We start from the raw sequence: 285,564 nt of genomic DNA on the forward strand, positions 1-285,564 counted from the left end.
TAGGCAGGATTCCCTAACTGTGCCTCTGTAAATGGATCGGCCACTCCTCTGTTCTCCCAGCTCCCTGGGTGGTACGATGTCCCAGAGGTGTCTTACTGGTGCCTGTCTGTGCAGGTCTCCCCCAATGAGGCACTATGGGACAGCTGGCCAGGTTTCCCAGGATGCACTGATACAAACCTGGTTAGGCGGCAGGCTGCTTGGCGCGGAGGCGCGTACAGAATTATCACAAGGTCATTGGGTGAACAGAGCTGCTGTTGTCCATGCTGAACTTCTGGGTGTTCATTGTCACCAGGTCAGCAGAGGGCTGCAAAGGCCCAGTTGCACTTCCAGTGTAGACAGGCAGGAGGCATGACAACGATGGTCTCCTCAGTTGCTGGAGGCCATGACGGGAGTTGTATTGCAAGGTGAATGGGTGGGACAGCTAAGAGACCCCTGTAGGGTGAGGAAAGGCTGTGCTTGGTAGTGATCAGGATCTCAGCAAGGCCCTGTCTTGCTCAGTGTGTAGGTTGGTGGCCTGTGAAATGCAGGAGGTCAGACTAGATTATCTCTGGTCCCGTCTGGCCTTCAACTCCACGACCTTGTTCGTTGGAAGCCCTTGACACCTCACAGGAGCAGATGGCAAAATCGGGTTGGCTTCCCCTGCCACCATCAGTGCAAGTACAAGCTGTAGCTCACGAAAGCTTATGCTCAAATAAATTTGTTAGTCTCTAAAGATGCCATAAGTACTCCTCTTCTTTCCTGTGATAGTGCAGCCCTTCCTAGCCCTGCAGGGCTGGGGCATGTCCCCTCCCATCTTATCCTTGGCAAACAATGTTTTCTTTCCCTGCTAGCCACTCCTGGATTCATCTAAGGGAGGGTGAATGAACCTGGCTTCCTTATTTGCTTCCTTGTCCGTGCATTAGCCTCATTACTGCTGTCTGCTCCAGCTAAAGAAGCAGAGCTGTTTAATTACAAGTGCTGGAGCCAGCAGTGGGAAGACACCACTCCGTCTGATTGCTCAGCTCTTCGTGGGCACATGCTTGGCAGGGCAGGGCAGAGCAGAGCTGCCTCACAGCCCAGGGTTCTTGCAGGTGAGACAGAAGCACGTCTGGATCTCCGTCACACAGAGTAAATAGAGTGATGTCCATGAAGGCGATGGAGATGTTCTGGATTTACGCTAGGGTGACTAAGCAAAGTCCAGCCCTGCCACTGGAGTGGCTTGCTCCAGTCGCTTGGAGCTGGGTCCTCCAAAGACACCAAGTGGTTCCAACAACACCCCAGCACTGAGAGCTTTCAGGTCAAGGACTGGAGCATCATCGCCTCTTGAACGAGGCAACACTCATCCCTGGGATGCTCCAGGGCAGTTATGCTAGGGATGTAATTGGCCCAACAAGGGCAATAACTGGAAGTAAATTGCCTTGTGCATCTGTAGGGTCACACGCTGAAATAAACCTGCTGGGAGACGGCTCAGCAGGACATCAGCGGTATGTGCGAGAAAGGGAACGGTTGTGTTGCGAGGCACGTTCTGCACCTCATGCAGCCTTGGCTGGGGAACTTCCTGCAGAACTGGGCTCCAGCGTCTCAGCTTTCATTTTATTAAAAGCTCCATTTCCAGCCCTAATGGTTGAGAAGAAAACCTTCCAACTGTGACTCAAGTGCGAGTGAGGCAGTGATGCTTGGGAATTTGCAGAGAGCCTGAGCCAATAGCCCAGGGAGGTTTGAGCTACTCCCATTTGTCTCACTGGGGTGTTGACTCTGGAACGTATTAATGACTCTTTACATGTTGACTATTTCCCTGCCAAATTTTTTAGCAGAAACAGCCCACCCAACAGATTCCCCCCCCCACACACACACACGTTGTATCAGGCTCTCTTTACCCTGTGACAACTCCTACACTCCAGGTCTGTATGTTCAATACAAAGATCTACAGCCTGTTCAAATGGAAATTGTGGGGGCAAGATGCATTAAATGGACTCCAATTTCAAACTCCAAACCAGAACTGATGCTGGAGGAACTGTGTTATTCAGGCTTTGTTTTAATTCAATAAATCCCATTTTAAATATATATTTTAAAAATCATTTTTATTTTGTCTGAATCTGCCCCAGAATTTCCAGGCCAGAGAAACGCAAGGGGTCTGTGCATTAAATTTAGGTCAAGCTTGCTGCAGGGGTTCTACCTTGGATTTAATTCATTATTGGTTGTAAAACGCTTTGAGATCCTCTGAGAAAAGACACTAGAGACATGTACGTTAAAGTGAAATGAACCTTAATTTTACCATTATAACCAGAGAGGCATTCAGAGCATCAACTGCTACCTTGTTCCCTGCCAGCAAAAGACCCTATCCCAAGCAGAGCTTCTGAGACCCAGAAAAGGGAAAACAAGCCAATACTTTGCTGTTGGTAATCTATTTACATGGAAGGTGCCCAGATACAACAGTGATGGACAGCAAGGCAAAAATCCTTAGAGAGAGAAAGAGAAATGTGCAAGGTTTAATTCTGCACACATGGCCTCCACCTTGTGCATGACACACCAGAGGTTTTTGCCCGTACGGGGGACAAAGTCCGGCATTTAAAAAACAAAGCAGAGGTTATACAAACAAACTGTCTCTACTGCCAGAAAGCCCCTTTCCCACCTCTCTACCCTCCCACGCACACATGGGGATAACTTTGCACCCACCTCAATGGAATTTTAACATTTTCAAGAGCATTCACCTTAGAGAGGACAACAAAGTTGGCACGTCTTAGCCTACCCTGTTCGATGCACATGACAAGAGCTTGCAATGGAAAAGCCTCCTCCATAACTGTTGGGTCACGACCACTGCACCATAGTACCTAGGCAATAGCACCTTGTATTGTTCTGCAGACACCTGGCAGCCATTTTCAAAATGACCACTGATTTCGGAAGGCCTCAATTTTTCGCTGCCCAACTGGAGATACTTTCAGAGGTGCTGAGCACTGGCGGCTCCCACTGACTTCAACTGGAGTTTTGGGTGCTCAGCACTGCTGAAAATCAGGCCCAAGTTAGCCCCAAATATTTGAGACATCCAGAATCAGTGGCCACTTTTGATCATTTCAGCCAGCGTTTATGGTCTCACTGATTCCTTTCATGTGTTACCCAGGATCTTAGCAGTCTACTCAATCCCTTATGCTCACAGCTATAGTTATGCCACTATAACCTCGTAGTGTAGCTGTGGACTGAGGTGAAGGAAGAAGTTTTTCCTTCACTCTAGGAACTCCACCTCCCTGAGCGATGGTAACTAAGTCAAAGGAAAGGAGGACTTGTGGCACCTTAGAGACTAACGAATTTATTTGAGCATAAGCTTTCGTGAGCTGCAGCTCACTTCATCGGATGCATTCAGTGGAAAATACAGTGGGGAGATTTATATACACAGAGAACGTGAAACAATGGGTGTTACCATACACACTGTAAGAAGAAAGAAAAGGAGTACTTGTGCATCCGATGAAGTGAGCTGTAGCTCACGAAAGCTTATGCTCTAATAAATTTGTTAGTCTCTAAGGTGCCACAAGTACTCCTTTTCTTTTTGCGAATACAGACTAACACGGCTGCTACTCTGAAAACTGTAAGGAGAGTGATCGCTTAAGATGAGCTATTACCAGCAGGGGGGCGGGGGGGGGAACCTTTTGTAGTGATAATCAAGGTGGGCCATTTCCAGCAGCTGACAAGAACCTCTGAGGAACAGTGGGGGGTGGGGAAATAAACATGGGGAAATAGTTTTACTTTGTGTAATGACCCATCCATTCCCAGTCTCTATTCAAGCCTAAGTTAATTGTATCCAGTTTGCAAATTTGTTAGTCTCTAAGGTGCCACAAGTACTCCTTTTCTTTTTGTGAATACAGACTAACGTGGCTGCTACTCTGAAATAGGTCAAAGGAAGCAGTTTTTGGGGGAGGGGAGGTGGATTAAGTCAGCATAGCTCTGGGGTGCTGGAACAATGTGTATGGAGGGGTGCTGAGAACCACTGAACCCAACTGCACACCCTGGATATAATGGAAACCCTTTCAAGCCAGGGGCTGGGGCAGCAACCCTAGTTCCAGCACCTTTTGGCATAGCTGTGTCGTCCTCGGTTTTGAGTGTAGACCGGCTCCCGTCCAGTATCTCTGAAGCCTAACTGTGCCTGTGTGTTTGCACGAAGCTTTGGCTGTGTACATATGTGTGAAGCTCTGTACAAAATTTGTAGCTGTGTGTGTGAGAGTGACTAGTGGTCTGAGGCAGTGTGGTTGTGTGTGGCCAGGAGCTGCTACTGATAAGAACAATCGGGAATCTCTCTGCAGTCAGAATGAATGAAATTCCAAGCTCATTCTTCCAACCTAGCTCTGAGTGGTGATATTTCTATTTCATTTTCATACCCTGGTGAGAGGGAGCCACATAAGAATATGGATCGTGTAAGTGCTGGCCAATAAATCCTCATTGAATTGAACTGACCGTGTGTCTGGAGGGGCTGCTAGTGTGAATTCATGTGTCTGCATATGAGCTGGGTGTCTCTGCGGGAGGGGGCGGAGGGGGCTGGGGGGTGGAGGGGGTGTCTCTGCGGGAGGGGGCTGTGGGGTGTAGGGGGTGTCTCTGCGGGAGGGAGGTGTGGGGGGCTGAGGGGGGTGTAGGGGTGTCTCTGCGTAAGGGGGGCTGGGGGGTGTAGGGGGTTTCTCTGCGGGAGGGGGGTGTCTCTGCGGGAAGGGGTGAGGGGGGCGTGGGGGTGTCTGTGGGAGGGGGGTGTGGGGGGCTGAGAGGGGCGTGGGGGGTGTCTCTGCGGGAGGGGGCTGGGGGGTGGAGGGGGTGTCTCTGCGGGAGGGCGGTGTGGGGGGCTGAGGGGGGTGTAGGGGTGTCTCTGCGGAAGGGGGGCTGGGGGGTGTAGGGGGTGTCTCTGCGGGAGGGGGGTGTCTGCGGGAAGGGGTGAGGGGGGCGTGGGGGTGTCTCTGTGGGAGGGGGGTGTGGGGGGCTGAGAGGGGCGTGGGGGGTGTCTCTGCGGGAGGGGGTGTGGGGGGTTGAGGGGGCCATCTCTGCGGGAGGGGGCGGAGGGGGCTGGGGGGTGTCTCTGCGGGAGGGGGGTGTGGGGGGCTGAGGGGGGCGTAGGGGGTGCCTCTGTGGGAGGGGGTGTGGGGGGCTGGGGGTGTAGGGGGTGTCTCTGCAGGAGGGGGTGAGGGGGCATGGGGGGTGTCTCTGCGGGAGGGCGTGGGGGTGTCTCTGCGGGAGGGGGGCGTGGAGGGCTGAGGGGGGTGTAGGGGTGTCTCTGTGGGGGGCGTGGGGGGCTGACCGTGGCTCTCCGCGGGGTGGGGGTTGCTCGGGGGCGGGCTGCCCGCTCCCGGCGGCCCCTTTAAGGGCCCGCCCAGGCCCCGCAGGGGGGGCAGAGGCGGGTCCGGGCTCGCCCCGCTCCCCGGCCGCCCGCGCCGCACACTCAGCCAAGGCCGCCGCGAGGAGCGAGCCGCGAGCTGCGCCAGGCGCTGCACCCCGGGGCGCCTCGGCGAGCCCGGCCGCGCCGCGAGCCCCGCAGGGCGGAGCCCAGCCCCATGGAGCGGGCGCGGGGGGCGTGAGCGCAGCAGACAAAGGCGGGCGGCGGCTCCCGGGCAACTTTCCTGCGGGCCCGGCGCGAGCCATGGGCGCCCGGCGAGCCCCGGCGGCAGGCTCGGAAGGCAGCGGGGCCCCGGGAGCCTAGCGCGGGGTGGAGCGAGCCCCGCGGGCCGCAGGCTCCCTGCGGCGTCTCGGGCTCCCCCGCCGGCTGAGTGACGGCCGGGGGCTCGGCCCTGAGCCGGGGCAGGGAGACGCTGACCTTGGCCCCCCGGGGGGCGCAGGACAACCGGCCGCGCCATGGGCGGGAGGGCGCGTCTGCAACCCGCCAGCCCCCCCTGCCGGCCGGGCTGGACGCTGCACCCGACGGGCTCTGGCGAGATGCTGGGCTGGAGCCTCCTGCTGCTGCTGCTGGCGGCTTCCGTGGGGCGCAGCGAGGCGGCGGAGGATGGAGCAGTCAGTGCAGAGGTAGGGCCCCGTGGGTCTCGCTTACCTGGGTGAGCGTGGGGGCATGCCAGGGGGCAGCCCGGCCGTGCCCAGCCAAGGACCTCACTGGCATCGCGCTGGGCTGGGGGAGCCACCCTTGATTTGCCAGGCTGCGCACTTGAGGCTCGCCATGGCCTCGTGGCTTGGGTTTGTCGCTTCCCTAATAATTGTTCACCAGCAAAACAACCCGGCCGCTGCCCAGCCTAGCTTCTCCATGCGAGTGCTAGAGGGGCCGGGGCCTCGTGAGACTTGCCCTTTGGGCACCCTGCATGAGTAGGTTCTTCCCTTGCTTAGCCTGGAACCGTGCTTTAATAAAGGCACGCTTGTCTCCCCGGGCTCAGGGTGATTTGCCTGCACTTCTGCTTCGAACCTGCCTGTTGCTTTCACTCTGCCCGCTGACTAAAAAATCCCTTTGCAACGTGAGGGTGTGAGAGTACGGCTCCGCTTTCCAGCACCCCATGGCGATCCCGGGGGCGGCAAACTGGCCTTGCTCCCTTGAGGAGCTGCCATGGAGCCTGTCACTGAGTACTGGGCCAACACCAGGCCTGAAGTGGTCAATCGGGGCTGCAATGCCAGAGACTCGGGAGCAAGTAGACTTGTGAAAAATGCCTGTGGCTTTGAATAAAGAAGTGTGCAGGTTCCCGAGCTTGATTGGGTCTTGGTTCCACGGGAGTTTACACACAACCAGGCTAATGCGCTGCAGTGCACTGCCCCAACGTTGTATCTGTCACAGTCCCCTTCTCGAGCTCTGGTTTTGCCGTGTTAGAGGATCCCCTCTATATCTATGTGTGTGGTAACAACACACTTGGATCCTATCATCTCCATTATATGACGTAGCCACACGCAGGCACACGGACGGTATTACTTCTGCATGATTTTGGCTGGTGGCCCCTTTGGTCTCACTTGCTCCCCTCACCACCTTTGCACCAGCCATAGGTTGCTGTGTACAGTCTCTTCCCAGGCTCCTGTCTGTCCCAGGCTCCCTCATGGGAAAGCCGGAGGCTGCAGCACGGTGCTAGCTCAAGGGCATGGGTAGCTCCCTCTGTGGGGAGCGAGGGGAACGTGAGCTGGGAGTGATCTGATTGGCACAAGAAAATGCAACCTGCTTCAAGTACAGGTGTAGAGAGACAAGGGCACTGGCTGCTGCCCTGCAGGAGGCTAGAGGTCACACCTTGGTCTCTGCCTCTAGCTCCATTGGCACCTGATCTTGCAAGATGGTGGATGACCCCAGCTTCCCTAGGAGTGGAAGGCACTCGGCACCTTTCAGGACCAGGCTCTTGACTAGTACAGGCTGGGAATGCTACAGAAGCAGTGGGCCGTACTCCCAGCCTGAAGAGGAAGCTCTTTGTTGCTCATTGGGGACCTCTTCTGGCCGTTAGGAGAGGAGGTGTTGATGGGGCTCGGGAAGAGGATCTGTGCCACGTGGTGGAGACCAATTATATTATAATACGCCTTCACGGAAGCCATTTGGCCGTGAACCAGACCCACCTTCCTGGATTTAGTCTCTAGATGGTGTTTGGGTAAAATAGGACATGGCTGTTGATGAAAAGGAAACAAGTCCCCCACCTCCCTTGTTCTAGCTGGCTTTTATCATGGTAGTGTCTTGGCGTAGGCCCAGCACTGGGATAGCAGGGGGTGCTGTGGATGAGGACTGAAGTGCATTGCTGGATCTGTGAAAAGACCACAACTGAACTAGGAAGGGGCTGGCCAGTTGGGATGGAGGTGAAATGGTTGAACCTCAGCAGAAGGAGGAAGCTGCCTCTGTTAACAACGGCAGCCCAGTGGTTGTCTGCAGGGCAGTGTTCTGTTTTCTCCATTATCCCCATGTATATAATACAATTGAAGGAGGGTTGGTGCAGGCAGGATGTGTCGCTCCCTATTTATACTTGTGCAGTCCCTGCCCTCCCTCCCCACAAGCCGCAGGAGAGGTTCTCCCTGCCCAAGGAGCTCCGCTCTCTACCCGCCAGCACTGAAATGACACAGCCTGACAGAGCCAGCGATTGGAAACGAGGCAGGTGCCTCCTGCTGGATGCAGCGAACATTTTCACTAAGTCGCTCTGGTGCTGACACATTTCCATTCTGGACCCTGTGGCTCAAACAAAGAGACCAGGACAACTGTGGCAGCCGGTGGGTGTCTTGCTGTTGCGTTCAGGGGGAGCCTGATGAGGCTATAGGCTTATACAGGAGGGAAGTCCGTCTGAGTCTTGTAACGAGTGATGTATGGAGTAACACAGTAGAGTTGAGCGAGATGTTGCCACAGTTCAAGCCGTGGCTGACACATGGGGTGGGCTGTATGCCCCAGCAGTCACAAGGCTAATAAGGAAATAAGCAAGTGATTTATTTTTAAATTACAACTGACTGGTCCTGTAAGCAGAGTGGGTGGCTCATGCTGGGGTGGGGAATGGAAGGCAGAGCCTTTCACTGCTAGGGGATCTCCTCCCATCCAGCTGCAGGCCAAGGATGGGAGAGGCTGACCTGTGGTTCGGTGGCCTGTGTGACCGAGGTGGTAGTGCCGTCTTTCCAGTCCAGTACCTAATGACCAGGGGTCCCCCAGCACATTGGCTCCTTGGTGGCTGTTACGTCTGAGAGGCTGAGGATTGATTGGGCCTGCAAATGGAAATAGCCTGCCCTAAAAGGGGCCCCGTCCCCCTGCTGTTCAGGCTGGCGGTGAATTGCTGGGCTGGGGTGTGGCAGGAGACACTTCCACTGGCTCTGTGGATGCACAGAGGGGGCTTCAACCTGGCACTTTGCTCCCATCACTCGGAAGCAGCCTGGGTGGGGGAGGAAAACCCTCCGATGTCTGTGTAACACCAGGCCACCCCGCCTACTTTAGCGGGAGACTCCAAGCTTGGCGGGGTTGGATAAAGCAGATGGGGAGCCCAAGGAAGCAGAGGCCAGGTCCGTGTGAGGCGGGGGGGATTCGCATGGGTGTATATAGCCATTTCCCTTGCGAAGAGCATCTGTCTCGCTGCTGCCCTTGAGCCGTGTGTGGGGAGTGTAATGAGGGTCTGTGCAGGGAGATCACTGCCTCACGAACTGTCTGTCGAGTTTCATCTGGATGTTGCTTTCCCCCTGCTCCTGCCTGCTGGTCTGGCTGGGGCTCTGGTCTCACTGAGACTTCTGGGCCGGTGCTCCCCATCCCCTCCCCCAGCACCTCGGCTCTGCTTCCCAGCCACCAAACCCTGACCTGATGGTAACGGGCTGGGTAGGGCAGGGCAGGGAATTTCTACAGGGCTCTGGTTACAGAGCTAGATTTCCCCCTCTGCCCAACAGGCTCCTCCCACTGAGCCCTGCCTGGGCTGTGCAGCCCACTCTGGAAATGCAGAGGGCACGAACCCTGGCCTTACAGTGGGGACACTAAATGCTTAGGAGTCTGGACAGGATCCAGCATTAACTTGTGTGTGTATGCGTGTGCACGTTCAGATGGTTTGGCCAGGAATCGGCCAAATCTCTGCCTATCCTTTGGGCTGAACTCCGTGTGAACCCTGCAGGTTCCAGTTGGACTCGCTTCGCTCCTGTTGCTGGCAGGATCCCAGCTGTCAATATGTCACGGAGAAAGTGTTACTCCAGTTCCGCTGCCTTGTGGTGCTTGACAATGTGGCAAGGGTCAAGGGCATAGTGAGCCCATCTCCCCTCTTCCATCCCCGCTGCAGAGACAATGACTGTGTTCTGTAGTGCCACAGCAATATCCAGATCCCATGTGCCACCCACAATGGCTCTGGCACAAAACTCCTGCCATCTGGGAACTTTGGGAGACCTACTTTCAGGCAAGATAGCAACCCACATTTGAGAACATGATTAAAAGGTCACCTTGGCTGAACGGAGAGCCTGGCCCATTCAGTATTCCCAGTAGCTGGGTGCAGTGAGGGCTGATGAGTAGGAGATCTGTGGTGGGGTTAGAGGACATTGCAGGATGTGTCTGTCTTTGGAGTTTATAACCAATGATCTTTACTTTGGGGGGCTGGTTTTCTGAAAACTTGTATAAAAATGTCTAATTAGCATGCACAACTACAGTGATTGCAAATGCAAATTAGGTAGCTGCACAAGTACATGGTCATTGGCATACACCAGCATCGCGACGCTGTGCAATTGTGACTCATGCCCCTGTGCTCCAGTGGGCAAATTCATGTAATGCAAATGAAAGGAGCGTCTCAATTTCCACCCTTTACAACATCTTAAATAAACTATTACAGAAAAAGGGAAAAGCAAGCAACCTACTAACCTTACATCCACTTCCAGCCAACGAAAGGCAGCTCACAGCACGCAGTGAGCAAGATGCCCAGCAGGGGGCAGCAGACTGTAAAACTTTTTCATTCCTAGGACTGGCTTGAAAACCAACTGGAATTTCCGTGGGAGTTTACTAGAAACTAAGGTTCGATAAGGATCACAGGACACAGTGAGCATCAAAAAGTTGATGCGTTTTGTCAGATGGATTCAGGTGAACTGAAGGTTTCACTTATCTAGCGAGAGGCAGCGGATGGCAGAAAGCTCAGTGAAGACCAGGGGATTGCCTCTTTTGTTTTAGTACTGCACCTAGCACAGTGGGGTCTTGAGCCATGCCTGTGGCTCCTTGCTTCTGCTACAAAGTAAACTAATAATAAAGAGCTGCCTGATCATCAGGTCAGGACCCCTCCTTGGAAACGTTTACTGGTCTTGCGAGTATTTGCACTAGCCTCTAGAGTGCTTCTAGCCCTTGCACATAGTAAAGTGTTGGACATTAGAGTGTGGGTGTCCTTACAATGGGAGGTTTGTAATAGTTTTGTTGCTATGAAATGTTCATGGCTCAATCGTTTCAGAGAACTGAAAGGCAAGGATGGCACTCTAGAGGAGAAGGTGGTGGAGTGGGAGTGAAGCAATGTGAGCTGTAGTCCCAGCTTTGCTAGTAACTTGCTGTGTGACCTTGGGCAAGTCCCTTCGCTTCTCTGGGTCTCACTTTCCCCATCTGTCTTATCTACAATCGAGTGTAAGCTCTTCAGGCCAGAGGCTGTCTCACGATGGGTACAACACCTACCGCAATCAGGCAGCTAAAGACTGGGGTAATAATAATACATATCGTTCCACTGGGCTGTCGTCACCTAGCAGTGTTCCTGGGATGTTGTTCCCGTGCTTGGGAAGTTCCTGCTTCTACACTGATGCAGTGGTGAAAATATCCCACTTTGGGCAAAAAAGATAAACCAAGTCTGATCTCTTCTCCACTTGGTATTTCAGTATGTGCTAGGGAAGGCTTTACCATCCACACCCCCACTGGAACAAGCCCCTCCCCCTGGTTGAGTTTAAATGTTCATATGTATGCAAAAGCTACTCTCCCCATCCCCATGAGTATGGCAGGCAGGGTTACCTAGTGGTCACAACAGCATATGAGCAACAGGAGGCCTGCCACTGATTTACTGTGGGATGTTGCTCAAGCCCCTTCTGTGCCTTGCTTTCCCCATCTGTGAAATAGGGATAAACACCCACATTTGTGAAGTGCTTTGAGATCCTCATGTGATGGATACACACGCAGTGCAAAGTCAGGGGTGCCATTCAATGTAATGGATCCATTGCCTGGATTTTGCCCCAGCAGCCAGGTATTAGTAGTGAGTCTTTTGATAAGAGGCAGGCAGCCAGAATACAGGAGAATCAGGTCCTACCCCACTGGGCTGACCCGGAGAGACAGTACCCAACCCAACTCCCATTGGAGTTAGTGGGGCTCTGTAGGGCACTGCTCCTCTCAGAACCAGACCCCACATTAACTGGCCTTATAGCAGAGTCCATTTGTACCCCTCCCTACTGTGAGCATTTTCTCATCCAGGAACGTGGGGCCACCCATACCAGCTGAGGGATTGGACCCCCTCTTCCAGTGGAAATCAGTGGGAAATGGGCATCCAGATCCCCAGTGGCACAGCTCCGCCCTGGGGCCTCCTAACTTCAGCAATCATTTGCTTTGGAATACACCGCCCGCTGCTGGATTGTGCTCCAGAGTAGGAGTGTTTATAGTCTGTTATGTTTCTAGTCCTCACAATTACAGGGGAAACTTTAAAAATGCAAATGGAAAATAAACCACTGAAGTGCTGTCTGCCTGGGCCTGTAGTCAGCCTGAAACAGGAGCTCTGAGAGGTCAGAACATTTCAATCTGGGTGTTAACTCTAAAGCCTAGTGATGATAGTGTCACCATTGGATCTGTTTCACTAGTGATCATTTTAGCAGAAACATCCAGCTGAAGAGCTTACCCCTACTAAGCCAAACTGCCTCATACACCTCCCTTGGGCACTAAAAACCCCAGCTGCCCCTACCCCTGAGGCCAGCCCCCTCAGCATCCCCCTCACATCAATCCAAAAATTTGTAGCACGTTAAAAACTGAAATATGGAGATACATTCTATTTATTAAAAAGAAAAGGAGTACTTGTGGCACCTTAGAGACTAACAAATTTATTAGAGCATAAGCTTTCGTGAGCTTATGCTCTAATAAATTTGTTAGTCTCTAAGGTGCCACAAGTACTCCTTTTCTTTTTGCGAATACAGACTAACACAGCTGCTACTCTGAAACCATTCTATTTATTGTATTCCAATCTCAAAATAAGCAAGGAGCTACTGAAATTGATTCATATAATTCAATTTCAGATTTTAATTCATTCATACCCTACAATACTGAATATAAATGAAGCTTCCCCAGAATTTCCACCTCACCAGAGTGCCATTGAATCCAGGACCCCTGGGCAGAATTTAGCTGTGAAGCACACAGAGTGAAGATCTGTTAAGATCTGCCCAATGGATACTCACTCCTCGGCTCTTCCAGCAGACTCATCAAACGGCTGTACAAACCAGCTCTGAGCCAGTGGCTGCAAGAAATGAAATGTGAATGGGGACTCACCAGACTATCCAGTTAGCTTTCCATGGCTGTAGTGGGTCACTCAGTGGCATGTTAGCACTTACCCTGCTGGACCCTGGGCAGGGTTAGAGTCCTGTTTAAGAAGCTTTGCTTTTGACCTCCAGGTTTCATCCTTTTAGAAGGGTGGCATGAACCTCCTTGGCAGGGATGCAGGGAGTGTGGGGGAACCCGCAGGTATTTAAAGAAATACCCAAGCCCCAGGTATAAGCACATGCTCCATATCACAAAGGGATCTTCGTTAAATGAGGCATCCTAGAGCCTGGTGTGACAGGAGGCAGCTGCCACATACCGCAAGAGTCCTAGGGAGGAGTGTACTCCAGAGGGACTGATGTTCCTTAGCACAGTGATGGTTAGCAGGTGACATACAGCACTGGTCTCATGGTGCAGTGCTGTCGGGAGCAGATTACTAAGTGACCTTCTGGCCTCCGAGCCCGCTCTCTAGCTCAGCTGCAGTCCTTTTGGAGCCCCTGGGCACCTGTCCAGCGGCTGCTCCAGGCTTTCAGTAGCCTGCTTGGCCATGGATCTAACTGGTGGTGATCTGGGTCGTGCCAATGGCGTGGTCCCTCTGTGTGCTGGCAACTTAGCCAAAGGTTTAGCTTTTCTGCCCCGAAGGCCTATGATGGGGTGGAGCATACCTGCACTATGGGTCTCTGCCTCCCCCACCACTTGGCTCTGGGCCAAGCCAAGTCCTACACATCCTGGCAATGGTGTTCAAGTGAGATGGTGTTTCCGTTAGCCCAGCGGGGTCACCATTACTAGCTCCAGCGTGTAGCCTGATCAGCTGGCTGCTGTGCTGGGGAGATTGGCAAGGCCTGCAAGGAAGGGACCTTCCCAACTGCCAGGCCTTGAAGAGGCAAGAGAGCCCCTCTGCAGCCACCAGCCTCTGGGCTAGGCCTTCCCTTTGCAGCTAGCAGCCCCTGCCCTGTGTCCAAGTCTCTGCAGGGAGCCCCTGTGGAGCCAGGGCATCCCACCACACAGTGTTCACTGAACAGGAGCTGGATTCTGCAGCACTGCCTACCCCAACTCGTGGGGTGACGTCACCTCCCTCCCCATGGTTGGCTGTGTTGGTACCCAGGCAGTCAGACTCCATGATGACTGGAACGGTTTCCCTTGAGGTGGTCTTGTGGCTTGAGCGCTGCACTGCATTGAATTCTTGGCTTGTTCCCGCATACCCTGAGTGACCTTGGGCAAGTCATTTCAACTGTCTGTGCCTAAGCTCCCCAGCAGTAAAATGGGAACATGGGACTTTCCTTTGTCTGTTTCGATTGGAAGCAGGGACTCTCTCTCTCTCTCTCTATTGTACAGTACTTGGCACAAAGGGGCCCTGATCTCGGCAGGAATCTCTGGATACAAATTGTAATAGACCCCATGTGCCTGTAGATCAGATTGCTATGAATCAATTAGCAAATCCATTGATTTATTAAAAAAAAATAAAAATCTGTCGCTCCACTCTGAGTTAATCAGGGCTGGTATCAGTGTAAGAAAACAAACCACACAGGCTGCTGTATCTTCCTCATGCACGAAGAAACATGATCCCAGCTCTTAACAGGTTCCAAGAACCTCTCCCCAGCACATGCTCAGGGCTGGGGTTTCCAAGAGGCCTGACCCTGCCCTTGTTTGAGCAAGGCTACAAAGCACTCTGGGATCCTTTGCGTGACAGGGCCCATAAGTCATTATTGATTTGGAGCCGCTGCCAGGGAACTGTAACTGCGGCTAATGGAGCAGAGAGGAGATGTTGTAAGGGCCTGATCCTGAGAAGTGGTGAGGACCCACAGTGCCTTCAGTGGGAGACACACTGTGGTCAGGGCCTCTCAGCCCCCAGTCCAGCTCTGCGAGGGAGATGTTAAGGAAGCCAAGCTGTTTGGTGCTGGGGTGTCTCCAGTCAGGTCTGGGATGGGGGATGGGACACCTGCCTGGCTGGGCAATGGCTGGGGCAAGTGGACTGAAAGGAACTAGGCAAGAGCAGCCCACTCCCTGCCAAGCTATATCTATGGCTGTCTCCCATCACCATGCTCACAGTGATGGTGATACCAGCTGCAGCTTCTCCTGTCTCCTCCCCAGCCCCTGAAAACCAGATGCAATAGCCCAATGATCTGATCCAGTACAGCAGTCCACTCACCCGGCCGTTGCCCCGCCTGGCAGGCATTGGCCATTGTGGAGCAGGCAGCCAGCAATCCCATTCCTCTGTCCTGCTAGTGGTCAATCACTGTGCCTGGCTAACCGGCATCCCATCCTACAAGGGTTTGCCCATGACACACTAGGGACACTGGGGTTTTAGTCACTTCTAGGGGCAATTCTTTGTGCTGCACGTTCATTCGAGCAGGAGGCTGGGAATCAAGTGAGCTGGATTCTAGGCCAGAGTCTGCCACGAGTTTATTGTGTATCCATAGGCAATTCATTCCCCGTCTGGATGTCTGTTTCCCCAAATGTAAAACAAGACTCATGAGCCCTCTCTGTCTATCACTGAGGAGTGTGGATTCATTAGTTAGTTCACTAGTGACCTGCTAATTATTCGCAGTCGAAGCCAGCTCGCAAAGCCTCTTGCGCCAAGAGCAGATTTATCAACCAACAAAACACTATTCAAACAGGTGTTAGCAACGACCGCTCTGCTACGGCTCCCCACGCCTCAGCTCACCCTGCCCCACTGAATCCCAACAGACCCTGCTCGAGTGTGCGGGATAACATGGGAATGTCTCCCCCAGCTCCGGGATGTCCATTACTAATCAGTCATTCCAGTGCTTACTGCATGACAGAGATGCCTAAAGCACCTGGGATTGCCCCTCCAGGGAGAGATTTCTCACTTCACACAGCCCGAAATCTAGCCCACCCCTGGGATACTGAAGAAATAACACTGTGCCCTTCATGCACTCTAGCCGTGGCTTTCAAAGCACTTCCTAAGGGGTACTCGAGCCTCACAAATCTCCCCGAGGCAGACACAGCAGGTTAGATCCATCACACAGGTGGGGAAACTGAGGCACAGCGAGATTACGTGACTTGCTCATGGTCACGCAGTGAATCCGGGGCAGCAGTGGACTAGAATTTAGGAGCCTTAGCTTTCAGGTGTCTGAGAGCCCACTTGAGTCCACTGTCAGAGCACTGGAAACCTTCGCACAGCCAAGTAGCAAGAAAGGCTATAAGTGTAGCTATGTCTGTGCTGGCATGGAGATGCTTCACCACTAGAGGCAGTAAGGGTTGGTGAGGATCTCATGCCCTCGTGGCTTGTCTCCTACAAAAGCTCAATGCTCCCAAAAGGTGAGGGCTCCCATCAGATCCTGAGTTCAGGCTCCACACACAGGGCTTAGCTGATGACTGTAGTGTCTGGGTTTGGGTTTGTATCCGTGTCTATGGCTGCTTTCCCAGCTCCTTTCAGCGGCATTTATTTGGGGCCCATCACTTTGGTAGCTGGTGAAGTATTCAAGGAATCCTGCCCTGCATCAGCTGGGCCCCCTGGCTTAGAGGATTCACTGGAAGGCCACGTTCTCTGGGGTGACTTGTTGCTGTAAATGGTAGCCAAGTTCTCCGACAGCCATAGAACGGAAGGGGCGGGGCCTTGGCCCTTCGCTAGCCTGGCTGCCTGTGTGTGTGTGCCCCACAGTCGAGCTGTGGATTTGCACCAATTTGCACCCAGCTTCAGGCTTTGAACTGCTGGATGAGACCAAATTGTACGATCGCACGAGGGGGAGGTTAGAGGACAGAACTTCTGGCTACGTGTTGTAACTGCCCTGCGTCCCACTGGGCGGCATGAGGCCACTCTCGAACCCGAGGCTCTCCCCTTGCAGCACTGGGCACTGGCTGTCCATTGCTGGCAGGAAACAATGAGTTCTTCTCAAACCATCCCAGTGGGCCAGGGAAGAGCTGACTCTGCAAATTGGCTTATTCCACTCTCTCTCCTCCCAGCCCCTTTTAAGGAACCATCAGATCAATGACAGAACCCTGGCTGAATTAGCTCAAATGATTTTGCTTCAGGCAAGCAGCCAGGTATTTCACACAAAGAAACCATCTCCTTCCCTGATGCCTTCTTTATACCCATCCTTTCATCTCCGCAGCGCTGACTCCGTTTACCACACACGTATATCACAAGAAACTGAGCTAACAGGAAGCATCCGGTGGGAAAACAATCCCCTCCCGAACTTTCACTGGGCAGGTCTCCCTCTTGTTCTCCATACCCTTTCCCCCACTGTCATCTTCCCCTGGGTTTAACCTGGACTGTGAACTCCGCAGGGCAGGGATGGGGCTCTGATTTGCTTCCCACCCATAGACCCCAAAGCACTTTACAAAAGCAGCTATCACTGGCCTCATTGTACTGCTGAGGAAACTGAGGTAGCAAGGTGGGTGGGGTAATTTGTATGGGGGTGAGTGTCCCTCGCTGGGGGTGGATTTTCTTCAGTTCTGAAAAGCAGGCCTTAATGGGCCAGATTTTCAATTCACCTCCTCAAGCAATGGTCAGATTTCCAAAGCTCCTGGGCAAAGCCTGGCCCAAGGTCACATAGGGTATGTCTACACAGCAAAGAAAAATCCACAGCTGCTCCATGCTAACTGACTTGGGCTTGCTGGGCTCTGGGACCTTCCCACTGCACAGGGTCCTAGAGCCAGGACCCCAGCCCGAGCCCGGAAGTTTACACAGCAATGAAAGAGCCCCGCAGCCAGTCCCCAAGCCTGAGTCCACTGGCATGGGCCAGCGGCAGGTTTTTCTTTGCTGTGTGGACCTACCCCAAGGGAATCCACAGCAGGGCTAGGAATAGATCTCTGATCTCCCAAGCTAGTGCCTGATCCATGGACTATGCAGCCTCCCACCATTTAAACTGCCACGCTCACCTATAAAATAAAACACTGGTTTATCTCCTGCCTCACCCACGGGTTGACTGTTAATCTGCCTCTTCAGGATGCAGCCACCTTTGAAGTTCCCTGCGCTAACGAGGTGTTGCTTGCTAGGGCTTTGCAGTGCTCCCTTGTCTGCAGATGGCTTCTTGTGAGTGGCTTGGAGCCAAGTGAGAAATGAGGAAACGATAAGGTGAAAGGATATGGAAAGGGTCAGGAGTAACCAGCGCTAGTAACCTCCCGAGCCTCCCCTCCTACTGACCCTTCTCCAGTTGGATTTGCCAACTCCCTGGGCTATATTCCCGGCCAGCGTGCCGCCTCCGAGCTGATGCCCATATGCTGTTGCTTCCTGGCCTCTCCCTGGCCACATGATTGGCACAGTGCCCGGTTTTCCACCCTTCTCTGCCCATACGCAGCATCCCCCTCTCTGTGACGAGCATGTTGGTTGCCAGTTGTTGCTACCGTCCAGCAGGGTGGCCCAAGCTAGGATACGTGATCTCGGCTTGGGGAGGGATCGGTTCTGGCCAGAGGCCTGGCAGACCCACGTGTGCAAAAGGGAGGTTAAAAATAGCAGGTAAATAAAAGCGAAGGGATGGAAGAACAGGAGGGAGATCAAAGCCTTATTATCTGGCATGTAAACAGCCCCCCAGAGCCTCCTGGGCCTGGAATGTAAATAGCCCAGTTCCCTATTTATTTGTCCTTTGCTCAGAGCAGCAACAGTCAGGATCCTGGGCCTCTGGAGGCATCGGGGAAGCAGCAACCCCTTAATGCTAGAATTATTTATTTACATTACCTTGGTACCTCACAGCCCTGAGTGAGCTGAGGGCCCCCTTGTGCTAAGTGCTGTAGCTAGTCTCTGCCCCTTGTTACTCACACGGGGGCGGGGGGGGGGGTTGGATCTCCCACAGGTGGCTAGAAGGCAGCACGCAGCGCAAGTGGGAGCAGTTCCCAGCAGCGGGGCGCCCAGGCTTGTCCCAGCAGCGTGGGAGTAGCCAGCTAAACCGGACCCTTTGGAGCCTGATGCCTTGACCCCAGCAGTAAGCACACAAAGCCAGACCTTGCTGCTTCATAGAGGGACACGAGGGGGACTCTGAGAGGGGGAGAGGGGGCTGTTTCCCATGGGTCAGATTGGGAATGGGGCTGCGGAGACTTTCCCCTCCAGGGTAATGGTCTGATTCCAGACCAGGTCGGTAGCCACACAAAGGCCTGCGCTGGAGGTGGAAGGTTTGCCATTTTCTCCCCAGCCCACTGTGCCAGTCAGGCGCCCCGGATCATGGGCACGGGGAAGGCTCAGCGTGTGACCCTCATGCCTCCTTTGCAGGCCTGGCTCCGGCTCTACGGCTACCTCCCGCAGTCCAGCCGGCAGATGTCCACCATGCGCTCGGCGCAGATCCTGGCCTCCGCGCTCTCCAAGATGCAGAGGTTCTATGGGATCACGGTGACGGGCGTCCTGGACGAGGAGACCAAGCTGTGAGCGTCTGAAAGGGGGAGGAGTTAACTCCCTGCCACTTCCCTCCCGCCTGGGCCCTGGGACACTCCCAGGAGACACTGGCTGGACAATCCAGCACATCGGGGTGGGAGGGCCAGCCCAAAGCAGCCGCACAGAGCTCCAGGGTGCTGGAGGAGACAGAGCTGTCCTCCTCCCGTTACAGCCCCAAAGGGCCCCCAGCTCCCCACGCCCTTTCATCTCCCCAACCATAACAACCGCCTGACTCTCCCCAGTGCCAGGCATGCTCAGATGGTGCCCCCCACATCTAGCTTCTCACTGGGCTTCCCTGAGCCTAGGCTCTGGTCTTCTGCTGGGTGTTGAGCCCCCCTCCCCTCCATAGCCAGTGGTCCTGCCCCACCCCCTCCACCATGTTCTGCCTTGCAAGGCTGCCAGACACACGGCGTCCGAGCACTAGCACGAGCCCCATGCTCTCTGTCCTCATTCGGTGGCTGCTGTGCTCGGCTTCCCCCAGGTGGATGAAGCGGCCCCGCTGTGGTGTCCCGGATCAGTTTGGAGTCCAGATCAAAGCCAATATGCGGCGGAAGCGGTACGCGCTCACCGGGCGGCGCTGGAGCCAAACCCACCTGACCTTCAGGTATTGGCGCTCGGCCCGCTGGGCCTTGGCTTAGAGTGCCCTGCATCACCACTCGTGCCCTGCGTCCCCACTCGTGCAGCGCCGGGGGCTGCTCGGCCTCCCAGGCTGATAGTGCCAAATGCAGGATGCAGCAGGGGCAAAGAGCTCATCACCCGGGGCCTGACCCTCACTTACTCTAGTTTTACAAGGGTGTCATTCCATTGTCATTAGTGGAGCTACTCCTGATTTGCAGCAGGGGGAGCGGAGGAGGGTCATGCCCAGGGCACAACCCTCGGGTAGGGCAGCAGGGCTAGGGACCGGATCTGCTCTGCAGAGGGGCTGGGCTCCAGCAGCCATGCATCAGTCTACCAGGGCATTATTTCAGCTGAGCAGCATGTGCAGCAGACGGCCCATTGTCCGGGCCTTGCCGCAACAACAAGCCCCCCCACAACAACAACAAAACAAGCCCCCCCACCCCAGGCTCAGCGCTCGGTGCTAAACAGCTGCCATGTCTGCCTGCCCTGGTGCCGTGCCACTGTTACCTAACGAACGGCCTTGAGTTCTGCCATGTGTAACTCGCCTCGGGGCGAGCGCCTCGGCGGGTGGGAGTGGATGCAGCTCTGCTGGCCGTACTGGAGGTTGCCCATACGCTGGCTCTGGAGCAGCGCCACTAGCTTCCCTTCTTGGGATAGGGTTCTGCTGCTCGCTTCGCTCCCAACCCCCTCTGCCCCCCAGCCGGGAGAGGATGGTTATAAAACATGGGGCAGTGCTGTTAAAGAGATCCCAGGGCAGTAAAATGAAATGGGGCAGTAAAGGGATGCCTCAGGCCCCTTGCCAAGGCACCAACAAGACTCAAAGATGAGAGCCCCTAGGGAAGGGCAGGGCCCAGCACGCAGGGTATCATAAACCTTGATGTAACCCACTGGCCCAGTGTCTGTGTCCCTCCCCCTGCCCTACCCCGTGTGGCTGATCCAGAGAGAACTCCCTGCTCCTCTGCTGTGCACAGGGGATTTGGGGGCTTGCTCCTTCCCCACTGAAGACAATGGGACATTTGCCATTGACGTCAGTGGAAGTAGGCGCCGGCCCCCAGTGCTTAGCTAGGTCTGCGCATTGGAGCTGGAGATCCTGGCGTCAGTCCCTGCTGGAGAAAGGTTTGGATTATAATATGTTCTAATACATGAGTAATGCCCCGTGAAACCGTTTTTGGGTGGGATGTGAGCTTTCCCCCTGCAGGGTTCGCAGCCCAGATGTTGCTGCGTGGGGATAGTGCCAGTGAGCAAAAACTGACCTGAAACCAAAGTGAAACTAACTTGTCTGGTCCTTCTCCTGTCCCAGTTCCTCATGCCTCACAAGCGATCCCATGCTCACTCACCCCCCCACCCCCTGGTTTTGTGCCTCCAGCATCCAGAACTACACGGATAAGCTGGGGTGGTACCACTCGTATGAGGCCATTCGCCGAGCCTTCCGGGTGTGGGAGCAGGCAACGCCCCTTGTCTTCCAAGAGGTCCCCTACGATGACATTAGGCACAAGAGGAGGAAGGAGGCCGACATCATGGTGCTCTTCGCCTCCGGTTTCCACGGAGACAGCTCCCCCTTTGACGGCGTGGGGGGCTTCCTGGCCCACGCATATTTCCCTGGCCCCGGGATGGGAGGGGACACGCACTTTGACTCGGATGAGCCCTGGACACTGGAGAACACCGACGTGTCTGGTGAGACTGGCTGGCACCTTGGGAAGGCTGGTGACTGGGGCGGAGAGGGGGGAAAGGGACTTAGCGTGGGGAGGGTGAGTACCAGGTGGAATCCAGAAGGTTAAGAGATCACTGTGGGCTACAAGTACGTACATGGGGAAGAGATTTCCAGCAGTAACCGTCTCTTTAATCTAGCAGGAAAAGGCATAACAAGAAGCTGAAGCTAGACACGGTCAGGCTGGAATAAGGGGCAAGGTTTTAAGAATGAGGGTAATTAGCCATTGGAACAGGGAGGTCGTGGATTCTCCATCAGTTGAAGTCTTTAATTCAAGGTGGGATATGTGCCTAAAAGACCTGCTCTAGCTCAACCATAAGTTATGGGCTTGAGTCTGGACTCACTGGGTAGGGTTCTCTGGCCTGCGTTCTGCAGGAGGCAGGCTGGATGATCACAGCAGTCCCTTCTGGCTATAGCAGCTATAGTTAAGGCCGAGTTGAGTTTTACACTGGTGGGACTGTGGCTGGCAAGGCAGGAGGCAGCTGTCTCTTGCCCCCCAGCGTGGGCGCGATTCAGCGTGAGTTGAAGGCTGAAGGGGTTGCCGATGTGTTGGGTACACTGTCCAGCGTGAGTTTACTTGGTATGGTGAGTTGTCGTGATCACAAACACAGCCCCCTCTGGCGCATGGTCAGGGAGAACCGTGGGAGAGGTACTGGCTGGCCTAGATCATGGACAGAGAGCCCCTCGCTTGGCACAGGGAGATTTGGGGGAAAGGAAATGATTGCTAACCCCTTGGGTAGTGGGCTGCAGGAGACCCAGGGTTGGTGAGTGTCTTGGGGTCTCTCCACCCTGCTGGGGGCAGTCCCTGGGCTCGCAGCTTGGCTCCTGTCCGCGTCTGACAGTGCATTTCTCCCTCCCAGGCAACAATCTTTTCCTGGTGGCCATCCATGAGTTGGGGCACTCGCTGGGGCTGGAGCACTCCAGCAATCCCAGCGCCATCATGGCCCCCTTCTACCAGTGGATGGACACGGAGAATTTCCAGCTGCCCGAGGATGACCTCAAGGGCATCCAGCAGCTGTACGGTGAGCGGGGTCTCCGGCATGGGGGCTGGGCAGGGCGTGGAGCTTGGCCAGCCCAGCCCAGGTGTGTGTGTTGGGAAGTAGTGACAGGCAGGATCAAAGCCCCTTCCCCTCAACAAAGCATTAACCCTAAGCTGCTGCTGTTAACCCCTTCATAGCTGCTGAGCCACTGGTTTTCTGTACAGCATCGATCCAGGCAATGAGGCAGGTGCCCCTCCGCCCCTTCCTCAGACTTGCCCCCCGTATCACCAGAACCTGCTCTACAGCTCGAGCCATCCAGAGCAGCCTCCCGGTATCTGCCTGGAAGTGGCTGTCCCCCATGGCCCGGGCCCCTTCCCCTTGCTCCAGACTCCTGTCGCACCCTACCGAGAGGGTAGCTGTAGGGAGGACATCATCAAGGGCGTGGAGCATGGAGTCGGGGCTTCTTGCCCAGCGTTGCCTGTCCTTGCCCTTTGGGAACTGGACTGGAGTCTGGGAGCTGGCGGAGGGGCTAGGGAGACAGAGAAATGCTGCTCTGTCCCTTTCGCACCAGGCAGTAAGGAGTTAATGATTTGTCATTCTGCCCCCAAGCCAGGGGTGTTTCCAGGCACACAGCTGTAATATGTGGGGAACATCCGGTCCCCAGTCACAATAAAATCTAGGCACTACCCTGTCTAGTGAGTATCCTGCCCTGCTCGGGTTGTGTCATAGGCCCTGTACTGCTGAGAGCGATTCACCTGTAGCCATAGTGGCAGGGACCTGTCCTTTTGGAGTCATGAGTGTCGAAATCTCACCCCACTGACTCTGTGTAGCCCACAAAGTTGGGGGCACGGTATGGTGAGGCCCAGGTGCCTGCAGATTTGTACCAACACAGCATATTCGCTCCTGTCCAGCCCTTTCCAGACGGGTTAGACATTTGGGAGTGATTTCTCACTCCCCCTCCTCTTTCCCAGGTGCCCCTGATGGGCAGCCCCAGCCCACCCGGCCCCTCCCTACAGTGACTCCCCGCGGCCCCGGAAAGCCAGACCACAGACCCCCCAAGCCACCTCCCCCCGGTAAACCAGATCGGCCCCCGAAACCAGGCAACCCGGACCGGCCCAGAACCACCGCTCGGCCCGACCAGTACGGGCCCAACATCTGTGATGGGGAGTTCGACACCGTGGCTGTGCTGCGCGGGGAAATGTTTGTGTTTAAGGTACCAAGCACCATTTCTTCATCCTCCCCTGTGCCTCCCTCCTCCCTCCATTCCCCCGTCCCTTCCCAGACTCTGGTTATGGGACCAGGCACTGGCGGGCCACTTTCCCCACCTGCTGCCCCCTTCCCCGGCTGCCTGAGGGAGCCATGTCCCAGGCCTGCTGCCCCCTCCCCCGAGCCTGCACCCCACTGTGCTCCTCTGCTCTGTGCCTGCGGAGGGTCGAGGTGAGGAGACCTGCCCCAGGCCATCCTGCTGCTCAGCTGAGCCCGGGCCTGGCCCCCCTCTCGCAGGGGGCTGGGCAGGCTGTTTTCCTGGACTGTGCTGAGCATCAAGCCTGGTGGCCTCTTGTCTTAAAGGGCCGATGGTTCTGGAGGGTTCGCCATAACCGGGTGCTGGACAACTACCCCATGCCCATCGGGCACTTCTGGAGGGGCCTCCCCGGGGACATCGACGCCGCCTACGAGAGGCACGACGGCAAATTCGTGTTCTTCAAAGGTGAGAGACCAGGGGAGGGGCAGGGGCTTTCTGTGAATGCAGAGCTGGAGAGAGGGAGTGATCACTGCTCCCAGAGCTGGGCAGACTTACCCCACCCCCTGGCCAGTGCCCCTTAGACCTGCCCCACAGCGCCTGCCCCCTGCTGTCCCAGGCCTGGGCTCCCACCTCCTCGGCCAGTGCCCCTCAGTCCTGACCCACATCCCCTTCCCCCTGCTATCCCAGCCCTGGGCTCCCCACCCCCTCGGCCAGTGCCCCTCAGTTCTGACCCACATCCCCTGCCCCCTGCTGTCCCAGCCCTGGGCTCCCACTCCCTTGGCCAGTGCCCCTCAGTCCTCCCCCACATCTCCTGTCCCCTGCTATCCCAGCCCCAGGCTCCCCTCCCCGCCCCCTCGGCCAGTGCCCCCAGTGCTAACCCACAGCTCCTGCCCCCTGCTATCCCAGCCCTGGGCTCCCACACAGCGCAGCCAATGCTGGGGCAAAGGCTCAGGGCAGGGGGCAGCACCCAGCTCAGCCTGCCGGGGCCAAAGCTCTGGCTGGGGGAGGAGGAGCCCTGGGGGGTCGGCAGTGCAGCAGATGGATGGTGCCCAGCAGGGTGGTACTGCTGAGAGAGGCTGCAACTCAGAGGGAGAACGGGGGCGGGCGCTGAGACACGGGCGCTGAGACACAGGTGCTGAGCTTAGCCCAAGCGGTTTCTCGGCACCATAGCAGCGCATGGTCCCGGGTGCCTGGCCAGGAGGGCCCTTGGGCTCCAGCGTGCTGGGCTGGGTGGGGTGACTTGTCTCCTACATGCCACGTGGTCCATGGCCCTCCCACCATCTCAGCTTCCCCTTCCCTTCCCAGGGGATCGGTACTGGCTCTTCCGAGAGGCAAACCTGGAGCCTGGGTACCCGCAGCCCCTCACCAGCTATGGGCAGGGCATCCCCTACGACAAGATCGACACAGCCATCTGGTGGGAGCCCACAGGACACACTTTCTTCTTCCGCGGGGACAGGTGGGTTGGCCCAGCTGAGTGGGGGGCGCTGATGGGCCATGCGGGCGGACAGGGCTTCCTGTGGTCTAGGGCTCAGAGCAGGGACCTGGCTCTGGGGACCCCGGCTTCTATTTCCAGCTCTGCCACTGGGCATCCTTGGACCACGCTCTGTGCCTCAGTTTCTCCATCTGTCACATGGGGACAATGGGGGACACTCCCGATGGGATGCACTGAGTGTTGTTTATCATCCTGCTCCTCCCAGCCCCGCATGTAACCTCCCGAGCACTGGCCCTTCTGCCACTTCTCCCGAGAGACTTTTCTGCAGCCCTGTGGATTTCTCTGGGCGTGGGCCCTGGGCCCCAGCTACCTCCTCCCTTCACCTGGGGTGGCAGCCCTTCCCCAAGCTACCTGCGGGGGAGGGGGGATGTTGGAGCCGGGATGGGAAGCAGGAAATGTGGGGGGGAAGGGAGAGTTTTAAAGACAAGCCTCAGAAACCAGTCCTGCTCCGCCCTGACAGGGATCCGGGAAAAGAATGTCTCGCTCCCCCGGCACTTGGCTAGGGTTGAGTTGCCTTTGCCCTCCGGGAAGACAGAGTGAAAGTGGGAGGTGTTGGCACATCATGGCTCCCTCTGCTGCTGACCCCCCGCCAGCCCCCCAGCATCTCCCTACTCCGCAGCACTGCGGGACTCAAACCTATGGTGGGGGGGCGGTATCTGTGTGCCGCTCCAGCTGCTCGCTGTGGGCAGGATCCAGCAATCTTAGGGCATTGCGGCTGACGTACAGGACTGGGAGGCTGCGTTCTAGTCCCAGTTCTGCCACCGACTTTGGCAAGGCACTGCCTAGCTCTGTGCCTCAGTTTCCCCTCCCCGTGAAACGAGGGTGATGCTCCTGCTCCTTCCATGTCTGCACCATGCTGCGAGGTTCCAAAGGTATTGTCATGTGTGTCACTGAGCATCTGGTTGGACTGGGATGGGGGGGCAGCAGGAGTATCCCCCCCGCACTTCCTGTGATCTAAGCAGGCGGGACGCCCCCTGCTGATTCTAAGCCAGAGATGGCGCTGCCCTAGCCGTGCTCCAGCCTACCTGACCCTTTTCTGGCGGGGGGCTGCAGGGCCAGGGGCGGACACCTTTGAGCTGCCTGGGTGCCATCTGCTCACAGGGGCGTCCGTTCTCCTGCAGGTACTGGCGCTTTAATGAGGAGACCCACTCCGTGGATCCTGGCTACCCGAAGCTGATCACCGTCTGGGTGGGAATCCCTCCCACGCCCAAGGGGGCCTTCCTGAGCTCAGATGCCTGTGAGTGAGACGCTAGAGCCCTCCTGCAGGAGCCAGCTACCCCCTCTGTAGGAACCCCCTCCCCAGCGGGGAAATCGCCCAGCACTGCCCACCAGCTCCAGGATTAGACTCGGTGGGGCCGACCCACAGCTGACGATCTGGCCTGGGCACTCCAAGGATAATGATCACTGCCCCTTATGGCTCTTTCAGAAGGGGAGTGGGGGTGTTGCAATTCTGGCTGCAAAGATTACAGTGAGCAAAGCAGGGAGAGTCCCTTTCATCCCTGTATCTCTAACCTCCCAGCCCCTTGGCATCACCCCCTTCTGGCAAGGCCGTGGGAACCAGATGGGCCTGAGAACTTGGTCATTTCCCTGTCTCTGTACCCTGCCCTCTCTTCCCTCTCTCTCTGCCCTGCTTTGTATTATTATTGGTCGTCCCCCCTCCCCCCATCAGCTTGTTCAACTGCCCACCCAATCCTCCTGTGGAACCCACGGCAGATTGCAGTCTTCTGCTTGCCCTTGGTCCCACGTCGGCCTCTTGGCCTTTGTGCTTCTGACTCCTTTCCCTGTGTTCGCACTGGGGATGCTGCTTTTCAGCCTGGCTGCTGCCTGTTGTACACCTGGCTCCCCTAGGGTTACCTGGCTCCTGTACCAAAGGGTCACCGTAGCAGCAGCATTACACTGAGCCAGGTGCAGCGGGTGTGGGAATGGAGACTGGTGTCATCCCCTGAGCTTGCAGAGGGCACGGGACTTGTTCTCTCACCCCAGCAGAGCGCCTCGTTGGGAGTTACAGGAAGTCCAATTTCCTCTGCTCCGTTTCCCGGTCGCTGGCTCAGCCTAATGCCCATCTTCTGTTCTGTTCAGCAGGGCACTGAGCCACTAAGCTCCCTCGGGGCAGCGCTGAAGCAAAGGGAATTGTTTGTCCCTGGCGGGGAACAGACTCCCAGCAGCTGTTGCAAACAAAGTGCTCGTTCATACAGCGTGTAGTGGGATTCTGGATCCAGGAAGTGAGAGAGTCAGCTCCTGGGACTGGGTTTTAAAAAGAAGGGTGCTGAGTAATTAAATGATCCATTATATTTGCACTAGGAGAAATTGACTCTCATGCTTTAGGGCATCAGCCCATCACTGCAAGGGTCAGGAAGGAAACCCCCCTCAACGCACATCCTTCAGCATTGCACAATTAGCCAGGTGCATTGTCACCAGCTTTATTCTCCTTCCTCTGAAGCATCAGTTATTGGCTACCACCAGAAGCCAGGATACCAGACAAAATAGTCCAGTGGGCTGATCAGAGGTGTGGCAGCAGGCAGAATACCAGATAAGGGGGCAAGGCAGGGTGGGGTAGCAGAGAGGGTGTTTCTGGGGTGTGGCTGAGTGGTTAGCGGATCAGGTGGCTTTAACCTATTCTCATTGGCTCCCTTCCAGCGTACACCTATTTCTACAAAGGCACCAAGTACTGGAAGTTCGACAATGAGCGGTTGAAGACAGAGCCGGGGTACCCCAAGTCCATCCTACGGGACTTCATGGGCTGCCACGAGGCACTGGTGCCCGACCCCGACCCCGGGCACCGATGGCCTGACCTGGACAGACCTCCCTTCAACCCAGATGGCAGGGGCACCGGCGATGACCGGGAGAGGGACGAAGGGGAGGCCGAAGCACGCCCCGGCGACCGAGAGGAGCAGGAGGAAGAAGAGGAGGAGGACTACGGTGGCCCCACCCGGGGCAACGGCAATGACGTGGACATCGTGGTGCAGATAGACAAGTACACGCGGACCATGAGCATCATCATGGTGATGGTGCCCTTGGTGCTCCTGCTTTGTGTTCTGGGCCTCATCTACGCCATCATCCAGATGCACAGGAAGGGGGCCCCTCGGATGCTGCTCTACTGCAAACGCTCCTTGCAGGAGTGGGTCTGATCCTGGACCACCCCCATCCCATCCTGACCCCCACCCACCCCCCGATCCTCCTCTCCCACCACCATGGTGCTAACAAAGAAGCTTGAGAAGACGAAGCGCCCAGAGCCTTTCCTAGACTACTTACACCAAGATTTTGCACATTGAGTTGAATGCGCTCGGCCAGGCCTGCTTCCCCCTCGAGCATGTAGGAGACACCCCAGCACAGACTCCTCCGTGCCTGCAGCCACCCCCTGCCCTTCCTGTGCCTGGATCAAGGCGGCCTATGGCCCCCTCCCTGCTGGGGGAGAGGGGAGTTGCTCCCAGTGTTCCCGCTGGGCGAGGGAGACCATTTCCATGCTCTGCAGCCCCGATCTCTCATCACTACAGGGCTGGCATTGGGGATCAGCCATTTGCTGGGGGCCCCCATCTCTGCTTCAGAGAAGCACATGGGCTCCGAGCACTGAACCCCCCATGGGAGGGGACAGCTGGGTGGGTTTCCCTTATGGCACTCCTGGGCCATGGGGGTCTCCCCCCAGTCCTCAGATGCCACCTCCCTCGGCTGTGTTCTCGGCTCGGTGCCCAGCCACAGGCTCGGAGGGGCAGAACTCGAAATGCTTCTTCAGCTCGGCTCTTCCCCCAGGACTCAGCCCTCCTGGATGTTTCCCTTTGGTGCCCATCCACATGTCGTGCTTGTGTTGTCTGTGCCCCTCTGTGCTGCGTCCTGGCTGGGCCCATGGAGCAGAGGGAGGGGATCCCGGTCTGGATGGTTCACCCCTGACAGGTCACCAGTCTGGTCAATCCCAGGGGGATACGTCCCCCAGCCTGGGGGAAGGGAAGCCTTTTCCCGGCTGGCTTCTTGGCTCATCCAAGGCGGTTTGGCTCTGATGTCTGTTTCAGGGAGAGCCCTCGCAGCTCCCCTCCCTGTCTCCTCGCGTCGGTGGTCTTCGCAGCCCTGCTCCTCCCCGGGTCGGGTGAGCCAGCCACTCAGTGCACTGCCCTGGGGGAGTGGGGTGCCATATCCCCAGCCCCTCTTCTCGCTCGCCTGGTTCTAACATCTAGTGGCAGGTTTTCCCCACAAGCAGCGCGCTGGCTGCAGGGCCCAGGGGAGATGGCCTCTTCCAGGAGCTGCTGCCCATGGCCACCCTTGGGCTATGGACATCAGCTTTCCTCTGCTTTTCAATGCCAAGCTACAGAAAGGGGAGGGCAGTGGGGTAGTGAGGATGCACGTGCCAGCTGGAGAACTGGATTCCAATCCTGGCTCAGGTCACAGGTGACATGAGTTTAACGGCCTCAGCCTCGTGTCTAGCAAGGATTTTTAATGTGGACTGACCATGATTATACATCTGAGACCCAGTTTAGGCAGGATCCTGTGGCTAGAATAGCTGGGGGGGGCTGCAGGGCAGGACAGAAGGGCATTGGCTGAGCTGGATGGGGGCCCAGAACTGGAATAGTAGGGGGGGCTGCAGGGTATTGGCAGAGCTGAAGGTGCAAGAGAAGCCCGGTTCTGGCTGCTACTGCTGATTACCCAGGCACTGGTTGGTTTCCAAGGCGTGCTGAGCTGGGCTTTCTGGCCCAGGCAGACGGAGTGGAGGTGACATCACTGTGTTTATTTCCTGTTTAACTGTTTGCAGCTGGGAAACGAGGGGGGTAAGGAGCCTAAAGATAGCAGAGGTCTCTGGAACCTGCCCTGGGAAGGCTGGCCAGGAGCCGAGGGCCTGTGCTTTCTCCCAGCCCCAGCGTGATGCTGTTCGGTTCCCATGAGGGCCTCCATCTACTGGGAAGATGCTCTTAGGATGGAAGTCACCCTGTAGCTGCTTTTCATCCGCTTCCTTCTCCTCCGCACACCCACTTCCGAAACAAACCACAGCCTCCGGGGCCTGTGGGAAATGGGGCTGGGAAAGCAGCAAGCTCCGCCACCCAGCCCCCACCGCCCCAGAGCAGTGCGGGTGATCAGAGCCATGCCGGTGCTCTCGCCTGAGAGCGCCGTGCTCGGGGGGCGAGCCACTCTGGGGTGGGATGCAAGGGGGAATGTGCAGCTTAGAAACTCTGCCAAATAAAAGCGTTTGTGGGAGCCGAGGGACAGCCAGACACAGACTCACAGCTTGGGTGGAACAAAGCTCTGGCCATTGCAGAGCTGTTCAGTCTCTGGAGACGGGGCAGCAAGGCAGGAGAGATGCCTTCCCAGTTGGCCAGCAGCCTGGCAAACCCCAGATTAGCAGACACTACAGGTTCCTTGTAACTGCACCACAGAATTCGACTAGAGGTTGTGGCCTTATCAAGAATACCTCTTCCCGGAGACCTGGGATCCACCAGGAAAAGTTGCATATCAGGAACAAGGGGGCTCTGAACACCCAACTCCAGTGGGTGCAGCTGAGACCTTCTTGCCTTTCTGCTGATCTGGAGGGCAGCAACCGCTCTGCAGATCCTGCCCGTTCCTCCATTCTTGCACCAGACGTGCAGGCTTTCCCCTGCATGGGGAAATTGTCCCAACACTGCTGATGGGCGCAAGGTGGAGAAATGGGTGGGATTTCCAGTGGGTCCCTGATGCCTGTACTATGGGCCAGAACTGGCCTGGCCAAATCTCCCTTTTTTCATGGTTGAGTAAAATGGTGGTTTTGTTATCATGGTCAAGGATCAGCAAGTAACATTTGTGTCTGGGCAGGCCATTTCCATGGCAGTTTTGCACAGGCGAATGGGGTGCGTCTAGGCGGAGGGGAGCAGGGTTTGCTGCACACCACAGGGATGAATTGGCAGCTTGGGCTAAAGATTAAGAGCCAGCTCCTCACTGGCTGGAAATCAGCGTCTCTCCATTGACTTGGACGAGAGCCTCCGCTGGCGTAAATGGATGTGGCGTCACTGAAGTCAATGGACTAGATCCCCAGTTGGTGTAAACCAGTAAAGCCCCATTGGCTTCAGTGGAGCGATGCCAGTTTAGACCCGCTGAGGATCTGGCCCCATAGGTGTCCTTGCCTGCCCAACACTGAGCTGGAGGAGGGACGGCACCGCAGGGTCCCTGGGAGCCTGCCCCCTACCACGGTGCACGTATAGCACTGGCCTGTGCAAGGTCTCACTGCGTGGCTGGGGGCTAAGGGCTTGGTTCCAAACTGGTGCCTCTGGCAGGGCAGTTCACTCAGTGCCCCAGGGGGAAACTGTCCGGGATCCTGGAGGACTCCCTGAACCCTCCGACGGCAGCCTGGCTTGATTTGCAGGTGAGGACCATTGATGATATAGCACTCTAGATTCCCAGAGTCCCAGTCAGCAGAACCACTTGCTCTCTGTCGCCCCAGGGTGCTGCTGCCCTGTGGACACCTCAGATGATATTGCAAAGGCAGGCATTTCTCCCAGGACCTGGAGCTGCCAGGCGAGATCATTCTCAGCCCTCGGGATCGGGGGGAGTATCGCTGGAGTCCCCAGGAGCTTGGATCCCAAGAGCCGTCCTTGCTCAGTTCCCCTCCACCTACCCCCCTCCATGGGAAAGCCCAGGCTCCCAGCTTCCCCGTCAGTGACCATGTGGTCACCTTTGTTTGAAAAAAGCCTTTTGTTGGCTCCAGCCGCTTGTCTTTCCCAGTTGGAGCGTTCCCGGTGTTGATCAGCCAAAGTCATTCCCCTCTTTGAGCCCATCTGGAAGCTGGAGCTGGGCCGGGGCCAGGCACTCGCAGAACCCTTGGCTTTAACGAATGGAAAGTTGTTCCATTTTTAAGCGCACAGGTGTGTGCTGGAGAAAGTGCATTTTGGGCCAGGGCTGGCCCAGAGCCCAGCTGCCCCTTCGCTCTGCCTTGCGGCAGGAATTCCACACCCTGCCTTCCTGAAGGCGGCTCGGCTCCCCTGGAGCAGCGTGTCGTCCCCCCCCCCAGTGCATGTGCCCCAGGGGAGCTTTTCATCTCGCTGACCCTGCTGATAGGACCCTGCAGGGGTGAGCTCACCATGGCGTGAGACCGCTGGGCCCCTCCACGCCAACCCCTGCTTGGGAAGGGCCCCAGAGCGACGTCTAGCTCAGTTGTGCAGTGTTAGCAAGGCAGGCCGGGGTTAGGTTCCCACGGCTGTCAGACCCTGAGCCTCAGAGGAATTTAGGTGCCTAACTTCCAGGATCTAGGCCTCAGCTCCAACATGCCCCACTGAATGTGAGCCTGAGGCTCCCTAGCAGGGCGCAGGGCCCCAACGCTTGAGGTGGTGACCCCCCCATTCCCTAGGTAGGTTGCCTCTGAGGAGGGGCTGTTCCTGTGGCCTGACAGCTCTCCCCACCCCATGTCTCTCTCTGTTCCCGCATCTCGTCCATGCCCCCATCAGCACGGGGGAAGGGGACTGGATCGGAGGGTAACTAACCCTGAGCACCTCGGCTCTGTGCCGGCAGGTATGGCGGAGAACTGGGGCCCCGGCAGTAGCGCCAGAGGCCATGTCCCACAGGCATGGAGGCTCACGGTGACATCCCGCCAGGCCCTGCCCTATCCCTTGTGTCTGTCTGTGTCTCTCGTGTGTGCACGTGTGTTTGGTTTTTTTTTAACGTCCATGCTGGTCATGTTTAACTGCTACACAATAAATCCTACCAAACCAGCTGTGGGCCGCTGTCTCATGCGTTCCCTGGCCCGGCTCCCTCCCCAGCCTGCCCTTAGCATGAGTCCATTAAGCCCAGGAGCAATTTGCTGCAGTTCCACTCACTTGCCTCTTGCTGCACCCCTCTACCCTGGGGACTGCGGTGGCCCTGCCCTGGTGCTAGCACCTGCTGATCCATTTTAGCAGGTTCCTGGGTGCTCTGCAACTTACAAGGTGAGGGCCCTGGGGGGGGACTGGAGCCGCTGCCCAGCCTGAGTTGGGCAGGACCAGGCAGTGCCATGGAGATAGTAAGAGTCCACTCTGCCGTGGAGCTGCGGCTGGGCACCAGGCCTCCCTCACAATCGGGGCGTGGATGAGGTTGGGACTGGGTCCCAGGGCTCGGGGAGAGCTGCTGCTGACAGCTATTGCTACAGCAAATACCCCTCTGTCTCCTTCATCCTGATTCATGGCACCCAAGCTGCCCCTCCAGCCTTTGAATACCTTCCTGAAGGAGCCAGTCTTTGCATCACTAGCACGGGACCTGTGTGCATGGACAGCGGGGGCCTCTCTCTAAGGCTGTCTTCTCCTGCCCTCTGACGAACCAGGAGCCATTGCCCGCGCTGGTCTGGCCATGGGGATGGAGGCTAGCAAGGGTGGGTCTCTAGCTTGCACTTCCCTTGCAAGAAAAACCTCCAAGGAAGAGCTTGGCCCTGGAGCCCCTTCTCCAGGAAGTCATGTCAGGCGCAGCACAGACCTGGCTGGCTACATTTAGGTCTCTGGGGAGCAGGCACTCAGAGGAACAATGAGGCTGCGAGGAAAGGGGGCTTGCCTTGTTTTGGTGGCTTTCGGGCAAGGAGGTAGTGAGGGCCCAGCAAGCTGGGCAGGGGAACAGGGGTGATGAGGTGGGTGCGGAGGTGGGCTGAAAGCTCCAGGTTTTAACTTTCTGAGAGCCTGTTTGCACTGCTTGGTACCCCTGGGAGCTGCATACATATCAGCCCTCAGGAGCGTAAAAGGATGATGGCACCCACCCGTCCCCCTTCCCCGCTAGCCCAGTTTGCCTTCCAGTCCGTGCCCTTAGCTCTACCAGTGCCCCTCAGTCCTGGCCTGCAGAACCCCTGTCTCCCGGGCTGGGACCTCACACCCAGCTCTGCCAGTGCCCCTCTGACCAGCTCTGGGCTTTCCCCTCTAGTTCTGACACTCTCCTTCCATTTTTCACAGGCTGTCCTGTGACCCCAGCTCCTCCAGTGCACCTGCCCCCCATTCCAGTCCCGGGAGCCCCCACCCAGTGCCCCTGCAGCACCATCCCCCTTCCAGTCCCAAGACACTTCCTCCCCTCCCCTCCCCACCAGTGCCCAGCATCTGATGCTCCTCCAGACCACCAGTCCCTGACATTCCTGGGCTGAGCTCTCAGCGTCTTCTAACCCCTAGCAAGCCAGCTGCCACAGTCCTATTTCCTTGTGCCATCCGCCTCGCCCAGCGGAGCCAGGGAGCAGCTGGAGGCGGCTTGACCACAGCACCTTATCAGCAATTGCTTCGTTTACTTGGCTGGGGAGGGCCTTTGTTTTCCAGCCTGTGCGATTGCTGAGCAGGTTTAAAGCCAACATAAGCTGCTATCAAAGGGGCCATGGAATGTGGAGTAAACACAAGGCCAGGTTTCATTGCCCTTTCCTGGCGTTATCATAATCCCAGGCTTGCTGCAGTGAAGTGGCAAACACCCAGGGGAGAGGGGCTTCTGTGGGGCAAGCTTTGAATGCTGTCCTGGCTTGGCAGCTAGGAGAGCATTGCCTGCAGGAAGCCAGCCCCTCTCCATCGGCTGCAGGGGCTTTGGGGCAGGGCCTGTCGGCGGGCATCTGCTGCCTGGAGCTCCTAACAATGGGTGAGCCAGTCCAGCTGGGAAGTGGGCAAAAGAGGGGAATGTTTTACAAGACAATAAAAGACTGCTTTTGCCTGGCGTTCAGTCTCCTGTGATCTCTGACCCTCTGTGATCATTGGTACGGAGGTGGTGGGCATCGGTATGAGAACCTGGCTCAAGGGGAGCTGGAATCAGGCCCGCTGGCCCAGCAAAGCCCCACCACCACCACTGCCAATAGAAAGACCCTTCTAATGCACCTGACCGTGTGTGTGATGCTGCAGACAGGGACCCCAGTGCTGCTGCTGGGCACCACAAGACAGGCCCTTTGCCGTCAAAGGCAGGGCTCCATGTGGAGCAGCTGCAGGAGTCACCTCAGCGAGGCAGGCACATGATGAGACCTGCCAGACCCCACCCTGCAGCCGTCGTCCCAAACCTGGACACATGAGACAGGCTCATGCCCAGACTGGATCAGAGCAATGGTCCCTCTAGTCCAGTAGCCCATGTCCGACGGTGCCCAGCACAAGTTTCAGAGACAGCTATAAGAGCTCCCACAATGCAGTCTAGGGAGGTGTCTTCCTGACTCCTATCAGCTGGAGGTTAACATGTCCTGAATCATGAGAGTTTGTATCCCTGCTAAATGTCTGGTCGTAGTTAATGTACCTCTGGATGTGCCTAGCCATATAAATGTCTACGCTTATTATGAATCGTGCTAACGTCTTAGCTTTGGTAATATCCTGTGGCACTGAGTTCCACAGTTTAATTATGCTTTGCATTTAAAAACATCTCCCCCCACACACCCAAACAAACCCTCATTTTCTCCGTGGTCTGTCTGTTGGCTTTTAATGCCATTGGTTGGCCTCTCCTCCTACTTTTATGAGAAAGGGTAAATAGACGCTCAGGGTGGATCTGCCCTGATAACCCTTATCATCCTCTTCACCTTGCACAGCTGTGGAGGTTACTGGGGGAAGAGGGGGATATAGTCGCCACAGGAGATGTGGGTTTCTATGAGGCCCAGCCCTATAATAATTGCACTACTGCTTGGCTGCTCTGGCCTTGGGCAAGGTGGCAATAATCCCAATATTGGCCTGGTGTCGGTAAACACAGGGGCTGAGCTAGGACAGTGCAAAGCCAAAAAGGTGGGAATCTTGCCCTGGTTCTCCACCCTAGCACAACCAGCCTGAAGACTGGCACCGAGGCAAAAGGCTCCAGCATGCTCCATGTGCCAGATGGCCCTGGGCAAAAGACCTCTCTGTACCCCATATTCCTTTGCCCCCTGAAAGCCCAGGGTGCTGGAGTTCAGGACCGAGAGCTTGCTGGCTGGGAAACAGCTGGCCCTGGATTCACAGAGCAAATGGTTTTTCTGGCGGGTGTTGATTTCACCGAAAAACCTCAGTCCCAGCCCACAGACAGAATAATCCACTGCCTCCCCTTGGCATTTGTTCCCGCTCCCCTCCCCGCCCGCCTCTGCTGAGATCCTTGCACTTTCCACAGCCGGGCTTTGGAAGCAGATCCAGGCAGTCCTCGCATTCTGCAACAGGAGAGGATCAGCTGCATAGCCATGGCCTCAGATGCAACTGACAACAACAGACTTTCCTTTCATGGGGCTGCAGCAGCCGGCCTGATGTTCCTCTTCCCTGCTGCTTGGGCAGAAAGACCTTTTTGTTATCTGCAGCAGTCCCTGTTCTCGCTGAGCCCGCGCACCAGAGGGCATGGCCCTGGCTGGCTCTGGCTAATGCCTGGTCATTTGTTTAGTTTAAGAGGGCAAGGTTCGGCGTGAAAGGCCAACTGAGCCCCCTTGCACTGTGCCCAGCTGGATGCCCTGATGCTAGCTCCAGTCCACGGTGCTGCTCGTGACCCTTCTGACAGCCACAGGCCAGGAGTGGCCGCGCCGTTCTCTCTGCAAGGTCGGCTCCTTCCCAGGGGACGGCTGGTGCAGCAGACTGTGCTCGTCCACCGCATGGGTTGGATTGGTGGCACCTGGCTCGGGCCCCTGTGGAGCGAAGGAGCCTGATCCTTCGCTCATGCCACGGGATACAATGAAGCCACTCCTGATCTACACCAGCATGGGGGAGCAGAGTCAGGCCCTGGGCCTCCTCACAGGCAGCATCCTTGGGCTGGACTCTGGGGTATGTTCTCTTCTCCCTGGCAAGGGCGGCACGCTGCTCCATGGCACCTCAGGGACCAGCTGGGCAGATGGTGGTTCTGGGATGCTAACTTCATGGCCATTAGGACTAAGGCCAGGCAGGAGGGGCTGGGCAGCTGCTCAGTCCTGATCGAGTGCTTGTGGGCATTAGGAGCCTGCCTCTGATGGGGCCAGTGTGGGCAAACACAACGTGAGTGCTTCACCCCATTAGGGACCCCTGAACAGAACAGCTCTTCCAGAGCACAGGGCAGATGTTCCCCAGCTCACCACACCCCCCACTGCACCTGGGGCAGCAGCCACCTGTAGGTGACTTGCCGCAGGAGTCCATGCAGAGTTGGGAGTGGAGCTCGGGGAGGGGTTCCTGGCTCCCAGCCCTGTGCTCCGTCCACTACCCCACACCGTCTCTGTAACACGGGCAGGCTGGTTGGCCTGCTGCTGCATCCTGGGACATGATGGGCCCCAGGTGTGACCGGGGCGGGGCAGGATCTGGGTCCTTGGTCCAGGCTCTGCTCAGCCTGCATGCAGTTGAGTGGGTTCCTCTGCCCCAACCAGCCCACCCTGGTACGGAGGCTGGGCCACGGAGACTCTGGAGACACCCCCACACCCCACCTTTTTCTCCTTGCAACAAGCTCCCTGGAAATCCCGGAGCAGCCATGAAGTATGTGGCCGCCTGCCAACCTGCTGGGAGTTAATCACATTTCATTCACAACACTGCTCCATCCAATGCCCCCCCGCTCCCCCCCAGCCACACTGACCTCATTCACTTCCTCTCCTATCAACCCCCCCCCATCTCCCACAATGCATGGGCTGCCTTGTCTGACCTCCAGCCAATTACACCATTTGATGGAGGCACTTAATGGGCTCACAGGCCTCCGGTCAGGAGGCCGTGGGGGCGGGGGAGGAGTTGATTCTTGCAAGGGTTCATGCATGGGATACATGGAGCTATTTCTCTCTGCTCCCTTGGCTGGGGACTTAGTTCTGACTCAAACGAGGAATAAGGAATGTGCTATTCGAGGCCAGGATCCCAACACACAGCTGGGCCAATGCACCTGAACCCTGACCTGCGGCACCCCTGCAATTCCAGCCCTAGGTCCTTACAGCTCTGCCAGCACCTCTCCATCTGCTTGCTGCACCCACGGCTATTCCAGTCCTGGACCCAACGGCTGTGCCAATGCTCCTCAATTCCTGCCACGCCAGCCCTCACCTGCTCCCGAGCAGAGACTGCCACCAAGTCAGCAGCTGTCTCACGCAGCCAAATAGCCACCAGAGTGTATACGGTGGTCAAGGCATGCATGTCACATGTGATGTAGAGCAGAGGTGCAGACAGATGCATGCACAGGCAAGAGGAAGGAGGGAGTGTGGCCTAGTGGGATCACGGCAGAGGCACAGAAGTCAGGCTGGGTCTACGCCCTACACTGCCACTGTCTTCCTGGGCATGTCATTTCTCAACCCCTGGCTGTCCCCATCTGATGTCTCCTCACCAGAGCGCTTATAAAAGTGCTTTGTGAGCACAGGGTGAAAGATGGTGGAAGGCGCAGGGAGGAGGGCCGGGGGCAGGAGGTCTGTGGAATCGCAGATGGGAGGGGAGCAGGTCCATGCACCAAGCTCTCCACGGTGAAAAGTTCTAGTTGCCCCTGAAGGCCTGAGGATGAAGATGATAGTTCATGAGGATGAAGGCTTCTGAGCAAACATTGCTGCATTAGCCTGACACCAGCACAACAGCTGGGACTGTCCCCCATTGTCCTCTGCTGACACACCACAGCTGCCCAACTGGGCAGCGTTCAAAGGCTGGGATGCTGGCTGGGATCATGGTGCTCTATAGGAGCAGGCAGGGTGAAAGCTGGATCTCCTGTCTACGTGTCCCATGCTTGTGGCTGGAGGCTTACGCTGTGGGAACGTGTGGTAGCCTTGGGACCCTATGCGCACCCAAGGCACATACAGCGCCTGCACCCGTCCTTGCTGAGAAGAGGTTATGTCAAGACTGTGTGACGTCTGCCCAGGTGGACGTGCTTATGGGATCTGGCCTCCCTGAAACAAACAGCCTCTGCACTAGCGCAGGTGCCAGGATCTAGCCCTCCCAGGCTGCTGCAAACTCTCACCTTGCTCCTGCTGAGAGCAGCAAGGACCTGCTCCTTTCAGCACATGGCCAGGCAAAGCCTTGCAGGACAGCAAGCCAAGGAGAGTGAACCCCAGCCAAGGGGCACTCACAAGGCAACAGGGCTGGCTGGGGTCTAAAATATTTACCGATTTATCTAAAAGATCCATCAGTTTGGAGGCTGGGGAGCAACATATCTCAAACCTGGCATACAACACCCCAAGGACTGTCAACGCCCCTCAGTCCCCACCTGAAGCCGTTGGCTATCCCAGCCCCAGACTCTCACCCAGCTCTGACAAAGCCCCTTAATCCCAGCCTGCAGCCCCCTGCTCTTCCATTATCACCCCTCTTCTGAGCAGGGGTGGTGCCAAACCTCATGGTGATTTACCAAGGGACAGACAGGGAGTGGGGCCAGACCCGTTAACTCACTCTCACCTGCCTTCGGGCCCAGTTTGACTGGAAAAAGTTGGAAAAACTAGAGGAAAGCCACAGGAAAGGCAACAGAAAAATGACACCCAAACTGGAGGCCAGTGATTCAGGGTCAATCTCTAAACAGCTGTGCGGAATTATTATTTACCATTGATATCCAGGTAGTCCCCACTGTTCCCAGTCAGGATCTGGGCCCCACTGGGACAGGCTCTGTCCAATGCAGGAAGACACAGTCCCTGCCCCATAGAGCTTACAGTCTAAGACCCATGACGCATTTCATGACTGAATTAACCAGAGTCCCTGATGACAGCAGCACCACGCTGGGGTGGCCCGAATCTCAGCTAGACTGCATGGACAAGCTCTCACCAGGACGAGTAACTGGGCAGTGGGATCGCTGCCGTGGGGGAAGCATCACCACAGGGCATCAAGCCAAGTTAGAGCAGACAGAGGGGAGTTTGCTGGGGAGCCTCCCCGGAGGAGGGAGGCGGTCAGCACGGGTGACCCCCGGGGTCTGCTTTCCCCCTGCTAGCTCCAGTTGTGTGATTACCAGCAGATGGTCTTGCAAGAGGCAGCTGTTTCTCCCAGGGAGCCTGCCAGAATGCAGCCTTCCCACTCACAGACAAAGGCCGCTCTCTGTCTCCTCGTCTCCCTGCAATCCTAGGAGCACGGTGCTGGGCTCTGTCACCAGCTTTGCAAACACGCCCCTGTCCCTCGCAGCTTCCGCCATTCAGTTCCCCGCTGGGCAATGGACGGATGGCACCCAAAGAAAAGGCTAGTCTCATGGCCATTTGCTCCAAGGCATGCTGCAGGTTCATTGCTAAGGCTGAAGCTGCCCCGCTACAGCCCAGAGAGGGAGGAAATCAAGCTGGAGCCAGGTCAGAGAAGCTGCCATGGCCTCCCGTGCCATAGAAAATGTCCCTTGCTTATGAAACCCACCCCCAGGCAGTGTGATGCACCGTCCCTCGCTATTGGTGGCTTGGGTCATGGATAGAGGTTGATGAGCCTTAATCAGCAGAGCGGCCCTTTGAGCTCAGACCTCCAGAGTCCCAGGTTTAATCCTTCCCGCTGCTGAGCCAATGGCTTCATGTCACACTGCCAAAGGTCATCGGGTTGGGCCCGGGGCTGGTTTGTGGGATGTCATCAAATGAGGCTCAAGTAGGGTGGCTTGGAAGGAGAAGAGCTGGGACTGCATCTCCTCAGAGAGACAAGACAACTCACGCCCGGGTCGCTCAGCTGAACATCCTGCCATGCAAAGGAAGCAGTGCTAGCTATGGCGAAACCCCAGCTCCAGCTCCAGATCCCCAATGCTCCCATTTGTCCCATCGGTGCCATGCCCCCTCCTCTAGCGAGGGACGCCCTGGCATGGAGGGTGAGAGTGAGGCGTATCCACCCCATTGCCTGTCACCCCACAATAATAGTTGTTATTATGAGTCAGTGCATCTCCTACAGCAGAACCATCAGGGTCCGGGCCGCATTGGACTTGAAGCTGGGCAAATATATACACAGAGCTTAGGCCCAGCTCCTCAAAGCTGCAATATTTATTTGCCTACCTCCCATTGAACTCAATAGTGTTAAGCATCCACATCCCTTGGAGGCTCTGGGTCCTACAGTCTAGGGGGAGAAGTACGAGAGGGCTCACCAACTATTGAAAGGGATGCCACCCAAGTCCCCTCCACTACAGAACTGTCATGGACTCTAGACCAGACCACCAAGGTGGAGTCAGCGCTTCCATAGGCAGCAGCTGCTCTCAGCCTCTATTTTTTTTGGCCCTGTGAAAGTTCAGCAAGGACAAAGCCAGAGGGAGGCTTCCTTCTCCACTGCTCCTCCTACGCATGCATGTCCTACCCAACGGCTGGCTAGTGGCTGGAAGCCACACCTCACTGAGAACAGGCCTAGGGGTCTGGAAGGAGGCAGCCAGTTTAATGAGCTCAAAGAATCCAGACTCACATTCCCCCTCCAAACCACAGCAAGGAAACACTCCAGGGCCGAAACTGATCTCGATAACCATGGGGTAGGAATCCAGGGAATGAGCAGCCCAATCTGGGGGAGAGTCATGTAGAGTAGCTCTGTCGCTTGTGGCTGTAATTCCTACTGTGTTCCCCATGGAGAGCTGACAGCTGCTGCACATTGCAGGGCTCCCAGGTGATTCGGCCAACACCATTCTCCCAGCCACACTATAATGCCACTGCATATTTTATGTAGGACAGGCCATCTTACAGCTGGTCTTACTGCGGCTTGTGACACTGCTTCTTTGCAAGATGGCACTGACTTGGGAGAGGTTGCAAACACAATGGAGGACAGAGAAATAATCGCAGGGGAGCTGGAAAGATGAGGTTGACAGGCAGGAAATGAGATTTATCCTGGGAAAAATGCAAAGTAATGTGTCTCCGGGAGGGAGAGGCTCCAATTCCCCAATATTCAATGGGAAGGAAACACATGGAAAGAGACTTAGGGGTGACAGTGGGCAGCAAATTAGACATGGGATTTTCCTGTGATATAACAACAAATAAATGCCAATAGGCTGTTTAATTGCATATGCAGAGCTATCAGGTCACAGAGCAGGGGATGATAGTCCCTCTCTAAAGAATAAATGAGGTACAAGGCATGGGGCAGGAGTGAGAAAATGATAGCCAGCAACTGTGTACACACATGGGGGATGTTCTGATTCTGTCTTTGGTGTACAGCACTTTTAAAAGTAAAGGAATTTCCTGGCCTTTCTGCTGTGGCACACACACACTCCTGGGAGTTGATTCAAGAAGGCTGTTACAGAATGAGTTATACACACTGTGCTCTCTCTCTCACTGTCAAGTGGACTTTGTATTAGTGCTTTCTTTGATTGCGACTTCCCTTAATCTCCAAAGAAAGGTCACCCAGACTGATAATGCATGTTTTGTTCTCTGTGCCTGGAAAATAAACATCTACAACAAGGACAGGAAGGGTGTAAAACATCAAGGAAGGAAGGAATGGTTTAGAGAGGCCCAGGGCTATAACTAGGAGTAAACCTGGGGTCTTAAGCAGTGGTGGTACTTTGCATGTAAGAATGGAGGTATCGATGCTAGTATCTTGCCACATTTCTGGACAATTCTACTATTGCCCCTCTGCCTAGGGGTGGCAGATTTGGTGCTCTGTAGCTCTTGCTCTGGCTGAAGGAGAAATCAGTGCCATGCAGTCTTGGTATTTTCTTAGAGCAGCGTGTTTATTGACATTATGTACACATGTCCTTGAACAGAGGTAGTCACAAATGACACAGGTCATCCCCTCATTCAGAAATCCCAACCCCAAACACCAGTGCCTGGATCTCAGGGAGCAACCCTGCCCCAAGAATTGAGGCTAGCAAGACAGAGAGCAAACTCTCCCGCTGTATGCAACATCTCTCCCAAAAGAAACTACATCACAGAACTAACAATTCAGCATTTCTTCAAAGATTGTACACATGCATGCTAAGAAAAAGAACTTGTAAGCCCATGAGTAGGGCCCTACCAAATTCACAGCTGTGAAAAACGTGCCACAGACCATGAAATCTGATCTCCCTCGTGAAATCTTGTCTCACCTGTGAAATCTGGCTAATGTAGGGGAGGAGCAGGGCTGGGGGCTCTTAGCATGCATCAGACTCCAGATGCTAGTCGTGGCCGGGCTGGGGAGGGATGGGACTTCCTGTTCCCCTGAAGGGGCCTTCCTGGGCCAGGTCAGGCCCATCTCTGTGAACTTCAGGTAGCTCTGCAGCTGCTGGTTGGGAGTCCAGCTCTGAAGGCAGCGCCGCAGCCAGCAGCAGTGCAGAAGTAAGGGTGGCAATACCGTGACCCCCATTCAATAGCCTTGCAACCCCGCCCCTTACAACCTCCTTTTGAGTCGGGACCCCCTCCCCGGTTACAACGCTGTGAAATTTCAGATTTAAATATCTGAAACCGAGAAATTTATGACTTTTAAAATCCTATGACCGTGAAATTGACCAAAATGGACTGTGAATTTGGTAGGGTCCCACCCAAGAGTAATGGTGCCACCAGGTGACTTCTGCTATAGCGATATTCTCCCTCCCTAAATTTGCCCTTCAGTTGGCTACAACAGTCTTCACCTCCTGGCCTAAGCAGTTGTGTAATGTCGCCGTGTTCTATTAAGCTGCCCTGGTCCCATCTCAGGAATTAGCTGCCTTTCATTGATGATCCGTGTATTGCTCTTCAGTTTGCTCTGGGAGCCTTTGGGAGGACAAGGAGCTATATAAATACAGGATAATTACAGTGAATGGGATGAAATCGAGCTAAGGAAAATGCAGGCTGGCTGTCAGGAAAAAAGAACTCGCAGCGAGGCCTCTTAGCAAGTGGAATCGTCTCCTTGGGGAAGTGATGGACACTCCATTGGCTGAGTCATTCAGAGCTAATCAGGACAAAGCAGCAGAGAATATACAGTAGGGAACAATCCTGCTCTGTCCAGGGGTGTGTGCAGGGCTAAGGGCCTAGAGGAGCTAATACTGTAGGTCTTTTCCATCTCTGTGATTCTGCGCTAATTTGGGTTGAGGGAGAGAGACATGGATCCTAATGCCTGGGTCCTATATGAGTCATATGGACCTCTGGTGCCTATAGCTTTACATTACAGCCCCACACACCAGTACTGCTGTCGTGGCAAGAGAATCAACTGATTTTCCACTGTAAACTCAGCTTTATGGGCGATGGGAGGGCGGGGGGGTTGTAAGTTCTTCTGGCTGCGCCAGCTCCCACTTGGGCTATAATATGACATGCTCGGGCTGGAGCAGAGATGCAGGGATTACACACAGCAAGCAACCAGAGCTTTTCCTTCGTGCCATTCAGTTACAGCGGCTCAGGTGCTGACCTGCTGCTGCCTATACGGAGTCGGCACTCAGAGAGCACCCGCTGCGGGGGAACGGCACTGGAGAAGCGACCCTGTCTGCTCCCAGGGCCCTGACCCCGGCAGGACAGCAGGAGCCAGGGATGGCATTTCAGCCTTATCTCGCCCTGGTCAATTTCACTCAGACCCTGGATGTTGCTTCTAAGTCAGATCTTTGTGTTTTATCTCCTATTTCCTTAATAGCTTCTCTGGCAGGAGACCTTATCAAAAGCCCTTTAAAAGGCTAAATACATTGCATCCACTGCCTCGCTCTTACCCACTGGTTTGTTAACTCTTTCACAGCCACCTTAGGGAGGCAGAGTTTCCCATCACAACGGCCATGTAGATTTCCCCCCGCCGCGCCACACTCACAAGTGGCTTTCTCATGTGCCCCAGGCAGTGATGAGCTTGGAAGGCGCTGTCACTTGGTTTGCTGGGCATGGCACCTTTAACAGCACTAGCTGAGGGGTCTGTCTGCCGGCTATAGGGGAAGCTGCTGCTGCTGCTGTTTTGGTTCCAGTCACGGTGCGTGTGGGATGGCTGCCATGCTGGGGACCAGGGACCGCCGGAGCTAAAAGCACAAGGTGCTAATGCTCCCAAGCCGGGGCGATATAATGTGTAATTACTGGGGTTACTCTGTACCCCAAGCTCTAGAGTGCCGGTAGCATGCTAGATGTACCACAGCTTGGAGGCAAGCACTGGTGCTTCAGCATAAGAATGGTCACACTGGGTCAGACCAAGGGTCCATCTAGCCCAGAATCCTGTCTACTGACAGTGGCCAGTGCCAGGTGCCCAGAGGGAATGAACAGAACAGGTCATCATCAAGTGATTCATCTCGCATCACCCATTCTCAGCTTCTGGCAAACAGAGGCTAGGGACACCATCCCTGCCCATCCTGGCTAATGGCCATTGATGGACCTATCCTCCATGAACTTACCTAGTTCTTTTTTTAACCCTGTTATAGTCTTGGCCTTCACAACATCCTCTGGCAAGGAGTTCCACAGGTTGACTGTGTGTTGTGTGAAGAAATACTTCCTTTTGCTTGTTTTAAATCTGCACCCTATTAATTTCATTTGGTGACCCCTAGTTCTTGTGTTATGAGAAGGAGTAAATAACACTTCCTTATAGACTCTCTCCACACCAGTTATGATTTTATAGACCTCTATCATATGCCCCCTTCGTCGTCTCTTTTCCAAGCTGAAAAGTCCCAGTCTTATTAATCTCTCCTCATAGGGCAGCTGTTCCAGAACCCTAATAATTTTTGTTGCCCTTTTCTGAACCTTTTCCAATTCCAATGTATTTTTTTTGAGATGGGGCGACCACATCTGCACGCAGTAGTCAAGATGTGAGCGTATCATGGATTTATACAGAGACAATATCATATTTTCTGTCTTATTATCAATCCCTTTCTTAATGATTCCCAACATTCTGTTTGCTTTTTTGACTGGCCTTATAGGCGCTAGCTGTGGTGGGTCCCCATAACCGCCCAGCCACATGACGAAGGGAAAGGTTTTAGATTCCCTGTGTACAGAGACTTAAACAGTTACAGCTCCGAGTGAGCTACAGTGCTCCCCGTCCGGGTGCCGGGGGCAGTCTAGCTAAGCGGCCAGGCTCTTCAGGCCTGGTGCCTTGGCTGCCCTCTCCAGTCTAGTCTCTAGGTACCCAAATAAGCATCTGTTGGTTTCCAAGCCAGGCTCAGTTTCATAGATACTAAGGTCAGAAGGGACCATTCTGATCATCTAGTCTGACTTCCTGTACAACGCAGGCCACAGAATCTCACCCACCCACTCCTACGAAAAACCTCACCTATGTCTGAGCTATTGAAGTCCTCAAATCATGGTTTAAAGACTTCAAGGAGCAGAGAAGCCTCCCTCAAGTGACCCGTGCCCCATGCTACAGAGGAAGGCGAAAAACCTCCAGGGCCTCTCCAATCTGCCCTGGAGGAAAATTCCTTCCCGACCCCAAATACGGCAATCAGCTAAAACCTGAGCATATGGGCAAGATTCACCAGCCAGATACTACAGAAAATTCTTTCCTGGGTAACTCAGATCCCATCCATCTAATATCCCATCTCAGGGGATTAGGCCTATTTACCCTGAATATTTAAAGATCAATTAATTACCAAAATCCCATTATCCCATCATACCATCTCCTCCATAAACTTATCGAGTAGACTCTTAAAGCCAGGTAGATCTTTTGCCCCCACTGCTTCCCTTGGAAGGCTATTCCAAAACTTCACTCCTCTGATGGTTAGAAACCTTCGTCTGATTTCAAGTCTAAACTTCCTGGTGGCCAGTTTATACCCATTTGTTCTTGTGTCCACATTGGTGCTGAGCTGAAATAATTCCTCTCCCTCTCCTGTATTTATCCCTCTGATATATTTATAGAGAGCAATCATATCTCCCCTCAACCTTCTTGTTAATGTTAATGTCTCTCCCTGCACACTGGCTCCCTGCCCAGCCACTGCTGCCACCCTGTAAGTCCCACCCGGACTTGCACCCAGCTGTGATGTTCCTGGGGCTTCTTTGGAGCTCCCTGCTGCCATGGGGCTCCCACTCCCAACACACCCCACCCACCTTGCTGGCCAGGACCTGCCCCCTTTCCTGGGAAGGGAAGGGGGCTGAAGGGAAATGTGTTCCCGGCTTAGCTTGGAGGAAGGGGATGTGCAGTGGGGAGACGGCTGATGGGAGCTGTAGTCCTCTGCTTTGTTGATCCATCACAATTTTTCTCTCCTCCAAGGATTAGGCCCAGAGGAAGCACTGCCGCATGATTATGTCACCAGAGCAGCGTAGCAGGGACCTTAGTGGACTGGAGAATTGGCCTGAGTCCCAGGGATCAGAGAGCAGGCAGGGGGCCCGCTGCCTGTAGGGAAACGCACGGCTGAGCCAAACTGGGGAGAGGAGATGGCAACGGTTATGAGACATCATCTGCGTGTGTGTCTCTCTCTCTCTCTCTCCTCTGGTGGCTGGACGTTGTCCTGACCATTGGTTTAGACAGGTTACAGGCTAACAAGCTCCTGCTTTCTTGCCAGGGTCACCGGCAAGAGGCTTCGCCATGGCTTCAAGCCTTGGAGACCTCTCTGGACAGCCCTTCACCCTGTGAGCCCAGCCCAGCAGCCTTCCTAACCCAGAGCGAAGGCTGTGGGGCCGACGCCCCTGCCTGGAGGTCCTGGCGTTCTCGCTTTGCAAGTGTTTGCGTTTCTCCGTTGCATTGTGAGCTGATCCAGCTCTCCCAGTGGGGAGAGATCACTCTCTAGCTAGCCCTCTGCCCTGCTTTCTGCAACCACCAAATTAGATTCCTCTCTGTCCGGGAAGGGGCTGAGTCACTGCGACTGACCCCATTAGGAGGCTGATAGGAAATGTTCATTATCGATCCCTCTCGCCCACCCCAGGATGGACCCTGCAACACTCCTGGCTTTGTTTCTCGAAGGCTGCTCTCATCCAGCGGATGTGAAGTAATGGGCCAGCTCTCCTCCCCGGCGCCCCCTCCCTGAGCTAAAACACAGCCTGCGTTTGTGGCCCGGCAGCCTTTACAATGGACGCTTCTCTTCTTCAGCTCGGAGCCCTGGCTTTACGTACTGTCCTTTAAAATGGGCCCCTGACACTGAGGATGTACGTCTCAAACCCGCCGGAGGGAAAGATTTGGCAAAGCCCCCAGCTGCAGACCTGCTCCCCTGCATATGCTCTGGGCTCTGTCCTTGAGGCCTGGTGGGAGGGGATGACAGACAGTCAGGTGGCAGGAGAAAGGAAGAGAGAGAAAGACAAGAGGAAGATGAAACAAAGAACTGAAATAGTATCTGGTGTGGCGGGGAGGAAGAGCCGGGGTGGGATGGAGAGACCTTCGTACCATCACTCATATTCCCTCTGTAACTGAGCACTGCTCCTCACTGATTTAATGGATTTGAGGGCAGCACCTCCAACCATCTCCATTAATTTAACCCATTAGAGATTAATGCGGGGGGGCATGTTACAGGCACAGAGTGATGGAGGAGGGGTAAGATCTTAGAGAGACATGCTGAGGAGCTCTGAACCTGCTTGTCAATGCCGATTCCCTCTACCACACCCCAGGCTGAGGATATGGCCAGAGATGCCATATCTGCGCCTTCAATCAAACCAGACAGGTCTCTGGACACAGATTCAAGGTGCTCCTCTTGCTTAACAGCAGCTGGTGAGGGGTCCCTCTCGGGAGGTCTAAAGGTGCTAACGCCATGCCAGGAGCAGATAAGAAATTACAGGTTTGAAATGAGCTGTTATCACTCAAAAAGGAGATCTTGGAGTCACTGTGGATGGTGCTCTGAAAACAGTCAGCAGCAGGCAAAAAAGCTAGCAGAATGCTAGGAAAGGGATCAGGCAGAAAACATCATAATGTCACTATATAAACCCCTGGTACGCCCACACTGAGTGCAGGTCTCGTTGCCCCATCTTGAAAAAGATAGATTAGAATTGGAAAGAGTACAGAGAAGGGCAACAAAATTCTTAGGGTATGGAACAGCTTCCACGCGAGGAGAGATAAAGAAGACTGGGACTGTCCACCTTAGAAAACAGACGACTGGGGGGGGATGATAGAGGTCTATAAAATCATGACTGGTGTGGAGAAATTAAATAAAGAAGTGTTATTTACCCCTTTATATAACATAAGGGTCACCCAATGAAATTAATAGGCAGCAGGTTTCAACAGACATAAGGAAGGACTTCTTCACACAACATACAGTCAACCTGTGGAACTCATTGCCAGGGGATGTTGTGAAGGCCACAAGTATAACTGGGTTCAAAAAACCATTAGATAAGTTCCTGGAGAACAGGTCCATCTATGGCTATTAGCCAAGATGGTCAGGGACACAACTCCATGCTTTGTGTCTCCTAAACCTTTGCTTGTCGGAAGCTGGGACAGGACGACAGAGGATGGATCCCTCTATAATTGCCCTGTTCTGTTTGTTCCCTCTGAAGCATCCGGCACTGGCCACTGTCCGAAGACAAGATATATGAAGCTAGATGGATCCAGTACAATAACAGATTGTTATTAATGTTAGTCCACCTGGACCCCATCCTGATTAGAGCTGAGCAAACCATGAATTTTTTTGTTCTCCAGCAAGTCTGAAAAATCAGAACAATCCATGCTACTTTTTTTTTTAAATATTTGGAAACATTGAAAGGTGGGAAAATATTTCTTTTGGGTCCAATGAAACATTTCGTTTCAATTTTGACCATGTGTAGACATCTTTGATTATTTTTTAAATAACAGTAAAGGACAGTCAGAAACAAAAAATGGTATTGACCTGAAACATTGAACCAGTTCGATTTTTCCAGTATTAATTTTAGTTCAGTTTAGGGACGTTTGTTTCCAACCAAAACAATTTGGCAAAATGGACACGAAGTCACAAAAGGTTTCAGTGTCACCGAATCTGCAGTTTCCTTGGAAAAAGGTTTTGGTTTCAAAATTTCAAGCCGCTCCAGGCCTGATCCCCCTGGGTCAATGGGAGTTTGGCTACTGACTTCAAAGAAAGCAGCAGCTGAATGTCTCAGATCCCGCGAGAACCCGCAGAGGTGCTATGAAGTATTTAACCTTCCGCGTCGCAGTGGTTCATCCAGCTCCTAGTCATGTGTGCTAACCACAACCCGATGCCCTCCTTTGCACTGGCCCATGGCTCTAGCGCTGCAGGGGCTTGGGCAAAGAACTCAGTGATGCTGCATGGCTGGGGGTGGGGAAGCGGGGTCTAGAAAGGAGGGAGAGTGACCAGGATTGCTAAAATCCAGCCTCATTCCTTACTTTACCACCTGCCCAAGCCCCATGTGACAAGCAGCCCTGAGATAGGAATCAAAACAGGTCTGTTCCAGTGTGGGTTTGCCTTCAGTTCCCTTCTATATGCTTAACCCCTTCAGGGCCCTATGGGAATCCACCTAGGTCTCCACACACGTCAGCGGGGCTGCAGATCTGCCGTCCTGGTGTGTGCGCAGCTCGGGACACAAAGGGTTATTTACATTTGCAGCTGGCAAGTGGGCAAGGCCAAGAGTGACTGGAGACTCACTCATTAACTGAGCTGATGGAATTTCAGCCTCCATTTGTTCCACTCGCTAAATGATACCCACAGCGCTAGGGGAAAACAGGCCGGTCTTCGCAAGCCTGGGCTGAATTTGGCATTCAGGGAAGTGAACAAGTTGATTCAACTGGCTAGAGTTTGATTGAATGCAGACAGGTGCAAGGGGAGCTTCTTCCACCAGCTCTACCAAGACCCCTCACCCACACCCAGCTCTGCCGATGCCCCCCTGCCCCGCTCCGCCTCGCCCAGCTCCATCAACGTCCCCCCCCGCCTCGGCCAATGCTCCCCCGTCTCGCCCCGCCTCGCCCAGCTCCGCCAACGCCCCTCTGTCCTAGCCGGCAGCACCCACTGCGATGCCACCCCTGCATGTCTCTTGAGCAGCCAGCCAGTTTTGCCAAGGAGGGCTGCCCATACACCGGCTGCCCCTCATGTGCTCTCCCCTAGGACAGGGCAAGACCAGGGTCAGCTCACACACACACCCCCGACCGCCACGGGCTGAGTGCTGCTGCGGCCTGGCACCCCTCCGCCATAGCAGTTGTCCACGGGGAGACTTTTGCTCACTGTAGCCTGGCAGCTGAGAGGTGGGGTGGGGGGGAGAATGGGAGTCATGCGCCCTTGGGTGGCTAAGGACCGGTCACCGCTCTATGCTGCCAGGCAAACATGCCAGCGAGCGCCTCAGGTGAGCATCAGATCAAGAGGGGTCCCTGCGGGCTACATCAGGCTGGGCCAACAAAGCACGAGGAGAATCCCTTAGGGGGAGTCTTCAGGGAGTCATGAGACACCCAAGGGCTGAGCTTCCTGCCATGGCTAGAGGGGTCGTCACTGGCTTCATGCAGACTGGTGGTTCAGCGATGGCTGGTGGCCCTTTGGACGGGATGAGCTCCGGCAAGAGGCAAGGGAGGGCTTAGACTCGCTTCAGCTCTGGGCAAGTGTCTGGCTTTAGTGGCCACCCTCGTTGCCACCGTTAAATCATCAACGATTGGGAGTGAGCAGAGGCGAGGGCTGGAGATCACACCAGGGACACAATGTGGCGCAACAGCATCAAAGCCCCCTCCACACCCCAAAATGAGTCACATGGCAGCTTCCCACCGGGGCCTGACCCATCCCCGGGGTCACCCCACTGGGGTCCGTGGGCCCAACCCATCCCCAGCATCACCCTGCTGGGGTCTGTGGGCCCAACCCATCCCCGGAGTCACCCCACTGGAGTGGATGGAGTAACACTAGGGATGGATTTGGCCCAGAGGGTTTGCACGAGTGTAACTGGGATGAGGATCTGGCTCAATACCTGTGCCTGGCTGGGTCTCGGGTTCCCAGTTAAGGCCAAGCCTGTATTATGCTGAAGCTCGTTGAAGTGTGTCCCAGTCTGAGTTTACCATCCACTTCTGCTAGGGGCTGGGGCACTGACCCGCAGCCTGGGCTCCCCGACCCAGCCGTACAGACCCCAAAAAGGGACTGGATCAAGGAGCCACCCACACAACCTTTCCCTGCAGCATCTCCATGACCCCGCTGGCCCCCCACCATTCAGCTCATTAGCAACCCCTGGCCGGGCTGGGAGCTGGAGAGCCAGCGAGCTCCCCAATGGACGGGATGTGATTAACCAGATCAAACGCTGCCTCACACGCCATCCATCACCACGGGCAGGAGAGGTGAGGGCTGCCATAGGGTGGGGAGGCTGGCTGGGCTTCCCGGAGCACGGCTGTCAGCAGGCCGGGTTTGGGAGGGACCCAGGGCAGAATTCCCACCTCCTCCTTAGCTAATGGATTCCAGCGGGTTTTCCTGGCCACTGGAACAGCTCGGGGGGGATGTCAAGCTGTAATTGATGGCTCCTCTGAGGCCAGGGTCCCGCCCTGGGAGAGGGATCTGGCGGCTGCAGGCCACTGGCAAAGAGCCATCTGCAGAGACAAGCACAGAGCTCCTCTGCCCTCGCACAGCACCTTGCGTCTGAGCATCTCCTCCTCTCTGCAAACACCCCTGCAAGGCGGGGGCTAGACCCACTGGAGCAGGAGGAGAGGCAGACTGGGACAAGAGCTCAGGGCTAGGCCTGCCCTGTGAGATCAATGTCCACAGATAGCAGGATTCCCTCAGGCACCTGCCCCCAGCCGTTCCTTGGTTCCCCCCTGCTCCATTGCAGCCAACACCTGGAGGGTCTGTGGCGGTTCCCTGTTTTGTTAGGACAATGAGGTCGACAGTATCCCGGGGATGCCGCCAGCCCAGCGTTTGTGATGTCAGAACCACTTCCATGGTGCTGAAGCACCGGGCCCCAGTCGGCTGGGCTGAGGCCGCAGAGAATGAGCTGTCCAGAGGGAGCGGGTGGAGGCTGGTTTCAAGGGTGAGGCGTTCTGCTGGTGCACAGATGCCCTGGCAAACAGCAGCAAGGGGTAAAGCACCATAGTGACAACAATACAGGCCCTTCCACGCCCATAGCACCTTCCCTCTGGGGACAAGCGCTCTACAGCCATCAGTGACCCTTGGTGCAGTAGGGCGAGAACATTAGCACCGATGGGGAAACTGAGGCATTGGCCTAGTGAATCCCTGATGTACCTGGAGTAGAACACAGGTCTCCAGTCCTGGGTGCTCCACATACCAGCCTACCCTACATCATGGTGGGTAAAACACTGTGTGAAATAGGCCAGAGTAGAGCTGGGGCCCGTTATGCTCTCCAAAGCCTCTGAGCGCCAGAGTCCCAGAGGTGTCCAGTGTGCAGCACTCCAGCCATTCTGGCAGGATTCAGCCCGCCCAGGTTGCCACTGTAGGCATCTGTCCCAGGCCTCTGCAGTGCCCTGCAGTTGTCTTGTGTTAACAGGGAATTTCCGAAGAGCCCACAGAAAGGCCTCTGAGTGCTGGCGTTGGGGCCGAAGGGCATCAGCCGGCGAGAGCCAGAAAGGTCGAGGGATTGGAGCAAAGTCTCTGCCTCCGAAGGGCCACATGGCTCACTGAGCTGAGTCCCGTGGGCAGAACTTCATGCTGACAGCAGGGATCAAACCCAGCTCCTCCTGTTCGACAGCCCCCGGCGCTAAAGGAGAATCTCCACCAGTCGGCACGCCAGGGCCTGCACTACGTACCCGTGCACAAAGCGCCCACTGATCTCAGGGTGCCAGGCCTGGCAGCCATGCAGGATACATGCCAGGGTCTTGCCCTAGAGGTGGATAACAGAGCTGCTGTGTAGATTCGAGAGGAGAATTTTTCCATTGGATGGGGGGGTAGGATGAGCTCCGTAGTGTGTGTGTGGGGCGGGGGGGAATGTCAAATGTTCTGCTTCCATCTGCAAAGAGCAACTATGCACCTTCAGTGTACAAGGGCTTTTAGTTTAGATTCAGGAAAACCAATACCAAGAAAGAACAAACACAGTCCCCTTGAACAAGAAGGAGAGGGAGCGCCATGTGTGTGTCTCCTCGGGACCAGGACATGTTGCAGCCACTCAGAGAACAACATGGCTGCCAAACTCTGCGTCTTGGACAGGTAGGTCGCAGAAAACAACGGGCATCACCTTTGGGTGGCTATGTGCCCCTCACAAACAAAGCAGAGCATGGATGCAGAGCCGCTGAGCACTAGAAATGGTCTAAAAAGGGAACACCAGCTGTGCCGCCCGTGAACTCTCTTTGGCCTTTCAATCATGGCCTTGGGGCAGGGCCCCAGGAGACGTTATCAGCCACGTGGCTTGGGCTAGGCAGGTGGGGTTAAAATTAAAGACAAGAGATAACCTGGATGAGCCTGGCACGGGGGTTGGGTGGGGGTGGGGACGGGAGCAGTGCCAGCGTGGTGGGCTTCGGCCCGGCGTTTCCATTTCCAGCCCGTCAGGAGCCGGAGAGCCAGCACTCTGCACATCCGCTGAGCGGCGAGGCTGGAAGCATCCCGAGCGGAAGACACTGTTTACACAGAAGCTGATGCCGCTCCCAGATACAGGCAGCTCCTCTGACCTTCCGCCATCGCGCTCCGGAGGGCAGGAAGCTGGTGATGCTTTCCAGCAGGCGCTGGTGAAATAGCCCTTTCTTCCTGCTGCTGCCTCCGGGGGCTGGACCTCGGCAGAGGGCTTAGCTAGCTGCCCCACCTGTCAGGGCCCTGCAGCCGGAATAGGCGGGTCTTATTCTGGGCCTTCCCCAAAGCTTTTGCACGAAGCAAGAGACTTGTGCCGCCCAACCACTGTGACCTCCTTGACTCTCCAGCCCGCCAGCACCTTGCTCAGAGCACAGGCCCCCATCCTTCACCTTCTGCTTCAGATTTCACTCCTCCCCGTGGCCCGGAAGACCCCGGACAGCCTGGCTTCCATCCCCGTCTTGCTCCGCTCTCTGTTCTCGGCCCCTTCCCCGCCAGCCCCTTCCGTGTCACCTCTGGGCCAGCCCCATGGTTGGAGCCGCAAAGCCCCGCGCTGAGCCACACCCTTCTTCCAGGAACTCCAGCCGCACCCCCCAGGTCTCCTCATGGCAAACGGCCCAGGCTCCGCTGCTCAGCGTTTCGCTGCACCCAGGCTTTGCCTGCACTCTGACTAGTTCGCGCAAGAGAGCTTCAGGGCAGGGATCTCTGCGCCGTACCCTCTGTAAAGCACTCAGCATGCTTGGGGCATCAAGGCTAAGATTGGGGTGCTCAGCTGACGCCGCCTTACAGGGGCCGGCTTTCCAAAAAGTGCTGAACCGCCCAACTCCCCTTCCCCGCCCTCTGGAAACCAGGCCCCTCTAAGGTGTCTCCAGTTCCCCCCTGCCCGAAAATGGGGGCCTCAGGATCACTAGCCAGCCTTGAAAATCTTGGTCTAAATAAATGAACACATTATAAAATAAAGGTCATGATAGATAGATAGATAGATAGATAGATAGATAGATAGATAGATAGATAGATTGCTCCTTTCATGGACGGACCGTGCACCGTCATCCCCTGGAGTTTTTCTAGACTCTAGTGCTAATGGGACAGAGTCCCTGGCCTGGGTAATGCCTTATTCCAGACTCTCTTTGGTTTGATCTCTCCTCCAGCCCCTTCCTGCCTTTCTTCCTGTCTCATTTCCTTTCCTTCTTCATTTTGCTCTATCATCATTCCCAAGTTCCCTCCCCTCCCTTTCTTCCTTCCTGTTCTTTCCTCCGCTCAGGCTTTGCCATTGTCTGTCCCTCTTTCTCCTTCATGTCTTTCCTACTGAGACAGCACTGCCTAGTGGTTAGAGCAGGGAGCTGGGAAGTCATGGGTTCTAGTCTCTGACCTCCTTGGCAACCTTCAGCAAGTCACTGCCCTGCTCTGTGCCTCAGTTTCCCCATCTTTGAGGACTCTCTCATTTAAGATGCCCATCACCCTGGCTCAAAGTTTGGCAACGCTAAGCAAGGATAGCCCACCCCTGATATCTGGGGAGGTTCTGACCCAGTTCTGATTACTGGGGCTCCAGTGCTGATATAATACCCCCTTTGGGTCTCTCTTCTCTGTTACCCCCATCTCCCTTCCTCCTTCACCCTTGTCGCATTCCCTCTCTTTCTATCCCTCTCCTTTCATCTCCTCCTTCACTCTGTCTCTCCTTTCCTGCCGGGGGACTGGGGAGCGCTCTGGCCCCGACCCAGCTAGGTGCTGAGCGCCTGTGTCTGCCACTGCCTCTCTTGGGATCAGGCCCGTCGTTTGGCCGAACGTGTCCCTTTAATCCCCTTGGCTCTCCTCCAGGGAGCAGGAACAGCATCCAAGGGAGCCTGGCGGCTGCTGGAACCCAGCCTGGGAGTGAGACGCCGGCAGAGTCCTGCAGTAAATTAAACCAGGCCCTTTGCGCTGGCCTGAGAGCCACTAATTACTTTAAAAGGGAAGGACAATCTCTCGCTCTCCCCATCCCCCCAGCTGCCTCCTCTGGCTTTAATGGAAGCTCTGTTGAGAGCAGAGAAAGGCCTTCTTTATCCTCTGGCTGGGAACCCTCTTTTCTGAGCCCTGCATATCAAAGGGCCCCCAAAAGATGCCATTACGTCCTCGCTCCAAAGGCCCCATTGTCCTTCCTTCGGGACCTGGGCCATCTTAAAGGGACAGCAGAGCCTTTCCCAGCTCCCTTTGTCTCCTGCGGCTGCTCCTCGCTCAGGCTGCGAGAGATCCGGGGGACGTGGACTTGGGTTGGCTGGCGGGGGGGGAGCCATGATGCGACCAAGAGCTGGCTTTTCTCAGCAGCGTCCCTGTGTTTCGGGGGGATGGTGCTGAATCCATCCCTAGGAAAAGCAGGGGAAAGCTACCCCTGGGAGACGGATTCTGGCAAAGCGGCCTCAGCTACCATGTTTTTGCCCCACCCCAGTATCGTGCCAGGAAATGCCATGGGGAGAATGCACTTAGACCCAGATCCCCAAGAGATTTAGGCACCTAACTTCTATTGACTGACCTCTGAGGATCTTAGATCTTTAGTTCCCACAGTGATGGGGGTGATAGACAGACAGGCAGGATGCAGGTCTCCCAGCTGCAAACAGGTAAGTGCATCTACTGCATCTCTTTTGTGCCCATCACCATGGTCTCCATATGCTGGTGTCTGGTGATTGGTGTCTGTTGGCCCAGCCATGCTGGAGAGCCCCAGGAATGAGGCACTACGGGACTTTAGGACTATACTCCGTGGAGGTTGAAAGTGTGATCCTGCTGCCTCCAGCCCTCTTTGCCCTTCACTATCAAAGGGGTCGGATAACGGAGGTTCGGAATACTGAGCCAGCAGCCTGTCTGGGACTGAGTGGGGCACGGGGCTAAATTTCAACGAGGGATGCAGTTTGGGTCATAATGCCACTTGATGTGGGGGCCCTCTCCAATGAGGGGCCTGGGGCAAACTGCCCCTTTTGCCCCCTGGGCGGTCCTGCCCCCCAATTGGTGCCCCTGCCAACAAGATGCACTGGGCATAACATGCATATGGCTGCTGGCACCATTGGCAACAGCCTGAGACAGCTGTCACACATGGCCCTGCATCCCAGACACACAGGGCATCCTGTGCCAGGCTACCTACAAAAACTTGACAATGGTTGGGCAGCTGGTATGCGGAGATCCTGCCTGTCGTGCTATCTCATTGTTACCTTGTATTCCCCCATCCGTCCGTATCCAGCTGTTGTCTCTTGGCTTAGACTTAGCTTGTAAGCTCCTTAGGACAGGGACTGTCATTTTTCCGTGTCAGTCCACTGCCTAGTGCACTGGGGTCCCGGGCCATGGTTGAGACTCCCAAGCACTCCAATAATACAAAGAGAAATAAGAATAACATGCTGGACCCAGCCTCAGAGCCTGAACCCAAAGAGCTGAGTCGGGAGGTGCAGAAATGAGGTCGCACAACCTGGGAGCAGAATGAAAAATAACAGCAACCAGCCTGACAATGGAACGGGGGATGGTGTGTCTCCATTGGTGCCACCAAAAACAAGACACTGAAAGAATCTAACCATGGACATTGGTGTTCCCATCTGCACGGGGAGGCCATCAGTACTCCCTGCGTTCCCAAAGCCCTGTCCCAGCATGCACTGGGCTCAGCAGGAAAGCTGGGATAGATAGGTTGGCAGCAAACTCCTCTTTCAATTAAGCCAAAGTCCTGGACTGGGATTTGGGGTGGGGTGGAGTGTCCACGAGATCCACCCTTAATAATCTCTCAATTGCATCTATAAACCATCATACTCAGGTTTGAAAATCCACATGCCCCATTGTCCAGTCTTGACTCGCAGTACTGCCCTTCCTGGAAAAGCCCCATTGTCTGAGCCAGTCAGAGCCCTTCATTTCTGAGGAGAACAAGACCTTGTTCATGATCACAAGAGGTTTGAGATGTATGAGGCCTGAATTACTGAGCCGGCTGGCTACAGAGGAACATCTGATGGGGCAGCAGCTCTGTGCTGGAGGCCAGATTGCCTTGTTACACACTGGCCCTATGAAGCACCAGTGGGATAATCCATCCCTGGTGTAAACCCACCAGAGGGCGGTTTTGTGGGTGAAGCACTGAGCTGGGACTCTGGAGATCTTGGCTTATGCTGCAGCTCCATCATGGACTCTCTCTGTGACCACGTGCTGGCCCAGCAGGACTTCGGCTAAAGGGCTTCAGCCACCGTGCCTGAGCTGAGGGCTGGAATGAACACACTGTAATACCAGCCCTCGGTTATCCTGCTTTCCCTAAGGCAGGTCAGCTGAAGTCCTGCTGAACCAGCCAACCTTGGGGAAACCAGGCACTGCCAGGGAAGCTGGGCCTCTGGGAGCTAGCCATGAAAGAGCGGAGGGCTCTCCAAGAGCCGCCGGCTGGCTGGATAGAGCAGATTGGATGCCTGACGGTCTAGCTATCCATCTGTTTCACCCCGGGGGGTTGACAGATACGGTGCAGTGACAGCCACCTGTGAACGGGCGCTGATAACACCCTGCCTCGCTGAGCGCTGGGCCATCCCTCCCACTGCTCTCGGGCCAGTTCAGGGTTTGGTTTGGCTGCCTCCAGAAGAGCGGTAGCAATCCGAGCACGCAGGGCCTGGGAATAACCTGTTAGCATCACTGAGCGCAGGCCAGGATGAGGCCCCAGCACTGCCGGGAAGGGGGCTGCAAACTCACTTGGCTTTTAAAGCAAACCAGCTCCCACCCCCAGACCCGCAGGTAATGGGGAATCACCTGGGTCCTCACCAGGGACCGCACATGGCACACGGACAAGGTCAGCAGCATGAATGCAGCGGCTAGCTTTGCCTGTACCTCGCTAATGATTTTTCTAGAATAAACAAGGACGGCTTTCAATGACCCAAGCCCAGCCCGCCGGCCCCCCAGCTGGGCCCTGCTGGGGGGGCCTAGGGGACAGTCGCTCCACCATACCACTGGAATTTGGGGAGGCGGGAAGGGAAAGGGCCACAGAACTTGATGGGCTCAAGCCTCCACCCCAGGGTTTGGGCCTTGGTGACACCTCTGGGTCTGGGTCACTACAGGCCGCGGGGCCGTTCACTGGGTTTGGGACTGGACCCATGCTCCGGGCTGTCCAGATCTTGGCTGGGGCCGGGGGAGGGCTGCTTCCAGCCCTTCCCGCTCTGCTCCTGCCAGACCCGCTGCCAAGCTCCAGGCCATCTGGAAACTCTCACTGACAAAAATGAAACAGCGAAACCAGGAGTCAAACCTGGGAGTTGAAAGCTGGACCCAGCCTCATCACCATAGCAACTGGTTTCCGTCACAACAGCCAAACTTGGCACAGGGCTGGAAAGCAGCTGAGCCCCACTGGGGCTGATGTAAGCATCAGCCGGGGCGGGGGGGGGGGAGCAGGAGCCCCTGCCAGAGCCGGGGGAGGGGGCTGCGGGGTTAGGGTTTGTGATGCTCAGGGAAGTGCTGGCCAGCGGCTGCCCAGCCCTTCACATGCTGCTGCTCGGCCGATGCCCCTTGATCCTGACTTGCAGCCCCCCCCACCCCCCGCTGTGCCAGCCCTGCCCCCATAAACAGCCCTGCCAGTGCCCCACACTCAGCAGCTGCAGCAGCCTTTGCTTCCTGTCCTGGGCACCTCAAGCCCAACCATGTGACATATACTCCTGCCTTTCAGGCTTGCACGCCCCCACCCAGCTCTCCCAGTGCACCTCAATCCTGACCCACAGCAACCCCTGCCATTCCACTGGTGGGGTCCCCCCCTGCCCTGCCAAGGCACCCCCACCCTGGCCTGCCACTCCACTTCTGAGTCTCTCCAGAACAGGCGCTGTAGCACGTTTTATTGGACCGCACTGTGTGACCAGCCTGAGAAATAGCCGATTAGATGGAGCTCACCAGACAGACTGTGCTCTGCGAACAGAGACACCGGCCTTTGCAAGGACCCAGCACGCAGCCCATTCAGGAGGGTCCCCTGCTCCTTGGTAGGCTGACCAGACAGCATGTGTGAAAAATCGGGACGGGAGTGGGGGGTAATAGGAGCCTATATAAGAAAAAGCCCCAAATATTGGGACTGTCCCTATAAAATCCGGACATCTGGTCACCTTACTCCTTGGTTAGACTCTAAAGGCCGAGGCCAGCAGCATGTGGATCGGGCTCGACGCTGCTGCAGCCAACAGTCCCGGTCTCAGCAGCAGATGTGAATCACTAAATAAACTGGAGTGAAGAAAATCAATTGGAGATTTGCTAGGAAGGAAGACTGGACTGTGCCGAGTGGAGGGAGGGAATCCATTTCCCCAGCTTGTCTGGAGCACTGCCAGGATCTTGGCGTAACCCTTCCATGGGAAGAATCAGAGGAGGCCGTCCCGTTGCTGCCAGCCCCAGCTGTGGGCTATTCCAGAGCCACAGAAACAACTCCCTTTGGTAAAAGATTTTCCACCTTGGCTGGGTGTCATGATAGGAAAACCCTATGTTCCACATCTGGAGGTTATCAAAGCAAACATCTGGCAACTGGCTGGCAGGATTCATAGCCAGGGAAGCCGGAGATAGGGGGACCCAAACCTGCACCCCAGGCAAAGGTCCCTCAAGTCTGTAAAGGGGCAGTGCCACTTTTTCTGCACAGCTGAGCTTGCCCTCAGTGGCAACCATTTAGTAAAAAGAAAAGGAGGACTTGTGGCACCTTAGAGACTAACAAATTTATTTGAGCATAAGCTTTCGTGAGCTACAGCTCACTACGAAAGCTTACGCTCAAATAAATTTGTTAGTCTCTAAGGTGCCACAAGTCCTCCTTTTCTTTTTGCGAATACAGACTAACACGGCTGCTACTCTGAAACCATTTAGTAGTTGGAGTTAGGATTTTCTGCAGTTTAGGCCAATCGTAGCTTGCCTGCAGGAGCCTCTGCCTGCCCTGGTGTTTCAGGGAATATCTCAGGCAGACTGGGTCACAGTTGGCAATGGCCAGTACTTCCCGGGGCTGGTATGAGCAGCCGCTCATAGCAGGATCTAACCACAAGAATCATAGCAGGAACAGGTGTGGCCCTCCCCCTCATCAAACTGCCATGGGAGAGAATTCCTTCCACCTGGCACAGAATCCCCCGCCTCCTCTCCAGGCCCTGGGGGAAAAGGACTGGGGCTGCAGACTGAAAATCCAGTCCCTGCCCCCTATGCCAGAAACAGCTGAGGGAGTCGCTCCAGCTGCTTGGCGCTAATGCAGAATCTTAGCCAAGTTCGAGCCTGCCTTCCCCTCTGGGAAAGCCCATGTAAAGTCAGTGGGGCTCCGTGGAGGGTGGGCCAGGGCAGGTGGCCTTTGCCTGGCAGCTCTCACTGGGGAGTTGCTGCAGTTCAGTCTGAGGCTAATGTACTGGGGCAGTTCCAAAGAGTCCACCCTGCAAATCAGGCTCTAGACTTCCCCGAGCACCCCCCATCCCCCCAGAGGGACCAGTCTGCCATGCAGGGATCGCTCACCAACATCAGGGAAGGGAGGTGAGTGAGTGCATCCCTTGAGGGATCCAGAAGAAACTCCCTCTCCACTGGACACTCCTGCTTTTGGGGAAACTTTTCTTCCCCCAGGGCCTGATGCTTAGAGATCCCTGGAGCTCAGCGATTGGACAGGGGAAGGCTGATGTGGATGGACACAATTCCACTGCACAACTAGAGGGCAAACTGTATCCAAGGGCTATTCCCCTAAGCTCTCCCTGGGCAGTATGCTGGGGAACCCACCAGCCACAGAGCACCCCTTTTCCAGCAAGCCTTGCCAGCTGCACGGTGCGCCTCAGTGCACGGTGGCCATTGGATGCCTCCTGCAGCTCTGGCCCTCTGAACGCTGCAAGATTCAGCAGGCAGCAAGGCTGGGCTTGGCTTTGGCTCCCCACTTGGCACAGGCAGGGGACAGCGTTATCATCTCCAATCAGTGCTGGGAAACTACAGCTGCCCTCCAGCAAGCCACGTAGTCACTAGAGCCGCTGTTTAGGCTTGTTTATGCCCCATTTTGGAGGTGGGTCTCCAGCTAGCTCTGCAAAAGTCATGCCCCAATCTCTGCAGCATTCAGCACAGCCCTGGCCAGACTGTGCCCAGCCGAGGGCCACATTGGCAGCCTGCTAGGAGCACTCGAGGGCCGCGCTCCATCTGCAGGTCCCAGCGGGCTTGAGTTAAGTACCATCACTGGGACCATGAGTGAGCCAGGCCTTTTGGGGCCTGTGCTTTCCACACGCCTGCCCTCCACGTTAACACCCAGGGTGTGTTTGGCCCTGCAGTGCTGGATGCGCCTCTTGGCAGACCCCGTTCATTCCTAAGAGGTTGGATGAGGGCAGTTTCTTCTGGGGACAGGAGCCGCTCACCCCTCCGAGAGGAAGGATGGCCAGAGGTTATGGCAGTAGCCTGAGCTTTGGGAGCCCTGGGTTCAAATTCCTGCTTTACCACTTGGGCAAATCACTGAGCTTCTCTGGGTCTCAGTTCCCCTTCTGTCCAGTGGGGATGACAGCCCTGCTGCACAGGGGGTAGTGAGGGTGAACACACTAAAGGTTGCTACAGTGATGTGACCCAGTTAAATGCCAAAGCTAGATTACTACCTCCCTTCTCCAGGGGGAGGTGGCATTCTCAGCCTGTAATCTGCTATGGGTGTCCCTTTCCAAAGGCACGGGGAGCAAATTACATGCACAACCAATATGGCCAACCTCAGGAGTTTAAAAATCCAGAACTGTTTTTGTTTAAAGAATGGGGAGACTCTTTATTTGCCTTCTGATTGTGAACTTTTAACAAACACTTGGGTTGTATTTTCAAGCTTTTCCCCTATAATTAAGTGGGTGATAAACTTGTTGATGTTTTTAAATGAAAGCTGAGATTCTCCAGCAACCTCATGACTCCAGGAGCCGAGACTTTTAAGAAAAACACCATAAATCGTGAGGGCCAGCATGCATGGCTGTGGAGAAAGGGAACAGCGCATCAGAGCAAAGCCAAGTCCAGAGCTTGGATTCTTGGCCCTTTCCCTCTGGGGCTTGTAACAGCTCCCAGATGGGAAGGAGGAGGTCAGTCTGCATGTCCCATTCAGCCCTCGACTTCCTTGCTGGGACTGTCAATGGGACGACCCAGTTAGTGCCAGGAGGGTTATGTGACCATCCAGGTATTTCACCATCCAGGTTTCTGAGACTTTCAAATGTCCAAAGGAGAAAGCTGGAGTTGGAAAAGACCCACGATTTCAGACTTGATGACCCCTGGCAGGGCAGGAGACAGTGCCATCTAGAGGCTGCACATGATGCTATTCGCACAGTGCTGTAGGTAGGGCCCTAGCAAAATCACCATGCATTTTGGTCAATTTCACGCTCATAGGATTTTAAAAATCGTAAATTTCACGATTTCAGAGGTTGATAGCTGAAACGTCACCGTGTTGTAATTGTAGGGGTCCTGACCCAAAGGGCGCTAATGGCAGGGTCACAAGGTGATTGTAGAGGAGGGTGTGGTATTGCTGCCCTTACTTCTGCCCTGCTGCCTTCAGAGCTGGGCCCTCAGCCAGCAGCCGCCACGCTCTGGCCACCCAGCTCTGAAGGTAGTACAGAAGTAAGGGTGGCAATACCACAACCTCCCTACAATAACCACGCAACCCTCCAGCAACATCTTTTTGAGTCGGGACCCCCAGTTTGAGAAACGCTGGTCTCCCCTGTGAAATCTGTCTAGGGTCGGGTAAAAGACCAGATTTCACGGTCCGTGATGCATTTTGCACGGCCGTGACTTTGGTAGGGAGCTAGCCAGTGGCATGCTCCGAGTTGTACGACACACCGAGGAGGACATCATGCCCTGGGGGCTCAGAGCAAATAGATTTACCAGGTGTCATTCTGCATTTGAGCCGAAGACAGAGGGCCACCTCCTCAGCCGGGATAGCAGGACCCGGCTCTGGTGGCTGCTGTCGACACCAGTTGAGGAGCAGCCCTAGATCGCTAAGCAGATGTCATACAGGGGCTTTGCATGAGTCAGGGGTCAGTTAACTGCCCAGATCACACATGGGCAACCCTGCTGCTGCTGCTGTGAATGGATGCAACTGACAGCAGCATTTTCTCTCCAGAAGGGAGATAATAGGGCAGGAATAACCCAGCATCCGCTAATAGCTCCTAGAAATGTACTGGGCAGCTAGAGGATTTATGGTTCCCACTGGCTTCCCCCACCTCCAGAGAGCCATTTCCAGGGCTGGTATAATGGGAGAAGATGTAGATGTAAATTCCTGGACATGAGGATACTGGGAGGGGTGCAGTGCTGCTGCTATTTCCACCCTGTTGATTCTGCTTGAGGCAAAGGCTCTGACACCCCGGCAGCTGGGTCAGCTGAACCCAGCTGCCCCTCCCTGTTCTCTTTAAACCCCGGGAGTTTGCTAACAGGGTGTAGATGACACATAAATAGCAGAGGCCTGGCAGTCAGATGCAGATAAGCAGAGAGCCTATCTCGCAGAGGCCCCAGGGGACAGGCAGAGAGGACGGAATGCCACATGGGTTGGCATGGGGCTGGAAGCCCAAAGCTCCTTCCTGTTCACCCCAGCTCAGTGACTGGCCTGGGGCCCAGTCACTTAATCTCAGCCTCAGTTTCCAAATCTTTAAAATGGTGCTGATCCAACTTATTTCACAGAGCTGTCGTGAGGAGTAAACAGTCAGTGCTGGCAAAGCAAATCAAACTGCAGTGGGCTATTGCCGGCGTGTGCAACACTGCCCTCCACTGATGGAATCACACCTGCACAACTGTGGAGCACAAGCCCTAGCCTACTACTAGGCCAATTCCTATCTAGCAGCAGCAGTAAAGGCTAGTGGTTCAAATACATGAGGATCTGAGTTCTAGCCCTGCCTTCCCAGTGGCATCCTTAGGCCTTGGCTACCCTGGAAAGTTGTTCCCGTCCAATTTAAAATGGTTGTTAAACCAGTGCACGGTCCTGTGTGGACACTGATTGCAGTTTGGCTCACACCAGTTCCCAACTGACTTAAGCTATACTGAAATAAGAGCACCTACACAGAAGTTTGCACTTGTTTAACTAACTCAGTTTCACTACCCAGCTTAAGTTAAATCGGTGGCAATTCCTCATGAAGAAAGCCCTGAGTTTGCCACCAATTTGTTCTTCCTCCTGGAAGAATAATCCTGTGTGATCAAGTCTACTGCCACTGATTTCCTGCGTGGCCTTGGGACAGGCTCTTGACCACTTGGGGTCTGTTTCCCCAGCTGTAAAATGGGGATAGCATACAGCTTTGGAAAGCACTTTGAGTTCCTCTGATGGGAAGTGCTACGGACAGCCCCCACGTAACTCAATGGTATGTCACAAGCCGACTATCCTGTGTGGGTACTTCCCCGTAAGGGAAGAAACCAGGTGAAATAGGACCCAAAGCAGGGTCGAGGTAAAGGCAAGCCAATGACTGTCCCTGCAGGAAGGGGGCGAGGTGCTTTATTAGGAAAGCACAATAAGATGGGAAAGATGATGGAGTTCTTCAAACCAAAGAGTAGCTTAATGAAATCCCTTCCAGCACTCCCATTCATGCCTTCTTATCTTAGTGCAAGAACAAAGGGGCTGGGAGCGAAAGGAAGCATGGTGCAGATGGATCAGAGGAAACACTTTTGCTGTTTAATGCCAAGCGCTTGGAGCAGTAGGGTTCAGGGCCAGAGCGCAGGAGGGAGGGTTCATGAAAAGCGGTTGAGAGGGCTGGCTGCTGCTGCAGAGCTTGGTGGCTGACTCCAACTGGGAACAGGATCAGACCCCCGCCCCTCAGGCAAACAGGAATAACTGTTTGCAGCTATGCTAGGCGTGCCAAAAACCAAGAGGAAACCCACCTTCCCAGGGCTGGAGGGCGTGAGCTGGTCAGCTGGGCAGGAAGGAACTGCAACTTCCCCTCCCCCAGGTTAGCACTGCAGCAGTGGGGAGGAAGGGCAGGGTTGCACCTTCCCCTGAAGCATCAGCTGTTGGCCGTGTGGCATGGCCTGATGAGATGAGGTGGGAGATACAGTACCAGGCTGGCTGGCCCAGTGTGGTGGCATCTGGTGGGACTGGAACCAGCGTGGGTGGAGCGCTGATGGGATCTGGCTAATGGAACCCTCTGGGGACAGACACTGCCTCACCTCTGCCTGGGGTGGTGCCCTGCCGAGGGAGACCACTGCCTGTTAGATGGAAAGTTTTCCCCTCTTGGAAAGGGGCTGAGGGTGGGGAAGAAGCATGCTGGGAACCTGCACTATTGTTCCTACACCGTGGCTATGTGCTGAGCAGCTGCCTCCCCACCAATGCTTGGCTTGGCCTGGCCAGCAGTGGAGCATGGGAGAAGCAGCCTGACTCCCCTCTGACAAGGCTCTTGCCGCAGTAACCTCAGCTCACCTAGTGCCCATAGCCTAGAGGATGCATCTTCGAACACCCGTCTTCTGGCTCTACGCGCCAGGCCAGCGGAGAGACAGAACACAGCAGGGAGCCCCACCCCACTGGCCCGCTCCTCCGCAGTAGATTTCTCTCCAGGCTCCGGGCAGTTCTGAAGCAAACAGATCCCAGTGGGGACTATCCCACCACCAGAGCTGGGCACCAGCTGCTGGACTCAGTGATCCCGACTCTGGCTACTGGACCCCTGCAAGCTTCCCCACACATCCAGCTATGGGGCTTGCCCCTCATCCTTTCACTCCAGGGCCTCCCTACAGGGCCTGCCTGTCCCCTCTTCCAGGCACTAAAGAGGCACTTTCTCATTCGTGTGGGTAGGAGGGAAGTGCAAGAAGCGACTTCGAGGAAGGGCAGAGATACTGCTGCTGAGTTAGCCTTAGCTGGGGTATGCACGGAGCTGATCATTTTCTTCTTTGATGTTTGTCCTTCACCCCAGTTTCAGGGAGATCTACCAGCCCTGAAGAGAGTACTAGGCCCAGAGCTGAACCCAGCTCTTTGACCTGACGCCAATCCCCAGCCCTTTCTATGCTATGGAGGGCAGGAAGGCCAATGAACATATCTCCTGCCCTAGTGCTGGCCTGTAGCTAAGCTCACGTCTGCTCATCGAGTGTTTTAGGCAGAGCCAGGTGAACTACACAGTGTTGTAAGTGGCAGATATGTTCCAGCTTCTCCACACAGCTCTGCTAATTCCCCTCTATTCCAACAAGCAAAACCTGCTGCTACCCACCAGCGGGGATGCTACAGCCCAGCTCTGCCAATACATCTCGACTGGCAGCAGCTCCAGCCCTGGCCTCCACTGGACAGCTTGGCTAATGAACCTCCACCTGGACCTGCGACACCGCTGCTAGTCCAGACCTGGGCTTCTAGGGGAGGCTTCTGCTGTCTACAGTAGGGTTGGCAGAGGTACCACCTCTGTTCTAGGCCTGGGAGAGCTGGTAGTTTGTGTTAGAATAGCACCACCGAGTGTCCTCTTTCTGCTCTTTGCAGATTCCAGGGCTGTCCCCCTGCATCCCTATGGTTAGTTTTCAGGGAACACAACCATTCTTGATCCCCACTAAACCTTGCAGTGCTTGGGTGGTCCATGATTTCATCGGGCCTGGGGAAATTTTAACCCTCTGTAGATAGCAGCTCATTTACAGAAAATGCCCAGAGTAAAGGCCCCAGTATGGTCAGGGCTTCCTGGTCAGAAGCCACTGACAAAACTCAAAATAAATATTTCCCTCCCCTTCAGCAACTGTCCACACCACATTAGACAGCAGCTGCAGGGGAAACAGTCACTTCACAAAGAATGCAGAGTTGGGCTGAAGACACTTCTTTTGGCTAAAGAGACCCAGCAATGGAGGGAGCTCTTCACATACATAGACGAGCCCTGAGCAGCGGATGACATCCCTGCACCAGGAAGCCTACACGCCTGGGAGCGATGTCTATGGGGGCAGGATATTTGCCTTTGGGACACACGGGAATTGGTCCATAGTAGATCCTTTGAGAAGTGCTGCTGCTCCTAATTTTCTTCTTAAAACATTTAAGGACAACAACCCTTGCTCAGGGTAGCTGAAGGCGCAGCGTGCATGGTTGAGCAACAGCATGATCCAAGGAGGCAAGGACAGGGCTAGGAGCGAGGGTCTTAGGTTCTATTCCTGGCTATGCCACTGCCCAGCTGAGAGACTTTGTCTATCTAGCTCTGTGATTCTGGGGGCAGGGACTCTTTCAGCTTACAGTGTTCATCCAAAGCCTACCACACAGGAACAGCTGGGGACCCAGTACGTCTGTAGTACAAATAGCAACGGTCACTACAATACCAGTTTCGACAAGCTGTCCACATGCAAGGTCATCACCAATTAAAAGCACCAGCCTGCTACTAACCCTAACGGAGGAGACTTCAGTTCAGAACATCTTCCACTTGTGATAGTGCCTGCTACCCACAGGTACTCTAAAAACTTATCTGTGAATCAAGCCCCTGAAAGAGTTAACACCAAATTATACTCGAACCTCTTCCTTGGGATAGACTAGAAACGTGAGAGCACTGGTGCTTCTCATAAGTGACCTAAAAAGGCTCAGTAGCCATTCCTGGGTGGAGGGGTTAGGCAGTCATCTCCCTCCTTTATTTAGTTGTCTGACTGTCTCTATTTCACACAAGCGCAGAGTACCACTACAAGCATTTGCTTATTCAAGTAGCTGTGAAAGAGGTAGAAACAGCTGCCAACAGAGAGATCTCATTAGCAGGAGCATCTTTCAGAGCTATGCCCTGGTGTCTTCACCCCTGAATGCAGCAGCTTCGTGGAAGGAACATCCCAAAGTTAGAACCACAGAAGAATTGCTGTTCTCTCTAGGACCATAGCCAGAAGTGGGGGTGGCCACCTTAATGCACCTACCCAAGCTCTTGCATGCCAGCGGCTGGTGTTTCAGGGTATAAGTTAGCCACTGTGGCTCTTGCTCACATGTGCAGGGTTGCGTGGATTCCCAAATCTCGGGTCAGGGAGACAGCAGCAGCTGTGGAGCATGACTGATGGTGGAGTATCAAGTGGGGATTACATCTCAGAATCAGGTGGGTGTAGCCTATACAATTAATACGCTGGGATTACTGCAGTCCTTGCACATTGAGGAAATTGGGTCCAATCTCCTAGCTCAGTGCACTACATGTGTAAGAATTTATAACCGTATGAGGGAAGCTAACTCTGAACTCCAAGGAGAGTCACCCTGGGTCAGGAGACAGATGTTCAGTGATTCATAAGGAGTAAGAGTCCAGATACTACCAATGTGTCTGGACTTGAGAAGGAGGTAGCAAACAGCGATAGGCCTGACCGCTCCTAAAGCAAGTCTGGCTACTATCGCCAAGACAAGAGGAGAGGACACCTAGCAGCTCAGGTAGACAACTACTCAGCACAATACCCTGGCTAATATTTGAAACTTTTAAAGAGATATTAGACAGATACCTTTTCTTATGCCCCAAATGCATAGTACACCCAACTGAATAAAGGCTCTGGGCAGAATGAAGGCTTTCATAATGAAACAGCCAGAACCTGATCCCAATGTGGGAGGACAATAGCCTGCAGAAGAGAGATCAAACAGCAAGATAGTGACCAGCTACAGAAAGCGATCCCTGCACTTCACATACGCATTGCTTTACAGTCCCAGATTCCTGTGACTTTATTAAACAATCTCCAGCTGACCAAGGTGGTATTTCCCCATGATGTTTGACGGCTTTGTACCTGCTAGTGGTAACGCATGGCATGAAAGGTTTCTGTTATTGGTTTTCATGGTAGCTAGCACTTAAGACCACAAGCTCCAAGCCCCATTACGCTAGGTTTCAATGTCAAGCTTGGCTCATCGGGAAAAATCAGCCTCATGGAGGCTCAACTGAGTCCTCTGCTGGTGATCAGGAGCAACAACGGCAGCGTTTCGGAGGGAGTTCTACTTACTCTGACTCGGATCAATAAAACAAGAACAGTAGCAGCAGAGGATCAACAGCTCTTTCACAGAGATTTGACTTGGGCCCTACTGCAGCCAAGGTCATGGATTTCACCCTTAAGGACTGCCCTGTCTGCATATGCATGAAGGAGCCAGCCTGGACACAGCTGGGTGAGAAGAGACCATGACCTCAGGAGCTCACCTAAGTACATGTGGATGTACATGCACAAACACAGATGCTACTGAAATCGAGTCTGAGATAGCAGACTGCACTGGAGTATTTTATCAGCAGCAGTGCACCTTAATGACCACAGCAGAGGCCTAAGAGCCAGGAAGAGCTTGATGCTCAGTTGAGCTGATCTGAGGCATGACGTGCTGGGTGTTCTTGGGCAAGTCACTTGTCTCTTTAGACAACCCAGCTGGAAAATGAGGCTAAAAGCAGGAGCTTCATTGGCTGTAACAGATGCTGTAACTCGAGTGAGTCTTTGCAGCATGAATCCCCCAGCACAAAAACGACTACGAGTGCAATGTTCTGCAGGTATTTCAAGCACCACACAAGGGCAGTCCCAGCAGCACAAACACTATTCTATCCCTCACACACACACACGTTACCCCAATAACACACGGGCGTGTGATGCAGCAGCCTCAGTCTCAAAAAGCCAGCACTGGACGCTTGTCTAGACAGGGAAGTTAACCGGCACTGCAGAATAATTATTCCAAAATAAAGTCACTTTCATCCTTTTATAGGGTCTACACAGGGAGATACAGCACTATAGACACGAGAGGTTTCAGAGTAGCAGCCATGTTAGTCTGTGTTCGCAAAAAGAAAAGGAGGACTTGTGGCACCTTAGACACTAACAAATTTATTTGAGCATATCACGAAAGCTTATGCTCAAATAAATTTGTTAGTCTCTAAGGTGCCATAAGTCCTTTTCTTTTTATAGACATGACAGTCACTTTCCCCATGTGGTCAAGCAATGACCCCGTGCCTGAGAAAGGAACTGGGGTCTATCTCCCCCTATCAAAACAAGCCCGACTCCTTCCACTACGTGAAGGGGGAAGATTGCGCTCCCATTGATTGGTTATAGTACAACACACTGTAACCTCCATGCTCAAGCGCTTTCCACAGCTGAGATTTCAAAGGGAAGCTTCGCCTTTGATGTAGAAAACAGGCTCTTAGCATTTACAGGACTGATCAAAGAGCAGGCGCCCTGGCTGATAGAGAGAGAACATGAGGATCCTGGAAGTGCGTGGAGGCAAGGAAAACTCATCTCTTTGGGAAAGAATCTGCTCTGCATTGGGTTGAAAGCCTTTGAGATATCGGTTTGGTATTTGCTAGGGCAATGCAGATTCCGTTCCCTTATGTCCTTAACAAAGCACAATAAAGATTAGAAACCAGGGGAAGAAGCTGGCTGCCCCAAGAAGTAGGAACTAGCAAGAGTATTTTAGATTTCCCTTCTCTCTGCTGGCTTGCTTTGCAGGACAGCCAATTCCTTCCTTTCCCAGGGTGTCACTGCCATCTGTACCCAGGCTCTCATGTAACCCAGCAGAGGGGAGCCCAGGAGAACATTCATTCCATAGTTACCTTATACAGGTGCACAAAACATTTATGGACAGAAATATTCACGAAAGTGATTGATACCAGAGCTACTGTACCTTCCCTCCTGCACCCACGAGCACAGTCACAGCGAGAGCTCTTAGGAGAGTATAGCCTGGATAGGCCTAAGATACTGAGCTATCGACCAGCGGGCTAAAGATGAACCTTTAACACTAGCAAGTATTCTGGTGCACGTTTTCTCTCAGGAGAGCACCTACTGCCTGTCTTAGCCCTCAGAGATCAAGGCTCCTACATGCCAACAGTACTCAGTCCCTGTTGGATGGCGCTATCAAATTCTCCCTCTTGTCCAATGACAGCTAAGCACTGATCAGAAAACAGCACTAGGAGAGTCGCTTGGTTGAACGACACTTTGTGAATCCAATTCTGTCTGACCCAAAAGGGAAGGACAACTTGCACTTGCAGCAGCATCAACACAAGCAGGAAAATATATTTTGGTTTGCATTAAAACTATTGAGAAACTTTGTGGCCATCAGTTTATTCCAGAAGCATACAGCTGGAAGAGTTAGTAAGGATGGTGTCCCACTGAAGACAAAGGTCAGCTGGGGGCAGTGTTCCTCTAATTTTTTCCATCCATGTGCAGAATGAATTTTGTTACAGTATATGTATCAATATCAAGGTAATGTGCACATGTGCGCCACCATAGAAACCAAAAACCTAGATATTTTCCTCTCTTTTTTTTTTAAGTTACCATAGGGATAATTACTCCAGCCAGGACAGGTTAAGCATTTGAGAACTCGCTACTCAAAGAATTAAATTTAAGTGCAAGAAAAATAAAAATTATGAAATGCAGACCAGCCAAAAAGGTAAAATACACTTTGAAAGAAGTAGCAAGAAGTACCACCACCACCACCACAAGTATGTGTTGGGAGGTGAGTGTGACAGAGACACACACCATGTGTGTGAGAGACAGAGACACGCATTGCCCGTTTAAGTAGGCTGTTCCCCTCCCCCCCCCCCCCAGTGAGCAGGAGGCTCCTGGGAGCAGCTCCAAGGCAAAGGGCAGGAGCAGCACATGGCAGTGTGGGGAGGGACACCTGAACTGCCCAGCACTTGATAGCCTGCTGGGCAGATGCCCAGCTGCGCAGCTTACAGGGAACTTAGGCTGGGGACTACCCATCATGCCTGTTTGATCTCCTTGCTGCAGTAGTTAAGAATCCACGCATGCAGGAGTCTCCGATTTTGAAGCATTAAGGACACTTGTTGAAAGCAAAGCAGAATCATCACTGGACAGCCTCGCCAAGTCGTGTTCTATTAATGCTGCTGCTCCCTGGTGCCTCTTCCGAGCTGGCACCCCACAGGGAGGCAAACAAGAAATGCCTTGCCCCACTGCAGCAATTCACTTTGCTCTCACTGCTGCTATAAAAGAAAGGAGTTACCGACCTGCCACTGGCCACCTGAAGTTTGTATCCATGAGCAAAGGCTTCCATTGGGGACCATGTTTCTCTCCTCTGGGACTTACTGGTCATCTCAAAAGAGGTCAAGATCTCCCCCCTACCACCCCACTTGCAGTCAAGTGCAGCCTTTGGCAAGCTCAGTGAATGTGTCTGGATAGATTACAGATGAACTTCATTAAGGGCAGTCTTGGCACTGAGCAGATGGGTGGGACTGAAACAAGTCTGAAGCCAAGCCAAGATTAAGGGTGTCAAAGCAGGATTGATGCCTCCCATCTTTTATATCCTCTCCCATGTTAAGTGTTTTATTAATCAAAGCTACCGGGAAATTCAGTTGTTAGAACCCCCCCCCCCCCCCGATATCTCCTGCCAGAAGTGCTCTACAAGCAACTCCGAGGGGGTAAATTTCAGCCTCCTTGTCAAAGGCCACCTCCCCCATTAGACCCAGAGAGAGACGGTCTGTCCATCACTCTTTAGCTTGCATTACAGACATAAGTTTGCTAACATTAATTTTGTTAAGACTGACACAGAATGGAAACGACAGTCATCCAGATTGGTTTGAGAGAGGAGAAAGGCTGGTTTAGAACAGGAAAACACTGTGCTTTAGCTCCTGTTCAGCTACTAAAGGAAAGGAGCAATTGTTAATGTTTGTTATTTTGGGCCTTTCCCTACAAGTGGCTGTTCGAAGGCTAGTCAGAGCTGGAACAGGTTCTATAAATATACAAATAACAGAGTGAATCTTTCCATTGTGTGCAGATAAAACTGATTGATTTGCGGCTCCTGGGAAAGCTGGCTTATTTATAAGAGACTTGCATGAAGGGTACGGACCCATCTTCCGGGGATGAGACGTATACGTGGAGAGCCACCCTGGGGTAGATTCTGCCCCCCGGGGTTGAAGTTGCCCTGTATGATGTGGCTAGTGCACCTCTAGCCACAGCACTGCTGGGCCTCTGGAGAGCAAGCTGCCAATCCAAGTGCAATTCAGAGGCAATATCATCATCTGGGTTGCTAAAGAGATTCCTCAGAGCTTTTTAAGTCCAATCATCTGTGAGTTAAAGAGCACCATCAAAGGAGGGAGATGCCTGGACACACTTACAAACAGAATCAAATGTTTAATAACTTTCAAAATATGAGTATTACATCCATATTTAGAGCACATATAAAATAAAGATGGAAAACCAGGAAAGGAAAAACACATTGGTCTTTGAGAGGGCACACTTAACCCTGTAATTCCACACCAGATCCTCTCTTCAGACACACTACTCATTTACTTCGTAATTCCCCCAAACAAGGCAAAGATTAGGTACTGCGTCACTCGCAGTGTTTAGACTCCGCTTTTAGGAACAGCCAGATAAATACTCTGATTCTGTGCTACCTATGGACGTACAATGCAATTCCAGTACTGTATTATTACATGGTTAGTTGTGTCCTGCCCAGGAAAGGGATACCAAATTATTCAATAGTTACCATATGCAGAGTGCATTTAGCTAATTGTGTTTCATTAGGACATGCTGCTCCACCTGCCTTCATGTTCATACCGAGCCATGGCGCGTTCCTCGTGTTTCTTTCCAGTACAGTTTATTGCTGAGGGGGCACAAAGGGGATAGGATTATTAAGCAATTAGCACCTGACACTGCTATTCCAACATGCCCCATGCTGCGTGTAATTGTACAGAAGGGAATGCTCCATTGACAGCCTTAAACGATCTTCATTGCTGGCCACATGCTATTGCCATGACCTTTGCAGCATATGATTGTTAACCCAGCCCTTGATCTACCCCAAAACAAACATTAGTCTCCTTGGGGCGGGGAGAGAAGATGCATTCCCTTGAACAGTTTCTCCAAGTTCCTTCCTGTCTGTCTTATTCCACCCAGCCCAGAAGCGCTTTCATCATGAGGAAAAAGAAAAGGAGTACTTGTGGCACCTTAGAGACTAAAATTTATTAGAGCATAAGCGCTCACGAAAGCTTATGCTCTAATAAATTTGTTAGTCTCTAAGGTGCCACAAGTACTCCTTTTCTTTTTGCGAATACAGACTAACACGGCTGCTACTCTGAAACCTTTCATCATGAGGGTGTCTGGTTAAAGAGGGCTGGACATTTATCTATAAAGCCCCTCAATACTGATCCTGAGACTAAACTGATCACTGAAGAATGATCCAGAGGGCTCTTCTCCCATTCACCCCAAGGACACTGCAGTGCCTCTCCCTACTCTACGCAAAATACTCATCCTTCGTCCCCGCCCACAGCAATGATGCTCCCAGTGTCGGGCAGGGACAGGGATCAGAGTGGAACTCTATGGGAGTCAAGGTAAGTGACCAGGGAAGCAGGAAACAGAGACGAACACCTCTGCTTGGATGAGGTCATCATCTCACCAGCAAGAGAGGGGCAGCTTCTGGGGTTCAACCCCAGAACGGGATGAACTGAGACAACAGCAGGGAAATCATAGAATATCAGAGTTGGAAGGGACCTCAGGAAAGCATCTAGTCCAACCCCCTGCTCAAAGCAGGGCCAACCCCAACTAAATCATCCCAACCAGGGCTTTGTCAAGCCTGACCTTAGAATCCTTTAAGGAAGGAGATTCCACCACCTCCCTAGGCAACCCATTCCAGTGCTTCACCACCCTCCTAGTGAAATAGTGTTTCCTGATATCCAACCTAGACCTTCCCCACTGCAACTTGAGACCATTACTCCTTGTTCTATCATCTACCATCTCGCACACTCCCTTCCTCACCAAATTTGGAAGGCCTCCTTCTAGGGGTGGGGAAGGGAACTGAGTCTCCATCTACTTCAGTGCTCTGCTTCCCGGGGAAGACTGCCAATCAATAAACAACGTGAGATATTGCTAGTGATTTTAATAGTCGGGAGCCAGTGATTAGCATAAGTGGCAAGGGCATGTTCCCTACTGTGAGCAAAGGGAAAATGCTTTTCAGATACAAATATCAGGTGGAAGCCTCTTATTGCTAAAACATCAGAAAGGAGGAGGAAATGCTAGACAAAGGAGAGAGATTTTTGTGATGGTCCTAGCTGCTTCTTCCTCACTTCTCCCTCATCAGGCTAGCTCACCTTGGCCTTGTTCTGAACAGGGAGGTACAGCTTGAACTCAGCTGGAAGCTCATCCTCAGAGTAGAGTCTGTCAGAGAAATACACCCTCCGGATGCGACAGTTCGCATGGATCTGGTGATGGAAAGACGGAGAGAACTGGCTGCATCTTTAACATACTCTCTTTATACTTCTCCCCTTCAGTTTGACAGTGGCTTGGCTCACAACACACCCTGTCCTCACTCGTCGATTACAGAACTCTGCCATCATCTAAGAATCCCAGATCCAGAAAATCCACTTTGGTGATCAGTGCTGCAGGCATTATGTTGATCTGCTGAATGCCCCAGAGGCCTTGTCAAGTCTTCCTGGAGGTATCCTATTTCCCCATCTTTCTTCCTAGCAGCTCCTCCTCCACCCTCTTCTGAAGTGTCCTAGCCACCCATCATACCCTTGGTTTTTATAGCTGGATGTCTCAGTGTCTCATGAAATCTCAAGTACTGGGCTGAAAACGGACTGAAAAGGGGTCATGATAAACAGCAAGGCAGCTGATTAGGGAGGGCAAGAGCCTGGGAAGCAGTGTATAACTGGGCCATATATAATGACTGGAACATCTTTCATTTCCAGTACCTCTGCTCATGTGATTGGTACAGGCTCGGAGATGGAAGCAGAGCTGGTTCTTGTTCTGTCCTATACTAGCACCTTTCATTCTTCAGGAACACATTCAGTAGATGGCACATGTCTGGGAGCTGGCTAAAGAGATCTCAGCAGAGCACTGGAGACTCCACAGAATCAGCTCTGCACTGGCTGCCAGACGACACAAGGTTCTTCACAATTACCCCCATCTCTGCTCTCTACTGCTCCTTTCTTTATCAGAGCCCGCACTGTTGGTGAGAACAGCAATTCTGCCCCTCCTTAAGATTTCCCTGCATAGGAATGAGAATAAGGGCTTCCATCCTACTGGCAGATGTGTGTCTGGATTCCCAAATAGACTTGAATACCTCCTCACCCCAGAGAAAGCATCTCCCCAGCTTCCTCACATAGCTGAAGGCTGGAGAGAAGAGACCATAGATGAAGCTAGTTCCATCATCTGAAAAGCAGCTGAATTAAAGGTGGGGCAGGGCTGAAGCCCAGTATAGTCACCCATCACTAACACATGAGGTCACGAGCACCAGTGCTGCTCCTCTCTAACAGTGCACAGTTAAGGTAACTGGCTAAGTCAAACGGGGTGGAGTCCAGGCCCCTGTTCTGCTTGGACTCCAGCAGCCCAATCTCCTGGCTAGCAAGAAGGGAGACTGCAGGGCATGATTTCTACTGCTATGGAGGGCAGGGAGCCCCGACCTCTGAGAATGAAGCTCCCCAGCAGCAGCTTGGCCATTTGCCATAGCTCATACCTGGACCCTCAGGGTCTCGATGTAGTTCGTGCCATATGCGCGGCGTGTGAAGTCAGACAGGTTGAACTGAATCTGGTTCCAGCCGTCATCCAGCCGCATGGGCATGGTGCAGATGAAGGGCTTCACCCGGGTCGTGCTCTGGTAGTTACTTGCCCGGAAGCGCCTGCGCACATTCTTATCATCCAACACCTGATGCAGAGGAAAAAAAAAGACAGCTCTTCTGACTCTATCTCCTTGACAGGCAGAGTTCACTCGACACAGGCAGTTTCCAACCCAGCGTCAGACTCCAGGAGGTTCAGAAGGATAGGACTTTCCCCTCCACTTTATAGCTAGAATATTTATAAGTCAGTGCCTAGATGCAACATGAAAACCTGGGTTTCAAACATAGTCACTGCATTCTCTCATGGCCACAAGACAGGCTGCAATGGTAGAGAGGGCTTGATACTAAGGGGCTGAAGGGGAAAAAAAGGGAAGATCTTGTGGTTGATGCACTGGACTAGGAGATCTTGCTCTGCCATGGACTACCTGTGTCACCTTGGACAAGTCACTTTATCACGATACTAATAATCCCTAGCTCTTCTATATGCTTTTCATCTGCAGATCACAAAGTGCTTCATAAAGGAGGTCAGGATCAATATCCCCATTTTACAGATTGGGAAACTGAGGCACAGAGGGGGAAATGACTTGCCCACAGTCACCCAGGAGACCAGTGGGGGAGCCAGGAATAGAACCCAGGTCTCCTGAGTCCCAGTCCTATGTTCTGTCCACTAGGCCACCGCTAACAAGGGCCAAGGTCAAACGGGGATAATATTTCTCTATCTCACAGGGGTGCTAAAAACAGATTAGTTTCTGCAAAGTGCTCAGATATTATGGCGATGGAGTCATGAGTCTCGAGACAGCCAGCTCCTACTTTCTTCATACCCAGCAGTAATTGGGGGCTGGAGGGATACCCCCCCCCCTAACCCTTACCGAGGCAGCTCTGCATGTTACCCCACTCACCTGCACTTCAAAGGTGAAGTATTTCTTTAGGTTCTTAATGATCATCACCAGGAAGGGCAGTTTGATGCCCAATGTCTTCTTTGGGTCAGCAGGGCAGGTGATGTACGTGGTACTGGGAGGGAGACAGACACTTAATATTTCTAGCTCCTTATCTCAGTCTTCCTGGTACATGGCAGATATATTAATAGAGCACACTCTGAGACAGATCCACATATAAGAGGAATTAGCCAGGAAGCCCTTATGCTAGATTTAAGCTTTCCAGGTCTAAGTACACAAAATTGCAGGTCACTTAGAGACACTCTTCTGGTTACTACCTTGCATGGATGCTCTATGCTCCGCTGACACCCTTCGCAATTCCACATGGTGCACCAGTACGCTACACTTTGATCATATGGGGTACTAAGGGATGGTCAGCCAATCAGCTTACCTGAACACACCTAGCCAGGCAGATCGGACCAGTGTGGGCCTCAGTGAAAAAGTGGACTGTTCCACTCCAATGGGGAAAATACTGGAGGATGGGGAGGACTGCAACAAAACCACCATCCACTTCAAATACACTCTTCCTTCCCCACCAGATTAATAGGAGACTTCCCAGTTATCATGAGAGCTTCCTGTTCCCACTTCAAGCACACAGCACTAGACCCTCCCTCAGCCCTTGATCTAAGCAGGTAGCCCCCTCAGAACAAAAGAGCAGTAACTCCCAAGCACTACACGTGTTTAAGAAAGCATTAGAGGCCAGACAACCCCACAACTTTGGGCCAAAGGTCTGACAAGCTCTAAAATCCATGTGTCTTGTAAACAAAAGCCTCTTATATTTTAGCTTCCTACTGTTACTACAATGCTTCACTCATCCCCAAGTCTTTAACTGAGGGAACAAGTGGGTCTTAAGACAATCAGATGCAAGAGACGGTGCACTGCTTTTGCTACAATTCAGCTCTCCCCTGGCACTAGATAACCCATGGGCTACAATGCCCAAAATTGTCTCTAATAAGAAATGCTAGTTATACAAGGAGAAAAAGAAAACACCTGGATATTATTAGGACTTGAGAGAGGGGAGATGTCACTGACAGTCAGAGCTCAATTTGCATCCAGAGCTCTATAAGCATTTTAAAAACTCCAGCAAAAACCAAAATGTCTTGGAATAAAAACAGCTTGCATGGGCCATGCCACAACAGTGCTACAGAAGGGCCACTTGATTTAGAAAAATCTCACCAATAAGCTCAGGGGGAAAAAAAAAAAAAAAGAGATGAATAGTCTTTGGGAAAGAGAAGATGACTGAAGCGGCACCATGATCATTCATTCTGTTTGAAATGCTAACGCTCCATAGCGTGTTAGGAAAAAGAATGGTCTCTTACGCTACCTGACATTTGTTCCTTCAATCTCCAGCACCAGTGACTGGATATCGTTGTCGGTGATTCTTTTGATATGGCCATTTCGCACCTAGAACAAGAGAGAGGGGAACAGTTTGTTAGCCACAGGAGAGATGAAAGACAACTGCCATTCCTGAAATGCAGGGGAGATCTCCCAGCCCAGAAGAGCACGCTAGAAAAACATCCCACAAGAACTTCTCTCGGCAGCCACATGAAGAAATCAGATGGACACCTTCCGTCATCCCATACAGCAATTACTACTACAGGACACGCTGCCAGCAAACGCTTTTACTGAGAGTCTACAAGGTCCAATGTCATCTTTAAATGCTGACATCAGAGGCCAGAAACAGTAACTTGACAAACAGTACACAGCAAAATGCATGCTGAGTCATTCTAATGCATTTAAGTCTAGTATATGAAGGCCCAAAGAATGCTCAAGCCAGACAAGTACTAAGTTAAACCAAACCAGAGAAAGGAGTGAGAGGTTGTAGCAAAAGCTACAGGAAGTCCAGGTCTATTTCTTCCCTCATTAATCTGTGACTCCTGCAGGCCAGTGCATCCACACCCAGAACACCCTCTCCACTTACAGGACTTACCTCCTGTGTGCTACTGCCCATTGCTAGGGCTGGACACTGTAGCCTGGCATGGTCAGGCAAACAGCAGCAATGGATGAAGAAAGCCTGTTTAAAGTCACACTAATAATGGAGTAAGGCTGGGGGGGTGGGGGGGCACGACTTAGAGCTGCTATGAGATCTCCAATGATCCAGTGAAGTCAATCACAGCCAGGTCCCTGCATTGTGCAGGAAGGCCAGAATAGGAATTGGCATAGTAACTCACACTTCCTCTTCTCAGCAACCAACTTATGCTGAATCTCAGGGTTTGACTTCATTTTTTAACAAAACAACTCGTTCCACATTTATAAAAAAAATTTAAAAAAAAAAAAATCAAGATCCGCATTTAAAGGCACTTTGCTAATGAAATCACCCACTTCCTTGTGCAGAATCAGCACATTGCAACCATGTGAATCCATGATTCAATTTATATAGCACCACTCTGCTGCTAAATACAGAACCACATTAACCATCTAATGGGAGGAGTCCAGTCGTACGTAATAAAATGATTTACAAAACCAGCAATTCATCTTCAAACTGCTTAGTCAGTTGCTCTAGACGGACCTACAGTGGATAATAATGTGTGTGTTTGCCAAAAGAGAGAAATAAGGAGCCCACCTCTCTCTGGTCTTTAGGGCTGTCTCTATTCAGATCACCTGAAATGGATGCTGGTAATGGTAGGAATGCTAGCATGGACTGACAGACCATATTTTTAATCCCATTCCGAGCCATCACAGATAAAGACGACGTGAAGCTGCCAGAGAGACACTCCTCAAGGGATAGCTGCGTATTCCTGTTCTCCAATCCTATGCCTCTTTGGCACCAAATACTTCTCCCATTTATTTATAGGTCTGTCTAAAAGAAACTAACGTGGCAATGTTAAGATTATTTGATGTTTGTGTCACCTGCAACTGGAATCATCCCATTAGAAGACTAATGTGGGGTTCTATATATAAGGGAAAACAACACTGTTAGCCGGGTTAGATAAGAATACCTGCTCTCAGGCTACATTACAGCTTTCACCATTGGGTAGGGCCCTTCGTTTTTGGTTTTGATTTTATTTAATTTTTCCTGGGAATTTATCAGTGTTTATTACCACAACAACAACAGCTGAAAAATCGGTGCAAAAAATATTAAAAATTGTTCTTGGTAAATATCAGGGTTTCGTTTGGCAGACAGAAGGACCGCGGAGAAAAGTATTCAGTAGATGAATGCTTTGATTAACAGAATTCAATGTGGTTTGCTGCAGAATTAAAACAGAACTCAAAACACGCCACTTCTGAGTTTAGAAGATAATATCCCTTCAATCTCCAATAAAACTAGTTTGAATAAACAGTTTACTGTTGTAGACTTAGAACTATATTAACATTTAATAATTGGGCCCAATATTTAAAAATATTTATAAACACTCACTGTCTTATGTGAAGTCCTTCAGTGTAATTTCCCGAAGTCCTGCATAGCATAGGCTAGCAGCAATCTTTTTAAGGAGTCTTTTCTAAGATCCAGTCTCCTACAGTATTGCATGTAGCTGAAACATGTATGTGGTGGGCATGAGATGCATCAGTACGTTCAGATGCACACGCACTTCAGAGCTTGCCTGCGTGCCTGTTTATTTATTGTGTGTATCTTCACAACGAATACAGAGCTTTACTTCACCAGGCAGCTTTGCATATACACACAGGCTAATGTATTATCGTAATACACATCTCATGCAATGCATCTTATTTTCCTCAGAAAACAAGTTATTTTTTATATATTTGAAGGATACAAAAGTAGGGTGAAAAATCAGAGAAAAAAAATATTACTTTTTGTAAAACCCGGGATTTTTTGAATAAAAAAAAATCAGTTTAAACTGAAAATGAAGGGGCTTAACCATTAGTAATCCCAGGACTGTACCATTGGTAGGCCAAGATTTCTTAGTGACGAAAAGGGGCAATAGGGAAGGTTCAGCTTCTCTCGTGAGACTGCCAGTATGGATGATAGTTTATTAGTTAATCAATGTTTGACTAGTAAAAGAATGCGTTCTTTTCCTTCTGCCACCAGGTCAATTTAGTGCAACGTGAAATTGACTAGTCATGGTCTGTGAAAGCCAGTTTCTCTGTCCAAACGCAAGAGACACATTGCATGATCACAGAGGGAACGTGTTTCTTCTCACACAACATTCCTAGGAGCAGGATGAGGAGACAAGAGGAAAGATATAAGGTAGACAGGACAACAGAGAAAGCATGAATGAGACAGCCAAGCAGGGCAGAGGGCATAGTCATGGCATGCATCCAAGGGCAGCATATAAAGAATTACAAAGAATTTGGGATGCCAACATTTAGAGATGAAGTAGACTAGTCTACAAAAACAACAACAGTTTGTTCAGGTAGTAGATGAGTTGATTAGCTATCAAAACCAAAGTGGGGTACGCAGAGAGAGCAGCATAAAACAAACACACACACACACACACACACACACACACACACACACACACCCTTTTCCAAAGGACTCTATTGGCATTCAGACATTGAGCCCCGATCCTTCCCTAGAAACTGGGGCAAGTGTGGGGACAACCAACTTATTTCACAAAGGCCTCTAAAGAGTCATCAGAACTAGGTTATCAACCAGAGCCAATTTGATGCTCCAGAGAGAAGACGGCTGAAAGGTTCTGGATATCATTACTTATCACTACCCCAGAGGCTGACATCCGGATAGCAGTTAATACTGATTTCATATGTTACAGCAGCATTGCTCAATGAGGGATCTCTTGATGTCATGGAAAGAGAATGTTTATAATTACAGATTACAGCAGATGATCAGCAATGACCAGTGCAATTAAAGTGAAGGGGGTTTTTGTTGCAACTTTGAATGCTCAGAAGTTACACTTCCAGAAAAACTAATTTTGAGCTAACATTTTCTATACATTGTCACATCCCAAAGATGACTTTTTTGGAAGTAGAGGGGAAAAAAATCCTATCAAGTCCTATTTTATGCAACTGTGGATATCATCCATATAAATGGATAATCCTAGTCTGAGTTACACTAATTTACTAATTATTAACCTGCCTGCACTCTAAAGACAATAAAATTCTTATTCACACTCTCAAAAATGGCTGGATTTCAAGGGATGCAACCATCTTTAAAAAAAAAAAAAACAGTTTTGTATGGACATATTTTTTACCTACTATTGTTACTAGTAACACCTTAGATCAGTGTAACTAAAAGATTGGAAAAATTTAAGTAAGTTTAACTCAGCCCTTGATAGAAGAATTCAAGTTCAGTCCAAGTGGTGAATAGTGAATTAAATAGGCTGAGGGAGACCTCTAGAGGTGCCAACAAGTATTTTATTGCTGTCCAGCATTAGTGCAGACATGGTTAGGTCATTTCTGTGGTGGAACCATGCTAGCAACAGCTGTGTTTAAACTCTGCTGTTGCTAGCACCATTTCCCTGACCACTGAAGGCATGGATTCTCCTCCCCCTTGAGAATCATGCTAGTCTGACTGTGCTATATTCCACCCATACATGGGCTATAGCAGGGTTTTCTAATGTGGTTCCCAGAAAATGGTCCCTTCAGGGAAACCATGCAAGTAACAGTTATTTGTATTCTGTGGTCAGATTCCAAGAGTTATTTGGTATTCAGGTGAATATTAAACATTGGCATACACTGCATTGCTGGAGAACAGCATCTGAAGTTGCTCTAACTTTTAATCTTTAATCTTTCAGTTCAAGGAAAGTCTCAGTAGTTGTGTACTTGGAGAAATCATTCAGAGAATCAATCGATTTGATAAGTTCCGTTGAACAGTTTCTATCCACTGTAGCAGAACAGCTTGCAATGAGTTCCCCTAAGATCAGAGAGCCAAGGACTCAGGAATGAAGAGAGGTTCTGATTAACTAAGTGTTAAAATGGAGGCAGTGACAGTGCCTTGCAAAACAGGTCTCCCAGAAAGGCCCGGAAGACTCAGATGCACTCCCTGAGTAAGTGATCTGAAGACTGATCTACTCTGCACAAAAAAGTCTAAAAGAGCTAGAAAACACATTCTATATTTAGGGGGCTCTGGTGGCTGTTCTGGCAGGATGGTGTCGGGATAGGCATTAGCTCTTCCTCTGTTTTAGAAAGCAAAGGATGTCCACTTCAATTTTCAGTGGCATAATCCACTTTGGACTCCAGAAGCAAAGTCTGTGAGCATGATGCTAAGTACAAAGCAGATGAGTGAAAGAGCTTCCCTCATTGCCAAACCAGGTGTCCAGAGACTAACTGCAGCCCATGGGGGGGGGGGGGGAGAGAAAGGGAGAGTAAAAGAGAAGGAATGAAAACTAACTCATAAAGAGAGTTGAAAGCCACACTGTTCGCACAGCATAATCAAGGAAAGGTTTCCAGTGTCCATGATCATCTATGTAAAGTGAAGGCTTCTGTCAGGGTTCCTTCCCCACTCTGAACTCCAGGGTACAGATGTGGGGACCCGCATGAAAGACCCCCTAAGCTTATTCTTACTAGCTTAGGTTAAAAACTTCCCCAAGGTACAAACTTTGCCTTGTCTTTGAACCGTATGCTGCCACCACCACCAAGTGTTTTAAACAAAGAACAGGGAAAGAGACCACTTGCAGAAGTCTTCCCCCCCAAAATATCCCCGCAAGCCCTACACACACCCTTTCCTGGGGAGGCTTGAGAATAATATCCTAACTAATAGGTTACAAAATCAAAGACCCAAACCCCTGGATCTTGGAACAATGGAAAAATCAGTCAGGTTCTTAAAAGAAGGATTTTATCTTAAAGGGTAAAAATCACCTCTGTAAAACCAGGATGGAAAATACTTTACAGGGTATTCAGATTCAAAACACAGAGGATCCCCCTCTGGGCAAAACCTTAAAGTTACAGAAAACAGGAGTAAACCTCCCTCTTAACACAGGGAAAATTCACATAAAACAAAAGATAAACTAATCCACCTTGCCAGGCTTACCTGTTTATTTCGGCCCCGATCCTGCAACTAACTGCTTGCGAACAGATGGCTGCTATTAACTCCAATGAGGCTCCATGCAGGCACAGCACTCTTCTCACATGCAAGAAGCTGCATGACTGAGGCCTTATAAAGCTAACGTTTCTTACAGCATGGATGGTAGCCAAATAGCATTTAAAAAAAACCAACAACATTTCTTTGCCCTCACAGGGGTTTGCAACACATTCCATTGCAGTATACTCTGAAAACACCACGGGGCTCTCTTTCAGACCACAAGCAGGCCTTGTTTTATTTAATATATTTAGCCCACATCCCTGAAGCAGCACAAGGGATCCCTGTAACAAAACACACCTCCAATTTAAAGGGCACCTTCAAAAAGAAAAAAGTTGGGCTCTTGCCTGCCCCTAACCCAACCCTTTTTTTGTGCTGCTCTGTGATGTACAGAGAAGGCCTGAAATGGTTTTATAAATAACAGATGTTTTCCTGCCTGTTAAGTTACATTAGAATTTCAGGTCTTATGAATGGACAACTAGTGAAACTATGATGTCACAAGAGACTGAATACTAAAGCAATTTTGGGGGGGGGGGGGGGAGGAGATTTAGCCAGACTGTTTCTAACTTATTTTGGGGTTGATTTTTGCAGATCATCAGTGACTAATGAGTACTCTAGGGGAAAGGGATGTCTCTGTTAAAGGTTCAACACCTGCCAAGAGTTGACAGACATCCGAGAGGCCTAAAAAGCATTGCAGCAAAACCAAAGCTGACATTCTTGCCATTTCTATGTAGGAAAGCGTTTTAATTTTTAAAAAAAGAAAAGGAGGACTTGTGGCATCTTAGAGACTAACAAATTTATTTGAGCATAAGCTTTCATGAGCTACAGCTCACTTCATCGGATGTTGTAGCTCACGAAAGCTTATGCTCAAATAAATTTGTTAGTCTGTATTCGCAAAAAGAAAAGAAGTACTTGTGGCATCTTAGAGACTAACACGGCTGCTACTCTGAAACCTTTTAACTTTTAAGACTTCTTTACACATCCTAAAGTGGGGGGAAGCCATTTTTAACTTCCCTTTGCAGGCCACTTTTAAAAGGAACATAAATAAAACAAAAGCATCTTTGGCTGACATCAAGTTTCAAGTAACACCCAAGATGACTAACTGACAGAGCATAAAAGAATTACCTATTTCTCCCCAGGTTGTTCACTTTGACCATTTGACAGCATATTGCTTACAGTCACTTTAAATTTTTCCAGTTGCTATACAAAAGACACCCCAAAACATGGGGTGCTAACCATAGTGAAATAATTAAACTTTTAAAAATAAAAACATGCTATTTTCAGACCACAACATTTGGCAAGGAGATTTGGGGACAGGGGTAGAAACGGATACTTACTTGTATCTCATTTTCTAAAATGAACTAGATTTTACACTGACTACTTCATATTTTATAGTGTGCGGAGGGAAATTTTTCTTCTTGAGGACCTCAAAGTGCAGTATGAGTCAAAGAGAAAACTGCAGACACTAAACTTGGTATTTCTAAGAAGAGACGCTGCCTTACTAACACACAATCACTCTAGGGACAAGGACAAGATCTCCGCAATAAGGATCAAAACTGGTAGAAGTTCCGAGGACTGTTTCTTATATTTCAGAACACTGTATGCTGCTGCTTATCATTAGGGCTTCTATTTTCCAGTGTTTGTTTTTAGGAATTTTTCAGTTGTACATAGATGCCCCAAAACTGCATGTGTGGAGCAGGGTTCCTGGGCTCCCTCTTTGCATACAGACGCTCCCCGACTCATGCAATCATTCAGTTCCGGAAAGCCTTACGTAACTCGAATTTTGCATAAGTCAGAAACGTATACCCGAATGTTATGTAGAAAAAAAACCCAAACCCATAACTCCTATTTCTAGCTTACGGAACTTTTGCCGTAAATGCGAATTTGTGTAAGTCGGGCCTTGTGTAACCCGGGGGACGTCTGTATACGGTAATGAGTGAACTCTTTGTAATCCTCTCTAGTGCGCTTTAACGTAATACTATTGTAAAGTGCACTAGGGAACCGTTAATGTGCACCAGCAGGGTTAGCATGGACCAATTAATGTTCAACATAGTAGCGAGCTTTAGAAATCAAATCATCACAGTCTGCGTTACTGCTCTGTGCAGGCAATCCTTTAGATACAAGTAACCATTTCTGGGGTTATTCCAGATAAACCCCCGATTTCTTTTTGGGGAAGGAGTTGTGTGTGTGTGTGGGTTGTCATCGATTAAAACTGAAAATCAGATGCTTTCCTTATTACTTATAAGCAGCAGCCTCCATGACACCTGTAAATGATGAACTGTGAATTAGCTACATGGATGGAACAAAAGTTGGCTAGCTTTTGCAGAAGTGGCTCTGCAAATTAGAAGGTTACAATACCATATTATTGAAAGAGAAAGACGTTCAAACCATGCTATTTGAATGCTGCACAGCCAGCTCCAGTCACTATGTCAAAGGACAAGTAACATGCATTGCCTACAAGGCAGCAGGAGCTCACAAGTTTCCTTACTGGTTTCAGAGTAGCAGCCGTGTTAGTCTGTATTCGCAAAAAGAAAAGGAGTACCGGTGGCACCTTAGAGACTAACAAATTTATTAGAGCATAAGCTTTCGTGAGCTACAGCTCACGAAATGCATCCGATGAAGTGAGCTGTAGCTCACGAAAGCTTATGCTCTAATAAATTTGTAAGTTTCCTTACTGAGACCCAAAGAAAGTTCATTTTGTGACTGTGCCTTCTCCCAAGAGACAATAGCCCTGGCCTATCCTAGCGCACCCTGCCCCATGCATGAGGGCATACTCCATTTGGAGGGCAGCTTGTCAGGAAGGGGCTCACTCCTCCAGGAGCTGTCCCAGAGCAGAAGAGCCACCCCCGATAAACCTGCCAAGCAACCAGCGATGGGCAGGCCTGGGATGCAGGTGGCCAGGCAACTGGTTGCCATAGGGACAGCTGATTACCGACCTCTCCGGCTCGGACTGGGCAGACACAGCACTGAGGCCCCTAAGACCCGGGGGAGGAGTCTGTGCCCCCCCGCCCCCCAGCATCCCAGAGATCGCAGCCCGACCTCCCCCCGCCCCGAGATCGGAGCCCCTGGGAAGGGGTGCCGGGCATGGCGGCTTTGGAAGAGCCCAGGGCCGCCTCCCGCCCACCCAGCTCCACCGTGACCCCCCCCCCCCCCGCGGGCACCTTCTTGTCCCAGATCTGCAGGGGCCCAGCCCCGATTCCCCCCCCCCGCGGGCACCTTCTTGTCCCAGATCTGCAGGGGCCCAGCCCCGATTCCCCCCCCCCCGCGGGCACCTTCTTGTCCCAGATCTGCAGGGGCCCAGCCCCAATTCCCCCCCCCCCGCGGGCACCTTCTTGTCCCAGATCTGCAGGGGCCCAGCCCCGATTCCCCCCCCCGCGGGCACCTTCTTGTCCCAGATCTGCAGGGGTTTGCTGCCGATGCTGTAGAGCACGGAGAGGAAGCCGCTCTGGAACGTGTTCTTGAACATCCCGCCGCCGGGGGAGGGGGAGGGGGAAGCGTCTCCCGGCCCGGCTCCCTCCGCGCCGCGCCGCCGCCGAGCCCAGGCCACCCGCTCCCCGCGCGCGCAGGCAGATGTCGGGTCCCCGCCCCCGCACAGGAAGGGGAGGAGCCCGCCTGAGATTCTTCCGCGCCCCACAACGGTCCCCGTGATTGGCTCTGCGCCGCTCGGTTCGGCCCTTAGCGCCGGCTCGCGCCCCGTCACCAAGGAACTACTTTCCCCTGCAGCCGGAACTACTTCCCCAGCCCGCGGAGGGGCCGTGTGTTGTAGGCGGGCGCGCGCTGCCATGGAAACCGCCCGGCCCCAGAGTGACCCGCCCCTCAGGCGGAGCGGGCGCGGGCGCGGGCGCGGGCGGGGGCGGGGATGCGGGCACGGGCACGGGCACGGGCAGGGCGCGGGCGGGGGACAAGGGCAGGGGCGCGGGCCGGGGCGGGGACGCGGGTGCGGGAGGGCGGGCGGCGGCGCGGAAGGGGGCGGGGACAAGAGCGCGGGCCGGGGCGGGGATGGGGGTGCGGGAGGGGGCAGAGACAAGGGCGCGGTCGGGGCCGCGGAAGGGGGCGGGGACCCAGGCACGGGCGGTGGTGCGGGAGGGGGCAGGGACAAGGGCGGGGGTGCGGGATGGGGCGGGGACGCAGGTGCGGGAGGGGGCGGAGACAAGGGCAGGGGCGCGGACGCAGGTGCGGGAGGGGGCGGGGCGTGGAAGGGGGCGGGGGCGCGGGCAGTGGTGCGGGAGGGGGCAGGGACAAGGGCGGGGGTGCGGGATGGGGCGGAGACAGGGGCGGGGACGCGGGTGCGGGAGGGGGCGGAGACAAGGGCAGGGACGCAGGTGCGGGAGGGGGCGCGGAAGGGGGCGGGGGCGCGGGCAGTGGTGCGGGAGGGGGCGGGGGCGCGGGATGGGGCGGGGACGCAGGTGCGGGCGGGGACATGGGGGCGGGGACGCGGGCGCAGGAGGGGGCGGGGACGCGGGAGGGGGCGGGGAGGAATCAGAGATTGTCAGGGCTGCAGGCGAGTTCCGGAGGCATCTCGTCCCAGCCCCTGCTCAGAGCAGGACCAACCCCACCTAACTCCCCCCAGCCGGGGCTTTGTCACGCCGGGCCTTAAACCCCTCCCCGGCTGGAGATCGCCCCCGCGCCGTAGGGAACCCTTCCAGGGCTTCACCGCCCTCCGCGCGAAATAGTGTTTCCTGACCTCCAGCCTCGACCTGCCCCACGGCACCTTGAGAGCATCGCTCCCCGTGCTGTCCCCTGCCACCCCGGGGAGCAGCCGAGCTCCCTCCTCTCTGGATCCCCCCGTCGGGTAGCTGAAAGCAGCCGTCACCTCCCCCCTCACTCTTCTCTTCCGCGGACTAAACTAGGCCAGGTCCCTCAGCCTCTCCTCGTAAGCCGCGTCCCCCAGCCCCCTGATCACTTCCGTTGGCCTCCGCTGGTCTCTCTCCGATTTGTCCACATCCCTTCCGTAGCGAGGAGACCAAAACTGGACACAATGCTCCAGCTGTGGCTTCAGCAGCTCCGAAGAGAGGGGAATAATCACGTCCCTCGATCGGCTGGCAACGGTCCTACTAATGCAGCCCAATACGCCGTTAGCCTTCTTGGCAACGAGGGCCCACTGCTGACTCGTATCCAGCTTCTCATCCACTGCAACCCCCAGGTCCTTTGCTGCAGAACTGCCACTTATCCAGTCGGTGCCCAGCCTGCAGCGGTGCATGGGATTCTTCCATCCTAAGTGCAGGACTCTGCACTTGTCCTTGTTGAACCTCATCAGATTTCTTTTGGCCCAATCCTCCAATTTGTCTAAGTCCCTCGGGACCCTATCCCTACCCTCTAGTGTATCTACCTCTCCCCACAGCTTAGTGTCGTCTGCAAACTTGCTGAGGGTGCAAATCCATTGTCAGGGTTCCCTCCCCACTCTGAATTCATAGATTCATAGATACTAAGGTCAGAAGGGACCATTCTGATCATCTAGTCCGACCTCCTGCACAGCGCAGGCCACAGAATCTCACCCACCCACTCCTATGAAAAACCTCACCCATGTCTGAGCTACTGAAGTCCTTAAATCATGGTTCAAAGACTTCAAGGAGCAGAGAAGCCTCCCTCAAGTCAACCATGCCCCATGCTACAGAGGAAGGCGAAAAACCTCCAGGGCCTCTCCAATCTGCCCTGGAGGAAAATTCCTTCCCGACCCCAAATATGGCAATCAGCTAAACCCTGAGCATATGGGCAAGATTCACCAGCCAGATACCCAGGAAAGAATTTTCTATAGTAACTCAGATCCCATCCATCTAATATCCCATCTCAGGGGATTTGGCCTATTTACCCTGAATATTTAAAGATCAATTACTTACCAAAATCACATTATCCCATCATACCATCTCCTCCATAAACTTATCGAGTAGAATCTTAAAGCCAGATAGATCTTTTACCCCCACTGCTTCCCTTGGAAGGCTATTCCAAAACTTCACTCCTCTGATGGTTAAAACCTTCATCTGATTTCAAGTCTAAACTTCCTGGTGGCCAGTTTATACCCATTTGTTCTTGTGTCCACATTGGTGCTGAGCTGAAATAATTCCTCTCCCCTCCTGTATTTATCCCTCTGATATATTTATAGAGAGCAATCATATCTCCCCTCAACCTTCTTTTAGTTAGGCTAAACAAGCCAAGCTCCTTAAGTCTCCTTTCATAAGACAAGTTTTCCATTCCTCGGATCATCCTAGTAGCCCTTCTCTGTACCTGCTCCAGTTTGAATTCATCCTTTTTAAACATGGGAGACCAGAACTGCACACAGTATTGTAGGTGAGGTCTCACCAGTGCCTTGTATAATGGTACTGAGACCTCCTTATCCCTACTGGAAATGCCTCTCCTGATGCATCCCAAAACCGCATTAGCTTTTTTCACAGCCATATCACATTGGCAGCTCATAGTCATCCTATGATCAACCAATACTCCAAGGTCCTTCTCCTCTTCCGTTACTTCTAATTGATGCGTCCCCAACTTATAGCTAAAATTCTTGTTATTAATCCCTAAATGCATAACCTTACACTTCTCACTATTAAATTTCATCCTATTACTATTACTCCAGTTTACAAGGTCATCCAGATCCTCCTGTATAATATCCCGGAATTCTAGGGTACAGATGTGGGGACCCGCATGAAAGACCCCCTAAGCTTATTTTTACCAGCTTAGGTTAAAAGCTTTCTCAAGGCACAAATTCTGCCTTGAACAGTATGCTGCCACCAACAAGTCATTTAGACAAAGAACAGGGAAAGGGCCACTTGGAGTCCTACTCCCCGAAAATATTCCCCCAAATCCTTACACCCCCTTTCCTGGGGAGGCTTGAGAATAAACAAAATGAGCACAGACCAGCCTCAGATTTTTAAGACCCAAAACACCCAGTCAGATTCTTAAAAACCAGAGCTTTATTAGAAGAACAAAAAAAGATAAGAGAACAACTCTGTAAGAGCAGAATGGAAGATAATCTTACAGGCAGTCAGCTTCAAAACATAGAGAATCCCTCTAGGCAAAACCTTAAATTACAAAAAGACACAAAAACAGGAGTACACATTCCCTCCAGCACACCGAATTTCACAAGCCAAAACAAAGAAAACCTAACGCATTTTCTAGCTAGATTACTTACTAACTTTACAGGAGTTGGCGGGCTTGCATCCTTGATCTGTTCCCGGCAAAGGTATCACACAGACAGACAAAAGCCTTTCCCCCCCCTCCAGATTTGAAAGTATCTTGTCCCCTCATTGGCCATTTTGGGTCAGGTGCCAACCAGGTTACCTGAACTCTGAACCCTTTACAGGTAAAAGGACTTTGCCTCTGGCCAGGAGGGATTTTATAGCACTGTATAAAGAAAGGTGGTTACCCTTCCCTTTATAGTTATCAGAGTAGCAGCCGTGTTAGTCTGTATTCGCAAAAAGAAAAGGAGTACTTGTGGCACCTTAGAGACTAACAAATTTATTAGAGTATAAGCTTTCGTGAGCTAATGCATCCGATGAAGTGAGCTGTAGCTCACGAAAGCTTATGCTCTAATAAATTTGTTAGTCTCTAAGGTGCCACAAGTACTCCTTTTCTTTATAGTTATGACACCATCCCATCATCCAGATCATTAATGAAGATGGTGAACAAAACTGGCCCCAGGACCGACCCTTGGGGCACTCACTTGCTACCGGCTGCCAACTAGACATGGAGCCATTGATCACTACCCGTTGAGCCCGACAATCTAGCCAGCTTTCTATCCACCTTATAGTCCATTCATCCAGTCCATGCTTCTTTAACTTGCTGGCAAGAATACTGTGGGAGACTGTGTCAAAAGCTTTGCTAAAGTCAAGATATATCACGTCCACTGCTTTCCCCTCATCCACAGAGCCAGTTATGTCATCATAGAAGGAGGGGCTGGGGAGACTGGGGGAGTCAGAGGAAGGGGAGGGAAGATGGAGGGGAGGGGGAGCAGAGGAGGGGTGGGGAGATGGAAGGGAGGAGGAGACTGGGGGGTGAGGAGATGGAAGGGAGATAGAGGAGCTCGTTCTGATCTCCCTATTGCAGTTCCCTCCTGGTGCCGGGGGAGCAAAATCACTGGGCTGGAGCCTGGTGCTGCATTTTGGGCTGTTGAGACCCTGCAAGGGTTACGTTTTTCCCCTGCTTGTTTTAGCCTTCGCAGCCCATGGCAGGACAAGCCTTGCTTTCCTGCTTTTGCAGGGGGTCTCAGGGGAGGACTCAGAGCTGTGAGTGGGAACGCTCTCCCCCCTTAAAGAAGGGGAGCAGGCTGCTGAATTTTTGACAAAAGAGCTTTTCTCCCAACTCTTTATACAGGTGTTGGAGTTTAAATGAGTTTGTAACAAAACCAACAAAAAGTCTTCATAAGACTCTCGTTCTCCCATCCCTAAATCGGGTCTCATGTGCTTGCCCCTCTTCTCCTACCCTACTAGCACTTTGGTCATCTAGAGCAGGGGTTCTCAAGCTTTTTTTTTCTGAACCCACCCCCCTCCGCCCATGCTATAAAAACTCCACGGCGCACCTGTGCCCCAACAACTGTTTTTCTGCATATAAAAGCCAGGGCTGGCATTAGGGGGGAGGCAAGCAGGGCGATTGCTTGAGGCCCCACACCGCAGGGGGCCCCGTAAAGCTAAGTTGCTCAGGCTTCGGTTCTGCCCTGGGCCCCAGTAAGTTTAATGCCATCCCTGCTTAGTGGACCCCCTGAAACCTGTTCTGGTTGAGACCCACTGATCTAGAGAGTGAATTGCTAAGGTAACAAAACATGCAGAACCAAAAAATCCCCAAACCCCACTGAGTTTTCTTTGAAAACAAAACACCCGTCATCATCACAAAGAGGCAAAAAAGAGGCTCTCCCCTTTTTTTTTTTCGTTTGAAGTGGTGTAGGTGAGCATCAAGATTTTTTCATTTTATTTTTTTATTTAAAAAAATTCAGCTCGTGGACTAGAATAAAACATGAATAGTCATATACACAGGCCCTGATCCTGCACACATTTCTGCACATGCTTAACTATATTACATAAGAATGGCCATACTGGGTCAGACCAAAGGTCCATCAAGCCCAGTATCCTGTCTTCTGACAGTGGCCAATGCCAGGTGCCCCAGAGGGAATGAACAGAACAAGTAATCACCCAGTGATCCATCCCGTCGCCCATTCCCAGCTTCTGGCAAACAGAGGCTAGGGACACCATCCCTGTCCATCCTGGCTAATGGCCATTGATGGACCTATCCTCCATGAACTTATCTAGTTCTTTTTTGAACCCTGTTATAGTCTTGGCCTTCACAACATCTTCTGGCAAGGAGTTCCACAGACTTACAGTGCATTGTGTGAAAAAATACTTCCTTTTGTTTGTTTTAAACCTGCTGCCCATTAATTTAATTTGATGACCCCTAGTTCTTATGAGAAGGAGTAAATAACACTTCCTTAGTTACTTCCTCCACACCAGTCATGATTTTATAAACCTCGATCATCTTCCCCCCCTTAGTCGTCTCTTTTCCAAGCTGAAAAGTCCCAGCCTTATTAAGCTCTCCTCACAGGGCAGCTGTTCCATACCCCTCATAGTTTTTGTTGCTCTTTTCTGGACCTTTTCCAATTCCAATACATCTTTTTTGAGATGGGGCGACCACATCTGCACGCAGTATTCAAGATGTGGCCATACCATGGATTTATATAGAGGCAATAGGATATTTTCTGTCTTACCGATCCCTTTCTTAATGATTCCCAACATTCTGTTGGCTTTTGTGGCTGCCGCTGCACATTGAGTGGATGTTTTCAGAGAACTATCCACAATGACTCCAAGATCTCTTTCTTGAGTGGAACAGCTAATTCGGACCCCATCATTTTATATGTATAGTTGGGATTATGTTTTCCACTGTATATTATTTTGCATTTATCAACATTGAATTTCATCTGCCATTTTGTTGCCCAGTCACCTAGTTTTGAGAGATCCTTTTGTAGCTCCTCACAGTCTGCTTTGGACTTAAACTATCTTGAGTAGTTTTGTATCATCTGCAAATTTTGCCACCTCACTGTTTACCCCTTTTTCCAGATCATTTATGAATATATTGAATAGGACTGGGCCCAGTACAGACCCCTGGGGGACACCACCACTTACCACTCTCCATTCTGAAAACTGACCATTTATTCCTACCCTTTGTTTCCTATATTTTTACCAGTTACCAATCCCCCAGAGGACCTTCCCTCTGATCCCATGACAGCTTACTTGGCTTAAGTCCCCTTTGGCGAAGGACCTTGTCACAGGCTTTCTGAAAATCTAAGTACACTATATCCACTGGCTCCCCCTTGTCCACACTGACTCCCTCAAAGATTCACTCTCATAGTTTCATTGACATCAGTGGGACGGCTCACACTGCATAAAGTACTCCTTGGGGAATTCTACACCACTCTGCAAGGCAGATTTTGTGCAGACCTCATGTTCTCCACAGAATTTTATTTTTTCCTGCAGAATTTGTGATTCTGATAGCGAGGCAAAGAGAAGCAATAAGAGGGGTCACACACCCCTCCTATCTCGCCTCCCAAGCAGTGGTCACATCGGGAACAGCTGGGGGAAGACATAAATCATCACCTCAGGAGGGTTGGTCATGCATGCAAGACTCTGTCCCTCTCACTCGCTATTGTGGTGCATCCAGTGCAGAAGGGCAGGCCCCTGGGATGTTTATGGGGCAGGCCCAGCCCTTGCGCTGTGTCAGGATAGGGTGAGCCTTGCCGCCAAGTCCATGTATTGTAGGGTGTGGGAGGAGGGCTGCAGGATGATCCCTCACCTCTGTGCAGCCAGTTGCCTGCACTCCTCACTGGGAGACAGCCACGGGTGGCGGGTATAATAGGCCAGGGGAGGCTCTGCCTCCCCCGGCGCTGCCATGGCTGCTGGACCCCCGGTTGCGGGGTTTGGCCATGACATTTTTGCTTTATTATGCGCCATGCAGGTTCTGGGGTGGCTGAGGAGGCACATACCACCTCCTTGGAACCTGCATGGGGCATATCAAAAAGGGTCTTCTGATAGGCACTTCTCCCCTGGGAGGGTTGGGTCTGGGGAAGGGAGGCGCAGCTGCGGCTGGCACGGGGCTCCTCCGGGTGCAGGCTCGGCACTTCGGCCATCCTGGGCTCCTCTGGGCCAGGGATCTAAATAGCAAGTAAAAGAAGTAACCATTTAACCTATTGAAATTCAATTGGGTAAACGGTTAATGGGGAACTAGGGGAGTGGTGGCACCGCAGCCCCCCTCGTTTTATGTGAGGCTCCCCCCCTTCCCCGCATGCCTGGGATCCCTGTACTCCCCCCCTTCCCCGTGCGTCTGGGATCCCTGCATTCCCCCCCTCCCCATGTGCCTAGGATACTGGCTGCCAGCCCCGCACCTCGGGCTTTTCTGCTGCCAGCACCTGGCATCCGGGGGTGGCAGCGGTGCCCCGTGCATGGGGTCAACAGTCAGGACCCCCCAGTGCAAGTAGGGCTGCAGCCGGACCCCGGGGACATCAGGGTGGGCAGTGGAGTTTAATTGTTAACTGGAATCAATAAGCATCAAGCTCATCGGTTAACCCAGGGATCGGCAACCTTGGAGAAGTGGTGTGCTAAGTCTTCATTAATTTAAGGTTTCGTGTGCCAGTAATAAATTTTACATTTACAGGGGCCTCCTGACGGAACCACAGACTGGCAGCAGGCTGAGCGGGGCCAGCGGCCAGGACCCCGGCTGGCACGGGCTAGCGACCAGAACCCCAGACTGGCAGCACAGGTGGCAGATGGAACCGCAGACCGGCAGCGCGCTGAGCCGCTCATCCCGCTGCCGGCCCGGGGTTCCGTCAATCCAGGCCAGCAGTGGGCTGAGCGGGTCTGGCAGCCAGGACCCTGGCTGGCAGCAGAGTGCCACTAAAAATCAGCATGCGTGCCACAGGTTGCTGACCTGAGTTAACCAGTTAAATTTTTACATCCCTACTCCGGGCAGGGGGTTCGGGGCTTTGGCCAGCCCTGGGCTTCTCTGGTCAGGGGGGTTTGTGGCTCTGGCCCCGGGGCGGGGGAGGAGGTGGTCTTGGGGCTCCGGCCAAGGCGAGGGCATGGGCAGAAGGGGGGAACCAGGGGCTAGCCTCCCCAAAGGGGGGCTCCACCCACGTCCTTGGAGACAGCCCCAGTGCATACCCCTTGCCTCCATTGCTGGGCATGCCCTGCAAAGGCATGGGGCTGACACAAGCAGCTGTGGGGAAGCCATAGGGAGCCTTAGCCAGGCCCTGCCCTTTCCCTTAGTCTCCGTGAGCGGCTGACTGGCTGGCATGGCAATAGGCTGGGATCCTGTGGGGAGCCTGGCCCGCCCCAGTGGGGCAATGAAGTGAAGGAGCTTGTCTGAGCCAAATTGGCTAGAGCCTGAACCAGCGTGAAACAGAGCTGCGTGGGGGCCTGCCTTGCTGAGCCTTGGCAGCCGTGCTGGGACTGCCACTCCAATTGCTTCTAACCTAGGGCACCTGGGTCTCAGCCAGGCCGTTTTCTTTCAAACCGTGGTTGAAAGGAAGGGGAGAAAGTTCTTAGCTGACTGATTCCCCCTTCTCCCCCCAACTCTTGGTCTCAACTTTTACTAGTGTGCTTTTAAATTCAGTAACTTCATTTAGTAGAGGAAAGAAGCAGGAGGCATGAAACATGTAAAAGGAATCAGGGGAAAGTGTCCAGATCTGCTAAGCTAATGTTCAACAGTCTTAAATATATCTGTTGGTTCAATTGGTTTGTAGGTAGATGGAAAAATGGCTAGCAACAATGAGTGGTTTTGGGGTTCCAGAGTACCCAGTTTTGCTCAACTGCTAAAAAAGAACTTACCTGCTGAACCCCCTTTACATTTATTAAGTTGATATGCTTCTAGGAGTGGCCTTTCAACACTAATACAAATAGCTTTGTAAAACTGTAATGAAAATTAACCTGCCTACACATGCCATCATTCCTAAGGAAAAGCATTTTCCTTACCCTTTTTTTTTAAAAGAAGATTTTGAGGGCAAACAAAGTGTTAGAACTATTAACTTTAATTAGCTTTGATGTTTTTCCTCTTTACTTTGGAAATGTCAGTAAGACATGTTGTTTGATCTTTTCTTACTTATACTCCTGGGGGAATTCTGTAAGGAATCGATTTGTCAAAAACATTTCCTGAATCTTTTTTGTTATCTCTATTGCTACAGACATACTTGCTAACAGGGATTTTGAAATACGCTACCAAAATAATTGAAAGTGGCATGATTATATGGGGTTATTTTCACAAAATATGCAGAATTTTAAAATATTACATGCAGACTTTTTAATTTTTTGGCACAGAATTCCCCCAGGAGCATGCAGGTGCATTAGTCTTGCAGGATCATGGCCTTAAAATGAAAGCTCTTCGGGGCAGGGATTGTTTCTCCTTTATGCATGTGTAAAACACCTAGTATAATGGGGTCCTGGCTGGAGTCATTAAGTGCTACACCAATATAAATATTAAGAATACATTGATGATTTATTGTTACATGAGTAATTAGTTGCCTCCCAGGAGCTGAGGCTGCTGTTCTGGGATAGATCACCATGGGCAGGGGTTTTATTTGTTAAAATTTTTGGGAAGAGAAAAATACACACAGCCCTCCCCAAGAACCTAGATTCAGGGTTTCCCAGCCTCCCCATTTATGAGCAATGAATTCATTTCCTTTCCCTATCTGTTCTGCTCTTTGCCAACCATGTGTTGCTGTGGATCTCTGAAGCACTCAGGTCCATAATTTTCAGAAGTAAAAAAGATTCATGTGAAAATTCATGCTTGATAAATACCAAGCCAGAGAGAGAACTTGAAAAGAAAATCAGATTTGATGTTTTCTCCCCGTGAGGGGGCACACTCACCTCTTGTGAGCGCTTTCTGTCAGGTGTGTGCAAACCTGCACTCTCTTTCGCTGCTCACAGTGCCTGTGAGTACTGTCCAGACTTGTCAAGAGAGTCTCCAGTGGCTCATCACATGAAGGAATCCCATCTGGGGTAAAAGTCCAACAGGGCCTATCACAGTGCCCTTGTCAGTATCTGCAGCCCTGTCTCTGAGCTCAGTTCTCAGCCTCTTCTGGGCTAGCTTGAAGTCTGTGTCTGCCCTGGTATAGAGCTGTAGCCCTAGGGCTTTCTTCTTGGAGACTCTTTAAGTCCTGCCCTTCACCTGGACCTCTAAACAAGCATTATCCCCTTCTTGGAGCTGCCACTGTCCGGGCCCACCCACTACGGGTCCCAACCCAGGGACCCTACAAATAGCAGCCACGTGCTGCTTCCTGTAATAGTTGCTGCTGCTGTTGTTCCCTGGGCCACTTTCCACATAGCGCCTTCTATTTCACCCTTATCTCAGGGCTGAAGTTCTTCCACACAGCATGCCAGTGTCATCAGAACCCATCTTCCAGCTCACCCTTAAACTCCAGCAGAGAGCACCTTCCTTGCTCCTCTGGTCCCTGGCAGGAACTGACTAGCTCAGGCCTTGCAGCAGCTTTTATTTATTTATTGGAGCCTGCTGAGCTCTGATTGGCTGCTTCCCTGCAGCCTTTCTAGGCAGGCCTGAGGGACCCACCTTTACAGCTACTTTACTAGAGTGGGGTGTGATAGGACCAGGGGGCCTCACAGGGCTCAGGACACATCACAGTCCCCGTAGACACTAACCACAGAACCCGGGTCTAAGGCATGAATCACCAAGGGCTTGTCACTGGAATGGATAAAAGACAAATGCCTGCTGATGTAGAAGACAGTGTAAAGCAACAGTTCTCAACCAGGAGTGTGGGGCCACAAGCAGGTTTCAGGGGATCCGCCAAGCAGAGCCAATGTTTGACTCGCTGGGGCCCAGGCCAGAAAGCCGAAGTGCCGCTGTGCAGGGCTGAAGCCTGGGACCCTGAGCCCTGCCACCTGGGACTGAAGCTGAAGCCTGCGCAACTTTGCTTTGCGGGGCCCCCTGTGGCGTGGTGCCCCAGGCAATTGCCCTGCTTGCTACCCCCCTAATGCCAGCCCTGGCTTTTATATGCAGAAAAATAGCTGTTGTGGCATTGGTGGGCCATGGAGTTTTTATAGCATGTTGGGGGGGTGCTCCATGGGTGGCAGGGGAACCCCTGCTTTAGGGAGGCTAGCCTGCCAGCCCTGCCCCAGGCCCCACCCCCGCATGCCAGAGCCCCGAACGCACCCCCCTGAGCCCCAGTGCGCCTGTCCCAGCCACATCGGGTCAAGTTGCTGCCGCGGGCCCCCAACCCCCCCTCCCCGAAGCACCAGACCGAGCTGCCAGCCTCCCCAAGTGCCGGGCCTCCCACAGCACCAGGCCGGCCCCAGTGCCAGGCCGAGCCACCAGTCTCCCAAAGCACCAGCTCCCCCCACCGGCCCCAGCGCCCAGCTGAGCCTCCTCAGTCCGCCAGACCCTGGCTCTCTGCATCCCTCCTCACCTCACCCCCCCATCCCAAGGAGGAGGAATGTGGGGGGCAGCAGGGACCTCCGGGGGGGGGTGTGGACTGGAGGAGGCAGTGGGGGTTTCGGGGAAGGACTGGGTGTCCAGTAGCAGGTCAGCAGCAGCGCCAGGCATCGCTAAGCCTTCCCTGGCGTATTATACCTGCCACCCATGGGGGGGGGCGGCTCAGAAAGATAAAGGTTGAGAACCGTGCAATGACTCCTAAATGGCTCTGGGTGGCGTGTAAACCTCTTTTTAACTCTCAGACCATTGCAAGCTGCCACTGAGTCATAGCTGTACATTATAATGACAAATGGACACAGGGATAACCAGACTGTTGAAATGACAGCCTGACCATATACTTGCTGCAGCAGAAATGTACCTAAATGTACCATTTAGTCCCGGCTCAGGCAGAATCTACCCACCTCTGGCTAGCTGCTGACTGTGTTAATATGCCCCACTCTGCAGTTTGTACTGCCAATAAAGTATTATTGAACTGAACTGAGCTGCAAGAAGTCAAGCCATTTTGGGGAGAGTGTGATCTCCTTTCCCTTTTCACGTTCACTCATCCTAGTTTAATATTAAACCAAGGCTGTTCCAGCCCACATACCCGTGGCCAGTACATTGGAGCTAATGAAATGACTGATCTTATACCTAATGAACGCTTACTGCATGGATACATTTTTAAAATGTCCCACTTTTCCTTTTGCAGCCACTGGCAGTTTTCTGGCGGAGGTTTTTTTTGGTTTGTTGGTTTATAGCTACAGTAGCTCATAATTTTTGATTCCTCAAAGAACTGCAGCTTCTTGTGTTTTCACTAGGTACCTGCTTTCATTTTCTTCTTGCTGAATCAGCATGGAGGTAGCCTCTGACTAAACAGCAGTAACATCAAGTTTAGACCCTGGAGGGCAGCATCTCACATTATTCAGTTCCACAAAAAGAGGTATTTAAGGGTCAGTTCCTAGACCTCCTTGGCCAGAGGGAACAGGAACACGGGCACCTTTGTTGATGAATAGCAACGACCCCCCTCCTTCTAAAAACCCAGCATGCATTTCCTCCCTCAGCTAGGCAACCTCACTGCTTCAGGTTCCCTGCCAGACTGGAGCTGGGTCAAGGCTGCAGCAATGTGCCTGAAGCTTTGAAGTTCTCCCAACCACTGATCCAGCACTAAGGGGAAAGCCTTAATGCTGGAGGCTCCTGCCGGTTTGGATAAAACTTTTTCAAATATCTCTAAAACGACTGATTCAAAAACTAAACCAAACCCAGAACCTCCCACACACAGAGAATAATTTGCAAAAAGCATCTCACTGCAGCCCAGCAGTTAGTTCTTACTGGCACATATCTAGTGAATTTAGACTACCATTATTTCGCTGACATTTAGAAAACATACTAGTTCACTATGGGCTTGATCCTGCACCCACTGACATCAATGGTAAAGCTCCCCTTGGCAGGCACCATGGAGCATATTACATAGAGTAGAATATCAGGGTTGGAAGGTTTCAGAGTAGCAGCCGTGTTAGTCTGTATTCGCAAAAAGAAAAGGAGTACTTGTGGCACCTTAGAGACTAACAAATTTATTAGAGCATAAGCTCTCAGGAGGTCATTTAGTCCAACCCCCTGCTCAAAGCAGGACCAATCCCCAATTTTTGCCTCAGATCCCTAAATGGCCCCCTCAAGGATTGAACTCACAACCCTGGGTTTAGCAGACCAATGCACAAACCACTGAGCTATCCCTCCCCCCATCAAGGGAGGTGTTCCTACAGCTTTAAACGCATTTAGGTGCATGGCTGGGGGTGGGGAAGTAGCACCAATCCTCAGAAGAGCTGATGTGGTACTATGAGAAGGTCAACTACAGTCACGGAGTGACGTGTGCTCAGATCCGCAAGTGATGGGCAGCAAGTTACATAAAAGGACTGGATAATCTACCATCATCATCTTGCCATACAGCCACAAGCAACACCCCACCACAAAGAGGCCATTAGAGTAAATCTCAACAATCCCTTTGCATTTGTTTAGGCTTCAAAGCCCTTTGCAAATATGAATGGACTGAGCCTCGAGACACCCTTCCAGTGGACGAGGGAGTATTCCCAATTTACAGATGGGAACTATGGTTCAAAGAGGTCAGTAGCAGGTTCAGACCCCTTACTCACATGAAGTAGTACCTTACTCTGTGTGTCATCTCAAGTCATTCAGGGGACTACTCAAGAAGCAAGGAACTACTACTACTGTCCCTTGGTGACTTGCCCAAGGCCATTCATTGAATCAGTAGCAGAGCTGGTAACAAAACCCAGGAGTCTTGACCCCTCCTGTTTTAACTTCTTCATTATACTGACTCCCTAGAAAACAGACACGTGGTTACCTTATTTCTCTCCCTCTCTATTGTGGGTTTTGCATAATGGGAGCATTTTTCTTAATGTAACTCAAACAGCCCCCTGAACCAATCTGACTAAGCTGCCTATTGCTTTTGCTGAAACCAAGATGGTGGCTTTTGCCCATCCCAAGCACTGTCATTGGCAGTGCTCCTGAATCTGGATTCTACCAAAGACCCAGATCTTCCAAGGTAGTTAGGGACCTAAATGCCTTTGAGGGTTTGGGCCCAAACTCTTCACGCATAAACACATGATGCATGTGAAGATCTTTGTGCTACTGCATCTGCAGTCATGCTGCCTGGGGATGATTTATTTCCTGTAAGTCTCCATGGGAGAGGAACACTGTCTACATCTGTTTTCATATTCTGAAATGTTCCTTATCTAGGTACTATCAAAACCAGTGTAGAGAATTAAACAACCCTGATTTTTCACACTGCTTAGACAGCGACAGCAGAGTGATCACTTTCACTTTGCTTCTGAAATCATTTTCACTTTCAGTTTCCAATGCAACATCCCAGGGCTGATTTGCATTTCCACCACCGCAGCTTGGGGCACATTTAAAATATTCCTGTGAAACACATAGTCATGCACACATTCCTATTAGATCCCTAATAAATCCCTTCTCACACGCACCTCAATTTTATAATATGGAAACCTCTCATGTCCCAGTGCCCTAGACAGACACAGGAGTAGAGCTGATTGAAATTCAGAATCTCTGTTTTGTGGGAAATGTTGACATTTCACAATTTGTTTTTGTTCAGAATCGGAATTCCTGCCAAATGGAAATTCTAAAAAAAAATATTCACTTTGACATTTTTTCCCACTGGAACTCTGGTCTAAAATCAACACAATTTCACAAAAACGGCAATTTCTGACAGAAGACTCTATTGACAAAAATTTCCCAAGCAGTTTTACAAGGGAGTAATTTTAAGCATGTGTGCAGCCCCACTGACTTCAATGGCTCTATTCCTGTGGAAAAGGTAAGCATGGGAGGGTTTGCAGGATGAAGGTCTAAATTTTGGACCCCAAGTCAAATGATAGTGTTCCTGTAATTCACAAATCTTTTATTTTTAATGATGCAGCATGGATGATGAAATGGAGGGGGGGACCTCAACTCAGAGAAATGTTTAATGAAAAGGATTAGTTATGGGGTAACTGCTGTGCTAAGTACATATTTTGGCTTGGCAGCAGCTGATCTGTTTTCAATATACTGGGGGTTATAAATAATTTGCCCAATTTCACTTTATTTTTAAAATCAAAACTCTTTTTGAATTCCACCAGAGAAGAGAGCTCTTTAAAGCGTGAGCATGCTCTGAAAGGTGACTATGGAAAAATGGCACTTTCTTACTCAGATCTGAGGGAGTCGTGCCTGCTAACTTCGGCCCCAATCATGCAAACACTCACATGAGTAACCTTACTCACATCACCATTCCAATCAATAGGACTACTCACACCAGCAGAAGTGATTGCAGGATTGGGGCCTAAAATACATTTTTTGCTGCTTTTTATACCTTTTAACCCTCCAGAGCAACACAGCTAAGACAGCATGAGCTGGATTCAAGTCCTCCGTGTGCATTAGCAACAGAACTTTTTACTAAGTTCCAGTTAGTTACATCTGAAGGCAATGGGACCACACAGGTGTCGCTGAGGACATATTTAGCCTGCCAACCCTTTATGACTGGTGATGATGCATAAGAAAAATCACAGCTTGACTCTCAAATCCCAGGCTGAGTTTGATCAGCTGGCAGAAGACACTTCCCCCCATCTAATTACTTATAATTACGCAGATATGTTCAGGAATCACTGGAAAAATGCAAAACATGGAGCCCTAAAATGCCATTTTTACCATCATTTTTCTGAGTAGAACTATATTTGCAGTTATTAGAGTTTGCCATAAACAAACATGCATCTATTTCACATCTTTTTTAATGGATTTTTCTGAAGAAATCTCACCTCCTGTGACCCATGCAACCCAGGAGGAAAACAAATTGGAAGGCTGATATCGTCCCAGGACACAGAGCAAAGCAATTGGCATCTGGCTGCATTCTCCCCTCAAAGGCATTGTCCTCATTTAGCAGGAGAACCTGTCAGACTGGAAAGTGTTACAGACAGAACATGGCTGCCTAAGACCAGCCGTTGCCTAGGACAGGGGTCAAAGTTTCATCTGTGACATAGAAGTGCCCTGCTGAAGGGGATTCTTACTGAAGGACCAGGCTAGTGCTGGAGCTGAGGAGGAACTCTGAAGCATCCCTGACCTGTTTTGCCAGGGCAGTCCTTCCCTGGTACAGTGATCTGAAAGGGACCTGCCCCAGGTGCATGACCTGAGACACTTGCAGATGTGCACCAGACTCACCAAAATTCAGGCCAGTCAACCCAGTACCTGCCAAGCCCTCATGGCTCCATCCCTGGAAAGTGGGCAACCAGTCAGCAGCACTATGTCCTCAGCCACCTTCAGACCTGGTAAAACCCAGAAGAAGTGGTGGCCATTTCATCAGGTAAGGACAAGAATTCCCTCCCAACATGTGAACCTCAATGAAAGGGTCTTACCAAAGGTCTCATTATACAAGGCACTGGTGAGACCTCACCTAGAATACCATATGCAGTTCTGGTCTCCCATGTTTAAAAAGGATGAATTCAAACTCGAGCAGGTACAGAGAAGGGCTACTAGGATGATCCGAGGAATGGAAAACTTGTCTTATGAAAGGAGACTTAAGGAGCTTGGCTTGTTTAGCCTAACTAAAAGAAGGTTGAGGGGAGATATGATTGCTCTCTATAAATATATCAGAGGGATAAATACAGGAGAGGGAGAGGAATTATTTCAGCTCAGCACCAATGTGGACACAAGAACAAATGGGTATAAACTGGCCACCAGGAAGTTTAGACTTGAAATGAGACGAAGGTTTTAACCATCAGAGGAGTGAAGTTTGGAATAGCCTTCCAAGGGAAGCAGTGGGGGCAAAAGATCTATCTGGTTTTAAGATTCTACTCGATAAGTTTATGGAGGAGATGGTATGATGGGATAATGGGATTTTGGTAATTAATTGATCTTTAATTATTCAGGGTAAATAGGACTAATCCCCTGAGATGGGATATTAGATGGATGGGATCTGAGTTACCCAGGAAAGAATTTTCTGTAGTATCTGGCTGGTGAATCTTCCCATATGCTCAGGGTTTAGCTGATCGCCATATTTGGGGTCAGGAAGGAATTTTCCTCCAGGGCAGATTGGAGAGGCCCTAGAGGTTTTTCGCCTTCCTCTGTAGCATGGGGCACAGGTCACTTGAGGGAGGCTTCTCTGCTCCTTGAAGTCTTTAAACCATGATTTAAGGACTTCAATAGCTCAGACATAGGTGAGGTTTTTCATAGGAGTGGGTGGGTGAGATTCTGTGGCCTGCGCTGTGCAGGAGGTCGGACTAGATGATCAGAATGGTCCCTTCTGACCTTAGTATCTATGAATCTATAAGATCCCTTTGTTGTCAGTTTCAGCTTGGAGTGGCATTTTTAAGCAATAAAAATTGAAGCTCCCAAATTAATGAAGACAAGTGTCTTTATCAACATCCAAAGACCAACTAGATATGAGGACAAGATCTAAATGAATTAAGGCCCTGATCCTGCAACAACTTACACACATGTTTAACTTTATACACATGAATAGTTACATTGCCTTCAATGACAATTCACAGGGCCTGATCCAAAACCCATTGAAGTCAATGGGAGCATGTCCATTAATTTCAATTGCATTTGGATCTAACCCACAGTCCTTAAAGTTAAGCACATACATTAATCTTTGCAGGAGCAGGGCCCTAAGTGGGTATTTCTTCCCCAGTCACAGTCTCTTACTGTCACGCCTCTCACAAACAGAACACATGCCCACCCTCCCCCACAAGCAACTAAGAACACACCAAAAGTAATAACACATTATTTAAAAATTAGAACTATATTTAGTCAATTGGTTAGAGTACAAACACTTTATACAACACAATTAAATAAATGACTCCATAAATCCAGTCTGTTAACACATGAGATTAGGGCAAATATACAGCTGCCGTTCTGAACAGCCCAGCTCCTCATTCATCCACTGTGCAGATGCTGTCCAGGCACACATCTTACTGCTAGCTGTTTTGCAGGAGGAATATAAATGGAAACATTTTGTGGTTTCAAACCATTTGTCCTAGTTTCTCAGTGAATTCTAAAGAAAAACCAAGGCAATTTCAACTTTTATCCAAGGCATCTCCATTCTCTTTCCTCCTCCCAAGAGACGTGTAATGCAGGAAACGATGCTAAAAACAGGCATAAAAAACACAGTCACCTAACGGAATGCTAATATGTGTTAATATCGAAGGCTGGAATTTGTAAAGAAGCCTAAGGTAGGAAGATAGATCTCCAACACTCATGAAATTTCAATGGGATTTAGGCACCTAACTCCTTTCAACGCCTTTGAAAATCCCAGCCCAGTATTGCGCTGGAGAGAAAACTGTTTTAACCTGTGTCCCAGTCTTGCTCCCAGTGACTTCATTGGAGCAGGACCAAGCCCCTAATCTCCAGCTGTACAAACCTGGCCCCTGATCCTGCAGGCTGACCTGGACCCTGTGTCTGTGTGGAGCCCCACTGAAGTCAGTGGGGAGCCCAGATAGGCACAGGAGTCTGCTCAGTGGGCAGGATCAGGACCTTGCAGCACTCCCTGGAAAGGCACCTTAACCTAACTGATTCTGTGACCCCTGAAAATGGCAAATGTTTCCAAGTCCATCTGATCACCAGAGAAGCTGTTGGTATATTAAACTCTCCCTTTAATTTCCAGTGTGTGTGGGCACTGGGTTTTGGCAACTGTGCACTAGTCTCTACTCTGTTTTTTTCATATTAAATATGCTAGGAAGAGCCCTCCAGAATTCTGTGGTTCTGAGACAGTAAATGAAGGTCCAGCTCCAAAAATAAAATCATCCTCCAAAGAATTTGGGGTTTTTTTTTTCTACAGAATACCCTGGAGATTAGATGACTTTCAAGGTGGTGAGACCTTCAGGAACCCTCTAAAATACTGGCACAAGACATGTCAAATCTAGGTGCCCCTCTGAAAACCAACAGCGCTGGACATGTTTACGGAAGAGAATTATAAAGATAATAAATCCTTCCTCTCAATAATTATTCATCTAATCATACACATGCTTCACAGTAACTTGTAAATATCACGTGAGTGAGGGCATGATCCAAAGCCCATTGAAATCAATGGGAGTCTTTCCATTGACTTTGATGGGCTGGGGATCAAGCCCTGGCTGTGGAGGTCTACAAGAAGCTATTGTAAGAGAGCTTTTTTCAGAATAACCAGGAGTCCTCTTTTCCCCATAAAGAGATGTTACATGCTCATTGTTCAAGGACTAGCAACCCAATTAGACAAAACACAGCCGAGGGCATTATCTTGACCAGCCCTTATACCATCTTTGAAGAGCAAGGAAACAATCTGTATTTAACTATAGGCCAGACAAGCTCAACATCTTGATGTCAAAAGGGAGCCAGAAGATTTTTCATCAACATCTTTCATTTGCTATTTAATCTTACTCAATCGTGTGTTTTGCTATAGCTCCTCACATGGCTCTTGGCTCACAACTGGGCTTGATGCACATTTTTACTTCCTGCCCACCTTTTGGGGTGGTATGGACAGGAGGCAATATCTTTAATTTTTGTCCTGGGCAACGGAAAAGCTTAATCTACTCACACAGAACCTCTATTCCCTCAACAGGGAATAGAATATACCGAAGATTAAACTAACTGGAGAACAAACCTTTGTCTAGAAGAGGTATTGGAATCTATGCTGATATAAATGCAGGGACAGTGAAGACAGCAAGATATTTGTTTGCTTGAGCTAAAAATCACTGTGAAACTTACGCAGAGCAGAAATGCCACATGTGGTTTTGAGAGTGGTCATCATCGCTCAATGAAGAGCGGATAGCACGAACCACCATTATTCCTAATGGGGTTATCTGCACAAGCCAACCAAAGCAAGACCCAAGCTTCTCAGCCACTGAGTCTACAAAAGACTTAGCAGAATGGAAGAGACAGAAACAAGCCTGTTTCTAGGCAGCTTCTTGTTCCCTTTGTTTTCCAGTTCGAACGCCAGTTAGGATGGAAACAGAAGATGTTAAGCCTTCTGCTCATGTCCCATCTAAAGTTACAATTATGAAAGGGACAACAGTTATTTGCCCAGCAAATCGCCAGGACATAACTGGTTACCGGTGAAAAAGTAGAAGCAAGAACAGATTTACTCTGAAATCCTGTTTTCATGCCACCATCCTTAGCAATAATGAAGGGGAAAATAAATGCAGGTGGATGAGACTCCATAATATACCAGACCATAATGAGATCATGGATTTAAGGGGCCAAAGCAGCAGAGCAAATCTTTGCCTAGAGGATGACGGTACCAGAATCCCACAGCACATTTCTCAGGGGACTTTTTAACAGAGTGTGGCTCAGACTTTGAGGTCTGATGCTTTTAAGCCAATAGAACAGCTAGTGTGATAGATGCAGCAGACTTTCATAGTTCGACATTTCAGTGATTTCAACTTGAAAATTAGATTTCTCTTTTAAAAAAAAAAGTAAGTTTACATAGTGACAGGAATTATTTTGGAAAACATGAACATTCCCCCCTCCATGAACGTAGTTCATACACTGGGAACTTTCAGAGCTTGTTGGAATGGTATCTGGTGGCAAGAGATGACAAACTAGCAAGTCACCATTTAAATAATATAGAGCTTTGACTAATATGAGGTCTTTGGTTTTGCCAGTTTAATGGCATGGGGATGCTTGTGGGAACTTTTCCCGGGTGAAGCTGACCATTGCAAAATGCTGAGGTGGTCAACAGGATTTTGAGTTCGACACTTTATGTTAACTTTGGGGAAGGAAACTAAGAAAAGGGAAAACATTGTCAGGCCAGATTTTGACTGTCATCTAGACTGAGTATCATCTGAACTCCATGAATGGTTCCATTGACATCAGTGAAGTAAGATACTATTCACCAGGAGAAAGGAGATCAGAAGTTACGCCCAAATCTACAAAGGTATTTAGCCTCCTAACTCCCATTGAAATCAATTGATTTCAATGGGAGTTAGGAGGCTAAATACCTATGAGGAGCTGAGCACTAGTCCTTAATTTATTTCCCCCATCAAAGATAAGACAACAGAGGAGGAAGGATACTGCTGAGTCCCAGACTTGTAAGGACACTGGACACATACTGGATATAAGTCAGAACCTCAGCCTATGCCTTTCACAATGGCAAGGCAAAACTGTGGCTCAGTTTTAACTTCTTTTGCACTTTGTGAAGCAGAATGACTTCAAAAATAGAACAAGCTTCTAAGATCTCAGCGGCACTGGCAGCTCTTTGAAGATAAGGTAGAACCACATGACCACACAGGAGAGGGAATGGATAAGGGCCCATCCAATGAGCAGGCCAAGAAAAGAACTTTGAAGGAAAGGAACGTCTACAACATGAAGGCAAGAGTAGTTGTCGAACAGACGGCTTCTTTTGGATGGGAAAGTTGAACACAGGGGAAGACCAAGGATGAAGGCTCTGAAACTGTCATGCTTGCTGAATCCTGACTAACACAGACACTCACTAAGCGGAGACTGGGACAAAGCAGAGGAGGTGTGTCTGTCGCTGGACAAGAGCTCAAGAAGTTAAAGGGGCACTGTCAAGTAGCCCAAGATCCAAAATTTGACCTATCTTAAAAATCAGTACCAGCCAGAAGGAAGTTCTCTCTTTCCTCTTAAATCCACTTTGTTGCTGATTTTTTTTTTTTTTAGGCTACTTCCTAGTTTCACCAAACCCCAGCAAAAAGATAGATCATCCATCACGCTGCTCCAGCATGAGCCTATCAGGACAGGTCTAGCCCTGGGTGGACACTGACAAGGCCAGGAGGTGGAGAGGATGGAAGTCACGTTTGCCTGTGCAGGATTTGAAAAGACGAGCGAGGTGGGGAGGAAAAGGCTCAGTATTTTGACAAATGGAAGACACCGATTGGTAGGCAAAGACTGGTTTATTTCGGGAGCTTCTCTGAGGGTATTACAAATAAGAAAAAAGAAAATGAAAATGAAAAAAGTAGTCAACAGTGCCCCTTTAAGGACAGGTGACTGAGGATGTATCAAACAGGGGGTAGGGTGCACATGGTGGAAAGGATGAGCAGAGGGAGGGCGGTGGGAGAAAGGTGAGTGATGAGATGGAGGCTGGGATGCTGTAGGAAGACACTGTGCTATGCAAATTGGCATATTGTAACTGAAAACAGATCTAGACCTCTTTCTATGCGGTTCCGTAGCACCCTGTATGGATGGTGCATCAAGTTCCTTTCCCTGGTGAAACTGTTCCTCAGGGCCAGGCCATTTTAACAAGGTGATGTTAAGCATAAAGGGAGGCCCAGGCTGGATTTGAACATGACGGGAGTCAGGTTACCGTAGCTACCAGGCTCTCCCATCTACACGACAAAGACTACAACGCTGGGATACCCAGTTACAACACAGCAGGGCGTCACGTTTGTGGTGTGCCTGTGCAGATGGGACCATGTTCCAATGGGCGTGACCGACGCGGGCTACAGCCTGATCTGGCAAACGCTTTAGTTCTAGGTACACAGGCAAGTCTGAAGCATATTTTAACTGTGTGGAGGGAACTAGCATATTGCAGGTGGGCCTCCAACACAGTGACAGTGGTATCTGTTAGTCCTTAAATGAGGCCTCTCTTTTCCTCACCCCCATCAGGTGAGCCACCTGGAGGCTAAGAGGCAACAAATGCCCCTTGCTTATTTCAATTCCTTCCTGTAAAGTTCTTTGCTGGATCACGGCATCAGACGCCCATTCGCTCTTGAATGAGCTCACTGTGCTCTTACTACATTGATGCATTTCATACTCTAGCCTGGAAACTGGGGTTCATGATGGCTTTCAGCTCAGAGTTCATGCTTTATGGCCTACACACAGTCCTGGGCTGATATGAACTACAGCTAAACCCCAACTGAGCGCCAAAGAGTGACCGTTTTCCTTGTGACCCCCAGAAGATAGCTGCTCTTCCTGGAACAAAAGGCCAAGATGCTTCAGGGATGGGCCCAGGGTTAATAGCTAGAGATAAATCAGTTGCCTCTGGGGAAGGCTTACTGAAGACATCCCCAGGGACCTGTCCCCATCCGCTCCAAGGCCCTGAAAAACCAAGCAGGGCTGGCATGTATTCTTGGGAACATGCTCACAACTAGGAGGCTGATAAGTAGGGAGTGGCAGAGGACACAACACGTTAAAGGCATAGAGTCCATTTTAACATTCCACCTGCATATTTTTTCCCCTTAAGCAAATCCCTCATCTGCACACACAGTGCCCAGCACTGCCCTAGTTACACAGACCCACACATGGAAACAGATAATAAATACAGAGTTTATATACACACGCACACATACATAGCACCACTTCTATAAGGCTTCGAAGATACTAAATGTACATTACAGGGAGGTGCTTGTTATAAAGAGGTATTTATAATGAGCTTCCAAAGAGCCAGGAGACAAAATATACAGCAGATAGCCTTATATCAGAGGTAGCCTTACAACAGACAGCTTCAGTACCAAGGCGCTGGATAAAAACTATGCAAGGGGAGCTGGAGGCAGAGAGGAGAGCCAGAGAAAAGAAATGACAAAAGTAGAATTGGAGTCCTGCTGGAATTTTAAAAAGTAGCTTCAAGCGTCCGGGTTTGTCAATCTCAAGCTCGAGCTCACTGGCTCAGAAATGCTGCCTGCCTAGTGCAGAGACACAGCTGGGATACACACTTGACGACTGAGCAGGCGACGAGTTGGCTGCCGTGACAGGGATGTGCCCACCCGTCCGAGAGAGATCTCTTCCTTAACCAAGGTGTCAGGAAACGCAAGTGGCACCACTACTGCTAGCAGGATAGAGGTTTGATGTGAGCAGGGGTTAGAGGGACGGAAGGAGCGGGGAGAAAACCCTGGTTTAGTCCACTAGCTGGTTCAATTCACTACCCAGATGGAGGTGCAGCTCAAGGCAGTGGCCAAGGAAGAAGTCAGAAGCACTCCAGGGAGCAGTCACTAAAGAGGAAGCATTGTGAGCGCTGCTGGTTCTGCCTGGGGGGGGTGGAGGGGGAGGAGAGAGAACAGGGGGCTCAATGGTCCCCACAGAGAACTGTGACGGTAGGGAGTCCACTGTGTTTAGGATTAACGAAAATGAGCCTCTTCCCTGCTCAGGAGGGCTGGGGCAGAGGACAGAAGTCACCCACAGTGTGTGTCCATATCAGGGGTGTTAGTGCCGACAGGGGAGCTCTCTCCTTATCCTTTTTTAAACCCAGCTGAGATCTCCAGGCAGCCAGACTGAATTATAGTTGCAAAGGCCTCCCTTGATTAGGACATCTCTTGAAAGACCCCACCCTGTACCACTTCCTTCTCAGCTGGGGCAGGGAAGGAGAAAGTGTTTATGCCTTTCCTGGCTCTGCCATTCACTGAGAGGCAGGGGGAGGGAAATGGGATACTAGCTAAAAGTGGCAGCCAGTCTCACCCTCTGCTGCGGTGCAGACACCACTTGGGGGACCAAGCGTCTAGTGTTTATCCAGGCCTCCAAAGGAGCTTGACATTGAGGGAAAGATGCTAGGCCCAGTGTGGAGTTTTCCTATCGATTTACGAGCTCCTGTCCTCTGTTAGCCCGGCTGCTTAAGCCCGTCCAGTAGTTGGAGACAGCGGGCTCTAGCCCACCACTGCACTTCAAATGATTTTGTACAACAGATTCAATCTCCCCCCCTTCCCCCCCAACAGAAAACAAGCGAATGGCAGGAGACAGCACCAGGAAGGGATCCGACCAGCCCCAGCATCCTCCACTGCAGGGGGGCACGCCCCATGGCTCCTTCCATACTGAATACTCTCCATACAATTCTTTTAAAACTTTTATTCAATAATATAGAATTCCTTTAATTATAATATAGAACTGTCCATCATGCCGCATTTCCCCCCTGCTGTCCCCTCCCTGCTGCATCAAGTCTGGAGCCAGCTAGTTAATATGTTATGCTGGGATTCAGGGGGGCAAAGGCGAACATGGGGGGGAAGCAACATTAGCCAACAACTGTTTTGCATACCCTTCACATTTTCCATGCTTTCTGGGTCAGGAAGAGGTCAACAGGAAGTCAAAGGCCGAGGAACCTTTTACATTCAGAAGTAAGGTTTGTGTTTATAAACTGGTGGGTGCCATGGAGCCGGTGCGGTCTCTGGTCTCGTCACCTGCCACCGCAACGCCGTCTGGCCGCCAGCTCTGTACACACGCTGATAAGACGTTTGATTTGGTTCTTGTTCTGCTTATGGAAAATTGGGAGGAACAGCATCGGACCTAGGGAGAGATGGGAGGAGGGAAGTGAGCATCAGGCGTGAGCTGCAGTTGATGCCAGTGCGTTGCCAGAACTTTTTCCTTCTTCAGCACCTAGTAGACTGAGCACAGGGCCAAGGAGACAGAAGCTTGTTCTAATCCTTCCCCCACAACATACTCCCTACGCAGGCGTGGGCATGTCACAGAACCTATCTGTAAAGTAGGATAACACTGCCCTAATTCCCAAGGATGGCGCAAGGCTTACGCGGTGCTTTGAAGATGTCAGCATTGTAGAAGTGCTAAGTTACAATCGCATGGAATAGCAAGTGAATCAAAATCTGTTTTTTCTACCTTGCCTCCCACACTTATGGTTAGCAATGCCTCCCTGAGATAACACTTTTATTGGGGGCCAGTAGGAGTCTCTCTGTGCCCCCAACACATTATCTCACCCCCACTCAGATGCCTTCATCACACCAAGCTTCCCTATGCACTAGTTCGAATGTGCTCCCAGGCCCTGCTGATCTCAAGAGCAAAGCATCAAGCTCAGATTCTGAACTCCAGCCCTTCACATGGTGCTGTAGCACGGGGCCGGGTTGGTAGGTGGGGAATTTTCACTGTACCTTTATGAACTCACCCATCTCATTGCCATATTTGTGACAGATTCATGAGCAAACAAGAAGGGGTGTGGTCAGGGATCTCCCTTGCTCTCTCTTTCTGTAGACAAAACGTTTTCCACCATCATAAGGAAAAGGAGATGTGAAGTATTTACTGAACAGGGGGAAGTGGCATTTCCAGCTCTGGGCACCTAACACACTAACAGGCTCACAGAGAGACAGGGATCAAGCTGGAGCTGTGCGCACACATGTACTACTCACTGTACATTACAGCAGCAAGGAATGGTAGATTGCAAGGGTATTTCCATAATAACCATTTGAGTCAGCTCTCTCATTTCCTTTTGGGCTGAAGCTTCTCACATTTGGTCTCAACGCCAGCTTTGAGGTGGTGGGACTGGGCTGAATTTGCAGGCTGACTGGGGCAAGTCACTTAACCGTTCTATACCTCATGGTCCCCCTCTTTAAGATGGGAAACACGATTTCTCTTCCTAACTTACTTTGGGTTTGGAAAGCATTGCTGAGATCTTCAGAGAAAAGGGCCAGCCAGAGGACAAGGTGTGTAGTGCATGTCGGTATGGCTGTGTCAGGGAAGAATGCGTGGAGATCTCCACATCTATCCATGGGAGGTCTGAAGTTGGGTCCTATGACCCTGGACCTCTCCCCCAGAGCCTTCCACCCCTTTTCCCTCTGCAGATTAAAAAAGGACTGCGGGTGAAGATTCTACATCTACACCCCATTAGTTACCAATGTAAAAGCCAGGAGTTGAGCAATGCAGATGGTCCCCACTGCTACAAGAAATGTAAACCCCTGCGTTTCCCAAATGTTCACATCGACATTCACTTAGCATTGGTTTAACAGGGTGGAATTTAACACTAAATAAAAAAAACTGGAGTTAATGCAGCATTGAGGCTAAGAAGCCAACCAATCAGTCAGGAAATTCCCACTGTTAAGGTCCTACCCCAATGCTAACATGACCTCATTGCCATCTATTGTTTTACAATTATAGATCAGAGGTTCCCAACCTGTTTTTGCTGAGCCCCCCTTTCAGAGATACCTGTCTCATGCGTGCCCCACTCTTTCTAAGCAAGGGGAGAGGGGATGCCTGGTACCTAAGGGGGCACTCACCTTGTGACTGTTGAGGAAGCCACTTGCTGCAGCAATGGTGCAGCAGTCTTAGCTGCTGGGACACAGCTCCCTGCCCGTCTTGCTCCCCCACTGCGCAGGGGAAGGGAACAGGGTAGTGTTAACGACTGGGATCAGCAGGAAAGTGGAAAGTTAGTACTGGTCCCCTGCCAGATGAAGGCCTGGGGTCAGCAGGGGGCTCCAAGTGCAGCCATGTCGCTTCCCGTGCAGAGGCTCTGTCCAGCAGGGGAAGTGAATGGGACTCTACCCTGAGGCCATCCTGAAGGGCCAGTGTCAGCAGGGGGCTCTGTCTGACAGGGGGCCAGTACTCACAGGTTGCAGCCTTCAGCTCCCTGCTCAGACAGTCCCCATCAACCTCCCCAGAAGAGAGGGTAACTGCCAGTAGGTGAGTGCTGCAGCTGTATAATGGGGGAGTGAGACCGGCAAGGAGCTTGTTTCTGGCAGCTGAGATGTCTACACACAGCCCCATCCGCTTCCCCTGCCAGACAGGGCCCACTCTTGCCCCTGGTCCTTCAGCCCGGCCGCATCAGCTCCTCGTGCCCCCCAAATAAACCTCAACGTGCCCCACAATTCGAAAGCTTCTGGTATAAATCATGGATTCTCAGACCTGGGGTTGTGAACACACCAGGCAATCGCAACTGCTCTGCTGACACTATATGTCTAAAAAGGGGGGTGGGTCCCAAACAGACAGAAGAGGGAGAAAGAAAGTGGGGAGGCAGTGGGAGCCAAGAGTGAACACTGCTGAGAACCACTAGTACAGGTTAAAACAAACAGTCTATTGGAGGTTCATAATTAACACGGAACCTTCACTTTTGAAATTTTCCAATTTCCTACTGCGTGAGTTCTTAATAGAGAACAGTCCACCCACCCACACTGAGAAGTGTGTGTACACGTGGTGTGTGTGTACATATGTACACATGCAGATTAAGAATTCAGGACTTATCAAAGAGTGTGACATATTGGGTTTTCCAGCCTGAACTCTTTCCCTGAAGGAGAGCTCTAGAAAACAACCCTGGTTTGAAGTTTCAGTGGTGAGGGTATGAATACAGTTAAATTAAATCACAGCTGGTGCGACTGTCTCAGGGCTATAAAACTGCAGTGTAGATGTTCAGGCTGGAACCTGGGCTCCGAGATCCTCCCCCATCAGGGGGTCCCAGAGCCCAGGCTCCAGCCTGAACTACACTGTAATTTCAGAGCCCCGCAACCCGAGTCAGCTGACATGGGCCAGCTGCAGGTGGGGTTTTTTTTGTTTTTGTTTTTTTTACACTGTAGACATACCCTGAGAGTCTTGCAAGCACAAAAGTTTATTGCCTGGGCATAGGACATTCCCTTTGAACTCAACAGCAGCTAAAGTGATTTTGCAGAGACTTTCACAGAATTCCACCTTTGGGCTGAGACCAAGCATGAAAAGTATCAGGCCAAAAGGAGCTTGTTAAAGAGCCAGTTCTGATAAAAAGGAAATTGGAACAGAAGTTAGAACTCAATCCTAACTACAGGATGCAAAGCCTTCAGCTGCTCTTAGTTTCTGCACATCCCCATAGACTAGAAGACAACAGAAGTTTATACGTATAGATATTTATTGGTTTCAGTGAATTATACAAATGGATTTGACCTGCTATCAATGCCAATATAACTTTATTGGGATATGAAATGTAAAACAGATGTTTCAAATAGAAACATTCCAACCTTATATTATTAAAAAAAAAAAAAATTAAATATTTGACAATGCCGGAGAAGGAAATTCTGTGTTTAGGTGCTGGTGGCAAAACACTATCTCCAGTTTCTACAACCACTGGAGAAATTATACACAGAACAAATAAAGGAAGCAACTTTGAGTTGTGGGGCTAGAAAGCTATCAAGGGATCAGATAAAAAGCCACAAGAGAACCACCCTACCCCCCAACAGAATCTTAGCCCCAGAATTGAGCATCTGGCTGATTGTTAACACACTACATGGACCCAAGCTCTGGATCAGTAGCTTTAGTCACCCCAAAAGCGCCACTCCCTTCCTGTTCCCACCACACCACTGCTTACTGATCCTCCCCCCTTGCTGTTCCCACTACTGCATCCCCAAGCTCTCCTACTGCATTTCTTCACAACTTCTCCATTCTGCTCTTCATTCAATGGTGCTGGCGTGAAACACTCCAGATTCATACTCTGGAATTGTACTTCACCTGGCATGAGCCATCACATGTGAGCCATGAAATAAGTTACATGGCTGTATCTCTTTTATGTAGGATCAGCTTTCCTGAGGTCTGTGGGAAAGTATTTTGCCTGCTACAGAAAAAGCCTCCTGCCTCTACATTCAGGACTTTCCATAACAGGCCTAACACATTTTCTGAATGCACCTGCAGGGGTGCTCACCTCTCTCTGAGCAACTTAGAAAGTGGCTGTTGGTTTTAATGATCCAAACCAATCCTGAGACACTCTTCCTCCGCAACTGAAACTGAAATAAAAGGGCCAAACTGGGACCTGGAGTGAGCAGGTGCGACTCCAAGACCTCAGAGCTGTATCGCTTCTACCCAGTCTGAATTTGGCCCCAAGTGTCCACAGTTCCAAAGGGCGTATTTATATAGATGCATGCTATGGTCCACTGGCGGAATGGCAAATTTGCTCCACCAGCATGGTAGGAAAAGGCTAGATTGGGAAGGAAGAGCAGGCGCCATGGAAATGTGAACAAGAATCAGTCGCCGTGAGCCCTGGGTATCTTGCAAACCATTTGCCCAGGGCTTTGGTACCACAGGTTGAGTTACATTATCCACAACCACCAGAGAGGTGTTAGCCCCCCAGAGGTTAGATTTCTGCCGAGTATAAATGGGGGAGGGGTCTTGGTTATTCCCTTCACTGTGTGACTGAAGGTTTTGTTTTTATTTGTAAACATCTTGAGTTACCCGTTGTTTTCCAGCCTTCATCGTGCCGCTGTCAGGCCACTGGAGAGCACAGCATTTTCTGAGCTGGGTTGGGACTGCTCCTTCACCACTGGGTCTGCAAGAGACACAAGGATCAGCCAGGGATGGGAAGCAGTATTACAACGAGCAATATCAAAGCTTCACTTTCATGAAGGCTTAGGTTCTTCCAAGGAACCCCCCCTCCAAGCAGCACAACTTTCCATTAGACTTTGGAGAACCTGGAATTCCAGCTGTCAGTATGACAGCAAGATCCATAGGGAGGTAGTGAATGGAAGACCCACCTCCCATCTGAACAACAAACCCTTCTTTCCTTTTCAAACCCAGCCATGTGACTCTGACCCCAGGTCTTGCTCCCCCTGGGACTCACAGAAATATGGGTGCTCCATAGCCTCTTTGGCAGTCAGTCTCTGTTGATGGTCATATCGCAGAAGTTTGTCCAGAAGGTCCAGGACTTCAGGACTGACCAGGTGTCTGTTCTCGCTATGGATGAAGTTCTCCCAGCGTTTTCGCGAATGCCTGTAGCAGAGGGACGTCTTTCATAGTACAGACCAATCTCTGAATGGCACAGCAGCTACCATCAGATCCTAGGAGGATTCACCTACCACACCCCATATGTGAATTTAGAGAGGGCAGTGTTGGAGCTAATTAGAGCTACCTATCAACCCCCTCTACATCCAGGATCCGGCATATCACTAGTGACACCCAACATGGGCAATGCCACTCAAGCCTTCTCCTTTACAACCCAGTGTCCTTGGCTTTTGGCAACGTTGGGCTCGAGTGAAGTGTTCTGTATCCCAATGAGAGGGAGAGAACTGCACAGTAAGGCTAATTTAAAAGTGCTCTCTTTATGAGCAGCTTTACAGAGGCCCGTTGTGTCAAGGATTCCATTCGATAAAGAACAAGCAAACCAGTTGAATTCCAAACAACTAGGGTGACAGCTAGGTTCTGTAGCCTGCAATGTGCAGGAGGTCAGACAAGATGATCAGGATGGCCCCTTCTGGCCTTAAAGTCTATGAGATACATACAAAGGCTTCAAAAGCAGGCTCAGAGTGGCGAGAATGTCTCTAGTTCGAAGCCAGCCTTGAAAATTTTTGCTTGCCATCCCACACGAGGTGGGTAATTTCCCTTGACAGACCAGTAAGAGATCACCATCAAGACTTGCAAAGCAATACAGTCGATTCAGCCGCATGTCTCTCACTAATTTTAACTGGGAGATGGGTGATTAAATCTCTTACCCTGCTTCGAAAATATCAACCCGGATTTCTCATTATTGTCATGGGAAAGGATGGGCAAGTAGATCCTAGGTCTGGGCTGGCAAATTTGTGACACAATTTTGCAAGCTGAGAGCATGAAGGCAAAGCAATTTCTGGGATCTAAGGAAAGCACAGATAGCCATATGTGGGGTCAGGAAGGAATTTTCCCCCAGGTCAGATTGAGAGTGGCCTGGGGGATTTTTCGCCTTCCTCTGCAGCGTGTGTTTGGGGGTCACTTGTCAGGATTTCCCTACCATTGCAGGGGCCTCAGACACTGGTGCACCTCGGTCCCCCTACTAGTCTCCAGTGGGCTGTAATCCTTTGGTCTAATTTTGGTTGTTGGAGTTAGCATGCGGATGCTGCATGGTCTGGGGTATGCAGGAGGTCAGACTAGATGATCTGATGGTCCTTTCTGGCCTTAAAATCTATGACTGACTTGTAGGGGACAATTCCCAGCATCTGTGCTAGGTTCCCCCCAACCAATTTCAGTCATTTTACAATCATCACGAGGAATGGGAGATGTAGGCCCTAACATGGAGAGAAAAATAAACCTAGATGAGCTCTCGGAACCCAGGAGAGGCAGAGAACCAAATCTACTATGCAAATCTAGTGGCTTATTCAGTGCATAGAAAGCCAGAGAATAGAAAAAACCTAAGTTACATCAATAGCTAGATAAGAGGCAGACAAATGACACTGCAGCCCAGGAGACCTAAAGCAGCACTTGTGCTTTGGAGTCACTCTTGGGATGGATGTTTAAGGAAAAGAAACCAAAAAAGTCACATTTTGCTTCTTGCCGCCCCTACTTACTGTCCCAGGATATCATTGAAGTGCGGATCCAGTTCTATGTGGTACTTCTTCAGATACCCATACAGTTCATCTGTGCCCAGAACCTTAGCAATGCGAACCAGCTGCAACAGAAGACAGATTTACAGAAGCAACAAGAGAAGGGCAGGTCACTGACTTAAGAGAATGTTCCGACACCGCTGTCCTGGATGGATGGATGGGCTGCTGCATCCATGGGTCCTCTTGCATTTGGTAACCACAAATAAAAGTGGGAAGTTAGTCTGTTAGCACCTGAGCAACCAGAGATTAGAAGCTCAGTGTTGGGGATATCCTGAGGTCCAAGGAAAGCTCCCTTACTAACTTGTTTCTACAGCACCACAACAATTTGTGCCGCATATCATTGTGCCTTCCAGAAGGCACATGCTTTCTGCTGTGCAAGTCTTGACACCTCACTTCAATCAAATGCATAACAATGCCTACCAATCAGATGGTCCCAGCCCCAACCAAAGGAAAGAGGCAAACAAGAATTCCCCCTTTCAGAGTCAGACAGCATCTCCTCACCTGGTCATAGTTGTCCTGGCCATGGAAGAAGGGCTCCTTTCGGAAGATCATGCTGGCCAGCATGCAGCCTAAACTCCACATGTCTAAGCTATAGTCGTACATCTGAGGGGAGGAGAACAAAATCAAATGGAGGAAGGCAACACACACCTTAGACCCACGCCCCAAAAGACCCCAGTCAAAGGAGGCTCTCGGCTTTCCAACTTCATGGCAAAGTTGTTCTAACCTGGTAACCCCCAGGGGGCAAATGGACAAACCAAAAGTGGCCTGAGTGCAACCACAAGCAACACACTAAGTAGCCATTTGGATGCAGACTCTTACTTGGTAGTCCACAAGGAGCTCCGGTCCTTTGAAGTACCTCGAGGCCACGCGGACATTGTATTCCTGAGCTGGATGGTAGAACTCGGCCAAACCCCAGTCTATGAGCCGCAACTAAACACGCAATAAAGAGAAACACACAGAGTAAGAGCAAACGGTTCGTTGCCAAGTACAAACAAGTCAGATGAAGCCAAGTCTGCCAAAGCTTTTTTCAACGGTTTGGTGAAAGCCCGGAGCCCTTTGTGCAATGATGCTGTATCCTGGTCTCTGCTCATGCTGCCACCTCACTCTATTATCTGCAGAGCTTTGTGGAGTTACCAGGGCTCAGAGAATTCTCTGCCTTGCAACCCTAATCAAATCTATTGCTGGGTGACTCATCGGTTACTAATGCCACCAGTCAAATAAAAAAGACAGTTAATTGGATGCTAGGGAACAAGCAGGAACTAGCCACCTTAAACAAAAATCTAAAGCACAGCTGGGTGTGAAGGCAGCATCAATGCTAACAAGTAGGAAGAGCTACGAGAGAGTCACTGGCTCAACCAGCCCTTTCGGGTGAGAAATGCAGACTGCCCCACACTTGCATAGACCTGCAGATGGCGTTATAACTGCCTGGGAGACTGTCAACCCCTGAGCTGCTGGCATCAGCTGGGAGACCGCTACCGTGGCTTAGCAGCTCAGGAGAAATGTGCAGGTGGGAGGACTCTAAGGCACCACTTGAACTGGCCAGATGGAGGGAAAGACCCCGAGATACCACTGTCCCTTTGGTATATGCAGCATCCACCCCAAATGGGAAAGGGGTAAATCAGCAGTTCACTGCCACATGCAGCCATGAAGTTAAGATGGAACTCCAATGCTGGACATCAGATTTCTGACACAATGGGCAAGTACCCACTAAGGTATTTTATCCCATGGATTGATCAGTGTGCATCAAAAATGACAGAGGAGACACGTGAAAAAGAGGCCACAGTATTGCACATGGCAGACCTGTGCAGATAAGCCACAGGCTTTCACCTAGGAGATCAAGCCAGTCTAGTGACCACCGGTGAAAGGAGTTGTTTCAGAGTAGCAGCCGTGTTAGTCTGTATTCGCAAAAAGAAAAGGAGTACTTTGGCACCTTAGGTAAAAGGAGGTTATCCACTAACTTCATCCACACACACTTAGAAAAGTCATCTGAAACCTAAAATAGCTACAGAATTCAGAAGAGGACCCAGCGCTCAAGCCACTGGAGTGAAGTTACTCGAGGGCTCTGAAAATACTGTGGTCTCGCATAATACCACACACACAGATGAGCCAGGGCTGGGGCAACAGCCTCTACTCTGAGCCTCTTGACTTTTTGGGATTTAACTGGGGGAAGGGTCTTCTACTTAGTAGGTTTAAAAAAAAAAAAAAGGCAAAAAACCAAAAGCTAGAGAACTGGTAGATCCCACCCCCCCCCCCCCCACCAATATCACCTATCCCCTAAGAAAGCCTCTGTATTGAGACTATAACTTCACTGGATCCAACAACAGGAGAAGCTTACGTTCCCAGTGTATAAAATTCACGTACTCTTCAGACAAGACAGGGTGTCACAACAGAACAGTCATAACAATCACCCCGTTCAACAGAGAAACTTCTGCCTCTCTGATCTCCCACTTGTGCCCCATTCCCCTCCCTCTATTTCTCTTACTGCCTGGAAAGCTTGGGACAGGGAGATAGCAGTGACCCTTCTCTTCTAGCAAGGGTTGGAAACACTCCACAAATAGGCAGAGGAACTGGAGTAATTAGAAGCAATCCCCACACATCCTGGCCAAGTCAGAGCACTTTGCTTCTGTAGAGCTCTAAGAAAAGGCAGCAGAAGGAAAGGATGCTAGCTCAGACAGACGATCCCCAACACATGTGTTGTACAAGTGATCTCGCTCAGGAAGAGAGAGTGGTTGGGGCTGGGAATAAGAAAGCAGCAGCCTAGATTAAGGACATTGTGGTGGCAAAGTTTCAAGCTGCCCTGAAACTTTGTGCCCCACTGCAGCAGTACCTTTTTCTGTTGGTGGTCTATCATGACGTTGTGGGGTTTGACATCCCTGTGCATGATCCCCATGCTGTGACAGTAATCCAGGGCCTGGCAGACAGACAATATACATTCATGTTAGACAAACCAGTAAACACGACCAAAAGTCCATGATGTAGCACATGGGTCTCCAGCCAATGAAGTAGGCGTGCCCGAATGGAGAGAGTACAGCACCTGAAGGACAATGAAGAACCACCACCCTTGTTTCGCTCACCATCCTGGTTGTGGCAGAAGAGGCATGTTGCCGGTAGAGAACAAGAGGACTATGCAGCTGCCATTCTACACTTGGTTCATTTGTCATACCAGGCCCCGACTCCTGGATCTGTGCTCCCAGCATGTACTTTAGAGCTCAAGAGCCAGCGAGATAGATGTCCCATCGGTAGATAGGTCCACAACCAGAAGTGACTGTCTGTCATTTCTGCTGTCACTGCTGGCAGGAGAGGAACTCCCCAGGAATGCAGTGATTTCTACCATTTGCTCAATGTTTTAGGGCCTTTGAGGATGACTTTTCTTCCAAGACTCCAGAATTTGCTTGGATCTACCAATAATTTCTAAACAAAGATCACACCTGTGCAATGCACATAATGACTTGGACACTATGTGAGGAATGATGAGGTGGTTCAAAGCACAAGGCAGGAAACACAAGCAGAGAGTGCACAGATGCTCTCAGCTCGAGGACCTTGGGCTAGCTGTGTCCCTGTGTAGCTGTTCTCCGTGTAATGAGTGAGAAGTATGCAGCTTTTCTACCCTCAAAGGGATGGTGGAGCTAAATCTACCAAGGTTTGTCAAGTGCTCGGAGATCCTCACACGGAAGGCACTAGAAGAGGACGATGCATTCTCTGCCTTTGTTGTGTTTGTGGAGCTGAATTCCTTATGCAGTTTGTCTAACCTGCCTTGTTCCTCTCCCTCGTGTCTATAAAAATAGAAGCAGCCTGGAGCTTCATAGCATGCCTTGAGTTCAATCAGAAGGGGATTTCCCTCCCAGACAGACACACAATCATTCCCTGAAAGGACTGGGAACATGGATGGGTAACCACAGCGTGGGCTGGCTAGGAGATCTATTCCAAGTGGTCATCTTGAATCACTGACCCCCGGAGTGGATGCTCCAGGGCTCGGACAGCCTTTTCCGACACTTCCAGACCCAAATCCAGCCCAGACGGCCTGGAAATGGCAGTTTTAATAATCCAGTTGCCCTGCTGGGAACCAATACAGACAACAGCGGCTGCCTTGGTGAAGATTCAACATGATAGTGCCCAGAACACAGCTTTGAGAACGGACGTGCTCTGCTAGCTCCTTCAGATTGAAGCTTGAGATCCCATAGAGACGGTTCAGCAGATCTCAAAGACCTGCCACATGATGGTCCACAAGCCTCAGGAGAGAAGGGGGTGGGGAGGTGGGGTGTCTAATAAAAGTCAAAGGAGCATAAGGGCACACACTGCTCCCTTGAGGATGTCATTCATCCCTTTTCTTCCCTCTCTGTCATTTGGAAGAAGTACCAGCCAAATAGGTGCCTTACTGTAAGTTTCTAGGTCTGGTCTCAAAGGGCCTTAGTTACCCTAAGAGGTAAGGCGAAGGCCAGCAGAGCCATGAGGGTCTAAAGCCTCAGCCCCACCCACAGAAAAATCTTCAGGGGCTTTGAAAGATTTCAAAGCATTTAACTAGCCAGCTTCTTTCTGACCTTGTTTCTGAAGCCACCTATCTCCCACCCAACTCCCCAATTGCTCTGGTGACTCTGGACGATTGGGGTTACCAAATCAAGTTCTATAAAAGCTCAGGAAAATGCTCCTCTTGTGCATGCACTCAGGTTCTGTGATATCAAGACAACACAGGGTTGGTGATCCACCCCCTCTGGCTTTGCATAATGCCAACCATGCCTAACCCACCTACAATATAAAAAGACAACTAGAGAGCCCCAGTTCAGTTCTGAACTTCCCACATTCTTCTCTACTCCACAGGGGCTGGTTAGTTTGCTCTTCTCACATCAACCCTCCCAAATGGGCTCTGTTATGTGACAACAATTCCGCATTAACTACCAGAGAGGAAACAAGCAGAAGCATCAGTTTGCCAGCGGGCTGCTCCAGGAATTCTGCCATTGCCTCAGAGACATTCATTCCCCCAGCCCGACTCTGTGGCCTTTGATCGTTCTTCACGACCATCACTCACCTTGAGGAGCTCATACATATAAAACCGAATATCAAAGTCTGTCAGGATCTGGTACAGTTGCTGAAACAGATTGTGGGAGAGAAAGAAGGGCAAATAAATATTCAGATCTTGATTGTTTTAGTTTAAAACTGCACCTTTTAATTCCTAACCCCCAATTCCTGAAGTACCGAAGCCACTCTGCATCCTTTTCTAATGCCGGGAGCCAGCGTCTGAACTTAAAGGGAGTGCCAGGTATCAGTGTAGGGTTACTCTGGTTAACAGGATATGTACGTGGAAATGAGGGCACAGATTCTGCAGTGGGGAATGTCGGCATCCTACAGACCCATCATTGCCCCTTTGCTTCCCCTAAACTGGATGATCCCCTACAACATCAGAAAGATAGCAGATGCTTAGGAGAATATTAGCTTTCACGTTTCCTCTGCGTATCGGGACGATCTACACTGATCAAGAAGGCTAGTGACAGTTGCTGCAAAGGGACAGAGACAGTAACATGGAAGGGAAAAGTAGTCCAGAGACTCCATCACAAGGTGGGAAAGAGATCACAGTACTGAGTTCATTACTGGCAGTGTAAGTGATCTACCGCAATCTCACTCTTTCCTCTATGTTCCTATTGGGATTAGTAATCACTGCTATTGTAAAGCAGCAAGGGAAGCATTTAAGACCTGGAGGCACTTAAAATCATAACTCATCAGCAAATACCACTAATATCTTTGTCACCCAGTCATGCCCAGCATGAGCCACCCCTTGGGTCACTACTAGCACAGATTTAGCATTTCACTCTATATCCATCATCGGCACTTTCCTCAGCCCAACCCTGTTCCACGGCTCCTACCCCATGGGGTGAGTTCTTCCCTCCTTCCCAAGAGGCCTAGCATGGTGCTAGGAAACAGCAGCTATGTGAAGCATGACATGCACATTGAATTTTATAGAAAACAGCAGGACTTAACCTTTTTTCCTTTTTAACAAACAAGCATCTCCTCAAAGCCCAGTCAAATTGTTTGATTTATTAACTTCAAAGCCAGCTGCTGTCTCAGGGCACTGCCTGGTAGTTTCAAGAAAACTGCACAGTGGCGATTTGAAATTCACATTCCAAGAAACGAGAGCTGATCCTGAATTCTCTTCAACTCTGGAGCGGTGTGGTGTTAAATGCTGAAGAGTGATGTAAACAAGGTCACCGCCTACGCCCAAGGCAACCTGAGCAACACACCTGAACAGCCCAGCCTTCACCATCCCTGCTCCAATAAGCTGCCTATTCATCCAGCAATGTACAAAACATTCACAAGCGCAAGAACTGTTTAGTGCCTCTTGGGGTGCAAACTAAGTTCTATTTTCATGAGCTAGGGTGATCCTAACATTCAAGTGCAACTCAGTGAAGCAGGCACAAGTCAGCAAGGATGAGACTAAGATACAGCAATAAGCTACAACAGGGTGTCTGTTAGGCTACTGGGGCTCACCGGAGAACCGTCTGCTCTCCTCCAGCATACCAGCAGCCTCCTTATGCATGCCCTGGAGCAGATTATTGCTAGTGGAGCACAGCTCTTTCATCTGAAAATTTATTTAGTTTTCAAACAAGCCATTTTGAAAAGTTGGGAGGGGGCGGTTATGAAATTAATCTTTCCACGAAAGACAGACCATAATCGTCTTCACTAACATACCACCTTTCATCTGCAGATTTCAGAAAGCTGGACAGATTATTCTTCCCATTTTACAGATGGAAAATGAGAGACTAAGGGACAGATCCTCAAAAATACCTAGGTAACTAACTCCCATTATTTTCAATGGGAACAAGGTACCTAAATGACATTTACGGCTAAGCAACTTGCCAAAGTAGCACAGGGAGTCTATGTCAGATCAGGGGATAGACCCAAGTGCTCTCATTCCTTAGTCCCATGTTGGGCTGCCTTCTCCCAAGAAGAGAGAGAAGACAGTAGGAAAGAGATGATAAACTCTTTCCCCCTCTTAGCCTGACGAAGGTATTCTAACTATTGTCCCTCCCAGCCCTCTCCCTATACCATTCCCCTGAAGCTAGGCTGCTTTTTCAGCTGAAGTTTGTTGCCCAACAGCCTCTTTCAACACCCTTCCTTGTACAAACGGAACATGAAATACAGAACAGTTCCCTATGTTTTAACAAGAGAAAGTCAGAGGAGTTGGTGGAGGTGCTCACGCTAGTGCTCAATGGACGCCTTGGCATAAGGGTGGAATGGGGTATTTTAAAACTCTCTTCCTGAGCCTTCCTCTCTCAGGCTGCCTTGTACCATTTTACGCCCACTGATTGTTTCTACCACCCTTTTAACCTGCAAAGCACAGGGCCTTTTAAAGCCAGAGCCAAGGTCTCCACAGCATGGTGCACCAATAAGAACATAGCTTTGGGAAATCTCAGTCCGTGGACAGAGAAATAAAATGAACATCCTCCCAGCAGAGTTCCAGGCTCGCTTTATTTAAACTATTTACAGAGCACTGGCAGGTCCCTCTCTCACCAAGTTCTCTCTCCAGAGTTTCGTTCTCATGCTCTGTCCTCAGCGTGGTTTTAGCCTGAAGAGTGACACAAAAATCACGGTGAGGCTCTGTATCTCGGTGCTTTCTGTTAACATCTGCTCTGTTAACTGCCAGCCCTCCAAACTGAACGTGGGCTCTGCTCTGCCAGTCAAACTGGTTTCTTTCCTTCTCACGCATTAGCACCAGCAACAAAGGCTCCACGGGCCAATCAGGTCTTCAGTGGCACCTGTACAGCCCTCGAGGGCTTTCAGTGGCTTTGTACATATGGAATTGATTGTTATTGAACAATTCTGTTGATGCCTAAGAGGGAACCAGCTCCCCCTCCCTCTCTGAGCCGAGTTGATCCCTGCAGCGCTAAGAGGAGTTAACCAGTGAATACTTTTTCTCACTACAGTGAGCTAGTCTGCCTGCCTACGCAGGGGGCATGGATTTCTGGAATAAGGCGCTGTACTTTTTAGGACTTTTCAACATAGTACTGCATTTAAGGGGTGCGGCTTGGAGGTGTAAAGCATTCCAGTGGGATCACTTGAAAAACATTTGCCTGTTGGCTGCCGGTGTTTATAGCTAAACTAAGAAACAGTTTTATTTCATGCCTTTATATCCCATGTATGCGTTGCAAACGTAGTGGGAAACTATATTTATCCTCAGTATGCACAAGTTCGGGTGAGAAGGTGCAGGGAAGCTGTCACTCAAGAGGTGAAAAATAGAACTAAAGGGAATCCCAGGACAAAGGAGTCCTAGCAGCCTGCCTGCATCACCCAGTACACCGAGAAAGAGGAGGGACCAGCTAACCCATCCTCATACTCTATGGTCATCTCCATCCTGGGTAGAGCTGTAATCCCAATTGCTCCAAAAAGTTATCTGGCTAGAGCGCCTACACTTTCTTCAACTCTGCCTCATACAGCCTAGATCTCCCTTCCTGATCTGCTGTGCACCTCTCTGCCATTTCTTCCGCTCAGACACCTCTTCTGAACAGCCTGTAAACTCTACTCCTGCCTTTCAAAGTGGGATCTACTAAAAATAAGATAGCACAACCTGTGCGGGGCTGCTCGAAAGAGACCCCATCTTTCTCTTCGAGGCAGGAGCCATTATCTTGCAGACCTATGAAGAACCACACATTTCTGGTACTATACAAATATGCATCATTTGAAGGTTGTTGGGGGAGAAGGGAGGAGTCTGGGACCATAGAGGCGTGTCAGCTGTTTTAACTTCCAGTTGGAAGCAGAAAGACAGTGGGCACTTTGTGCCTCTACCTAATGACCATTTGCCTGACTTTCATTTTGTCTGAAGTGATCTCAAAAGATAACCATGAGTATAAACAGAATTTAAGAGAAATATTAGCCACTCATTAAAGATGCAAGTAGAGACATTCCGTTTCACGTGAGAAAATAATTTTAAGTATAATTTTTCAAACTCTGGTTCATCAAACCCATAGGTATACAATTAAATAGTTTAAGATTATAATTTGACCAATTTAAAAGGTAAGGTATTCATCTACTTAAGGTATTTCTAGGCCCGCCTATCACCACAGAATCCAAATATTATCATTTTAAAATATTTAAATTCCTTTGATTCTAAAGTTTCTGAGTCACTAAATCTGGGAACTCCAGTAGCTTTAGTTTAGGTAGGACCTACAAATGTTTTAGGCTCCTCTCTTGCAAAGACAGACCATAAGGCAGCTGAGGGAGTCCAAGTGGCACTATTCTCAGGGTTATACAGATACCACTGGCAATGCTTGTGCTCCAAAGGAAGTGACATTAACCAAGTAGAGTAACAAGCAATTAACATTAAGCAAAAAATGTAATTTCACTGAAAGCACAAGGGAAAGCATTTGCCAGAAAAGAAGATCAATACGGACATTTTCTAGCTTCAAAGAGGATATTACAAATGAGAGTGAGAGAAAGATAAAAATGTAATATTGTAAAGTATTTGGCAGTGGCCCATCATAGTCAAAACAAGAAAAGGAGTACTTGTGGCACCTTAGAGACTAACAAATTTATTAGAGCATAAGCTTTCGTGAGCTACAGCTCACTTCATCGGATGCATTAGTTACTTGGAACCAGTTTGAGAACCCTCCGCTCATGCTCTGACAATTTTTTCTGACACACACACACACACACACGGTTGTCACACTGCCATTGGATGTGCAAGTTATTATAGCGATCACAAGATCGAGCATTTAGCATATGGACCAATGCCTCCAAAATGAGTAAGAGGACAATTCCCTATCATTTGGATTAGAAAGAAGAAAGAAGACAAAGCTTCCAGTTTCAGTCTCCAGACATCTTATTAATAAGGTTCAAGGAGAGCCAGTGAGAACTGACATGAGGATTCTTGGACCTGTTTTCACTCAACCCTCCAAGCACCTCGCTCCTGTCTTAGTACAGGGACAGACAGACTTTGGGGCTTTATTTTAAAAGGAGAGATCCTCTTGTGTATTTTTGCACATGCATTGGCTAGATAGGCACTCAGTCATCTGTGCACATAAATACATGAACCTGCAAACTCAAAAAATGTAGGTCCTAAACAAGACGACTGAGGTTTAGGCTACAAATATACTATTCTTTCCTAGCCAGGCTGAATGTCTCATGGTGTAGACAGGATTTTCATATTTTCAGTTTAAAGCAAAGTTTTCCAGTTCTGTCTCATATCAATCAGCAGAAGTCAGACAGTAAAATAAAGAATCTTTAAAACTTGGACTCATATTTGTGTCTTGATGATCCTCAAAGCTCAGGCTTTTATATCTACTTTTTAATGATTCATTTTAAAATAATTTAATTTCTTCTGATGCAATGGCCACAGCTCAGCAATCCAACTTCTGTTGTCCTGTTCAGATACGAACGACATGGATAACAGTGCACAACTTAGCTTGCAATCATTGGGGAAAATAAAACAAGCAACTATTCCTGTTCTTGGTGGGAATGACAGTTTGCTAGGAATGTGGCACAGGATCCATACCAAACCATCAGGAGAGACCATTTAACTCCCCTGCTACTATATCCACTGACCATTATACCCAGATATCTTTATGTTTAGAACAATATTTAGGAGACAGCATTATCTGGTAAAAACTGGGTAGGTTTTTATAGAATACAGAATCATAGGACTGGAAGGGACCTCAAGAGGTCTTCTAGTCCAGTCCCCTGCATTAAAGGAAGGACTAAGTATATCTAGACCATCCCTGATGGGTATTTGTCTTGAGTTGTTATATCTAATATCTCCCCTGATGCTATACCAGCTGGGGAACTGAGAATCAAATCACTGACTTGGAAATATGCCCTGCTTTGGATTTTTGTGTAGAGAGATTATTAGGCACATGTGGCTTTTTGGGATAGCAGGAAGGTATCCTTGTTAAAAACAACTGGATTTGCTACCCTAAGACTTGGCTTTATCTCATGCTGTTTGTTAAAAAGTGTAAATAAAGTGTAACAAGTACTTCAAAAGATTTCCAGCCATCAACCAAAATGGCTATGTTCTTGGGGCCAAATGCCTAGAGGCAGCATGCTTGGTGTGTACAGAAGCCCATAGTTCAGAACAGTACACACTGTTTGCACAATCTAGCTGATTCAAATTAAACCCAGACAAATCAAGGTCATTTTAATTAGCCCAGAAAGGTTGCTGCATAACACTCTAATAGGACAATGCTCACTTCCCCTCAAACACTCACAGGACAGATTCTCTTGCACATTACTATATTCTGGTCTCCCTGCTAAATCCCCACATAGCATAAATAATGTCCAGAATGCTGCAGCCAGATTAACTACATGCACATCACAGTAGCACATCACTCACTACTCCACTGACTCCCACGTGATGGAAACCAGGCATGCAATCTTGAACCACAAGGCAGGTCTTTCACATGGCCAATATACTAATTCCTTATTCCTTTCGGCATGTTTTCAGTGATTGAGGCCAAAGTTGCTAGCAGTCCCATCTTGAGGGAAAAGGTTAATAACCTTCTTGGTAAACCATAAGTCTGCAATGCTATGTATGGAACACAGGGAACACTTGTTCTTTAAACTCTGAACTCAGGAGGTTTCTTCTTTTTAGTTCCTCTCCTCCTTTCCCCCATATTCTAGCAACTCCATCTCTGAAAGGCCTTGAATTTGACCTCTTTTGGGACCATCCTGGAGTCCAGAGAAATTCACTAGAGAGCAAAAGGGATGCAATGTAATAACCTTGGGACCAAAGGTGTCGAAGCACCTAAAGATACATAGAGGCACCTAGGTGCTTAACTCCCATTGATTTAAATGGGAGCTCATTAGGTGCCTATCTGTATCTTTAGGCACCTAAATAACTTTAAAAATCTGTCTCTTGCGGACCTGGGAGCGAAGGACCAAGTTCAGCTCCTCTCTGTAAGAGCAAGTTGTACTGGCAACAGCCCAGTGACATTCCTTGTACATTTCTTGAGTACTTTGAGGCCTAAATCCTAAGAAGCGAGCCTCTACCAACAGTTCCCACACTCAGTCACCTTATTCAACATCACAGTACAGTATTTTCCTACATATGGAATAAAAAAACGGCTCTCAGAGACAGTGGGGTGCTAACTGATGGCTGTTAGAATTAATTAAAAGTGACTCATTAAAAGGCCATCTCGCAGAGTTAATAACTTATGATACAAATGCACCTGGAGCAAGGAGGGATAACCACACCTACTTCAGAAAGTTACTAACTACACAACTATTTTGCAGATTAGCTCATTTCCCCCAGTCAGAAACTGTTACAGTAGCAAATATGCTCACCGATGGACCAACTCAGAGAGGTTCACCAGAGGAGAGAGAAATATTCCACTCAGTTCCCCACCTAACACAAAGGCAGAAAATATACAGCAGTCTGGAGAAAAGCTTTACATCTCCTCCAAGATAGTCATGTCAGACCTTGGCTATGATCTTTCCAAGTGAGAACACTCGCTCTCAGACCTTAAGTCACAACTCCACACACCAGCTCTGCAGGATTTCTATGCAAATCAATGCCACCATCTCCATCAACAGCCATAAATAGAGTATGATAGCAGAGGGATTAACTTAGATTTAAAATACAGCACAGTAGCAGTTGCTATGTTGAGAGAGGGTAACTAGGAAATGCAGTAAACTCTCCCATTTTCCTGTATCCTTGGAACTCACACCTCAAAGTCACACGGAGGGACAGCTGAGCAGTTTCGAGTTTTATTTCTCAGAGCTGTACTTGATCTGTGTTGGCTGAAGTTACAAGGGAAGGTAGCGTATAGACCAAATCCATTATCTCCCCACTGTTGTCAACAGCAACTTGGCTTTTCAAAGGGTCTCCAGTAAACCTGGTGCATGGCAAATTTAGAGGACCATGACACCTCCCACCTCCCCCACTTTGGTACAAAGACAGACTCACCTTAAAATCTGTATTATTGATGTACTCAAACACCAAAGCTGGGGTCTTTGACTGCAAGAGAGAAAGATGAATCGTTTAGCCATCTTCCTGCAAGAGTCTTCTGCCCTTTCTGAGCCCTGGAATTTCCAACTGACAAAACACACACTTGCATTTACTTTCCTTCCCCAAGCTTCTGCCCACTGTTATGCCCCACACAACAGGGTAGGAACACAATCCCTGCTCTGCCACCAAAGTGCGCTGGAACAAATCATGCTTATTACCCAGACAGCAAGCATCAGCTAGGCATTTCCAACCATGCTTTCCCCCCTCCAGCTTGTTGATCACAGATAGCACAAGATGTTAATGCACAGCAATGTGAAATGATCTCCTCACAGCTAAGTGATAAGTGAAATTGTATCATTCTCTTGCTAATACTTAGAACTTGCTAATCATTTTCTCTTGTAGTGGTCAACAAATTAGAAGGTCATGTGACCCCGCCCAACAACCCCTTCCCTTATCCCCCAACCAACAAAGAATTCGTTCTGGGAAAGGGGCAAACGTAGCATCTAAATAACAAACCAGACCAAACAAGATAATTATTTAGGAAGGAAGGAAGAGGAAATAAGCAGTAAGCTGTTAGATAGGAAGACAACAAGATGTAACCAAGTGGGAGGATGAGCATCTGCTAACAATTCACCTGGATAAATCTTACCATTGTTTAAGCCACAAGTGGCCATGACGCAGAGATGGCACGTGTGAGAGAGCTAGAGAGAGGCATGTTCGCGTCACCAAGCTTTCTCACCCACCAATCAATTCAATTCATCATTAGATACAGAAAGGGAATCAAGGATTTTGGCGTACAGGGAAGATTACCAGGTCACCCAAATCAAAGTATTCTCAAAAGAACCTAAAAACCCAACAGTGCTCTTCAGTGAGGGAAGATGTAAAAAGCAAGATGAAGGCTAAGATGACAAGACAACCAGCAACAAACAGGAGTTTTGCACATGTATTTCCATCAATTACCCTACAGACTACAGCTCAAGACAAGCTCAGCACACAAGATACCTCAGGACATACTGATACCTACCACTGGATCTTTGACAGTGTCAATCAGCTTAATGATGTTGGTGCCACCTCGCAGATTCTCCAGAATCTTAACCTCTCGTTTTATCTTCTTTTTCTTCACTGGCTTAAATACACAAAAGTGATTAGAAGTGAGACCCTTTCAGAAGATACCACCAGTTCTCATCCAGTGATTTACAGTGGACTGAACTACTTCCCTCCTCTTGGCGGAGGGCAAGTGAGAACACTCCTAGCTGCAAGAAGGCAGCAGTTTTCAGAAAGGGCCGACATAGGGCAGACAGGCACCTCAAACAGTGAATTCTCTGTTGTTAGGATGGGTTACTTTTCCGTTACATGCAATGGCAGGAGCACTTTACAGACAAAACCAGCCACAAGTACTGTGGTCATCACCAAGTCTAAAAGCACTTGAAAACCACCCAACACGGAAAAGGTTACAGTTAGTTGTTATGCATTATCATCACATGATAAATATGGCAGATGTTGTACCACAGCCTGTGTTTACTGGTTTAAAACATGGGTTTTTTTAGTTCTACAGCTGTGCAGTTCTTATTTCTGGAAGTAACTTATCTTGAGTCATTCTTCAGATAGTTAATTTGCTGAAATTCCAGATATCAACATTTATGAAGCAGTTTAGACATTTACGTGTATAATTACACACCATATAGTCCTTCAACTACTCCAGGGAGTGTGAACACACAGTAAAACTGCACCTGACGACAAGTTATTGCCTTTATACACACTTCAAAATATCCTTACAATTTTTTTTAAACTGTCAAACTTGTCTTCAAACATACGCACTCCAAAAACCTCTTTTTGGGAATAAACTTTACGAAGGAGGGTTCTTATCAAATAAAACGTTTTTTTCCCCAACCAGACTGATCAACTGCCCATTCCATATAAAGATTCGTAGATACCAAGGTCAGAAGGGACCATTATGATCATCTAGTCAGACCTCCTGCACAACGCAGGCCACAGAATCTCACCCACCCACTCCTGCGATAAATCTCTCACCTATGTCTGAGCTACTGAAGTCCTCTAATCGTGGTTTAAAGACTTCAAGGAGCAGAGACTCCTCCAGCAAGTGACCCGTGCCCCATGCTACAGAGGAAGGTGAAAAACCTCCAGGGCCTCTTCCAATCTGCCCTGGAGGAAAATTCCTTCCCAACCCCAAATATGGCGATCAGCTAAACTCTGAGCATATGGGCAAGATTCATCAGCCAGATACCCAGGAAAAAATTCTCTGTAGTAACTCAGATCCCACCCCATCTAACATCCCATCACAGGCCATTGGGCCTATTTACCATGAATATTTAAAGATCAATTAATTACCAAAATCATGTTATCCCATCATATCATCTCCTCCATAAACTTAGAGTTTAATCTTAAAGCCAGACATGTCTTTCGCCCCCAGTGCTTCCCTTGGAAGGCTATTCCAAAACTTCACTCCTCTGATGGTTAGAAACCTTCGTCTAATTTCAAGTCTAAACTTCCCAATGACCAGTTTATATCCATTTGTTCTTGTGTCCACATTGGTACTGAGCTTAAATAATTCCTCTCCCTCTCCAGTATTTACCCCTCTGATACATTTATAGAGAGCAATCATATCTCCCCTCAACCTTCTTTTAGTTAGGCTAAACAATTTACATAACTCAGCATAAGGGGAGTTAACATTGTTGATTCCCTATTCCTGCACCTGCTTGGAGGAAAAAGCAGCATAGCAAATAAGATTTTAAGACAATGGCTATGAACAATGGTTCATGGGCCACGAGCGATCTGCAGACGGACCCATGGAGAACCACAGTGAGATACTAAGAAGGGATTTAAGTTCATGAAAAGCACTCTCTCCTACTCACATACTGCTCCGTCCCAAAAAAAAAAAAAAAAATGGTTTGTAGACTGAGAAACTTTAGAGATTCACCATTGTAACACTGAATTGAAAAACATTCCTTTTTCATTTTGGCTGCCTCCTGAAGAACTGAAAGTTAAAGATCCTTGAGAGGCTTTTGAAGTCTCTAAATGCTTTCAATTTGAAAACAAATAAGTCAAAAACCCCTTACTCACAGGCATGAAAGCTAAACCCCCCCCATCAGATCCTGCCTATAATAAAGAGCATATCATAAACACAAAGCAAAGAATTCTCAGTAAACAGACTGCTCAAAAAGCAAGAAAGCCAAAGGAAAAAAAATGAAGTTTCAGTTAACAGACTCCCAGTAAACATGTTATATTTAAAATCTACATTAAGAAAACATTAAAGTGGGACTGTTAAGCACCCACAAATCAGGAGAAGAAAAGTTAATATCACCTTAACTCTACCCCCTTGTGAATACACACTACTAAACAGTCAGTCACGATCTCAAACTCTCTCTCTCAAATTAAGTCATTTTAGGCTTTTGGAAAGATAAAATTCCATACAGTAACTAGCCAAATAGTCACACAGCCAGAACACTGTGGCCTGAACACCTTAGGGAGGATCTGGCCAGCTTTGCAAGATGTGCAGTGAACGAGGCAAGGGCTTCTGCGTAGCCCTTTAGTTCACTGTGAACCTACAGTAAATTTTGCAGTATGCAATTAAGTTTTAGATACAAGCGTGCTGCATATCCCACTTTCAAAGAGTTAAAATATCATCCCATCTTTACTTCATGTACACAGAGAAAGTCAGATCTCAAGTTGGTCAAATCAAAACAAACCCCGTTTTCACCAGAATTCTCCAAAGTCACTATCCCTCAATAAGGCTATTTCTCTACCAGATAATGTTTTGTTTTTGCTCTCCAACCATTTTAGCTTTAGAGCTGTTCCGAAAGCATTACAACTGCATTTATTTACATAACGGAACAAGTATCTCCTCTCTCATATGCTGTCAAACACGGCTGAACCATTTTGACTCAAACTTTCCAAAACAGGTCATCTTCCGACAGACACCAAGGTTAGAAATTTTCCAACTCAAAGGTGAAAGTTGCAGAAAAGATAAACTACTGAAAACATGGGTTTACTATGGAAACAATTAAGTAAAGCCTCAGATAACAGTTACTGAGGCTCCCATAACACATGAATTGCAGCACAAGATATAATGCAACCATATAAAATTGCATCGTGCTCATCAGTTACAAGAGTCAATCAATGCTGTGGCCTGTCACCACTCTCCAGTGTCCAATGGAGAGATGACAATGGAAGGCAAGAGTCACACAGATAGCAATGACAGAACTGGAACATCTGCGGCAGCAGGGGAAGGGAGCAATCGCCTGTGTGTGTCATGGACCCAGCACTGTAATCAGTGAGGGAGGGTTGGTTGTTTTTTAAGCCACCAGGGAGAGGTTTCATTATGGAACTATAATTCTGTCCATATCAGAATGGACATGTAAACCTTCTAGCTTTGTTCCCGTGGTTTGATCATCACCAAAAGGCCAAGATAGAATTAAAGGCACATAAATCTAGTTACTGTATTTATCTATCTGTACTCAGGAACGTGCACACCCGGTGTTGCTAGTAACTGAAAGAACTAACTAGGTTGCTGCTCCATCCTCAGCACAAGCCCATTAAACCTGGCCACCAAAGAAGTCTCAGAACTATGCGTGAGCTGCTCTGTCACACACACTGCAATATCTAGGCCCAGCCAGAAAGATGAAGAGGCACCCTTTAACTTGTCAAAAGGACAAAAACGATGCCATTTGAAGTGCTGTTGTAGTTGTGTTGGTCCCAGGATATTAGAGACACAAAATGAGTGAGGGAATATCGTTCATTGAACTAACTTCTGTTGGTGAGAGAGATGAGCTTTCAAGCTACATAGAGCTCTTCTTCAGCTCAAAAGCTTGTCTCTCACCAATAGAAACTGGTCCCAAAAAAAGATATTACTTCACCCTCCCTGTCTCTCTCTCAAGGTGATGTCAGACAGTTAACATCTGTATTTCATGTCCTAGTCTAACAGGGTGGAGGAGTAAAACCCACTTTCCCCTTACACTGTATTAACTCCAAGGGCCTTAGCACCAGTGTAGGCGGAGGTACTGTGGTTCCTCCATCCTGAACCTTTTAGTTCTTCATGATAGCAGCAACAACCACTCCAGTTAATCATGAAGAAAGGTTTCTATTTTAACCCACTTTTCAATTACTCATACATGTCCCAGCATTTTGCCTTTTGTCATGAAAATCTCCAGGCTTGGTCTCTGGCTGAAAGTGGTTTTTCTGCTTTTCAAAATGTCAGCAAAAAGTGTTTGGCCACTTTTCCGATCAAAGAGAGTGACTAAAATCTTTGTAGCTGAAATGCCAGCAGGTAGACGTTGAAATCTGACAGGGTTATCATTGTCATTAAAAAGAAATCGTTTGGAGAACTCTAGGAATAACTGGTTTCAACTTGATTGAGTTAGGACCCTTTCAAAACTGCATGCAATGCATGTGCAGTGTATTTTTACTGCTATGCTCATGAAGCATGTAGCTAAGGCCAGACAATACACACAGCTAACTCAGCCAGGCACTTTACAAGCTGTGCGTGGACAGAGGGAAGGGCTCCACAGAGCCCTGAAAACCTGAGCAGGTCTCTCCCCCACACAACCCTCCCAACAGCCAGGAGCTTCTACAGCTGCTGACCTGTTAAGGAGTACAGGAGGAAAACCCCACTCTCATACTCCTTGGCAATGCCATAGGTGGGGTATCCTATACTAATGTAAGCCTGCCTTACTTAGCATGATTTAAAGTTAGATGGGAGAGGGCTCTCTGCTTGAAACCTTATCAAATGATTGGCCCAGGGCCAAAATGTCAGGATTATGGCATTTTTGTCTATTATTTCTCCTTTATAAAAAGGATGCTCTAGGAAGTTCCACTAAGTACTACATTAGGGGAATAGAAGGGTTGCACAGTTAATGTTCAAGAGTCAGGAGCAGCCATCCTGAAGGTCATGTGTAACTTTCCCTCAACCCCTTTGTACACATGCATTATGGTCACGCTCTCATATACATCATACGGTTTTCTCCTACAACCTTAAATATCCGCATACCCCCTGACCGCCATGGTACTAGCCTCATAATGCCAAACAAAGTCCATTTCAGCCCTTTAGCTGAAGAGTACACAAACTGCACATAATACCAGACGTTTCCTTGTATATGCAGGGCACCTCACTTAACAACTAAGGCCGGGCAACACTTCCAAGTTTAATGGTACAACTATTCTAGGTAGAGATGTGATTTCCCCCCCAGTCTCTTTCTATTTTTTTTTTTTTTTTTTTTTTACCTGAAATAGCTATACTGGTAAAAGCCCTAGTTATACCAGTATAAAGATGCCTTAGATAGCGATAGTTATTTTTCCTCTTGTACAGGAATACCCATTACCAGTATAAAGCATCTTTATACTAATGTAAGTGCGTCCATGCCGGGTGCTGCATTTGTACTACTTTAATGACATCAGTATAGTTAAAGCAGAACAACCTTCTAGTGCAAATAAGGCCTCACTTTTGTAGATAACTGCCTCCTCTCCCAAACTGCATCTACACAGAGGTATTGAGGACTGAAAACAAAATGTGCAGTGCATATCTGCTGACCACATTTAACAAACATACCTTAGAGATAAGGTTACATATAGGAAGCCAGATTATGACAAAGGCAGTGTAAATACATGAGAACAAAAAATACATATGCTGCAGCCTGTGTAACTAGAACTGTAGAGAATACTGTTTAGGAGAAATATCCTGGGCATGCAATTAAAGCCTTATTATAACACAGATTTGAGATTGCACATGCAACTTTCATCACTCAAGTCAGGAAGTGACAACGTTAATCAGGCAAACTAATATTTTCAACCTTTAAAAAAAAACGGAATATTCTTTTGTTCACCAAATCCTATTGGCACATGATGTAATGATTCCAATGAATCAGTAAGCAAATCTTGGTGTGCAGAGTCCAGCCTCAGAAAAACTTGCCTAGCATCCATATGACAATGTTTAATAAGTAGATTGTACTAAAGGTCTGTTTATAGCTAACAATTGTTACCAAGGGGGTTATTATAACCAATCTACTAAGCACAACATCGATTGCTCAACAGGGAAAATGGCTTCAGGACAGCTGAATTTATTTTGTCATTAGCAAACGTTAGCTGGAAAACCAAGTAATATACAGATTTAAAGCAGTTGTGAAAATGACCATTTGTTTTAACAATATGTGCCTTCACTGTCTTGCAAAATGTCCTTTACAAAAAAGTTTTCTTTTAAATTCCCAAGAGCAGCACAGAAGGGAAAAAAAGCATTTGAAAATGCTAAATTTATAATTCTCTTCTCCCACCCTCTAAAGTTGCATACCAGTAGCATTCATCCTTTCAGCTGAAGGATGGATGGACAGGGCTCCATCCAGGACACTTCAAGACTGCTGCACTTGAGATATTCAGGACCCAAACTTGGATCCTCCTTCCTGGACCAGCCTAACAGAATTTATTTACCAAGGTTCTGTCCAATGCCAGCGTGAACAGACTGATTACACCCCCACTTTGCCAACACCCAGCTATGAACTCCCTCCTAGTTCTTAACTAACCAATTGACCATGTTGTATGATAAATCAGTAGCAGTTTAGTGCAACTGAGTGACATCTTTGTATTACCACTTTAAATCAAGTATACAATTTTAATCAATCACAACGCCATTCAAAAATGGGACTCTGGCAACAGAATAAGCTTTAAACCGCACAAGGCTAACAGCATAGCTTGCTCCCCCGCCTGTGTATTTCATAGTTTCTCTGCGTGTTTTAGCTAAACATCAGTGATGTGTTTAAATGAGTGTTGTGGACTATGCAACAGGCAGATGACTTGGGCCAAGAGAAAGGAGGCACTTCTTCACAACACAATTGAAAGAGTAGAGGGAAAGCCACAGAACTACCAGGAATATGCTTTGGTACAAGGTCAGTTTTTAGGATGGAGATGGTGACCGAGTCAAAAGCTGCTGCCATGAGGAACCAATGACATATCTGATCCTACACCAGGCTCTCTTCTTCACACCAATACAAAAGTCATTTAAGTATCTTAAAGTTAGTTTCTTCAAAAAGGCTTATAAAGACTCTAGGCGTCAAAGAAAATCATATAGTGGATCTCAGAGAATCTAACAAAACAAGACAGATAAGGAGTTTTCATCCTACTGAGAGGATATTACAACCAAAAAGGATGATAAAATATAATACTGTACAGTAGTCTGTAGCGCCCGCTCATTAAAACCGCTGCTTAAAAGTAGCTTTGGATAGGTCCCTCCCCCCAAGTAACTCTGATGGGGGGGAAATGGACCAAACTGTCACACTGCAATTAGGTGTAGGAGCGAATGCAGCAGCTCCAGGGTTGAAAGCACCAAAACGAGCAAGAAAACAATTCCATTCTCACTAGAAACGCAAGCCCTTACACTTCATCATTCGATCCCTCTGCTGTTTATTGCACCCCTTCCCTATCCTTCATAAATACGCTGCTTATTCAGATTGTAAACGCCTCAGGGGAGGAATCTTTTCCCTTATGTGTCTGTAAACACATAGCACACTGAACAAAATATACAAATCTAGAGAGAAAAGAAGTGGGAAAAATCATTGGACTTTGGACATCTGCACTGGATTATGTTAGATAACTCTCATATTCCATTGAGAATATGTATGCACATTACGTAACGGGAACTGGCACAAATAGATGATGCCCTGGTATTCCTTTGGCTGTGCAGCAGAATTTCAGGGCTCAATCCTTGGTCTGGCTGAGCTGTTCTTGGGATAGGACCTGAGTGGAAGGCAATAGTGGCCATGTGCCATCTTTACATGTCTCTTGATCCTCAGATTGGTTTGGCCCTTCACATAAAATTAGAGCATCCCTGAGGCTGTTCTAACTTCAATTGCTAATGCTCCCCCCCCCCCCCAAGGCAGTTACACCAGATGGGGATCACCGGAGCACAGCAGCACCCTGACCATACTCCCCTACGCTGAAGGGCATGCCTTACGCACCCTAAGCTGGCAGAGAGCTAGGTACATCACCCAAAAAAACCTCCATACTAGGAAAATCCTCAGTAGCCTGGTTCATAGGTGGTGCCTGCTTAGGGTGGCCTTACAGATTCTTTGCACCACTGGAAGAGTGCAAAGACCAAGCAAGTGGACCTCACTTTTAACAGCTGATTGCTGTGGAATGTGATCTCTGAAAGTGCACATGGGACAAGGAAAGGGTTTCTGCCTCACTGACTGTACATATTGTGCACCACAGAGCATTTAATTGTTGTCTAGCTACAGTGGGATCTGGAGGAACTTGCTTTCTTCATTTGCTTAAAATAATAAAAAAAAAAAACAAAAACACACACACACACACGGGACGTTTCATACAAAAAGTTACATTAAAAGAGCATTAAGGTTGGCAAGCGAAGCACTCAAAAGTCAGGAAGTGACAAAGTTACGGTTGGCGGCAAAATCTTGTGAAGATGCACTATGACAATACCTAATGACATGCTCACAGTGAGTGAGGCAAGGTTTTGTAGTGAAAAATAGGATATGGTCCAGAGCATCCTGCCTTATTCACCACAGTTGTATGGCATGTCCTGAAACGAAGTTGGAGCCCGCAGCATCCTGCCCTCATTCACTGTAAAAGCTATTTGGCATGAGCAAATGAGGCAAGAGGCTATGGGAGAAGAATGGTTAAGGCAGAGGACTGGGACTTAGGAAATCTAGGCTGTATTCTTGCCTCTTTCACAGACTTTCTGTGAGACTTCTGACAAGTCTCTCTCTCCCCTCCCCACCCCACCCCCTCTGTAGCTCAGTTTTGCATCTGAGAAACCATGATAAAACTTACTGATATCATAGGGGTGAGGTCAGGAACTCAGACATTATGGTGGTGAGAGCCACAGAAAAGCCTATAAAGAACACATCAGTGCAGTGTGGTGTGCAGCAGATAAGACATGGGGCTATATTGAACAGTGAGGGTAAAAATATTGAACACCTGTCTAGCTAACAGGTTTCAGAGTAGCAGCCATGTTAGTCTGTATTCGCAAAAAGAACAGGAGGACTTGTGGCACCTTAGAGACTAACAAATTTGAGCATAAGCTTTCGTGAGCTACAGCCCACTTCATCGCACACTGTAGCTCACGAAAGCTTATGCTCAAATAAATTTGTTAGTCTCTAAGGTGCCACAAGTCCTCCTGTTCTTTTTGTCTAGTTCACGAAGCACTGCGTCAACTTACAAACTGAATGAGGCTTGGGTCCTGTAGAAAAATACTAGGGGAGTATGCCATTAGAAGTTGCAGCAATACATACAAACAACTCTGCACTGCAGGAAACATTACAAAAAAATTAAGATGCTAAATAGGTTTATCCACCAGCAAGTGATTTTTTTAAGCCACATGCACAATGTGTTAAATTCTGGTTTAATTTTTCCTTTCACAGACTAGAGGCTGAATTCAGAGGGCCAGAAAGATGCATCCTATTTACTAAAACTCAAGAATACACAAATAGGCTTAATTATTACAGATGTAGTGACAGGAAACTAAGTAATCCATGTAGATCAGATTGTGACATTATCTACACGTGCTATGATTTTGCATCACACACAAGGTGGCAATCCAGTTTCCACTTTGAAGGAAGCTCATCTTTATCTTCCTGTATTTCCTGCTTTCACAATGCGATTCCAGGAATGCTGTTTACACATTGAAGTAACAATGTCAGCCTGAGGCCTAAGGGCAGCACAACACACTGACAGTTCAATCTCACTTCCAGGCCCAGCAGACACTAGGCGCATTGCTGTAGCAGCACACTCAGACCCTGGGGAGAGGGAACGCCTTGCCTTGCTCAAATGACTCTCTCCAACTGACTCACAAGTGATGCTGACAGGCTCCCAAAATGGACATGGATCCAGTCTACGAGAGGAAGGAGATATCATCCCACTGCGGGCCCTTTGGGCAGGAAGGGGGAGGGAGAGAGACAGGAAGATTTCAGAAGACCCTTTCCTGGCAACAGTGGCTCACTTGCACCCGTTTGCATATGGTGATACATGGGTTCTCCTGGCGCTGGATCAGCCATCTGAGGTCCACCACCAAAGGCGTAGGGTGGATTTGCCAGACTGGTGGTAAACAGAAGCATATGGTTTTCTGTGCTTAGTCAAGAAACATCTCTCCATATAACAATTATACTCTGGCTACCTTTTAATATTCTCTCTTTAAATGCTGACTTTTGTGCCCTTAGAGTGACAAACAAATGCTTAGATCATGGCAGCAGCATTCAAAGGAGGGATAGGTCTGAACAGTAAACCAAAAAAATTCAGTTACAACATGCAAGCCTCACTTCTACATACGAATATACCATCCAACTAGCCAACTGTTTGGTGTGAGGATGCTCACTGAAGATTCAGATCACTGCCACCTTAATTCTGAACCCCCAGTTAAGCTGTTGAGATGGCTAACTTTTCCTCAGAAGCAGCTGGGAAGTCGCACCCTACCTAGCAACTGTTGCCAGGCAGAACATGATCCATGGCAGAACAAGTTGAAGAGGGAGAAGAGGCAGAGAAATCAGGCCCTAGATGAGCAGACCACCTGGTCCTGAAGGAGAAAGGAAAGGAGCAGAGCCAATGCTAGCTAGCCAGTCATGCAATCAGAGCAGCCTGGGCTACCAAGGGGATTTTGTCGGAGCAAACTTTGTCAGACCTAGTAGCCAATTCGCAGATACATGCTTCTCTGCCAAAAAGGGCCATTCCTGCATGGCAGTTAGTTACTAGCCACAGCAGCTGAAGGGCTACTCCTTAAGTACAGCCAGCCTACCCCAACTGTAGCACTGAGGATTGACGCATGTCTGAGTTCTCAGAATTTCTAGTGCTGGAAGCAGGCTTCTGTACATTAGGAGGGAAAGCAAGAAAATGATGGTGGACAAGGACTGCAGCTGCCAACCACTGCAAAGCCAAAGCATTCTGTTAATTCACCAATCTCTTATTTCTCTCCCCTTTAATATCCTTCCTTAATTAGCTGAATGGTCTGCTGCTAAATAATGTAGTTATCACTCATTTCACAAGCTGAGCATGCTGCTTCCAGTGCTCGCAGATATCAGAAACTGCACTCCCCACATGCCACTATGGAGCACTTGGCTGTCCCAAACCATTAGGATTTTAATAGCTACCTCTGTAGGTGTCTTTAACGTGCCACTATCATGGGGATGTTACCAGATCAGAACATACCATGCAGTGACCGATGGTAAACGAGTTTCCTCCTTTGCCTTGATTTTCAATTATGTTTACTACTAATGTTAAATATCCAGGAATTTGCCATCCGATATACTTTCTAGAGTACCAAGTCCAAGATTTAGTTTGCTTTCCCAAAAATCTATACAGCCTGGCTCTGTCACAGTTAAACGCCAATCATTTAAAACTTAATGGAAGGATTCCCGCTCAAAGCTTCACATTACTGTTGACAGGACAGTTCACAAGCCATTTTAGACAAACATTGCCAGATATTATTTACTAAGTGCAGACAGCACATCAGTCTCATTCAAACATCAGGACGCACAGCATTTCTGTCCCAAAGAGCTCACAACCTCAATCTGACAAGCACCCCATGACTCCTACTACCCAGGGTGGGAGGGGAGAAGGATTAAAACATCACTACAGGACACAAATTGAAAATGTGTTTCCAGAGATGTAATCCAGCACCCCAACAGCAGGGGGCAGGGCTGAAACCCAGGTTTATGAGACAGTGAATGAGACCTAAGACCTCCCCATGCCCCCCGAAAAACCTAGCAAGATGTCCCCTTCCCTACACTTTTCCAGCTCAAAAAAGACTAATAATCATCAACTGGACACTCACCTTGAGGATTTTCACAACCACTCTCTCGTTGTTGGTAATGTTTATGGCCTCAAAGACTTCGCTGTATTTTCCCCTGCCGAGTTTCCGAACCAGTTGGTAATCGTCCTGATTACTGTGGACAGCGAAAAGGAAAATAACTGACAGGCTACTGGGCTGGAATTCAGAGTAGCAGCCGTGTTAGTCTGTACTCGCAAAAAAGAAAAGGAGGACTTGTGGCACCTTAGAGACTAACAAATTTATTTGAGCATAAGCTTTCGTGAGCTACAGCATCGGATGCATCCGATGAAGTGAGCTGTAGCTCACGAAAGCTGAAAGCTCGGGCTGGAATTCTCCTTCCTCCCTGCCCGATTGCCCTTTGCATCCAAAGCACTTGGAGACAGCTCTGTGCGTTAAGTGATCTGCTTCCTGATGAGGGGGCAGGCTTGAAACAGCTACATTCTGCAAACCCATCCCCAAACTAGTGTTTCTAGGCCTTTTCTAGGTTGAGAAAAACCTTTAATCAAATAGGTCAGTTTGCAGCACAGGTGCCCACAACCATCTCCTCTCTGTCACACAACCCCACAGAAAAGAGGGGAGAGGGCACTGTGACACCCCCCTCTCCCCCATTGAGCCTGCTCTCTCCACAGCCTTCAGTTTCCTTCTCAGGGAGGAAGAGAGACTCTGGCAGCTCGGAGATCTCCACCCACCCCCGGGCATCTGCTCTCCCCGAGTCTACTGCAAGGTTGCTTCTGGGGTGGGCTTCGCTGGCAGGTTCCCAGTGCTATGAGGGGCTTTGATCGATCCTTCCCCTAATGCAGATCCTTGGGGTGCACTCGGTACCAGACTCCACCACCCACCTGAAGATCTGGTCCAGGGGGGCAGCTCCCATCCACCCCCCCGGCCCCGTGTCTGGCAGAGGGGTGAAGGCTCCACATATCGGGCTCCCCCTTGCCCCCGCTTCGGAGTGTGGGTGGCAGCAGCGGGGTCTCCCTGAGAGAGGATTGGGGGGAGGATCTCCAGCCTGCCCCCTCCTCACTCACCAGCTCCCAGAGCCCCGGCCACCACCTCACCCCAGGCCCCACCGCGGCGTCTCAGCCCAATCCCCCCTCCCGGCCCCCCCGCTCCAGCCCGACCCCACCCTCCAGTCCCCTGCGCCTCAGCCCAGCCCCCCCGCCGGCCCCAACCCGCCCCAGCGTCCCCCCGCCCAGCCCGCCCGCTGCCCGGCTCGGGGCGGGGGCCGCTTTACCCCCAGCTCGGGACGTGCGCCTCGTAGTCCCAGTACTCGCGGCTCCTCAGGCTGTTCACCTCGGCGTAGACCCGGGCCCTGCTGCCGGCGGCCGGGCCGGGCATGGCGGGGGCGAGCGGCGGGGGCGGCTGCAGGAGGCGGCGGCGGAGGGGGCCGGCGGGGCTGCCGAGGCGGGGCACGGAGCGCAGGAGGGCGGCGGCGGGGGGCAGCAGAGCCAGGCCGGCCCGGGGGGAGCGGGGCGGGGGGGCCGGTCCCGGCCCGGCGGGGGAGGGGGAGGGGGGCGGGGCTGGCGGGCCGGGCTCCGGGTCCCGCGCGGTCTCTGCCCGAGGCCCGATCCCCGGCGGCGGCGGCGGCGGCAGCCTGAGCCGGCCCCGAGCGCAGCGCAGCGAACCCGGAAAAGGGGCTGATCCGGCGGCCGCAGCCCAGGCAGCAAGAGAGTCCGCGGCGGAGACCGGCTGGGCGGGCGGGGCACAGCGACCCCTGCGGCCAGGGGGACTCAGCGCAGCCGCTCGCGCTCTATTACTGCCGTGAGCCCCCGCTACCCCAAGAGCCCTCCGACCCCGCCCACCGCCAGAGCCCTCTGACCCCGCCCCACGACCCCACCCACCCGAGCCCTCTGACCCCGCCCACCGCCAGAGCCCTCTGACCCCGCCCCACGACCCCGCCCACCCGAGCCCTCTGACCCCGCCCACCCGAGCCCTCTGACCCCGCCCCACGACCCCACCCACCGAGCCCTCTGACCCCGCCCACCGCCAGAGCCCTCTGACCCCGCCCCACGACCCCGCCCACCCGAGCCCTCTGACCCCGCCCACCACCAGAGCCCTCTGACCCCGCCCCACGACCCCGCCCACCCGAGCCCTCTGACCCCGCCCACCGCCAGAGCCCTCTGACCCCGCCCACCCGAGCCCTCTGACCCCGCCCCACGACCCCACCCACCCGAGCCCTCTGACCCCGCCCACCGCCAGAGCCCTCTGACCCTGCCCCACGAGTCTCAACCACCCCTAGAGCCCGATGACCCAATCCCATAACTCTCACCCACCCCTGGAGCCCTCTAACCCTGCCCCATGACCCTCACCTATGCCTAGAGCCTTATAACCATGCCCTCTGGAGCCCCTAAATCCCCATGACCCCTAGTCTCCCCACGTATCCCTAAAGCCTTATAATCCCTTTGACCCCCAACCTCCCTGCTACTCCTAGAGACCTGTAACCCTTCTCCAAACCCAAGTGGTATAATCCCTTTTACCCCAAAACCCTATAAATCTCCCACACCCCGCTATCCATAGAGCCCTATAATCCACAATCTTCACTGTTTTATAATTCCCTAAAGACCTACAACTCCCAGTCTCCACTTCAAGCTTTCAAACGCTAAAGGCCTATAACCCCTCACCTCCTTTCCTAATCCCCCTAATCCTATAATCCCCTATTCTATTGCCCCAGACCCTGAGCCTAACTGAGCCTCCAATCCATTCCAGCTCCATAACCCTGAAATCCAACATGTCCTAGAACCCCCTACAAGCCAAAGGTCCCAGAGCCCTGCAACTCCCCATCCAACCAGGTCCCACCCCATATCACAGAGCCTAAGATCTCCTTCCCAGTTGTTCAGTCCCCCCAAAGTCTCCATCACACACCCTCCATCACCTACTTCTCCATCTCCATCCAACCTTATTGCTGCTCCTACACCATCACCTCCTGCATACCCCACCGCCATTTCAAGCTAAACACCATGGCACCACTCACACCATCCCCAACGTGCAATGGCGGCTAAAAGACACGGCGGAACTCAAAATAAAGGGAACCATTTTAAACGTAGCCTGGCCTGGTCTCCTTTGAATCCTTTCGATAGCAGTTTAGCAGGGCACCCACCCATTCTTTTCTCCTAGATTACTGCAGTTATTACAGGGAATCCAGGTAATAAGGAGGGTTCAGTTTGGTATCTTAAGCCAAAAAATTATGATCCACTGATTCCCCTGTGATGCCTCTCAGAGAAGAGGAAGTGAAGTTGGCTAATTAATACTTAGCAGTAAATGTTCTCTCTCTGGAACATACGCAACACAATATCTAACTACAACCTTAACTCATGTGGCTACTGCCCCCAAGTCCCTCTTTGCAGTCAATCAAATGCAGAGTTAAGATTGACTGGCAGTGCCATACGCCTCCAGAACATCTAATGCACCTACACTTAAATCTCTGAAAACTAGGAAATACAGTGCTGAGGTCTGCTATCTCAGATCAATCCCAAGTGGGTGATATCAGTTGGGGGGAGGGGTCAGAATCATAGTTTGAGTTCCATTTGTGTGCAGAAAAACGTAACCATAAAAGTCACTTGACTTTTTGGGCAGAGGCTGTATTTTAGCAACTCCTTGCCAAATAACCTCAGATATGGCTCACTGACCCTACTTTAGATCCCCATTAGGCACAGCAAATTTCAAGACAATCTTAGTAAGCATGTGGATTTTACAGCACCAGGAAAAATCAGCCATTAAACAGTAAGCCAGTCTCAACCTTAACTAAAGTGGTGCTACCATCCCACTGTGGTAGCTGGGAGTACCGAGGGCAAAATGCACAGGTGCAATGCAGAGTGGTGCAAATTAGACCCCCATACATTAGCTTATGATTCCTTTATATTAGTTAATAGGGCTGGTCTAGTCTATGGAAATGTGCATAGGTACTGCTACATAGATGTAGCTACTTTAAGTCAAACCCCTAATGTAGACACAATGCACTGGTGAAAACAGTGCTTGTGCTGGTGCGATTTACCCCAGTGATTCACTGAGATAAATTGCACTGGTGCATTCCCTGTCTTTCCCCAGTGCAGTGCCCCAGCACAGGGAGGATTGGCTGTGGTATAGCTACACTGATCCAAAAAACTCCAATATAGACAGAACTTTAGACTCCCGAAGGCCTATTTGCACCAGCTCTACCAATGTGTACGTGTGCCTAAGTGATTTCACTGGGAGCAGGACTGGGCTTAAATTCTGTGGAGTAAACAGAACTGCAGCTACATAAGGGCTAGATTCTAACACCCTTACCCACATGAGCAGTCCTACTTGTGGAGCAAAGTACTTCTCAAAAGGAGTAAAGGGGCCAGGGGTAAGCACCACGCAGGCTTTCCGATAACCCTGGGTCAGACTGAGAACCTCTTCCTCCCACTGGTGAGCAATTACTCAAACAGTCCCAAGGACTTCACTGAGACCGTTTGAAAGAGTAAGTGCTCACCAGAGTCAATAAGAGCTCCGCAATCTGACCTCCTACGCCCACATCTCTAGTTCTGGCTATTCTGCAGGCTCTTCGTGGTAGTGTCTAACTTTTGCCCAAGTATCTTGTGAAAGTAAGAGGTCTCTCCCTTAACTCCTGTAGAGTTTTATCAAAGTCATGGGTTTCTATGGCTTGTTTTCCTTGGTCTCCAGTGCAACACATTCCACTTCTCTCTGGAACATATACGTAAAATGTTGCTTTACGCTTAATCCAACTCCTTAGACCTTTGAATGAGTCAGTGAACTCTGTGTGAAAGAAGCATTTGTTTTATGTAAGACCTTGAGTCATTCACTCCAGGGAACCTTTACCATATACTCTTGCTTTAAAAATGGGCAGACCCATTATTCTAGTGCCTAGAGCAAATCGGCTTTGCATTCGCTCTCTTTTTTTATTCTCCTTATCTTGACCCACCATTACTAGGCTATTTCTAGAGCTGCTCAGAAAATGGTGTTTTTTGTGAACATTTTTGAAAGAAATTTGTTTTTAAATGGTTTTCCATTTGTGGGGAAAAAAAACTAAAAAGTTTTCAGTTTCAGAAAAACAGGAAGTTTCTAACACAAGTCTTTTTTTTCCTGTGAAAATTTTTGTTTAGAAAAAAAGGCAATTAAAAAAGGTTTCAATGGAAAATTTTCATTCAACACTAGTTATTTTTCATTAGACCTGTGAGCTCTTGTTTACTCATATATACAACATCAGATAACATATTGATTAACGCCATCTCGGTCTGCAGAAAGGGCCACACCAGAACTGGCCAGTGAAACCTCTAGCTGAAAACCCTGTCTCTTATATTGGCTAGTACCAGCTGCTCCTGAGGAAGGGGCAAGAACCACATAGTGGACACTATGGAACAATCTGCTCATAAGCGAAAATTCTCCCTAACTCTCCTCAGTTAATGTCTGGCTTGTGCCCTGCCGCATGACAGTTTATACTTATTTTTAAATTTATCCTAACAGCTATCCATGTTCTCATTATCCATACAAATGGCTCCTCTTTTTTTAATCTTCTTAAACTCTTGATTTCTATCATGTCCTGTGGTGGTGCGTTCCCCGGGTTAATTATCTATGGTGAAAAGTATTTCCTATTCTATTTAATAGAATTTTCATTGTCTAGCCCAACTATTCACTGGTTTGTCTACTTTTTCTTGTCCCCTTACCATTCTTCTTCTCTCTAAACTAAGCAAACACACCCTTGATTTTTATTTCTTTGACAAATTGTCCCTATGGGTTGCCTTCTCCTCCTTTCCCATCCATAGCCCTTTGTTCTCCAAGGGCTTCACTTCCATAGCTGCTCCACCTGGTGTTTCTGGTTTCTCTGGTTTCCTTTGATCTTCACATGCCCGCTCTGTTAGGGTGGGGGGAAGCTGTTGCAGGAGTGGCTTTATGCTGAGAGCTCCCCTACCCTAGAAGGACAATTCTCCATTGGTCAGTTAGATCTTCAGTGGGGCATAGGAGGTGGATCAGAAATAAAAATCTTGCCTGTTCTTTGAACATTGCTTTGCAGATGACTAGTGCTAATCATTGGGTGACAAAGCCCTTGCCCTCACTCAGGCAATGCTCCCACCGAAGTCAGTGAGAGAAAAAAAGTGCTAAGGGTCCCATCCCTCATCATCAGGAGTTTTGCCGGAGCCAGGCTGTCAGCACTTGGCTCTGTGACTTTCATGTGCCTGTTTGTTTCCCCCATTCTATGTGACTCATGCCAGGGAGTTGTTAAATCCAGCCTTTCCTCCCCCCCCCCCTTTGGGGGAGGGGGAACACGAACATGCAAGCGATGTCAAGCGCTTTCCGCTTCTGAAAGGTTAAACTGTTGGTTATTTGGCAGCTTTTCCAGTCTCCAGCAGTTGGGTGCGGAGAGAGGATGACTGGGCTGAAGTTTTATCCTTTGCTGAGGCTAATTTGCAGGCACTTAATACCAGCCCTTCTAAATACAGCCACTGTTTGCCAGCAGCTTTCCCCCAAGATATCATGATTCTCATCTCAGATCGCATGAGGATGCCCTTTCCTAGAATTCTTCTGATGGAAGGAAGCTGTGTCAGGCCTCTATCATCTGGATTTAGGGCCTTGAGGCAGTAAAAATCAAAGGAACGGGACAGAACTGCCCCAGAAGCAGTGGGTAAAAGGAGTGGGGAGTACAGGCAGTACTGCTTGTTCCCTCCTCCCCAGGAAGGTTCCTTAGGGTATGTCTACACTGCAGCTGGGAACCAGCCTCCCAGCCCCAGGAAAGGGACTCCCGCTAGCAGAGCTGGAGCTAGTGCACTAAAGATAGCAGAGTGGATATTGCAGCTCAGGATCTCAAGCCCTGGGGCTTGGGTGGAGCTGCAGCCTGACGTGCAATGTCCACACAACCATTTTGAGCACTCTACCTTGAGCCCAACTAGCGGGGTCTGGCTCCCTGGGCTGGGCCGCTGGCTCCCTACTGCAGTAGAAACATACCCTAGGCCAACAGGGCTCTGAGGAAAGGTATGTTGGAGGGGGAAGGTGTAGAGCATCGCAGATAGTTTATGTGGCTGGCTCCCTTTAGATTAAGTCATGTGAGTGAAAGGAGCAGGGGTTGTGGCCACTAGGAGCAGCATTAGCTCCAGCTCTGTGCTGTCCTTTCCCAGTGAAGGGCGAACACACTGCATGTGTGGCCAACAGCAGCACTGCTTCTCCAAGAGCTGTGCAGGACGGGGCTCCTGACTGCAGAACAGAGGGGCAGGCAGCCCATCAGTGGGACTGGAGCACTCCCATCTTTCTTTCCCCTTGAAGGAACTCCTTCTAGTAGGGTTGCCAATTTGCTTGGATGTATTCCTGGAGGTTTCATCACATGACATAATCTTTAATTAAAGATTGATCTTTAGTTCCTGGAGACTCCAGGAGAACCCTGGAGGGTTGGCAACCATACTAGGGAACCTTCTGCCATGTCCTGGGGGATCTATGTCCAAACCCATCTTTGGGCTTCATCACAAGAGGGGACAATATGGACTGGACAAAGGGAAATGGAAAGAAACAGAACAAAACATAATGGAGATAGAGGGAGGAGGAGCTAGCAAATGGGGAAAGAAGACATATGGGGAGAGAGTCAGCTTGTTTGGGCATTTCCATGCTTCCCTGGTGCATCTGTTTTTCAGCATTTGCAAACGCTAATTGGTACAAACTCCACCGCACTGATCCTTTCCAGGGGAACTTCTGTTCTCTTTGCCTTTGGCTGGGCCTGGAGATTATGTGTAGGAGCTTCACAAGCACCCAAGGATGGCACCCTTCATTCTCTACTCAGAAACCGTGGCTCTATTTTCATCTGCTGAAGAAAACAGAACTCACTCGTGCTTTGCTTCAACTAACCCCAAAAGACCAGCCAAACCAGTGAAACAGTAGTAAAGCCAGTGCAGGTGCCATTTGGGACCCGTTACCCAATGGTTGGGAGAGAGAGTGAGCCTCTGGCTGTGAGCTGTGGGGTTTAAGGCCGTTATCATTTAGAGGGTCAAACTCACTGCTGGCACAACTCCATTGATGCCAGTGGAATTCAGCCTGCTTGTGCCAGGAACTGCCAGTGGTGTGGGATCTGATGAGAAAGAAAAGAGTCAGCCAGAGAACAGATGAAAGAGTAAGTGTCCATCTCTAGCTTCAGAGAGGAGTGGGGGAAAGAAATCAATCACAGCACAGCGATGGCCTTTTTTTAACCCACCAGCCCCTGGTTCCCACCTAACACACTGTTCTTTTACTGGTAGGGATTTTGGAGCAATGTTACGGCACTGTTAGTTACCTGCTCTTACAGTGCTTTTGTTCCTGAACAGCCCTGATGCAAACTTAGACTCACCTGCTTACTGTTACTGCTGCTCTGTCACTGAACACCTGGGACACATTCAGTCCTGCATAAAAGGGACACAACTCCATTGGTCTCGAAAGAGCTGTGCCTGCTTATACCAGCATTGCATTGAACCCATACTGATGCAAGGGAATCAATTCTATTTCTCTTCTGTTTGGTGTTTTACACCATGCCCATCAATGGTGTCATACTGGTCAGATGTAAAGCTTTGTGCATCTCAGGAAGGAAAGGCGCAATAGTGGCTTTAAGTCAACTTTACTGCCCACCAATCCTGGGACTCTCCAAACACCAATTCAGAACCTGATGTAAATTAGAACAGCCAGAGGGCTGCTCTATTTTATGCTGGCTATCCATAGCACCCACAGGGCCTTTCCAGCGATCAGATCATAGGGGCTCTCTGGCCCCACCTGCTTTCCCTGGAGACATCCCATATATTGGGAGTCACAAGGAGATGGTGTAGGAGCCTTTACAATGGCTTTATGCTACCCAAGGATTTAGAGCTGCTTTGCACAGCTGAAGGGCCATAATGCAGCCATAGTGAGGCCGAGGATCTGGCCCATACAGTACATCAAGTCCTGGAGTGCATTCCCTTACAGAGAAAATAGCATAGAAAAGCACACAGTGGGCCTGATTTTCTTCTCACACTGGTGTAAGTCAGGAAGAACTCTAGTGAAGTCAGATGAGTTGGATAGTGTGAACCTGATGTGAGATCAGAATCAGGCCCATGGAGTCTTCTGGGATGAGAGCCGAGGCAACGTTGGAAATATTTCAAATAAAAAAAATAAAAAAAAAGAGAGAGACAAACAGATGGAATCTACCATGCACCGGATGGCAAAATCCTGTAAAGCTTCTACTACATGAAATTGACTAGAGAACCAAATGAGACTTTATAATAACAGATGTCGCCCTGATGTGGGACACAGCACTGAAGGAAAATGTCAGAGCTATCTACCACTTAAAGAGGCCTTCACAAAGGAAATGAAAAGTTGTCCAAGCCCTTGGAAATTCAGGATGAGATGATCAGGTGCTGTGTATGGTGGAATAAGAATCTGAGGGATACAAAAATGCATTATCTTTGCTTTTGATTAGAGAAAGGAAATCAGTGATTCCTACCAGGGTCACTTAGATTTCATAATAGTATATGAAAAGGGTTGATTCATACTACCATATGGTGTAAAATAGCTCTGTGATACTGGCATGTCTGAAATCCTGCTCTTATTATATTATAGTAATAAGGCTAAAGCAACAATACCATATAGGTGAACAGTGCATATGACACAGGAAATTCTAGCTGGAGGTGAACCCAAATAAAAATCCAGAGCCAAAGCACCCTCAGTCCTTGAGAAGGTTTGATCCAGGTCCGGACCCAAGTTCCCCAAATTCAGTTACATTCCTGCTTCTGACCAACAACACAGCATGTCGACAATATTCCAAACAGTCATATTAGCAGACTGACACAGTTGTATGTTGCAGCACCATCAAGTTAACATTAGAGATAACTCGCGTCACCCCATGAATGTAAACAAATTATGCAGGTCACTAACTGTGTGTAGCTGCTATAGCTACACATGCAGATCGGGCAAAATTGTACATACAAATGACTAATTTGTGCAACTTGCATGCACAACCACCTGACCTGTATGTGCAAACAGAGTAACTAAGTAAACCTGTTAGGCATGAAATTACAAACCTTATTTAAAGATGTGGCTAAAACTGTCCCAGTTTTTGGCTACTCAGCTATTTGGAAGTATGTACTCCTTGTATCTATTAGTTCAATACCAAGGGATTTTGACAGACTCACAGAAATACAGGGCCAGCTCCTCAGCTGGTGTAAATCAGCATAGCTCCGTTGCATACGCGAACATAAATTCCTGGGGCTGGATAAGACTCCTTGTCAAATCTTCCTTCAATACCAATCTGACTTTCTCTTTTGAACATGCTCTGTTACTTTTTATTGAGAATCAAACTGGACCTTTTGCTTAGCTTGATGTTTGATCATCACACCCCCAATTTGCTCCCCCTAAAAGATGAATATTTTAAGCTCTAAGAATTGACTTATATTCTAGTTTTTGATAATTTGGAGGCCCACATTGCACATGGTAACCTCAAGAAGGATCCTGAAGTAATTTTTAGTTAGCTAATGGTACAGGTCAATTAGTTATTAAGGTTGCCTGGCACTCAGGGCTGGCTCCAGCTATTTTGCCGCCCAAAGTGGCGAAGGAAAAAAAACAAATAAACCAAGCCTGGTTGAGCTGCCACCGAACTGCTGCGGAAAAGGGAGACTGTGGGGCCCGCCGCCGAATTGCTGCTGAAGACCTGGACGTGCCGCCCCTTTCTATTGGCCGCCCCAGGCACCTGCTTCCTTCGCTGGTGCCTGGAGCCGGCCCTGTTGGCACTTCCCATTATAAGACCCTGTTTTGAGCTGCTTATAACTTTGCCAAACCTTAACCTTTGGGGCTAAAATTTTACATAGTGGGTGTCTGTCTCAGGCTGATTGTTTTTTGCCATTTAAAGAGTTTGGATGAACTTTTATTTTAAATGTGCTAGCATCCCCTTCAGAATATTAAGGTTGCAAAGATTAGAAAATGCCAGAATTATGGTAGCCTGGGTAACCTTGTTTCAGCCCCCTGTGCATACGCACTAGGAGACAGTCTTTAATTACGTGATCACATACTATTTTCCCGCAGGACCCTTGCCTGATTCAATGCACAGTATGGACTTGCCTTGGGGATGAATCAGGGTTGTGTAGCGAAGGAGGCTGTTGTCTGTAGGACCCCTGCCTCATTTGGTACAGAAGTTGGAAGATGGGTAGTAAATAAGACAGAAGATTGCAGGAAGAGAAAGGATGGTATCAGGTTAAGGCAGTTGAACACTGCCCTGGAGAAATGGATATTATCCCTGCCTCTGCCACAGAGTTCCTGAATGGTGCTGAGTAAGTCACTTAAACCAGACTTTTCACTAGTGGTCGCTAATTGGGTTCCACATTTTCTGGATACCCAGCTTGAGACTCTGAGGTCTGATTTGCTAAGTGCTGAGCATTCCCAGTTGGGAGCTGCACTTTGAACGTGTAAGTGCTATATAATGCTAAGTAATCTGAAAAATCAAGTCCTAGGTGGCTCAAACTGGGCACCCAAAATCAATAGATATATTTGACCTTAATCTCTGTGTGTGTCAGTTCATCATCTGTGGAATGGGATTAACACCATCCTCTCACCTCACAGGAGTTCTGTGAAGAGAAATTCATTAATATTTCTGGAATACTCAGATACTACAAAAAGAAAAGGAGTACTTGTGGCACCTTAGAGACTAACAAATTTATTAGAGCATAAGCTTTCGTGAGCTACAGCTCACTTCATCGGATGCATCCAATGAAGTGAGCTGTAGCTCACGAAAGCTTATGCTCAAATAAATTTGTTAGTCTCTAAGGTGCCACAAGTACTCCTTTTCTTTTTGCGAATACAGACTAACACGGCTGCTACTCTGAAACCTGTCAGATACTACAGCAATGCACATGATAGAAAAGACCATGAGGAAATGAATAATTCTGTCTGCATAGTTTGAATAGTGTGCAGTAAATAAGGCATAGGACCACACATTGAACAATGAGGATAAAACAAAATATAGAATTGCTGCTCATTAATTGAGCACTGTCCATCCTATGCAGTGACTCAGGTAGGGTTCCTGTTGAAAAATAGCATGTGATCATTAATTAAAGACAAGAGGGACGAATTAAGGTTCCACAGGCATCTTAATTGTGGCATTTCCTAATTTTTGAGTGTTTGATTTTTGCAACCTTAATGTACTTTTAATGTATTTGTTTTGTATGTTTATAGACACACACACACACACACACACACACACACTCCCAAAACCTTTTTATAAAAAAAGCATATCTTATAAGGCTTTGTTATGTTCATAGCCAGTCTCTATAAGTGATATAAGACCACAAGTAGGTGGCCATCTTGCTGGAATGGTAATGAGGCCACAGAGCTTGTTTCTTTGCTGAAGGATCAGATCTGATTATTCCTAAGAACTGTTTTGTACACGGGGTTTGACATATTCTGGCCATTATGTGAATATCCAGGATCCTTGCTCGGTTCCTCTGCAAACATGATGTGATCAGAATAGTGACATAAATCAAGTTTTAGCAACAGACCAGAAATAGGGAGAATGTTGCCACTGTACTGATCCCACAATAGTTATATGAATAGGTTAACATCATGTATCCCAACTCCAGTAGGGTTGGATGAATTTGTCACTGGGCTACATGTGGAGGACAGCGATGTCTATTTACATTGAGTTTGCAAACACATTGTTGGTGCTGCCACTGTCCTCCTACTCAACAGAACTACAGCAAAAGGCCTTGCACCTGCTTACCCCAAGTCTGAATTTGATTCAGGGATATCACAATGGTGAGACGCAGGCCCAGATCTTCAAAGGTAGTTAGGCACCTAAATCATTGGGAGCTAGGCACCTCAATATCTTTGAGGATCTGGGCCTTAAAGCCTACTTCTTCACACAATTATTCTTATGCATAAACCCATTACTCCTGGCAGTAGGCATACACACAAGAGAAACTGTTTGCAGAATTGGGCTTTGACAATTTACCTTAATTTTACTACTGGATGCAATGGTATCATAATAAACATCAGCTCCATAGTCTGAAACAAAGAGATCCAAGGTCCACACGTATCAATACATGTGCAGTTGTGTGCTGCGTATATACTGCAATTGCACTCACAAAGTGGAATTCAGGTATAAATTGTGTCTTCGTGCCCTTCTCGTGGGTGGGTTACATAAAGAGGTTTATGAGGTTGCTATTGCCTCCAAGTTAATGAACCTGACCCCTCAGCTCAGGCAGCTAAATCAGATCTGCAGCTATCCCACCTGGGCTGTTACAAAGGCACTGATCAAATCAGAGATTTTGGACAATGCTGATAACAAGTTAAAGGAAAACATTTAATATGGGAGTTTCTGGAAATATCAAATGCATGAGCAGATGTGACCCTAAAAGAAAGAGAACCTAGAGATTCCATTAAACTCCACTTACAGGATTATTACACACATGCCAGTGTTAATTCTAAGAAGCCACACCTGAGTATTTGCAAGTGAACTTGGAGTCTCTGTTCACTGAAAATCTGGCCTTCAAAGTTGCCTCTACCCCTGTTGTACACTGCGCGGTGAACTTGGCTGCTGCTTTCCATTGCAAGGGTGGGATCATTTCCCTGATTTATGTGCAATAGGGACCTTTCACATCCAAATCCCCCCATTCCAATGTGGAGGAGACAGAAGGTGTGTTCCAGCACCATTCTCCCCCACCCCCCAAAAAACCCTTACACAAAATACTTTGTTGGAGAAGGGGCTGGAGATTAGTTGGGACAGGGCTGGGGTACTGCCATCTTCCCAGCTCTAGGCACACACAGGTTTTCAAAAAATGGCAACACTATCTGGAACAGCAGGGGAGGCTCAGAGCTTCAGAACTGATGGATCTGCGCGGATTGGGGGAGGGTGACAGGTCCCATGTTTTAGCACACATTTCCTTGCTGTGTCTGAAACCCAAAGACTAAGAATCTGAGTGAAACTGACTTCACCGATTTTCCTTATTCAAGCATTTGCAAAAACAAACAAAGCATTAGTAACGACAGGTTTCAGAGTAGCAGCCGTGTTAGTCTGTATTCGCAAAAAGAAAAGGAGTACTTTTCTTTTTGCGAATACAGACTAACACGGCTGCTACTCTGAAATCTGTCATTATGCAAGGCACTGAATTTAGCCGTATAGAGTAGAAATCTGTTGCATCCGATGAAGTGAGCTGTAGCTCACGAAAGCTTATGCTCTAATAAATTTGTTAGACTCTAAAGCATTAGTAATGACAAATACCCAGGACTTTTCAAATCTTTACTTTTAATGATCTAAGGTTTAATTGGAACAAAGATACCCTAGATCCAGCCCAGTACCCTATCTCCTGGATGACACTGCCTTTCAAATGGTCATTGCTGCCCGAGATTTTGGTGACCTTGAGCAAATCCTATGGGACTGATATTTCCCACTCCCCAAAACCTACTGTGATTTGATCTGTATTACAATATTGGAGGATGCTGTCACAGTTCCAGGCAACTACACCTGTCTTTCTCCTCACTGGTTCAGCTGTTGGCTTTCAGCACCTCAGCTGTTACCTCTCTTGAGTGGAGATCTCATCTCTCTCCCTTCTGATGGAGTATTCCCAGCCTGGACAGTTCCCTGCATGGATAGACTGCCCTGGCACACCTTCAAGTTTTCCCTTCAGAGATGGATAAGACATAAGTTAATAAAGATCTGTGTAAGCAAGCCGGCTTTGTTCTTAAGGTACAAAGCATTACAAAGAAAACTGATTACACACAATAAAGGAACTGTCAGGTTTCCTTCCCCACTCTGAACTCTAGGGTACAGATGTGGGGTCCCACATGAAAGACTCCCTAAGCTTATTTCTACCAGCTTAGGTTAAAACTTCTCCAAGGCACAAAGTCTTTGCCCTTGGATTAGGTAAACGCTGCCACTACCCAGTGATTTAACAAAATATTCAGGGAAAGGACCACTTTGAGTTCCTATTTCCCCAAAATATCCCCCAAGCCCTTACACCCCCTTTTCTGGGGGGGCTTGAGAATAAAGAAGATGAGCATAGACCAGCCTTGGATTTTTAAGACCCAAAAAACCCAGTCAGATTCTTAAAAAACAGAACTTTATTAGAAGAACAAAAGAAGATAAGAGAACAACTCTGTAAGATCAGAATGGAAGATAATCTTACAGACAGTCAGATTCAAAACATCCCTCTAGGCAAAACCTTAAGTTACAAAAACAGGAATACACATTTCCTCCAGCACACCGAATTTCACAAGCCAAAATAAAGAAAACCTAATGCATTTTCTAGCTAGATTACTTACTAACTTTACAGGAGTTGGCGGGCTTGCATCCTTGATCTGTTCCCAGCAAAAGTATCACACAGACAGACAAAAGCCTTTCCCCCCCCTCCAGATTTGAAAGTATCTTGTCCCCTCATTGGTCATTTTGGGTCAGGTGCCAGCCGGGTTACCTGAGTTTCTTAACCCTTTACAGGTGAAAGGGTTTTGCCTCTGGCCAGGAAGGATTTTATAAAAAGAAAAGGAGGACTTGTGGCACCTTAGAGACTAACAAATTTATTTGAGCATAAGCTTTCGTGAGCTACAGAAGTGAGCTGTAGCTCACGAAAGCTTATGTTCAAATAAATCTGTTAGTCTCTAAGGTGCCACAAGTCCTCCTTTTCTTTTTGCGAATACAGACTAATACTTTGTAGGTTAGTCAGTAGGACTGCTACTCTGAAACCTGTCATTATGCGAGGGATTTTATCGCACTGAATATACAGAAAGGTGGCTAGCCTTCCCTTTATAGTTATGGCAGGAACCCCATGCATGCTTCTAAGCGTGCCAGAGTTCATCCTCACATGGACTTGAGCAAATGCCGTCTTTCATACCTCACCCTGGTGGATCAGCTCCAAACAAGCACTCTGGTAACATGCTCAGTTCCCTTTTGATACACATCTGGGGTCTTTGAACCGGAATTTCCAGAAGGGGGTTAGCATACAAAGGGTCTCTCGCCAGGGCGTGTAAAGGTGGGTTTCGGGGGGGGGGAAAGATTTTGCATTTCCCCTGCACACCTTGTGTTCCAGAAAGACCTTTCAGCTTCCTCATACCCTCCAGAGACGGCATTAATCAGCCTGCTGGGGAGGGCAGGGGGCAGCAGGGCTGCGGGCGGGGGGAGCAGGACTCAGGAGGGCACAGGGAGAAGCAGGGCGGGGGGGGCACAGGGGTAGCAGCCGGCCGCGGGGGGGGGCAAAGGGGGGGCGGGGGGAGCCAGGAGGGGGGCAGCAAGGCTGGGGGGGGAGCAGGCCTCGGGGGTATCAGGACTCAGGAGGGCACAGGGAGAAGCGGGGCGGGGGGGGAGGGGGGAGCTGGGAGGGGGCAGCAAGGCTGGGGGGGAGGGGGGAGCCAGGAGGGGGGCAGCAAGGCTGGGGGGGAGCAGGCCTCGGGGGTATCAGGACTCAGGAGGGCACAGGGAGAAGCGGGGCGGGGGGGGCACGGGGGCAGCAGCCGGCCGCGGGGGGGGGGCAGGGGGAGGGGGGACCCGGGGAGGGGGCAGCAAGGCTGCGGGCGGGGGGAGCAGGACTCAGGAGGGCACAGGGAGAAGCAGGGCGGGGGGGGCACAGGGGTAGCAGCCGGCCGCGGGGGGGGCAAAGGGGGGGGCGGGGGGAGCCAGGAGGGGGGCAGCAAGGCTGGGGGGGAGCAGGCCTCGGGGGTATCAGCAGGGCGGGGGGGGGCACGGGGGCAGCAGCCGGCCGCGGGGGGGGGCGGGGGGAGCCGGGGAGGGGGCAGCAAGGCTGCGGGCGGGGGGAGCAGGACTCGGGGGGGGGCACGGAGGCAGCAAGGCCGCCGCCTCCCGCTGCCATGGTAACCCCGGGGAGCGATGGCGGACGAGGACTCGGGGAGCGTCCGCACCGCGGAGTCCCTGGAGCTCGCAGCCCTGCCCCTGCCCCAGCTGCAGGCCCTGGTGCAGGAGACCAGGTACGGGAGGGGGCTGGGCACAGAGCCCCCAGCTCTCGTGGGGGTCCATAATGCCCCGATCCCACATGGGGGGCTGGGCACAGCACCCCCCCCCCACTCCATGGAGGGTCCATAATGCCCCGATCCCACATGGGGGGCTGGGCACAGCACCCCCACTCCATGGAGGGTCCATAATGTCCCGATCCCATATGGGGGGCTGGGCACAGCACCCCCCCCTCCATGGAGGGTCCATAATGTCCCGATCCCATATGGGGGGCTGGGCACAGCACCCCCCCACTCCATGGAGGGTCCATAATGCCCCGATCCCACATGGGGGGCTGGGCACAGCACCCCCACTCCATGGAGGGTCCATAATGTCCCGATCCCATATGGGGGGCTGGGCACAGCACCCCCCCCCTCCATGGAGGGTCCATAATGCCCCAATCCCACATGGGGGGCTGGGCATAGCACCCCCCCACTTCACGGAGGGTGGTGGTACTTGGATATAATCTCCGCTGTCTTTGTAATCAGGGCATGCTGAAGCAGTACCTTCCCTATGGCCCTTATATACAGGACTGTTTGAAAACCCCATCCTCTATACACAAGAAAGCTGGATTATAACATGCTCTCCTTCCCTCTCAGTCTGTACATATTGGCGAGGCTTGGCTTGGGTTTAATGCCCTCCATCCCTGACAAGAAAGCGGGATTGGGGTTATGTTTTCCATGTAGATTAGTGCAAGGCTTGAAGCTGCTTCCACCCATCTGCCTTTTGGTGCCTGTCCCCCTGATGAAGGGTGAAGCATTGTGATGTATTTGATAGTAAAGGAGGCATCTTGTGTGCATTTGTGAGCAAGGTCCATCATTCCAGACTGTTCAGGAACCATTTGCTAAACATTTTCTTCCCTTTATAATGAGTTCCCAGTAGATGATTCCATCTGTCCGTTGCTGGAAATAAAATGATGGAGCAAATATAACAGAGAGAAAATGTACCAGGGATGTGGGTGGGTGGAGCTGTACGAAAGTCATGGATCACATCGGGCTTGGGGCTTACTGGGTGGTTAATTTTGTGGTGTCAGCACGGCCCCCTCAGAAAGGTGTGAGCCTTGTATGCAATCAGAAAGCTTTTAAGTCTGGTGGGTTTTCTGATAATTGACAAGAGCCCAAGGGCAGTTCTTGGGTTGGCCCCAATCAGAAACATGAGAAAATAAGATCAGAGTAAAGTTACTTTATCTACATCCTGATTGTGTGTGTCACTCACAACTGCTGATTTACTAGCTGGGGACAGCTCCACAGTGGGGTGCTGCTTGTTCCAGTCGGGAACTCCTTAATGGGATCAGGACTACCAGCAGGGATCCCTGTACATGAAAGATCAGCCCCAGCTGCCCCAACAGAAGATTTGAAGGGGTGCTTTCAAAGTCCCCTTCCCCTAGAGCCTGAGTTCCCATTGACATCCATAGCAAACCTCCCAGGGATTTCAGTTTGAACAGGATTGGGACTTTAATGAGCATGGGCCTGATTCTTTCATTTACCCCACTATTGCATCAAGAGGAGCGTCAAGTAATTTGTGTGCATCTATGGATGTTTATGGTGCCCCACCTAAAATTTTCACCACTATGAGCCTTATGTTTCCCCTCTGGTTTCATACACTGACCATATGCTCTATCATCTCTTATACCTGAAAGTCAGAGCTTGCTCATTCCGATCTCCATCTCCTTGCAGTCATGCCCTCTCCATTCTCAAAGTCGAGACAGAAATGTTTGAAAAATACTACAATAAGATGGAGCCAAAGGATCTGGTCAGCCATTTGTTGCCAAATGTACACAGCTCCTCACTGGACATGGGGCAGGTACGGTACAGAGCGACAGCGTTCGTGTTTCCAATGCAGTATTTCTGGGTCTGCCTGTCAACATGACTCTGATTATCCAGCCGCCTCCCTCTTGCTGCGATTCTCATTTAATGCTTGCGTGAGAAGAGGTACAAGGGGAGCAGTCACCGATAAACACATCCAATGGGCTTCCCTTTGCATTTCATCCAGTTTGAAATGTACCCTGGAATACTGGAAAAGAAGCGAGTGGAGCAGGAATGTGATAGGTTTCAGAGTAGCAGCCGTGTTAATCTGTATTCACAAAAAGAAAAGGAGGACTTGTGGCACCTTAGAGACTAACAAATTTATTTGAGCGTAAGCTTTCGTGAGCTACAGCTCACTTCATCGGATAAGTGATGTTTCCCATGCAACATCTCTACCCTACAGCCAGAGTGCTTGGATGTCTTAGAAGGAAATTAACTACATATTTGAGGTGAGATGCCGTTGCTTTAGCAAGCATCAGGGTTTGCGCTGTTCCTTGCTGCAGCTGACCAATCCAGTTTTCAGTTTATCATTCACCCCAGAGACGCTATTCTTTTCTCTTATACCAGGGTGGCCAACCTGGGGCTCCAGAGCCCCATGCGGCTCTTCAGAAGTTAATATGCGGCTCCTTGTATAGGCACCAACTCCGGGGTTGGAGCTACAGGTGCCAACTTTCCAGTGTGCTGGGAGGCGCTCACTGCTCAACCTCTGGCTCTGCCACAGGCCCTGCCCCCACACCACCCCTTCCTGCCCCCTCCCCTGAGCCTGCCATGCCCTCGCTCTTCTCCCTCCCCCCAGAGCCTCCTGCACACCACGAAACAGCTGATCGGGAGGTGTGGGGAGGAAGTGGGAGGCGCTGGCGCTGATCGGCGGGGCTGCTGGTGAGTGGGAGACACTGGGAGCGGGGGAGCTGATGGGGCCTGCTGACGTATTACTGTGGCTCTTTGGCAATGTACATTGGTAAATTCTGGCTCCTTCTCAGGCTCAGGTTGGCCATCTCTGTCTTATACGATAACACTTTGCCCTTCACGGCACCTGCCAGAGATCTGAAAGTACTTTATAAGCACTAATGAATTTCTGTAAGGTAGGTTTTTCCACATTTCACAAATCAGGAAACTGAGGCACAACAAGATTAAGAGACTTGTCTGAGGCCACACATCAAATCTGTGACAGGACCCACATCTCCCAGACTCTCCCTCTTCTGCTCCAGCTAGCACTTTACTTAATTTCTGGTTCCTTGCCACTGTGGCCTGTGATCAATGAGCTGGGCAGCCCCTGAGTTTGAGTTTCACCTTCTCAGCAGTTGCTCAAGGAGTGGGACCTCTGTAGGCACTCCTCACTCTGGTTTCCTTCATGGTACCATATTGCACTGTCTCCAAGCCTCAAGCTGAGACTGGGGTAGCCTCTTTGGCACCTCCCATATGGAGTGGAGTTTAAATAGCAATCCGAACAGCCCAAAAGGGGCTGCTACAAATGGATACAACTACTAAACAATCTACAAGCCTGATTCACAGTTACACTAAAGCCACTTTATATTGCTAATTTACACCCTTTTTAAGGCCCCTTTATGCTGCCACTGTGGGTCTGGCTTCAATGCAGAGTTAACTCAGATGATTGGCAGATGGGTTAGGGTATCCCGGGGCTGAGCAGTCACACTGCAGAGCCCTGCCTGAGTTACTGGGTCCTCACTTGCTCTGCACCCATCTGTATGTTGCTGGGTCTTCTGGGGGCACATCCCATGGGTCTTTGTGCTGCAGAGCACTGAGCTGCACTGTGAGTCTTTCCCAGTGAATTGGGGGAGAACTTGTCTGTTCTTCTGGATACCCGGGGGGAACTGTGGGAAGACATTGAAGGAGTATCAGCACCAGAGGGATTTAGTTTGCATCATCACTTCCAAGTGGGTGCATTACCTGCTCACTTGAAAGCCTCGCTCAAACTTTAGCCTACTAGCCCAGGTTGAAAGCACCACCCAACTTGGGTAAGAGAGTTTTGTGTGTGTATAGGAAGGGAGTTGGAGCAATATGTGGGTAAGTGCCTGCAGTGAAGACATACCCTAAGTGTAAATGAGAATCAGGCCCATCATGTGTCTACAGATCCCTCACAGTCTCTGTGGTTATTTCCTATTCTAAGTACAGGGAAAATACAGTAACCGTTGGCAAACATTGACTTTTTAATGGCGACCACTTTGAATGGGTCCTGTTGCTATCTACTTGCTCCTTCAGTTCTTTGTTTCTCTGGATTGCAGACACGTCCCAGACGTAAATCTAAATCCCGCGCTGCAGCAGATCGTTTTATAGGCCTGACAGTGCAACAGAAGAATGATCTAGCGCAGCGGGAGCTGGATGAGATGAAGGAAGAAATTCAGAAGACCAAAGGGGATTCTGAACGGATTATACAAAACTACCAGGTACAGCCTTCCATGAGCTGTAGAATCCCTAGTGTAGTGAGTGAGATGCTCTGTAGCTCGGGGGAACACCCTACACCCCCATGTTCATCTTTTTTTTTTTGATTTCACACTGATGTGATACCAGAGTAACACCATTTAAATCAATGCAGATACTCTGATTTTTACAGTGGCATAACTGAAATTCATCTCAGCATCTATGCCAGGAGTTGCTTACTTGCTACACCTTGTAGTTCAGGAAGGAAATGTTGGGATTTTAAAGAATCACCTTTGCTTAACTGAGTAGGCAGGTTTGCTTGATACAGCACCGTGAGTGTTAGATCTGCCCCATATGCCCCTTCACCCAACAAGGGTTTGGTTTTTGAGGTTCCTAAAAATTGCAAAGAGATCTTCAAATGGCAATGCTATCTGGATTCCTAATCCAGAACATCAACACAAATCAATTTTGAAGAGTTTCTTCTATACTATAAAGGCATCTTTCTTTTCTTTCCTCCCACCCACTTCTGTGTTGGGAGAGTGAAATAGAAGCCCTTTGATTAGGCTAAATGGTTAGAACTTAACTGTATCATCATGAACATCCATATGTTCTAATCAAAAATGGTGTTTTGAACACAACCATTCCTTCAGACATGGTAGATCTGGAGATATTTGCAAGTCAAGGCAGAACTGATTAATCTTGAAACTCAACTACGATAGATGTTTTGCTTTTCTTGTTCTTCAGTGAATGAGAGATTGATATTATTACCAAAACATCACTGCCACAGGGCAAATAGGGCAAAATTCACTGATGTCAATGGATTTATGCCAACAGAGAACTTGTCCCACCATTCCTATATGTTGTTCTCCACCCCAAGGCCCAAAAAATGAATGGGAGAGGACATCTCTTTAATATAATGTTACTTCCATTCTACAGGCTGTCATGGAAGAAGCAGCTATTCGGTGGGCTGATATTAAGAAAGCCATGTGCAACTTTAACAAAGACATTATCCAAACGATATTCAAGAAGAAAGGGAGTGTCACAGCTTCTGAGAAGGTGCTGAGATACCTTGAGGAGAAGAACCACTACAGGGTTAGTTCAGAGTTGTGTATTTATACATTTATTATATACCAGGCTAAATAGTTTAGACAAAATCCTGATCCATGAGTAATCTCTCCCACATTTTGGGCCATAGGTAGACCTACCTTGGCAAGTCTGTTTGGATATCTCGCTTTACATTAAAAACAACAAGGAGTCTGGTGGCACCTTAAGGACTAACAGATTTATTTGGGCATAAGCTTTCGTAGGTAAAACAATTCACTGTTACAGTAGTGCAGGGGTCGGCAACCTATGGCACGTGTGTCAAAGGCGGCACGCGAGCCGGTTTTTAATGGTACGTTGCTGCCTGCCAGGTCCCAGCCACAGGCCCCGTTCAGCCCGCTGCCAGACGCAGGCCGGGACCCCGGCAGGCAGCAGCGTGCCATTAAAAATCCTGCCCGCCCCGGCCCGCTCTTCTCCGCCCCCAGGGCAGGGTGAAGAAGCTTGGTCCTGCCGGCTGCTGCTGCAGGGCAGGCAAGTTCCCCCTCCCCTGCCTCTTCCCCCAGCAGGCTTGGTTCCTGTCCCTCCTCCTCTCCCTCCCTCCCTGCCACCGATCAGCTGATGGCCCTTTCCAGGGAGGGGGAGAAGCAGAGTCGCAGCGCGCTTGCTGCTCCAGGGAGGAGGCGGAGAAGAGGTGGGGACGGGGCCTTGGGGAAGGGGGGTGGAATCAGGGCATATCCCCTCAAGCCCTCTGCCGTGAGCCACTCTGGGCAGGGGGCTGGGAGCACCCCCACGACCCCAGCCCACACCCCCAGCCCTCTGCCCTGACCCTTATACCCCCACACACACACCCCAGACCCTGGCCCTGAACCCTGCACCCCCCTCACACACACACCCAGCCTTCTGCCCTGATCCCTGCACCCCCCACACACCCCAGCCTCCTGCCCTGACCCCTGCACCCTCTATGACCCAAGCCCTGACTCCAGTACCCCCCACACATACCCAGCCTCCCCACACCCCATGCCTTGACTCCTGCACCCCCTCACATGCCCCCAGCCCTGACTCCTGCACCCCCCACACATACCCAGCCCCCTCACACCCCATGTCCTGACTCTTGCACCTCCCACATTCCCACCCCCACCCTGAGCACCAAACGGGAGCTCCTACACCTCCCCCTACCCCCCCCCACACATTCCCACCTGCACCCCTCACACCAAATGGGAGCTGCCCAGGTAAGCACTCCACACCCAAACCCCAACCCTGACCCCCCTCCCTCATTCTAGCTCCTGACCAGACCCTGCACCCCAACCCCCAGCCTGCTCCTTCACCCCCAGCCCTGTGCTCAGCACACACCCACCCTCAGCTCAGTGCGGAGAGGAAGAGAATGGGCTAGAACTAGGGAAAAGGTAGGTACCCACTCTATGTGAGCAGGGCCGGGATCCCAGACTGGCAGCGGGCTGAGCGGGGCCAGCAGCTGGAACTCTGACTGGCAGGAGCCAGCAGACTGAACCCAGACCAGCAGCGGGCTGAGCTGCTCAGCCCACTGCCGGTCTGGGGTCCCAGCCGCCAGCCCCGCTCAGCCCACTGCCAGTCTGGGGTTCTGGCTGCCGGCCCCTTGCCAGCCAGGGTCCCAGCCGCAGGCCCCACTCAGCCCGCTGCCCGCCTAGGTGAACGGACCCCCAGGCTGGCAGTGGGCTGAGCGGGCCGGCGGCGTGAGATCAGCATTTTAATTTAATTTTAAATGAAGCTTCTTAAATATTTTGAAAACCTTGTTTACTTTACATACGACAATAGTTTAGTTATAGAAAATATAGACTTATAGAAAGGGACCTTCTAAAAAACATTAACATGTATTACTGGCACGCGAACCCTTCAGTTAGAGTGAATAAATGAAGACTCGGCGCACCGCTTCTGAAGGCTTGCCGACCCCTGCAGTAGTGCATTAGGAGCCAGCTCGGTGGCTTACCAATGACCTGTCCTCCAGCTACGACACAGGAGCTTTGGCACATGAATGACTGCATGGCTCACCTATGCACAGCCTAGTGGAGGTTGGAGGAGTTGCCCGGCTGATGTAGGTGGGATTTGGCGCAAGGTGCTGTCCCGGTTGCTGTCAGAGCATTTCTTACTGATTGATTTATATAGAGGGGCATGAACAAGAGCCTTGTGGGGATGCTGCCTCCCCTCCTTCTCTGGCCAGTGATAAAGTGTCATGAAAGTCACACCGTGGCTTGGAAGAATGGGAGCGTCCCGATAAGACGGAACGATAAGTGGAACCCGGGGGCTCTCTCCTGTTGGGTCCCGCTGCACCAATGACGGAGAGAGAGCAGGGACCGTGACAGTATATTCCGGTGTCTTTTTTAGGATTCAATGAAAGAAAAATTGCGTTTGAAAAATGATTCTCTCAAAGTGCAGAAGAAAAAGTTGCAGCTGCAGCTCAAGCAGGTGGGTAAAGACTGAAGAGAACCAGGGACGCTGCAGCCCTTTGAAGATGAGGCAGGTAGATTTCAGGGGCTCACCCCGACCGGGGAGTCGAATGTTTCTGTGTATTTTCTCTGCTTCTAATCTTAATTCCTGGGTTTGGGAGAGATTTTAGTCATCTCGGAGTTTATTGAGAAAAGGCCGCAACCTAGAGCACCTTATATGCTCGAGGCAGGCCCCAAAGCAGCTTAAAACCCATGAGAAGATTGTGCAGGGTGACCGCAGCCGAGCTCCTGCAGAGTGGGAATTTGCACCCTTTTTGTGCTGTGGAGGAGATCTTGGGTGGATCTTTGCAGCCCCTCATGGAAGGGGTAGTGTGGGTGTTGCAGGATCACAGCCAGTGGTGCTGGGTTCAGGCATTGCATGGATCCACTGAACGGCAACCCAGATTCGGAAGGAAGCAGCAGGTTGTGTCCACTACTCCTCCCCATGTCCTGAGTTAGCAGCCTAGCCAGGTTGGTTGAAGATTCCAGCTTTTAGGACCCGCCCTGCCTCGCCCCACCCCGCTCCGCTTGCTGTCCCGACAGAGCAACACCTTATTATGTGGCATTTAGCCTCAGACCAGGGATTGGTCCTGCTTTGAGCAGGGGGTTGGACTAGATGACCTTCTGAGGTCCCTTCCAACCCTGAGATTCTATGATTCTATTATCAGCCTCTGTGTCTTTGCTGGCTTACAGAAGGAAGAGATGGGCGAGGCACTCCATGAGGTTGATTTCCAGCAGCTGAAGATTGAGAACGCTCAGTTTCTAGAGAAGATTGATGAGAGGAACCGGGACCTGCTACAGCTAAAATTGACAGTGGGAAACACTCTTCAAATCTTCAATTCCTACAAAGTGAGTCAAGCCCATGGCACCTGGATTCTCTTTTTCTCTTTATCTCCTGCAGGGTAAGAGAGGGAGGGGGGGTGCTTAACACTGTCTCTCTCTCTCTATTTCCAGGACATCTCTTTCAATCAGAGGCATTTGTATTCCTGCTTAACAGCTGCCTGACTTGCCTACGATATACATTCCAGCAGGTGGGGGCTGGGAGTTGGCACCTGCCCTGGAATTTTTGGAACCATTCCTTTGTTGATGGATCTGCCTGCCTATAAAGATCCCTACATTTGCTGTGGCTGTTAGGGTTTGTTCTGATACATCCTTCTGATGTGTGTTTTGTGGCATCCACATGTGATGGTGCAAAGCTGCAAACATTGCAGTGTGGTTATTTTGTCCCACAGGGCACTAAGCAGTAACCTTAGCACTGACCTACCTAGAGACTTTCGTGTATCCTTGCAGCTGTGATCTCGTCAGTTATGTAGGGTTAAGACTACCCAGTCCTTGGATGGGTGATCTTCAAGAAAAAATCCAGGTGGTGCTGCAGGTGGTGCAGGTGACTCACTAGGTGGAATCCTCCCCTCTGAGTCAGTACTAGTGTTGGGGCAACTATGCTGCCACAGATTCTGTCTCTCAGCTGTAATATAAAAAAGAGAGATGAGGTCATTAAAGGTCCATCCCATGGCAGTTTTTGCAGAAGTTGGGATATTGGGCATAGTATCCTGGTCAAAATAACACTGTAGGCATTTCTAGAACGCCTTTGGCTTGCCCTCCACTCCTGCCTCCAGCAGGGTTACTGCATTCCACCCCAGAGCTGGCTGCACCTCTGTGGGAGGAAAAATGAAGAACTTGTCAGTCCATTGCATATTTTAGGATCCCGGGGTATGGCTACCTACCTTATAAACCAAGGGGGAGATTTTCACAGGCATGAGCAACTCCCACTGACAGTCAGGGCTCTGGATGCTTTACTCCTTTGGAAATCTTCCCCCGAGTTATTGTTAAACTACACTGGGAAAGGCAGGGGAGCAGTAGCTCTACCTCTCGCAATATTAGAACATGGGCCCCACTCTGCCTCACCGCTCCTTGATGATGTGTTGGCTACCAAGTAACACCATGCTCGACTGTGTGAAACAAAGGCTAGATCCTGAGGCTGCCATCTACAAGGGAAACTCAGAAATGAGAAGCCACGTTGATCGATGCATTCTACGATGAACAGGAGTAGGGAGCAGAGTCCCAGAAGACCAGCCACAGATAAAGCTTGTTGAGAGCCTTGGTGTAGTGAGTAAAGGGACTCTAGCTTTACGTGTTCACCGATGAGCCATTGCCCTCCTTCTTCCCCTCCTTTGGGCTTGCTGACTTTACCGCATTGTGCTGTTTCAGAGAAAGCTGCAGAACGCCACCGCAGCATCCACCCGCCTGATGAAGGATATCTCCCAGAGGAAGGAGGCACTGGAGAAGATGGAAAGGGAAACCATCCTGGTGGAGGAGGTAGTAGGAACATCAGAAATAATCAACACAGGGATTGTGGGTTTACTTGTTTTTTTAATCCAGAAATTTCATGTTATGAGACCATTTCTTTTAAGATTTTCTAACACTGGATTACTGCATAGACTAGTAAGTGAGGATGGTACTGAATTACACCCAAATTTTGATCCCAGTTCTACGGGCATAAGGCTGGAGTAATGCCATTCAAGTCAGTCGATCCAGTTCCGCTCACATGCTTGTTTTGTGCTATTGGTAACTCTATCGACCTCAGCGGAGTTACTCTTGAGTTATACTGATGGGATCACAATCTGGCGCCACGGCTCTTTGTAAACTGCCCTTTACTGGCGTAGCAATGAGAGTAATTTCATTCCGGCAGCAGTTGGGAGGGACTTTAAGACACGCAAGTCAGGAGATGAAGGAATGAAGATTCTCAAAGCCCTGTTAACTTGCCCACATACTTAGATCGGAAGCTCTTTAAGACAGAGACTGTCTTTTTGCGCTGGGCTTGTACAGCGCCTAGCACAATGGGGCCTGATCTCCAATTAGGGCTCCTAGACACGACCCCATACAAATAAGAGATGATCATAATATTATCATAAATTGTCTATTACGTATGTAATTAGCAAAGGAATATTTCAACATTACAATACATTTAATTGTAATACTAGAAGCTGGGGTGCCTAAAGTTATGCTGTGAACTTTACATGCAGGCACCTGCAAGCAAGTGCCCTGGTACCCAAAAGGCTGTGTACCTGCAGCTTCGATTGAAGTCAGCAGGATTTAGTGGTGCTGTGGAAACCAGTTCACTTTAGGTGCTGAAGGATGGAGTTTGGACCTTAACTTTAGGCACCCAGCTTTGGTATAGCTTCCTGCATTTAATATCCTTCCTCTTTTTAGAGGCAATGCCCTTCCCCCTCCAAGGAAGGCACGAAGGAGGGCCCCAGCTGTGTTTTGTGCCACTCCACTGTCCCAGGCTGTAGCACCAGGGAGTTGCCCACTGAGTTCAAGCAGCTCCGGAGTGCCCCTGGCAGACAGGAAACCGAAATGCTAAGAGCAGCTGCATTCTGCACAGCTTAATCGCTTGACCTTCAGTTTTAGGGGGATGGATTTTTTTTTTTCCAAATTGCCGCTTTGCAGAAAGCAATGTCCCGCCTAATCTACCTGCCCTGGATCCTTTTCCTCTCTCAGGAACGAACCAAAGCAAAGGGTGTGAATAAGCAGCTGCTGCAGCAGCTCTCAGATTATAGAGTGCCCCCAGTGGTGAAGTACGTCAATCAGAAGATGGCCATCTATGACCTGGAAAACAATATTAAGATATGGGAGAGGAAGGTGGAGATCGCTGAGGTACAGTAAGACAAGAACTCCCAGAGTCTGTAGTCTGTTGGTGTCTGTGTCCTTCCCTGTACACAGCTGGGGTTTAAATTCCAGAGGGCACCTATCTGTGCCCACCCACATTCATACGATTATGGTGAAGGGGTCTGATGCTTTTTATAAACCAGGCAGCATGAGGCCCATTTTAGTTGTGGTTTTAACTACAGCATAATTGAACAACTCGACGTGCTTCCTGTTTACAAAGCAGCGAGCGTGTCATAGCCTGAATGTATTCAGAGGACAGAGCGTATCTAACAATTGAGCTCTGAGGCTGGAACCTAAGGAGTTTTAAGCCAGGACCTGGTTATTAGTGAGTTAATAGGAAACATCATCAGGTTATTATTATCCTGACCTTTTAAACAACTATAAAATACGGGTTTCAGAGTAGCAGCCGTGTTGGTCTGTATTCGCAAAAAGAAAAGGAGTACTTGTGGCACCTTAGAGACTAACAAATTTATTTGAGCATAAGCTTTCGTGAGCTACAGCTCACTTCATCGGATGCATTCAGTGGAAAATACAGTGGGGAGATTTATATACATAGAGAACGTGAAACAATGGGTGTTACCATACACACTGTAACCAGAGTGATGACTTAAGGTGAGCTATTACCAGCAGAAGAGCGGGGGGGGGTGTCTTTTTGTAGTGATAATCAAGGTGGGCCATTTCCAGCAGTTGACAAGGACGTCTGAGGAACAGTGGGGGGGGGGGAATAAACATGGGGAAATAGTTTTACTTTGTGTAATGACCCATCCACTCCCAGTCTCTATTCAAGCCTAAGTTAATTGTATCCAGTTTGCAAATTAATTCCACTTCAGCAGTCTCTCAGTGGAGTCTGTTTTTGAATTTTTTCTTGTTGAAGAATTGCCACTTTTAGGTCTGTAATGGGGTGACCAGAGAGATTGAAGTGTTCTCCCACTGGTTTTTGATTATTATAATTCTTGACATCTGATTTATGTCCATTTATTCTTTTACGTAGAGACTGTCCAGTTTGACCAAGTACATGGCAAAATACAAAATACAGAAGAGCAGCAATGTAAAGTCTCACCTCTGCACATGTAACCAGTTTGGGCCTTTTCAAACACCCACGCTTGTGATTGTTTGAAAATGTTTTGGATCTACTTTCTGATCATCTTCATGTAACAAGCTCCAAGCACTTTACAAGCATTCATTATTGGTAACTAATCATTACCCCTATGTCATGCTGGCTGGAGTGGCTGATGACTGGGAGTGCCAACCTCAGGGCAGATGGTCAAAAAAGCAGGGCAGACACCCCAAATTGGTGGTATGTTCTATAATTAGATTTCACCAACCTAGTAACAAGTGTGAACTAAAGCACTGTAATAGCCTTACCATGGAGTCACAGACAGTCTCCTTGGGCTCTCCAGTTTATCTTGCCACCCAGGCAAACTGGATTATGTGATAGATAGTCACTGTCACCCAGAGTGCTGGGGCAGCCCTCACTGGAAATGCCAAGGTCAGGGCAGGCTGCAAAAAGGAGAGTAGATCCTCCTGAGACTGGTAGGTGACACTGATGTTAAACTCCCCAACCAGTCACACACTGTGCCCCTGATCCCCACACTGGTTATCAAGAAGCAAAAAGAGAAATCACAGAGCCCCCTTTCTTGCATTCCAGTTCTCTGGGTCCCAGTCAGCGCCTAGGTGCGCTAAGGTGAGGAGTTCTTTAAAAACCTCTTCTCACTATACAAAATGTTCTTCTGAAACCTAAAGGGGCAGCCACATTGCCAGGTCAGTGCTAATGAGCCTAGTTCAATTAGGGTGGATGTGGCCCATGTCCAACAGCTGACATCTTGTCCAAATAAATTTGTTAGTCTAAGGTGCCACAAGGACTCCTCGTTCTTTTTACTGAAACAGACTAACACGGCTACTACGGAAACCTGTCCTTTGATGATACACAGTGCCTCGTTTGCCTTCAGTGGGCCATCTTGTGTCCAGGAAGAGCACTTTACCTTCAGTAAAAAGAAAAGGAGTACTTGTGGCACCTTAGAGACTAACAAATTTATTTGAGCATAAGCTTTCGTGAGCTACAGCTCACTTCATCCACTGAATGCATCCAATGAAGTGAGCTGTAGCTCACGAAAGCTTATGCTCAAATAAACTTGTTAGTCTCTAAGGTGCCACAAGTTCTCCTGTTCTTTTTGCGAATACAGACTAACACGGCTGCTACTCTGTTACCTTAAGTAATGCTTCTCTTCCTGTCTGGTGAGTTACACAAGTGCAGAGGGTTACAGTGCAAATACTCAATATAAGTTTATACCATGGGAGACAGATACTGTAAGCTGGATTAATACATGCAGCATCCTGCAAGCATTCCGGAAAGTCTAACACTGCTATCTATTCTAACCGGACTGGTTTCCAGCTCTGCATTTGCCAGTGTTCAGTGAGGCCGTGGGGCTTGGCATGAGCTGGTACCTGGCCTGCCAGCGTCACAGCTCACTTTACTGATGAAGAAGCTGAAGCACAGAAAGGTTGTGACTTGCCCAAGGACACAGGGTGAGTCTGGGGCCAAGCTAGGAAAAGGATCCTGAAGCTATTGCTTTAGAACATGCCCTGTTATGCAGCGAGATGGGTAGAAATAAAACAGTGCCTAGTGGTAAGTTCGCTGTATTGAAAAGCAACCTTTGCCCCACAGTTAGTGAATTCAGGTTTGCAGTAGTGAGATGAAACAGACTTGCTAGGGCAGGTTCCTAGTAATCTCTTATATTCATGGTACAGTCTTAACTCCCCCCCCCCTCGTGTTCATTAACGCAGAGAGATGGGCCCCAGTTGCATTCTAGGATTGTAAGGTCTTTGGGGCAGGGACCAGCTTTTTGTTCTCTGTTTGTACATCACCTGGCACCACTGGTTCAGGATGGGGTTCCTAGGCACTAGGGTAATACCAATAATATTAAGGGTCAGATCCACTCTGGGATCTGAATCCAACATTCCCCAAAGTTCAGTGTTATTCAGGTTCAGAGTCCTGAAGTTCAGATCCCAGTACAAACTGCTTGGTGGGATCTCAATGCTTTCTACATAGCATTCAAAGGAAAGCCCTGGGAGGCAGTGCTAGGCTGAGATTGCAGGAGTTTACCTACTCAAATGCCCTGCGTGCACTGTAGTCACCCTGGGTGCACAGTATACTCCGTGGCAGTGTGCCATGGTCTTACTGTTTCTCCATGTTCACTTCTGCAGATGTCCTTGCAGAGCTACCGCAGAGCTTGGAACAAGGTCAAGATGGCTAGGAACCAACTACAGCTTTGTCTCCCCCTGCAAGGTGGCCAATGAGAGATTTGGCTTGGAGCCAGCCACATGACAAATGAAGCAATCGATTGAGGGAAATGCAGAACACCTTATATTGCAGCTTGGTCTGTGAAAAGAGATAGGACCATTTCAGCCTGATTGATAAAGAAATCAAAACCTCCTGGGTTAGGACACCTCTATTTTGTCAAGTTCCATTTGTTGGAGAGGCTGGAGCATCCACTGGGCTCTGTTACCTGGGTTCTTCATGGGGCTCCCAAAGTTCTGAATCAGCTGTGCTCTGAGCTCCCTTTCCCTCTCAAATAAATCTGGCCATTGTGTCTGGACATGTTTACAATCATTGTCCTCTCTGGACTGACCCTTGGGACAAAAGGAATCAGGAGAGTTTTTGGGGGGAGGTGTTTAAAGTTTAATAGCCCAGAGTGAATGCTAAAATATAGAGACAGATTAACAAACGAGGACGTTGCTATGGGGGGAGGACATGTCAGCACTGTGCACATGGATTGTGCCACGTAGCCTCTGTCACCAGCATGAAAAGCAAAGGGGAGGGTGCCCAGAGTGTTGGGAATGGCTCCTGAGGCCAGTCAATCACACAGTTGCCTCGGTTACAGTGTCTCCTAGTAAAAGAGGAGCCTGAGCAGAAGGAAAACAGCACTCATTTCCATGAGGATCTGCGGCTGATGTAAGCTCCCCTTAGAAATGGGGAGCGTTTCCCCACTGTAGTAGTCATAGTACACTGGGTCAGACTTGGTGTAAGCCCTGGCTAGCCCTTCCTGGGCGGGCTTGGTGTCCTTCGGTCGCTGCTTGGCTTGGCCGTGGTCAGACCCAGCTTCCGAGATGACTGAGGATTGAAACACCTTCTCTGCTGGCTCAAACGAACCTTCCAAATCCTCAGCCGGCGCTTGGAAAGCGGAGCGTCCTCTGGCAAAAGTGGGATATATGGGAACTCCTGCGTCAGCTGTTGTGGCTGAAATCCAGTCGCTGTAATAGGCCACTTTGGTGTAGAGAAACGGTCCATAGCATCGCATGCCGCCCTGACTCAGCACTCCATTCAGAACCCAGTCTCCAGTTCCCTTAGCCTGGCACATGACTGGGTTTCCTGGGTCCCCCTTTAAGAGAGAAAAGGCAAGTTTTAGTCAAATCAAACCAGTTTTCCCTCCTACGCGTGCTGTCGCTGCTCTTGACTCCTGTGGGCACCTCTATACTAACCCTAAGCTGGAAGGAGGACAGATCCCACCAGCTCGTTGCTTTATCTGCTCCAACAAGCCACCAGTAATTCCAGGGGGCTGGCTCTTTAGGCTGTTACAACACCCCCATCACAGATGCATTGCCCAGAAATCTGCTCTTATGGCCCCCAAACATCAGCTTGCTGGCTGAACAGGGGAGTTCAGTTTTCCCAGGCGAAGGCTAGTATGTGTGATGTGACAAAGCCTCAGGACAGAGGAGAGTGGAAAGTGACATGTGGAAACTAAGGCCTTTATTATGGCCCAAGGATGATGCGGGCCCCAGATCTCATGGACAATTCAGTAGCTAATTGGGGGATAGAGAGTGTGAGGGAAGCCGAGCTCAGGTCCCCCTGTAGTTCGCACCCTGTGTCAGAGGCTGTGGCTGGATCAGTACAAGCTCCTTACCAAACATCCAGTCACGTTGTCGGAGTCCCTGTGGCTGCTGCACTCGGTTGTAACAATTCTCTTCAAGGGGCAGGGATCCACATCCACTACTGAGAGCTTCCTTAGAAAGCTTGCTGCCGTGCGTCTTCCTGTCCGAGCCAAAACACCAAGAGATCAGAGGCCCCCAGTCTAGGGCCTAGGACCTGGAAGTGGCTGTGCCACATGTTGCATTTCTTCCCGCTGACAGGCCCAGCAGGCTAAAAGGAGCGCCATCTGCTTCAGTCCCACAGGGATTAGCCTCGCTGGGTGGGCAGAGCTAGGTCTCTGCACTGGCAAATGAGAGAGCTGGGTTTGAAACAGGGCTCTGGCCTCTCCTGGGGGCACTGCAACCCAGCCCCCCCATCCCAGAGACTCAAATCCATTTCCTAGCAGCTGCTGCTTGCTGAGCAGAAATGGAGCTAACTGAACTCCCTGGGGAGCACTGTTTGCCCCCCCAGAGGACACGTGGCTTTATGGCAAGGAAAAGAAAACAAAGGTCTTTGGAGTTGGGATGCTGCATCATGTACCCAGACCAAAGCCCCTCCATCCCGCTACTCGGCACTGGATTTCATACCCTGACCACATTTCTTGATCTGCGAGGACCTGCATGTGCACGAGGTGCATTCTGACCCCAAGTGGCATCCACACAGACAAGACCTCTGAAGAGCCACAGTTGCTATAAGGCAAGTCGCCATCCTGGTTTCTCACTCGCTTTTCTAGCTGGAAGAAGCCAGCCGGTCTGATTCGCTTTTGCAGTCTCTCTAAAAGCACCCAGACTTTTGAATGCAGCTTTTGAGGTTCGCTCTGCTCCCTGGGTGTTGCCCCTCACCCCCAACAGGGCCAGCCTTATTGGGGGTGCTGTGGTCGGGGGGTGAGGCTCGGTGCATTTAACATAATGCACCAGAATGGGCGCCTGCCAGCAGCCCCAGCAGCCCAGAGTGGCGGCTGTTTGACGGTCCTAGTGGAGCCCGTGCTGCCGCGTGTATCTGTGTGGTGCGGCGGGGAAGCTGCAGCAGGAAGGTGGCCACAGCAGCACCAGGAGGCACTAGAAAAGCAGTGGCACCAAGTCCTGCTGTAGCAGCTGGGGCCAGAGTGGCCGCAGCTCCCGCACTCGGGTCCCCACAGCGGACAGCAGCAGCTGGGGCTCCCCCGCTAAACCAGCAGCCCAGGTAATGTGCAGCCTGCCGCAGCCAGAGCGCCCGCCACTCCAGGCACACGGGAGAGAACCAGCCAGACAGAGGGGACTGGCTTCAGCGTGTGTGCACCTACGTTTGTCTGTCTCCCCCCCATGGTCCCATTTGCTTGGCTAGAGCTGTCCCCCCAAATATAGCAGTCAAACTAGGCCTATGCCCTTGTCTCGTACGTGTCACCCAGGAAAAGGAAGGGGTTACCTGCCGTGGGGTGGACCCACCCTGACACCCAGCAGTTCTCCAGGGTGGCTGCGGTGAGGTTCCTGCTGGGGAAGCAGATGGGCTGAACAGCATCACTGAACTCTACTGGGGTGGCCATCTTCAGCAGGGCAATGTTCTTGTCCAGTGTGATTTCGTTGAAGTCTTCATGGGGAATGATGGTGCTGATGGAGTACGGGCGCTGGGTCTTCCTCTGCTTGTTCAGATCCGTTATACCAACCCCGGCGAAAGCCGGACGCCTGGAGAGAGACCAGAGGAGCCTTAGAGGTGCAAAGAGCTCTGAGAACTGAGAGCCCCTTGGCAGTGGGAATGTGACAGCTCAAAGGGTGCAGGGTGACACCAGCTACCGGAAGACTTGAGGCCACTAGTCAAGGCAGTTTATCCGGGTGCAAAGCCAGTGTGAGATCAGAATCGGGCTCCGTGCCTTCGATTTGGTGGCTCAGGGTCCAGATCCCAGCACAACTCAGGAGGGAGATGTGTGCAAAGGTGATTTTTATGCCGTCATCCCCCCAGACCTGGGTGGCCCAGCCCCAGTCTGGTCCCTTAGACATGTAGTCTAAGGATTGCTGTAAATTGCAAAGTCTGCAGGGACTATTCTGGCAGTAGGGAGACATTGGCCACCCACAAATCCTGCACCCCCTTTCCCTCAGCCATGCCTCCTGCAGCAGGGGAATGGAGCTGGGGGGCACAGGCAGCTCTGATACCCAGGGATTCCCCCACTGCCAGCTTTACACCAGCAGAGCGCCACATCAGAGGGGAGGATTGGGGCCTAGTTGTACCGTGTCTGGGAGGGACAGGCTGGAATGCAGAGCATCTGATGACTGAACGCTGGCACGGTGTCCAGATCACCAGGGTGGACCCTGTATTGCCAGCAGCTGGGTGGCATGTGCAAAGAAAGGGTAGAAGGCAGCCCAGGAAAAGAGGCTGGGTGCAAGCTTTCTGTCCCTTGTCGCTGAGCGAGGGGGAAGGGAAGAGAGGAAGCTTCACAATCTCTTGCCTGACCTTCCAAACCAGAGCAGATCTTCTCAGAGGACTAAACACGTGAGGGGCCAAAAGGTGGGAAGAAAAGCCCAGTGCAAATGGCAGCATTGCGCAGCGAACCGTGTGCTTAGCGCTGTCTCCATTTCACTGGAAGTTCATTACAGCCGCAGCCTCGCTATGAGCAGCTCCAGCTACTCAGCAGTCAGTCAGAGATCATTTAATCTTCTGATTGGCTCAGTTCCTGGTCTTTTTCTACAGCAAAGCCTCCTGTCAAGTCTGTGCCAGGGAGCTGGTTCAGAACATGGATGGTAATGCACTGAGGAACTGGGTGCTCCTGTCAGCCTCCTTCCAAGGAGGACCTCCAAGAAGCAGCGTCCTCCAGAGTTGAGAGCAAGCCCGCACCACAAGACATCAACCTCCCTCTGTCGAACGGAGCTATGGTCGAAGAGCGCCATGGCACATCATACCTTGTCTGAAAGCTGGATGCAGCGCTCAGGATCCAGTGCTCGCTCAGGATGGAGCCAAAGGCCAGGTGCTTGTGCTGTAGGTCCTGTATCGACACCACCCAGGGGAATTCCCCCACAGCTGCAAACGCCTGCAGGGAACTAGATGGTGTCACCTGCGTACCACATCCTGCAAAACAAATGGAGGGCATGGTCCCTCTGAGGCCCTTTCGGGACCTGGCAGACCTGTGCTTCCCAGTCTATTACCACCCTCTCTTCTCTGCTTTTCCTCCATTAATACCCCATCCTTTCCTCTGCTTTTCTCATGCTCCCCCCGCCCCGCCCCGTCGACTCATTCACTAGTGAGTGGCTGCTGCTGGTGCCTCCCGAGATCTGAGCAGGCCCGTCAGGCAGCGCCACTGTCCCATGAGTACCAGCTGTCCAAATTGCTGACCTCGCTTGGGCCTGATTCAGGCAGGGCCCAGGCTCCGTCACCCCTAGGAGCAAGCTGAAGGCACTGGCTGCGGAGTGCAATGGTCAGGTCGCATCTCCCAGACACAACTTCACTCACCAGCTGCTGGGGAGCGGGAAATGCACAGCCATAGCAGCACCAGGCCTCTCGTCCTGCTGCCCTGGCAAAGAGATGGAACTGTTCGGCCCGGACCCCTAGGGAAAGCACAGGACAATCACTCCCTCCTGCCATCCCCTGCATGGTGCGCCGTGGCTGCCTGACCATCTCAGCATTGCCTCGGCCCCTGCAAAGGCAGCCACACAGCGCAGGGAGGGGCTGTTCCTGTTTCCTTGTGCTAGGAGACCCAGGCCTCTGCTTGTCGCCCAGGCTGAGATGGAAACAGCGTTTTCCGCCCCAAGCCGTCCCGGCTCTGCACATCCTGATATCCGCCGTGCAGCCCCGCCGTGGCCAACCCAGGGCCAACCCGTGCTGGACTCGCCCCACGGGTCAGGGGGCTGCACAGACGGCGAGGCAGGGCCTACTGTGTCGGGCTCCTTCTCACAGAAATCAGCTCCCGCAGCTGGCTGCCTCACTCCAGCGTATTCTCCATCCCCGCTTCTGCTCCCCCTTCCTTCTCCCCAGCCAGACTCCTGCTTCTTCACCTACACGGTCTCCAAAGCCCCCGCCTTCCCTCTCCATCATCCCGCTTGCCAAGCCCCTGGGGCTGTCCTTGCCGTAGGCTAGCGTGAGCCCCAATTCCCCAGCAGAGAACAGACTGACCTCCCCCAGCCACTTCCAGCCCCACCTTTCCCCCGCTGCCAGCGTTCGCCCCGGTCTCCTCTGCATTGTTCTCCTCGCTGCAGCTGCTTTGCCCAGTGAGAAGGTGCGTCACTTGGCTCCCTGAAGTCATCGTTCCCCTGGGCCGAGCCAAGGGGCAGGGCACCCTGTGAGCTGGCAGGGTTCTGAGGCTGCATAAGCAGCCACTGTTCGCTCACTGTTGTCATGGCGTCTCCAGCCACGCGTAGGGAGGGGGCTAAAGCAAGCCACTTTTAAGACTCGCTGCACAGTATCTGGTGCCCCGGGGTAGCTCAGCGAGCAGTCTGGGGCTTGGCGACAGGACCAGGGAGCATGAAAATCCCCAAACTGTTCTGTTTAGATTAGCATTAGGTGTGCAATCCTCCCCGCCCTCCATATAGAGACCAGCACCACAGGCCGGTATTCAGTGCCCATTTGCAATGTGCAGCCGGCTCTCAGCCTGCACGTGGGCGTGGGGAAGGGATCTTCTTTCATTCCCATCAAAGAGCGGTTTGAAAACGGTAGGGCCAGCCCACGGCTTAGCACTGCCACACTAGAGACTGGGCTGTGACTCATGGTCTCTGGGGCAGGGTACTGATCCCAGTTATGCTGGTGTGAGCGCAGAGTGCGCTCCATGACCCGGACAAAGGAACTTCGTATTCACACTGAACCAAGGGAACAGAGATCAGAATCTGGCTTCCACTCTCATGCCAGTGTAAAGTGGGGGAGCTGTGGGGGCACCACCCTGACAGCAATCTAAGAGGCAAAGGTGCGTCTTCTGTAATTCATCAACAGGCACCCTGGCAGAGTAAGGCGCAGAAATGAGACGCTCCAGAGCGAATCCTTTGCCTAGTCCTCCAACAGGAAGGATGGCATCTTTAAAACAGAGCCTTGACTGGTGGGTTTAAAGGAGGGGGAAAGGACCCTTAAAATGGGGTCCTTTCTTGCCTCCTACACCGTGTGAACTCAAAGACAGTTCCGCTCAGTTCAGCTACAAAAATAAGCAGTTATTGCACTTTACCTCTGCAGCGGCCACTCAGCTGGAGTCTATCCCATCTCATGCATCACCCAGAGCGATGTAGTAAAGTCCAGCCTGCTTATTGAAGGCGGGGGGGGGGGTGCACGGATGCAACAAAGGGCAGACAATTTGGGTGGCAGCATCTTTATTGGTGGTGGTGATGATGCGCAAGAAGGAAAGAACCCAGCTTGACTCTGCCATGCAAGGTTCAGCGGGCAGGCTAGCAATCTTACTTTTCAACTCAGCACATTTATTACGGAAACCATGGACAATAAACCCAGAGCCCCATGGTTCCATTTCTAGAGTCGCTTGTCAGAGCAGGCCTATGGTGTGATGGATACTTCTGAGGGATCTGCCAACAAGCTCATTTAGAGGGAAAGCATTTACTAAATTGTTCCATTTATGGAGTGTCTCTATTAGTGGAATCAGGGTGCAACATCTCTTTATATGTCCTTAAGGGAGGCTCAGCATTTCACAAGGTCCAGGAGATGTCCCTTTTAAACTCTCACTGCTGCTTCTATGCTGGTTCAGCCGGAGGGAGCATAGCTTGCTGCTTTGTCACTGTAGGGACTGCCTTGAGGTTAGAGGGAGAGGATGTTGTCTTCATGAGCAGCAGACCACAAAATTAAACGGAGTCTCACAGCTGAGCTTTGACACACAGCTTCTCATGCAGGGACGGTGCAAAGCACAGAGCAGCTTGTTCACATACAGGGCCGTGTAAGCAGCCTTACCAGCAACTGAAGGATCATTGCTGTGCCAGAGTTTGCGTCAGGCTATGCCTCAGAGCCCAGTTTACTAGTTAAACTGAACACACAAGCAAAATACCCAAATAAAGCATGTCCTCTGCCCCACATAGGCTCGAATGCCCAAAGATTTCCCCCTCACCTCTCTCAGCCCTTCCGGTCCTTGCTTGGACCCCAGGACACCTACAGTTCTCACTCACAAGGTCATCTGCCTGGTGATCACTTACTAGCCAGAATCTTTCCTCTACTTCAGCAATGTGCTCCCTGCAGTTCTCTGGCTCAGCTGAGCACTCACTGGCCTTTATAAGACCCAGGTGCTCCTAGGGGATCACCTGATCCCTAGCCCCACAGCTTCACCTAGGAGGCAACGAGCTGATCAGTCACAGGTGGGGCTGGGTTCATCTTCCCTTAAAGGGCCTGTCACACTGTGACAGGCTGTTAAAAACGTTTTTAAAAGAATCGGCCTCTGCCTTGTCTCCATGAGGATTTTGCAGGGAGACCGCTAATGTAGGTTAGCTATCTTGTAGAAACACACCTTTTTGGCAGTGAAGCCCTAGCCTATGAATTAATCAGTTTTAAACCGCTCTTTAGATAAACCAGCATAACTCCTGTATGTAGACAGGCCTGTGGCCCTGCTTCCATCTGTTAACCTACTGAAGTTGGAATTGAACAGGCTGCAGTTATGAAAGCCAACCCAGGGCACCAAGCCGTCTCTATTCAGACTGAGAGGGTTAAGAGCATTCGTCCAAACAACTGATCTACTTGGTTGAATGTCCTCTTGTGTTTTATCATGTTTCGGGCTCATTCTGAGTGTCAGGAAAGATTTAATGATTAAGTAGGAACTACCCAATAAAAATCTATTGATCCCGGAAACCCACTAACCCAGCAAAAATTGGACACACAGGACCGTCTCCAGTTGGCTTCTGAGATGCATTCATTTGATTTTCCACCTGGCAAAATAAATGCAGCCATTTTACTTACCAAGTCTGACAGGACAAAAACCTAGATTAAATTAACAAAACAAAGTGAGACATTTAAAAACTGGTTTCTACTTATTTCCCAGAACTCAGTACCCCTGTTATGCAAAGTTATGCATCTGTACCCTGCCTCTTAAATTATTGGCTCTGTGAGGCTGCTTTGCATCTCTAGATTAAAATCACATCCCCCTCACTGCTGGCCTTATCACTGAAAAACATTGCTCCTGGTGATCTTTAAGGGCAGATCTCAGATACAGCCCCTCCTGACTCAGCTCTGAAGTCTCGGCAGGGTGCCCTGCAGAAATGCCTCCATGAGCACTGGTGGAAATGTGTAAGTCTCTAAGGTGCCACAAGTACTCCTTTTCTTCATGCTGCTCAGTGACTTTCAGCGAGTTTTACAGATGGAAGCATTCAGTCTGCAGGCAAGCCAGAACTGGCAACTTCCTTGTTTAAAATGTACTTATTTAAGATGCAAACAGGCAAAGATTTTCATGCAGCCAGCCAAATGTACCAGGATCCCTGCAGTTTCCATAAGAATTTCCTGCCCACAGCTGTACAGGAAAAGCTTTTGAGTGGGGTTTTTCTGAATCCAGCCACAATGTAAACAGCTGCTGGAGATGAACTGAGTTGTTATATTTCGAAGTGAGCTGTAGCTCACGAAAGCTTATGCTCTAATAAATTTGTTAGTCTCTAAGGTGCCACAAGTACTCCTTTTCTTTTTGAGTTGTTATACAGTCCCTTCTGTCTTTTGCTCAAGGGTGATAGACAGGGTTTTGTTTGTTTGTTTTTAGCATTCATGAAATGTGCCAGGTTGAGGGACTTGGAGACTCACGCCCTCGCTCCACAGACCAAATCCAACACAAGGCGTGGCGGTGGAAGATTCCCCTACGGTAGCCCATGGCCTGGCCTGTAGGGATGAAAGGTGCCTCTTTACCCATCTGTTCTTTAGCCCTTCTACTATCTGCCAACATGGTGTTGATTAGTGCTGACTAGAGTGATGGTTTTGTGATGCGGACAAGTTCCCACCAGGAACTAGATTGAGATTACAGCCTTATTCCACATGGACTATTGAGCACCCACCAGAAGGTACCAGCTTTCAGTTACTACTGCCATGGACTGTGTCTTAGATGTGAAAGGTTCCATCTCTCACCACCAATCGCCTGAAGCATCCAGTCCCATGATGAATTGGTTTATTTTTGCTCCGAATACACTGACTGCACAATGAGAGAAATGGCAGATATGGAAGCCCTGTGGAGAATGCTCATTATCTCATGGCTGACTGGAGTACAGGGACAGGAAGGCCTCAAACTTCCCAGTGTATTCCTGTTGATTGACACATTTCTCTCACTAGAAAATATACACCGGGAGTATGTCACACATGCTGAGATGATGACATTCATCTTCGGGACACAGGGTGACCTTGTAATGAAGAAGTGGTGCAGCCAGGAGCGGCCAGTGACTTGGAGCAAGTGCAGATATATTTCAGGATAGTTGATACATAGTTGATTTACACAACTGCCAATCTTTAAAAACCTCTCTGGATGGAAAACCCATCTGCTCTTTTGCCTGCCGCTCCTAGTCTGCAGGGGTTCTGTGTTGCTCTGAAATGCCCTTATAAATCCTGCCCTTCCTATGAGAAAAGAGGATAGGAAGGGAAAAAAAGGCCAGAGAACAAAGGCTGGTCAAAGCAAGGAGAGGGGTGTGTAACATTTTCAGCAGCTCTGGTGTCCCAAAAGGCCCTACATACATGCAGCAAGAATATTTTTCATATTCCCCTGGAATGCATCTAAAATGTTCTCACGTTGCCAGTTATGCTGAAATCATCATCGGTGTAAATATGGAGATAGTGAAAGAGCAGCTGGAGCCCCTAACCCCCCTTTACAGAAGGTGAGAGGTCAGGGTAAGTAATGGGCCCTCCTTGGCCTTTAACTGCTTTTAGCCATTCCTGTCAGGAGTGCTTTTCTGAGGTGCAGAAGCCGATGGGAACTGCTGGGGTTCAGCCCCTCTGAAGGCCAGACCACGTATATCTTAACACCCCGATGGACGTGCCTGAAATGTGTGAATGGTTCTTTTTATACATCCAGATTCCCTAAGAAAACCTGTGTTCAAAAACCATTTCAATTGCAGTGACGCACAGGAGATGGCAAGTCCACAGCCTTCGCACTGTGCCTTTGTGTGCTCGCACTGAGAGGCTTTCCTTAAACGCTTGTGTACTGTCGCTACTGCACACTCCTGGCCAGGACACGTTTGGACAGTGCCCAGTGAGCGAGGGAGTGGTGAGACATTTCTGTTTAAATAACTTCTTCAAACAAGCAAAGAGGAAGGCCACTACTCAGTGATGGTCTTTGGGGGAAATGGATTATTACACTGGTTAAAAATAAATCCACTGGTTGTAATCAGTGCTTTCCAAGAAATTCTCTTCACCCTCACTGTTCACTGAGTGCCTCATTCCCCTACGTCATCTGTCCTGTGCACACCGGGCCTGACTGTCCTCTCCCTTCAGTGTGTATTTGGAGTAACTCTGATATTACTACTCCCACTCCCAGAGAATTTACAGTCTAAGCAAATCCAATCTAAGGAATTTGACTGTTGTCAACGAGTGCTTGAAAATCAGGCTGCTGATTTAGGTGCCTATGTAGGTTAATGGAGCCTGCTGTTGTGCTGAGACCCTGTCCATCATGCTGACCAGTCCTGTCTCTCCATTTCCTTGTGCTCCCCTGTCTGTACCCATCTATTGTCTCTTGCTGTAGACTGTCAATTCCTTACAGCCGGGCTGTCTTTTTGTGCTGCGTGTCCAGTACCCAGCCCCATGGGATCTTGGTCTGCAACTGGAACGCCTAGGCACTACGGTAAAACAGAGAATGATAATGATAAACAAACCTGGATTCAGGTGCCTAGCTGTAGACACCCATGTATGAAAATGTTGGCCTCACTATATGGTGCAGCAAGGGAGACAAAGAATGAGGTCAGGCAGATTCAGAATAGCTTTATCTCATTCAGGAAAGTACTTAAGCCCAAGTTGTAAAGTTCAGCAAGGGCTTAAGTGCTTTCCTGAACAGGGATGCTTTGACCACCTACTGGTTACTGTTGTGTGTGCTGTGGAAGCTAACTCCCATTAGTACATCAGGTGATCCTTGTTACATGCCTATTGGTAAAACAATCTACTGATCCTATGTGAAATCTGATCCTCAAAGCCTCCTCACTTGCCAAATTCAAAGGGATTCTCCTCAGAACAGGGCAAGGCGCCTCGTCTCGGGGCTACTTTCTAACTCCACCCACTTCACTGCCCCCAAATAGCAACACACAACTTCTTTGTCATGAGAATACTGTACTTGGGAGCCTCAGTTGGGTTGGTCATGAGGATGCAGGGTGTGATGCAAGTTCCACCCTGTCCCCTCCCCACACAGGTCTGGAGACAGGAGGTAGCTGTCTGTCCTGCATGGGAAACATGGTGAAGACCTTAGGAAGACGTGATGCATTCAGGGCAGTCAGTCATCCATTAGCAATTGCCACTCCACTACTGCATACAAAGGGCTCGAAGCTGCCATCCTTAATTCCACTGAGTCGAACAGCACTCTGCAAGCAGACCTGCTGAGTTTACTGGGACTACTTGAGGAGCAAGGGAAGTGTTTAACACAAGCAAGGGTGGCAGAGCTAGGCCCAAAATAATTATCCATACTAATCAGCAGTCACATGGGATAAAAGAGAGAGAATGATTTTAATAAACCTTTGATGTCTCCTGCTGTGAACAGAAATGTCTTGGCTTCACCTTTGCATTTATCTAGCTGCAGGAGCCCATTCTCCAGTGACAACCTTCTGTTCAATTGACATTATCTCCTCATTAATTCAACTCTCCCATTTAAATCATTGGATGAAAAAAGCGAGGAAACAGTATTTTTACCTGATTCTTAAATTCATTTCCCAGGCAAGATGTTATCATAAACAGCAGGATTTTAATATGAATTAAGAGCATCTACTATAATGTATATTTATCTCCAGAGCTGTTACCGGACTTTTCAGGGACCCTTTGCAAGTATTCTTTAAAGTCAGTCCTAAAGGAGCCAAAGATCAACTTGCTATTGAAGAGACAAAGGGGTCAGAGGTGGCCAAAGTAAACAAATACATGTGGCCCACAGAGCTCTGCACTCACTCATCTTCAATATGCAGGGGAGACCGGCATGCAATTCTCTATCTCCAGCCTAGTGGCCAGATAGAGCATTGCAGGCCTGGGCCACCCTCCCATATTAAAGAAAAGGGTGGCTTCAATCTGTGGTTCTAATTTGAGCCAAGTTTGGGTGCCTCTGTCATACATAAAGACAGACAGACAGAGAGCACAAGGGAACTAGGACTGGGGTCGATTAGAAAAAAAACAGTCTCCAGCTTGAATCCTTCCGATGGTGCTGGATGTAATAGTCATGAAAATACAAGAGCATCATGAGGGGAGGACCCAAGACCAGACTGATCCACATGAAGATGTTGCCAAAATTACCACCAAAAAGCCTTTTCATTAGACAAGCCAGTGGGACCTGTAGGGAGAAGCAAACACCAGTCACTAACAACATTCTTCCCAGTAGTTCCTACTGTTTTCTAAATGGTGCAAGTGCCCTTAACTAGAGAACAGGTTCAAAATGAATGTGCTTTTATATAACAACGTCTCATTTTATTTCTAACACTTCCCTTTGCCAAAGAGTCCTGGGTCTGTGCACAGCATAATGAAATTTTTTTAAAAATCATTAAATAGACCACGTGCTAATAGCTTAACAGCTAAACAGTCACAAGGAGAAGGAAAGGGTCCTGTACAAAGAGCCAACAGATGTCAAACTAAAAGTCACTGTTGGAACGGAAAGGCTTGAAGATGGTTTTTAAAGGTAGAGAGAGATTAAATAAGATTCAGGGGGGAACAAACTCTGCACCACAGAAATCATCATAGCAAAAGAGCGATCGTTACACTGAGGAAATTAACCCTCAAAATTCAACAGGTTTTAAAACCAGGTGGAGCTAAAGTGTAGGTGGCCTGAACGAGTTTTATTGAGCTGATTACAAGACCACAATAAGGTTTTTTCTTGTTGTCTTAAAAATTTTTTATAAACTGTTCAGGGTTAAATTACTGCAGAATTTGGTACATTTCTTCTCAGATTGCCAATGGCTCTAAACATTATACCAAAGAAACCAAAGAACAAGGAAACATTTCTCTCGGAGGGATTTATAAGCCAAGATTTCTGATGTATGGCATTTGTTGCCATAAAAATAAAACTGGGGTACAGGGGTTTTTTAGCATCTTTTCTGCATGTCAGAAAACGACAGCTCAACAACATTTTGTAGTGTAGCTCCCCAGCGTGAACTATGGCGGGCAGGAACAGCGCTCACCAGAAACCCTGGGCTTGGCAAAGCTTTCACTTGTGGTTTAAACTAAAAAGCTTCATGCCTTAATTATAAAGATCATTGCTAGTTAGCAGCAGCAGTACAAAGAGCTTGGTAACCACTCCCTGTTAGATATACATTCATTGGCAGAGTTTCCATCTTAGCATACCTGGGCTGCCATAGCAAAAAACATCCAAAACCGGAACATCTTCAGTGGGATGGCAATTAGATACTGAAAAAGACAAAAGCAAGGATCTGAGGTGCCCTGCCCTGAATGAGACTATGAGACTCTGCTCTTTACTATAACAAGCAGTGGATATGTGAGTGTGAAGGGCCTGATCCTGACATGGTTTCAATAGGACTTTTTCCTAAGAAAGGAGTGATGTTGATAAATTTCCTTCATATTCAAAGGAGTGAAGAAGGGGAAAGAAAGCCTTCTGAGATGCAGAGCTCGTAAAGAACTACCAGCCTAATACACTGACCATAGGGACCAGGATGGGGCACAGGACAGCCAGCATTGCTGGCATCAGCCTGAGCTCACATGCTCTGTCTAGTTCTAAAGCACAGTTATTGGGACAGCTAAATGCCAAGAACCAAGAATATATACAGGGAAGTCTCCTTAGCCCTCTGGCCCCGGCCTTACATGCAGCAGCAGCAGTATGGCTTGCACAGGTGCTGGGCTGTCTCTGGCCAGGGGCCTGTCAGCCTTGTGCCTAGTTCCTCCATGACAGTCTCTGACAGTCGCAAAGCAGGTGTTTCTGGTGTCCAGAGCAGCAGTAACTGCACCTATGCTGCACCCTGGTCATGGAGGCAAAGAGGCTGTGACAGGTGGGTTAGGTAACAGGTCATGTAGCCACCCACCGTCTGCAGGAATAGGGTTGTTCTACTATCCCCAAGGCTTCATGAGTCCAGATGAGCAGACACCTGAGCAGGCTCTTCAGAACTGGGCTCACAATGACAGTGTAGGATATAGAGTGACTCAGAACCTTTGTTATGAACTATTAAAACAATGGAATTTCCCAGGGGCCCAGTGCTAGAGTTCAGCTCTGAAATGGGGGATAGCCCTAGAAAAAACTGGAACAAGGAAAGCTGCACAGACCTTCAAAGAAAACAGAGCACCCTCAACACTGCGTGGATCATCAGTTACTAGTGATGTATTTTTCAGTGGGGAAAAGTCCCATATTCAAGGAGTTAATTTTCCTGGAAAATTTTCTAGGCTGGGAAATTGGCATGTCTATACCCGCTACCTTGTCTCAGGAGCACTTTCCTCTGGCCATGCCCTCTTTTTAACACACCCCATTTTATAGCCACACCCCTTATGAGGCCAGGGTCACTGTCTGACTAAGTGAAATGAGACTCCTTGTGCACAACTGATGGATTCGACTGGTGAAGTTTAGCCTACTTTGGCACTTAAACACATTTTCTGTCTAATTTACACTGCCATTGCCATTGCCAATTCATTTAGTCCCATATGCTAAATGCTTCTCAGCTAGTGTACCCAGCACACACAGCACAGATTGGGGTCTGTAAAAGAGACTCTTATTGAAGAGAGACCATTAGAATCTTCATAGATTTCGCAGTTTGAGTGAGTGATCTGTTAAAAGTCAATGACAGTCATTTGTGGTCTCAGGACAGGGCCCTCTTGCTACTGCTTAGATCAGTGCTGTTGTGACCTACCTCACAGAAACATGCAGAGAGTAGGAATACTGTCATTCGGGCCTGCCACTTGTCATAGCCATGATGCAGCAAGGGCCTGTATACATGTCTATGTACACAAGCCAAAAGAAAAAGAGTTACTTACATTGTTTCCTGGTGCAGTCAGCCATTAGTATCAGTATTAGTCTGACAGAGCTATCTATGTATCTTATACCAGAGTAACTCCACTGAAGTCAGCTGAGATACTCCAGATTTACACCAGTAAATAAGTGCAGAGTTTGGCCCACAAGACAACTATTCTGACTTACAAAAGCGCTCTTTATTAGTTTCCTGCCCTTTAGCCCTATGCAGTGACAGAAGGAGCTAGAGAGAAGGGTAACTGCACTGAACTGGCTGTGCTGGTAAGTTGCAACCTCCATAGACTTTCCTGGGTTCTGAGAGCTTCCACATGGATCTTAGTAGCTTAGTGGTTCCTCCATATCTTTTAATGAATATGCATTAAAAATACAATTACACAAAGAGGCCAAGATTTTCAGGAAGGGGTTATTCCTGTTGCTTCAAAGTTCATATTTAAGGTACTGAAAATGAGTGGCCTGGTTTGATTTTCAAAGGTGCTGAGCACCAGTAGTTGCCACTGAAGTCAGCTGAATCAAAATCAGGCCACTTATTTCGCTGCCTAAATGTGAGCGTAGAACCCCCCTTTTGAAAATCTTGGCAATAGCTTTTACCTATAAGAGTGGCCCTGTTTCTTGCGCAGTACATTGATGGTGGGCAGCGTTAAGGAGGTCAGGGTGTTTGATTCTCTGCACTGTCGGGGTTAGAAAGATCACACAGCTCTTCAGACTGGTTACCCGGCTACTGTGGCTTAGACCATCACGACAAGGAACTCTCAGGTCATGTCCAGGTAATGTGTGAATAGAGTAGCACCGGCTTCACGGGGAGCAGGAGTCACTTTAGCACAGGCCTCAGTGGACTAACAGGTCACTATCTATCCTCCCAAAGTTAAAGAGGCTTTTAGGCTGGAACACAGTCATTTGTTCAGCCTTTTGACCCTGCACCAGAAGGTACTATAAGAGCTACCAGTTTCAATGGACACTGAATAGACACAGACTCTACTTGTTTGAGATGTAGAACCAGATAAGAGCTTGTGTACAGCTGGGATAGCTGGGCTGCATGCTGGGGAATCTCAGTGCTAAGGAATCCTTTCTCCCAACCTCTCTCAATAGCCCCTGCAGCCAACATATCCCATCTGCACAGGGAAAGTGACTGGGAAATCCATAGAATGGCAGATCCACCACACTGCACATTCCCTGGCCCATCCCTGGCCATCTACACATTGGGGTGAAGCCTCAAGGAAACCATCATGGAGCAGAGGTCTGTGATGCAAAAGGGGTCCACATTCTCTGATGATGAGGAGGTTCCCAAATTGCATCCCTCACAACTGGAACTGCACAGATCAGAACCCCATGCAATTGCAGAGGGGACAGGATTTGGTCTATAGGGTTTCTGTATTATTCCTGACGATCCCATTCTCAGCAGCATACACTAGATCCTTACAGTTATTTTAAAGTGTTTAACTTAACAAAACTATTACATTTCCTCCAAAACCCTGCTATTCCTCCATGACCACCTGAAATTTAAAGATCACCCATTAATTATGCCTAAATGTCAAAGCTTAATTGCAATGCCTCAGAATTAAATTTCAAGCCAGCAGAACTACTGTTGTGATACAACAGGCAAACAGACCCATTCATGGTCATTTAATCCTTCACAAAGAAAATCAATTATTATTATTATTATTGATTCCCAGCCGCAATATTTCATCTCCTTAATCTTAACTGAAAAATGCAGAACTCATTTTTGTACCTGTCTAGCCACTTGTGGGCAGGGATATTCCATCTGGACCAGAACTGTAAGACGGAGTCTGCATTCCTACAAGGACAGGGCAAGCAGAAGGGACGTCTTTGTAAAGCACAGAAAGAAGAGCATACGCCCATTCTACCAGACACACATTTTTCAGCACCAATTTTGGTTCACCAAAAATCAAAATGCAGTTCAGCCAATCTGCTGATTACGACTGCATCTTCCATGGCACTACTGAAATAACCTCCGGATAAGGGCTTTGGTATGCTCTGTAATGCAACCCCTGGAATCAGAAATAAATGCAGTGCTCGCTACTTACAGTAGGAGGGTTTAAAAAAAATCAAGTGCACCCTGGAGTACTGTACAGTTAAATCCACTTACTCACACATGTAACTACTCTGCAGTTGATTGGAATACATATATCCCTCCAGTGGTAAGCCCATCATTTTTACCAGATCTAGAACTTGGGAGCCAATTATCTCACACTTAATGATGACACATGATTAAGGCTATGATTTAATCACAGGTATTTTTAATAAAAGTCATGGACAGGTCATGGGCAAGAAACAAAAAATCATGGCCCATGACCTGTCCGTGACTTATACCATAAATACACGATTGAATGTTGGGGGGGAGGGACGCTGCCAGGGGGGAGCAGGAGCCCATGGCATCAGCTATCAGGGGAGGGGGTAAGGGGGAGTCCCAGGGGGCCAGCCGCTCCTCCGGCCACCGCTGGAAGGAGAGCCCCAGGGGGCCAGTTGCTGCTCCAGCTGCTGCCGGGGGGAGGAGGGCCAGGGCCAGCCGCTGCTCCAGCCACCTGGGACCACCGCCGGGAGCCGCCAAGCTGTGGCTGCTCCCACTGCTCCTGGGACTGCTGCTCAGGCGGTCCCCGGGGCCAAATGCCCAGGGCCACTAGAGCACCGGCCTGTGCGACTGGCCCCGGGGCCAACAGCTGGCTGAGGGACCGCCCAAGCGGCTGGCTGAAGAGCCGCTCCAACAGGGGCCAGTGTAGCTGGCCCCAGAGCCACCAGAGTAGCTAGCCCCAGGGCCAGGTGCTTGGGCGACCCTGGGGTCAACCAAACCAGCTGCTACAGAAGTCACGGAGGTCACAGAAGTCAGTCTCCGTGATTTCTGCGACCTCCGTGAAACACGGAGCCCTACACATGATGTATTCTGCTAAGCTATGAAACCACTAAGTGCTGTGTTTGACAGATATGGCAATTTCCTGCAATATCCTTGAAAGACCTAATTATATTACATTTGTGTATTACTGTGAGCTGGAATTGTATGTAACCACTCTAGGGGGGAGATGTGACAGATGTGAGACCTGGGAGTTTACAAGACTATATTGGAAATGAACTCGAGAAGTATGGAGTTTAGGGACAGTAAGTGTGAAGTGGGTTTCCTCGGGAATCCCTAGTGAGAAATTAATACAAATTCCCCAGTTCTGGTTATGCAAAAACCGATGAAATGAGCTGTATCTCACGAAAGCTTATGCTCAAATAAATTTGTTAGTCTCTCTAAGGTGCCACAAGTCCTCCTTTTCTTTTTTGTGAATACAGACTAACACGGCTGCTACTCTGAAATCTGTCATTGTTTGGACACTATGCCTTGAGGAAAGGGTCATTGTCTGCTAATTATCTGTTACAGAAGCCTGAGATCAAAGGCTGGAGCTGTACAAAGAAATGGCTGATCTGCCCAGTCTCTGTTCTGGATCTAAGACAGATGAACTAGTTTCCATTGGGAAAACCCTGTTGTGGGTCTAAATACTAAAACCTACCAGAGCCCTAGGCTGGACTTGGGGTAATCTCTGGTAAGCATTCTAGCACAAGTGTAGGTTCTTGTATTGTTTTAATATGGTTTCTCTGTAATGCTTTTACCTTAAGAATAAATCTGCTTGCTTAGAAAGAGCTGTGTGGTAACTTGAAACTGTGGGTGATACACCGGTCATAGCCCTCAGGGAGACAGCAAAGCACAGGCACTGGCCTTTTAAGCAGTCTGGCTTGCTGCCAATATCTCAGTGTAAGCCAGGGAGCTGTGCAGCCTTAAAATCCCTAGTCAGAAGGGAGTGAGATATGGGTCTCTGCCCAAGAGAGGTGCCATTGGTTTACCATGTCGGGGAAATACAAGTGCAGTTGTCTTGAACTGTGACAATGAGTTTAATATTTTAGGTCTCTCATTGTCAATAAATCAGTCATCAGACCTAATTGTAGAAAGGAAAGACTAAGGTATTGGGTGTGGAAACATACAGGGAAGAGAGAGCCCCGAAAAGGAGGAGTTTTTTAATTTCAGCTAAATTCAATATCTAAAAGAGCTGCAGAGGTTAGCATGCCTCCTCCAGATATTGTAAAGGATGACTGAGAACAGCAAACCAATTTTAAAAAATGAAAGAAAATAGTCTCTTCTTCCTGCAGATCTCACACCTTGTATTTTCTACACTCGATCAGCATGAATCCTTTATACATTGTGTGCAGATGCTGCAGAGCATAATTTTACTTCAAACTTTTCAGTGTTACCTAATTTAACCGGCAGCCACTCCTACTTTCCCTTGTACAGCTTTGGTAACCTGAGATAGGTGGAATCATCAGCCAATCAAAATGATGAAGAGATATCCGCCACCTACTGCACTTCCTGCCTCTCACCCACTCTTCTAGAGTATAACATTCGGGTTTTCCTGACAATGCTTATACCAGCAACAGAAGATTATGCATACAAACGGAACTTACCCTGATGACACTCTATTAACTATCATCTTGTGGTTCTCTTGAATGCTGTATCTTTGGAGCCAGCTTACATTTAATTTATACTGTAGTTACAAAGAATTTACCACATGGAGCTTACAACAAGATGACACAGTCTCTGAGACTCATGATATTTGGTGTGCGTCTTAAAACTCCAGCTCCTGGAGTCAGATGAATATGGGAAAATCTCAGCTTTTTTTTTTTTTTTTTTAAAAAGTTTCTAGCCCTGATGTCTGCAGAGCAAAAATGGAAAACATGGACTCCGAAGACTCAACTACCAGAAGGCAATTAAAAAGAACCAAAAGTTTTGGTTTTTTTTATCTCATTTTTGAGCCAATCTTATGTTTTTTGAGGCCTGATTCATGATTTTTAAACAGTTGGGGTTGGCAGAGCTGTAGCTTAATATTTACACTTACAAAGTATTTGTCCCTGGGGGTAGTGACTTGCCATTGGGTTAATGGAGTTTGGGTTCACTTTGCCCTGCCCCATGAATTTGGGCCCTAGGCACATACTTAGTTTGCCTATGCCTTAAACTGCATAACTGGGTCCTGTAGACAGCACCATGTCAAGCCTTGCCAACTGCTTCTTCTCCTGCCTCCAGCTGAAATTGGGGAACCCTGGATCCAATGTCTGACTCAGAGGCAGACCCTGCTAGGGGCCCTGCAACAAGCCTATGTACTGTACTGAAATTCTCCCACTGAAATCACTGCCCTAATTGTCCCACCTACTGCAGGGATTAGGCCAGTAGATCTATGGAATGGCTTTGGAGCATTTTCTATACACGCACCTTTCTGATTGTTGGTAAAAGAATTCACCTCATTAATGCCCAACAAAGACCAAAGTATCGTGGTTCTTTACATCCTTTTCATAAGTTGCATCTCGTAAATCCACTCAGACCCTGCAGGTGGATTATGCCATTTCTTGGGAGGCTGGAATCATTCTTGCTTGCTTCATATCGCCTGATACATCCACAGTATGCAGACCATCCCTTCCACCCCTGCAGGCCATGACTCATTGCTTAACTGTATATATGTATACACCTGTTCTCAACCGCAGCATAGTTAGGCTGTAACTAACATCTCTGTGTGCCAACAACTTTAAAATATTTTCTATACCAATGCTTAGGAAATGAGTATCACCAGAATAATTACTCTATATTCTATGACACATATACTATATATAAATAATAATACACAGGAAGGTGTGTCATTTTACCCTGTTGAAAGCCAAAAGCATAGAGAATTCAACTACAGTACCTGAAAAGTAGGCATGTCTGGGTACAACTGTCTGTTTGAAAATTAAATAAACTATTTGATTTTTTTAAAAGAACCCAAAGTTGTTTTTTTAAATGAAAAATATCCTTTTCCAATCTGAAGTACTGCAGGCTTTTGAGCTACTTATGCAAACTAGATCTTGCCAGGAAAAGCCAGCACCTGGAATCCCTATCAGTTGCTAGTGATACTGACATTACTAGCTTTTCTGGAAATAGAGGTCAGATCAGTGAAAATCAAGCAATGGTTTAAAGTGTAGACTTTGTTTTAGAACTCTCCTGTATCTTGTTTTCACAAGTCCACCTCCTGTGCAAATGGCAGTGGAAACAAGAAACAGATGCCAAATCACTTGTTACTTTCAGCTGCTGACTTCAGTTTTCTGCTTCCACAGGGAATTAGTCAAAGTAAGGTAAAGCCTAGATTTGTGGACCTTACCTGAATCTTATTTTATGTCTATTTCTGCAGATAGCGGTAAAAGTTAAAGTATATTTGTAAAGTTTATGAGGCAGATTCTTGGGACGTCACTTACACGCATGCAAAGTGTGGTGTAAATCACTGTCTGTCTGATCAGGTGATGTTTTAACATCCTGTAAATGACTGCACAAGGGGCAAAGTAACAGAGCATCTACATCTGTATTTTAAATTCCTTACCTTGCTTTTCCCAGCCCCATTGTTACCTAACAATGCTAACTGACTAACAGTTACAGAAATTCAGTCAGTCATGCTAGATACTTGTACAGGTAGAACCTTTGCCAGCCAATCAGATTCCTCTTTTTTCGGAATACAGTCTTCCCATTTTAACAGGTTTCAGAGTAGCAGCTGTGTTAGTCTGTATTCGCAAAAAAGAAAAGGAGTACTTGTGGCACCTTAGAGACTAACAAATTTATTTAAGCATAAGCTTTTGTGAGCTACAGCTCACTTCATCGGATGCATTCCCTTTTTTTTTTTTTTTTTACATTAAGCATGACACATACCAGTCTGATTCTATTAAGCAACAGCGATCTGTTTTGACAAGAGGTAAAAGAAACCTTACCACCAGTCTAGATAAAATTGCCGGTCTCCAAATCGAAGCAGTTCTGCAAGGCAGTTGAGGCAGGAGTGAAAGTACCAATAAAAAAAGATCAGCCAGATGAAATGATTTGGCACCTGTATGAAAAACATAATAAAAACAATCTCTCCCTCCTGTACATTGCCACTCCTCCTTGAATATAATCAGATATAAACTGGCCCTTGCCACAGCAACTGCTTTCATAAAGAGATCTACCTTCTCCTGGATTTAAAGTATCCAGTTGCAAGCAATGCAATGGAGACAGGCTTTTAAATATGATTAATATAAAGAAACACATGAAAATGATTCAAATATAAATAAAGCTCATAGACTAATGCAGGGCAGGGTTTCTATAGGAAACTGAAAAACTATATGGGCCTATGGTGTGTAATGAGGTAATTTTGGAATTGAACCTAGCGAATATTGAGAGAACGAGTAACTGGCTGGAATCAGGCAGAGGCTAGACAAACTTTTCCAGGCAGTTGTGCTAATGCTCCTCATAGATCTCGACTGAGTTGTGCCCTGAGGAGATGGCTCAGTGTGGGAGGGCAGGGTAGATTTTTTATCTTCAGTGTGGATAAAAATGTAATATGAACTAGAATGAATTAAATACATTCCTCTTGTACCCTCCAGGTTTCCAACAGGGAAATACTCATCCATTAACCATGGTCCCACCTTCAATATTTTGTTTTCTCTGTATTCTTGTAAGAGATAATATTTTAGGCCTCGTCTACACACAAAAGACATACCACTTTACACCGGTGTAGCAGTACTACCCCCATGGGTGGATGCAGTTAGACTGGAATAAAGATGCTTTTATCAGTACTGCTTAGGCTTGGTCTACACTTAAACTAATCCCAGCATAGCTACGTCAGTGAAAAAGCCACAACCCCTCGCAATTTAGCTATGCCGACAAAATCCCCAGTGTAGATGCTGCTGTGCTGACAGAAGAGTGCTTCTGCTAACGTCGTCTGGGGAGGTGGTGTTTCTACACCAGCATAAAAATTCCTTCTCTCAGTGTATACTGCATTCACACTAAATGGCTATGCCAGTATAAATTTTACTATACACAGGAAGGGAAATAAGCTATCCTAGTATAAGGCACCTTTCTACAGCTATACCTGCATCTATATTAAGGATTCAACCAGAATAACTATTTCAGTTTAAAAAAAAGCACACCCCTAACCAAAAATAATTATATTGGTAAAAAATCTGTGTGTAGACCAGGCCTTTTACTTGCATAGCACTTTTCATCCTGATGGATCCCAAAGTGCTTTACAAGCTAGAGAATGGTATAGACCAGTGGTTCTCAAAGCCAGTCTGCTGCTTGTTCAAGGAAAGCCTTTGGCGGGCCAGGCTGATTTGTTTTCCTGCCACGTCCGCAGGATTGTGGCTCCCACTGGCCACGGTTTGCCGCTCCAGGCCAATGGGGGCTGCGGGAAGTGATGCAGGCCGAGGGATGTGCTGGCCGCCCTTCCCGCAGCCCTCATTGGCCTGGAGCGGCAAACCGCGGCCAGTGGGAGCCGTGATCGGCTGAACCTGCATATGTGGCAGGTAAACAAACCGGCCCAGCCCGCCAGGGGCTTTCCCTGAACAAGCGGCGGACCAGCTTTGAGAACCATTGGCATAGACAGACATTTCCACTGAACGACTGCTAGTTCTTAGGTAGCATGGCAGATGAGGGGGACCCAGCATTCTGTGAAACAGTGATGGAAAAGGATATTTTGGCCAAGGACACAGGGACAAATCACTAGACTTTCTAAAAGTGACCTGAGATCTTTATAATCTCTATTCAGGAGAGACAGGATCTTGGCTTCTGAGGTTTCATCTGAAAGATCTGCACATGGGAAATTGCATAAAACTCAATTTATCCATGGTACACTGGAAGAGTAAAGGGTGGCACTGGCCCTTTCAGGGAATCTAGCTAAGTCAAACTTGATGCTTAGGTCACTAAGCCATCCTCTCTGACACACATCTAGACTGGAGTTGATTTTGTCTAGCTCTTTGCATGTTTTCCAGCCCCCCCGTTTGTCTCCCAGGAATTCACAGAGGAGCTTTGGAATTTTCTGTGCGTAGATAACTTCAGTAAACAAAATGGAGCGAAATCCTGGCTCCACTGAAATCAGTGAGAGTTTTACCACTGACTTCAGCTGGGCTTGGATCTCACTTCAAATTTCTAGACATCTGCCACAATGAGGGTGTCACAGCAGCACTTTTTAATGGGCTTTGCTTTGCTGTTTAGTACAATCCCTTAACAGCTTCAGTAAAACTAATGCAATTAGTAATGTAATCATTGAATATGCGCAACTCCCAGGGGAACATCAAGGGAATTCCACCTCTTGTATTTTTTTTCTAAAATGAAGGGTTACATTTTCCCAGTGATACACTAATAAGCACAGGACACCATATTACCTTTTTCTGCTCTCAATTTAGTTCAAGATGAGATATGATCAAATGGAACATGATGGCAGTTTAAGATCCCAACAAAATGTAGTGCTATTCTGAAAAGTGATTATGTCAAACTGGATTTACTCAAACAGATCTGTTTCCTGATCCTGATTTTGTGCTTACTTTCATGGGTGTAAATCAGGAGTAACTGTACTGAAATCAGTGGAGCTGCCTGGTGCCAAACCAGGGAAGGGGAGAGACGAAGTAAGCCCTTTGTGTGCATCATAACTGCTGATTTCAGGGACATAGCTCTGCAGAAGCAACCCAGCTAAGAGTGAACTGGACTCTTTTCCTTCCTGTGCAACATCAGTTCAACTGGATACACAAAGTATGTCAATCGCCAGGACTGACAGGCTGGCATCTTCCACAAGTACTAAATCCATTTAAAACAAACACAAAGATGTTGATACCAATCCATTGCCATAGCGACCAACAGGGCTTAGTGCTATGGCGGCAGAGCACGCAGCCTCTGGAGAGAGGTCCTTTTCATCACTGACGAGCAACCTCTCCTGGTGTTAATGGATCCAAAGTGACTTCACTGCCTAGGTCTCCTTGCTCAGAAGCATGGGGACTGTTGACAGGCCTTGGAAGGGGAAGCTACGCAGCTATGAACAGACGTAGTGTAAAACAGGAAAGTGGAGGAAGGTTAGGGCTCCACTGGGGATGCGGAGGTCTTTCCCACATATCAGTGAGAGAGGTAAGTGTTTGTGGAAAAGAAATAACTGCTAAGTTAACACAAGGGTTTTCACTCCAGCTCACTGTAGGATATTTTGTCCCCTCCTCCCAGATGAAGACCTGCCAACACCAATCCGTGCACATGTCACCTACAGGTATGTGAAGCAGAATGTGAAAACCAAGCACAAGCTCTAGATGGTATAGAATACAGCTGCCCACCTTCTCCATGGCTTAGGTTGCTGTGAGCGTATCAGGCTAGTGCTCAAGCCCCTCCAATGGCTCCCAGTTAGCTTCTGCTGCCAATTTAAGGCCCTGGTCCTTATTTTCAAAGCAATTAATGGATCAAACCCTAGCTACATCAAAGATCGAATTTTGATCTTTGAACCACGACAACAGCTGTGCTCCGCTGGGACAGTGCAGATCACAGAGCCCAGAATGAAGCACATGAGAAGCAGGGACAAACCATTCTCAACTGAGGGGATCTGCCTATGGAATAAACTTCTAGAGAAGACTGGGTAAATCCAGAGTCTGAGGATCTTCAAGAAATGCTGCAAAACCTTCTTCTTCGAAAAAGTAATTCCACCATAAGAATGACACAACACTGGCACCTCCTTGTTCCCAATAATCTTCAACACTGATACCCTCTTCTGCCCAATAACCCTTACCCAGAACAATAATTAAAAAAAGAAAATATCATATCTCAAATAAAGTTTTGACTCCAAAAAGTGAGACATGCCAGAGAGTCCATGAAGTCCACTAGGGACTTTACTATTGCTCCTGATTTTACATGGAAGGCAATCAGATGCTGTGGGATGGGCAGCAATATAAAATCCTAAGTGAGATTAAAGAGCTAGAAGGGAATAGATCTAGCATGGTTACTGGACCCCTGGCATTCCCAAATCTCCTTTGTTTTTTATTCCAAAGGGAAATTTCTAATAGTTACACATCAGCTTAACCCCAGAATCAAAAAGCATGCAGATTGACCTCACCGCTAGTTTTAAGATGTATTCTGTGAGCAGGGTGGACTCTATTTCCTGCAGAAACAAACAAAATAGATTAATGTTATCTCTGGCACTGGTCTGAATGAGTCAGAATTTGGTTCAAGAAAATAACCAGGTGTGATTTGCTTACATTTATGGGCTTCATTGATTTATGAATATTTGGTACAATCCACTGGAATAAAAAATAAACACAGAATTGAGGGTATAAACAGTTCTTTCTGCAAGGCATTGTAAAGTAACTCATTCTTTTATGTCTCTGCTATAATGAAAAAGCACAACTGCAGCTTTTGTAGCATACAAACCCTTCCTGGGCTTCTCATACCAACTGAATAGCTAGGAGGACATCTGACACCCTACTAAACAGCTGCATCCCAACCTGCCAGCTGACTATTGTTGTCCTCATGGGTAGCACTTCCTTTCGGGTGTAAAGACCATGAAGTTCTATAATGCCTTCAGCATCAGTTTGGATATGGAGCTGGAATCTCTATCCCCCTGCACTAGTGTGTGTGGGTGTCATTGAAGCTTGGGAGTACAAAGCTCTTGTACTCTCTCTTCTCTAACTGTGAGCAAATGGAACACAATCAAATGTACAGGGGTACATCAGCATGGTAAAGAATCCTCAGCACTTGCTATCATGATGCAAAAGGGTGGCATCTTAGATGAACATGCAGTAATAAGAGCTCTAAGTGCATTAGTAAAATTAGTAGTTTACTAGATGGATTATTAAACTGTACTAATGCACTACAAATTATGCTTGATTACTGAAAAAAATCCTCATCTAAGTGAATCCTCCTCCTTCACTGCACTCAATTGCCACCACTGCAGGCAAAAAGATTTTGGAGCAAACGGTGGAAGGGAAAATACTGGACAACAAGGTAGATGACAACTGCTGAGGACAGAGTGAATGGGATGAGCTAATGAACTGGGTGTTAGGGTAGGAATTGGGAACAAATTTAGAAACAGGCCAATATGAGGCATGGATATTTGTGCACTTGGTTGAGGATTTAGTCTCCTCATTGAATCATCATTGGTCTTCAGGTCCCGGTGGAAATTCCTTTGCATTTAACCCCAGCCCAGTTTAGATCTTGGCTATTAAACATTTTCCAGCTTGCTGTGAGAGGAGCAGCTGAGATAGGGAGAAACCTGAGGAAGTGGCAGAACAAGTTTAATAATCCTCTTGGTGACGAGGGACGCAGTGGGTACTTTCTCTCACTCTCTCAGTCACACACGTCTGTGGATTCCCAGTGCTTAACTTGAGGCATGGACAGTTGTGGAGGAGCAAGACAGCAACACCACTAACAGGAGTGGAGAACTCCCCCCCTCCCCCGCCCCTTCAGCATCTTTACTTTGTTATATTATATCTGCACTGTGGTCTCGTGGTAGCTCGCTGAGGCAGTAACTGTGGCTTGGTCTATACTTAAAACTTGTCCTGACATAGCTATGTCAGTCAGGGGTGATGCCAAAACCCCAGCAGAGACACAGCTATGCCAACAGAAGAGTGCTAACATCGGCATAGCTAACATCGATCGGGGACGTGGTGTGCCTGCAGCAGCAGAAAAAACTCCTCCTGTCAGTGTACACTGCATCCATGCTATGCTGGCATAGGCACTGTAGAATAGACATAGCCTCAGTCTAAGCAGATAAAGACAGGAATCTAAATGATTGATCCATTTCCAAATTGTGTGAGTATTAAGGTAGATGCAGGGGCTTATTTTGACAGTAAAGAAAATGAAGTGGTAAAGGTCAGACCTAAATAGCTTATAGCATTAAGTGGTAATATGTGGTTCACAGAGGCCTCATCATCCATGGTAGCTGAATCCCTGGGGTTTAACCTTAGACAAAAAACATACCTGCTGTATTAGCCCCAGCATGAGATGAAAGAGAAAAACCTGCAAAGAAAACAACAAAAGAAGATTTTGGAGCCTTAATTCCCTTAGGCTGAGTTGACAGTATCCTGGGTCATCACTGCAAAATCTCCAGTCTATCTTGTATTTAAACACTATAACCACCACAGCATCTTCAAGTGCAACTGACACTAAAATATCTTGTGCTGCAGCAAGCTCGAGTGAATGGCATGCTTCCAAGTGTATCAGTCACTCTAACACAAGATGTCTAACATCTACAGCTGCAAAATACAAGGACTCGTCTTATCATCTGTATTTTCATGAAGTCTCCAGTGCAATTTTATCTTGTGTATTTCCTGCATTAACTGACCAAAGATCAGCTGATCCGGTGGCCTAGTGGCCATGCACTGAGTTATACATGGAGGATCCATGTTTGGATGCTAAGTTTGATCCTTTGCTCTTTGTGCTGGTTGGAAACAGGAGAGTTCCAGAGGCCTCACATCAGTGTCAGTGACCCCACTGGACAACACTTTACAGGCTGCAAAAGGAACCTTTAGCATAAGACTTGCTAAGGCACAGGGCCCTAAAGGGCATCAAGAGGGCTCCTCTATAGAGACAATCTATGAAAGCCAACCCCCATTTCTCATTCAAGTGTTCTAAAGATGGGGGTGGGGATTCAAAATGGATTTCTGAAAAATGGACATTTTTGCAAAAATGTCAATAAAAAGTCTGAAATGTGTGTTAATTTGATGACATTTCACAACAAAAATGCAGTACAACTTGCCTCAATGAAGCTAAAAGAGGCTTCAGGTAGCACTGCTAGCTGTTGCATTTTTAGGATGCATTTGGGATGGCATTCCATCCCTGGTAGCCCAAGAGCTGGAGGGATGTCCTAGGACACTCTTCTGGCCCTCCAGGGACTAAGGGTCCTAAAAAATCTTTTTAACACAGCAGAAACGGCTTACCTGTGTTTGTAAAATGTCATGGGAAAATCATGCCTGGCTCAGAACTGTCACATTCAGCCTCCAAAGGAACATATGCAATGTGAAACCTCAAGATCTGATACATTCACTGTGACAGCGGGAGCAGAGAAGGGGACAGTTTTAAATGCAATGCCTTGTTCTTACCATTTCAATGAATCTCCTAATGATATAGCCTTGCCGGCAACTCTTTTGTCTTGGGAAATTCAGCTGGTAGCAAAGCGTGGGGGCTAGCAGGAAGTAATACAGATCTGGAGGAAGAAGAAAAATACCAGGTTTTAAAAAAAATTCACTTTTCTTGGCAAATCGACTTGAGAATTCAGATTATCTACACAGTTTGGACCATATTTATTTTTTATTGTGAAGTACTGTGATTTCAACCAATACAGGCTTTGTCTGAAAGCTAATGTTGCTAGATGGAACTGGGAAAGAGATGGAGGTTGCCATATTGTTGGAGCATGATATTCCAATCATAACCAAAACCATGGAGTATCTTGATGCCATCACTTTGGGTACCCAATAAACTGTAGGAATGCACAAATGAACATGTGTAATTCCAATGACAGATAATCTAAGGCTAGATCCTGACCTACGCTACATGCATAACTCCAATGTAAATAAAAGTCACTTAAGAAGAAGAGGGTGGATGACTTAGCTCACAGTGGGTGTAGACATACCCACGGCTGGCCCATGCCAGCTGACACGGGCTCGCGGCGCTTGCGTAAGGGACTGTTTAATTAGAGTGTAGATATGTAGGCTTGGGATGGAGCACAAGCTCTAGGATCCTGTGAGGTAGTAAGGTCCCAGGGCTTGTGATGCAGCCCAAGACCGAACCTCTACACTGCAATTAAACAGCCCCTTAGCCCAAGCCCTGCAAGCCTGAGTCTGCTGACACAGGTCAGCCACAGGTGTTTAACTGCAGTGTAGACATACCCCCTGACAGCTAAATTGTGACATGAAGCAGCAGCCTGAGATGCAGGTGGTGCTGAATTACTCCATCCCACAACATGCAGTGCAGTAATTACCGGGTGATACAGTGCCTTCTGGAGTATCCAGAGATACCGTTCTTAAAGAGGGCAATGGCCATGCCTGCCTCCTCTCCACCCCTAGGGACAGGCTTGGCAGCCCGAACAGTCTTTATGCTCAGGGAAGCATGAGGACTGGAACTGTGGCCAGCCTCTGCATGGGGGCTCTGTGAAGGGAGAATTTCCTTCCATTCCCTCCACCCTTATACATGTGCAGGGGACAACACAATCTCGCCCTAAGAGGCCCTGAAAAGTTCATTAAAAAATTCTCACTTGATGTTGTTTGCTTTTAGCATTTATGAATGTATTCATTTTGGGTGAAACCAATGGGAGTTTCCTCCTGACTTCAGTGGGGTCAGGATATCACCCTTTATCTTTGCATCTTCTAAGTGACTATACACGACACTCATAGTAGGGCTAAGCTGGAAGAGCGACATTGCTGCACAGTGTGCTCCATAATAGCTAAATGTCGCTACATTTGTCAATCAGTTTGGACTACGACTGTATTAAACTATCACTGCTCATCACAAAACGCTTTGGGATGAGCAAGGCTGCTGTGCCCACATAATGTATCACATTTGGAAGCTTGCATGGAGCTCAATCAGAATTCAACAGCTACAAAACACAAATCATGCAGAGACATGGCAGAACTCACAACACAGCAAAGAGAACTCCTTGAACCAAAGACGTTCTCTTATGAGGATCTTATCTCTGTAACAGCAGGTAAAATAGCATTAGAATAATAGAATCCTAGAAATGTAGGGCTGAAAGGGACCTTAAGAGGTCATCTGGTCCACCCGGCTCTGCTGAAGTAAACCTAGAACCTCCCTGACAGGTGTTAATCTAACCTGTTCTTAAAAGCATCCAGTGACGAGGATTCCACAACCTCCTCTGGAAGCCTATTTCAGTTCTGACAGAGCTGTGCACACTTAAAGACAGTTAAGTTTTCACAGAAGCAATGACTAGAATGCAGGCTAAATGGCAGTGCTGTGAGATGTTCTCCACACTTTCAAACTTAAGGCCAAGATTTTATAAAATGAGTAACTAATGATAGGCTCCTAAGATCATACTGAGGCCCCTAAATAAAAGGCCTGATTTTCAAAAGTGCTGAATCCCCAGCACTGAGGATTCCCACTGAGTCCAGGTGGGGATATCTTTCGAAGGCACCAGTGCCAGTTAGGCAGCTAATAAAAAAATCACTAACTTGATTTAAAAAGTAGTTCCAGGTACTACATCTGCCCTGAATTTTTGTGGCTTTACAAATATAGTTTCCATTTAAAACATTCTGCCCCCTGCTCAACATACAATGTTGCCCTGCGAAAGACTGACAAACAACAGACTGTACAAGGGGAACTGTGAAATTGACTATACCTAAAGTACTGCCAAATATACAAAGTAAACTAAAAAAACCCACGTCAGAGTAGCAACCATGTTAGTCTGTATTCGCAAAAAGAAAAGGAGTACTTGTGGCACCTTAGAGACTAACAAATTTATTAGAGCATGAGCTTTCGTGAGCTACAGCTCACTTCATCGGATGCATTTGGTGGAAAAAACAGAGGAGAGATTTATATACACACACAGAGAGCACGAAACAATGGGTTTATCATACACACTGTAAGGAGAGTGATCACTTAAGATAAGCCATCACTAGCAGCAGGGGGGGGAAAGGAGGAAAACCTTTCATGGTGACAAGCAAGGTAGGCTAATTCCAGCAGTTAACAAGAATATCAGAGGGACAGTGGGGGGAGAAATACCATGGGGAAATAGTTTTACTTTGTGTAATGACTCATCCATTCCCAGTCTCTATTCAAGCCTAAGTTAATTGTATCCAGTTTGCAAATTAATTCCAATTCAGCAGTCTCTCGTTGGAGTCTGTTTTTGAAGCTTTTTTGTTGAAGGATAGCCACTCTTAGGTCTGTGATCGAGTGACCAGAGAGATTGAAGTGTTCTCCAACTGGTTTTTGAATGTTATAATTCTTGACGTCTGATTTGTGTCCATTCATTCTTTTACGTAGAGACTGTCCAGTTTGGCCAATGTACATGGCAGAGGGGCATTGCTGACACATGATGGCATATATCACATTGGTAGATGCGCAGGTGAACGAGCCTCTGATAGTGTGGCTGATGTGATTAGGCCCTATGATGGTATCCCCTGAATAGATATGTGGACAGAGTTGGCAACGGGCTTTGTTGCAAGGATAGGTTCCTGGGTTAGTGGTTCTGTTGTGTGGTGTGTGGTTGCTGGTGAGTATTTGCTTCAGATTGGGGGGCTGTCTGTAAGCAAGGACTGGCCTGTCTCCCAAGATCTGTGAGAGTGATGGGTCGTCCTTCAGGATAGGTTGTAGATCCTTGATGATGCGTTGGAGAGGTTTTAGTTGGGGGCTGAAGGTGATGGCTAGTGGCGTTCTGTTATTTTCTTTGTTGGGCCTGTCCTGTAGTAGGTGACTTCTGGGTACTCTTCTGGCTCTGTCAATCTGTTTCTTCACTTCAGCAGGTGGGTATTGTAGTTGTAGGAATGCATGATAGAGATCTTGTAGGTGTTTGTCTCTGAGGGGTTGGAGCAAATGCGGTTATATCGTAGCACTTGGCTGTAAACAACGGATCGAGTGGTATGATCTGGATGAAAGCTAGAGGCATGTAGGTAGGAATAGCGGTCAGTAGGTTTCCGATATAGGGTGGTGTTTATGTGACCATCACTTATTAGCACCGTAGTGTCCAGGAAGTGGATCTCTTGTGTGGACTGGTCCAGGCTGAGGTTGATGGTGGGATGGAAATTGTTGAAATCATGGTGGAATTCCTCAAGAGCTTCTTTTCCATGGGTCCAGATGATGAAGATGTCATCAATGTAGCGCAAGTAGAGTAGGGGCATTAGGGGACGAGAGCTGAGGAAGCGTTGTTCTAAGTCAGCCATAAAAATGTTGGCATACTGTGGGGCCATGCGGGTACCCATCGCAGTGCCGCTGATTTGAAGGTATACAGTGTCACCAAATGTGAAATAGTTATGGGTGAGGACAAAGTCACAAAGTTCAGCCACCAGGTTAGCCGTGACAGTATCGGGGATACTGTTCCTGACGGCTTGTAGTCCATCTTTGTGTGGAATGTTGGTGTAGAGGCTTCTACATCCATAGTGGCCAGGATGGTGTTTTTAGGAAGATCACCAATGGACTGTAGTTTCCTCAGGAAGTCAGTGGTGTCTCGAAGATAGCTGGGAGTGCTGGTAACCAAGGGCCTGAGGAGGGAGTCTACATAGCCAGACAATCCTGCTGTCAGGGTGCCAATGCCTGAGATGATGGGGCGTCCAGGATTTCCAGGTTTATGGATCTTGGGTAGCACATAGAATACCCCAGGTCAGGGTTCTAGGGGTGTGTCTGTGCGGATTTGTTCTTGTGCTTTTTCAGGGAGTTTCTTGAGCAAATGCTGTAGTTTCTTTTGGTAACTCTCAGTGGGATCAGAGGGTAATGGCTTGTAGAAAGTGGTGTTGGAGAGCTGCCTAGTAGCCTCTTGTTCATACTCCGACCTATTCATGATGACGACAGCACCTCCTTTGTCAGCCTTTTTGATTATGATGTCAGAGTTGTTTCTGAGGCTGTGGAGAAGTCACCTACTACAGGACAGGCCCAACAAAGAAAATAACAGAACGCCACTAGCCATCACCTTCAGCCCCCAACTAAAACCTCTCCAACGCATCATCAAGGATCTACAACCTATCCTGAAGGACGACCCATCACTCTCACAGATCTTGGGAGACAGGCCAGTCCTTGCTTACAGACAGCCCCCCAATCTGAAGCAAATACTCACCAGCAACCACACACCACACAACAGAACCACTAACCCAGGAACCTATCCTTGCAACAAAGCCCATTGCCAACTCTGTCCACATATCTATTCAGGGGATACCATCATAGGGCCTAATCACATCAGCCACACTATCAGAGGCTCGTTCACCTGCGCATCTACCAATGTGATATATGCCATGTGCCAGCAATGCCCCTCTGCCATGTACATTGGCCAAACTGGACAGTCTCTACGTAAAAGAATGAATGGACACAAATCAGACGTCAAGAATTATAACATTCAAAAACCAGTTGGAGAACACTTCAATCTCTCTGGTCACTCGATCACAGACCTAAGAGTGGCTATCCTTCAACAAAAAAGCTTCAAAAACAGACTCCAACGAGAGACTGCTGAATTGGAATTAATTTGCAAACTGGATACAATTAACTTAGGCTTGAATAGAGACTGGGAATGGATGAGTCATTACACAAAGTAAAACTATTTCCCCATGGTATTTCTCCCCCCCACCCCATCACCCACTGTCCCTCTGATATTCTTGTTAACTGCTGGAATTAGCCTACCTTGCTTGTCACCATGAAAGGTTTTCCTCCTTTCCCCCCCCTGCTGCTAGTGATGGCTTATCTTAAGTGATCACTCTCCTTACAGTGTGTATGATAAACCCATTGTTTCATGTTCTCTGTGTGTGTGTATATAAATCTCTCCTCTGTTTTTTCCACCAAATGCATCCGATGAAGTGAGCTGTAGCTCACGAAAGCTTATGCTCTAATAAATTTGTTAGTCTCTAAGGTGCCACAAGTACTCCTTTTCTTTTTTTAAAAAAACCCAGATATTGTTTTCTCTGTTCTCCTCCACTTACAGTTGCCTTAGGTGGACTTGTAACAGTGGCAGGCAAAGTATTTTCAGCCAGAAGTGTGATTTTTAAGGGACAATGTTCTTTTAAGAAGAGCTATTATAAATGCAATTTTTGTTCATCTGGTTATCAGGGTAAGAGCTGCTGCAAATACAGTGAAAAGTGCTGACGGTGAAGAAGTAACTGCTGAAGTATGAGGAAATGTTACCTTTTACTTTCAGGTTCATTGGGTACATGATCTGCTTTGACTGTCCTCTTTCGTTCCTTCTGGACTGATGGGCTGAAGGATCTGTTGCTAACAAAAGGTGTAACATCTATCATATGGTTTCAAGTGAATCGAAGGTCACAAATGACTTTATATAACAAGCCGGTATTGAAGAGAGCTCAACTTTTACAAAGTTCAAGGAGGGGACACCAACACCAACTTTCTGTCCAGCTTTGACTTCATGCTAATCATTGGGTGCATAGTTTCCAACACTTTGGGTCAAGGGTCAATTTTTCTTCTCTCTCTCTTTAGGCACTTAGGTAGCCCCCATAATATCTGAACACCTCATAATGATTGTGTTCACCCTAACAACACCTCTGAGGCAGTGCAGGGTGAGGCTATTATCCCCATTGTACAGATGGGGCACTGAGGCACAGAGAGGCCTTCCCCCATGTCACACTGGAAGTCTATGGCGAAGCAGAGATTTGAACCTGGGTCTCCTGAGTGTCAGACTAGCACCCTAACCATTGGACCCTTCTTCCTCTTTTTCACAAAGAGAACCACATCTTCATGAAAAAGAAATCATCTCATGAACAAATCTTCTGTGGTTCATGAATGTGTAAGCTACTTCCCCTTCCTTTTGTGATCACACGAACTACTGCCCTTCCCCTCTGTGATTATGCGCATCATCTGCTATTGGTTGAGGCAAACCAGTGCACAGGGTTTGGTTGCAGGATGACTGGAGGAGGCTAATATACAATTAAAAGAGGAGATCAGATGAGGCAAGCAAGAGGCTAGAGTAGGTAAGACTCTAAGCAGGTAGGAGCTTATGGTGGGATTTTCACATGAGCTCAGAGTTGCCCTAACTCTGAGCCCACTGAAGTCAATGGTAGAGAGAAATTTAAATCATTTTAGTCAATCTACTCCCAGTTACAGCTATGTCTTCACTGCCAAAAAGGTGTGTTTTTACACCAAGACAGCTAGCTCCAGATACTGACCCCAACCCAACTGGTGACTCACGTGGGAGTCAATATGGCTCCACAGGATGAAATTTCTGCTTTTTCTGTTAAGTTTTTTAAAACCTAGCAAATTACATCAAAAAAACTATGTTAAATGATCATTACGGTTTCAAAGACAAGCGCACAAAAGTTAGGAAACATCAGAATTCAGGTTGCCTGTGCGACCTTAATTCAGCACCCTTGTGCGTATGCGTTAATGACATGATCACATTCTATTTTTTCCACAGGACCGCCGCCTCATTCAGTGCACAGGACAGAGAGGCTGAGTTATTATTGCTGGTTCACCAGGCCGGGTGAATCCTATTTGCTCCCAACCAAGAGCATCAAAGGGGTCAAAATGTCTTTCGGAGGCAGAGGAGAACTAGGGATAGGGATGCTGCTAGGAACAAGCGAAGGTCAGGAGAAAGTGTAGGCTGAGGAGTAAGTATGGCTGTTACTTAAGTTAACAAAAAAGGCAAACCCTAGGGAGGGCGAACTTAGACATTAACCTACTGTGTGCACACTGTTCTAAGAGCAGAGTGAGACTCTGCCTGTTCAAAAACACAGAGGCCCTGGTCCTGTTCCCACCAAAATCAGTGGTACCAGATCTAGCCCGTATAGAGCACTTTATATCTTATATCAAATATTAATGAATGAATCCTTACAATAACTGTGTGAGGTAACAGATGTCTAGATGCCTCAACAAAAGCACATTTACAAACACTCTGGACAGAGAGATTTTCCATCAACAGATTGGGAAGCTGAGACAAGGAGACTGCCACACAAGGAATCCATGACAGAGCTGGAATTAGAACCCAAGCCCCTGGCGTTGCTGTGCTCGGTCCACTGAGCCACATATAAATGGTACATTCTTTTCAGTGCCTATTGATAGCGACAGGAGGGTTCAGAATTTGCTGACCTTGCATTCTGGAAGTTCCTCTGGCTGGTCTGGGGGTTCCCTCCCTATACCAGCGATTCACCTGATAGTAGGAGAACAGTTTCAGGGCAATGATGATATACACAAACATGGTCAGCAACCCTCCAGCTAAGAAACAAGAGAGAAAATAACCTGTTGTGGTAGTTCCAGGTGCAGTTTATCTTTTCTTCTCAAACACACAGACTCAGTAAAATGATGTTGTCTTTGCTAATTAGATAAAGGATATCAGTCTATCTATGCAGCCTGCCTAATGCATCCAAAAAAGAGATTTGAAAACTAATTCCTGCTCATTACAAGGAGGTGCCCAGTGACATGTGACTGCTTAAGTGTCCTTTAAATCTATACACACCTTGGGAGGCAAATTCCTGCTGGCACCGACCTTGGCAGAGGGCCCTGGCAGCACAGATTCTGCCCAGAGAGGTTGTCACAAAGCCCACAAGAGCCAATGCAGCCCCAAACGTGGGCAGCCCTTGGCCAGGGAAAGGGCATGGCAAGTCAGCCAAGAGATACACTGGCTCAGTACATCCGCACTGAAGCCTCTGCCAGAGAGGCTCCAACAGACCCCTAGAGAGTGAAACGGCTGGATGGCAGCAATGGACACGCAGCCAGCTCTCCCCCCCATGAATCCTCCCTATAGCGAAAGGAGCCTTGCTCCTATAGAGAAGCACAGTGTGAACTGCGCTGCCCCGGGAGGGTGGTTCAACCCTGAAACCAGGCAAAGCTGTGAATCAGAGGTTGGTAACAGAAGTGACCATTGAAAAGAAAGCATGTATTAGCAATGTTACCACACAGTGATACCAGAGAAACCATAGGCTCTCTCTAGATTTAGTATAGGAAAGAACTGTGGTACCTGGGACTTTTTAATGGCAAACAATGTAAGTAGTTAAAATCATAAAGCATGGCAGAGAAAGCCTCTTGAAATATGGTTTAATATGGATTCCTTCTCCCTAGCGATGTAGCCATATCATATTAGTTACATTAAATGATGGTGCTACATCGTTAATCTGCGCACCGCAAAACTAAGTGACACTTCAAATGAAAGAAGTACCATTTTGAGAAAGCTTCTCTATTTATTGGTACTCATCATTTAATTTTACTGAATTAACACTATTACCCACCTCACACAATTACCCTCAAAAATCTGAATGAATGCAGATTTTTTTGTTTGGTGCACTATTAAACAGAGCATGCAAGACATGAAAGTGTCATGGCATACTAATAATGTTGGGAGTTGAGTAGGAGTTCACTTGGCTGTGACACGTGGAGTTTCCAATGATTTACTATTTGTTTCAGCAGATGGAGCTATTGCTATTGCATTACTATACATGCCCAATTTGTTCAAAGAAAAAAGTATTTTTTCTGCTTGGTTATTTGTTGAAAGAATTGCCAGCTACATCCAGGCAAATTATAAACAATATGATAGTTTAGCAAATTGGTTAACCTGCTATGTACATTCAGTGCCCAAGCTATAGAACTCTAGGTTCACTAGTGTGCACACAGGAAGCACTTGTAATTATCACATATGTGCATATGCAAACTGGGTGACTGCACACTCAAATGACTAGCTGTGCATTTAACTGGCCATTTGCACCAAAAGTTAGACTCACATTTTTGTATATTCATTTGCAGGCATCTTAGGCCTTTACGAAATTCCTTCCTGTGTGTATGTGAACAGCAGCTTTCACCTTGATAATCTGCCATCTCCTTCAGACAGATTCCCTCATTTAGCCACAATCCAGTGTTTAAAAATATCACAGGTGACTACAATGGAAGTGACCTGGTGCCAGACTGGGACAATGAACGATACATTTGCCAGAATGAGTAAGTTTTTATAAAGAAGACATATTTACGCACAGGTATATTGGGAAAAGGAATATAAACAATATACATTTCCTAAAATGTATTTTTAAAATATGCCTACTTGTGGGTGCAGTGCTTTAAATTAGAATTTGGGATAGATGGCCTAATAATCTATTGTACAAGCATCTATTTATTATATGAGGCTATAGACCAACAAAGGTTTCTGTTAACATCATAAACTTTGAGAGAGGAGAACTGGGACTCCTGACTCCTCTTGGTATGCAAACTTATTACCATCACCCCTGACAGAAGCTACACACATGTACAAAATGGCCAGGGAACAGAACACTTGGAAGAGAAGGATAGAATATCTTGAAGAATTGTCTCTTTATATTATGCATGCCAAACAAGTCAGATGAGTATGCATGTACATTACTAATAGAACTTTGAGACATCAAAGTCAGAATTTTAATGCCTGTTGTTCTGTGGCACTGTTCAGAGACCATGTGATACTGAATTACCAAGACTGCTCTATACACTTTTAAATATTGTTTTTAAAATTCAAAATGACACAATATATTGTGGCCAGCAGCCCTTCCCTTCTCCTCCCACCTGAAGACAAACACACCTGTTGTATGACAAACTGCATATTAAACTATAATGCTGGCCATAAGTACCTCTAGCACAAAACAAGCGTCTCTCACCTGGAGTTATGGCTTGCATTCTATAAACCATCACAGCTGGGAATGTTACCAGTAAAAACAGGTTTACTGACTGCAACACCAAACCAATGCTTTCAGAGCCACGAACCTACAAAGGATAATAATGTTATAGCATAACCAGTGATTCTTTGGCCTTATCACTAATGTGCTTTCTAAATCGGAGTGATTTTGGTGAATTTACTGCTCATAAAAGAGCTGGACAGAAAGGAAAACTAGGAATGTTGCAAGCTTCCTCCATGTACCTCTACCAAAGGCCAACCATCTTAGCCTCCAACATATATTTCAACTCTAGTCTCTGACTCAAAGACTACGAGTTGTGCCAACTGTGTGGTAGTTTAGGGCTGATAAAAAGCTAGCTAGACTGAGGCCACATAACTCATTTTACTGGTGCCCAACCTACATTTTACTCTTGAGCTCCAAAAGCTGAAATGCACGAGTGCATTAAACTGTGCTACTTCGCTACTAATGTGCTTTACAATCAATAATGGCTTATGGGTATTTCACTTCTCCCAACAGATCCATAACAGAAGTGTTCAGTCAGAAATACCATTACAGAGAGAAAGCACAATGCATAGCAAACAACCAGTTCACCTACCTTTCTTAAATACCTTTCTATAAAAACTGCAGGAAGTGCAAACAAAACAGCAGCTGAAAGGGAGAAAAATAATAAAACATCAGGAAATAAATCTATATCAAACACATCTATGGTAAGTAAGTGCACGGGTAGGACTCAACTGGTGGGCAGTGATATGTTCTACTAGAACTTCTCTGGAGATCTACAAGTTTCAGCAGAATGGAAGCTTTTATTTTTTAAAACGATGTTTAAAACCTTCTGGTTATGAATATGCTGTTCTGAATGTGATCCAACACCGAGATGACACTTCAGACAGAATGAAATCATAGCTCCCAGGGCTAAATGCCAGACTCTGCTCTACAGAAGTGGAAGGCCCTAAACACACTGTGGAACAACTGTGGTTCCCCGCAAGGATAGGGACAGCATGCAGTGGTAATGTGGTGTGACAGAGGTCATGTAGAAGAGTGGCATGGAGAGCAGCTACTATATGGAAAGTTCTAAAACTGCTCACTTAGGAAGGCATATGGGCCCCAGTTGTTATTAAAGCACATGGGCTTCCCAAGTGGCTATGCAGCTGCTTAGCATCAACCGGCTGGGATGGGAAAGGGAAAATGTCTTTTCCTACAACTCCTCTTAGATCTTTTGTCCAAAACTGGACTTTGCATGAGGTGTTTCAGCAGTCAGCAGAGGGGTGTGCGCTGTTCTCATTCATCTCAATGAGATGTTAACTTTGATACGTGACAAGGACAGTTTAAATTCAAAACTATTAACTATTTTACAGCTAATGATGTTAGGAGAAACATCCACCTATTCTTGTCTTGAAGACAGAGTCTGAGCAGAATATCATCACTTCCTCACGCCTGAGTAAATACAAGAATATAAGACCAGCTATACTGGGTCAGACCAAAGGTCCATCTAGCCCAGTATCCTGTCTTCCGACAATGGTCAATGCCAGATGCTTCAGAAGGAATGAACAGAACAGGTAATCATCAATGATCCATCCTCTGTTGTCCATTCCCAGCTTCTGGTAAACAGAGGCTAGGGACACCATCCCTGCCCACCTTGGCTAATAGCTATTGATGGACCTATCCTCCATGAACTTATCTAGTTCTTTTTTGAATCTTGATATAGTCTTGGCCTTCAGAACATCCTCTGGCAAGGAGTTCCACAGGTTGAATGTGCGTTATATGAAAAAATATAATGAAGCTGAAGGGAAAAGGTAAAACAACAAGCACCATATGGTAAAATGTTTAGTGCCATATGTGGGGAATGAGATGTGCAGTTCTCATTAATAACAAGGAGCTGAGTATCTCTTCTTGTACTCTACAGTGAAAACCACAACCAACACTTAAAGCAAAAATCCACTTGAATTCCATGCTGTTTTCAGCATCCTTCTAGAGTGTGCCATAATTGTATCAGATCTTTATTTTCAGAGTTGATTTAGATTTTTAAAATGATTAGCATTTTTAAAACTGCTCACTATTTCTGTGTATCTGCACTTGTTGGGAAAGAGGCAGCAAACTGCTCTGTAAATCAGGAAGGTTTAAGATATTGGGCCCAATTCTACAGCCATTCTGAAGTTAATAGGAGCTGCGCACGTACTGTAGCTGCAGGTTTCAGAGTAGCAGCCGTGTTAAGAAAAGGAGTACTTGTGGCACCTTAGAGACTAACAAATTTATTAGAGCATAAGCTTTCGTGAGCTACAGCTCACTTCATCGGAATGCATCCGATGAAGTGAGCTGTAGCTCACGAAAGCTTATGCTCTAATAAATTTGTTAGTCTCTAAGGTGCCACAGTAGCTGCAGAATCAGATCAATTGTACTAACTACTGACCTCACTCACATGAGGGGAAATCAGAGCTTTGATTCTGATGGAATGATAATTAAATTTCCCCCAGGAACCAAGGACCATCACAAACCTCCCCACCTTCTGCTCCACATACCAGGTGTACTCCTCTGACCTGCCTTCTCTAACACTAACACAGAACAGCATAGACATTTAAAAACACAAACAAACCCCTACCAAAACAAAGTGCTCCATTGCACACACAAATCTCCCCTGTGGGAGAGAGAGAACAAGTCACATGTGATAGACGTCAGTCATGTTGCTTAATGCACCGTTGGAGAGCACCCAGGCCACAACGTTTTGCTGGCATAACTATGTTGGTCAGGGTGTGAAAAGGTGTGATCCCTGACCAACTTAGTTGTCCTGGTAAAGCCCCTAATGCAGATGTAGTTATACCGTCAAAAATGCACTTTTGGGGGACTTGTACTCTCACCCTCACCCGTATTTTGCTCCAGGGCCTGAAAAAAACATACTGTCAAAAGCGCTGGTTATAAGCTACAACCATCCTAGCAGCACTTTGCCTGTATAATGCTCAGCACAGCTATACCAACAAAGCATTCCTAGTGTAGACCTGGCCACAGACACTATGGTAGTTAGGGCAGCAGGCTAATCAATAGAATAGATCAGAAACTCTTCCTCTGAAGCCTCTCTCATAGAAGCTAAAATTCACGATAGGTGTAAATGGATTCAACTCTGCTTTCTCCAGTGGAGTTACAGCTACGTACCCCATTGGTGTATTTGGCACTGAGACTTCATTGCTAGGAGATAGATTTTTAATGCCTTGTTTTAGGAAAATCTAAGTCTCAAAGCATCACTCATAATTGAGCTAGGTTCATCCCTGGTTTGGCATTCTCACTGAATATGCTTTTGTTTGATTTCATTAACGCTGCTCGTAAATATGGAAATATGCAAAAAAGAGAAAACCAAACGCTATGCTGCCTCTCCTACCAGGGATTTAAACCCTGCCAAAAATCCACATCTGGGTTTGTGTGATAAAACTGGACGCTGCTTGTGTCCAGAAAAGTGCAGAGAAAATACATTTGTGATAGAAATATTTCATGGGATGCTGTTAAATGCAAAAGTGACACCATTAGGTATTCAGCAAATAATATTTGCACACTGTCATCTTACCAGCAATGAGATACACTGCTGGCCACTTATAGGGGTCTTTCAGGAAAACTGAGATTATCTTTACAGGGTCGAATAGCAGTCCATACCTGAGAGAGAAAAACAGTGAGGTGGTGCAAAAACTCTATGGTTTGATACTTAGAAACACAGATACTACACTTCTATCTAATTGTCAAACTAAGAAAAGATGTCTGTATCTTTTCTCCTACTCACTCCCCCAGACCTTGAATCCCCAAACCTCTCCCAACTGTAGTTGTTCAAAATGGAGACCATGATTCCCCCAACTTTTGGGTTTGAGGACTGAAATCCAATCCTCCTGTATTCTCTCTCTGCTCCAGAAGACACTACAATTTACCATCACCCAGGGATTCCACCAGAAGTAGCCGTTGTAAAATTTTGGCGAGGGTTCTGCAGGAGCCTTGCAAGTAGCAGGCGCACAGAAATGCATTCATTCAATACACATTTCCTGGCACTCAGGCCCTGCCCCCTCACAAGCCAGCCTTGCCCACTTGCTAGGATGCCCTGACAGGTTCTGAGTCTCCTAAACAAGTGGAGATTGTGGGCAACATGTGCCGCTTCACTCCTCTTCAAATGGACCTGTTAGTTGGTTCCCCTGGTTTACATTCCCCCTTTCCTAGGTTAATAGTTTTTCTAAATACAGTAGAACCTTGATTTTATGAACAGCCAGTTATAGGAACCTTTTTTCTGCTGCCAAATGTGAATTCAATCCCTCAGCCAATGTTCAAGCGGCTGTACAGGTTTGAAAAGACTAAGAGATCTGGCAGCGAAGAAAGGGAGTTCTCTCAAAGAAAAATCAGGCACGCTGTATACATGAATTACCATTCATTAAGGACACTCACATTCATATATGCAGCGTACCTACTGTCATTCTAAGATTTCAATTTTATGAATTTTCGGTTCCCAATTAGTTCATAAAATAAGAGTCCTACAATAATGCAAAATATCCTTGCTGAGCTGGTTCTGACAGTAATCGTATTATACGGGCCAAATTCTCAGAGGGTGTACATTGGTGTAGATCCACTGACTTCAATTGATTTGCACCAAATTGCCCCAGCTGAAGATCTGGTCTTACACTTCTGAAGCATCTTTCACTCCGAAGGATCCCAAAATATTTCACAAATTATGGAAAAGATTCTGCCGTAGGCACCCTCAGGTTTGGAGGCTGCATAGGGTCTACATGGCAGATGAACACATGAGGAATTCTCTCTCCGTGATCCTTTGAGAGGATGCTACATGCTCTACAGTATGATTTGGGACAGCCCCTACACAGGGAGTCAGTAAAGCAAATTCTTTGCATCCTTCCCCACTCTAGGACACCGGAAAAAGGCTGGAACACAATCTGGTCCTATAATCACACAGCAGCCCAGAAATGCAGCTACTTTGGCAGCAGAAGGCAGCAATCAGGTGGACAAATGATGCATGGGGGGGGATTTTGGTCAAGGACAGCAGGGTAAACCTGTACTCGGATGAAACATACCATGGGATTGTTAATGTTCAGGCAGAGCAAACAGGTTTCTAAGCACTAAATTATTTAGTAAACAGCATGGAACTTAACTTATCCACCACTGAAGAATGAAAGGCTGAGTTAATCATGCTGGGATTTGAAACCATTGTTAGAGAATCTAGATATTTTGAAATCTGAAGCTTAGACCACTATGCCATCCTGTCCAGCAAACAATTCTGGGACACCGTCATAGCGTTCAGGGGAAAATTTGATGCAGTTATTTCTTTTTTTGTTGTTTACTGATTAATCACAGAATGACTCTTCAGTCAATATATGCCTATTCCCCCTGCAACTAAGAATTCAAATTCTCCAGAACCGTGAAACACTGCTTTTCTTTCTTAGTGACATACTTACCTGATGAAATTCTCCAGGCTCATGTGAACATGTGTGAGGACCTAGAGTAAAGAAACATACGCAGTTCACCAGAGTTCTACACAAAAACACATTTAAAATATCAGCGTTCAGATTGGCTGGAAACAGCTTGCCTGTAGTCTGCAAGAACTAATTTCTTTTACATAAACCAAAAAGTTGATGACAAAGGCATTATTTTGGCTTCCTTTGATTAGAATAGGTCAGAGTAGCTCAGAAGAAGCTGATGGGTCCATTCAGAATAGTCAAGTTTATGTAAGAGAATAGCCTCTTTTTTCCCAAACTGATCACCAAACCCAGTTTCTTAAATTTCTTGATGACATTTGTTTTATTCTACTTGAAAAAAACCCACAATCTATTCAATAGATCCTAGGGAAGACAACCAAACTTATTCTTCTCTCCTAATGTGTAAGTCAGGAGTCACTCCCCAGAATTTTGGAGTTACATCTGTGCATACCTGACGTGAGAAGAGAATCAGTTCCAGTAATAGTACAAGAAGCCTGCTGTGGGAGGTGACAAATTTCAGGGAGGGAGAGTGTTAAACCCTACTGATGAAAATGGAGGAAAGGACTGATTGCTTTGCTCAGTTGGCCAGATTTACACCCACAAAATTCCATTGACTTCAGGGGTCTGAAACTGTGGGGAATCACACTGATTCACTGGGATCTACTAGAGAAATATGCTGACCCACATTAAACAGGGCTTCATGTTGTGTCAACTGCTCCCTGAAGGAAGAACGCATGTACCCACCATTTCCCCACACTTCTAAGCTGCAGGTACTTGCAAAGAGTTAGTGATATTCATAAAGAAACACAAAGAGAATGGAAAGTTACTGACTTGGTACAACAAAGAAGTGACAGCTGCTGGTTCTAAATTTAGGAGCTGAGACAAGAAATACCAAACATTTTTGTAAGTATTACAAAGTAAATCATGAAAGGTTTAATCTATTCAGCACCTCCCTGTAAGGTTTTAAAGTCAGAAACACTAATCAAACATCTATTACTGGTCTAAGTTACTTGGTGATTTTCCACTTACCAATAGGACTACAGACCAGTTAAAAATGCCTTGAAAATTGTTGAATCCACTCCCGTATGATAATAGGGATTCGCACAACATATGACAGCTAAGAAAAAAAACGAGAATTATTGTAATGCTTCCATTTTCATTTTTATTGAAAATATAGTTTTCTATACAGTTGTCTGAAAGACAAATATATTCTCACTTTAATTTTCCTCTTCGGTGACTTCTTAGAAAACTTTGAAATTAAGAGCTTGTCTACGTGAACAGTTAGTTCATGGCATGGTGGCTGGGGTGTAAATCTACCCTGTTTTAGCCTCCAACATGCTAAGTGTCCATGTGGACGCTGCTGATATCAGCTAACAGTTCAGTTGTGCAGTATGCTGCATTGAAACAGTGTACTGGGGAAATTTTAGTGCATAGTAGCAGGGGTCCACATGGACACTTAGTGCACGGCAAGCTGGTGCAGGGTAGATTTATACCCTAGCTTGACATGAACTACCTATGTAGGCAAATCCTAATCTTATAGGCCAACTGTAGAAGACAGTACTGTCATAGGGTGGTAGTGTGGCCTAGAAGACCCCACCCTAGACTAGGATTCAGAAGACCTGGTTTGTTTCACTAGCTGTAAAATGTGTTCCTCCTTTGTCAGGGAAAAGTGCTTAGGGATCTATGGGATGACAAACCCAAATCATTATTAATGGAGCTTGCAGATGTTCAGAAAGCAGCAGAAAGATTATTATTCTCACCCAAGATCCAGCAGTGACTGGGAACTCCTAGTCTTGCTTCCTTCTTTTTCTCCAAGAAATGAATTAGCTGCTAAATTGCTCAAGGAGGGAAAGATTCTGCAATGTTTATTCATGCGAATCAGCACTCACTCCCACAGGTAATCCCACGGAAGCCAATGGAACTACTTCCACAAGTACTGTCAGTCCGACTCAACATATGGGTTGCAAAATCTGGCATGAAGGATACATTATGTCTGGTCGCTACAAGTATGCTACCCCCAACATCAGTCCAACAGGCTGATTAAGAAACACAAATTGTTCCTATCAACAAATGTTCCGGTAAGGAAAGAAATGGGTTTAACCAATATATGGAACAGTTTCAGATTGAAGGATAATGATAATAACTTATAACTTCAAAGCACCCATGACAAACACTAAGGCCCCGATCTTCAAAACTGTGCATGCCTAAGGCTACGTTATAGTCGCGGTTATTTTTAGTAAAAGTCATGGACAGGTCACAGGCAGTAAACAAAAATTCATGGCCCGTGACCAGTGCATGATTTGTACTATACCCCTGACTAAATCTTGGGAGAGCTGCGGGTGCTTGTGGGGAGGGTGCCCCGGGGGGCGGGCCACAGGTGCTTGGGGGGGCTGCCTGGGTGCCACCGTAGGTGCTGGGGGACAGCATCCTGGGGGGTTGCGGGGGGGTGGTGCATGTCCTTGAGGGTGGCACAATGGGTGCACATGGGGGGGGAGCCCAGGGAGCGCTGCGGCTGCTGTGGGGGCAGCAGCCTGGGGGGTGCTGCAGGGGCGGTGCCTGCGGGTGGAGGTAGCGCACAGAGCTAGGAGCTGAGGGACCTGTTGCCGTTTCCAGGGAGCCACTCCAAGGTAAGCGCCACCCAAAGCCCTCACCCCCTCCTGCGCCCCAACCCCCAGTCCTGAGCCCCCTCCCACATCCAAACTCCTCCTGCTGCTGCTGGGGGACAGAGGGGCCTAAGACTGCTCAGCAGCAGCCAGTGCAACTGGCCCAGGAGCTGCCTGAGCTGCTCAGGCAGCCCAGAATCAGCCGCACCAGAAGTCACAGAGGTCATGGAAAGTCATGGAATGTGCGACTTCCGTGACCTCTCTGACAAACTTGCAGCCCTTATGCATACCCCTAACAGACATGAGCATTATCTGTGCATACAATTACCCCTATTCTATGCATTATGATACAGGATGAAATCCTGGCTTGGAGATTTGGGATTCCAGATCTTGGGGGTATAGATTAACACCAAGAGAAATGGGATACTGCCTGCTTTTCCCTCAGTTTCACTATCATAAGCTCAGGTGATTCAGTTTGCCCCATAACAGCCAGTATTTACTGTTGCAATACTTTACTCTCCTCTTCAATGGGGGATCACTTCTCATCTATAACCTTTATAATAAAATGGACTTCCACCTTCTCTGTTTTCCATGTCCTATCCTCTTGATTCCCCACTCCCCTTGCTTTTGTATTCCACTTCCTCTGTCCTTACTTTTGTTTCAGATCTTCCCATCATCTTCTTTCCTTTGCCACTTGTTTCCCCACTCTCCTCCACTCTTTGCTCTCTTCTACCTAGCTTAGGTTCTTGTATTTTTATCTTCATTCATCTCATTAATGGGTCCAATCCTCCTGTCAAACCACTGTATACCGTTGTAACTCCATATGACTTCAACAGGATCACTCCCAATTTATACTGACACTCACGGATTATGGAATTATAATTAATTCCACAATGCATAAGCAGGATCACTTACGCAATAGACCATTCCCTTTCCTTCAACAAGGCTAATCAATTATAATCTGGTTGGCTGTTCAAGGCTGTTATACACTTTTGAATGCAGCAGCCTGCTCAGGACTCACTCTCAATAGCTCAGTGGAAAATCCCAGTACGGTATCTCTCTTATCATGGAAGGGCAAACTATATAAAAGGAGGCACATGATCTGGCAGCTTAATTCCAACATTTCTTACCACGCATATAGAGACACAATTCTCAGGCCTGGTCTAAACTTAACAGTTAGGTTCACATACCTGTGGTGCTCAGGGGTGTGAAAAATTCACACTGCTGAGCGCCATTGCTATGCCAACCTAACCTACAGCGTAGATGTCTAGGATGACGGAAAAATTCTTCCATTGACCTAGCTACTACCACTGGGAGAGGTCGATTACCTAAAGCTATGAAAAAGGTAGGGCTGTCAATTAATCGCAGTTAACTCACTCAATTAACTCAAAACATTAATTAATTGCGATTAAGCGCAGTTTTAATCGCACTGTTAAACAAAGGAATACCAATTTAAATTTATTAAATATTTTGGATGTTTTTCTACATTTTCAAATATATTGATTTCAATTACAACACAGATTACAATATACAGTGCTCATTTTATATTATTTCTATTACATATATTTGCACTGTAAAAATGATCAACAAAAGAAAATTTTTTTCAGTTCACCTCATACAAGTACCATTGTGCAATCTCTTTATCATGAAAGTGTAATTTACAAATGCAGATTCTTTTTTGTTGCATAACTGCTCTCAAAAACAAAACAAAACTTTAGAGCCTACAAGTCCACTCAGTCCTACTTCTTGTTCAGCCAATCGCTAGGACAAACAAGTTCGTTTGCATTTACGGGAGATAATGCTGCCTGCTTCTTATTTACAATGTCACCTGAAAATGAGAAAAGACGTTTGCATGGTACTTTTGTAGCTGGCATTGCAAGGTATTTACGTGTCAGATATGCGAAACTTCATGCTTTGGCCACCATTCCAGAGGACATGCTTCCATGCTGATGACACTAATTAAAAAAAATAATGTGTTAATTAAATTTGTGACTGAACTCCTTGTACATCTCCTGCTCTTTATTTTACCCACGTTCTGCCACATATTTCATGTTATAGCAGTCTCCAATGATGACCCTGCATATTGTTCATTTTAAGAACACTTTCACTGCAGATTTGACAAAACAAAAAGAAATGTGATATTTCTAAAGATAGCTACAGCACTTGACTCAAGATTTAAGAATTTGAAGTGCCTTCCAAAATCTGATTGGGATGAGACGTGGAGCATATTTTCAGAAGTCTTAAAAGAGCAACACTCCGATGTGAAAACTACAGAACCCAAACCATCAAAAAAGAAAATCAACCTTCTGCTGGTGGCATCTGACTCAAATGATGAAAATGAACATGCATTGGTCTGCACTGCTTTGGATCATTATTGAGTAGAACCCTTCATCCGCATGGATGCATGTCCCCTGGAATGGTGGATGAAGCATGAAGGGACACATGAATCTTTAGCGCATCTGGCATGTAACTATCTTGCAACAACGGCTACAACAGTGCCATGAGAATGCCTGTTTTCACTTTCAGGTGCCATTGTAAACAAGAACCAGGCAGCATTAGCTCCAGGAAATGTAAACAAACTTGTTTGTCTGAGTGATTGGCTGAACAAGAAGTAGGACTGAGTGGACTTGTAGGCTCTAGTTTTACATTGTTTTGCACACACTTCTACATTTGTAAGTTCAACTTTCATGATAAAGAGCTTGCACTACAGTACTTGTATTAAGCGAATTTAAAAATACTATTTCTTTTATTTTTACAGTGAAAATATTTATAATAAAATAAATATAAAGCAAGCACTGTACACTTTGTATTCTGTTTCATAATGGAAATCAATATATTTGAAAATGTGGAAAACATCCAAAAATATTTATATAAATAGTATTCTATTATTGTTTAACAGCACGATTAATCACAATTAACTTTTTTAAATCATGCCATTAATCACAATTAATTTTTTAATCGCTTGAGAGCCCTAAAAAAACAAATTTCCATCGCAGTAGGAAAGGTCTACACTACAGCGGCATAGCTGCAGCACCGCATCTGTGCCACTTGTAACACCTGCAGTGTAGACATGGCCTCAGAATAGTCCTGTAATAAGCACAAGAGTGTTCTCTGAAATTATGTGATTCCTTTATCTTTGTGTTTTCCCTGTACCTCAGTCTCTCTGGGTCGTCTTGTCTCACTTCAATATCATTCATTTCAGGCTGACGCATCTCGGGATTGATGGAAATATTAATTTTCTTTTTTCTCTTTCCAGACATTTTGATTCCAAATCCTATAAAAAGAGATGACTCTATTTGTACAATCCTCTCTTCTCAGAATCGCTGCAAATGTCCATTTTCAGCACAAAGACTTTGTTCCTATGACCCGATTAAACAGGGATATCTTTTTTAGTCCAGTCTTGTAAATTGGACTCTTCATCCAGAATCGTCCTTTAAAAAGGACTCTTGAAATCTGTTACACCACTCCTCTGGAAAATGTGCAAAGATGGATATAAAATTATTCCAGAGTTTCTCTCTCTCTCATCACAAATCAAGGACAATATTTAAGACTTCTATCTAAATATACCAACTGTTTTCTGTACAATGGATAAACACTTGGAATCTTACTAGGGAAAAAGACAAAATGTTGACCTTTTCATTTTTATGTGAATTTTTTTTCTGGTGTTGGTTTTTGCCCTTCAGTTGTGCAATGCATTGTTGCAAAGATTTAATGTACCTGATTAATGAGGAAAAGAGACTTTCTAAAACTGGCAAAGTATGGGTGTCATATTTGCATACACGTGCAGATATTCCTTCTGCTCCTTGGTCTGTGTATGTCCTTTCTACTCAGCTAACAAATCAAGTTCATTTGGATTTTCACAACTTCAGCATACTGGCATTCACAAAACCTCTTGTTACTTTTTATCTACTTATGGTTTTTGTATAGCTCCTATGTACCATAGTATCTAAACAATGAGTAAATAATCCAAGTATGTATTCTTAGCCCAACCTATTGTACTTTTAAAAAAAACTCTTGATGAAATTTTCCTTGAACAAAATAGATAATACAAGATTTAACAAAGTGTTGCAAATTTGGCTGTTTTAACAGATTTGATTTTGATCAAAATACAAGTGTGGAAATTAACAGTCAAAACAATATCAAACAAGCCTGAAACCAGCTTGAGAAGAAGACTCCATGGAGAACACTATGATCATAAGATGTAAAAGTAATGAAAAAAGTGACATTGGCTGGTGAGTTAGAATAAAGGAAGAGATTTTGCAGTTCATGGCTTTCTCTTTTTGATAGATATGAATTTTTAGAAGGACTACAGATTGCAAATCTTAAAAGATTCAAATGTAGATTTTTAGTTGGCAAGTGCAATGAATGATTTCACCCCTCAAAAGATGATTAAAAAAAACAAGTGTTCGTGGTTAATGATGACACACTCTTTTTATAATTCCATTTCAGTCTATACATTTCCATTATTATTTTTCCAGTAAAACTAAGAGTGGCATACAGAATCCCAACCCTCTGCACAAAAGAGGGTCAGCTGGATGATCCATTCCACGGAGCAGACTCAATTTCCCCACTCACTCTTGCAATAAACCGTGCCAGATTAAACCAGAATCAAAGGTGGTGGTCGGGGGAAGTGTGACAGGCCGTGGCCCATGTTTCAAAAGCTCCCCAAATTTTGCAAATCTAATCCCACATGGATCCAAGCCAAGTTTACTCTAAAACTTTGGCTGTATTCAATTGTAAGAGTGGTACAATCAGAGAGGCTCAAAATCAATGAAAAGTCAATCTCTAATAAATTAAATGGGGGACCAAATATGGACCTAAAACTTAAAGCTACATTTCAAGGACAGGATGAGAGCCACCAGTCTTTCACGCTGAATCTGAGGCTGTCAATTTTTAAACCACTAGGGAGAAATTTTGCAATTCATGGCTAAACCATCACGAGCCAGTATTCATTAAAATGTATTGAAAAATGTCTGATGCACACAGTATTCCCTATATCGGGGTGGTCAAACTATGGCCCGCAGGCTGGATCCGGCCCCTCAGGGCTTTGGGTCCGGCCAGCGGGATTGCCCCCCGTGGTGCCACAGGCCCCGTGCTGCTCTCAGTAGCGGCCGGCACCACGTCCCTGCAGGCAGGGGCATTTGAATTCAAATCCAATATTCTGCCGCTGCATGAAAACAATTTAATAATTAAATCACTGGCATTCAGAGATCATTAAGATCTACTTAAACCTACTTAGCACAGATATTAATTTGCCTGGATTTTCACTATGTCCCTTATTAAGCCATATATATATAAACCATGTTCCCACTTCAAAGAAAAAAGGAATATCTAACCACACAGATCAAGTTCATACTCACTGTGGTCTTCAGACAGTTTGTGGCTAGGGCCAGATTCACCCCTTGGGCATAATGGGGTGCAATTTGCAGCTCCCCTGTGCCTGTCAGAGTGTCTGCACTGAAGAAGAAGTTGTTCAAACCTCAAATACAGGTGGGTTTTGATAGGGAAAGAAAGAGAGGCACGGATGGTTTGTACCACTGTGCCCCTTCTCCCGGCTGACTTCCTGCTATCAGCGACCCATTACTTGGGTCGCACCAGTGTGAACCTGTCCCAGTGCCTCTGGTTAGATCCAGTCAGCAAAGGCTTAGCTGAAAAGATGAGCCTAGCACATCATGCTGAAGGCTAACAAATTAATGATCTGACACCTTCCAGAATGAGAAAGTTCCACGAACAGGGACCTTCCAACTAAGAACTGCCTGCATCAAGATCATACATCTTAGACAGTCAGCAAAAACACTCCAGCTGATTTCAGCCATCACAAAGGAGACGGCCACACTCTAAACCAGACAAATGCCAAATCACATAGGCCTAGATCCTCAAAGGTATTTAGGCGCCGCACTCCCATGGAAGTGAAATGTCTCCATACCTTTGAGATTCTAGGCCAGAGGGCTTTACGTTAAATTAAAAATAACTTGCATCAGGGAAGCCTGTGCAGTTTATGGGATGGAAGTATGTTCTCGTGCCAACCAGCTCCACTGAACAGGACTGCCACCAAATTAGACAGAGCAATCTAAATCTTCTGAATTATACGTTTTTAGTTTTAATTTAAATCCCCTAGGGATGAAAATCTGGCCCCATTAAAGTCAATGAGAATGTTGTCAGAATTTCTCCCTAGATTTTAAAAATCTAAACAAACTATAAGTTCTTTGGGGCAGGGACTGTCTTCCTACATGTCTGTACACCACGACGCACCACGATGAACTCTTCGGTGCAACAGGTAATTCTCGGGTCCTTTCTTCACAACTTTGCAGCGGAACGAGAGGCTCCCAAGAGGCCAGGCTTTTATGTGCCTGTCCTGATTTCACCGGGGTGATCCTGTGTGCAGGGCTATTGGCGGTTCGTGTGAACACGATCTCCCGCCAGTGCAATGTTATTACGTCACTGCCAGGGGGTGGCGTTGTCTCACGAGGGCATTTCATGACATCACGACTCAACCTGTCCCGGATCAAGGCTGGATTCAACCCGAATGCAAGCTGCCTGTCTGCACCGGAGGGAAGGGATGGGGGCACTGGGAGGAGCCAGGGGTCAGGTATCCCCGGAGGGCAGCTGGTGTCCCCAGGGCCAGGCTGGGGACATGGGAGGGGCAGAGCTGGTGATCAGGGGGTGGGGGAGCAGGGGGCCCGTTTGGCTTAGAATTAAAGTTGTTACACGTGGTGTCTTTGCAGCACATCGCTGCGTGTCGGGGGGGGCCCCCCGTCCGAGGTGCGCTCCCCCCCAGCCCCCTCCTGACAGCAGGGGGCCTCACCCTCACATGCTCCGCCTCCCGTTGGCCCCCGGCCCCGCGCTTCGACGCCGTCGGTTACTGGCCGCCCCCGCTAGAGTCATGAGGCAGCGCGCGCCCCCGCCCGCTCGCGCCGCCCGCAACGATCCATGGGGCGGGGCGGGGCGGGGCGGGGGTGCAGCGCCCGCGGGGGAGGAGACCCCCCCCCCATCAGGCGGGGTCGGGGAGCAACACCGTGGGCCTCGCAACTCCCAGCTGCCCAGGCACCCATCGAGGCGATTTGCAGCGTGTGACGGGCGGCACGTGCCTGCGCACGCGCACACCCGCTCCCCTCGATTGCTCTCGCCTGGCGCTGCGGCGGGCTTCCGGGGTGGGGAGAAAGGGACGCATGCGCGTGGTCCGTTCCCTAGCCTAGCGGCTGCTTCTGCCTGCGCCGCGGCTGAGCGGGAGCCGCGGGGTTGCAACGCGCCGCCGTCCCGCCATGTCCGAGGCCTATTTCCCAGTGGGGCCCGGGCTGGGGCCCGAGGAGAATTTCCTGTCGCTGGAAGACATCCTGATGTCCCAGGAGAAGCTACCGGGCCGCGTGGAGGCTGCCCTGCCCTGCCTGGCCGCCGTGCTGGGCAAGGGCGCGGGGGCCGGCCAGAGCGACGGCATCCCGGAGGTAACCCGCCGCTGGGGACTACAGCTCCCGGCAGCCCCCGGGCCTGGCCACGTGACAGGCCGGCGGGCGGGCCGGGAGCTGTGGGCACGAGCCTGATGCTGGAGCGGGGCATGCTGGGAAATGCAGTCTCCACTGTGAGAGTGAGTGGTGGCGGGCGGGGTTACTAGCGTGCTTCGGCGCCGTCACGGCCGCGTGGAGCCCTGGCTGGGATGATTTAGTTGGGGATTGGTCCTGCTCTGAGCAGGGGGTTGGACTCGATGACCCTCTGAGGTCCCTGCCAACCCTGAGATTCTCTGAGTTCACCCTCTGTCATGTGTAGGTTTGGCCTGGGTGCCATACATCGCAGTAGGCTCTATGCATTTTTGCATTAAAGATTAGCGGGGCGGGGGGGCTGCAAACTACTCTGTGTGGGCACATTTTACCCCACCACATATTCTAATCTGAGATCTGTGGGATATTTAGTGAAATTAAAGAGTAATATCTCTTCAAACCAATATCAGAAAATACTTACGGTAGCATGCCCTCTGCCTGTAGAATGCATTCACTAAAGCAATTACTGTGGCTAAGGTATTTTTTTAAGGGCCTGAAAATGTTATGCCCATTAAATATTGTAGCGAGGTGAGAATTTTTGGTCGAGAATGCAGTTACTGTTGGTTAGCTGTTTAGTTTAAATTCTAGTTATTGTCTGGGGACCATGCCCTGCATATAAATTCTATGTGTAAAATTACTTCCCAGAGTAACCCTATTGGGGGGATCACATAAGCAAAGTTGCACATATATGAAAGTGTCTGCAGGATCAGGGGGACTCTGCTTGTAAATTTCCTTACACTGCAGTATTGTTTTTTATTTATATATACATCTTACACATGCAGCTGTCTTTCTCTGCCTCATACTTTGGCACCCGTTCTCACAAAAATTTCATGCCTACAGATTTTGCCAGTGACAACCAAAAGTCTATGATTTACATTAGTTTCTACTATTATAGACAAATAAAATCACTTCCTTGTGGATCTTCAGTATTCATCTGAGTCTAATGTTTATTTGTTATCATGATCGGAGTGTATTTACCTATATTTTTGGGGGGGTGGGGTTTCTGTTGTGTGCATGCAGGGTTCAAAAGTGGAAATACCACTGTGGCTAGCAAAAGGGTTGTATGACAACAAACGGAGGATACTTTCAGTGGAACTGCCCAAGATTTACAAGGAAGGCTGGCGGACAGTGTTCAGTGCTGATGCCAATGTTGTTGATCTGCATAAAATGGGGCCATTCTACTATGGCTTTGGCTCCCAGCTCCTGAATTTTGACAATCCAGAGAATCCAGAGATAGCTCAGACTATACTGCAGGCAAGTATTTGAACCAAGTCTAGTTTCTTTGTTAACTTTGATTTCCTTTTTCTTTGCTGCTGCCTGCTCCATATTTTCTGCAACTTTGCTGTAAACAACATGTAAAAACATGATTTTAGCTTGAGTAAGGACTGCAAGATGCGCCCTCTGACCTCAGATGTGCATATTCAGATCCCAGAAAATTCAGTAAGATTCACATGTATGCATCCAGGAGTCGAATTTGGTCCTGTGAGTTTTGTACAAGGAACATGATGTCTTCTAGAAGAGGAACCACTTTGATGCATCACTTCTTAGTAACAGAAAATGCAAAGCATCCGTCAGAGATTGTACCTCGGGGGCATCCCGTTGGGGTGAGAGTGAGCGCCTCTTTGGTCCCAGACATCCTTCTCTGGCTGTACGCATCGCGATTTTGCTGGTTCAGAGTGCAGGGTTTAGTCCTCTGGTTGTATATCTGAGGGACACTGCTCCCCCACCTATCCACTCACTTCTTGGTATAACAGCATCCAAAACAAAAAAGGCAAACAAAATAATCCTGCAGTACAGGCTCACCCCATTGTTCTCTGCAAGGCAAAAGTTAAATAGTCTCTGTGAAGAGGATGGAGGGGGTCTAGGGTCTTAACTGTCTGTGTGTCTGAGGGACTCAGGCTGAGTGCCTGAGACTGTAGTAGAAAGAAAATAAAGTAAAGATGGTCCCTTTACCTGTCAAGTCGGCAGAGGTTCATAAGCAGCCCCTGCACTGTGAGCCCTGGGAGCTCCGCTTTCCTCTGAGTGCCACATTGCCCTGAGCAGGGATACTCCCCTGTAAGGACCTACTCATCTCCAGGCTTGACAGGCTTCTGGTGTGCTGGGCTGGGTGCTGACTGTGCCTAGAAGAGCTCTTTAACCCCTTCCTGACTGGAGTGAGGATCTGCCCCTCCTTCTTGTTAATGAGTTGTGTTTTTATATATCGTGGCATAAATAAACTAACGTTCAAAGAAATGTGTGACTAAAGTAGAGAGACCTAACTGAGAGCTTGAAAGTCTTTATTTGGTGCTTGTAGAGCACCCAAATACCAAAGTTTTAGATGCCAAATAAATGTGTATACTAGAAATAATAAATAAAACCCAGTCATATTTTGCGACTGGTGCTTCTAAAAGCATGGTTTCCCAAGGAATCTTAAACCCAATTTCCAAAGATTATCAAGAGTTTAACCCTTTGCCTTTCTTTGTACCTTATTATATACGTTTTTACTCCTAGTGGTAGGGAAAAAAAATCTTTTAAATGATCCCCTCTTTGTTTAGCTTTTTAAATGTATTGTTTATGTATTGTATGTTTTTGAGTTGTACTGAATGTGCAAGTGTTTTGAGCAGCATCCCAAGTGCTTTGGGGGCAGAGGGAGGTTTGTGTTTGGTAAATGCAATTAGGAGTAGTAGTAATGCCTTTAAAAAGGGGAGTGTCATTTGGCTCAATTTTGAGAAGAAAAACATTAAGCAGCATTGTAACAAATGCATGACCACAGATTTTTAATTATTTTGCAGCCGAGCAAGGCCGAGCAGCCGAGCAAGGCCCCATGCTCCAAAACCAGTGACTTCTCCCACTTGAATGGAGGTGGAATTATAGTTGTATTATGTTTTTAGTAGCCCATCTCGGTCAGCAACTAGAAGGCAACAATCACACTTGACCAATCTAATTCCTCCCAGTGATGCACATACTTTCCAGCCAGCATTTTGTATACTTCTCCATCCACCCCAGTTAGGTAAAGCTTATCCTTGAGTACATCGAGTTCACTACCAACAGTCAGGTGCTAGCCCAGAACAAATCCTTGACTGCATACATACAGACAGCATAGGAACTATAACCCTGGATCTTTCAGCTCCGTAAGCAAAGGCCTCTAGCACTTGAGTTCAAGAAGAATCTCCCTTAGCCTTTGGTAATTCTGCTTTTCTCCCTTAGACATTTATTGGCCGTTTCCGTCGCATCATGGACTCCTCCCAGAATGCCTACAACGAGGACACCTCTGCACTGGTGGCACGGCTGGATGAACTGGAACGAGCGTTGTTTCGAGCTGGCCAGAAAGGGCTGAATGACTTTCAGTGCTGGGAGAAGGGGCAGGCTTCTCAGATCACAGCTTCCAGCCTGGTGCAAAATTACAGGAAAAGAAAATTCACAGATATGGATGGTTGAAAGCATGAAGGACACAAAACTGCTACAGGGGATACTTAAGTACTCTGTGTCAGAGAGAAGAGAGACCAGCCAATCTTGGAAAGGGACAGACTCTCCTCTCAGTTTAACTGAAGTTCTTCTGCGCAGCATCTTCAGATTAGAACAAAGCACATTTTAGACTAAAGGATGAGTATGACAAGAATACATCACAAAATTGTTTTATAGCACACGCACCCTTCTTCTATGGATTTATGGTAATAGTTTTGGGCTTCATAGCTGAATGGATATAAAAGGCTCTTCTGAAAGAGGATCATTTAATATTTACTCTATCATCTAAATAGATCTGGAATTGTAAATAGGGATTCTGAAAATGTAGTTTCAATTCTTTCACCCCCACCTCAAATCCCACCTTCCCCACACATAATCCAGTGTGTTGACATGAACAGCTGTTTCAAGCTTCATGATTCCAGAGGACATCCCAGTAACATGAAGGGAAGAGTGGTATAGACTGCATTGTGTTAATCCCTTCTCTCGTGCTATGTCTTTGTCTTTGTTAGGGGTAAGCATCTGCTTTTAGCTGATTCTTTTTCTGCTTTAGTTTCATATGTGATTTTAATGCTTGTCATTGGTACAGTAGAGACTGCCTTCTATTTGTCCACACAGCAGTTGAAGTGTTGCTGCAAACTTTATGCACCCTGCCTCCACCTCCCACCGCCACTACTATGCCTCATACCTGGAAATCCCACCTCTGGGCAGCAGGTGGGAATGGAGAGCCCATTCACTCCTAGATGCATGGTGGTCTTTGTGATATGGACACCAGTTCATGGAAGAAGTTATCCTGATTTCTAGTTTTGGCTAATCGTGAAGGGGCAGAGCTAATGAGTTGTTTATTTCCTTTTGATCTATTGTTATTTCCTCTCTGGAAATGCCATTCTTAGCATTGGGAGCAAATGGAATTAGAACTCATTGAACAGCACAAGGGTTGCTCTGTGGAGATGTCCTCAAAATGTAGCTTTGCCTGTGAGTCACGGTGGACACTTGTGAGCAGGAGAACACCCAGAAACACATGGTTCCCTCTCTAGAAAGCTACTCCTGGGACCATTGGAATTGATATTCTTAGGACAAGTGATTAGAAACTATCTGGGTGTTTCTTAGCCTTCCTTGGGAGGAAGCCCTTTAAAAAGTAACTAATGAGGGGCCTTATCCTGAGAGGTGCTGAGCATTCACAGTGACTGTTGACTTGATTAGTAGCTGTGGATGTTAATCAGACTTTCAGCGTCTCTTGGGATCAGGCCCATGGAGAGCAAAATTTTGTGTGGGCCACTTGTTCTTCTCCACAGATACTTGGATGTTTAATGTAATTGTTGGCTAAGGGGCAAGTGGCCATTCTTTGGGCCTCAGGAGTGAAAGCTCTGCCTCTGCAGTTAGTCAGAAGGGATACTGAGTGCTGGATATGGCAGCATCTTCCACTTGCCATGGTCTCTGAAGTGCACAGGGCAACCTGTCCCACCACAGGAGACTAAGTAGCAGCTAGTGGAATATGAAGAGGGAGTTCAAGCATGCACATTATTAAATGCCACTGTGCTAACCAACAGCATGCTGTGAAAATGATGCATTTTTTATAAGAAACTAATTTTAGCCTGGAGTTTGTATATTTTCTATTTGGGAATTTCTGTGCTGAATGAGTGTTTCACATGGAATAAGTTCTTCACACAGTGTGTGTCTCTGTAATTGCCCTGCTGCTGAGAATCAGTAATAGCCAGGAGAAGAATGTTAACCCTATGGTTAAGGTTTCTGAATAGCCAAAGTCTTGCTGCTAGAACCCACTGTATTCTTCACACAACTCCCAAACATAGGAGTATTACATTTATACACTTCCGCTGACGTAGCAATGTCTTCCATTTGACTTCCAGGTCCACTGAGACAATCCTAGCAGTTGCCACGAGTCACATTAGAGACACTGCTAGGTTGATAGAAGGCTCCAACCTTTGATTCTGTTTTTAAAAAAAAAAAAAAAAAAAAAAATTATGAAACCCAAGTGACAGAAATGTCAGTATTTATGCTTAGATTTTGGATTGCAGGTTTTTTGTTTGTTTTATTTTAATTCCAGGGAAACTATTTGATGTTTTGGATGTAACCATTCTCTTGCAGCATGTGCAGCCCAAACATTGAAGCATTGTGGTAATACTCAAGAACCGGAAAGTGAAATTGACTGATGATTATAATACTGTACAGCATTCACTGTGCTTATGTTCAAACACTTTCCAAATATTAACTAATGAATTCTCACGATCCCACTGTGAGGAAGGGAAATATTATCCTCAGTTCCCAGAGGGGTAAACTGAGGCACAGATGTATGTGAGACACCAAATGACATACAGCAACATGATGGCAGAGCAAGATATGGAATCTGTGTCCTGACTCCTATTCAGTGCTCTAACCACTAGAACACGGGCACTCCCAAATAAAAGCAAAACGGGTGCAATCTGTTTTCATTGTCCAAGCTGAGTGAAATGAAAACAGAAACCAATCGGCATATATAATTAAAAATAATTTAGATTTTAAAAACCCAGTTTTAAAGGGGGCAGCATTGACTTGAAATCTAGTCTGTTTGCCAAACAACACGCACTCCCTAAATTCTTTTACCAATTTTTGTGGCATGTTTTTAAAAAAAATGGTTTTCTCTCAAGCAGCAAAGACATTGAAATGACTCGGCACAAAATGCTGTCAAATGCACAAAATGAACAAATTAAAAAATAGAGGGTTTTTTTCCTCTAACCTCTTTCAGTAATCTTAGGTATACTTGTGACAGTAGTCAGTACAAAATGTTCACATAAATGTAGTGGGCTTCTCCCCCCCCATAGATAAATGTTCCTTTGATACTTTCAGGTGTTGTTAGTAAACACATGATAGGACTTTTTAAAAAAAAAACATGATATTTAAACTGACAGTGTCCTCTGAAATTGCAGCCAGCAGTTTGCAGATTTTATGTGCTATTGATTTTCTTGTTATCTTGTATGCCTTATTCTATACAGAAATACTTCATGGCTGTTCCAGAGACCAGATGCCATTGAGAAGCCTGGTAAGGTGTCTGGCTAAGCCTACTGTGTAATTTTGATAAACACAAACTGTACTTCATAATCGCACAGCAGTGAACTAAAGTGAGAAGAGTTTGGATTTGCATACTTGTAAAACAGAAACAATCCCTGGCATTTGACTGACAAAGCTAAGGAGCACATATTTAACAAACCAGCAGAGTGGAAGGTCTCCCTAGAATACAGGCAGCGAATCCTTGTCAGAAGTAATGAGTTGGAAAACTCTACGTTTGCACTCAGATTCTCTTTTAAACTTTTTATTTATTGCTTCTCAGGTACATTTCCTTACAGCAGAGGCAGCCACTGAGGCATGATGCCCAATTTTAAATATAAATAGCTTTTCAACCAACATGCAAAACCACCCCATCCCAGTTCTTTCCTCCTTTTTTACTTCTCTTGCAGCTTCTTCGCCAGCATCTTTTTGCTCTAATCAATGTCTGTCTGTCCTCTGGGCTAGGGTTATTTTTTGTTGGCAGAGAGAAGGTATTGATTACCCCTGCCAGACTGGAAGAAGTAGGTGTAGTCATTCTGATTTCAGTATTGGACATCAATCTCCATAGCAGAGAGATCAAACTAGATCAAGAAATAGCAACCAGGAAAAGATAAAGCAGAAAGTGGTCCAGACCTTTTAGCACATTCTTTGGCATGAAGGCATCTATTTAACAGGAAGACATTTTAGGGTGGGATTTTGAAAGCACCAAAGTGAGTTTGGAGCACAAATCCTATTGCAAATCAATGAGGCTTGTGCTCGTAGGTCATTTGAAAATCCCACCACTGTCCTGGCAAGATTCTGAGTCGACGTCTACAGATTAGCCAGTGGCTGAGCCCTACTGCATCAATTTGAGGAGTGAGGTGTGACCCAGGGACTTCTTGGTGCCAACCAGCAGAGAGCACAAAGGATGTATAGGGTTGCAAAGGGATCCCCTGGGTCAGATATAGGCATATTAGTTCACCAAAGGGTGACATGTAAGGTCTCTACTGAGATGCAGTAGCCCACAGGTCTCCATAATCATTTCAAAACGTTTGCACGGATAATATTTAAGGAGTTACTTATCCATACTGGAAATTGTGTTCTTAAAATTGTAAAGCTAAGGCAGGTAACCAGGAGATGATATACAGTGGACAGGTTCTTTTTAGGCAGGCGTCTCACTGGACAGTTGTCTGATTATTGTGTGCTTCACAATGGATGCTGATTTACAGACTAAGTCAAATGCTGATTGAGATTGTGAAATCTACAAGAAAAAAACAGCCATCAGGGGGGCATCTGGTTTATGAATAAGGACAGTCAATAATTCTGATGTATCTATGGGTGCAAACAGACACCCTAGATCTTTTACCAAGGAGGTAAGCTAATGGTGTGACTAATCTCATGAATGGAAGATCACAGCCAAACCTGGCTATAAAACGGTGCAAGGACTTTGGGTAAGAATTGCTCTCTAAGACATAGAAATGTCTAGGTTCTAGAACATGTGTTATGATTTTATTTTATATGTAACCATATGTTTTTAGTACTTCTGCTTGCTATCGTGAATTTCTACACTTTGTTCAATAAACTTTTGTTTTTACTGTAAGTGTTGTGTGTCAAGCAGAGTAGTGATCTGAAGTGGAACTGTTGAGTTGGCATGTACTGCTTCTTTGGAAGCAGCAAATCTGTGAATACTGCAAATGGCCAGTGGATAATTGGCTGGAAGCTCTAGGGAGAGTCTCAGGGTTGGAGAGTTCCTGCCGCTAACCTGTAGAGAGGTAGCAGGGCCGGCATAGGCCTAGAGGGGATGGTTTGTGTTGCCCATGGCCAGTGGAGTTGGGGAACTGACCCATGGCAAGCACAGATGAAGCTCCCTCATGCTAAGGGCGGATGGTAGCCTCACAACTGTTGGTACCTGCAGGAAGTACCTTCCTTTGATTTTTTTTTTTTTTTTTTTTTTTTTAAAGCAGTGATGTGTCAGGTGCTGTACTCAAAATTCTAATTGAGCCACAGGCGCAATCCATGTCTGAGCCAATCCAACAATGGCACTGGTTAAACCTTTTCTAGATATAAAGTGCCCCCAGCCGCATCTGCTCATAGGATGCATTGTGCAGTGGTTAAAGCACGGGGAGTCAGGAGATCTGGGTTCTGTTCTTAGCCCCACCACAATCTCCTCTCGTGACAATGGACAAGTCACATAGGCCTGGATATTTAAAGGTATTTAGGCATTGCCCATTTTGTCACTTGGTAAAATGAGGATAATAGCAACCTAAAGGGGTCGGGTATGTTGTGAGGTTTAACTTATGTTTTAATGCCTGCAATATTTTATAAACATAAGTAAAAAGTATTAATTTTTTGCAATAAATCTGTACCTCGGTGTTTACAATAGGGAAAGGCCCCTGTCTCTGCCAAACTCCTCACTTAGGCAGGGCTCGACAGAGTATGTAAAAGTTACCCCTAGTTAGAAATCATTCTGGGTTCTTTGATCAGCCCAGTAACAAACTTAACTGTTGAACTCTTCTAGGGGTGTGACCCACCTGATCACCATGAGGGCCGGCTTTCTTACACCCTCTGCCCTTCTATCCTACCTAAACAGCGCCTCGTCACTGCTGCAAAGTGGCCAGAGGAGCAGGGCTGAACTTGCATTTTCTTCTCTTTACAGGTGGCTTTCTCCGAATGGCAGTACTTCCGCTGGAGCAAGCGGAGTCCTAAGCACTTAATATTGCTAATCGTCTGCGGTGAGATTTTGTATGAAACGATAACATCACAGATTACACACAGTGCTGGAACTACTGCAGAGATGGAATGGGTGATGAGTATTTGGGGAGGCTGGCCCACACTAGCATCCTGCGTGACCAATGGTTTCTTTTTCCAAGACTAGCCTTAGAAAGGGATCTCTGTGATGGTTTTGATGTGGCTTTCCATGCTTCCCTGTGAACAGGCAACACGATTTAAACCTGTGATGGGCAGAGTCCATTTCTAAAGGCACTAAAATAACAGAAGGGGATATTGGTCTGGGATTAGGGCTCCTGTGTGCTACAGTAACCTATATAATAAGATTCCAGGATTGTCTGTCTGGGTGTCACTTTGATGCCTAGTCCATCTTTTGAAACAGAGTGAAAAGATGGGAACAGCTACAAGCATGGCTGAGAGCTCTTTTTGTTTAGAGTATCACAGACTGACTCATCACTGGGATTCACAGTCTATTACTTGTCCAGTTCTCAGCCATTTTCACCTTTTTTACACTCTGCAAATTCAACCTGTACGACAGCCTGGGCTTTTACCTAGGGCAGATCATTATTGTTCATCATAACACAGGCTTCCTATGGAAATACCTCCTGGGGGAAGAGTCTCTGAAGATTGCCCTCACAGCAGAGCTTTCAGTTGGGGAATGGAGCTAGGTGTAGAACCCTGCAGAATGAACTGTGATTCTTACTCCAAGCCCATTGACTCTTGGGGAAGCTGTAAGAAGCCACAGACTTTTGCTCCAAGGCCATATGTTCTTTTTCCTCGCAGCAGCAGGGCCTTAGGGGTATGTTGGCACTGAAGGCTGGAAGCAAGCACCTTGACCTAGCATGCTAAAAATAGCAGTGTGAGTGCTGCAGTTTGGCCTCTCAAGCCTAGGAGCTTGGGTGTGCTTGAGAGCCGAAGCTGTACCCTGAGCCACCATGTCCACGTGACTATTTTTAGGGTGCTAGCTCGAGCCAAGCTAGCATGAGTCTGTCAACTCAGGCTTGGAGGCTAACTCCCAGCTGAAGTGTAGATGTACCATAGGCCTCTTAATCATCTCTCCAGGCACACCCATCCCCGATTCCCATTACCAGCAGTTACTCACATGCCTGGAGAGAGGACAGATCCGCTGGGGCTGGGTTAGATTTTGACATGTACATTACTGGCCCAACACCTTCCCCCACAGTTAAATCTGGCCCCGGAAATGCTCAGATACCTTGCTGATGATCCACAGATTCAGTTTCATTGGAAGAGGGAGGAAGGCTTGGTGATGTCTGGCTGCTATGACCAAGCCACTGTGATCTCAGCCAGTCATTTAGACTGGAATGACCAACCGGAGCCTGAGAGGGAGCCAGAATTTACCGATGTACATTGTCAAAGAGCCACAGTAATATGTCAGCATCCCCCCATCAGCTCCCCAATGGTGCTCCCAGCGCCTCCCACCCACCCCTTCAATCAGTGCCTCCCGCTCCCTCCCCAACCTCCTGATCAGCTGTTTTGTGGCATGCAGGAGGCTCTGGGAGGGTAGGGGGGAGGAGTGAGGGCACTGCAGGCTCAGGGGAGGGGGAGAGAAGGGGTTGAGCGGGGGCAGGGTGTGTGGCAGAGCCAGAGGTTGAGCAGTGAGCAGCCCCTGGCACATGGGAAAGTTGGCGCCTGTAGCTCCAGCTCCGGAGTTGGTGCCTATACAAGAAGCCGCATATTAACTTCTGAAGAGCCGCATGTGGCTCCGGAGCTGCAGGTTGGCCACCCCTGATTTAGACCAATCATGTCAGGAGCTCGAGTTGTATTGTCTGCTACCAAAATAAGGGACCCACAGTTGCCCTTCTTTTTATGGCAGTGTTTGTATTAACCTCTTGCTTGCGGAATCATACACATTTATCGGTTAATTACTGAATTTTCCCCACTAGTTCCGAGAGGAGTTTGAAATGACCCTGTCTGTGCACTCACCTTCTTTGTGCTCTTTGTGAATCGCCTTGTCAGAGTCAGCAGAGGGAGCACTGAGCAGAAGATGCTGTTTTTGTATGAGTCCTACCTTAACTTTTATTTTTAATCTAGGCTAGTACGAATCCAGGTGCTATTCTCCAGCAGCTGAAGTCAAAGTTGGAGCCTAAATTACTTGAGAATGTCTCTTTGAACTTGTAGATACTGTAACAGGATGGAACAAATATCAAATACCCAATCTCAGCCCTGACAGCTGTGAACAAAAATCAAAACATTAATTTCAAGCTCCATCAGGGACGAGAAAATACATCACTATACAACACAATACAAATAGAAAAGGACCAAACTGGCGAGAATGAAGCTGTGCTCTGAGCTACAAACAACAGAGAGGACAACCGTTAAAGTAAAACAATGGTAAAGACTATTCCTTATCTGTGTCCTGTTAACAAAAGCCTTGCTTGTGTTAACAGATCGTGCATCCACTTTGGCATAAAACGAGCCCCATCAGAGCATGAGTAACTATGAGTTACGTGGAGGTCCGGTAGATGCTACGAGTCAAGGAATGGAACCCAGGCGTCCTGACTCCCTGTCCCATTCTCTAACTGCTTTAAAACAGCTGCATAAATATCCATCTGTCTGAGAGCAGGAGAACAGCAATTCCACCAGTAGTTTGGTTATGAATATGTTCCCCCTCCATCTAATAGGTCAGCACCTCGTGCCTGGCTTTATTTCATCCGGTGCTAAGAGGAGGTGAAAGGGACATTTTTGGATTAGTAATAACTAGTTCTTATACAAAGGCCAGTATCTTTAACCCTGCAGTACAGATGGGGAAACTGAGACACAGGGAGGGACATGAGTTGCCTACAGTTACCCAGCAGACCAGGTCTCTTGAAAACACAGGTCTCCCTATCTGCTAAGCTACTCTGCCACTCCCACCCCCATGTAGCGCACTCACTTTCCCTCCTCCCCCTCCCATTTCCAGGGCGCAGTGCTGCGGGCCATGCACAGGTGAAGAGTGGGCCTGGTGTTAGTCTTTGCTATTCCCTTGTAGACCAGAACTCCATTCCAGAGAGCTGTGCCCTGGGCGTCCCTTAGATTGTTGTGGAAAATTACAAGGAATGGCACAACCCAAGAAGCCAAGGCGCTCGCTCCGCTTTTAAAACACTTCATTAATGTCATTGACAATTCCAGCAGGTTCCTGAGATTAGCACGCTTCTATTTTTGAAGAGTTCTTTCTAACGGCGGCCTGCCAAGCAGGGCCAGCAGCCTCAGAAATCTTTCTATCTGGATTGGCAGGACATCCTGTGGTCTTTCACCTTGCATTAGCCTCTATGAATTCTTGTAGCTTCAGCTCTTCCCCTTGCTGCTCCCCCGTGACTGGAAAAAATTGTAGTCATGTTTTGTAGTTAGCCCTGCAGAGAGGTGGAAGCAGATTCCATGCCAGGGCCGAGAGCTGCAAGCACCAGTCTTTGGGCATGACCAGCATGAGTTTGTTGCCCTGTCTGGGCAGAATTTTGGGCATGGTGAGGCTCCTCCTAAAATATTATGGAGCTTGGGAGGGTCCCCTTGCCTACAGGTGAGTCAGAGAGCGCAGTGTGTGTTGCTATTGTAAGCAGACATCTGATCGTACATTCAAACGCATCAGGTAGGACTCAGCTTCTCAAAGGAAGCATGGCCAAGCCTTTGGATGGATGAGAAGCAAGAAGAGGTGCGGGGCTGCATCAGAGTCAATGCATGGAGGTGCAGATGTACATCAGCTCGCAAACGTGGGTGGAACCAGAGCTCTGTATCTTGGTGCCTCAGGAAAATGTCTGGCTGGATTAAAACAAAAAACTGTTTAGCACCAAACCATAACCAATGCTCTCCGCATTGGGGGCGGTGGGTGGACGTCACTTGCTCTCAGGGGGAGCTGAGCCCTCTTGAAAACAGGTCAGATCCTGCCAGATTGCAACTGGAAGCAGAGAGCGCAAAGCACCTCCCAGGATCAGGCCTGTATGGCCCAGGTATTTCTCTTGCAGGTATTTCTGTAGTGCCTGACACTTTCTCATGTGTGTGCTAGGCAATAAAGCAGATTCAAGCAGAACATTACTTCTAAATCCTCGTTCCCCTCATGCTTCAGAATCCATATTCTCACTGAGTCCTAGGTATTAAAAATTGAATTATCCCAGCCAAAAAATAAAAATAAAAACCAACCCCATGGAAATGCTTTATAGCCTGGAAACCCTCTCCTGTTCATCCTGGGATCAGAAGAGAAGAGGCTTCCTATATTAAATCTCTGCCAGAAAAGTCACCATTTGGCCTAAGAATGAACGTGAGAAATTTCAACTAAAGGTAATCTACCTCCCCCCCACCCCCCCCAAAAAAAAAGAAGTGCCTGAAAATGGGCTTGTAATGAAAATCCCCTCCTGGACCATGACTTTGCTATTACAATTCTGCTGTGACATTGTAATAAAAGCATCAGTTTAAAAAAGCAAACAGAAGTGTTAATAAAAAGCCAACCCACATAGGATCTGAGCTCTCAGCTTCTGAGGCCCATAAAAGCAGACAGATGTTCTGCTAGCCACAGGAGGGCTCTGGGCTTGTTCCCTGGTTGCGGTAGAAGCATATGGAGAATTACAAGAACAAGAGAAAAAAAAAATCAAATACCAGAGCTGAACTGATCAAGTAAAGTCCTGCCCCGGGGTCACACCAAGAAATTGCAAAAGGACTGTGCAAAATTACCATGGAAAAACAAACCCAAAGCCAGCTCCTTGGCAGCTGTAAATCATTGTAGCACCAGAGGGGTTGATGGAGTTATGCCAAGTTTACACCAGCTGAGGATTTGGCCCACAGTCTAATGGTTTAAAAATGGGATACAAGGCCAGGAACGCATAAGAATGGCCATACTGGGTCAAGACCTAAGGGTCCTCGAGCCCAGTATCCTGTCTCTTTCAGTGGCCAGTGCCAAATGCTTCTGGTAGTAGCTCTGTTTTGACCCTGGTGCTGCCACTTACTTGCTGGATGATCTTGGGCTAGTTACTTAGTTGTTCTGTGCCTCAGTTTCCCTAGATGTAGACCAGGATTAATAATGATCCCCTTCTTCCCTCCCTCAGAAGGATGGTGGGATCTCCTTTGTGGCTGTCATGCCCAGCTGGAGGGGGAGTCTGCCAGGGGCAGCCTCGCTTCTGAAGGAAAAATGTAGAGGAAACCGCACAAGTCCAATGTCATGGAGCTTCCTGGTGCTGAGTAAGGACTTCAGTATCCACCATCATTACAGCCATGAATGCCTTTCTTGGCTAGCAGAGGCCTCTGTATCTGTTCCAGGCCGTCACTCTGGGTGCTAGAGCTTTCACGATTGATGTTATATCCAGCACGTTGGGGGTACTTGGCTCATGTGATAGGTGGCAGGTTACAGCTTGGGTTAAAATGAATTTAAATGAATATATCCGTCTTTAACAGACTCTTTATCTAAAATCACTTGAATGAAATAACCCCCAGCAGCCCTGGGGGCCTCCTCTTTCCTGCTGCTTGAAACATGCAGCCAACCTACAAGGGTGCTGCGCTCCTGCAGCAGGGCCCCAAAACCCCTTATGCTATCCTGCTGGGAGAAGGGCCGTGGTAATGGACACACACAAACACTGGGGACAGGAGGCAGGGGGCATTCAAACAGAAGACAGGCCAAAACCTACCACATAATTCTCCTGCTAAACTCTCCTGATTTGGGGGTCAGTTGCATGGCTTTGGGGGATTCGCAACATTGAGTGATATGGCCAAGGTAACGTAGTGTGTCAGTGGCAAGCAAGGAATACAATCCAGCTTTCCTGACTCCCAGCCCAGTGCTGTCTCCATTGGACCATGCTGTGGCCCATCCAGTATCATGCAGTGCCTTATCCTGTTCCGTTCTACATGGCCCAGGCCGTGGAACTGTCCACTGTGACCCCGAATGTAAATTCTGAATGGGCATTTATTACTGCAGGTGTAATCCTATCATGTGTAATTCACATTACTGTAGGTTGTGAATTAAATTCCCCGTGGTCAGGAACCAGCAAAGGGAAATAAGGCAGGGGCCCTGTTCAGAATCAATGACATGCATGCTCCCAGCCTTCCTCAGCCATATAGAAAATGGAGGTTTTTAATGACTGTTCAATCATTGATTCTGAGACCAGGCTACACTACATAAATCAGTGGAGTGGCGGCATCCATTCCTGAGCCCTCCTCCGCAAAGACTTTCAAAGGAAAAACCATTAGAGGATAAAAGCAAGCCAAGGGCCAGCTTCTCATCTCAGACCAGTGCAAATCAGGTGTATGCTGGAGGAATGGAGATCAGAATCAGGTCCAAACTGTACCACTCCAAGCAAGACCACTATGTGGTCACTCTTACATTGGTGTCAATCTGGAGTAATTCCATTGGAGTTGCTCCAGATTTACACCTGTGTGGATGAATCCTGCCTTGGTCTCTGATCAAATTTCTGAAGGTCTCGCCTGCATTTTTGGTACTTATTCAGTGCTAAATCATACCCTCAGATATACAGGCACTGCTCCCATTAACAGCACTGTGACTCCAAGACTTGCCTCCAAGGATAGAACTTGGCTCATGTACACCCCAGGACAGAGATCATGGGCTAGATTCTGATCTCTGTTACATCAGTGTAACTCCATCGACTGGAGGGGTCTCTCCAGGTTTACACCAATGCCTTGGAGCTCAGAATCTGGCCCATGTCTCCATCTCTGTTTATACAGCACCAACTGTATTGACAGCATTCAGTGACCAAACGACATTTCTAGGAAGCAGTTGCCTCACTGCGGGTGGCTAGGGCTACCCATAAATCTGGGGTCACAAATCTATTGCAAATGAGTCTATGTAGGCCCAGGCACTTTGCCTGAATCAGCAGCGCAAAAGAAGAGCAGTGATACCTCTGAATGACATAGAGGCAACTGCTTTAAATCGCGCATTGGGAACTACATCCAATACGGGGGCAAAGAAAGATGATCTCATTTACAATTGCCTCTATCATAAAAACAAGCAGGGAGCTAATTACTTGGGAGCCATCTGCCTGGGAGAGCTCTGATTTCACCAGGCTTTGAGCAAATCTGTTCAACCCATTGGTTTTTTCACCAGAATAGCTGATTGCTGCCATACTGAATGGATCGGATGTCTTTGGCTGCCCCCCTCTGCCTTTACCATCTGGAATGCAGGTCATGACGCAGGATGGGTGGATTTCTGCTGCACTGTGACCGTTGTTTTGTGCCCTCTGCAGGCTGTGAGCAGAGAGTGGCTGTTACTCTGCACATGGGCAGGAGCGTCTCTGCAAAGCAACCTCAGGTGGCAGGAGATGGAGACAAGCCCAACTGATGCTGCTGAGCACAGTAAACGGCAATCATCTCATTTGGGAGGCAGCTCAGAAATCAGCTGCACTGGGACAATACAAGGGATTTGCAGCCTAGTAAACAAACGAACAAGCCTGCAGACAGGATTTCCGGAGGCCTGATGCTGAATCTCCCTCTGCATGAAGGGAGAAGGAATCCTGGCACTATAGTGAGAGAAGCTGAATAAATACCTACGTAGGTTACACTGGGGAACCTCCTCTTAGCAAAGTGATCAGTGCCTAAAAGACTGGGGGTCCCAGAACATGGGGCCTTCCTCTTGGGTAGCATCTCCTAGAGATACCAGCGGTGTCTGGCAATGCAAGACTGACTCGCACCACAGCCACCTCTTGAGAACGGTATGATAACAGCACCCACGAAAGCATGTCAGGCAGGGAATCTGAGACTATTAGCCCCTTGTGCTCCCCCTGTAAATGTTCAGAAAGCCAGTGAGGAGACCAGCGGGCAGGTGTTAGGTGCTCCCAGTGCCTTGGGCCACTCTGGGCATGGAGCTATATTCTGCACCGGGTGCACTCCACAGGTGGCTGTGAGCAGAGTGCATTGCATGGGTCCATCCTGGAGAGGGCAGAAATGTCGCTGATCATTTGGAGGCTTGCATTGGAGAGCCTGGCCACGAGAACCCAGAGAGAGGAGTTGCAGTCTATTGGCCTGCTGCAGACGATGTAGCAAGTGGCTTGTGGCACCTTCCTGCATGGGAAGGGATCCAGCGGAAGCCTGGGGCTGCAAATCATTTCGACCTCCAACAACTGGGTGCTTATGTAAATGATCCTTTGGGGGTTTACCAGGGACAGAGGATGTGGCTGCACAGACAGAACTTCTGGACTAGAGTCGGTCCTTACGCCTGTGGCCACCGCAGATTCCTGCCCACGATGCTACATCTTGATCCTAGCAGCCTTTAACTTGGATCAAGAGGAAGCCATGAACGTTGAGAGGTGTGATCTAGAAGGGGAGGTGTGCCTCCATAGGAAATGCAGGTGGGTGTCCTATGGTAGTGTCTGGCAAAGAACCTCACTAATACACAAGTAATGAGATCCACCCTGCTCCTCTAGCTGAGCAAAGAATAGCTTCCAGGCTGCTTTCAGACTTCCATAGCCCTGGTCTGCCTGCCTCCCGCTCTGCAGCAGAGCTCTCCTGGGGGGCATGACCTTGCTGACCCAGAGCCCCCCCAGCCTCGATCGCATTGTGTGACACTGACCCTAGCTTCCCCAGGAGAGCAAGAGGGACAGGGGTGGGGAGGGATGTTCCCAGACCCGTAACTTCCTCGCCTGAGAGCTGGCCCCTAACCGTCCACAAACCGATTAAGCCCAGCGTGTTAATTGGCTGACAGCTCATTTTGTTATCGCCCGCTTCATTATTGACCTGGTGCGCGTGACCGGGTGCAAAGTGAAGGTCAGAGCCGGCCCACAAGCCTCCCGTTCCAGCAGGGCTCGGAGAGCGGCAGGCCCGGGCTCAGCCTTGGCAGCCTCTAATCTGGGACTGTGCTGGAAACAGGCCACGCTCTGGGACAGGAGGGAAACTGCATGGTTTGGAAGCTGTAGCTTAATGCCTCTGCTGCTGGACAGGCCCGTCCTGGTGGGCTCACTCTCTGGGCTGACAGCCCCCTCGCCCATCACACCCTCCTGCTAAAGAGGTCTCCCTTTGGAGTCCACCCATTCTGCTCCTTTAAAGCATCCTTTGGAGTCGCTGCCCAGCAATCTGTTCGGTCTGCCCGGCACACTATGGTGCAGTGCTAGAAAAAAACCCAGTGGTTGGGGGGGGGGGGCACTCCTGCCGTGTGCAGTGGAACTGCAAGTGAGCAGGCAGAGCAGAGAAGGCCTCCATGATGAGAGCTGGGGAAGGTGGGGCACAGAGAGGAGAAGCCAAGAGAAAATGGGTGTTAGACCCAGCATTACAAGTCAGGCACACCTGGCTCCCAGGATGTGCTCAAACCCACTGTGGTCAACATGGCACAGAAGTACGCAGGGATATGGGCTAACCCTCTCAGCTTCAGAGCTGGCCAGTGCATATATTTTTTTAAAGGGCAGCCTCCCTTTCCTTGGGTGCAATTTGTCCTTGCGGATCGTGTGCACACACATTTGTTTTGCACCTGCAATGAACGACAGGCATCCATCTGACTATTTAGAAGGTTAAGCCTCTGAATTGCAAGGTCCTGGGCCCTCGACATAGCTGGATTTGCATACGCAGTTAGCTGCAGGTATAAAAAATAACCCCTCATGTGTGATGGGATATGATGTGATGGCTTCTTGGCCAGAAGCAGAGGCAGGGAACTCAACCTCTCTCAGGCTTGCTGATGTTCATGGGATGTACACTACAAAGTCTGCTTTCCTGGACTCCTGCAGCTGCCCCTCCAGCTGTTCGGCCATCTGCCTAGCTTCGGCTGCACTTCTGGAAGGAGGAGCCTTCTGTCCATGACCAGAGCATTACCTTAAGATGAGCTGACTCAGCCCTCTGCGTTGGGGCCTTCATTTAGAATCCTAGAAGATTGAAGTTGGAAGAGACCTCAGGAGGTCATCTAGTCCAATCCCCTGCTCAAAGCAGAACCAATCCCCAACTAAATCATCCCAGCCAGGGCTTTGTCAAGCCTGACCTTAAAAACCTCTAAGGAAGGAGATTCCACCACCTCCCTAGGTAACGCATTCCAGGGCTTCACCACCCTCCTAGTGAAATAGTTTTTCCTAATATCCAACTTAGACCTCCCCCACGGCAACTTGAGACCATTGCTCCTTGTTCTGTCATCTGCCACCACTGAGAACAGCCGAACTCCATCCTCTTTGGAACCCCCCTTCACGTAGTTGAAGGCTGCTATCAAATCCCCCCTCACTCTTCTCTTCTGCAGACTAAATAACCTCAGTTCCCTCAGCTTCTCCTCCTAAGTCATGTGTCCCAGCCCCCTAATAATTTTCATTGCCCTCCGCTGGTCTCTCTCCAATTTGTCCACATCCTTTCTGTAGTGGGGGGCCCAAAACTGGATGCAGTACTCCAGATGTTGCCTCACCAGTGCCAAATAGAGGGGAATAATCACTTCCCTTGATCTGCTGGCAACGCTTCTACTAATGCAGCCCAACATGCCATTAGCCTTCTTGGCAACGAGGGCACACTGCTGACTCATATCCAGCTTCTCGTCCACTGTAATCCCCAGGTCCTTTTCTGCAAAACTGCCACTTAGTCCCCAGCCTGTAGCAATGCATGGGATTCTTCCGTCCTAAGTGCAGGACTCTGCACTTGTTCTTGTTGAACTTCATCAGATTTCTTTTGGCCCAATCCTCCAATTTCTTTAGGTCACTCTAGACCCTATCCCTACCCTCCAGCGTATCTACCTCTCCCCCCCAGGTTAGTGTAATCTGTGAACTTGCTGAGGGTGCAAACCATCCCATCATCCAGATCATTAATGAAGATGTTGAACAAAACTGGCCCCAGGACCGAGCCTTGGGGCACTCCACTTGATACCGGCTGCCAACTAGACATGGAGCCATTGATCACTAGCCGTTGAGCCCAACAATCTAGCCAGCTTTCTCTCCACCTTATAGTCCACTCATCCAGCCCATACTTCTTTAACTTGCTGGCAAGAATACTATGGGAGACCGTGTCAAAAGCTTTGCTAAAGTCAAGGTATATCGTGTTCACTGCTTTCCCCTCATCCACAGAGCCAGTTATCTCATCATAGAAGGCAATCAGGTTTGTCAGGCATGACTTGCCCTTGGGGAATCCCTGTTGACTGTTCCTGATCACCTTCCTTTCCTCCAAGTGCTTCAAAATGGATTCCTGGAGGACCTGCTCCATGATTTTTTCGGGGACTGAGGTGAGGCTGTAGTTCTCTGGATTCTCCTTCTTCCATTTTTAAAGATGGGCACTATATTTGCTTTTTTCCAATAGTCCGGGACCTCCCCCGATCGCCACGAGTTTTCAAAGATAGTGGCCAATGGCTCTGCAGTCACATCCGCCATTTCCCTCAGCATGCTTGGATGCAGTGCATGTCCCGCTTTTCTAGATAGTCCTGAACCTGCTCTTTAAACTTTAAACATATATAAAAACATGAGGCTGAGGCTTTGCTATGAGAAGCAAAGCAACCGACTGCGTGGGCAGGTGTGTCAGGCCATCACCGTGAAGGATCCCCGATTGCCTTACACGCTGGGTCTGTAGGGATCATTCACCAACCACTGAAATGCAGCCGCCTCTGGGGTGCAGCACCTGTTTTACTCTAGCAACAGCTTTCAGGAGGGGCAAAGAAGAACATCTTTTTGCATCAAAACCCCTTTGGGAAATTTAAGGAGGCAGAGCTAAAGTTTGACCAAGATACCAGAGCACTTACCCCTGCTCTTGAACAGTGTCAAGGGATCTTTAAGGCCCATGAGGGGTATCTCATCGGCAACACAGCCCTGCCAGCAGCACTGTGCCCCTTTAGCACCACGCTGGGGCTTCTTTCCAGTACTGACTCTGCAAGGGATGTGTGGGGGCAGGAGGGAAGAGCGCCCCCTATTGAATCGTTAACACTGCTTCCTAGGTTTGGTGTTGAGGTTTCCCACAGTTCTGGAGCAGGACTGATCCTGCTTAATACACAAGTTTACAGCCTGAGTGGGTGGGGCTGAATCAGGAGGGGGGTGGCTTTTTGTCCCACCCCTCCTCACGCTTTCGATGGCTGTCTCTCTTTTCGGAGCCATTGCGCTGTCCTGAGCACAACCCTCAGAGGCCGATTCATAGATACTAAGGTCAGAAGGGACTATTCTGATCATCTAGTCCGACCTCCTGCACAGCGCAGGCCACAGAATCTCACCCACCCACTCCTATGAAAAACCGCACCCATGTCTGAGCTATTGAAGTCCTTAAATCATGGTTCAAAGACTTCAAGGAGCAGAGAAGCCTCCCTCAAGTCGACCATGCTACAGAGGAAGGCAAAAAACCTCCAGGGCCTCTCCAATCTGCCCTGGAGGAAAATTCCTTCCTGACCGCAAATATGGCGATCAGCTAAACCCTGAGCATATGGGCAAGATTCACCAGCCAGATACTACAGAAAATTCTTTCTTGGGTAACTCAGATCCCAGCCATCTAATATCCCATCTCAGGGGATTTGGCCTATTTACCCTGAATATTTAAAGATCAATTACTTACCAAAATCCCATTATCCCATCATACCATCTCCTCCATAAACTTATCGAGTAGAATCTTAAAACCAGATAGATCTTTTGCCCCCACTGCTTCCCTTGGAAGGCTATTCCAAAACTTCACTCCTCTGATGGTTAAAAACCTTCGTCTGATTTCAAGTCTAAACTTCCTGGTGGCCAGTTTATACCCATTTGTTCTTGTGTCCACATTGGTGCTGAGCTTAAATAATTCCTCTCCCTCTCCTGTATTTATCCCTCTGATATATTTATAGAGAGCAATCATATCTCTCCTCAACCTTCTTTTAGTTAGGCTAAACAAGCCAAGCTCCTTAAGTCTCCTTTCATAAGACAAGTTTTCCATTCCTCGGATCATCCTAGTAGCCCTTCTCTGTACCTGCTCCAGTTTGAACTCATCCTTTTTAAACATGGGAGACCAGAACTGCACACAGTATTCTAGGTGAGGTCTCACCAGTGCCTTGTATAACGGTACTAAAACCTCCTTATCTCTACTGGAAATGCCTCTCCTGATGCATCCCAAAACCGCATTAGTTTTTTTCACAGCCATATCACATTGGCAGCTCATAGTCATCCTATGATCAACCAATACTCCAAGGTCCTTCTCCTCTTCTGTTACTTCTAATTGATGCATCCCCAACTTATAACTAAAATTCTTGTTATTAATCTCTAAATGCATAACCTTACACTTCTCACTATTAGAAGTGATTCCTGAGAACCAGGCCTGGAAAGTCCCTGCACAAGTTTGGAGCACTTGGCCTGGGGGATCTGGCTGTTTCTGGCATTCTCCGCCCCCCCCGGAGCACAACCCTGGAGCACCTGTGTGACTCAGAGCCATTACAATGAGAATGAAGGGGGTCACATGTCCCCTGGCAAGTGAAATATTAACAGAGCTGGAGGCCCAGAGGCAGTAAGCTACTGCTGCGAGACAGGTGCCTTTTCATGCTCCGCCAGGTAGCAAGACGTGGGTAGGAGGCAGAGATCAGACCTCTCCATGGAGCGGGGACAGTCCTTCCCTCTCCACGCCCCGCCACCACATGCTAGCTGTCAGCGGCAACAGCATCTGGCATGTGCTGTGGAGATCAGCTGGCCGAACCAATTGCTAAGTCTCGCACGTCACTACCAGCATGCACTGAGCTAGCCAGGGCCCTGGGGATCTGGCATCTTTCCTTGCACCTGGGTTTTCTTATTTTGCAGCTCAGCAGGCTGCTGCTGGGAAGTTCTCTGCTCAGCTGCCTCAGGGACGTCATGGCTCTATGAAGGATATGGCCTCTCAAGGGGAGGGGAGCTGGTGTGATCGCTTTCCCCTTGGATGGGCGTTTCAGAGGTTCCCCCAGCCGTGCAGATTGTACAGGGACAGCAAGGCAGATGGGCTGCAGCCCCAAGAGCACTGTCTACTAACCCTTCCTACCCACCCTGGAAGCGAAGGGCGGGGGGTTGTGAGGGCAGTTCCCCTCACTGGCACCTCTGTGCCGTCCCCACTCCCTGCATGAGGTGGAAAAGCCAAACTCATGAACGACTCACAGGACTCCCCCAAAGTCCTGCAGTAGGGGATGGTCCAAAGGACTGCGGTGATATCCAAGTACCCCAGGGAAGTTGTAATAGTGGGTTGAACCAGAGAGGGGGCTGTGGAACAGGGGGTGTGGCCCCAGTCCTTTTTGATTATCACACCTAGCTGGGAAGAGGTTCGGTTTTCCCTGTAAAGGGCTGAGACCCAGGGTGGAGATGGGGCTGCAGGAGGGAGGTTGGCTCCTGTGACTAGCCCTGGGGTGCAGAGTGAAAGGTTCTGGGTCCCGGCAGCCTGCGTTGGCTGCGAGCTTTGTGTTACTTATGGAGGTTTTATTTGAATTAAGAAAACGGTGGTTTGGAGGAAAGGGCTGAAGGACCCTGGATGTGGCAGTGAATCCCTCATAGGCTGGGGAGACAGGCCAGCAACCTACGGTTGTGACAGCAAAGCCTAGAGACAGCCCTTTACTTGTGGGAGTGCTTGAAATCCAAACTCCAATCCAGATCTGCATTTGACAAGTGGCTCTTGTCTTGATATGATTATTAATGATTTATTTGTGTTTTGGTAGCACCCAGGAGCCCTTGTTATGGGCCAGGACCCCCTGGTGCTCGGTGCTGTACAGTCACCGAACAAAACAACTGTCCCCGCCCCAAAGAGCTTCCAGTGCAAGGGCAAGACAAGAGACAACAGATGGATACAGAGTACAAGGAAACAACCCAACCCCTGGTCCTCCAATCCAGGGAGCAGTGTAGCCAAGTGGGAAGGATTCCAGACTGACACCTAGGTTTTCTTCCTGGCACAGCTATTGACTTGCAGCGTGACCTGATGCAAGTCACTTCCCTGCTCTGTGCCTCGGTTTCCCCATCTGTAAAAAGGGGTTAGTGGTCACTTGTAAAGTGCTTAGATCTCCTTAGGGGGGATTTGCTGAGTGTTATTATTGAGCATCTCTGCACATTGGCTGTTTCACAGATTCTAAGGCTAGGAGGGACTGCTGTGATCATCTAAGCTGACCTCCTGCATAACCCAGACCAGAGAATTTCCTCAAAATAATTCCTACAGCAGATCTTTTAGGAAAATATCTAATCTTGATTAAAAAATTGCCAGAGATGGAGAATTCACCATGCCCCTGGGTAAATTGTTCCCTGGCAAATTGCTGGGCTGAGTTGCTTTGCAATCCAGGTCCAAATTGGCACCTCCTTGAGCTCATCTTGCTCTTGCAGAACGCTGCAGCAAGTTCTGAAAGCAGAGTAGCAAGACAAAGGCAGCAGGGGCTGACAGAACAGTTTGGGGAGGAGGTGGTGTACAGAACTCTGAGCTGAGCGCTTGCTGCACAGCACCCCGGCTTGGTGTCTGCAGGGAGGCCGAGAGCCCGTACTTTACCACGGGGGCGGGTGTGTGTGTATGTGTGTAAGCAGTGTTGGAAACCTGCTCAGACACTCAGGCCAGGTCTCATCAATCAGCACTGATCCAGTGCCCGTCTGACGCTGATATGCCGGCGGGGAAGACTGCCAGGCTGGGATGTGGCTGCTTCTTGACGTATCAGGCTGAATCTTGGGGACTGGGCAATGAAAACAGGGAAAGGAGAAGTGCCAGGGCTCTGTTTGTTGTTGCCCTGCAGTGGCTTTCTACTAGCTCGCCTGGGGCAAAGGGGCCACTAGGGCAGGCATACAGCCACCCCAGGGATAGCCCTGGTGCAGGGGCCCTCTACGCCAGGTACCCATTCAGTTGTGTGCTGCTCCTGCAACAGGGGCTGTTCAGAGCAGAGCAGGAGTGGACCACAGGAAGGAGAGGGAGTGTCAGGTGCATGGATGGGGTGTTCTTACGCCTGCTGATTCTGCACGCCTGCAGTGGCTCATGGGGCTATTCCTATAGGAGTCCACGTTGGAACAGCTGCTAGGGCTGCCAAGTGTACCGCTCCAGCCCCTAGGGATGCAGGTTTCTCTGTTAAAGAGGCAGCAGCTCAAACATGAAAACCACAGAACTTGGCGTTTACCTTCTGTGTTCTGCATCCCTTGGGAAGTGACTGAGAACCAGCTTTCAGCCCCATACACGAGCGATGTGTGGTCTGGACTGAAATACCAGTTTGTGACCATTAATCTTTCTCTGAAGAGTGATTCTGTGAAAATGACATTGTGAGGTTCCTTGTTCATTGGACCGATAATTTCCTTCTCAAATGTTTGCCATTTACTAAGACAAAGATACGGTTTTATTTTCTAACAGCCAGGTCTGCAAGTTCACCTTGGGATCTGAGACTCAAGCTTGGTTCTTTCCTTCTTGAGCATCATCAGATGTAATATAATTTGCCCTGAATAATCTTTGTCCTCATTTAGACCTTTATAACACCAGTGGTTTTAAGCTATGCCCTGTGGGACCTCTCTGGAGTCGCACTGCTTTCACTAGTTTTAGTGTAAACGTAACTTAGTAATCAGTTCTAGCGATAATACCCAGGAGCTATGGCATGGTCTAATACGTAGGGCACTGCTTGGGAGTCAGATGACTTGAGAACTTGTCTTAGCTCTGTCCCTGAGCTGCTGTGTGACCTTAGGCAAATCACCTCTCCTCTTCCCCTCCAACTTTTTGTCTACTTTGAGTCTCACCTGTCTAGCACCTAATACAACAGGGCTGCAAGGGGCTGTGTAACAGACACCACTGAAACAACAGGGTCCTGCTCCCAGAGTTGCGTAGAAGTTACAAGCAGTTCCATTGTCTGAAGTCAGAGCAGATGCAACCCTGGATACAGGCGGAGGTGGAGGTCTCTTTGAGTCCGAAGATGCCATTTTGCCATGTGTTTTGGCCCACACTTCAGGGTGGACGCTTGGGTCCCTGAGAGAGGCTGGGCGGCAGAAATTCTGCTCAGGGAGCTCTGGTTAAACAGTATGCAGAAGAGATGTTCAGTCATACCCCGTCTGCTCCCTCACTTGAATGCATGCTGTGTATTGTCAGCAGCAGCAAGGATGACTCCTTCCACCATCCCCTTGCCTGCCACTTCTCTCCCTGGGCCAGGAGAGCCAGTAATTCCTTTTTTAAAACCATGGATGCAGATGCTGGAGAATTGTCTGTTTGTGGCGGGCGCTGGATGCAACGCAGTCACACGGCCAGATACAGCAACATGAGCTGGATTGCTGTGGTGCTCAGATACAGGGCAACAGCATCTCTCTCTTGGCTGAATGTGAGTGATCTATTTTCCTCCACTGCCTACAGCATTGCAAGGAGTCTCAGAACTTCCGCAGATCCTCTCGTGTGGGGATCTCCAAGCACTTTGCAAACAGTCAGGCACTGAGTCTCACATCACCTCTCTGAGTTATCAGAATTTTACAAATGTGGAAGCTGCGGGCCAGAGAGGTGAAGTGCCTTACCCAGGGTCACGCAGTGAGTTAGTGTTGGAGCTGGGAATGAATCCCAGGGCTCCTGATTCTCACATGCCACATTTTGACCGCTTCACTATACTGTGTGCTCTAGAAATTCGCCTAAGGCAGGTGTTGAGCACCACATGTTCAAAAAATGAGGACAGCCCAGAGGGGAATGCAAGCCAGTCCGTGCTGGTTCTGAAAGCCCTGTTAGGAGCCTGTGAATAAGGTCATGGAAGATAGATGAAAGGTTTACAGAGCAGGGAGAGGCAAAATGCACAAATTGATGAGACTGTTACTCGAACCCACTCTTACAAAGGAGTATAGCCAGCCCCAGCGTGTCAGCTATTAATAATGCAGAGGCACTCACAGAGGAAGGTACTTGGTCTGTAGAGTCCATGCATCCTAGGTGGAGCCACGCAGCACCATTCCAAGGAGAGAAGCGAGGCCTTGTCTGCACAGATTTGCCCTGATTTCAGCCACCAATGACAAGCAGCCAGTGCAAACCCCTGGAGTACACAGGCAAAGGCACTATCGGCACCAGGGAGTGGAGCGCCTCCTCACTTGAAATCACGGCTTATAGTGGCGTAGCCTGTCTGCACGAGGGATTTGCACTAGTGCAACTACACTGGAGCAAAGCCCTAGTGCAAGGCCTGAGTTTCATTCTCCCACTGAAACCTCCTCTATCCCCACCAAAGATACTTGGTTCTCCTTTGTGGTTCTATGGCCCACTTAGTGACAGATTCCAGGGACCTGATTCTCCTCCTCCCTGTATTACTTGTATTGTGGAAGCCCCTTGGGGCCCCGATCAGGGCCCCATTGTGCTAGGCGCTGTACAAACACCCACCCAGCAAAAAGACGATTCCTGAGCTGAAGAGCTTCCGATCCAAGTACAACAGCAGGGACAATAGGTGGGCACAACAGACGCACGGCGGGAGCACAACTCCTGTAACCACCTGGGCAAAGGGAGTGCAAAATGCTGCCAGATCCAAATTCTCCGCTTGCAGCAGTAGCAACGTTTTACAGTCACTGTGGCCAGGTGCAAATGATGACACCAGGTTCCAGGCTGCAGAGAGCTGGGCCCAAGGTGCCCTGCACAGAAGGTGAAATGCGATCGGCCTGGGCATTACGTTGCCGCACAGAATAATGCTGCCTGTGAAACATGCATGCCTGCCCTGGCTGCCCTGGATTGATACGCAGCTGCATTTACAAGAAGCAAAGCTTGTTTGTTGGGCGACAGGATCAATCGCTGATGCTGCAAGTCTGGTACTGACCTTGTAGTAGACACAGGCGGCCTGATCTTCCCCTCACTTACACCAGTTTAAATTTCCCTTGACTTTCACTGGGCTACTCCTGATTTACACCGGAGTGAGGAGAAACCAGATTCTGCAGCATTTCTGTTGCCAGAGTTTCGTCACCAGGAGTACGGTGTCTTCAACACAGCCCAAGACAGTCTGCAGTGCTGGTAACTTAGGGCATGTCTATGCTGCAACTGGGAATAAGCCTCCCAGCCCGGGTAGACTTGCGTTAGTGGGGCTTGAGCTCCTGTGCTAAAAACAGCCGTGTGGATGTTGTGGCTCTGGCGGAGAGTCAAGCCACCCGAGCTCAACCCCAGTGGGTCAGGGCAGCTTGAGAGTCCAAGCTGCCACTCAAGCCGCACCATCTACACTGCTATTTTTAGCCCACTAGCTCAAGCCCCACTAGCACAAGTCTGTCTGGGAAGCCTGTTCCCAGCTGCACTGTAACTATACCTTAGTCCAGGGAGAACTGACATCTAAAAGTTTGGTTCCTTATGAGACACACACTAGAATGGCAGGAACTCACCAGTCCGACTCTGTGCTATTTGATCAGGTAGCTCCCTTCGTGGGTTTGGATCAGTTACAGACGTCAGGAAGGCAGGTTGCTTCCCTTAGAGTGATGCCAGGAGCACAGATCCTGCTCTGCGCACTCAGAGATCCTCTCCTATATGATCACTAGAGTTTGCCTAACACCGTAGCAGGCATGCAACTCTCAGGGAATTTATCGTGAGAGATGTGATTCCGAAGTAAAATTACGCTTTACTCATGATCATAGAATCATAGGACTGTAAGGGACCTCAAGAGGTCATCTAGTCCAGTCCCCTGCGCTCAAGGCAGGACTAAGTATTATCTAGACCATCCCTGACAGGTGTTTGTCTAACCTGTTCTTAAAAACCTCCAATGATGGAGATTCCACAACCTCCCTAGGCAATTTATTTCAGTGTTTAACTACCTTGACAGTTAGGAAGTTTTTCCTAATGTCCAACCTAAACTACCCTTGCTGCAATTTAAGCCCATTGCTTCTTGTCCTATCCTCAGAAGTTAAGAAGAACAAAAAATTTTCTCCCTCTTCCTTGTAACAACCGTTTATGTACTTGAAACTGTTATCATGTCCCCTCACAGTCTTCTCTTCTCCAGACTAAACAAACCCAATTTTTTTCAACCTTCCCTCATAGGTCATGTTTTCTAGACCTTTCATCATTTTTGTTGCTCTTCTCTGGATTTTCTCTCATTTGTCCACATCTTTCCTGAAATGTGGCGCCCAGAACTGGACACAATACTCCAGTTGAGGCCTAATCAGCGCGGAGTAGAGCAGAAGAATTACTTCTCGCGTCTTGCTTACAACACTCCTGCTAATACATCCCAGAATGATGTTCGCTTTTTTTTTGCAACAGCATTACACTGTTGACTCATATTTAGCTTGTGATCCACTATGACCCCCAGATCCCTTTCTGCAATACTCCTTCCTAGGCAGTCATCTCCCATTTTGTATGTGTGCAACCGATTATTCCTTCTTAAGTGGAGGACTTTGCATTTGTCCTTATTAAATTTCATCCTATTTATTTCAGACCATTTCTCCAGCTTCTCCAGATCGTTTTGAATTTTAATCCTACCCTCCAAAGCACTTGCAACCACCCATCTTGGTATCGGCCACAAACTTTTTAAGTGTTCTCTCAATGCCATTATCTAAATCACTGATGAAGATAATGAACAGAACCAGACCCAGAACTGATCCCTGTGGGACCCCACTCGTTATGCCCTTCCAACTTGACTGTGAACCACTGATAACTACTCTCTGGGAAGGGTTTTCCAACCAGTTATGCACCCACCATGTAGTAGTTCCATCTAGGTTGCCTTTCCCATGATCTCATCATATAACTTTCAAATGTCAGGCTTTTGTGAGGAGGGTAGGGGCTGATGGGGTAGGGGGCTGTATTGATGATGGGCTCTGAGCAGTGGGGTGTATGCTGGGAGAGTGAACTGATGGGATGCTGATGATGCAGGTTGTGGACTGAACTGAGGAACAGCTGAACTGGATGGGGACAGAACTGACAGAGGACAGGATTAATTGCTGGGCACAAGAAGGGCAGATGTGGGGGTCAGAGCTCCTGCAGCAGGGGCAAAAATTACCTTATCCAGTACATGTGGGAGAATGGGCAACACTAATTGTCACAGGTACACACCCTGGGGATGGCTAGGGGAGTTAAAAAATCAAGAGACTGACCTAAAAAAACAAATTATGATCTTTTTAAAAATTGTCATGATTTGTGGGCCAATCTCATGATTTGGGGGGATCCAACTCATGCTTTTTGATCTCTTGAAGTTGGGAATACTGTGTATACAAACCAACGATCATGAAAACATGACCTAGGGCCAGAAAAACCCACATCAGTTCCCACTACCAATCCTGGTAGTGAGAACTGTCTTAGAAATAAGGAAACTGATAATATTCATAAAACCAATAAGCCTGTTAATAGTACAAACATTTTATACGTCTATACGCCTCTGTTCCCTGAGGATTGCAAAGCAATTTACGAACATTGAACGAACCCCATAACCCATTGTGAACCAGGAAAATAACACTGACCTTTTCTTAAAGATGGAGAAACTGACACAGAGGATAAGATCAGTGTTTTCAAAGGTGGGCACAGTAATTCATGTTTAAGCCTTATTTTCATGGATGATGAGCATCCACGACTCCCACTATCCCCAGCGGGTGTTCTGGATATCAGCATCTCTGGGGGAAAAATAATCAGGACTCTTAACGAGGTGCCCAACTTTGAAAATGTTGGTTTGAGTGACTGGCCCATCATCCCACAGCAAATCAGTGGCAGAGCTTAGAATAGGATCAAGGTATCGCAATTCCCAGGCCCTCACTTTGACCAGTAGGCAATACTGCCTCCCTTTAAAAACCAACCAACTATATAGCCAGTTCCACCACCACCATAACGTTAAGCGCATTAATGCAACTGCTCGCCTGTCTTTCATTGTGTCTGCACAAACTAAATCTGATGGCCCAGGTGCATTGTGCGTGAGAGGGGCAACGGGGTCAAGACACCTCACAAAACGATCTCATTCCCTAAGGGAGAAGAGCTGTTCTTTGGAGTTGCAGGAAGGATTCATTCATATTTTCAAACTATGACACTACTACACTGGTTTCCAGGTACAGCAAGTTACCTTTATTGATCTCATTTTCGCCCGTACTGCTGCAGGATGCAAGAAGCCACCTGTCTAATTGCTTCACTTACAGGATTGAAACGGAGGAAAGGGAACAATGTGTTTTTTTCCTTTTTGCGTTACCCTAGCACTTGGGAGCCCTTGCCCTGGACCAAGACCCACTGAAATATACAACTGTTGTCAGCAAACTGCATTAAGGTAGGTTGGTTATTTGGCTGTGTGATGTTACACTCATTTAGTGGCTTTACAGTCCCATCCGTTGTGCAGGAAGAGAATGGGTTGTTTACTTCAATTTTAAATGGCCTTTTGTTTACTGGCATGCAATATCATTTGATGGAATTCACTGTGGGCAGGCATCGTTGTATCAAAGACAGATCAAATCAAGGTGAGGCAGAGGATTGGAGAGGTGTGAACCCCTGTGGCTTTCCCAGGAGAAGGAGCTCTGAAAGGTTCTCCCTGGGGAGTCCATGCAGCACCAGAGGGAGGTGACTGAGTGAAGGAGCTCTCAGAGAGGTGCTGTACCTCAGCTCTGAGTATTGTACTGCATGGCAGACGCTTCCTGCTTGTTACCTCTATTGGGGGTGGTCTTGGGTCTAACCCACTAGAGTCAGGAGCATGTGATTTGTAAACAACCCTCGAGCAGCTACAATGTCCTTTTAAAGTGTGGCTGAAAGTGACTTTGGCACCATGAGACTCTGTTTATTGTCTCTCGGGTTTCCCAGAGAGCAGCTGCTCAGCTTACAAGGGAAAAGGTGGCTCTTTCCTGTCTGCACAGAGCTGGGAGGGATCATTTCCAGCTCAGGGAGACATACCGGTGCTAGCTCTGATCAAGCTAGCGTGCTAAAAATAGTAGCATAGCCATGGCAGTGCAAGCAGTGGGAGGGTTTAGCTGCCCCAAGAACAATCCTGTCCGAGACCCTAGGTGCGTACTTGGGGCGGCTAGCCCGTCCCACTGCTTGTGCTGCCATGGCAACACTGCTTCACTCTAGCCGGAGTGCAGCTAGTGCCCATTCCTCTCTGTAGCAAAGCTGTTCCTCTCCCCCACGGCGCCTCCTGCTGGTCATCTGGGAATTAGCCCTTTTCCAGCTGACAGGGCGCCCTCTGCAGGCCAGTGTCTTGCCTACTGCTGGCACCATGTCCCTCCCAGACCTCGGTGCCCCTTTCCTCAGGGTTCTGTCCCAGCAGTACCCCCACCCTCTGAGTCTTCCCTCCCAGGGGAACCCCCAACCCTCTACACCCACCTTGCCTCAGTGGCTACTGCCAGTCATCATCTAGCCCCCTTTCACTGGGGCAGTCTATAATGGCCACTCATCATTGGCAAGGAATTAAGACCAGCTGCTTCTGCCTATTCCCGGGCTGTATCTCTGCAGCCCCAGTACCTCTGTAGGCCTTCACCAAGGCCTGCAGCCTGAGGGTTTACCAGGCTGGAGCTCCCCAGCTCCCTTTGTCCTTCCCCAGCACTGCTCTGCTCTGCTTTAGGTACCTCGCTGCTAGGCAGCCAGGCCCTTCCCCCCCAGAGCTAGAGTGAGATTCCTTCAGCTCCTGGCCCCCAGCCCTTTTATCAGGGTCAGCTGGGGCCTAATTGAGCTGGCCACGCCTGTGGTCAGCTACTCAATCAGGTGCTTTCACTCCTTTTCCCAGATGCAGTCCTCTCCCTGGCTGCTTTTAACACCCTGCCTACTGCACCTTTGACCTTCACTCTGATCCCTGTTTTTCATTAGTTGTCCCCCGTAATCAGTTGGTCCCTGGGTCCAGTGGTCCCTTCAGCAGTGGGTGGGTGCGAGCCCATCCACTTCCCGGGTTTCCAATACGACCCTGCCTACTGGAGTGGGGCAGCCGCCCCATGACAGTCTCCTTTACACCTCCCAGCTCGAATGTAGACGTACCCTAACTGCCAGCCCTGCAAACTCCTCCCAGGTCTGAAGGTCACTCGGGGTTCTTCTGGGCTCCTACACCAATACCAGTAAAGATTTGGCAGCTGGAGCTTGGCTGACCTGATTCTGATGGTGCATGATCCAGAATACCAGCTCCGTCTTCCAGAGCCCCAGTAGCACTGCCGCACTAACAGGGGAGATCATCTTATTTAGGTAGTGAAATAAGCGGATGTGACTCTGAAGGGAACAGATCTATTGCATCAGAACATGGGAGCCAGGGAGGTTTTCAGGGAGGAATAGCATTTTAAGGGTCTGGGTTCTGCTCAGTTACATCAGTGCAAATCAGGAGTGACTTCACTGAGTTACACTAGTGTAACATCAATGTGAAGTCAGAGTTGGGCTTAAAGGAATGAAGTGTTGTAGTCTGATGTCTCAGAGGGGCCAAATTCTTCATACCAAACCAAATGCACAAATACAGAGTGGGAGATAACTAGCTTGGCAGCAGTACTGCTGGGAAGGATCTGGGAGTTGTGGTGGATCACAGCCTCAACATGAGTCAGTGATGTGATGCTGCTGCAAAAAATAAAAGCAAATGCAATTTTGGGTTGCATTAACAGAGGCATAGCATGCAAGTCACGGGAGGTGATAATATTGTTCTACTCAGCACTGTTAGGCCTTAGCTGTGTCCAATTTTGGAAAGGATCCAGAGGCAAGCGACAAAGATGACCAAAAGGATGGAATGCAAGTCATATGAGCAACGGCTAAAGGGACTGGGTATGTTTAGTTTGGAAAAGAGACGCTTAAGGTGGGGGACATGATAGTGGTCTTTGAATACTTGAAAGGCTGCCATAAAAAAAAAGGAGAAAAGTTGTTTGCTCTTGCCACAGAGAGCAGGACAAGAGGCAATGGGTTCAAACTGCAGCATGGCAGATTTAGATTAAATCTCAGGAAAAGCTTCCTAACTGCAAGAACAGTAGGACACAAGAAATCCTGCATCTTGGCAGGGGGTCAGACTAGATGCCCCTTGTGGTCCCTTCTAACCCTGTGATTCTATGATTCTGGCTGAGCTCTTCCCACTAAATAACAGAATTTCTTCATGAGAAATTCCACCAAACTGTTCAATGAGATAACTGCTTATTTCTTGACTGGTGACTATCCTGGGGCATGGCTGCCCGTACTGCCAGCTGCCCAAGAGTGGCAGTGCTAGCACTCCCTGGCTCAGTTTCTTTCCCCAAGATGGGTCTCCTCTGCTCGGAGATGTGGCTTAGCACTCTGGCCAAGTCACAAACAACACTTAACCCTTTCCAGGGTAGCAAAAGTCCAAACTACAGAGTCCCAACAACCTTAAAAGTTCTTCTCCCTTTCAGGGACATCTCTTATAGGGTTGCCAATTTTGGTTGGACACACTCCTGGAGGTTTCATCACATGATATAGTCTTTCATTAAAGATAATACTATAACAGGGTTCAAAAAAGAACTGGATAAATTCATGGAGGACAGGTCCATCAATGGCTATTAGCCAGGATAGGCAGGGATGGTGTCCCTAGCCTCTGTTTGCTAGAGGCGGAGAGTGGGTGGCAGGAGATGGATCACTTGGTGATTGCCTGTTCTGTTCATTCCCTCTGAGGCGTCTGGTGTTGGCCGCTGTCGGAAGACAGGCTACTGGGCTAGATGGACCTTTGGTCTGATCTAGTATGGTCGTTCTTATGTTCTTATTAATCTTTAATTGCTAGAGGATTGGCAATCCTAATTTCTTCAGCCCTGAGGGCCATGTTCCCAGCCCCTTTCTGGGGTACCTTTAAGAGTCTTTTGGACTCTGGTATAGAACACTGGGCCCCCAGGCTGGTTCCCCTGGAGTACCCGGCCTCCTGCAGACCTGGCTCAGGGCCTTCCATTGGAGCCTGCCTCCTCCCTATGGTTTCACTCTGAGGGCTCTCATCTAACATTTTTTACAAGACCCAGGTGTTGATTCAGCTATCACCTGACTGTCTTAGCATGGCACCCTCAGGCTGCTGGGAAGCTAATTAATTATGGCACAGGTGTGGCTGGCCCCATCTCCCCTTAAAGAGGCCAGTCACCTTGTGACAGTGACACATCTATGCTTAAGAGTCGAAGTGAGATCCAAGAAATACACTTACGGGTGGCAAGGAGCTGCAGGAGCTGATGGAACAGGTGTTAATGAAATGCAGTATTATTAGCTGACGTACAGTAGTGTCTTGAGGCTCTAACCTTGCGCCAGACACTGTACAAAGACCTAGTGAGAGACAGTCCCTACCCCCGACAGCTGTCAATCTAAACAGGCAAGACAGGGTGGGGCAGAGACTTGCTCAAGCACAGACAGAGGGTTAGTGACTGTGACAAAGTGGGAATTTTCTCAATGTTTTGTATGAATATTGTGTGTGCCTCAGTTTCCCCTATGTGTTGCACTAATATCTAGGTGGTGGGACAAGGATGTGTGGTCATTGCAGAGACCCCTGGAGGGGTGGGTGTGACTGCTGTCTAGTTCCCTGGGCATACACAATGCCCGGACACTCTGTATCCTGGTAACTGCTGGCCGGGGCTCACCCTCTGCAAGAAGCCAGCTGGAAGAGTTGGAGAACAAAGAGAGAGATGGAGGCCAAATGACTGGTTTGCCCAGAAAACAGCGCAAAGGATGGAGAAAGGGCAGCTGGGCATTACTGAGGATGAGCTGTGGGAAACTGGACAGTCTACTGGTTTGTGACTCGGGGGGAGAACCCAGGGCCCTGGATCTCCCCCCGCCTACCCCCAAGATGGACTCTGATGAATCTTCCTGCTTTTTGTGCTAGCTAAGAACTGTTCTACGCTGTGTCCCAGTCAACCAACAAACCCTTCTGTTTTACAGCGCTGGCTGAGAGTCACTGCTGACTATGAAGTTTGGGTGCAGGGCCTCTTCAGGGGGCATGTAAGGCTTCCCCAGGTGTCCTATTCAGGTGGACTCACTGTGGGAAGCTCACAGCATGAAACAGGGGTGCTGAACACCCCGAGGTCAGGTCCAGGAGCTGATGAAGCCAGGGAGGCTTGCCCTAGTGAGAGTGTGCCCTGAGGGATATCACACTGCAAGAGGGGCCTGTCTGAAGTTCATTCAGAGTGGCTCCAGAATACCAAGTCTGTGCACCCATGACCGTCACAAAGTCAGGAGCAAAACCTGGGGCTCCTGACTCTGAGTGCAGTGCTCTATTCACTAGACCACACTGCCTCCCATGTGCACATCCTGGTATGTGCATGATCTGAAACACTCCATAGAGGGGAGCTAGCAGATGGGCCAGTTACAGTGGATGCTGGATAAACTGAGATTCTTTTGTGTTGCAGAGCAAGAGGTGAGTGCGTGCCCAGGTCCACGGGAATGAGGTGGTGCTTAGTCCTGAGAACTGAATTCTGTGTGGCCCAGGCTGGTGACATTGAGTCAAAAGGTTTTCCTGGTGGGAAGACAGAGGAACAGACACTGTGCGGAGAGGTCGAGGGCCCGAGAGACAGGAGCGGGCTTGGCTCAAGGGTATCCCAGCTGGGGTTCTGCAAGGAGATTTGCCTGTGGCAGTATGACTGCTGGTTTTGCTATCTCTACAAGGGAGATAGCAGCTGGAGGGCTCTGCTGCTCTGAAAAGGGGGCTGCAGGGGTTGGGAATCTAGTGAGAATACAGAAGAAAAAGGGATTCAGGCCAAACATATCACGCTGGGGAATCTAACATTAGGCACCTAAATCCATATCTGAGCACGACTGTAAATAAAAATGGCTTGATGTGGAGAGGTGTGATTTCCCACTGAAATCAACAGGGCCTGGAGGTGCTCAGACTAGCAGGCTGCTTCTCTTTCCTGCAAGGGAGGCTCGAGCTTTTAGACCCAGAGGATCGCTCGTTCAGTCCCCAAAGATGCCCAGCCCCGGGTGTCATTCCACTCAGCTATGGATTTAGGTGCCCAAGTGTAAACATATTATCCTTGGATGTTAACTGTGGACTTAGTGCTGGAAAAGCTTGGCATGCTCCAGAGCCAGGGCTGGCTCCACCTTGGAGCAAGGCAGATGTTTGTGTGGAAGCTTCGCAGCGAGAGACTGTCTGCTGAGCCCAGGTGCCGTGCGAGAGCAGGGCGTTTGCAGTGGCAGAGGGATTGTATGATGAGTGCCTGCTTCTGACAGGCAGAATCCAAGAAATGGACTGTGTCAAAGACAAAAGGGAGGGGGGCAGGACCCAGTGTAGACATTTCAGTCCACCCATTTATTATTTCAGCTTGTGCATTGTGCTGTTCTATCATCTAACTGCCCCCACGAGCAGTTCAGTGTCTCAGAACAGATCCCCAGGTTTTCTCCTGCCCATGTGACTGGAGACCCCTCCCCACTCAGCTCAGCCGCTCCGAACTGGCCTGGATAAATGAACCTTGTGCTTCTCCCTGACAGTGCAGTTTTGTTCCGAAAGGTGACTTGGGCCAAGATTTTCAAAAACAGGAGCCTGAAGTTGGGCTCCCAAATCCTGATGGAGGCTCCTAAATCAATGGGCTGATTTGCAAAAATGCCAAGCACCCAGCAGCTCCCATGGAAGCCAAGGGAAGTGAAGGGCAGTATAGATTGAATCTGATGATAAATGACAGTGCCGAGCTAGATTGCTGTGGGCTGGGAGCTGGGGGAGGCTCTTGTTAGAGTGCTGGAGAAGTTCTGTAATGGCTGCACCGTTAAGGGTTAGTCCGTTGTCCTGTGTCGTTAGCCTGCATTGTGCTAGCCTGGTTGATCAGGCAATCCCTGTGGTTCTCTAGAGCCTCTGTCCAGCCTCTTTTGGGACCTGTGAGACACAGTATTTGGAAATCTCCACCCCTGTTCCCAGCGGACAAATATCCACAACCTAAAACCCGAGTGGCATGTTAGTGAATCAGTGAGTGCCAGGACGTAATCGTTACGAACAATGGATCCATCCCCAGAGAAAGAGGGATTGATCGGCTATGGGTCAGGGAGAAGAGCAGCAGCTGCGGGGCTGGAGTGGATGCAGGCACCCTGTGCTGTTTCTGAACTGCCAATGAGCAGGCAGCCTTGCCTTTCAGTGCCAGCTTTTCTGACAGCTCTTAGTAAAAGCATGTAGGCTCAGTTCGATACCTGCTGTGTCCTCTACAGGGGCTGCCTGCCCTTGTGAGGACGTGGACTCAGTGGTCTGACAGCTGTTTCTCTCACTACTGTGGTCCTAGGGACAGAGCCAAGCAATGGCCCACCACCCCAAGCTTCATTCTGAAGAACCTCCCTTTGCCTTTTCCATGCACTATCGTTCTGATGGGTGCTCCGGTCAGCCTTCTCTAAAGTTGACACTGATACATCTCCAGGAATCAGCCAGGATGAGTCACTCACAAGCAGCCAGAGGTCTATTTCCCTGTCTTCTGCCTCTGAGCCCCTTCCTGAATCTGAGCATGCCCCTCCCCCAGCTCTGGCATCCCCGAGAATGAGACCCAGATCTCAGAACTGCTGACATGTTACTGGCAGATCGTTACGCACCACGCTGTGGAAGTCTAGTTTTTGTGATGTTACATTCTTGTTGCTAAAGTTGTGGATCCTAGTGACAGATGCTCTGGATCCATCATTGCCTAGTGGCTTAAACAGAATGGGCATATTAGGATCTTTCAACACTAGAAGATGTACAACCCAGGCAGATGGGAGCTTGAATAAGGAGATGATAAGCCTGTCAGACCCATGGAAAGAAACATGGGTAATTAGTGGCTTTATCAGAATGGGTGGTCATAGAATACCAGGGTTGGAAGGGACCTCATCTTGGCTGTTGGGAAACACACCATATTTTGGGCAGAGAGGGTTATTAGTGTCATGCAGGGGTGTACTGATGTTTATTTACCTTGTTATAGTCTAGAGAGAACTGATAGCAGAGCACAGTTTGCTGGATCCACTCTGTAATAGAAGGGAACTCCAATCAAGCCCAACAAGCTGGGGGCTTCAGCTGAAATCTCCCCCGATTTTCATAGATTCCAAGGCCAGAAGGGACCAGTCTGATCTCCTGTATGACACAAGCCATGGAGCTTCCCCAAAACAAGTCCTAGAGCAGATTTAGAAAAACAGCCCATCTTGAGTTGTCACCCTGGGTGCTCCGCACCTCTGAGATGCAGGGTCTCAAGTGGATCTGAGCAGCCCATTTCAGAGGTGAATACAGCATTGTGCTCTGTGTTATCCCGTGGTTCTGCAGCAGGCGCGTCGCACTGGAACAGGTTGTTTGTGACAGTATGGCCCGAGCTGTAATTGGGGCCAGAAATGAACCCAGTACCTGGGGAAGGAGGCTGGCTTCTTCTCAGAGTGGAACCTTGGTGTGAAAGGCAATGGACTGCCTCACACCCACTCTTGTTCTGGTAGCTGAGCTTCTGATAAGCAGTTGGATTGACATGATCTGTGCTTGAGAACCACGTTCCCCGGGACAGTAGGAGTTGGATTCCAAACCCTATCCTTTGATTTCACAAACCGGCCTCTGGTTGTCATGGATTTTTGAATGTGTGGAAACTTTTAGAAAAATGATTCTTTCCATGCCAACCCCCATAAAAGCCACAGATCAGCGACTTGGAGCAGGTGCATTGTGCTGCTCCCTGGAGGTAAAGTAAGGAAGTGGGCGTCATCCTCCCTCTTGATAAGTGGCTGCTTTATTAAAAATGCTTATTAACACTCCCTCTGATAACATGCCGATTCCTTGGCGCTTAATAGAGGAGACCCTGTTATCCCTGGCCTCTCTGTGCTGTATCAACTTGTTAAACACATTTGCACACACACAATCGCCCCCTTAACAGCCCCTCTCCGTTCCTTTGACAGTATTCGTTTAAAGTGCAGCTGTGCTCTGAAAAGTGCATCTGTCAGTACTGTCACCACGGGGCTTCATGTCTGTAACCTCTCACTGACTCCAGGTCAGATGTGCTCCGTTTGCAAGGAAAACTGGTTTTGGGGAACTGCTGCCCCTGCAAATTCATGCTTGGATCCAGATGTCAATTGGGGATCTTGCTTCTCACCAGGTCACCAAGGGGCTGCTGCTGAGTGCTGTTGATACCGCTGCAAACCTGATGGGGTTACATGGATTTGGACCTTAGCACACCGTACTGTTGATGTTCATGAGATGGAGGGTGAAATCCTGGCCCTATTGAAGTCAATGGGAGTTTTGCTGTTGATTTCAATGGAGCCAGGATTTTCCCCTTAAGGTTGTTTTCTTGTACCTGTGTTGGCTCTTCCCTGGCTAATGAGTAAAAAGTAGTCAAAAGATAGGATTCTGAATATGCAATAAGGGGTCAGATCTGTTGAGTTAGAAGACATCATTTTTACAGTCACTTATCAGAGTGGGAACACACTTGTTCCATTATTTGATGCAATATGTTTGGTTAGGTCCATAGGAAAACGTGGTTATCTCATTAGGTATGAGGTTGGTCTCCAGGGCTGTTGTATCTCATAGAACTGTAAAGACAATCTGCTCATGCGACAGATCCATTCCTCCAACAGTTCAGTTGTCTCTTGTGCGTCTCCTTTAGAGAAACTCTAAATTCCTGGTTTGGGGCTTGATCTGGCTTTCATCCAAAGGGGCCTCTTTACTGTGGCATACGTAGCTAGGGAAATGTAGGGAGAATGATTCTGCTTTTCTCTGCACTGCACCTTTAATGTAAAGGCCTGCTTTCCCCATTGTCCGGCACCTTGGGTAACCAATTGGACCTGTACAGAGTGGATGTCAAATGCGATCAGAATGGTAGTGTCTTGCATGCACTTTCCACAGACGTAAGGGCTTGGAGTCAATGGAGAGACTGTGATTGATGTCTGTGGGCTTTGGATCAGGCTCTGTGGGCCAGATTCAGTTAGTGCCTAGGGTTAGTGATAGGAGATGGTGATGGGGCGACCCCACCCGAGTCAGGAAAGGGTTAACAGGCTGCTGGGGGTTAAGTGCGCCCTGCCTTGTGACACCAGAAATAGGTGTCAGGCACCAAAAAAGGAGCTAAAAAGGAAGAGCCCAGCTCAGTTGCTGCCTGGCTTGCCGGGAGTGTGGGGGTGGGGTGGGCAGACTTTGAGCTCTCGGTGACAGGGACAAGGCTGGAGCCAGGAGCTAAGGAAGGCTGCTCCTTAGGAAAAGGAAGGGTTTGTTTCTTTGTGATGATTGTGAACTCCGGGTGCCATGGGAAGGGTGGAACTGTCATGTGACATAGCCGGAGGGCTGAGCCACCTCCACCCGGAAGGTGTTAGGGGCTGGGCAGAGCCGCAGGGTCAGGAAACTGGATGCAGAGCCGGGGCAGAAGGGGGAATGATGTGGCCACAGGGCCATTCCTGTTGAAGTCAATGAAAACTTTGCCACTGACTTGGAGAGCAGCTGGGTCGCCGACTGGTGCCGCTGAAGTGGGTTCATATATAAATAACTCAAATCGCTGGGCGAATTCTCCTCATCCTTAAAAAAAAAAAGTCACCTTTGGGCTGAGATCAAAACTGGAACATGTCATAACTGGCCAGTTCTGAGCAATTGAAATAAGGGAAGCTAGAATGGAAACTGGTGCACCTCAGAGGAATAAGTGCTCCCTGAGATCTCTATAGATCTGTAAGAACCTGTGCATGTCAGCCCAGCTCTTTGAAGTCAACTGAAGTTACTGGAGCCAGTGGAGCTGTGCTTTAATTACACCATTGAGGATCAGGCCTCAGAGTGACACTTGCTACAGTATTTTGTGTCTGGCTAGCAAAAGAATCCAGATAGAAATGCTGAGTGGCACAGGGAGACCAGATGCAGCCTTGTGGGTGCAACCCCATTGAACCCAGTGGAGTTACCACTCGGACGCAGCTGTCCTATGGGAATTTCTATGGTCGGGTTTAAAAAAATCCTTCATATTTGCACAAGATCAAGTGTGGGGAGGGGGAAGCTTGCGTTTACAAGGAGACCAGACGTCCCTTTGAATCATGACTTTAATTGACTTGAAACACGAATAACAAAATAAATGTGCACTACATTGACTGGGAGCTTCATGAAAAGAAAATCTGGAACTGGACCCAGCCCTATTCAAGATACTTAAAGAAGAATCTCTCCTGCAGGGACGCTGGTTTGGGAGGCACTGGCTGCCAGGGTGGAAAATTACTGGCAGCCCTGTGCTGACAGAGGGGAGGAAATGGCATGGGGAAGCTGGCGTCCTTCCAGCCAGAGCACATGTTACACACTGAGGCTGGGGGAAGAGAGCAGCAGCGACTCTGTGCTACAAGAAAGCAGGCTGCGCTGGCTTTCAGTGACAAGGCTGTGGGCCTGATCCTGGGTGGTGCTAAGCATCCCCTCCACCCATTGATCTCAATGAGGGTAGAGGATGTTGAACTCCTTGCAGGATTGTGCCTTATACATGCCCCGCATCATAGGGTGCTGGAAAGAGAGATTCCACCCTCTTCCCCCCCCTCCGACACCTGCTTCATTTGGAATCCTGGAGCTGATTTGCCTTCTCTGGGGTTTACAGCCAAAGCCAAGGGAAACAAAGGAGTGTCAGTCTGACAATCCCAGCGGGCCATGGGCTGAGGTCCTTGCTCAGCGTGGTCTTGACTCAGGGAAAACTCCTGTTGGGCCACAGGACAAAATCTTCACTCCATTTTTATTTGCAAAGACAAAAGTGGCCCCATGCCCTTCCCCCAGTGTACCCGCCAACTGAATTCAATGCGGGTTTTGCTTGAGCGAGCCACGGCTTCAGATCTTGGGCCTGAGTTTATATAATAGACAGACTATGTGCACATTTTAAACCGATGTGGAAGTCTTTGTAGTCACTGGGACTTAAACCAAGTGCTTAACATGCATTGCTGAATAGGGATGAACTGCTGAGTCAGGGCCCAAAGGAGATGGTTCTGGGGTCCAACTGAGTCACAGTTTATGGGCAATAGACGATCTCATGGAAACATGGGAACCATTACTAAGTTACAGCATGAGGAATGGTGCAAATTAAAGTGCAGGGTTTTAGCAGAGAAGGTAATTAACCATTGGAACAACTTACCCAGGGATATGGTGGATTCTCCATTGCTGGAAATCTTGAAATCAAAATTGGATGGTGGTTTTTGTTTCTTTTTTCCTGACAAATATGCTCAACCACAGCTCTTGGGTTTGAAGCAGGAATTAATTCAGTGAAGTCTATGGGCTGTGTTATGAAGAGGTCAGGCTAGATGACCACAATGGGAATTTCTGGCCTTTAAGGATACGACTACACTGCAAAACCAGACCCATGACAGCAGCCCTCAGAGCCCGTGTCAACTAACTTGGACCTTGTGGGGCTGGAGCTGCAGGGCTAAAAACTGCAGTATAGATGTTTAGGCTTGGGCTGCAGCCTGGGCTCTGAAACCCGGTGAGTGGCGAGGGTCTCCGAGCCTGAACTCCAGCCCACGCCTGAACATCTACACTGCTATTTCATAGCCCCCCAGCTGCAGCCCAAGTCAGCTGAACTGGGCTTTGAGACACGCTGCTGTGGGTTTGGTTGGTTTTTTTTTTGTTTGTTTTTTTCAGTATAGACGTGCCCATGGTTGACACAAATGGTCTCTACAGAGGCAGCTGGGCAAGATTTTCAGAAGTGATAGTGATTTTGGGTGCCTCCTCCTTTCGGGTGTCTGGCTTGAGATGCCTTAAAAGGCCCCAAGGCCTGCTGGATACACAGGTTTTGTCCTGGCATAATTATTTCAGTTAGGGGCTATGTTTTTTTTACTGCTATACCAGTACAAGCCATACTCTGCCTGCTATTATACTGGTATAAAAGTGCCTCATACCCATATAACTTATTCTCCATCCCCACAGGGACAGCTTCACCAATACTGATATCCTTTGTAAAGTGCTTTGAGATCTACTGAAGAAAAGAGCTGTATAAGAGCTGCCTATGTAATTGCAGCCACAGTAGTCCAGGTGTACAGCTTTTAAAAGACCATTATAGTGAAAGTGATCCAACTTTCTAGGGAGACCGGCCCTGATTTTTAGGGTGTGGGGGCTGAGCATTTTGAAAATCCACTCCCTTTAAGGTGTCTCGGGTTGGGAACGTTCCAGGCAGGGATGCACAGGCCAGCTAGTCACTGAACCAAACTGATGATCAGATTTATTTCTTCTCCAATGTGCTTTATAGCAGGAAGGAACGTACCTCAGTGTGACATATGTCTCTGAAGCACTGCAATATAGACAGACCAACTTCACTGAAAACCAGCTGCACCCTATATAGAATGACCTTCACACGGAATTGGTGGATTGTCATCAGCTCTCCAAGCAGGTGCTTGGGGCGGCATTCAGAATGGGGCGGCTGTCCGTGTCCTGCGGCGGCAATTCCGCGGCTTTTGGGTGGCAGCTCCGCCACTCTTCTGGGCCCGGCAGCAATTCGGTGATGACTGCTTGGGGCGGCAAAATTGGTAGAGCCTCCCCTGATTGTCATCCATCTCTATGCACCCCTTTTCCTCTTTTACAGACACCCCCAATTGCTCTGTATCTATGTTGATATCTATTTATATACCATAGACCAATATGTGTGAGTGATGTACTGTTTGCAGGGCTCTCATAGGCTGATATATTGGAAAACGCTTCTGTCTGTAGTACAAATGAATGCAAGAGAATGGATGTCAGATCTGTTCTCACATGGACGTTTTTCAGAACTGCAAGCTGTTCTGCATCTTTCCATGGCCAACAATAACACTTGTAGCTGTACAGCCTGAATCCAGCTTCATGCTTCAGGACATAAACTGAGCAGAGCAGAGGGCAGGAAGGAATTCCCCTACCCCAGCATTTAATCTTCCACTCCTGGCAAAGATGACTGAGAAGAAGGTTGAGGTGAGACGAGTCTGAGTACCTGACTGCTTTTAACCGCCTTGAGCCTGGCCAATCTGGGTACAGAGCCGGGCACTGATTGCATTAGTAGATCGACTCCTAGCGTTGGATGGAGATCAGGTATCCAGGCAGGTGTTAATTAAGCTGGGTAGGAAATGAGGTTCCCGTCCTGTGAACATTTTTTAAGATTTCAAAACTTTTCCCTGTTCTGAATTGGGACAATAACGGAGACCTGCCAACATTGTTTTTGTGGAAAATGAGAGCGAGGGGGTAATTGGTTCTTCTGGGCTCTCTTTCGCTCTTTCCAGGCCAGTTGCTGTCTCCCTTCGATACTACTGACCATGAGGGGTTGCTGACTCACTTGCCAACGGAAGCAGGAGTAGACTGGGCTTCTCTTCAGTAGCTTCGTTTTTCAAAATGGGAAAGATCCCTGTGAGCGTGGTTTGGAGCAATTGCTTTTTAGGCCCTAGAGCTCTCTATGCCCCTGTTCCCCTTTTACTGTGTACATGGAACTGTTAGGGAAGATTCCCATTGAGTCTAACAGGCAGGTCAATGCCTTAGTGAGGAGGCACGTGCTTCAGTGTTTTCAGTGTGCTGATAACATTCAACTCTGTCCTGCTGTCCCATCCAGCCCAGCAGATTGAAAGCATTGCTAGGTGATTGGTAATGACTGGAGCATGGAGGAAACTAACTGGCAGAAATTCAATCCAGGTATGCTGAGTGGAGGGTGGGGAAGCAACTGGACGATGTCGTGAGAACTGTATCTGTCCCTTTAATTGTGAGTGCATTGTGTGTGCACGAGCACCATTTGTTTTGAGAGTTTGCAGCCTGGAGTAGTTGTCTCTCCACCTGTTGTTGTACAATCCTGTGGCAGCTGCCGGATGGTCTGTGTCTGGACTGGAGATTGCCATTACTGCAAGATGGGCATCTTGCTGCGATAGTCCATGTCTACGTCACTGTGACAGACATGATGCTTTGGAAATGGAAAATTCAGGCTATTCTACTGAGATGTGATGGACACATTGGAAACATGGAATGTTCAGATTATTGTACTGATGTTATACTGTTGTATGTACCATGGTGGACTGGCTAGCGATTGTATTCCTGGCTCAGTGATGAGCCAATGAATGCTTCTTGCGGGAATTAAAGCCCCCGGGGGATAATTATTGCAGGTCCCCAATCCTGGAGCCATGCACATATCAAGTCTGTGGAAAGTATGCCTCCAGCCTAGACTGATTTGACCTGGTTCAAGAGACCGGGAAGACAAAAGACTTGAAACTCTATAAAGTATCAGCCCTGGCCAGAGGGGAGCATCACTCACACTCGATCCAAGAACTGACATGAGACTGGGACCAAGAGAGACAGATCCTATGAGAGGGCTTGAATTACTTTGTTCCTATCAGGGTCTTCATAGGGAAGATGGAGATGGCCCGGTAAGCTAGCTGTAGCAGCTCTTTGTTGTTCTTGAGATAGGTTTTCTCTGAAATGCTTTTGTTCTGAATAAATTGTCATCTGTCCTTTGCTTTAGGACTGCTGGCTGGTCACTGATTCTCCCTGTCATTGCCCCTGAGAGAACAGAACTGCCGATGCTGAAAGAAATCAGACCTGCTGAGATAATCCCAGTGAATCGCAGGAGCCTGCAGCCTAAGGCCCAGGAGCAGACTGCGGGATCCTGTCCTGAGAAAGGTGATGGCTGGAGGTCTGAGATCAAAGCCCTTAAAGAAGCCATATAGGGGTTAGGCACAGTTGCCTCAAGACTGTCACTGTCCCCTCAAGATCAGATCCCTGCAATGAATTACTCCACATGGGGCTACGCCTTGAAACAACTTGGAATCTGAAGCTGTCACAGAACAGGGCATCCCTCTGATGGAGCCTTGCACCTTGCTGTCAGCAAGACACCAGTGCCCGGGGGTCTGCCCGGGCTGCCTATGTGGAACACAGGCATTGCCAGGCTGGGTCAGACCAATGGTTCTGTCTCTAGCAGTGACCAGACCCAGTGTCAGAGGAGAAGCTGCAAGAAACCTGGCAGTTATGGAATAATCTGCCCACAGGGAAAGTTAGTAACTGGCTATTCTTGCTCTTCATAGAAAAGCACCTGCCCCCTTTGGGAGGTCCTGCACTAGTGCTGATGGCTGTTGATAGGCCACCAGTGATCAAGTAGCTTCTTGAGCCCCCCCCCTCCTTTCGTTGCTCATGCATGACTACAATCTAGCTCCAGTTTGATATGGAGTTTCCTGTTCACAGGCAGCCGAGAGCACTATTCATTAGCCTAGCTGTCTTTGCAAACACTCTCAAGTTGGATGAACAGAGGGGGATGCTGTTGATAATTGCCCACTACCGGGCAGCTTGGAATGTATCATCTGCCTCACTGGAAACCACCCACAGCAGATTTGAAAATGCCTGTTCAGGGCTTTGAGTTACTGCAGAGAATTCTGTCCCAGGTATCTGCCTGTGAGTCTTGGCCACGTGCTCAGGGTCTAACTGATCGCTATATTTGGGGTCAGGAAGGAATTTTCCACTGGATCAGATTGGCAGAGACCCTGGGGTTATTTCACCTTCCTCTGCAGCATGGAGCACGGGTCATTTACAGGTTTAAGTTAGTGTAAATGGTGGATTCTTTGTAACTTAATGTCTGTAAATCATGATGTGAGGACTTCAGTAACTCAGCGAGTGATTAGGGGTCTATTACAGAAGTGGGTGAGGTTCTGTGACCTGCGATGTGCAGGAGATCAGACTTGATGATCACGATGGTCCTTTCTGACCTTAAAGCCTATGAGAACTGCTCTGTGTCCCCTTCCGGGCTAGCAATCACTGTCCCAGAGCAACGCGCTATGTCCTCTCCCTGTGTTTAAGGTAATTTTTTCCAACTCGCTGCGGGATGGTCCATTCCATTTGAAAGAGCTCCCTGAGAGCTCTTTCTACCTCAGAGGCAGACCCCGCTGGAAGAACTCTGCCCAGGGCACCGAGGGTACCGGCCAATCATCTTTGCACCTGTCTTAGTTTCTCTGGCCACCACCTTGCAACAGTCACAGAAGCAGAGGGCAAAGAGGAAGGAAAGTGAATGTGAGGAAGGAGGCCTCTCACCTTGAGAGAGAGTCTGACAGTTAAGAAACAGCATAGTAATGAAAATACTGAGGAGAAGACTGCATGGAGTGTAAACTAGGCATATAGGAGGTGGTGGGGGATAGCACTGGTTAGGGGAGAGAGCAGGCTGGATACCACTGTAGATTCTGGGGAGCAAGCCTCCAAACTGGGCCCCTAAATGCATTGGACTTGGGGAGTGGGTTGACCCTGGCATTGCAGAGGGGGCAGTGGCCTAATGACAAAAGCCAATCAACACCTATTAGCTAGGGATTGATGGACTTTGTTTTGCTTTTCTTACATTTTCTTTCCTTTGTTTTTCTCCAATAAAGGAGAAACTAAATGTAAACGTTGATGCCTGTCAGGGTCGAGGAATTAAGTACTCCGCAGTCAGGAGGTTCTAACTTCTCTGTCCTGATCAGACCCCAACTCCCCGGTACCCTGCCCTCGGAGCACAGATAGGCAACTTGTGCAACAGCAGCCACTTGGAGGGAAGCAGGATGGTCCTTTGGTTAAGGCTCCGAGACCTATAGCTCATTCCTCCTTCTAATCGGCAACCATGGAACAGCCTCTCTGTTCCTCAGTTTACAAAATGGGGCTAATAAAACTTAGCTTGCAGGAATGTTGGGAAAATTAACTGAGCTTCATAAAGTGCTTTGAGATCCTTGGACATAAGTGCAAACTATTACAGCTGACAGTAATGTTAGTTCTAAGGACACATGTACGCAGGATATAATATGCAGGCCTAGTGTAAATGATTGCAACTCCCTGGGCTTCAACTGAACCTCACCAGCTTACAGTAGGTCTGGATTTGGTCCATGAACTCTCTGGTATGCAGCTAACTCACTCTTTGCACATCCCCGGACACAGTAGCATCTGCCCTATACAGAGCTATTACAAAATAATTCATGGGACACACAGAGACTGCTGCTGCTTTCACATAAATGAAAGAACAATCCAGTACTCCCTGTTGTAGCTGTGTGTGGGTGTTGGCATTCGGAGTGCCCTGAGCGTGTCTATGGAGGTGGTGAATGATACATGTTGAAGACCTGGTGAATGATGTAGCCCTGGGTTATTTCATTGTAAAACAAACTACAGCAGTATTCTGTCGCCAGGGGCCTAGTTCCCCATCACTATGGCTTAAGCTAGCATCTCTGCAGCTGCATGGGCCATTGCTGTCGTGTTTGTTCGCAGGGATGTGGTGGGGAGAATTAGTGATGTGCATTTGGGAATGAGGGGGTTAATGATGCTGCCTTTTATTTCTGTCATGTGGATGCTTGTGTCTAATATATTCAACCTATTGCCTGGCAAAGGTTTAAAGACGGCTTTGGCAGATGACACTGCAATTACGGCAGAAGCCCAGACTTCCCTGAACTGCTGAGTCAATGGAGCGTGCTCGGTCTTATGACCAAGCCCTGACTCACCTGGCTGCCTTTCGTTCCTCCTCCCGCTCCGGCTTTCAGTGCAAGGTGGGAGAACAACCAGACCGACTGGTGACGGACAATTTCCTGCTGACAATGGAACCAAACCGGATCTGATCTGTGGGTGACTTTGCAGAGTTCATCTGGAACCGGGCCAGCCCTGCTGTGAGGATCTCAGTGGAATGGGAGGCCGAAGGTTTTGCTCATCGGCCGGGGAGGCGATGAGCATTGTTTTGGAGCATCTGTGCAGATGTCACTTTCTTAGTGTGGCTGAGCTGACATCCCTCCATCTAAAGTGTGTGTGAGTCCAGTGGGAGCCCCCTGATGTCTTCTTCCTTGCACCTGACTTCCGTGATGCCCCCAGACTGGTCAACCCCATTGCAGTGTTTTGGAGAAGAATTAAGGAGCAGTTGGGAGATTAAGTATTGGAAAGGGCTGGAACTCAGCTTTTGGGAACGCTGCCAATGTTCTGGCAGGAGAAACATCTCTTGATTGATTATTTCTGCAAAGAAACCAATAGCACAGGTAAAATTACAAGACCCATCAGTTGTCATGCTTCAAGACACAAAGCTGGTTGCCAGCTGGGATCAAGGAGAAATTTCACCCTGTTCTACTGTGCAAAAAGCAGGCACAATTATGTTCTTTTTAGGGGTTTTGTCCCTTCTTCCAAAGCATTTGCGTTCAACCCCATGGGCAACAGGATATCGGACTGGCTGGCTCATTGGGGGGTTATGGTATAGCCACGCCAGTGGGTCTAATTCTGATCTCACCTACAGCAAAGACGGGCTGTCTACAACTGAGAGATGTGATTCCCAGCTCAGGTAGATCTACACATCTTAGCTCTGTTCGAGCTAGTGCACCAAAACCAGCAGTGTGGCCATGGTGACAAGGGCAGCAGCTCGGGCTCTCTGCCCAAGTACAATCCCACCTGGCCCTGTGGGTACATACTCAGGGGGTTGGGGTGGTAATCAGGCCCTGTATTCCTGCAGGGAGTCCCTGAATGCCAAAGGCTGGATATTTTCTAGGCAACCCTCTTTTTGTTTTTGTTTCCCTGGGCCAAGCTCTGGTCCCATTAAAGTCGATCAAAATCCCCATTGACTTCAGTGGGAACAGGATTTAATCAGTGTTTTGGCCTGTGGGTGTCTTTGCTCCAGATTCTGCTCTCAGATACACCAGGGTAAATCCAGATTTACCCTGCTGTACATGAGATCAGAATAGGGCCCCTGCCCACTTGAGGTCCAGGTCAAATCAGAGAAGGTTCCAAGGAGCCCAACATTTTTAATTCTGACCCTAAGAGGCCACCATCTTCTCAGCGCCTTGCAGTCAAGCACATCCTTTAGCCTGGAGCCCTGGTGAGTGCTGTCGTGGAACGTGTGAATGTTGCTCCCAAGATTGACTCAAGACACCCACCCCATTTTCACATCCACAACACCGCTCTGCTTTGTTTCCACAGCCTCATTTAAGTCCTTTCTCTTAAAGTGCACTCAGTCTGGTCTTAAAATTGCCATTTATTTCAGCTTCCTGGCAAGGGGCTTTCTGTGGATACTAGAGTTGCTTAGTGTACAGTGGCTTAGCCCATGGCACAAAACGATTACTGCTTCTAGGATCAGTCACTAGATGCCAGCCCTTCAAGGTGTGTAGAACCCAAGCCCCTGTGGGTATAAATACTAGAACTTAAAACCTTTCCCAGGAACTCTGGGACTCAAGCTTTCTGGAACTCAAAACTTCTTGAGATGGAGTCAAATGTCTAAAACTCAAGCCATCAGTAGCAGGCATTAATTTCTGGTGGGTGGGCCTTCTGGGAGGTCCTAATCCTGTAATGAAAAGCTTCTGGGTGGTCTTAACTTCTAGAACTCAAACTTCCTAGGAACTGACTTGGACAAATCAAGCCAAGGCTTTTCAATGGGAGCTGGAACATTGTCTTTTGGAACTCAAACTTCTTGGGCATCTAGAAACCAATCCTGCAAGACAGGGAACAGGCTTCATCTGTTTCCTTGAGCCTAGGTCTTCTTGGCATCCACGTTTTAGAACCTTGGCCTTCCTGATTTTCCTTCTAGAGCCCAACCAATGTTCAACCCTCTTAGCTTTGGTTGGCTGAACTAAAAGCACTATGAAAAGCAATATGGAAGATGCTATGTTGACCTGAATTGAAAAGCAATGTGGAAAAATCCATACTGCAGAACCCCATCTTCTCTCTCTTCAAACACACAACTTCCATGCCCAACACATTTTTCCTACCGACAGATGTATTCTGTTCACAAGCTCTGTTTTTGAAGTATCTGTCAAACTGTGTTGTTCTACATTCTCTGGCTTACTGTACAGAAAGCCTGTGCTTTTGGAGGTCTAATTAATATTGCAATTTATTTCTGGCACACAGGCTGTTCTTCTTAATGGGTATCCATCTAAAAGCCTTTATTCCATTATTCAATAAAGCTCGACTTGGTGCAGAGATGATGGCCAGATACTGATCTTATTTACATTGGAATAAGTCCCTGGAAGTCAATTGAGTTAGTCCAGGTTTACACTAGTGTAAATGAGACTGAAATCTGGTCCATTTTATTCCCATAGTAGAAATACACATAAACCTCTGAGTTCTGTGTTTTCTCTCCTTCCTCATCCCTGTGACTTAGGGAAGCACCATGAAATTCAGACCCATAATTTTCCCAGCCATGGTGAGATGACTGACCATAGAGTGCAGACTTTAAGGCCATGTGATTGCTGGTGACCTGTCTGGTAGTAAATTGTGGGGGTTAAAAGCACTCTGTGTTTTCATGTTTTCTCAGGAGTTCTCACTGATAAGTGAAGATTAATGCTATACCCGATACTTAGCTATTAGATGTTCTGTTCATACGGCAGAAAAGCTGAATTAAAATTAAAAAGGGCTGCCAGGTGACACAAAGTATGATAATAGATGAGTGAAGATGCACCAACGATGAAATTAAATGTTTATATCAATAGCTTGTGTCTCATCAGTCATTTATTTCAGTAGGGTGGTGAGAATAATGGGAGTTGTCAG

The 285,564-nt window shown here is 48.8% G+C and overlaps 7 protein-coding genes and 1 long non-coding RNA gene across 17 annotated transcripts; 3 read left to right on the top strand and 5 right to left on the bottom strand.

The window, feature by feature from the left end:
- Positions 1–5,727: 5,727 nt before the first annotated feature.
- On the top strand, positions 5,728–33,352 carry MMP15 (matrix metallopeptidase 15). The gene is made up of 10 exons (XM_038368747.2): positions 5,728–5,967; positions 18,993–19,141; positions 19,633–19,755; positions 21,136–21,443; positions 22,338–22,499; positions 23,429–23,670; positions 24,027–24,165; positions 25,006–25,156; positions 26,314–26,429; positions 27,830–33,352. The coding sequence occupies exons 1-10, from the start codon at positions 5,800–5,802 to the stop codon at positions 28,318–28,320; spliced, it is 2,049 nt and encodes a 682-aa protein (XP_038224675.1). The 5' UTR covers positions 5,728–5,799; the 3' UTR covers positions 28,321–33,352.
- A 40,522-nt stretch (positions 33,353–73,874) lies between these two features.
- On the bottom strand, positions 73,875–88,813 carry CFAP20 (cilia and flagella associated protein 20). 3 transcript variants are annotated; one of them, XR_006275062.1, is made up of 6 exons: positions 88,565–88,780; positions 79,573–79,652; positions 78,213–78,324; positions 77,214–77,402; positions 74,842–75,957; positions 73,875–74,666 (listed from the first exon to the last, which is right to left on the bottom strand). XR_006275062.1 is itself a non-coding variant. In XM_038368866.2 (6 exons), the coding sequence occupies exons 1-6, from the start codon at positions 88,646–88,648 to the stop codon at positions 74,361–74,363; spliced, it is 582 nt and encodes a 193-aa protein (XP_038224794.1). In that variant the 5' UTR covers positions 88,649–88,813; the 3' UTR covers positions 73,875–74,360. The 3 variants fall into 3 exon arrangements, 2 of the variants coding, with proteins under 2 accessions (XP_038224794.1, XP_043350847.1); XM_038368866.2 differs by having other exon boundaries at positions 73,875–74,366; positions 75,847–75,957; positions 88,565–88,813; XM_043494912.1 differs by having other exon boundaries at positions 73,875–74,366; positions 75,847–75,957; positions 88,511–88,781.
- Positions 88,814–106,860: 18,047 nt separating this feature from the next.
- CSNK2A2 (casein kinase 2 alpha 2) lies at positions 106,861–148,109 on the bottom strand. Of its 4 annotated transcripts, XR_005288402.2 has the most exons (13): positions 147,945–148,108; positions 146,720–146,831; positions 134,963–135,064; positions 133,897–133,947; positions 126,037–126,096; positions 123,841–123,924; positions 121,833–121,943; positions 121,515–121,616; positions 120,978–121,078; positions 119,285–119,433; positions 118,900–118,993; positions 114,029–114,276; positions 106,861–107,219 (listed from the first exon to the last, which is right to left on the bottom strand). XR_005288402.2 is itself a non-coding variant. In XM_038368056.2 (12 exons), the coding sequence occupies exons 1-11, from the start codon at positions 148,046–148,048 to the stop codon at positions 118,917–118,919; spliced, it is 1,053 nt and encodes a 350-aa protein (XP_038223984.1). In that variant the 5' UTR covers positions 148,049–148,108; the 3' UTR covers positions 106,861–114,276; positions 118,900–118,916. The 4 variants fall into 4 exon arrangements, 3 of the variants coding, with proteins under 3 accessions (XP_038223984.1, XP_038223985.1, XP_038223986.1); XM_038368056.2 differs by having other exon boundaries at positions 106,861–114,276; XM_038368057.2 differs by lacking the exon at positions 133,897–133,947 and having other exon boundaries at positions 106,861–114,276; positions 147,945–148,109.
- A 3,975-nt stretch (positions 148,110–152,084) lies between these two features.
- On the bottom strand, positions 152,085–161,975 carry LOC122456246. The gene is made up of 3 exons (XR_006275018.1): positions 161,918–161,975; positions 161,174–161,277; positions 152,085–152,598 (listed from the first exon to the last, which is right to left on the bottom strand). It is a non-coding gene; the product is annotated as an uncharacterized LOC122456246 (long non-coding RNA).
- Positions 161,976–163,424: 1,449 nt separating this feature from the next.
- On the top strand, positions 163,425–178,359 carry CCDC113 (coiled-coil domain containing 113). 5 transcript variants are annotated; one of them, XM_038368888.2, is made up of 9 exons: positions 163,425–163,570; positions 165,269–165,395; positions 167,641–167,802; positions 168,713–168,868; positions 171,176–171,256; positions 171,970–172,125; positions 173,485–173,592; positions 174,778–174,933; positions 178,150–178,284. In XM_038368888.2, the coding sequence occupies exons 1-9, from the start codon at positions 163,473–163,475 to the stop codon at positions 178,240–178,242; spliced, it is 1,137 nt and encodes a 378-aa protein (XP_038224816.1). In that variant the 5' UTR covers positions 163,425–163,472; the 3' UTR covers positions 178,243–178,284. The 5 variants fall into 5 exon arrangements, 4 of the variants coding, with proteins under 4 accessions (XP_038224816.1, XP_043350672.1, XP_043350670.1 ...); XM_043494737.1 differs by having other exon boundaries at positions 163,437–163,570; positions 178,232–178,359; XM_043494735.1 differs by lacking the exon at positions 178,150–178,284 and adding an exon at positions 176,833–177,000 and having other exon boundaries at positions 163,437–163,570.
- A 473-nt stretch (positions 178,360–178,832) lies between these two features.
- On the bottom strand, positions 178,833–190,471 carry PRSS54 (serine protease 54). The gene is made up of 6 exons (XM_038368887.2): positions 183,954–190,471; positions 183,269–183,363; positions 182,722–182,887; positions 181,256–181,512; positions 179,847–179,974; positions 178,833–179,324 (listed from the first exon to the last, which is right to left on the bottom strand). The coding sequence occupies exons 1-6, from the start codon at positions 183,992–183,994 to the stop codon at positions 178,833–178,835; spliced, it is 1,179 nt and encodes a 392-aa protein (XP_038224815.1). The 5' UTR covers positions 183,995–190,471.
- Positions 190,472–190,614: 143 nt separating this feature from the next.
- Positions 190,615–232,851, bottom strand: LOC119841075 (diacylglycerol O-acyltransferase 1-like). The gene is given in 19 exon segments (XM_043494734.1): positions 190,615–191,207; positions 192,212–192,274; positions 193,720–193,807; positions 195,565–195,630; positions 200,607–200,719; positions 204,734–204,778; positions 204,876–204,917; positions 206,596–206,634; positions 207,717–207,820; positions 213,448–213,534; positions 215,362–215,487; positions 217,884–217,989; positions 218,497–218,549; positions 221,452–221,537; positions 223,328–223,368; positions 224,378–224,465; positions 229,105–229,225; positions 232,757–232,806; positions 232,808–232,851. Coding segments are annotated over 19 exon segments (1,515 nt in total). The 5' UTR covers positions 232,837–232,851; the 3' UTR covers positions 190,615–191,039.
- GINS3 (GINS complex subunit 3) lies at positions 232,840–238,579 on the top strand. Its single transcript, XM_038368074.2, has 3 exons — positions 232,840–233,393; positions 234,504–234,737; positions 236,670–238,579. The coding sequence occupies exons 1-3, from the start codon at positions 233,214–233,216 to the stop codon at positions 236,898–236,900; spliced, it is 645 nt and encodes a 214-aa protein (XP_038224002.1). The 5' UTR covers positions 232,840–233,213; the 3' UTR covers positions 236,901–238,579.
- The last annotated feature ends 46,985 nt before the right edge of the window (positions 238,580–285,564 follow it).

Source organism: Dermochelys coriacea, chromosome 12 (genome assembly GCF_009764565.3).
Source record: "Dermochelys coriacea isolate rDerCor1 chromosome 12, rDerCor1.pri.v4, whole genome shotgun sequence".
In the NCBI taxonomy this organism is placed as follows: domain Eukaryota; kingdom Metazoa; phylum Chordata; order Testudines; family Dermochelyidae; genus Dermochelys; species Dermochelys coriacea.

Bases quoted from the DNA above. Each gene is read 5' to 3' on its own strand.
- GINS3 (XM_038368074.2), top strand. From the start codon at position 233,214: ATGTCCGAGGCCTATTTCCCAGTGGGGCCCGGGCTGGGGCCCGAGGAG. The intron at 233,394-234,503 runs GTAACCCGCCGC...GTGTGCATGCAG, and splicing joins AGAGCGACGGCATCCCGGAG to GGTTCAAAAGTGGAAATACC. The intron at 234,738-236,669 runs GCAAGTATTTGA...TTTCTCCCTTAG, and splicing joins TAGCTCAGACTATACTGCAG to ACATTTATTGGCCGTTTCCG.
- CCDC113 (XM_043494735.1), top strand. From the start codon at position 163,473: ATGGCGGACGAGGACTCGGGGAGCGTCCGCACCGCGGAGTCCCTGGAG. The intron at 163,571-165,268 runs GTACGGGAGGGG...ATCTCCTTGCAG, and splicing joins GCCCTGGTGCAGGAGACCAG to TCATGCCCTCTCCATTCTCA. The intron at 172,126-173,484 runs GTGAGTCAAGCC...GTGCTGTTTCAG, and splicing joins AAATCTTCAATTCCTACAAA to AGAAAGCTGCAGAACGCCAC.
- MMP15 (XM_038368747.2), top strand. From the start codon at position 5,800: ATGGGCGGGAGGGCGCGTCTGCAACCCGCCAGCCCCCCCTGCCGGCCG. The intron at 22,500-23,428 runs GTGAGCGGGGTC...CCTCTTTCCCAG, and splicing joins GGGCATCCAGCAGCTGTACG to GTGCCCCTGATGGGCAGCCC. The intron at 26,430-27,829 runs GTGAGTGAGACG...GCTCCCTTCCAG, and splicing joins CTTCCTGAGCTCAGATGCCT to CGTACACCTATTTCTACAAA.
- PRSS54 (XM_038368887.2), bottom strand. From the start codon at position 183,994: ATGCAGAGGAGACCGGGGCGAACGCTGGCAGCGGGGGAAAG. The intron at 182,888-183,268 runs GTGAGTGAAGTT...TTTGTTTTGCAG, and splicing joins TTCCCGCTCCCCAGCAGCTG to GATGTGGTACGCAGGTGACA. The intron at 179,325-179,846 runs GTAAGGAGCTTG...TCTCTCTTAAAG, and splicing joins ACAACGTGACTGGATGTTTG to GGGGACCCAGGAAACCCAGT.
- CFAP20 (XM_043494912.1), bottom strand. From the start codon at position 88,648: ATGTTCAAGAACACGTTCCAGAGCGGCTTCCTCTCCGTGCTCTACAGC. The intron at 78,325-79,572 runs GTAGCGTAAGAG...TCTCCCTCCCAG, and splicing joins ATTGAAGGAACAAATGTCAG to TACCACGTACATCACCTGCC. The intron at 75,958-77,213 runs GTATGAGCTATG...TTCCATCACCAG, and splicing joins TCGAGACCCTGAGGGTCCAG to ATCCATGCGAACTGTCGCAT.
- CSNK2A2 (XM_038368056.2), bottom strand. From the start codon at position 148,048: ATGCCCGGCCCGGCCGCCGGCAGCAGGGCCCGGGTCTACGCCGAGGTG. The intron at 123,925-126,036 runs GTGAGTGATGGT...TCTGTCTGCCAG, and splicing joins ATATGTATGAGCTCCTCAAG to GCCCTGGATTACTGTCACAG. The intron at 121,617-121,832 runs GTAAGAGTCTGC...TCCTCCCCTCAG, and splicing joins AGCTCCTTGTGGACTACCAA to ATGTACGACTATAGCTTAGA.